Source organism: Mesoplodon mirus (assembly GCF_964341445.2).
Source record: "Mesoplodon mirus genome assembly, chromosome: 2".
NCBI lineage: Eukaryota > Metazoa > Chordata > Mammalia > Artiodactyla > Ziphiidae > Mesoplodon > Mesoplodon mirus.
In genome coordinates this window covers 59874575-60160848 of record NC_138977.1, presented here as the reverse complement: position 1 = coordinate 60160848, position 286274 = coordinate 59874575, and the positions used below count along the sequence as shown (strand labels likewise).

General features: G+C 46.1%; 5 protein-coding genes across 12 annotated transcripts; 2 read left to right on the top strand and 3 right to left on the bottom strand.

Annotated features, from left to right (window-relative positions):
* Positions 1–30776: 30776 nt before the first annotated feature.
* Positions 30777–32931, bottom strand: DDIT4 (DNA damage inducible transcript 4). The gene is made up of 3 exons (XM_082645276.1): positions 32780–32931; positions 32400–32655; positions 30777–32126 (listed from the first exon to the last, which is right to left on the bottom strand). Exons 2-3 carry the CDS (start codon positions 32593–32595, stop codon positions 31633–31635), a joined length of 690 nt encoding a protein of 229 aa, XP_082501402.1. The 5' UTR covers positions 32596–32655; positions 32780–32931; the 3' UTR covers positions 30777–31632.
* A 21255-nt stretch (positions 32932–54186) lies between these two features.
* Positions 54187–65113, bottom strand: ANAPC16 (anaphase promoting complex subunit 16). The gene is made up of 4 exons (XM_082611003.1): positions 65004–65113; positions 61707–61875; positions 55609–55683; positions 54187–54884 (listed from the first exon to the last, which is right to left on the bottom strand). The coding sequence occupies exons 2-4, from the start codon at positions 61846–61848 to the stop codon at positions 54769–54771; spliced, it is 333 nt and encodes a 110-aa protein (XP_082467129.1). The 5' UTR covers positions 61849–61875; positions 65004–65113; the 3' UTR covers positions 54187–54768.
* Positions 64836–157913, top strand: ASCC1 (activating signal cointegrator 1 complex subunit 1). 2 transcript variants are annotated; one of them, XM_082611002.1, is made up of 11 exons: positions 64836–64934; positions 66810–66952; positions 68338–68437; positions 72574–72671; positions 78062–78240; positions 101139–101275; positions 108876–108995; positions 126542–126666; positions 132231–132316; positions 155540–155698; positions 156777–157912. In XM_082611002.1, exons 2-10 carry the CDS (start codon positions 66841–66843, stop codon positions 155654–155656), a joined length of 1074 nt encoding a protein of 357 aa, XP_082467128.1. In that variant the 5' UTR covers positions 64836–64934; positions 66810–66840; the 3' UTR covers positions 155657–155698; positions 156777–157912. The 2 variants fall into 2 exon arrangements, with proteins under 2 accessions (XP_082467128.1, XP_082467127.1); XM_082611001.1 differs by lacking the exon at positions 64836–64934 and adding an exon at positions 65113–65251 and having other exon boundaries at positions 156777–157913.
* A 6958-nt stretch (positions 157914–164871) lies between these two features.
* SPOCK2 (SPARC (osteonectin), cwcv and kazal like domains proteoglycan 2) lies at positions 164872–190820 on the top strand. Of its 3 annotated transcripts, none has more exons than XM_082610989.1 (11): positions 164872–164925; positions 165478–165978; positions 178680–178725; positions 178984–179098; positions 180593–180707; positions 182340–182454; positions 182838–182957; positions 183460–183678; positions 185174–185236; positions 186732–186869; positions 186965–190820. In XM_082610989.1, the coding sequence occupies exons 2-11, from the start codon at positions 165790–165792 to the stop codon at positions 187105–187107; spliced, it is 1263 nt and encodes a 420-aa protein (XP_082467115.1). In that variant the 5' UTR covers positions 164872–164925; positions 165478–165789; the 3' UTR covers positions 187108–190820. The 3 variants fall into 3 exon arrangements, with proteins under 3 accessions (XP_082467115.1, XP_082467113.1, XP_082467114.1); XM_082610987.1 differs by lacking the exon at positions 164872–164925 and adding an exon at positions 165000–165326; XM_082610988.1 differs by lacking the exon at positions 164872–164925 and having other exon boundaries at positions 165384–165978.
* A 41552-nt stretch (positions 190821–232372) lies between these two features.
* CHST3 (carbohydrate sulfotransferase 3) lies at positions 232373–272592 on the bottom strand. Of its 5 annotated transcripts, XM_082632635.1 has the most exons (5): positions 272504–272590; positions 269514–269627; positions 268370–268569; positions 239511–239732; positions 232373–238108 (listed from the first exon to the last, which is right to left on the bottom strand). In XM_082632635.1, the coding sequence occupies exons 4-5, from the start codon at positions 239666–239668 to the stop codon at positions 236827–236829; spliced, it is 1440 nt and encodes a 479-aa protein (XP_082488761.1). In that variant the 5' UTR covers positions 239669–239732; positions 268370–268569; positions 269514–269627; positions 272504–272590; the 3' UTR covers positions 232373–236826. The 5 variants fall into 5 exon arrangements, with proteins under 5 accessions (XP_082488761.1, XP_082488764.1, XP_082488760.1 ...); XM_082632638.1 differs by lacking the exon at positions 268370–268569; XM_082632634.1 differs by lacking the exons at positions 268370–268569; positions 269514–269627 and having other exon boundaries at positions 272504–272592.
* Between the last annotated feature and the right edge of the window lie 13682 nt (positions 272593–286274).

The window sequence follows — 286274 nt, the reverse complement described above, 5'->3', positions numbered from 1 at the left end:
GTGCGCAGGCTTCTCACTGCGGTGGCTTCTCTTGTTGCGGAGCGCAGGCTCTAGAGTGCGCAGGCTTCAGTAGATGTGGCACGTGGGCTCAGTAGTTGTGGCAAGTGGGCTCTAGAGCACAGGCTCAGTAGTTGTGGCGCATGGGCTTAGTTGCCCTGCGGCATGTGGGATCTTCCTGGACCAGGGCTCGAACCCGTGTCCCCTGCATTGGCAGGCAGATTCTTAACCACTGCACCACTGGGGAAGTCCACCATGTCCATTTTCTTCATCTCCATATACCCAGCATTGATCAAGGTGCCTGGCACATAGTAAGAGATTAATAAATATTTATGGAAAGGAAGAAAGGATGGATGATTGATTAGCAAAAACACTGAGAACAGCCTAAATGTCCATCAATAGGGGACTGCTGTTGCAAATGATAGTACAGCCATACAGTGGATACTATGCAGCCATTAGATCAATATATACCCACATGGAAGAGTGTTCCTGATGCCTTGAGAAGTGAAGAAAGGAAGTCAGTCCCTTTCTAATTAAAAATATCAGGAGTCGGAGCATGTATATAGGTAAAGGCATAGATACGTCTGCAAACATAAGAAAATGTCAAGACGGCACACATCAACCTAAGTACCCCTGAGGAGCAGGATATAGACATTGTCACAGTTTATTATGTATCTAGAACCTTGCTTAGACATCATCTCCTCTGAGAGTCCTCTCTGATCCTTCCTTTGTGTTGGAGGGGCTGCCTCGGAGCACGCAGCCAGGTGCTCCAAAGCAAGGCCTGACGCTTCTTCCTCAGCATTCAGTCCAGAGGCCATGAGTGTGTGCGGGCATCTGGGACAGGGGACAGCAGCTCCTCTGCATGCGTGAGTTTGTCCACGTGGGCAGGTGAAAGCAGAGCTGGTGAGGACAATGACCATAGCAGGACTGACACCAGGCAGCCCATCTTGACCTGCCAGGTGACATCACTGCAGGTGGCCTTGGGCTATCAGAAGAGCCAAAATGTGACGGGAAGCCTGGCCTTCATGCAGGGGGTGCCCAGCCGGCTCAGTTCCAGATTTGGGACAGTCAGCCTCGGCTGTGGGAGGTGCACAGGGCAGCTTCTCACTGCCCACGGGGTGCCTCGGAGTCGAGAAGCATCAGATGCAGCTTGATGAGAGCAAAAGCCCTTCTGCAGCCTGCCCACTTGTCCCTGTCTGTCCCACAGCGGCTCCCACGAGGCCTGGAACAACACAGTTCAGACCAACTGGGCCAGGGCAGAGGAAGGAAGAGTGGCAAAGGGCTCAGGGTCAGATGTCTGAGTTTCTGTTCCCACGGGTGCCTCTCATTATGCTTGTCAGGAAGCGGAAAAGAGTGCAGACCTTCGCCTTCACTTTGTTTTGCATCTCAACCCAATCTTCCCCTGCCTGTCTCAGAAAAGGTTCCCCACCTGGAAAATCACGGGGTGGTGAGGGGTGGACCCTCCATCTGGAGTCACCTAGTTTCCAGCGGTTTCAGGTCCACACCTACCAGCCAGCCGTGTGACCCTGGACGACTGACTTTGCCCCTGTGTGCCTCGGTTTCCCTAGTAAACTAGGTAACACATGGCAAGCGTTTAGAAGTGAGCCTCATACACGTAGGTGTATCTGTTATCTACATGTGTTTGCTATTATCTTTCTGGCTGAGGTAATAACAGTACCTACTTCACTGAGCTCTTGTGAGGATTAAATTAGATAATGCATGTCAGGTGTTTGGTGTGTTAAGCATTTACTTGTTTTACTAAAGATAACAAGATGGGAGTACAGATCTTGGTCACGGAGATGCGGCAGGCGAGGGTGGGGATTAGCGTGGTGGCTGCTAGTGACTTCCTGGGAACGGTGTGCAGGCCCTTCAGTGGCCCAGGCAGCCACGTTGGTTCGGTGGTGTTACCGTGCTGGGTGTTGCTGAGTTGTCTGGTTAGTCAACTGCCTGCTCCCTCAAACCCATTTAAACCAGCTCCATCTGGCCTAGCTTTCCCAACACACCATCCTGGCAGCTTTCACGGGCCCAGAGCACTGGGCAAAGTGTCAGGCCTGCTGCAAAATATGTTGGAACTTTATCTGACCCCTGGCTCCCATCCCATCCAGAAATACATTGGCTGGAACTTGCAGGCAAGCTGGAGCAAGCCTGGGGGCTGGAGAAGGCAGTTCTGAATCACAAACCAGATATTCCCCCCACACCCTCCATCTTCGTTGACCCTCCTTTTTATTTGCACAGTTCTATGGATTAATGCTGTTCCTAGTTATGAAGCAGGCTTTAAAACTGAAGGCTTAATCCTGAGCCCTGGATTTGCAGAGAAGGGAAAGAAAGAAGACCGTGCCCCCCAAACTCAGGGAAGTTCACTGCAGAATTTTCCTCTTTTTCTTCTTTCAGTGTTGCTTTGCGGCAGCCTTTTGGGAGGCCAGGATGACCCTCTGGGCCGCCATCTGGAACTCCCCAGAAAGAGCCTGTGACAATGGCAGCCCTGGCAACCACGCCAGACTGGCGACTGGCCAGCAGTGGAGGAGGCGGTGCTCAGTCTGGGAGTCTCCACCCCGGTCAAGGTCGGGTCGCGCTACCCTCCCCACCCAGCTCCCTTTGGCGACTCCCCCCAGGGAGGTCTCAGGCAAGTGTAGCAGGTCCCCAGACCAAACAGGTCTTCCTGCAGATACTCCTCAAAAGGCCACTGTCTTAGAATAGAAGGAATTCCAGGAGTGCCCCACCCCAAGCATGCATTTGAGCTTTCATAGAGCTAGCTTGCTAGCCAAAGGAAACGAGAAAAAGAAACATTAATGTGTGGGGCCTGAAGGATTCTAGATGTTAGGTTAATTTTCAGCTCCAAAATTTCCCATTACACAGGTCATACTGTCAAGACCCTAAGCCTCACAGATTTGGAATTCATTAGATTCAGAATTTTTGAAAAATCAGCCTGGTCAAATTAGAGTACCAACTGGATATGAGATGATATTATGGAACAACTGGTTTTCTCAGATGTGAGAATCACCGTGTGATTATATAGAACAGCTTATTCCTAGGAAACTCATGCTGAAATATTTGGAGCTGAAACATCATGATGCCAGCAACTTCTTTTCAACTGGTTCACCAAAAAACTTGATACAGATAAAGCAAATGTGGCAAAAGGGTTAACAATCATTGCATCTAGGTGGAGGGTATGTAGGTGTTTATTGTGCCATTGTTGCAACTCTTCTATTTGTTTGAAGAATTTCTCCTTAAAAAAAAAGGGAAACATTTAAATAAAGTAAGCTATTCACATGCAAAACAAGACAATACAGAATTCAGCTTGCTCTAGCTGAATTTCACCTCTTCTCTGAGGATAGAAGTAGTAAAAACAAGATGGCGTCCAGGATTGCAGAGTTGAGCCAACCAAAGAGAACCAATTATTTTTAAAGAGTATATTAAGTACTTGTCTGGAAACAGTACTGGTCGTTAAAAATCCTTTTAGTTCATGGCCAGAGGAGGACTCATTTTGGAAAATGGGAGAGTCCAGCCCTTTTAGCTTATTGGCATCAGATTTAACACAAGTCAAGAAACACATCTTTATTTTTTTTTTGGATATTTATCTATTTGGTTGCGCTGGGTGTTAGTTGTGGCACACGGGCTCCTAGCTGCGGCATGCATGCGGGATCTAGTTCCCTGACCGGGGATGGACCCCGGGGCTCCCTGCATTGGGAGTGCAGAGTCTTATCCAGTACGCCACCAGGGAAGTCCCTCAAGAAACACATCTTGAAGACTTACTATGAGCATAGCCCTGATATGTCACCAAAGGTGTTTTTCCCCTGCCTATAATCTGGTATTGAGTACAAGGTAGCCGCACTTTCTCATTGAGGTTGTTGTGGGCTGAACTGTGTCCCCCACAAAACTCCTGTGTTGAAGTCTTAACCCTTAGTACCTCAGAATGTGACCTTATTCAAGAATAGGATAATTGCAGATGTCTTCAGTTGAGATGAGGTCAGTAGGGTGGACTCTATCCAATCTGACTAGTGTCCTTATAAAAAGGGGAAATTTGGGTACATAGAGAGAGCCACATATACACAGGAAGAACACCATGTGAGGATAAAGGCAGAGATTGGAGTGCTGCTTCTACAAGCCAAGGAAAGCCAAAGATTGCCAGCAAACCATCAGAAGCTAGGAGTAAGGCACGGAATAGATTCTTCTTCACAGCCTTCAGAGGGAATCAATGCTATTGATACCTTTAGACTTCTAACCTCCAGAACTGTGAGACAATACATTTATGTAATTGGTCACCCAGTTTGTGGTAGGCCGTTATGGCAGCCCTAACCAACCAATGCAGTGGTAAAATGAACATGCCATAAAATTTGCTGTATTAACCATTTTAAAAGTGTGCAGTTCAGTGAATTAAGGGTATTGACATTATTGGGCCGCCATTTTTTTATTTTTTATTTTTAGCTAGGGAAAAACCCAAGACTGTGGGAAAGTTGGAAGTCCAAGTTCCATATCTGCTTCTGCTTAGCTGAGTGACCTGTTTCATCATGTGTGCAGTGAAGAGGCAGGCAGATGACTTCCTGCTCTGATGCTATCATTGCCCGTGTGGAGAAATTATAATAGTAATAATAACTCACAGCTTACTGAGCAATTATTGTGTTCTAGGAGCATGCTAAGGGCTTTACAAGGATTATCTCTCTTAATAATCACAATAACTTTATCAGGGAGGTATCATTAGTCCCATTTTACAGATGGGGAAATTGAGCCTCAAAAAGATTAAGTGCTTGATTTTGGCAGCACTGGGATTTGAATGAAGCTCATAACCACTGTGCGTACTGCCTTCTAGCTCTTTTGGCTGCACTAGCCTAGGAGGAAATTAAAAGCATAAGGTCCTGATCAGGTTGAAACATAGTTTATGTTTATGCCAAATCAGCCAACTGCCCTAGAGCCCCCATTGCACACGCTGTCACACACCAACCCAGCTCTCTCATGTCCCTGTGTTCTTGGGGAGGGACTCTGAAGAGTCCAAGAATTCTAAATTCAAACTTGACTTTCCAGGTCATTCTGAAGGTTTATATATGGAGGTAGGAAAATAAAACATTTTATTTGACAGCTTCTTAGCTTGACTTGTACATTTTGGATAGCTAGACATGTGGTATATGGGTTTCCATTTGTGCTCTTTCCAGTGCCCCGAAGGATAGAGGCAGCCCCGTTACCATGGTGCCCCTGAGCCAACAGATCTCCAGTGGCCTCCCAGTGGCAGCCGGAGCTTGGGACTCTCTCAGAGTCAAAGGGAGAAGCCATAACCTCTGAGCATGGACCAGGCCAGGATCTGCCCTCCAGCAGTTTCACCTGTTTCCATCAAGGGGCAGGAAGGTACGTTGCTACAGCGTGGGGCGAAGCCCAGCTCACCCACAGGGCCTGACTTGATGCTCCACCCGCTGCAGAGCCTGCTTCTCCGTAACGCACACCCACCTGCTCAGCCCAGGTCTGCCTCGGTTCTCTAATCACATTTGTTTTCTATATCCCTCTAAAAAAACACCTCTCTGTTTCCCGGAATAGAAAAGGCTAGAGCAGGTTCCCTGGCCAAGGAGAAGGAAAGACAAGGTTGAAGAGACAAGACAGAAAGGGTCCTGGAGAAGACAACAGGGTGGCAGGGAACACAGGGAGAGGGCCGGGGGCCCTCAGCCTCCGGGGGCAAGTGAGAGAGCAGGAGGAGATGAGTAAGCTGGAGGGCTCGGCGCGGCAGACTGGGCCTGCTGAGGAGAGCAGCTGTGCCTGATGGAAGGAGTGGGGGTGGGGGAGGTGGGCGGCTTAGCGAGGCCCCCTCGGCGGCCTCTTGGGTGGACTGCAGCCCCACCGCAGAGCCCAAATGGAAACACTGACTCCAGCTTGAGGGTTGACCGAGGAGATGAGAGGAGGTGGAAAGTGGCTAAAAAGCCCAAGTTTGGCCGTCGCCCCGTTCAAATCCCTTTCTTCCACAACACCCTGCAGCTGTGACCACATTGATGGGCTTCCAAAGCACGATGGTAACCTGTTCCGCGTGCCCCTCACGGCAGGCCAGGCAGTTGTTAAACCCATTTCACCAGCGAGGACATGAGAAGTGGACAGGTGATGTGCCTCACTCAAGGTCACATGGCCAGGAAGGTGTGAACATAAGGTGAGGCCAGCAGCCGGACGTGGGAAAGGAAAACCAACGGCCAGATTCCAGAGAGGATACACAGCGCTCGTCATCACCACCATCAGAGCTCCCGCTGCTTGAGCACTTCCTGGTTGCCTGTGCTCTCGCCCAACCCCCTGAGCCTATGGGAAAAGGCCTATAAGGTAATTATTATCCCCATTCTACAAATGAGGTGTCTGATGTCCAGCGAGGTTAAGTCCATTGCCCGAGGTCACACAGCTGCAAGTGATGAGATTGACAGCCCAGGTCAGAGGGCAGCGTGTGTGCTGGCCTGGTCCACAAGTGTGAGCCTCTGCTATGAGTACACATGAGAAAAACCCACAGAGAACACATGTGCAAGACAGAGGGCCTGATTCCAAGCAGCGGGGAACAGCTGTGTTGGCAGGAGGGGGTGAGAATGTGTGTGTGAGCACAGCTTTGACAGCAGCCAACAGCGCGTGGGAGTGTGTTGACAGCAGGGTGTGGGATGGCAGCGCCATCGCCATGTGTGTTTCTGCTGGCAGCGGAATGTTCTGGTCTGTGTTGATAAACAACAGTTTGGGCAGGCGCGAGGCTGGAGCAGGGACAGAAGAGAAGCACTGGGGGTGGGTAAAGGCGGGAGGGAGGGGGCGTGCCCAGGGTGATGGTGACCCAAGCCTGCAGCTCCCAGAACGAGGGGCCGCAGGGTGGCGGCTGTCGTTTTGTCGGTTGACCTCATTGGGTGCGCAGTCTGGATGTGGATCCCTCTGCAAACCACCTGATGCCCATAAACATGAAAAACAGGAGCCGGGGTCACACTGTGAGGAAGAGAGTGTTATTCCTGGGTTGGTAGTTGCACCGATGGAGGTTTAATCAACAGCTGAGGCCAGTGCAAACACATCACGATTTCTGTGGCTAGGCAAATTCCTCAAAAGTCAGCTTCTTGGAAAAGGGGGCACCCCCGAGACCATCCCGGGTCATGACTGTAATTGGAGCCCCTGCATCTCACTCTTGCCTCCTGGCAGACACAGGTGTAGGCTTGCAAGCAAGGGCATCTCAACCTGGGAGTCACTTCATGAGAGACTTCCCGGGGCTCGGCCCCAACTCCATCACTGCCCCGGCAGGTCCTCCCATCAGAATGCCCCTCTGCTTGCTCCGTCTCCATTAGCTGAACTGTATGCTACCTCCAAGACCCTAGGTATTCCTCACCTCCTCCTGGATGCCTCCCAAACCATCTGGAGGGCCTTAGAACTGCCTCTTTCAGAACCCCAACTGCTCTTGTTGCCAGGGCCTCTCACACAGGCCTCACCATGTGGATGTTGCCTAAACATCTGCTCTGTGCGGGGCACTGAACTGGGCAAAAACAGGGGGCTATGAAGACCCCTGAAGCCCCAGTAGCCACCCTCAGGAATCTTACAGCTCAGTTGGGGTGCACAGAGGGAAAAAACAGGAATGAGGGTGTGAAAGGCTGAGTGAGGGCGCACAGTAAATGTGGTGGGAGATCAACAAAGAGAGCCAGCATTCCTGAATGCTGGAAGGGGGTGCAGTTAACACACAGGGGTGAGGGGGTAGCCCTGCCCAGGTAGTTTCAGCTCCTCAAGTTCAGGGATCTTCTGAAGCCAACACATGGTATCTGCTAAATCAATGCCTGGCGTTCCATGATTGAAAGTGTCCCAACCACCCTCTGAAATCGTTGTTTGAGAACTGGAGGCTCCTCCACCGCCCCCTGCCCTCCGCAGGGTTGGAGGAAGGAAGCTTTGGCCTGGCCATGCTAGTGGAGGAGGCTGACCCTGCTCTTCCCTGGTCTGCTGGCTGCCGCCTTCCTGCCAAGGGCCTCTTATTCCCCAGGGTTGTTATCTGTACCCGACTTGCTGCCATGTCCTGGCCCTTCTTGTCCTCCAAAGTTCCCAGCTCCTGATCACCCCAGAGGCCAGGGCAGAGAGAAACAACTTAGACTGAGGCTCCTGGTGGATAATCACAGACACATTCGCCCTCCTTGTCTCAGACTGTTCTCTTGTAGAAGTTCAGCAAAACCATGTCCCTCAGTTCTCCTCATGCAGCCCTGTCAAGAGACAGACCTGCTTTCCTCTGTACACCCAAATGGAGTTACTCTTGGCTTTAATTTCTTAACAGGACCAACCTTACCAAACACAGTGGCTGGCTGCATCTGTGTTTCCATTTGAGCAATGTCAGAAGGGCCCTTACCCCAAAACATCTTCCCCACTGGCCCATGGAGGTTTCTGAAGTTGCACTATTAGTCCGATATTCAGGAGACCTTATAAAACTATGATTCGTGTGTACTTAAAAGTGGTTAAAATGATAAATTTTATGTTATGTGTATTGTACCAGAAAAAAAAAATTTGGAAGGATGTGCTCTAAACTGTCAACAGCACTATTTACTAGATGATAGAAATTTGGGTAATTTTGGGACTTCCCTGGTGGTCCAGTGGGTAAGACTCCACACTCCTGATGCAGGGGGCCTGGGTTCGATCCCTGGTCGGGGAACTAGATCCCACATGCATGCCGCAACTAAGAAGCCCGCATGCCACAACTAAGACCTGGCATAGCCTAAATAAATAAATATTTTTTAAAAATGAACCTATGTCACTTAAAAAAAAAGAAATTTGGGTAATTTTACATTCATTTTTATACTTTTCTATATTATTTGATATTTTTAAACAACTGGGCATATACTATTTGTCTGATTAGAAATGAAGATAGGGATTCCCTGGTGGCTCAGTGGTTAAGAATCTGCCTGCCAATGCAGGGGGACACGGGTTTTATCCCTAGTCCGGGAGGATCCCACATGCTGCAGAGCAACTAAGCCCGTGCGCCACAACTACTGAGCCTGCGCTCTAGAGCCTGCGAGCCACAACTACTGAGCCCACGTGCCACAACTACTGAAGGCCACACGCCTAGAGCCCGTGTTCCACAACAAGAGAAGCCACTGCAATGAGAAACCCGTGCACCACAACTAGAGAAAAGCCTGTGTGCAGCAACAGACCCAGTGCAGCCAAAAATAAAATAAATATTTTTTTAAAAAAGAAGGAAGGTAATACCCTCTTTGTTTTGAGAAATAAATACTATGACTTTCAAAAAATAATAATACAATTCATCCCCTGGAGAGGCAACACCTTAAGTTAGTATGTGTCTAACTTTTCAGATCAGGGAGTTTTGAAAAGGATCCCCTAAAGAGGATTGAAGAAATGCAGGTTCCCTGGCTCAGGTGGCCAAGCAGCCCCAGTGGTTCTGAGAACAGCCAGGCCTTCAACTCCCAGCCTTGGAGATGTGTTCTGGGAGCTGCCAGAGCAGTGGGAAGGGAAGGGGGCGAGCTAATGCCCTGCCACCCTGACCTGCGGTTGCTGACACCCTCACAAGGCAGAGCCAAGACAAGGTGTTCCCAGTTCCTTTAAGTGGGAGCCTCCACATGCCTTTCCTTGTTTAATAGATGCTTTGGGGAAACATGCACCCAATCTCTGGGCCTGGATGAGGCCTGGAGAGGTCATTCAGTCCATCCTCCTGCCTCTAGGCAGCACTGGCGTGATCCCAGCTGGGCAAGCCTTGTTTTGAGGAGTTGGGAAGCTGGGCATTCCAGACCCTTCCTTGGTCAGTCATTCTCGTGTCTATAAACATTTCTAGCCAGGAAGTCCTTCATCATGTCTAATCCAAACTCTCTACTCCATGAGTTGCTATCCTGTGGCTCTTGTGGGTCTGGTTGGAGACAGAAAAATGCCTCTTGCTTCTTTGCCTTCTCCAGGTCAGGAGCCACTAGACCCTTGAATCAGGACCAAAATCCTAACTGGCTGTGTGACCCTAAGCAAGTCACTACTACTCTTTGAGCTTCAGTTTCCTCACCTGTAAAATGGGGCCAATGATGTCCATAGTGCAGGAACTGAGAGATTGAATGAGACTGCAAATGCAAATGCATGGAAGAGGCATACAACTTGCTGCTAACATGAGGCTATAATTATTATTTATAATAATAACCACCCATCCTGGCTGAACCATTGTACAAAATCGTTCCCACTGTGGTGGTACACAGGGTAATTTTAGGTGACAAAATTTAATGTGTGTTAGAAAAAAATGAAACTGGCACATCAAGTCCAGGATTTCACAAATATTATTGCTTAGAACAAGGGCAAGTTAAAACAACAACAACAACTGAACATTGTTTTAAAGAAAAACTATTAAGTAAATAATACTCTGGGGAGCACAAGGTTAGGGCAGAAATCATAAAGGTGGTTTGAGAAATGCTGGCTGAGTGGAGACAGCAAAGGGGGAAAAGGAGGCTGGTTCTTGAGAGTGGGCAAAAGTGGCTGAGTCTGGGGAGGACTGAGAAGAGATGTCCCAGAGGACAGGAGGAGACACCTGTTGAGCGGATGTTGAGCATCCTGCCCACCCATGCAGCCCTTTCTGGGTCCTGGAACAGTCTGTCTCCCCCAGAGCTGGGCTGTTACCAACTCCAGCAAGGCTGGTGGGCAGGCAGGGTTAGGATTTCCTGCCCATATTCGTGGTCCCCAAGGCTCAGTGCCCCATCTGCATCCAGCTCTCCCGTCCAGGGGGAATTGGACAACTCAAACCCCACCCTTGAATCCCTCCTGCAACATCGCCCATCCATGGTTTGCGAGCCTGCGGTGTGGAAGTCAGCCAGTGACTGGGAAACCACAACTTCCCAAATGGATCCCCCTCTTCCACGCTCAACGTGGGGTTCGGCAAAGAGGCCCTGGCAAAAAAGGTCCTCTGAGACCCACTATGTGCCAGGTCCCTCTCTGGGCACCAGGGACACAGAGTGAAAGAAGCCCCTGCCTTCCAGGAGCTCATAGCCAAGCCAGGGAGACCCGCCTCTCACAGCCATTTCAGCTGTGATGGAGCTGGGTCTAAGACTCAGAGGTTTTGGAGGAAACAGTCCCCTCTGCCTGGGGGTCCTCAGCCTCCCAGCACCAGACATTCTATTGGAAGAGGACACCACCTCCCTTTGCCCCTGGGAAGAGGCTCCAGGCCCCTCATTTATCTTCCATCTCCCAGGCCCAGCACTGAGCATTGTAATGCTTCCTCTTGAGCTGGGGTTTTTCAAGCCCCGGGGGTGTATATATGGATGGATTCTCTGGAGCTTGAGAGCTCTCTATGAGACAATAAAATGTTTGTGTTTTCATTTTGGAATAATCTAAAAAAAATCAATATAAACACATTCTATATCATCTGGATGCCTGGCTTACAGCCGATTATGTGAGCACAAAATTTTGGTATCTACCTTTGCACTGATGTTTATGGAAAGCAGTCTTTTTTCTTTTTAAAGTAGAAGCTACATGCAGAAAAATATACAAAGCTGAAGTATAGAGCTGGATGAATTTTCACAAAGAGAACACATCTGTGAAACCAACACTCAGATCAAGAAACACAATATTATTACTGTCCCCTGGACACCCTCCTTAAGACCTTCCACACTCCCCAGAGGTAACCACTATCCTGACTTCTTTGAACTTGATATAAGTGGGTCATATAGAATGACTCTTTGGTCCCTGGCCTCTTTCTCTCAACCTGATACCCATGAATTTCATCCACATTGTTGGCGTATAGCTGTAGTTGACAGTGGTTAGCTTCTAATCCAGCGCTTCTCAAAGTGGGATTTTCAGAAGTGGTTCTGGAGGGTCTATGACTCGACCATTTGGAGAAAAGCAAATCTGGGTACCTGCTGGTTCAGAAGGGTGTTGAAACAGCCAACTGCAGGGCACACAGTCCTGTCCTGGGCATTCACTCCACAGCCTAGGTCCTGTCGCAGTCCTCCTGACTTGCGGTTTCCCCATGCATCAGGCTCGCCCAGGCCTCTAGGTCTTTGGAGATGTTGTTCCTTCTGCCCGGGACTCCCTTCCCTTGCTCATCTGCCTGGCAAAGGCCTACATGTCTTGTGACCTCTGAAAGGCTGCCTCCTCTGTGAGGTCTCCCCTGGCTTTGTTGGGCAGGCTCGGGTACCCCTTCTCTTGTGAGGCCTCTGTGTTCTGTCCAGGTCGTCCCTGCAGCATTTATTCACACTGTGCAGTCCTTGCAGGTGTGTCTCCCTGTTAGACTGTGGGCTGCTGCTTCTTCTTTTTCGTTTTAATTGAAGTATAGTTGATTTACAATGTTGTGTTAGTTTCTGGTATACAACAAAGTGATTCAGTTATTCATACATACACATATTCTTTTCCACTATGGTTTATTACAGGATATTAAATACAGTTAGTTCCCTGTGCTATACAGTAGGATCTTGTTGTTTATCTATTTTATATATAGTAGTTTGTTTCTGCTAATCCCGAACTCCTAATTTATCCCTCCCCACCCTTTCCCCTTTGGTAACCATAAGCTTGTTACTTCTACGTCTGTGAGTCTGTTTTTGTTTTGTAAATAAGTTCACTTGTATCATTTTTTTAGATTCCACATATAAGTGATATCATATGATATTTGTCTTTCTCTTTCTGATTTACTTCACTTAGTATGATAATCTCTAGGTCCATCCATGTTGCTGCAAATGGCATTATTTCATTCTTTTTAATGGCTGAGTAGTATTCCATTGTGTCTATATACCACATCTTTAACCATTCATCTGTCAATGGACATTTAGGTTGCTTCCTTGTCTTGGCTATTGTAAATAGTGCTGCAGTGAACATCAGGGTGCATGTGTCTTTTCAAATTAGAGTTTTCTCCAGATATATGTCCAGGAATGGGACTGCTGGATCATATGGTAACTCTATTTTTAGGGATTTTTTTTAAATTTACTTATTTTATTTATTTATTTTTGGCTGCATTGGGTTCGTTGCTGCGTGCAGGCTTTCTCTAGTTGTGACTAGTGGGGCTACTCTTCGTTGCGGTGCACGGTCTTCTCATTGCGGTGGCTTCTCTTGTTGCGGAGCACGGACTCTAGCCACGCAGGCTTCAGTAGTTGTGGCTCGCGGGCTTCAGTAGTTGTGGCTCACGGGCTTCAGTAGTTGTGGCTCACGGGCGCTAGAGCGCAGGCTCAGTAGTTGTGGTGCACAGACTTAGTTGCTCCGCGGCATGTGGGCCAGGGCTCGAACCCGTGTCCCCTGCATTGGCAGGCGGATTCTTAACCACTGCACCACCAGGGAAGCCCTATTTTTAGTTTTTTAAGGAACCTCCATACTATTTTCCATGGTGGCTTCACCAATTTACATCCTAGACTGTGGGCTTCTTGAGAAAGGGAGAGTGGAGTGATGCTGGATTCACTCTCAGAGTGACCAAGGAGGCACTTACTGCACCCCCACCCCCAGAGCCATCAGAGGCAGGGGTGGGGTTCTCTGTGCTATTTCACCTGCCTTGTTAAATATGCGGCTCAGGTGGCCCCAGCATCCCTGTATCATCAGCAAGGGTGGACAGCATCAGAACTGTGGCATGGGACTTCTTGGACAAGCTACCACGCCAGGGAATTAAAGGCCTGGAGAGCCCTGCTTGGACCCAACGCCAGGCCCTAGGGCCCAAGGGTGAGATACTTTACCAGGCAGGCATCAGTTTTCTCATCTGTAAAATGGGGACAATGAACCTGGTCACCTTTCTCTTTCCTGGGTAGAGTACGAGGTTAATGAATGCCCAAGGCTGGACATGACTGTACTGAAGATGGAGTGCAAGCTGCCCAGAGGCAAGGTAATGGCCTCGGTGACCCTTGGTTCTTTCTTCCTGCCTGAAGGTCTGTGAGACCCACAGTTCGGCTGTGGCTGCTCATCTTGGTCCCCCACCCTGTCCTGGGTGAGTCTCTGCTTGGAAGCCTTAAACTGCGTGCTAAGCACCTACTCCACTCATTTCTACCTAAATTTGCCCAGCCCTGTGCCCTGCCCCTGCAGTGCTCGGGCCACTCCAATACAGTACATTGGGTTTCCTTGTCCCTTCTAACAGAACGCTACTCGTACATAGTGCTCCTTCTCCAGGCAGCCTTCTCTTAGCAGTGCTGTTCACGTGGGGCTCACCTACACTGTCAGCATTTGTGAAGGGTTTGGGCCCTAACTGGCCCTCTACTTTGACACCCCCCCCCATCCTAAGGTAGAACTGGGGCCGTAGACTGTGACCTGGCTGGTCCCTGGAAGAGTGGGCTCCACCGGATGGGGGTAGCAAGATACAGTTCCCTGTTGCCGTGACAACTAAAAGCACCCCCGTGAGCCTTTTCATTGGCCACTGAGGTTGAGATCCCGCCTCCGCCATCGGAAGGCACCAACCCGAGGCAGACTGGGTGAGACCCCACTGGGGCATTAGAGGGGGTGACAGGTTTCGCTTCCCATCGGGCAGGAAGACCCACGGGCACATGATCCCACTTCTCATGGACATCTTGGCTACAGTGGAGCTGTGTCCAGGAGTCGGTCGCGGGTGGAGGTGGGGAGCATCTGGCTGGCCTTTTCCTCTGGCGGGGCTGGCTAGACGTGGAGCTGGGTGAATGGACCGGGGAGGAAACAGTTTTTCTTACCGGCAGTTCAGGCCCGGGAGGTCTGGCTCCTTGGGGCTGCGGCTGGGAGGTCCCCAAGGGCCGCCAGGTGGAGGCGGGGAATGGGGGGAGGCTGAGGAGGAAAAGTATTAGGGAAGGGGGTGGGGAGGATCTCACTAGTAAAAGAGGCAGAAGTTACTGGAGGTAAAGGTCTGGGCTTGGAGTCACAAAAGACCTGGGTTCGAATCCTCTCTGTCCTCGCCAGCACACAGATGCCTCCCTCTCTCTGTTTGGGGGGAGGTTCGAACACTCATGACTTTGTGCCGATCCTTGCGCTGAACACCCTGGGACTTTTCCCTCCGTTATGCCCTCAAAACGACCCTGAAATAGGTGGGTGCCATTTTACAGGTGAGGAAACTGAGGCTCAAGGAGGCTACGTGGGAAAAGCCCAAGGTGAGCTCAATTCCCAGACGTGAGAATGATCAGGCGGGGTTGGCGGTTATCGGGAGGGAAGTAGGAGGTGCCGTTCCACCCCCACCCCCAGGCATCCTGGCCTTTCCGGAAGGAAGGGTAGTGCCAAGCCTTGAGGCTTGCGTGGTTTCCTCTAGCAAAACTGCCGTCAGGCTCTCTCTGGGGGGTAAACCGCCTGGAGCCTTCTCTAGAAAGTTCCCTGTGCAGGAGACGGCGGTTAAAGATAGAGCCGCCCTCAGGGAGGAAGGGAGAGAGTGTTTATAACTCCTTTTTGCCCTTTCAAAACCGCCTAGAATTGCTAATGGAAGCCCTCATTTAACAACAGACCCACTTAATTTAGCCTAGTTGGGATTGAGACCTCGCCCCACCATGGGACCACACTGATGTGCTCCAAGGGAGGGACTGAGCCAGTAGAGTGGGCGTTGGATTTGGCATTGGATTGGACATCATCTCTGAGCCTCACATCCTTCACCTGTAAAATGGGCTTGATTAGATCGTGAGGACTAGGAAAATTAATCATGACACCCACTAGAGTCTTTCTTGGTGGCCCCTGTGATCTGCATGGACAAGGCAGTCCTCCCTGCAGAGTGCCCCCCACACCACCACCCCCAGAGATTCCTGGGACCCCTCAGAGTTACAGGAAGAGGCTTTTTCCCAGATGCCCTTGCAGTTCACCTCCTGGGGCCAGATTCATTAACAAACACTTACAGAGCACCTAAAAGTTGATGTTTTTTGAATGTCTAACATATGTCAGGCTCTATGTGAAGTGTTGGACCCTGACCAATTCTTTTAATCATCCTAGAACAACCCTTCCTTTCTCCTGAAAAATGCTATTGCCATTATCCCCTTTTTGTAGATGAGGAAACTGAAATTTATAAAGAGGTTAAGAAAGTTCACCATGGAAATTTCAGACTCTTTCTGATGCAAATGACAGAAAGCCTGACTCAAACTGGTTTATGCCAAGAAGAGAATTTACTGGCTCCGGGAAACCAAAGGAGGCTCAAAAACATCATAAACACTGAATCCTTCCACTCTGCCCTGAGTGGTCTTCTGCGCCTCCAGGTTCATAACATCCCAAATTCCAGGTCAGTAGAAAAGGGTCTCTTCTTAGTAATTGCGACACAGGTCCCAGGATTTACTCTAATTAGACAGTTGGTGGTCGCATGACCACACAGATAAAAGGCCCTGCGCAGGACGATTTAGTGCTGGTTGGTGGGTCTGGTCACAGGCCCCATGGCTGCAGCCTCACCTGTTCCAATGAGCTGAAAAGGAAGACAGGAGGAATGTTTCTTCAAAGAAGAACCGGAAGAGATGGGAGATGGATGCCCGCTTCTAACTCTACCTGTGTCCTCCACGCTGAGGTCAAAATGTCACACCGTTGAAAAGAGGTAGAGCCTGGATTGAGCCCTGGCAGTCTGACTCCAGAACGCATGGCCCTTCTACTACAGGTGCCAGCCTGGTGCTAAGGTCCTAGTAGGGAAAACAGAGATGTGGAAGATGAGGCTCCCCACCCCTTCCTCACTGGTCCCAGGTCAGTCCTCGTCACATCTGGTGCCCATCCCCACCTCTGGCCCTGGCTCCTGTTGTTCCCTAGAGGGTTCCTGGAGCCTTTCTGATAGCTGGGCCTGGGCTGTTGCCCACCATGCTGCCAAAGGCACTCCATATTTAGCTGGAGTTATGCACTGTCCTGGGGTCTAGTTGCTTCCTGTTTCTCCAAGCAGAGGGGAGGTTCCTTGGGGACTGAGACTGTGTTCTCCCTTCCCCTGTGTGTGGTCCTCCTCTGGGACCTGGCAGGATTTGTGCGGCAGGCAGCAACCGTGCTTGTGAGGGACCCTAGGAAGGCCCTTGTCTACCCCTATATTCCTCCTTTCCTTTTTTGTTTTAAATGTATTTATCTTATTTATTTATTTTTGGCTGCGTTGGGTCTTTGTTGCTGCACGCGGGCTTTCTCTAGTTGCAGTGAGCAGGGGCTACTCTTCGTTGCGGTGCGTGGGCTTCTCACTGCAGTGGCTTCTCTTATTGCAGAGCACGGGCTCTAGGCACCCGGGCTTCAGGACTTGTGACTCGCGGGCTCTGGAGCGCAGGCTCAGTAGTTGTGGCGCACGGGCTTAGTTGCTCCGCGGCATGTGGCATCTTCCCAGACCAGGGCTCAAACCTGTGTCCCCTGCGTTGGCAGGTGGATTCTTAACCACTGCGCCACCAGGGAAGCCCCCTCCTTTACTTTTAAAAATTCTATCATTAGATGGGATTTCACTCCTTTAATTCCTGTTAAGATTCAAATTCCTCTGAGAGAGGGGGCATAGTCTTGTTACTCAATCACACTTTAGTGAGAAATAATTCACAGAATCCTTCCTGAGAGCAGGCTTTGTTATCATGGCCACCATTTATTGAGTGCCTGCCATGCGCTCTCCACTGATCCAAGAGCTTCTCATACATTATCTCATTTAAATCTCACAACTCTGAAGTGAGTACTGTAATTTTGCTTGTTTTACAGATTAGGAAACTGAGGCCCAGAGAGGTTAAGCATCTTGCCCAAGGTCTGCAATCAGTGGAGCAGGAATTTGAATGTAGGAAGTCTGGTTCCAGAGCCCACACTGCGTATCACTCCACCAGGTCAATCCCTAACACTCTTCAGTGTACAGATGTATTCAGTGTATTCACAGACATCTTTTGGACCTTCCTACAATTCAGTGAGGTACTTGGTACGATCATACTCATTTTACAGAGGAGAACACTGAGGAGGCTGAGTTCAGTCAACTGGCAGCAGGGTCTAGACCCAGCACTCCCATCTCAGCTCAGCTCTCCTCCCTGGACCACACGCAGCAGTACACAGTGATAGGAGCCTTGAGGCAGCTCCTGGGTGGGAGAGGGAGGGTGCAGTGGACACGGAAACTGGGAGAGCCCAGAATGGAGCTGCTCCTTCCTCTCTTCTCCCCCTCCTCCTCCCTCCATTGCTTCCTTCTCTCCTTCCTTCCACTCATTCATTCACCTACCTGGGCACCTACTAAAGGTAAAGGCTGTGGGTAAGAATGGCCAAAACAAGTGTCCCTCGTGCCATCACAGGGCTGACAGTCTAAAAAACAAACAAACAAAAACACTTGCTATATCTTAAGGGTTAATGATGAGCTGGGCCCTGTGCTGAGTACTGGACGTGCATCATGCTCAGAGCCCTCTTTTTCGGGTAGGAGACTGAAACTTAGGAAGGGTCCCAGCATCTCACCATTAGGCTGAATTGCCTCCATCTTGGGGTGTAGTGAGGATCCAGTGAATATTTTTGGAGTGATGAACACACACATACACACAGCCCAGGCTTTGTGACCCCAGCACCCAGCACCAGAGGCAGCCATGTGTGCTGTCTCCGGCACCCTCCCTACCGCCAGGAGCCAGGCCCCATCCCATACAGGAAGATGATGGGGAAAGGCCATCTCCCAAAGCAGGGACAGGATGGCACACTTCAGGACCTCTGGATTGAAACTCCCAGGGAAATTGAATGAGAGTGATCTAACCAGAGATCCCAGAGGGAGAAACCAGGGCCGGGGGTGGGGGTACGGGTGGGGCAGGGAGGGCTCACCAGTCCTCCCTGGGCAGGCTTTTAGCACGGCTTCCTTGTGCCTCAGTTTCCTCTTCTGTAGGGTGACTTGCTCACAGCTGTGTCTGAAGTGTGACCCATCAGAAACTTCCTAGAGCTGGCTGGATGCTTCATCCTCCCCACTTTCTGACCCGGTTCTCCCAGGCTCTTCGTGGGGATTATGTTTCCTACTTTACAGATGTGGAGAGAAGGCTCGGAAAGGCTGACCCACAGCCACATAACGAGCATTAGAAATGCGATGAGAACCCACGAAGGTCTTGAGTCTATTGCCCCAGCAAGTATCTCCTAAGCACTCAGTGGGGTATCAGAGTCTGAGCTGTGCCCAGGACATATAGCAGTGAGCAAGACACACTTGTCCTACCTCCAGGGGCACCAGTCCCAGTAGGGGGTGACAGACAAGGGAGGAAATGTTGAAAATGTTGGCAGGACAAAGTGACAAGAGCCAAGAGAGACCACAGAGGTCGGCTCAGGGCTGTCTCAGCTCCTGCACTTGGGAGGACCCAGCAGAGCAAAGGTTTGGGGGCTGGAGAGTTGAACTGGGGAGGGCTGGGGTCCGGGACCAGTATTCCTGGCTCAAGTGGGGTGCTGACTGGGAGAGGGAGTTGGAGCTGCCTCACCCTCAAAACACCCAGACCAAGGCCACTTTCGGCCTCTTGCTGCCTCTCAGGCCATGCTCTGCCTGCCAGGAGTTTCCATCCATCAGTTTCCTTGTCTTGAGTGGTTTCCAGCCCCACCTGCTTTCCTGGAGCCCAGTTCACCCATCACTCCTGCCAGGCATGTACCAGGGTCACTCTGAGTAACTCCAGGGACCCAGGGTGACCTCACCTGCTCCTGATTCAGTTTGACTCACCCTTCCCATTTCTGGAAGGTGGCTCTTGGCCATTCTTACATCATGCTTCAGCACCCAGGGCCTGTGGGAGTGGCATATCCCCCTCCCCACTCCCAACGGTTCACCGGGTCTGTGTCACAGAGGGGAAGTGCGGGAGCCCTGAGGAGGGAGCCCTCATACACCCAGATTAACTCACTCCGTCTACAGCTCACTTTGGACGTCTCCTTTCCAGTGAACCCGAACATTCTCCAGTCTACTTTCCTGTTTTTAACAGGAAAAGGACATTATCTAGGAAGACTAGCTGTTGTTAATTGACCACTTACTATGAGCTGGGCAGTCTGTAGGTATCATCAGAGTCCCAAGCATTTCATTATTGGTCTTCATTTTCTAGATGTGGAAGCCAGAGCTCAGAGAGGGGACTTGACTTGTCTGAGGTCACACTGCAAAGAAATGGCTGAGCTGGGTTTGGAACTCAGGTGTACTTGACTCCAGAGTTGTTTAGCCAGGGCCCCACTCCTGACCACGCCCTCCAGCTGCCCACAGGTCTGGGAGGGCAGAGGGAGATCATTCCATCCCCAGCTTGAGCCTGCCCAGATCCAGGCTCACACCACCCCCCTAGGACCCCTTCGTAGTGGTGCTGGAAGGGATAGAAGCTCTGAGAGGAGCCACCGTTTGCTCCACCCAGGGGTCTTAGGGCCATCACTTTCTTGGTGGGCAGAAGCCCAGACCTACATAGCGCCCATGGGAGGGGATCCCCTTGTGAGTGGGCCAGACCTGTGCTACTTGGTGGGTTTCGTGACTGGTCATCCCGCCTCATTTTTAGGTGGGCCCAGGTCCGCCACCTCAGCTCCCCACCCTTTCCCTTCCACAGCCGCTCCCCAGTCTGCTCCAAATCCCTCCCCCGGGCCTCTCTCAGCCAACCTGCCTTCACACCAGATGAGGCTGCACAGCCCACAGTGGCCACTAGTCACAAGTGGCTGTTGAGCACTTGAAATGTGACTAGTGCAGCCAAGGAACTGAGTTATCATGTTATTTAATTTTAATCAGTTTACATTTAAGCTTAAAAAGTGATACTCCATGCAGTGCTTAGAAAACAATTAAGTATGTTTGGAACAACTTGAATATGAGGATCTACTTTTTCAACTGCAAATTTTAGGAACTCTAAATCCAGATCGTTTTCTGATAAAAATTTAGCTAGCGTTTCACATGTAAACTAGCCACCAGATCTTGAAGACTTAGTAAAATAAAATGTAAAAATATCTCATTAATATTTTTATATTGATTATGTGTTGAAATGATAGTATTTTAATATATCAGATTAAATTTTTAAATATTATTAAATATTTAAACTATTATTAAAATTACTTTTGCCTAATTATTTTTGTAATGTAGCTATTAGAAAATTTTTCAATTACTTATGTGGCTCATATTTCTATCAGATAGTGCTAGTCGAGAGGATAAACGTGTGGGTTCAAATTTTGGTTCTGTGTGTCCTTGAGCAACCAGTCTCTCTGGACCTCAATTTCCTCACCTTTAAGAGAGAGATAATAGTAGTACCTCCCTCATAGAATTGTTCAGAGGAATAAATGAGATAATGTTTGTAAAGCGCTTAGCACAGTGCCTGGCATATAGTAGTGCTCAGGAAAAGAATGACAATATTCTTATAGGCTTCCTTTTATCATAGCACCCAGTTGCAGTTCAATTAAACTCAACAATATTTACAGAGGGCCTGCTATGTGCCTGGCTTTGAGGAGTCGATGAAGAACAAGCCAGATCACAGGCTCTGCTCTCATGGAACTCCCATCCTCCAGGAGGGAGGTGACCACTGAAAGAAACAGGGAAAGTGCAGGTAGTGAGTGCTTGGGAGAAAATGAAGCACAGAGATGTTGCTAGAGGCTGCTGTGGCAGGAGTGGCAAGGGAAGGTTTCCCTGTGGAGCATGACCGACATGGAACCAACCACGTGACGCTGTGAGGGAAGGGTGTTTCCGGCAGAGGGAACAGCTAGTGCAAAGGCCACAGCGAAGCCCCTGTGACTGCAATCTGTCTCCTGTATTGCACCATCTGCTTCACCAAACTTTCCACTTCTCTCATCCAGCTCTCTCCTGGCCGCTGCACTCTTCCTGTGTTCATGGCAACCTCTGTAAAGCTGGTCCAACCTTACTCCCCATCTCATCTGCTCTGCCCTCTCCTGTCTGCCCCGGAAAACTTCCTCCCTCCTCTGGCCCTCCAGCTCAGGTCCCCTCTTCTAGGAAGTTTCCCCTGATGGTTCCTGTCCCCACTGGTCTCTCTCTGGGATTCTTCTAAGACTGAACACTTTGTTTTACACCATCCCAGTTCCCACGCTGCCTCTTCATCTTTCTGGGGCAGTCATGCCTTCCCCACAAACTTGCCCCTTTTCCCAGGGCTGGAACCAGAATCAGGTCTTACACTCTTCCTAGCACTCAGCCCAGCCGTTCATTAACACCTATGGATTGCCAGATCCTGGGAGAGGCATGTCTGCCTGGGCAGAGTGGAAAATCCCTGGCTGGGGAAAGGGCCGTGGAAATTTCTTCTTAACGTTCTCCTTCCAGACTTGGACTTGCCCCAGAAAGTGGTCAAGCATTTGCCCAGTGCCCTGCAGGGCGGCCTCTGTTCTTCCTCCTGCCCCCGCCCCCAACCCACCCCAGGCTTGAACCCAGGGAGCAGTGACAGGGTGGGGCTGGGGAGAGGCAGCAGCTGGCAGCTGAGCTCTGCTGTAAAGAATCACTCTTGATGTCATCCAGTCCCACCCCCTCAGTTCAAAGATAAAGGAACAAGGTCAATGGCAAAATCATGCTAGACTGCGGGTCTCTCCTCTCCATTTGAAGCTCATTCCATTGCCCCATGTTCCTCGGTTTCCTCATCTGTAAAATGGGAATAATAACAGTACCTCCTTCATAGGACTGGTGATATGTGAAGTGAGTTAAAGATGTAAAGATAAATATAAGCCCTAGGTCTGCCCTTCCTCTAGCCCCTTGGTGGAGTGTGCAGTTCCCATTCTTCCAGCTGCCGACTTCTGGGGGGACTAAAAGAGGGTTTGAAGTTATCACGGGGGGCCGGCAGGTTCCAAGGAGGATTGCCCGGTGTTGTCTGTACACTGTGTCCACAGCACATCTGGCTCATATTTGTCCTGGACATTTTTAAATGTCCGTAGATGCAATTTTGGTGAGTAAAATATGTATTCACTTAACATTGTTACTGAAGTCACAGGTTTGTAATATATTTGCTCAATTAGTGTTAGCAAAAGTCAACATTTTTGAGGCTGAGAATTGGTTAGGGGCCACTGGGGCAGGTTCTCCAGTCCTCAGCCCTTCTCTCCTGGGAACCCAAGCTCCTCTCCTGTCCTCTGAGATGTGCCAGCCCAAATCAGCTCTACTATTCTGTCACCAGCCCTCAGATTACCCCCTCCCCTCCCCTCCGAGGGAATGGGAATGTGGGTTGGGGGAAGCCCTAGGTGAGAGAATGAGAAAAGCTGCCTTCACATGCTCAGGGCTGAACTCTCATCCTTCCTCCTCTGGGAACCTGTCCTCACTCTGTCTCCAAATTCCTAGAACATATAGGATACTGCAGATTCATCGCCCTCACTCGGCTCTTTACACCTTACTACCTGTAGGCGTGGGTGCAGTGGGCTCGACTGTTGGGGTAATTTGGACCTGGGCTGAGATGTGGAGAGGCATAAAAGTGCTTAGAAGTGTTGTGCACTGTTGGTGGGAATTTAAAATGGTGCAAATGGTATAGAAAACAGTATAGTGGTTCCTCAAAAAGTTAGAACTAGAATTATCATATGATCCAGCAATTCCACTTCTGAGTATATACCCCAAAAAAGTGAAAGCAGGGTCTCAAAGAGGTTTGTACACCCGTGTTCATAGCAGCATCATTCACAATAGCCAAAAGATGGAAGCAACCCAAATGTCCACTGATGGATGAAAGGATAAGCAAAATGTGGTATATCCATACAGTAGAATGTTATTCAGCTTTAAAAAGGAAGGAAATTCTGGGCTTCCCTGGTGGCGCAGTGGTTGAGAGTCCGCCTGCCGATGCAGGGGACAAGGGTTCATGCACCGGTCCGGGAAGATCCCACATGCCGCGGAGTGGCTGGGCCCGTGAGCCATGGCTGCTGAGCCTGCGCATCTGGAGCCTGTGCTCCGCAATGGGAGAGGCCACAACAGTGAGAGGCCCGCGTACCGCAAAAAAAAAAAAAAAAAAAAAAAGGAAGGAAATTCTGATATTTGCTACAATATAATTGAACCTTGAAGACCTTGTGTTGAGTGAAGTAAGCCAGGCACAGTAAGACAAATACTGTATGATTCCACTTATGTGTTGTATCTAGAGACATCAAATTCATAGAGACACAAAGTGGAATGGTGATTGCCAGGGGCTGGGTGGCAGTGGGGGGGATGGGGTATTGTTATTTAATGGGTATAAAATTTCCATTTTGCAAGATGAAAAAGTTCTGGAGCTTGGTTGCACAGCAATGTGAATATATTTAACACTACTGAACTGTACACTTAAAAATGGTTAAGATGGTAAATTTTATGTTATATGTATTTTACCACAATTAAAAAAAAAATGTTTGGAAGTGGCTCCAATGGGTCTCTCCAGGAGATAGTGGATTTGAGATGTCGTGATCCTTTCCATACTTCTTTTCTTCCATACATGTGCATTGAGAATCTTCTATGAGCCAGGCATTGTTGTAGGCACACAAAAAATGTAGGCTGACATTCTGTTAGCAGAGACAGGCAATAAATAAAATTTGAACCAAAATGCTCATGGCTTCTCTTTGCTTTCCTTTACTTAGTGAAAAATTTACCGTATTTACACTAAATGGGACCCTAATTACGGAGCTATAATTTATGTTTTAAAACTTCTAGAGCTCATTTTATGTACTTTTTCATGTGTGTTAAAATTTTTTTAATTGAGGTATAATTTGCATACAGTAAAATGTGCCCTTTTATTAGGTGTTCAATTCTATGGATTTGAAAAACATGTACTTAAAAAACAGTTTTATTGATATAATTTACATACCATAAATTTCACCTATTAAATTATATTAATTATTATATTACTAATTATATAACAGTTATTATATTAATGGTTTTTAGTATATTCACAGAGTTATGCAACTCTGTGAATATACTAATTTAGAATATTATCATCACCCCAAAAAGAAATTCTATACCTATTAGCATTCACTCCCAACTCCCCCCAGTCCCCCAGGCCTAAGCAACTAATCTTTCTATTTCTATGATTTGCTTATTCTGGACATTTCATATACATGGAATCATACAATATGTGGTCTTTTGTGATTTGCTTCTTTCACTTAGCATAACATTTCTGAGGCCCATCAAATGTGGTAGCATGGATTATTACTTCATTTCTTTTTACTGACAAATAATATTCTGTTATATGGGTATATCATGTTTTGTTTATCCATTCATCTGTTGATGGACATTTGGGTTGTTTCCACTTTGATGTTATGAATAATGCTGCTATGAAAATTCATATATAAGTTTTTGTGTGGACATATGTTTTCATTTCTCTTGGGTATATACTGAGAAGTGGAATTGCTGGGTCATATGGTAACTGCATGTTTAACATTATGAGGAACTACCAAACCATTTTCCAAAATGGCTCTACCATTTTACAATCTCTCCAGCAATGTATGAGGGTGCCAGTTTTTCCACATCCTTGCCAATACTTGTTCTTATCCACCTCTTTGATTATAGCCACTCTGGTAGTATGAAATGGTATCCCACTGTAGCGCTGATTTACATTTCCCTACTGAACAGTAATGTTAAACATCTTTTCATAAATGCTTATAGGGCATTTGTATACCTTTAAAAAAATTTTTTTCACAAGTTTTTTTTTTTTTTTTTTTTTTTTGCTGCATTGGGCCTTCGTCACTGCGAGTGGGCTTTCTCTAGTTGTGGTGAGCCAGGGCTACTCTTCGTTGCGGTGCATGGGCTTCTCATTGCGGTGGCTTCTCTTGTTGCAGAGCATGGGCTCTAGGGTGTGTGGATTTCAGTAGTTGTGGTGTGTGGGCTCAGTAGTTGTGGCTCACAGGCTTAGTTGCTCAGAGACATGTGGGATCTTCCCAGACCAGGGATCGAACCCCTGTCCCCTGCATTGGCAGGCAGATTCTTAACCACTGTGCCACCAGGGAAGTCCCTGTATATCTTCTTCGAAGAAATGTCTATTCACATCTTTTGCTCATTTTTTAATTAAGTTGCAAGAGTTCTTTATGTATGCTAGGTGAAAATCACTTATCTTATATATGATTTGCAAAATATTTTCTCCCAGTCTGTGGGCTGTCTTCTTACTTTCTTGATTATGTCCTTTGGAGCACAAATGTTTTAAAATTTTATAAAGTCTAACTTGTTGATCTTCTTTTAAACTTGTATTTTTGGTGTCATATCTAAGAAATCATTGCCTAATCCAATATCATGAATATTTACTCCTATATTTTCTTCTAAGAGTTTTTATAGTTTAGTTCTGTGATCCACTTAAATTTTTGTGTATATATACTTTAAAAACAATTCTGGTATTAAGGTATAATTTACATTCAATAAAATTCACCATTTTAAGTATACAGTTTAATTAGTTTTATCTTATATACTTTTAATCCTCTGTATTGGGACTTCCCTGGTGGTCCAGTGGTAGAGAATCCGCCTTCCAATGCAGAGGACATAGGTTCGAGGAACTGAGATCCCACATGCTGACGGGCGACTAAGCCCATGTGCCACAACTACTGAGCTTGTGCACCTCAACTAGAGCCCGCCAGCTGCAAACTACAGAACCCATGTGCTCTGGAATCCACGCACCACAACTACAGAGCCCAGGCGCCCTGGAGCCTGTGCGCCACAACTAGAAAAGAGAAAACCTGCACGTCACAACTATAGAGAAGCCCGCACACCACAACGAAAGATCCCACATGCTTCAACGAAGATCCTGCGTGCTGCAACTAAGACCCGATGCTGCCAAAAATAAATAAAATAAAATTTTAAAAATCCCTCTATATTGTTAGATTTTTTTTCCCTGGGAAGTTAAGGATAGGAAAAATTGAGTGTGTGCCCATTTTCTCTTTTTTCTTATGCCCCACAGTTTTGCTTGTAAATGTATGTGTGTGATTATGTGGGAGCGTGTGTGAAAGAGAGAGAGAATTTTGATTTTGACATCAGCTTCTTATGGGTTCCCACTTACTTTGGCTTTCTCTAGCAGCTCCATGGACCCATTTAATTATATATAGTTTGAATGAATGAATGCAGTAATCAAGTGACAGTTTATCAGTGTCTGCCCTCAGAGCCATCAGTACCACATGGCCACAGATGTTTCCATGCAGCTGCCCATTGTTGGGACTGAGATGGAGACTCCCCAGCTGGGCCCCTGCATGGACGTGTCTGGGTTTAATGGGCTGTTTTCTAATTTGTGATTCCTTCATAAAGAGCCCCCTTTTCAGGATAATTACAGAGTCCTGTAATAATCTATTACTTAGGACTGGTTTCTGTTCCTCATGTTTCCTCAGCCTTCCACTGGGCTGCCCCAGCAGCATTGGCCACCTCCAGCAGTGAAAGCAGGATGAGGCTGACCAGGACACCTTAACTGAGGAACCAGGAGAGCTCAGTGGATTGAGTGAAAGGCCCAGGAGGTAGGAGACCACACTTCCCATCTTAGCCCTGCAGCCCTGCTCACTGAGCCACTCTGAGCCTTCAAATTTCCTTCTGAAACATGAGGTAGAACTAAAGGAACATTATCTAGGGTGCTTAATATACACTGGGCTTAGAAAAATACCACTTAGAAGTGAAGCAGTCTGAGCACATTAGCTCACAGTGATTTTTTTACCAGAATTTATTAAGGTTACATATTGACGTGACTGTTGTTAAGATGATGACTTTTGAACGTTAGAGGAAAGGCGGACCAGAGGTGAGGCAGTCAAAGGTGGTCCCTGTCACAGGGTGCCTGCTCCACTGCAGCCCAGGCCCCCCATCTCTTGCCCAGCCACTGGCTTCCTCTGCCAGTGGTGAACTCCAGTTATACCTTTATATATTGAATACATCATTTCCTCACTATTATCCCCATTTTACAGAAGAGAAACTGAAGGTGACTTGCTCAAGGTCATCAGCTAAGAAATATCTGAGCCAGGATTTGAATCCAGATTTCACTAACTCTACTGCATGGTGGTCTTACGCGTTAAGATACCACTTCCCTTCTAGGACCTCTATATTCCTCTAAACTAGGTGGCAGGCAGAGTAAAACAATGAAGTGTTTCTACCCTGCCCTCCTCTCTCCTTAGCCTAGGGTCTGAGGCTGATGGGGGAATCTTGTGTTGTCTGAGCCCAAGGAGAGGGAGATGATCAAGCAGTCTGACAGCCAGGCTTGAAGGGAACCCAGGAGTGGGATACAAAACAAGTGCATACAATGAGATTGGAAAACTGCTCAATTTTCTACATTGCAATTGTGAAGGATGAAGCTGGGCGAGGCAGAGGGGAGTCATAAAAGGGCTGGAACTTGCTCTGGGCCTTAAAGGAAGGGAAGGGTTTTCAGGCAAGAGAGAGGGATCACATCCCTGGTGGAGGGTACTGGAATGAGCAGAGTCTGGGGTTAGAGGAGGGGGCAGGCCAGGGGAGGGTAGAGAGTGGTAGAGGCTGTCAGCCTGGGTACGGTGAATAGCGCTTGATACCAAAGGTCTTCAAAGGCAGACAGTGGAATCTGATAATAGGGAGCTATGGTAAATTCTCCTGTAGTATTCTGTTGGGGTGGGAAATAGAACTAAGGGAGGGAGGGAATCCTATACAAGGGGAGGGAATCAATACAAAGTTTATAGGCTAAATAGAACGATTTCTGAAAGCATTTTCCAAAATTGGATTTTATGTGGAAGTCTCATATGCGTTATTACCTTTCAGTCTTAGCAACAAGGGAGCCTGTTCCATCTTCTCTTCAAGAGCCCAATACCTAGGACAAAGCTTCCTGCCACATCTTAGGAGACCTAAGAGCCCTAACCTGGGGTCTTTCTGTCCTATCTGGGGGAATTTTCAAGCCCTGTGAGGATGAGGAAAGGCAGTCTGGCCTCAGAAAAGGGCATCTTAGCTGAGACTTTGTGGGAACCCAAGTTTTCCTCCAGCCTCAATCTGACCATCCAAGAGAAGGAGCTTAGGAGCAGAAGCAAGAAGAACTACAGTTCTGCAGCCCATGGAACGAAAACCACAATCACAGAAAGATAGACAAAATGAAAAGGCAGAGGACTATGTCCCAGTTGAAGGAACAAGATAAAGCACCAGAAAAACAACTAAATGTAGTGGAGATAGGCAACCTTCCAGAAAAAAGAATTCAGAATAATGATAGTGAAGATGACCCAGGACCTCAGAAAAAGAATGGAGGATCAAGAAGATGCAAGAAATGTTTAACAAAGACCTAGAAGAATTAAAGAACAGAGATGAACAGTACAATAACTGAAATGAAAAATACACTAGAAGGAATCAATAGCAGAATAACTGAGGCAGAAGAACGGATAAATGACCTGGAAGACAGAATGGTGGAATTCACTGCCGTGGGACAGAATAAAGAAAAAAGAATGAAAAGAAATGAAGACAGCCTAAGAGACCTCTGGGACAACATTAAATGCACCAACATTCGTATTATAGGGGTCCCAGAAGGAGAAGAGAGAGAGAAAGGACCTGCGAAAAAATTTGAAGACATTATGGTCGAAAACTTCCCTAACATGGGAAAGGAAATAGCCACCCAAGTCCAGAAAGCGCAGAGAGTCCCAGGCAGGATAAACCCAAGGAGAAACACACCAAGACACATAGTAATCAAATTGACAAAAATTGAAGACAAAGAAAAATTATTAAGAGAAGGAGCTGAGGGTGCTTACTGCTTCCCGGTCTAGGAGAGGGTTAATGCTTACCTCCCCATCTAGCTCTTGCCTCCAAACACCAATGAGACTCTGTTCTGGAGCCAGACACGCCTTTTTGTTTTCCTCTTTGGGGGTCCAGGAAGCACAGCCATGAGCATTGGTCCTGATCTCAATTCCTGGGAAAGTGCCCCCAGATACTACCCAAGTGCTGAGCCTGCTTCACTCTCACCTCCACCCTGAGGGGCTGAGAGTGGGCAAGGTCAGCCATGGTCAGAAGAAGACCATCATTCAAGGGCTTGGGGCTCTGTTTACTAATCTGTAAAACTTCACTAACCCCCGCCCTACCCACCCCTCCCAGGGTAGCTATTAGGAGGATGTGTTTAGAAGTAAGTGCTCTTAAAACTACTCTGGGCACCCTCTTCCTTGTTACCACCATTTTCAAATCTAGTTCTAAACAGTTCATTCATGTTGGGGAACAAGTCATCTCTACCAAAGAGATGTGAGTCTTCTAAACCATCCCAAAGTTCAAGACCCTGTGTCAGGATTCTGGATGAAAATGCAGATTCCTGGGGCCCTGCCCCAGACACATGTGGTCAGAATCTCCTCCAAGGCAGGGAGATATGTGTTTAAATCAGGCCCCAAGAGATTTGAGTATACAATCAAGTGGAAGAACTACTGTTTTACAGTTGGGCAAACAAGGCCTGTCTGAGACCAGGAAGAGAAACAAGGGAGATAACAACTCTCCAGAGGCTGGTGTGGGAGGACTGGCTGAGAGTCACTGGGAGGGAGGAGTGGGAAGGGCCTTGGCCTTCATCTGGCCCAATCCCAATTTCACCGATAATGAAATTGGGGCCCAGAGAGTGCAATGAGTCTAGGTCACCGAGAACATTCATGAAGACAGGCCTGTAGTCTCCTGGCTCTTGAAGCCCTCACCACACCTCCTACGTATGTTGTGTGTTTTGCTCCTGCCTGGCAGGTCATGCCCCTCTCCGAGCCCTAGGTTCCATGTCTAGTCAGAGGCTTGAACCAAGTTGTCTTTTTCAAACTCCATTTCTTAGTGCTCCTGCTCCCTAGCCTTTTCATATCCAGAGATAAAATGTGTAATTTTCACTGCAGAACAAATAGAACTGTGCCTTTTTTCACAAGGAAAAAAGCCTCTTGCAGTCCTTTAAGTGCCTGTAAGGACCTTGGGCTCAGGAGTCCTTTGTACCAGGCCCTTTTAACCCAGGGCAGCCAGGTGAGCTCTTTCTACTGAGACTGTGGCTCTGAGGGGTCTGACTCACTCCCCATCTTCCAGGGCTTTCCAGTGCTTTCCCTTGGTAGCCTCAGCCAGCAGAGCCAAGGGAGCCAGCGTTCTTGACACAGATGGCACTCAGTCTACATACCTCCATGACCAAGCTGGCAGGCAGCCCCAGAAAGGGACAGAGAAACACACAGCTGCACCAGAGTGTGATGAAACCCACCTTTTCCAGCACCCATCCCCCTCCTTTTTATTTCATGGCACTGATGAGAGACAACCGTTTTAACAAACATGATTTTTTTTTATTAGAAAAGTAAAAAATATTGCATAGGTCTTAATACTTGAACATCAAGTGTATTCATGAACAGCGAGTATCTTCATGTAAACAGTTCTAGATGGAAGACCCAGATGGTACTCCTCTGGGGGAGGGGTTCCAGCCCCCACCCCAGTCAGCCCCATCCCCTCACAGTTCAACCCTTCACTACACATCCGGGGATGGGCCACACGCAGCTCCCAGGTGTATTTTTTCTTCAAGTGTCAAAGATCCCCAAGTGATCCCAACACCCACCCCTTCCTCCTCTTACATTCATGCGTCTGTAAGATAGCTGCCTAGAACAGGTCAGTAGTGAAGCTCCAATCAAAAAAAAAAAAGATACAAAAACAACAAAGAACAAACATTTGGTCCCTTCAGACCATGAGATACACAAACCACCTCGATGACCTCCCCCCCCACCAGAGCCGGCTACCGTGAGCACACATCCCTTGCAGATGCCAGTGCAGCCCAGCTGCTCTCATGGCTCTGTCACACCACTGTTGTCTTAACTGTCAGTAACAATAAAAATAATAAGGTACATGCTACATACACATCCAGCCAGAAGCCTGGTTGGCCCCTAAGCCTTTGTTTCATGCTACAGTACTGAGGGGCGGCGTGTGAGCCCAAGTGGGAGCCACCTGTCCACACCTCAGCTTCCTAGGGAAACACTGTGTTCCCCTCACCTTGACCTTCCTCCCCGCAGGTGGCTGTTGTCAGTTTTCTAACGACAGGCAGCAGTCCCTCAGCTTCTGCCTGCCAATGTGCACCCCAAAAGTTCAACTGTCTCTGTCATGGGGTCAGTATCGTCCCCCCAGGCCCAAGTTCAACACTCCTCAATGAGCAGCTGCTCTGAGCTGTACAGCTTCTTCTTGATTACTCGGAAGCCCGTGCTCAGCGTCAGGGACTGGCTGAAGCCAGGGACGAAGGGAGAGTTGGCGGAGCTAAACAACCCCTGGATCTTGGGCCAGAGGCGTGAGTCCAGGCGCAGCACAAGGGTCAGCTGGAAGGTGGGTACAAGGCTGGGGTCGAGAGCCAGTTGACCTACGCTGTGGCAGCTCTTGCCCTGCTCTACGCAGATGTCTAGCAGCGCCCCCCGCAGGCCGCACGGCTCGCTGTAGGCCAGGCGCAGTAGTTCTTTGCCCACCTGGCTCACCAGCTGGCCGGGCATCAGCAGGCGCGCAGGGCGCCGCGAGCCCAGCCGTGCCTGGGCCAGGCTCTCCTGCAGCAGCTGCATCAGGTTGGCACACAGGTGCTCATCCTCGGGATCGCTAAGCAGCTCGAAGTCGGGCAGGGACACCCCATCCAGGTATGAAGAGTCTGCAAGGGAAAGCACGCAGGGGAGGGAGTTAGAGCAGCTCTGAACGGGGAGGTGATGTTTTGCTAAGAAAGCAGCACTCCTTCCCACTCTCTGCCTCAGTTTCCGCCCCACTCTCGCACCGTATACTTCAATGCCCCTCCTCTGCCCGCCTCCTTCCACAATCCGGATTCTGATGGGATAGGAAGCCAAAGTGGCTTTTGACTCCTTCCAGTGCGGTGCTTTCTCACCTCCCCGGCCCCTCTATTCGCGTCCGGCTCCCGCCCACGGCTTACCTTCCTCCGGCCCAAAGCCACTGTTGCTGCTGTCCAGGGACTCGCAGTCCGAGCTCTCCAGGCTCGCGCAGCGGCCGAGTACCTCTTCTCGGGCCGCCGACCCCCAGGCTGAGCGTGGCGGCTGATCTGGGGTGGGAGTTCGGGACAAGGACGAGGACGAAGAGGACGACGAGAAGCGATCCCAAAGGCTAGGCATGGTGAGGACGGACGCCAGGACGTTTGCAGATGAGCTCAGGGTCCTGGAGCGCAGAAGACGCTGTAAGACAAGAGCGGCGCGGGCCCGGCGTCAGTCTGGGGGCTGCTCCGGACTGAGAGCGCTAGGACCCCCACGGCTGAGGCCTCTCCGCGCAGCGATCAGCACACACAGAAGGGATACTCACCAGCTATTGCGGTCAGGTAGAACTGGGACAAGTGCGTACTGCCGCTTGAATGAGTGCGCGAACTGGTGCCAACCCCCGAGCTCTGCCTGGACCTGTCCCTTCTCCCCACCCGAACCTCCCCCTCGGCCTGCCGCGGTCCCTAGTACCAGCGCAGAGAGACCTATAAGGACTAGCGGGGAGAGGCCACACCCCTTCCGCGCCGCGGCCCAATCCATACCCGGGAGTGTGGCCCACCTCGACCAATGGGCTCTGGGCGCACGTTCGCAACGTTCTCTCCTGCCCGGTGACAGCCGTCTGGCCCCGCCCCCCTTGGGCCCCAGAAAGAACCCGGCCAAACCCGCGAGCCGCGGCCACGCCCCCTTTCTGGAAAGGGATCCGCGGCGGCTGCAGCTGCCAAGGTCCCCGAGGGCGCTCGCGGCAGGGGAGGATCTAGGAAAGACTTGTTTATTATAGGGTCGTATTGCTGGGGGAGGGGATAGGCCGCGGCCTCGCGGGGGAAGAGGCAGGGGAACTTGAAGGGGGCAACAAGCAGGGAAGACGTTTGCCCCCAGCGTCTGAGAGCCTGCGAGCTCTGGGCACAATTGGGCGCACAAGTGGAGGCCAGTGGGACGGCGGCGCAGGGAGCAGACGTTAATCCACCGGCCCTCGCGCACGTACCCCACGCTAACCCTTCCTTACGAAGGGTCGGGTTATGGGGGTGGGGTCCAAAGACTAGGCAGCTCCGGGCACCGTGCTCCCTCTTCCCGACGGCCCCACCTGCCCGCCCGCTTGTTACTCTACAGCCCCAGGGGATGGATTAATTGGGGTTGGGGGGGTCCGCTCCCAGTCTCCAGCTGCCTCCAAGGCGGGGGTTTGGGAAACGTGGTTAAAAGAGTATTGATGGGCCCCGGTTCCTAGCGCTTGATTCTGGAGCTGGGAGCTGGGACCCATATCAGAGGGACACACTGACCCACCCGCCGGCCCTAAGGACGGACAGAGGTGCGGCTGTGTCTCCCCCTCCCGCTGCGGCCGTGCCTCCCCCGCCCGCTGCGGCCGAGAGGCCCCGGGCGTCCGCCGGGTCCTAGCGCCCGTCTTCGCCAAAACGCTTTGTGTAAAAGAGCCGGAGAGTTGCATCAGGACCGAAGACCTATATCTCCGGAAAAGCCCCGGAGTGAAATCGCTATCCCCCGTTTCGTCATTCAGGAGGGGCCACAGAAAATGTGACCCGACGGCGGTGCTCGAAGACTGACAGAGATTTCTGACGGTGGGAAGGGGTTCGGACGGATTCGACCTTTATTTATTTAAAGATAGATCAATCTGGGTCACAGGATCCTGATGGAAGAGAGAACCAAACTTACATCAGACGCTCCCATCTCTGGGTGGGCTAGAGCCTAACCAGATCAGACTGACGGGCGTCGCCTCGGGGCAGACTTGCGCGTGACAGAAGACACTTGCCACCGGAAGAGTCCGGCCGCTGCTATCCCCACCCCCTCCCATTAAAAAAAAGAAAAAGGCTGACCCGTGGGCCTTCCGGGCAAACCAAGACTTAGAACTGTAAACGACCAGAATCAAGCCCTGCACCCCATCCCCTTTTTCCAGATGGGAGAACCATCTCTGGAGACAAATTTATGGATGAAAAATAAATTAGACGACTCAGATTAGGAGATATCTTAAAGACTGCTGCAGAATAGAATGGTCTGTTAGCTGCTGGGGCTTTCAAGGCCTGAACACTGGCCCTTTCTTCCTATCCTCCAAGCTCTAGTCACTTGCTGGGGACCTTAAAGACACCAGGTCTTGACAATTAGGTGAAGTGCTTGGAGGACTGAGGGTAGATGACATCCTCTTGAAATCACCCTTTACTGAGGTGGGAAGGAAAGAGTTGGGGTGACCTGTATGGGTGTGTCTTTCTGTCAGGACTGAAGATCAGGGAATTAATCCATCAAGACCATTCACACCTCCCAGGCTGACTTGGGCTGGGGACATCTGAGACAGCAGGGTATATATAGACTTAGGGTGTTTTTCTTCTCTCTCCGCCGACCCCGCATGAAAAAAAAATTCAGAAAAATGTGGAACACTAATCTAAGAAAAATAGAGGTTTTTAAATAGAGGTTTCAGAAGCAAAAGAATCCAGTGCCATTTTGGAAAGGTCAGTTTACTAGGAATCATTCATTCATTCAATAAGTAGCCATCACGGAAGCAGTGTGCTAAGCAGCTTTTTTCATTCACTGTCTCATTCTGTTAATAAAACAGCTTTTTATAATGGGGAAGGGCTATGTTAATGGGCACTGGGTAATTTTGTTTCTTTTCAAAAGAAATCCATTAATGTTGTTGTCTCATCATTTTCAAAAAAGGACAGGCAGTCTTAACCCTGGAGGTTTTTCCCAGAGGAGAGAGTGGGCTATAGGGTAAACAACCACCTGCTAGGAGGCCTGGCTGCAGGGGGATGAGGGTAGAGGACTAAATGGCTTCCCCACTGAAACTCTTCACTCCTATGAAGGAGAGGGGCAAAGCCCTGCACCATTGTCTGTCAGGAGAACCTTTGGATCTAGAAGGGGAGTTTCCTATCTGTTAGCCCCTCCGGGGAGCTAGGGTGGAGGGTCTTCGTTCATCCTGTGAGGTGAAGGACAGGATCCCTTCCACATGGCTGGGGCTGGAAAGACATGGTTACCATCTCACACACCTCTCTCTGCATTGAAGATGGGATGGGGGGGTCCCAAAAGTGGTACTTGCAAGGAGGGGGCAGCTCCATCTCCTAGCCTCTGAGCCAGGCCTCTTCAAATCCTTCAAAGATCCTATGAACCCTGCATTTGCTTCTCTCCCCCTCAGGCTTAGGCTGGCTGCAGGTCAGGCTTGCCTGGACATGCTCCCGCCAGCAGCCTTGGAGACCCAGCTGTGGCATCCCTTCCCGCAGGAAGCCTTCCCCAGTGCCCAACCCAATACACCATCCCTTAGGTGCCCCTCCTCAGGTCATCCTCACACCCCACGCACATCTCTGTTAATAACTGTTTCCCCTTTAGTCTTCTCACCAGACTATGAGCTTCCTGAGGGTGGAGTTCTACTCTTCTTTTTTTTTTTTTTTTAATTTATTTATTTTTGGCTGCCTTGGGTCTTCGTTGCTGCACGCGGGCTTTCTCTAGTTGTGGCGAGCAGGGAGCTACTCTTTGTGGTGCGCTTCTCATTGCAGTGGCTTCTCTTGTTGTGGAGCACGGGCTCTAGGTGCACGGGCTTCATTAGTTGTGACACGTGGGCATGTGGGCTCAGTAGTTGTGGCTCACAGGCTCTAGAGCGCAGGCTCAGTAGTTGTGGTGCACAGGCTTAGTTGCTCCGCGGCATGTGGGATCTTCCTGAACCAGGGCTCGAACCTGTGTCCCTGCATTGGCAGGCAGATTCTTAACCACTGCACCAGCAGGGAAGTCCAGTTCTACTCTTCTTAACTTCCAGTGGCTAGCACATAGTAGAGTCTCAGTGAATATTCCTTGGATGAATAAATGAATGAATGGATAAAGCAAGAAGGTGGATTTTCCCAGAACTGCAGACCTACATCTGGATTCTCAGGATCTGGGTGGCCTTTGGGGTGAGCCTTCAGAAGAACTCCATGCTACCTTTCTACTCCCTTTCTCACAAGTGCTGCCAAGAGTGTTGGATGTATCTGAATATTTCCCTTCTTCCTCAGCTCAGGTCAGGAAGTGGGCTTCTAAGGCAACCTAATTCTTCCAGTTTGGGTATAGTCGGCAACCCCAGCAAGCTGGGGATAGAGGTTCATTGTGCAGAGGGCTGACTTGTGGGAAATCTTTTAAAGCAATTAGTACTTTCCCTTCAAGTGCCTTAAAATACTCAAAAATTTTTTTTATTGAGATGAAATTCACATGTAAAATTAAACTTTTTAAAGTGAACAAGTCAGTGGCATTTAGTACGTCCACAGTGTTGTACAACCACCACCTCTATCTATTCCAAAACATCTTTATCATCCCAAAGGAGACCCTGAACTCACCAAGCAGTCACTCTCCTCAAAATACTTTTTTTTTGGGGATTCAAAATACTTTTGAAGTTTATATTCCCTTGTTGGTGGGAGTAGGGATGCCCCTTTGCACAACTCCAGAGGGCACCATTACCATTCGAGTCTGTGCATTTACATGTGTCTTCTGGGGAAAGCACTCCTAACATAGACACAATGTGCAACATGGAATCTGTATCAAGACGACCCTGATGGGGAGATGGCTGAACTCCCAGCAGGAGTGGGCTAGTGTCATGTCCCCAGTGACTCAGGCCTCTGGAGTTGGTAACCAGGCCCCATGTCCCAGCCTCTGTGGCCAGAGCCAAGCCTGTGCAGAAGCTCTGCCTCTTCCCAGGCTCTGCTCTCTTCCCGTAGGACCCACAGCAGCCTGCAATTTCAAGTCAGTGAGCACACACTCCAGGCCACCTGCCCCTCCCTGTTCTGGTGGTTTCTGTCCTGTGCACCGGTTCCCAGGACCTCAGTCTGGCAAGTTGCCCCAGTCGGGTTTGGGAAGTTAAACCAGATCTTGGGGTGGGGGTGTGTTTCTGGGAACCCCAGAATTCAGGATGGGAACCCCTGAAGGCCAGACAGCATGCCTGCGCGGCTCTGCTTGGGGTGCCTCCACAGCCCTTTGGAAACATGTCATTGAGGAGAGTGGAGGGGGCAGGAGCCACCCGGGTGGTGGGGAGAGGGTGGAGTGGTGGTGGCACGTGGGGACAATGAAGCCAGCAAAAGTGTTCCCAGGACTCCTGTGGCTTTTTTACTTGAAAAACAACAAACAACTTGGTCAGAATAGCAAGATTATAAGTGTACCTGGTTTACTAGGAAGGCTGTGAAAAGCTGTTGACAGCTGAGGGCTTTAGCAGGATTTTGACTGTGTTATTGGAGGGAGAATTAAAAATTCAGTGGGGAATCTTTTTGCAAGTGAAGCTACTTTTTGAAATGGATATACTAACAATACATTGTATTGTGCAGCCTTTCAAAGAAGCTTTTGAGTTATATTATCTACTTACACCCGAAGGAATGAATATAATGCCATTCTACAGAAAAGCAAATTGAGGTCCACAGTGAGTGTCCTGTAATCCTACCATCAACTAGCGGCTTTCTAGCCTGATAGATAATTAGAATCTTCTGTGGAGCTTGAAACCCACCTCCCCAGTTCCCATTCTGATTTGGTAGGTCTGGATGTGTCCCTTTTGTACAAAGCTCTCTGGGCGGTCCTGACGCTTATCTTTAGTTGGGATGTCTGCAGACTGACCTGTCAGGAAGAAAGGTAGGCCTTGGAAGGAACGCTGGCTTGGCTTCCCAGCCTCTCTGTGGGTTGGGGGTGGGTTCGGGGCAGGTGAGATGGCACACAGCTGTGGAGACTAGGCTCACATGTGGTAATGGTGCGCTCACAGCCAGCCAGTTCTAATGGGCTCCTAGGTTTCACAAGAAGTCATTTCCTCTGGGGACAGGGCAAAGGGCAGAAGGAACCCCACCAAGGGCTGGCTTGTTAAACCACCATGACAAAGGTGGAGCTAGGAGGGTAGCCTGAGTATCCTGCCGGAGCTCAGGTTACCCCTGCAGTGGTGAAAGGCACGACGGCCTCCCAGACCTCCACTGCTCCCCCACCTCATCTCCCCACCCCGCAGCCAGAGTTGTCCTAGAGATCCAGATTCCAGGGCACTGTCTCTCTTTTCTCACTAACACACTGGACTGCCTCTCAGGAAGGAATCCCATCTGCGGGGTCAACGTTTGGCCAGCTTCTCAGAATCCCTCTTCCATCCTAGCTTCTGAACTCTTATGAGGGAAGAAAACAGTGAAGTGGAGGGAGGCTGAGGTGACACCCCTCTCCAGTTAGTACCCAAAGCCTAGGCTAACTGGCTTTCCGAGGCAAACCCAGGCCCTGTGAGGGGACAGGAGTCAGCTGACCTGAGTTCAGGCTGTTTGGCTGCTAAAGATGAATAGGGTTCTGAGCTGTGGCCTGAAGCAGCACCTAGGAAGTGTAATGTGTCTTTGAAATCCAGTATTTTCATTACAAATTATTATTTTATTTTATTATTTTTATAACAAATAATGCAATCTTGCATTCTATTTTATCCGTGTATGGGAATTTGTGTTAATTTCGGTAGCAAACGTAAAATGATTTAATACTTCAATTACTTGATCTTCCCTGCCCCCCAAAAAACCCTTTTTAACAAAAAAGATGCACTGCGTTTATCCTGTGGCTTCAGACACTGTTGGGATTTTCATACCCCAGTTTTGAAAACCCAGAACTAGAGAATCTCAAGGGCCTATTCAACCTCCACAAAGATCATAACAAAGAAAAAAAGATTTAAGTTCTATGGAGCTCCTTTTCTAAAACTCCCGGGGTGGAGGGCGGCCCATAGGGTGGTGGACCATCTGGAGGAGGCCTGCCAGAGAAGGTAGAAACAGACGTCCCAGTTCCAGCCCTTTCAGTGTTCTTGCTTTTTGAGGGTTTCCAATTGCCATATATCAAAGGGGGGGAGGCAGGGTCAGGATGAGCTTTGTTCATCAAGGTGGGGGTGGGGCGGGGGTGGGGGGATGACAAGGATGATCAGAAGCTGCTACAGTGGGGACAGCCTGAATCCAGGCTTACATTTGCGTAGCGTAGATGAGACAGGCCTCATCAGTGCCATTTTACAGGTAAGAAAACAGGTTCGGATAGGTGCAGGGACTTGCCTAAGGTCACATAGCCAGTCAGCAGGCTGGAGCCGTGACTCTAGATCTAGGCTGATTTCCTTGATTCCAAGTCCCTGACACTTAGTTGAGAGCCAAAGGGACTGTATGGCTGGGAAGGGGGGCAGTACACGTTGGGGAGCGGTGGTGTAGAACAGGTGGAGTGAACACCTGGAGTCGATATGGAGCTATTGACAGAAAACTTTCTCTGCTGGTTAGGCTCTTTATTTTATCTGATGAGGCTCTTCCTCCCCCTGCAGAATTCAGCAGGGCCCAGCAGTGCTGACCCAATGGCAAAGCTCACTGTCGCCACGGGGTCCCCTTCAGCTAGACAACCGCAAGCCCAGAAGTGACACTGATTCTGTCACATCCTCCCTCCAGGTATCCTCCCTGAGAGCTCAGGAGGGCCCATGTGGGAAGTGGTGAGCCAAAAGAGGAGCCTCTCCCCGCCCCCAGCTGTAACGTTTGTAACCCACAAAGGACAGACTTTGGCGTAGGAATCCAGAAGCTACGGCTGAATCTTTTTGTATTTAAAAATCACACGCAGAGAAACACAAAAAAATCTAGATTTCTAGATTCTGCTCTGGGAAGAGGAGCACACAAGAGCTGAATTGACTTCCCCGCTGTGGCTGGTCTGCAGTGGGGCCAGCCGGGATGGGGGAAGGGAAGACCCCCTGCTCCCTCTCCTCTCCCCTCCCGCCCCCCACCCTCGGCCGAGGTGCGCCTTCAGGGGAGCAGGGCAGGGGAGGTGACAGATGCTGAGCAGCCGACTGGGGAGGGGGCGTCTGCCTCCACGGACCCCCTGGTGTGTGTTGGGACGAGCGGGGACGTGACTTGGAGAACGTGCGTCTTGGGGACGAGGTGGGGGGAAGGAGGGAAAGTGAGACAGGGGAGAAGGGCGGGGCTAGCGTTGACCCTGCCCACTCCTGGGAGGAAGGAGACTCCTCCCACCGTCCGAGAGGAAAGCCGCCAGGCTGCAGAGATGCTGAGCTCAGCGCTTTGGTCTTGGGCTGCTGGGTGGGGGGCAGGGCGAGCGGCCGGCGCCTTCCTGGGGAGGGCAGAAGAGCGGGGAGAAGGGGAGGGAGGAGAGGCTGAGGAGGCCCTCACAACCCTGAGGCAGTAACTCTCCTCGGGCCGGGTCCGCTAACAAAGCCGTCTCTGTTGGGGTGGGGGAGGCCTCCTGGGTGCACGCAGAACCTTATGGGGGTGGGCGGGGGAGTGTCTGTGAGTCACCACCCTACACCCTGACTTAGGCCCGAGAACCCACGTCAGAGAGGCAGAGCCCTTGTGCCCTCTGACCCCGGGATTTGTTTGGTGGAGGGAGTGCAGGGAGCAGTGCCTGGTCCTATAGGGCTGCAGGTCAGAACTGCCCGGGCAGCCTCCGGGGACTTTTATTTAAGGCAGCCTTATAAAAAAGCAGGGAAGATCAGCTTGGGAGGGGAAGGAAGAAAACCCTTTGGACCTACTTGGCACAAATGGTTACCCAGGCTAAATGGGTGGGTGGCTATTTTTGAGCTGACCTACATACCTATTTGCCTCTTTATCTTTTTATTATCACACATGGTTATTATGGGAGCTTTTCTTTAGCACTCCGTGCAGCTGCTGCATTTGCTGAGGGCTGCACAATGAGGCGTGTTGCCTCATTCTCCCAGCAAGTTTTAAGAGTCTCTGGCCCAGGGAAGAAGGACATCAATAGGCCTGCAGAAGCTTCACCAAGTTCTTGCCCCAAGGAACAGGATCTGAACCTGGATGCACCACGTCCAGAGCTTGTTAGCCTTGGAGGCCAGGAATGATATTCAGATTTGGCAACAGTGTCCCTGGGCTTTGCCCAGGCCGGCCTAAATGGGCCTCATTGCTTGCCAAAGTTGACCTGTGGTCCTGCAGCCCCATACTATGGCAGGTGGGGCGTCCCTTCACAGATGGAGAAACTGAGGCAGAGATGAATTGTGGACAGAACTGGTTTGGGATTTCCTGCTTTGATTGTGGAAGTAACTCTGTTATCTTAAATAGAAACAAGGAGAGCCTGGAACTTTCTATTTTACTTTTGTTCAGCTTCACTAAGGCCTCCCTCTCTAACCTTTTAATAGCTCCCCACTGCCTTTAGAGCAAGTCTGGCTCCTTACCTTGGCCTCACAAACCCCCAGGGCTGGCCCTTGACTATCTCTAGCTGCACCTCCCTCCCAAAGCCAGGAGGGGAAAATCACAGATGGTTCTAATTACCTCTGAAACGCTTTTAAATTTTCCATAAAGTACAGTATGCCTGGCTTTGTGATACAACTTTGCACAGTAACGTGTATGTAGATGTGCAAAATATATACAACCATGTACAGTGGATCATAAAGAGAACATCAACAAAGTGTAAGCATATAATTTACAGTATTTTTAATCACTCTAAAGGGAAACAGACACATAGATGTGGAAGTGAGACTGGCAGAGGCGACAGCAGGTTTCTGTCTCCTCCCATCTGGCGCCCTCTCTAGGGCATGAAATCCTTGGCCCCTGGGAAGGAGAATGGGGGCTGCTTGCCCTCCTTAAAATGCTCTTTTTGGCTTGGATTTTTCTTTCCAGGCTGGTATAATTGACTTCGTCCAGGTGCCCTGTGCCCCGTGGGATGCTTTTCCTCTGTGGCCTCAAGTGTCTTCCCTTCCAGCTTGCTCCCATCTTCACACAGATTACTTTTCCCAGATGCCCTTCTAGCTCCTTCTGACTCACACTCCAAGCTTGTCTCACCTCAGGGCCCTCCAGGAGCCCCTTTTGAGCACACTTGGGAAGCTCCATGTTCCGTGGCCGGGGAGTGCAGGGCCAGGGAGTCCAGTCCAGAACTGCTTGCCTTTGAAGCCAGTGCTCAGTTCAGTTCCCAGAGCTGTGGATGAGTCGCTCTCTTCTCACTTGATGTATATTGAAAGTATCCTATCCTGGGTCTGATGCTCCCATCAGTTTGTAAACTCCTTCAGAGGTCACCTATTTTAAATCTTTGAACACTCACCACCATAACTACCCCCAACACACACACACCCCTAACCTCTATATGTTAGATACATATGGTATATGCTCAACAAGTATTTGGCCCGGAATCGAATGGAAGTAGAGCTTGCCTGTGACTCAAGGTCAATGTGATGTCAGTGATAAGTCTCCCTTGACCCTTACCAGGCAGTGGGGAACTCTACTTGCCCTGAACTCTGATAGCATGTATTATTGTCACAGAAAGTTAAAACTGAAAGAGGTATTTCCCTTCTTGTCAGATGAGAAGATTAAAGGGGAAGTGGCCTGGAATGGGAACCAGATCCCATGGTCTGCTGGCTTCCCTGGCCCTCTCTCTTGGTGGCCCCATCCCTTCTCCTCTGTTGTTTCCTTTCAAAGCACTCATCCCATATGTAATTATCCATGTATTTATCTGTGTGGATGTACAATGCCTGTCTTTCCCACTAAACTGTAAGCTTGCCAAGGTCTGTATTTGTTTCATCCCGGAGCTCCAGTGCCCTGCACAAAGCCAGGTCCCCAGAGTTCCCAACACATATATAGGAAAAAGAAAATGAGTGTCCATGTGGCCTGAGAACCTCCTCCTACTTCCCCAGGGCAGCACTGAGATTGGCTCAAAAACTGCGGAGTTGACAGGCTTAGTGCTCCTTGTCAGGACCCCCAAGGCAAACACCCTGTCCTGAGCTTAAGACCTAGGAGGGGAGATAAGACACCTTGTGAATAATCCTAACGCAAGGAAAACAGCTGAGCTGGGAATGATAGTCAGACTTGGTGTTACAATCAAGCAGTGGTGTGGAAGGCAGATCAGAGATTTGAGACCTGAGGCCGGGAACCAGTTAGACAGTGATGGAAAAAAACTGAAAAAAAAAAACACAAAAACACCTTGAGTGTCTGTGGCAGGATAACAGTTAAATAAACTGTAGTACATCCAAATCATGGAGTATTATGTGGGTGTTAAAAAGAGTGAGGTCAGTTTTGGAAAAATGCCCGATACGTTGTTAGGCAAAAAGAACAAGCTGCAGAACAATTTGTAACCTCTAATCTCATTTTGAAGGAAAAACAGAGGACATTCCCCTGCAGACACACACTTACATGTTCAGAGAAAACATCTAGAAGGATACTGGAAAAACTGCCCCCAGAGGTTATCTCTGAGGGATGGAGGGGTGGGAGAGGCTTTTAGTTTTTCACTTTATACCTTTTTTTTCTTTTCAGGTTAAAAAGTAAGGTTACCTTTATTTTGCTTTGTAGAAACACTGGAAATAGGATTTTTTAAAAAATAAATTTTATTTATTTATTATTTTTTGCCTGTGTTGGGTCTTCTTTGCTGTGCATGGGCTTTCTCTAATTGTGGCGAGTGGGGGTTACTCTTCGTTGTGGTGCGCGGGCTTCTCATTGCGGGGGCTTCTCTTACTGTGGAGCACGGGCTCTAGGCATGCGGGCTTCAGTAGTTGCAGCACTCGAGCTCTGTAGTGGTGGCTTGCGGGCTCCAGAGTATAGGCTCAGTAGTTGTGGCACATGGGCTTAGTTGCTCCGCGACATGTGGGATCTTTCCAGACCAGGGCTCGAACCCGTGTCCCCTGCATTGGCAGGCGTATTCTCAACCACTGCGCCACCAGGGAAGCCCTGGAAATTGGATTTTTACCACGAGCTCATATTACTTTCACAAGAGGTTTTTGTTTTTTGGCTATTGCAGGATTGCGGATGGGGTTGGGGGTTGGATAAAGAGGTGGGGTGGGGCTGCAGCAGTTGAGACCCAGTGAGAAGTACTGCAGCTCCTGGACAGATGGGGGAAGGGTCTGGGAAGGCTCTGTGGTTCCAAATGGGGAGAAGTGAGGATGGCTGTGGAAATGGAACGTGGGAAGCACAGAGCAGTGTAGGGGAGGCTCATTCAAGATGACTGACCTCCACAGTGCCTGTGACCCTGGGTAGGGGACAAGGAGCCCAAGACCAGGAAACCTTAACTTTTGGGAACAACGGCAAGGAAAGGAAGGCGGTCGACCTTTAGGACCCTACGGATTCCTTGGCTGTTTCACCATCCTTCGGGTACAGACCGTTCTGGCTGCAACTTGGAAACGAACAGAGCAAGGAGGGGCCAAAGCCAAAGGCGGCAGGGGGAGTCTGCCTTTCACAGGGCCCGGCGGTGCCGCCTGGGTCTCTGCCCTCCTCCTGCTTGTTCTTGTGGGCTCACGTCCAGGCTTGGGTGAAAGGCCAGGGCTTCTGGCCCCTTCTGGAGGCGAAGCCCCTGACTAGGATCAGGAGCAAAGGAAACCAGAACAGTGCTGTTCATGGAGTGATTGGGAGAGAGGGAGCTGAGTTGGGGCAGGAGAAGTTTCTTGGCTCAGAGAAGCCAATACAAGCCTGGAGAAGGTCAAAGATGAAGAATGTTCTGTGATTTCTAAGACAGCAGCTCATTTATCTCAGAAACACTTGCTCTGAGACTGAGCCCAGTGGTAATGCTGCCACCATGCAAGCTGGTTAAACCCTCCTCAGAGGGACTGTGTTTGGAGTCATCTCTCCAGGTCTCCCTCCAAAAGTTCCTGTGACAGGCAGGAGGGAGACATCTGCCCTGGGCCATGGGGCACTTTCATAGGGGTCTAGTCAGTCAGCACTCCAACATCCTAAAGGAGGTATTCTTTTACAAAGCAGGAAACTGAGGCTGGGGAGGATGGTGCCTTGCCCATGACCACATGGTTAGGAAGTGTTAAAACTGGGATTCGAACCTGGGTGTGCCTATGTCCCACTTATAATTTGGTTGCTTGGAGCTCAGAACACATTTTCCCAACAAAATAATGCTGTAAGTAGTGGTTTGGTTGCCATAATAGCCTAGCTCACCCAGGGTATAGCTGGAATTAATTCTATGTTTCACTGCGGTTGTGGATGAATCAGGCTTCTGTGGGCTAGCCTGGAAATGCACAGAAGAGGGAAAATGAATTTCAGGGTGTGCCCGGCTGGGAACTCTTGCCCTTACCATAGCGCCTGATTCAGGGCAAGTAGGGAATGTGGTGGCTCAGGGAGCGCTTGTCCATTTCCTGAGCTCTTCCAGCAAGCCCTGGTGGGTTCTAGCTGTTCACCGGAGGGGGCAGAGCTCTTGGCAGGTTTGGGGTTTCTAAGACAGGGAGTGTTACGTGAGAATGTGCACTGATTTTCAGACTCTGACCATCTTAGGCCTTTCTCTTTCTTCCTTACACTGCCTCTCAGCTTCCTGCAGTCATCTTCCGTCTTCTTCCCCTAGGATGGAGCACTAAAGGCAAGATCTAGGGTTTATTTTCACAACTAAATCTGATGTCTGCCTGTGAAGTAGGTGGGTGATAATGACTGCACAGGATTAGGAGTGATGGAGATCAAAGCAGCTGTTGAGAGAAGCAAGGATCCATCAAAGCTTTTAGAGTGACTTCAGGGAGAACAGTCATTCTTTCAACAAACATTTACTGTGGGTGTGCTGGGCACTGTCCTCCTTCCTTTCATGGCACTTCTGTTGCCAAAAGAATCCTGGAAATGACTGACTGTGGGTCTCAAACCCAGAATCTTAGCATTGGAAGAAGTCTTTTTCCAGATGGAAACTGCAGTCATTCATTAATTCAGGAAGGTCTAAATGTCAGGCTAACTACTGAGAATACATAAAGCCTGAAATTGAGGTCCAGAGGAAGGTCGGAAGTGACTTGCCCAGTATCTCAGTCCAGGGTCCCAGTGCCTGAACTAGTACCTGCCCCTTCTGGCCACACTCATGGCCTTCCTGCCTCAAATATATCCCAGTCAGCTTTTAGGATACCTCTGGTTTGGAGTCTAGGGCCTAGGGGAAGGCCACAGAGAAGTAGTAGGATACCTTTTTTATGGACAATAACAATGCCTGGGTTCTCCCCTGGAGTGAGAACTAGATTTCCCACTGGTGGGGTTCAGAAGACATAGAAGACTTTTCTCAGTTCTATCAATGAGCCACCTGATCTCTAAATTCCACGTCTTCACAAGCACTGTTACCTTTGCTTAAAGCTCCTTTTCCCAGGCTCCTCTGTCTGGCTAATTCCTAACTTCCCTTTGATTCTCAGTTTGAAGAGCTCTCCCTCGAGGACTTTCCTGGGCCCCCAATGTTCTTAGGTCTCCCTGCTCTGTGCTCACCCACAGCACTCAGGACTCCACCTAGGGATTATTCTTGCTTATTGAATGCCTTTCTTTCCACTAGACTGTGATCTCTAGGAGGGGTAGACACCATGGCTGCCTTTCCTTTGTTTGTACATTTGTTTTTAGCAATTGTGTGCCCTTTATCAATCATTGCTTACTTAGTACACAGTAGGTCTCAATGTGCAGTTGGGAAAGACTGTGGTCCGTGGCTACAGGCAAGGCCTTCCGGTGAGTGACTTCTACTCAGGTCATTCAACAACCGTTTATCAAGGGCAAGCACACCCACAGGATACAAAGATGACTTGGAAAAAGAGGCTCACCGTCTAGTAGAGGAATTGATGATCCAGAAGCCAGTTTAAAAACTGCAAAAATCTCTTCTAACCAGAGAGTTCAACCCCCTTCCTGAGTCCCTTTCCCTCTCTTCTGGCCCATTGATTCTTGGCTACTTGGGCTGGGGCCCAGCATCTGCCTCTGAGTTTCAGGACCCTACCCAGGCCCAGAACAATCCAGGCCTAGTGTGGGGCTGCACATAGGCTTCTGGTGGCAGGTCCAGGGAGCTGAGGCACAGGGCAGAGAGAGCACTGGGCTCTCCAGTTCCCTCTGGTCAGCTCTACACCACATGCCAGAGCTTTTAGCTGTTTTGGAGAATTCGTTAAGAAATCACCTTACTGTCAAATTCATCTGGAGAGAAACTTTGAAGGTAAAGGCTTACATTCATTTCAAGGGTTTGAAGTGCTGGTCTTTAAATAGTTATCCCTAAAGTGTCAGGAGATCTGGGTCCAAAAACCTTGAATTACTGACCCTGGTTGTTCCTCCCAATTTCCCAGAGCCTCAGTTTTGTCATCTGAAGGAGGTTTTGTCATGAGGAACATGAGATGCTATTACATGACAGTGCCAAGCAAGTCGAAGATGATTCAGGATGAATGGGAAGGTAAGTGCCCACACTCTGGTCACTGGAGGCTCACCCAGTAGGGAGGGCACAATGGAAGTGGCCTCCTGGGGTCCTTCACTGGGCTTTACGCGGTGCAGGTGACCTAAGGCCAAGGCTAGTGAGAGGCAGCACTAGGACCCAGGGGCGGAGTCTGGAGCCGGCTCAGCCGGGTAAGTTCACAGCCAGAACACAATGTTCTCAGTGTACCCACAGGAAACCCTGAAGAGGAGAACTGCACATGGCCTTCTGCTGGGTGTGTTCTGGTCCTAGCCTTTTATTCTTTTTCCTAACCTCAGTCCTCACTTTCACATCCTGTAACCTGCAGAGCTGCCCGCCCCACCCTGGTGGGCTGGTCCCAGGCCCCAGGAGAGCAATCAATGCAGGAAGCCCAAAGCCTGGCTGGCCTTCACCATTTTCAAATAAGACCGTTTGCCTCTAACCTTGGTTTCCTGAATCAGCCCTTTGTGATGGAAACTTTTCACAGTGCGGAAGGCAGACACAGGGGACAAAGCTGAGTTTCTAGCTGAGGCGAGGGTCTTGGCTCATGAGCAGGGAAACAGCTGATGCCTCTGGACCACCTCCTCCCTTCCTCCCTGAAGTCCAGGCCCCACCTGGGATGGGGTGAGGGCCTCCACGGCTGCTGCATAAATCAAAAGGAACTGGGAGCTGCCTGGGGAACCAGGGCCAAGTTTGGAGCAGAACATCCTATGATGTGGTTCCTAGTTTTTATTTCCACGAATGCTATTATGTGTTGTCCCACTGAGCTATTTTTATTGAATGAAAAAATTTTTTAAAAGCAAACCTCTGCAAAACCAACAGCCCTCCGTTACAGGGAAGGACAAGGTGAACTTTTCACTTCCTTCCCCGCAGCCTATCAACTCATCTGCGGTTTGGTGTCACCCACACTTCTATACTATATTCAATCTCAATTTTTGCCTCCTCGTTTTTGAAGCTGCGAGAACAAGGCTCTTAAACCCATGTTGCTCCTGCACGTTGCGTGAGACTTTCAAAAGAGTTTTCTTAGTGAGTTCTCACAACTGACTGCAGAATGGCCAGGTATGGAGGCCAGATGCCAGCCTTGAGGCAGAGACAAGCCCAGAGAGAGTGAACAGTCGGGGAGAGTCTGTGAGCAGCCAGCACCCAGCCGTACTCTGGCTCCCTGTGCTACTGGGGGTTACAAGTAAGGAGCAAAGCTCTTCTAACACACCACGTATCTGCCTCCTTAATGAGGGGCCTGGCCATTGAAAATAAACCCCAGTGCTTATATTAAGCTCTATTAATAGGGCTCCTTCCACTCTGGCATTTCAGAGTCTTTTCCCAAATATTGGTTTGTAAGAGAGTTTTAGTGTGTCCTCACCCCATGCCTATAAAGAGATTCGACTGGATGCTGCCCATACTTATCCAAGCTCATGGATTCCTTTCTTGGAGAAGGAGCTTCCCAAAGCTGGCAGTGCTGCTACTCCAGGGAAATCTGCACAAAACTGGCAGCCCCCAAAGACCTGGGTTCTAGTCTTAGTTTTTCCAATTTGCTGTGTGACCCTGTGCAAGTCACTTTCCTACTCAAGGCTTCAATACCCTCATTTATAAAAGTAGAGGATTTGGTTAGACATCATTGCTGTTACAGGTGGAATTGTGTCGCTCCTCAAAATTTACATGTTGAAGTCTTAACTTCAGTACCTTAGAATGTGATCTTATTTGGGGATAGAACTCAATAGAGGTAGTTGAGTTAAAGTGAGGTTCAGTAGGGTGAACCCTAATCTAATATGACTGGTATCTTTATAAAAAGGGGAAATTTGGACACAGACACATGCATAGAGTGATGATGATGTAAAGAGACATTGGGAGAAGATGGTCATCTGCAAGCCAAGGAGAGAGGCCTGGAACAGATCCCTTCCTGCACAGCCTCCAGCAGGAACCAACCACGGTGACATCTTGATCTTGGACTTCTAGACCTCAGAACTGTGAGACTATTAAGTTTCTGTTTAAGCTGCTCAGTCTGTGTACTTTGTTATGGCTGCCCTAGTAGGCTCTTATGGCAGCCCTAGCTCAAATGAATACAGTTGCTAAGGCCCTTCAGCTCTTAGTCTATGGGATTCTTTCCTGCCATTCCTTGGTGGTTTCTTCTGCCCCACATGGCCTTTCTGTTGCCCTCTCCCAGTGAGTAAATGACATCATGTGTTTGAAGTACTTAGCACAATGCCCCACATATAGTTACTCCTCACTATATATTAACCATGATGAGTCCCCAGTGCCTGGGTATGACTTGTACCTACCCTGAGAGCTTCTGTGCCAAAATGAGAGGTGTGGGTGCTGAGCCCAGGCCCTCATGGTCACTCATGCCTTAATTACTGAAGCCTTTCCCATCCCCCTTGGCAACTTTTAAATTGAAGAGTATTAAATTGGCACCTTCCAGGAGCCTAACTCTTTTTCATGGAAAGTTCATTTTGGCCACAGAGCCAGCAGGACTCAAAAGAGACTGCAGAGGCTCAGAATGGGAGATGGTTTCTCTGCCCTTGGACTCAGTGATCCCCGGGGTCATGAAGAGCTGCAGAACTCTGAGGCTAAGGCCCTGCTTTCCTATTTGCCTAATAAGGATGCCCCTTGGCTGCAGCATAGTGGATAAGGCTTAACTACAGGCGCAGCCAGAGCTTATGCTCCCAGACAACAAGGCGCTGCCCTCCTCCTTGGTCCTCCATCCCCCCTTCTGCTGCTTTTCTAGCTCTCGGAATGAATACTCCACTGTACTGAGAGATGGCATGGGGATGATGTCCTGCTTTCTTCCTGGCTCAATGTCCTGCTTTCTTCCTGGCTCCTAAGTCCATAGGTCTCTGGGGGCCATAGCACCTGGTCCTCCAGCTGCAATCTCAGGCTGGCTGGGAGAGTCTGATTTTCCTTTTCACAATCAGGAGTGCTTTCAAAAAGCACTCTAGCCTTGAGCATTGAAGCAGGATCACAGAATGAGCCTTGAGTCTTCTCTGGGCAGTGAAACTGGTCCAGGATACAAAGTCCTAGGTTGTCCTCTAGGCATTATGTTGGAGAGCCAAGTTGCCCTGACTTCACAGAAGATTCCAGATTTACTATATTTTGGAGACTCTTCAGAAAGTTACGTGGGTAGAGTCTGACTTCAACAGCCCCCGAACATGACCTTTGGGTTTGCTAAACAGATGAAATGCCCATGCTTGTGTGGTTTATCTTCAAATATATGCCTGGGGATTTCTGAGAACAAGGAGGGGGAGAGAGGGTGTGGGATTTTACTTCAGGCCTTCAGGGCCAGGGAAGGAAGGAGGAGAAACCATTTGGGGGGAAAAACATCTCTCCGCAATGTCCGTATACTTTATATTTGATCCCTTCAAGCTGCCTCTTATCCTGGTTTGGCTCAGAGCCCAGAAGGGAGGCTCCTTCAATAATTCTGAGCTTAGAACATCTGCCTTTCCCTAAAAATAAGTAAATAAATACAAATCCGTAAATATTTACTTTCCAGCCAGAGCAAAAATACTGTGAACAGTACTGCCTAGTGGTCTGTAAAGATCACCTCTGATGCTATACCAGCCTAAGGGTCTAACCCTTCCAGGTCTTGAGGAGCCTGCTTCCTAAGTTACTTATTGTAAAAGTCAGGATTCTTGGCCTTTTTCTTAGGTGTACCCTGTCCGTGTCAGAGAAGTGCTCTTTTGATGGAAAGTAGAGCATGGTAAATGAGGCTTAAAACAATCTGGTTCTTGCTTCCTTCTCCTGAGAGGTCGCACCCCTCCCCGGTTTACATGCTCAGCTCCAGCCACACCAAATGACTTGGAGTTCCATGAATGCGGCCCTGCCTATGCACGTGCTATTCCCTGTACTTGGAATTGTTCTCTGGCTTATTCCCCTCTAACCCCAATTGAGCAGTCATGCTCAGGCCCAGGCTCACCTTCTCTAGGAGTTTCCTTGTTATCTCCCCTTCTTTCTCACCTCCAAGACTTCTTGGCTTCCACAGCACCCCATATAGACCAGAGTCATGGAGTTATGGTGCTGTATAGATTTCATATGTCTGTTTACTTGTCTGCTTTTTCATTGGTCCAAGTGGTTTCCAAAACTGGCTGCAGGAGGGTCACACGAGACCCCCAGTCATAGACCTATTGGACCCCAGGAATGAGGCCAGGGAGTATTTTTATTAAGCTTGGTTCTGAGGCACAGCTAGGTTTGGGAACTATTGCTCCATCTTTGTATTTCTATTGCCTACATATTACCAGAGACATAGTAGGCCCTCAAGAAATGTCTGACTCGGGCTTCCCTGGTGGCGCAGTGGTTGAGAGTCCGCCTGCCGATGCAGGGGACACGGGATCGTGCCCCGGTCCGGGCAGATCCCACATGCCGCGGAGTGGCTGCGCCCGTGAGCCATGGCCGCTGAGCCTGCGCGTCTGGAGCCTGTGCTCCGCAATGGGAGAGGCCACAACAGTGAGAGGCCCGCGTACCACAAAAAAAAAAAAAAAAAAAAAGAAATGTCTGACCCTTCTAATTTCTCTCTGGCAACCTCTTCTTGTTTTCACTTCCTTCCCTTGCTAGCCCTAGACCAACAATTTGCTTACCCCCTTGCCCTGACCGTGTAAGACTGTAACCACCAACTATTCATTTTTTCCATTCCTACTGCCAGGCTGCTAGGAGCTGCTGGTATACTTCCCCAACAATTGGTGCCATTGCAAATTCAGGGACTCAAACTGGAAATGGCCCCTGAATGTGCTTGGCAATCCTCCGACCCTGGTCAGCTCCCTCCCATTCTTCACAGGGACCATTCCCAAGCCCACTGTTCCTGCTTCGTCCTGCCCCTGCCGCAGGCCATGCACCAATTTGCCTCCTCCATCACAGACAACATAGAAGCCATCTGATGGCACTTCCTGCCACCTTACCTACACATTTACCCGCATCAGCACTATCCTTTTGCCCTCCTTCCCTCTAAGGGTAATCACTCCACCTGGGCTCTGGGTCCCATCCCTTCCACTTCCTCAGGGACCTTACACCCTCAGTTATGCCCTCTCTCTTTGACCTTATCCCCAGAACAAATGTCTTGACTATGTGTCCTACTTTAACCATCACCCGCTTTGTCCCCCATTTTTGCCTCTGCTTCCCACTGAACTTCTTAAAGATGTTGCCTAGATTTGGCCCCATATTTTCACCTTCCACTCACCCTCCCAGCCACAGCAGTCTGGCTCTGCCCCCACTGTATCACTAAGGTGGCTGCTCTTGAGACAAGGTCACCAACAATTTCCTTGGTAAAATCCAAAGGCCTTCTCCACCCGTCAGTTCATTGCTTGGCTATACCAGATACTGGTATTTGCAGCAGGCTCCTCCTTTTTTTTTTTTTAATAAATTAATTTATTTATTTACTTGTTTAGTTAGTTATTTATGGCTGCATCACGTCCTCGTTGCTGCACGCGGGCCTTCTCCAGTTGCCGCGAGTGGGGGCCACTCCTCACTGTGGTGCATAGGCCGCTCATTGCAGTGGCCTCTCCTGTTGTGGAGCACAGGCTCTAGGTGCGCGGGCTTCAGTAGTTGTGGCTCGCGGGCTCCAGAGCGCAGGCTCAGTAGTTGTGGCACACGGGCTTAGTTGCTCCGCGTCATGTGGGATCTTCCCGGACCAGGGCTTGAACCCGTGTCCCATGCATTGGCAGGCGGATTCTTAACCACTGTGCCACCAGGGAAGCCCGAGAAAAAAATTCTGTAAGTTCAAATACCAAAGGGTAACGATGAGGTAATACAGCGTTTGTGCTGTACAGTTACATAAATCAAATGAGAGAAAGTTACTGATTGCTTCTGAACTGTCACTGAAAATACGATTTAAAGGTTTATTGCAGACTAGGTATTTAAAATTTTTCCTTTGGTAATCATAAAGATGGTTGATGCCAAAAAGGACGATGTTAGGAAACTCAGTGGCTTTCAAATATGTAACTAGTTTAGGTTAAGAAGTATTAATATGGAAATAGGTGAGTTTGAGGACTGGTAATTTTTGTGTTCTGATGTGCTTCAGAGACAAGGTTAGTGGGCTGAATTGTCAATCAACTGCAATCTATTCTAAGTGCCAAGATCTTCTTCTGTCTGGGCTACGTGGCCATGAGCAGGTCTTTAACTTCCCTGTGCTCAGATTCCTTTTCGACGCAATGAGGTCACCACCTGCCTGTTATATACTAGGTGTTAAAAGAGTCTGAACTCCTGATATTAAGGCCAATTGCTACCGGGATCTTACTTATTCATAATTAACCAACTCTAAGCAGGTCAGGTACAAGTTATTAATGAGGAGAAAGGCAAATGCTGTCTGAGGCAAAATTTGCATACAATTTAATAAATGATTCTCCTAACTGTGCAGTGTGGACCCTGGGGTCCCATGAGGGAAAACAAAAGACACCTCTTAGCTTTCCAGGTTTTTCCTTTTCATGGTAAAAAACCTACTCAGATATTGATGATAAATTCATATACTTCTAAAAAGACAAATATCCCTGAGAGAAAGCAAACCTACCACTTGCTTAGGAGAAATGGTTTTTAGATTCCCTTCTTAGAAAAAGTAATTTGACCTCTTTCCCCTATCCCAAATCCCTGAGGCTTTGAAAGGATAAAGAAACCAATTTGGAGCTCTTTCAAAGGATTTATTTGCTACAGAATTGCCTGAGCCCACCAAGAAGATGAACTCAGGATTTCTGTGTTTAAAAGGATTTTGCTCACTGCTTTATTTTTACCAGAACTTCAACATTCAAAAAGCAATTCTTTTTGTCAGCATTTGGCATGCCTAGAGGAGGTTAGAAAAAGATAGAATCTATAGAATTAGATGTCTAAAAATAGAAAAAAAAATCCCAAACCTTAAAAAATTCCTAATTTGGACAGGTCCTGAGTTGAAATCACATTCATCTGCAAAAAGAACGGTTTTAGGTCAGAAATGCTGTATTTTATAACTCCAGATCCTGACCTCGGACTTGACTGGTGAGGATTCTAGGAACTGCGTGAATTGACAGGAGGGATGCCATTCTGTTGGCCAATTCTGGCATGTGTCCTGGCTTGTGAAGTTTTATAAATCTCTCTTAAACCCAAACCTCCTGGTTCTGTGATGCCAGTTGCCTAAATCTGATTCTCAATACTTTTTAAAACAAATAAAACAAAAAATCTCCTTGTAAGATCACACATTTAAGTATTTGTTGCTTGTGGGTAGATACAGAGAAACCAAGTATGGATGTGAGTTAACAATTCAGTGATGGAGCTGTGAATCTCTGGATGGCTATGTAAGCTGTAAGAAAAGTTCCTCACTGGACCTGCACTTGCTGTGCCCCAGAGGTGACTGTCCAGGCAAGGTCAACCTGAAGAGGGTGTGAACCCCAGCAGCTGCTCGATGGGTTTAAATCGCCACTCATCTGCCTCCAGCTCTTCTACCAGACCAGCTAGTTTTTCCATCCGAGCAACCTGCTGATCTGTAAAGAATCAAGGAGATAATATATCAACCAACAACATGATGGCTGATTTAAAAATAATTTCTGAAAGGATTTCCCCCTCAAGATTCTAGTAATGGGGTCTTACCCTATGTTGGTAAGAAGACTTAATCTTAAAAAAAAAAAGAAAAAAAGTAGTACTTATCCTCCATTCCATTTGTGTACTAAATTTGTGATTTGTATACTAAAAACCTAGGGTTACAGGCAATTGCAGCTTTCCCCCCCGCAACATTATGCTCTCTATGGAGAAATGGTCTGGTTTGGTGGGGGAACAGAGCTCCCTGATGCATAAATGAAGACCTGGTGAGGGATGATGGAACAGAAAAGGTGCTACCAGGATCTTAAGAGTCCAGTTAGACCAAGAGGTATTACATAAATACCCAAAGATGCAGATAATGATGGTAACCAATGGAGTACAACAGTAAAAGAAGGTTTCAGAAAGGAGAGGAAAAAGCAATACAAGCAGAGTAGGAAGCATTAACTCCCCTAGAAAACTAACCCCTTTGACTTCAACTTTAAGCCTCAATGTGGACATTATGTCTGGATTAAGACCGCAGAATGTTCTTGTCTGCAGGTAATTTGGAACGTCCACTTAAATAGCCTTGCTGAGTTTTTGTTACCGAGCACTCTGACCTTTCTAAGTCCCCCCTCACACCCCCCAATAAATTTATTCTCATAGTTAAGTACACAACACTCATGTGCTTACCATGTTTCACCTGTTTAAGCGTAGATGCCACTTGATAGCTGAAAACGGATTCACAGAGGAATCTCTCAGAGCCATCTACAAAGAGAAGAGGAAAAGTTTTAATCTGCTCTAATCCATTGTAATCTCATGGTGCCTGATAAACCTAATAAACATATCCATTCTTTTCCCTGCTTTTACATTCGGGGTCTAGTGTTTAGTGTTTACAAAGAGGGCTTCTGTTTCCCTTAGAATTAACACTGTTGTGTTATAAAAGCTACTTCTTCTATACCTAGAATATTAAAATAGTCCCTCCACTTGTTAAAAGAGTTTAAAAATAGTGTTAAAAAAACAAAAACAAGAAACCCCAGTTCGATGTCCTGGTCAACATTTCCCCCATCCTAACCTGACAATTTCTTAATGTTCTCCTATTGTGTATGTCAAGCAAACACTGACAGCTGACATATTTGGCCATGTGGCTCCCGTGCTTTCAAAATACAAAGGTACACCAGAACCCTTAATCATTTTCATTCTAAAAAGTAAAGCTGGGGCTTCCCTGGTGGCACAGTGGTTGAGAGTCTGCCTGCCGATGCAGGGGATGCGGGTTCGCGCCCAGGTCTGGGAGGATCCCACATGCCGTGGAGCGGCTGGGCCTGTGAGCCTGTGCTAGGCAACGGGAGAGGCCACAACAGTGAGAAGCCCGCATACCACAATAAATAAATAAATAAATAAAAAGTAAAGCTGAGGAAAAATAGCTATTGTTGATATTTTATATTTCAAATTACATCACTATGGCCATCACAAAACACTGCTGGGGAGCTTCATTCTGTAAACGCCAACTGTAACCTTGATTTTCCAACTGAATCAAAACACTGCAATTTGCATGGCCATAAGGGTATGGTGCAACTTCAGAACCTAGCATTGTACTGGTGCCAAGAACTGGCTACAAGAAGGTAGCTAACTCAGTCACCCCAGTACTTGAAAGATGACTGTGAAACATAAGCTAGTTCATGTTTTTCCTTGTCAGGCAAGGGCTGATACAGCAAAACATACGCCCAAAGACAAAGAACTCATGTAGGAAAATGTGACTTTTAAAGGGGTAGCTGAAACCAATCGGTGAAGAGATCTTACTGCAAAAATCCTAAAACAAACGGAGGGAGGGGACACAGCTGTCTTTTTTTAGGCAGTAGTTCATGCCAGCACTACTGGGTGTCACACACTCACTCATCAATCATGGGTTGGTGCGTCAGCCAGGTATTAAGTGACAAGGAGATAGGACTAACACATCCTGACTTCATGCTGAGTTCCACACAAGGCAGACCTTATTTCAGAAGCTCATGGTAAAAAAAAAATAAGAAAAACTATAGATACTGTATCCAAATAGCTTGAATATACAACCAAGAGGGCTTCTAATATTATCTTCAAAACTGATGCAAAGGGCTTCCCTGGTAGCGCAGTGGTTGAGAGTCCGCCTGCCGATGCAGGTGACACGGGTTCATGCCCCAGTCCGGGAAGATCCCACATGCCGTGGAGCGGCTGGGCCCGCGTTGGCTGGGGCCGAGTTGTTGAGCCTGCGCATACGGAGCCTGTGCTCAGCAACGGGAGAGGCCACTACGGTGAGAAGCCCGCGTATCACCAAAAAAAAAAAAAAAAAACTGATGCAAAAATATAATTATTTCCATACCTATGTATGAAAATATATTATGCATTGATATACACATATTGTATAATATTTCAAAAATATAATTTCTTTCATATAGTGAGGTAGACTTTGGGGTGAGTGTTATTCTTTAAACCCAACCTCTTTTCTAAATACTGTGCTACATGGGATATGATTCTATTCCTTTCTCCCACCCCCATCCCTCTGGCTGAATGTAAGTCATTTGTGAGCATATCATCTAAATTGAGCAAAAAGTTTTTTATTTTCAATTAACTAAATATTATACTGGCTGTCCAGTTTAAAGATCTAGGTAAGCTAATGATATTACTGAGTTTTTTAGATAAGGGCAATGGCCAGAAAATAACTATGAATCCCACTATAGGAAGAGGGACTGTGTGAACATTTGACACTAATGATGCAATTTATTATGCCTCTTTTGTGTAAATATGCCAGCATTCATACCCTTGCTTAAAGGATCAAATTATAATTTGTTTTATTTTAGGAAGAGCAAAGCATAGAGAATTAGAGCTCACTTCTCAGGTGGTTTGATCCTGAACTTTAGGATCTCACACAAGGCAGCGGGGATTCTGTTAGGAACAGGCCAAGATTGTTTGGAAGCTCTTGCAAGTGCTACCTCCCACTTACATTTAATCACAGGTGTTATTAGGATAAATGCTTAAATTATAACATTTGCATATTTCCCTTGGTAATGAACTTCAAAGCAAAAGGATGTAAGCTAATCTTTCAAAAAGGCACCTGCATATCACTTTTCCACTCTATATGTCTACGGAACACACTTTTGCTGATTTGCAGCTCTGTATTAACCACAAAGTCTACTGCTTCTTAGCCACATCCTATTAGATGTGATATCTGTACCAATCTAAAGCCTGGAATTTCTCCAGAGGAGTCAGCCTGGCGCAATCTGTCTTCCATTTAGAAATTGTAATCAAACCCTTTGTTAACACACCAAGCAGCAATACATCAGCTTTCCTCTTAAGGGACAAGTAAAGGTTATAAATGGTGAAAAGTTCAGTAAATTGTCCAAATCTAACACCACTGCCAACTCCAATAAATAGGATGCTAACAAATTCATTTAAAAGAATATTACCTCACAGCAGGAAAATAGACAATGGCAGATAATTTATGCTTCAGTGGCCTACAATGTTACTAAAATTCAGCCACTTCTGGGCTGGAAGGCAGTCTCTAATTTGCTTACTAATAACTGGGTGAGAACAATCCTAGCCAAGGGCAGGGGAATGCTGAAAAGTCCTGTACAGTATACTGCTTATGTGAGATGTCTGTTATCAGAGAGCAGGTACACAAAAAAGTTAATTCACAAGGTTAAGTACAGGTTATTTGGGTTTATTATCCTAGATTTAGGAGGACGCAAGATCAGATTAACCTGTTAAGATTATAGACAGCATTCAACCTTGATTCCTAATTGCTTTTGTTCCTTACTCTGAAGAGGCAACTATTCCTTCTCTATTTTCATACAGGCATATCTCAGAGATATTGTGGGCTTGGTTCCAGACAACTGCAATAAAGCAAGTCACACTAATTTTTTGGTTTTCCATTGCATAGAAAAGTTATGTTTATACCACACTGTAGTCTATTAAGTGTGCAATAGCATTATCTCTAAAAAAACAATGTATGTACCTTAATTAAAAAATACTTTATTGCTAAAAAATGCTAACCATCATTGAGCCTTCAGTGAATTGTAATCTTTCTGCTGATGGGGCGTTTGAAATATTGTGAGAATTACCAAAATGTGACACAGAGACACCAAGTAAGTGCTGTTGAAAAAATGGCGCCAACAGACTTGTTCAAGGCAAGGTTGCCACAAACCTTCAATTTGTAAAAAAAAAAAACCACAGTTTCTGCGAGGCCCAACAAAACAAGCTTTGCCTGTATTCAATTAAACTACCGTAAGAAAAATGGTCAGGTTCATGTGTGTTAGATTACTTGCATAATAGTATCACCTATAAACATGGTAGATGATGCTTCCAAACTAGCATCCTTATTAACTCACATTTAAGGGTACTCTTTTCAATTTAACATTCTTCATTTGACCAGGATAGTTCAAGGACTACCATCTCTAAGTTTTCATAGTGTGTCCTTAAATGTAAGCAGCTTTAAAATGTAGGTGAGGGCCTCCCTGGTGGCGCAGTGGTTGAGAGTCCGCCTGCCGATGCAGGGGATACGGGTTCGTGCCCGTCTGGGAGGATCCCATATGCTGCGGAGCGGCTGGGCCCGTGAGCCATGGCCGCTGGGCCTGCGCGTCCGGAGCCTGTGCTCCGCAACGGGGGAGGCCACATCAGTGAGAGGCCCGCATACCGCAAAAAAAAAGAAAAAAAAAAAAAAAATGTAGGTGAAACTTTAAACCCGAGGAAGAGAATCAAAACTGTGCACTGTGAATTTAAACTTAATTTAAATTCATTTTACAATAGAAAGGCAACACAGTCCCCCATGAAGCATAATGGGAGGGAATAGAAGTGGATAGAACTATAACTTGTTAGAATGTCAACATTTAGAGTAATTTTAGAAGCCTTTCTTCTTTAGTGTTTCCAAGTAATCTGGTGTACACTGACAAAGAATGCTGATAGCTTTGAGACCAAGGAGGTACCTCCTGTATTAAATTCCTCCTGTAGCTAGAATTTAAATGACTTCAATCTTAGGGTCCATTGTTAAACAATGATTCCTCTTCTGCTGCTACAAAACTCATTAAGTAATTTAAGTTCCTCCAACTTCTGGTTTGTTTTGTGGGAAGCTTCCTTAATACCAGGTTTCTGCTGCATATAACTGAAGTCATAATTTATTTTTAGCGCCAAATATGGTAAACAAGGCACCAAATATTCGCTACCTCCAGACTCAGTGATGCTCGCTTGAGTATTCAGTTAACACAATTGAAGAAAACAAAAGGGCAAAGACAGAAGTGCACACGCCTCAGATGTATCACTAACTGACTGTCTACTAATCATGACTTGAACCAATTCTAAAAAGCCTTACGGTTCCAGTCTTCCCATGTTTTCCTGTAACAAATGATTCTTCTGTTTGTCCTGGCTTAATCCAAACCTCTGCTTTTTATTATACCTGATATAAATGAATAAAGATTACCCCAAAAAGCCGACTCTTAACTACAGTTTGTACCTTTCTCAGACATTTCCAGATTTTTAAATATACTTACTGAAATTTGCAATATTTAAAGCAAAAAATATCAATTATAATTAAGCACAGATGTGCTAGAATCAAGTAGATTTTGAATCCTTGATAGGTTCTTTGCTAATTTTTTTCAAGGTATGATGAACAGTTTAACAGTTAAGGACCATTTTCATGAGAATCTCCTGGATGTTGGTCAAAATGGAGATTCCTATGCTGTAACCTACACTGATTTGGAATCTCTAAGGTGAGCCAGAAAGGTACACTTTATTTTATTATTATTATTTTTTAAAGTAGTTATGTATTCAGTATTTTATTTATTTATTTTTGGCTGTGTTGGGTCTTCGTTTCTGTGTGAGGGCTTTCTCTAGTTGCGGCAAGCAGGGGCCACTCTTCATCGCGGTATGCGGGCCTCTCACTATCGCAGCCTCTCTTGTTGCGGAGCACAGGCTCTAGACGCGCAGGCTCAGTAGTTGTGGCTCACGGGCCTAGTTGCTCCGCGGCATGTGGGATCTTCCCAGACCAGGGCTCGAACCCGTGTCCCCTGCACTGGCAGGCAGATTCTCAACCACTGCGCCACCAGGGAAGCCCAAGAAAGGTACACTTTAAATAAGCTCTTCTGGTGATTTTTATGCTCCCTATTAAGAATTTATTGGTCCAGACCCTAAAATGACATGAATCTGATAAATTCTAGGTACCAATGCTGTTTCATGCTTACGGCCTGTGCCCCGATCTTGGCCAGCCAGTTTGCAAATGTGTGCTGAATAAGATTGGGGAAGATTTGATGCAAATCCAGCTCTAGTGCTAGAAAAACCACACAGCACCGTCCTGCAGTGGGCCAGGAGAGTCATCTTCACATACAAGAGTAGTAAGTTGGTTTTTATTTCCTCTCAGAATCTCTTAATCTATCTGTCGATGAATTATATTAGAAAAAAATATATCAAACCTACCAACCATAGGGAAGCAGACTGGTGCCAAGATAAAGCAAACTGGAGCAGGAGGTCAACAGAATTCCTGGTTCCAGTGCTGACTTTGTCCTTTCACATGGTCAAATTACTTTATCTTTTCTGGGTCTAAATAACTCTAGATGACCTCCTTGATTTCCAAAGTCTTTTTCAGCTCCAAAATTCTGATTCTAGAGAAAGATTTATGTTTTAAAGATATTATTTTGAAATGGGGACAAGAAATGAAATGTGGAGCTGAAATCAGGGCAAACTTGTCTCCAATCCACTTAATAGCTTCCTTACAATTAATATGCATAGCAGGTCTGAATCCAATTATTCAGCAAAAAGCAGCATGAGATCACCTTCTAACATCTCTCCAGCTCCTTTGGGGTAGGTGAAAAGGGCTTTCCGTGGTGGGGCAAGGTCTGAGACACTGAAACCAGATCCAGTGACAGAACTTCCACTGACCCCACCGGCTGAGGAGGATGATGAAGAGGCAGCCATTTCCTCTCTAGTAGAATTCTCACTGCACTGCAGAGAAAGAAAAACAGCAATTGGCAAGTTTATGTTAGTGAGATTGACTACATTTCGTTCTAGCTGCCATAAAAGCCAGCATACAGTTTAGTCAAGAATTAGCTCCAATTTTTTCTACCCTCTGTACTCCACAATCTTTTATTGATGCCTCAGGCCAAAATGTCACTCAGGGTTTTAAGTGAAAATATGTTTATTCTTAGTTTTTCTACTCAAAACACTACTTTCTACCATTAGCAAACTGTTTATGTCACTTGGGATTGACTGTGGGTGATTTATGCGTTATGAAGTGGTGATACAGCACTGCCAAGGTAGCAATTTAACTGAGGAAATGAATTATATGAGGATAAAACAACCATGCCTCATAGGATAGTTTGTCTTGGACACATCCTGACCCAGCCACACCAAGAAATTCACTTATAAAATTTTCCAAATAAATTTCCAGAATAACAGTGTGTTCTGTTCCTAAGGAAGGGGAATTGGTTAGGAAATACATATTGGCCCTTTCATTAAAAAAAAAACCCCCAAACAAAAAAACCCCACAACTTTTTCATTCAAATGTAATACCCAAATTGATCACTTGGTGGCGACCCAAAACTGGAACAAAATATTAATAGTTCAGGAATGATCTTAGAATTCAAGGCCTATTAGGAATTAGAGGAATGGTGAGTGTTTAATATGTCACATCAAAAAATCAAAAAGTCCAAATGTAAATGAGAAAAATCTGTACCGAATACACGACTCCTTAAAACAGTTCAAAACAGAAGCTTATACTACACATTTACAAAAGATTCTAAAAAGTTTATGTTTTCTAAAAAGAATACTGTAGTCTTCCTGCAAACTCAGAACTACTATCATTCAATACAAAAAACAGGGCTTCCCTGATAGCACAGTGGTTAAGAATCCACCTGCCTATGCAGGGGACATGGGTTTGAGCCCTGGTCCAGGAAGATACCACATGCCATGGAGTAAGTAAGCCCGTGCACCACAACTACTGAGCCTGCGCTCTAGAGCCCTTGAGCCACAACTACTGAGCCCACGTGCCACAACTACGGAAGCCCACGTGCCTAGAGTCCATGCTCCGCAACAAGAGAAGCCACCGTGGTGAGAAGCCTACTCAACGCAACTAGAGAAAGCCTGCGTGCAGCAACGAAGACCCAGCGCAGCCAAAAATAAAATAAATAAATTTATTTTTAAAAAAAGGTACAGGAATTAGAAGATATAAAAAAAAATACACAAAACAGCCAAGGTTGAAAAGTAGAGTGCAGAATTAGCACTAACTTTAACATAAATAAGGAGTTTTCTGCTGAGGTGGAAAGATACACCTAAGTAATTTCCAGCTTTAAAGATTAGGTTAAATTTTGCATGCTACCAGCAGGTGGTAACAGGAGTTAAAGTGAAACCAACAATAAACACTAGTTTGTAACTTCTCTATGAAGGCAGGCATTCTGATCACCAGAACCAAACATTATGCTTGGCCTATACTAAGTAGCTGCTGATTTAAATAAATGTTTGCTAAATGAGTTAAACATTTCACAGGAATCACAAGATTCCTTAAAGGTCATCTAATGCGATTCTCCCATTTTACAGATGACAAAACAAAACTGAGGTGTAGGGACTTTAAGCTTATTTGCCGTGCCATTTTTTAAGCAATGGCTTTATTGGCATGTCATGTGCTATTTGAGAGGTAAAATAGCATACTGGTTAAGAGCTCAAGACTCTGAAGCCTCTTGGCCTAGTTTCATGTCCTGGTTTTTTTACTTAACTTGCTGTATGACTTTGGACAAATCACTTAACCTCTCTGCTTCTCAGTTGCCTCATCTCTGAAATGGGGATAATGATAGTACCTACACCAGAGGTGTCAGGAAGGTTAATATAACTAAAGCATTTGGAACAGTTATAGGCACAGTAAATACTTAATATTAGCTACCCAAAATCACTGATGGATACTTACTCCTGAATCTTTTTTTTCCTCTGCAGGTCCCAGTTTTTCATACTCACGTTTCAACACACTTACTCATGGGAAAAGTCCTAAATGTTTCCATTTGACATAGAGTGTCAATGTCAAATGACTCCTAGAGGAGAAAGGGCCTGCTCAGGGAGAGGGAAAATGCACTCCACATTTTCATTTTAAGGTTCAAGATCTTAGGAAGAACCCCTTTCTTAGGAAAAGGGGAAAGTGTTGTCTTTCTACCCTCAAAGCCTAGCACAGAACCTGGATCACAATGTTTCCTGAATGAATGATGAACAAATAACAGAACACAGAGCTAGCAGCTCAGCAAAGGTTATGCAGGGGATAGAGAAACTTGGTGTCATGAGGGCTGGTCCATTACCGTTTTCTTTTTCTTCCTTATTCTGCAGATCTATTTACACAACTGTTTCTCCCATTAGGCTGCCAAGCCTAAGGTAGGTGCTAGGTAAAATTCTGTTGAACGTTTAAATACTGATGATGAAGTACTTGACCCTATCAAGGAAGTCAGAACTATTGGCAGTAGAGATTCTTATAGGAGAGCAATGCTATTTGGGGAGACACAGCATGGTTGTGTTCACAGTGATAAGATGATCAACACATTTACTTCATGTATGATAGGGATGACCTCGTATTCATAAACTACCTTCCTTCCTGGCAGATACAAGCTTATGTTCTTAAAAAGAATCCTTCCTTTTGAAAAAGTCTCCGTATCACAAAGACGCTGAAGGAAGTACCCTGGTACAATGGCGAATTATTACAGGCAATCATTAAACTCCATTAAGAAATCATCCCAAAGAGCTGAATTACCATTCAAAAAGATGCTGCAGCTAAAAACAGGTCGGGTGGAAAGAAAGGGGCAGAAGAGCGGAGGGGTCAGAATGCCAGCAGTTCCCAAGCTAACTCCAAGCCTCACCCCGCCACCCCGGTCCCCAGGGGGCGACATCGGCGCCGCCCCACTGCGCAGGCGCCACCCTTCGGTCCGCATGCGCACTAGTCTGGTGCGGCCTGAGGAAATTGCGTCTTACACGCCCTCTGCGGCAGGCTCCTGTTTCTCCACCTACTTTCTCCATTTTACTAGTCCCTGCAGGTAGGATCCCAGGGATCAACTCCCTTTCCACCAAGCTCCCGAGGGGTCCCTGAGCCCTCGACCACTTACCTCTGCGGCTTTGGCACGTTCCTCTACAGCCCCGCCCCCAAGGCCAACCGGAGCGGCCGCGTTTACTGCGACGAGGGCGGCGGCGTGCTCGAGGCCGCGGCGTGCGCGTGCCCGTGCAATGGTGGGCGTGGTCGGGGCGGAGAGGTGCAGGGAACGCGTTCTCGAAGAGGCCTCCGGGTCTTTCGCCTGCTGTGCCTACGGACGTTTTCCTACCGCAGCGGAGCCAGTTTCTCTTCGCTCCCTTTGACGTACTCGTTTTGTTTTGCTCGCTTTTATGATTCAGAGTTTCATCTTCCCCCACGACATTGCAGGCCTTCTGCTTTCCTCTCTCTCTCTCTCTTTCTCTCTCCAAACCACCGCGAAGCAGGGTGAAATTGGTTATTTTCCCGTCATTCCTAATGAGCAGTCTCGTAGCCCAGGGCCGTATAGGAAAGGCAGATGAAGGGTTTCCTGTCTCTGAGACAACCCTATCTCCCCCCAGAGCTCAGGCTGAGGCCCGACCTTAACATTAAAGTCTGTTTTTGTGGAGAGTTTTTGTGTGTGTGTGAGAGGTCCTGGGAAATTGGGCACTAGGGTATAATGTCATTAAACCATTGCTAATTATGCCCCCTCTTCCGACATTCAAGTCTGTTTACCTTTTATATTGTTATTTCTCACAACACGAAATCTCCTCTTGGTTCTGTAAGCGAATTACCAATTAAAGTGACTTACTTGGCTGAGGTAGGATTGAGCATTAGTGTATTTAATAAGGATTGATTTTTGGGGGTGAAACTCTTTTTTTGCGGGGGGGAACTCTATTAAGTTATTTTGGGCTTCAAGACCATCTAACATACGTGGTAGGGACACTGGTTAAACATAACCACAGCTAACCCGTAAGGAACCTTTGTTTCCTAAATTACTGATTCATTAAATGGTGACTGGAAACTTCGCTTCTCTGTGAGTGATGTACAGTTTTTGAGCAGTGACCTACGGAAATCGGATTCCTCCCCTCAGCAATGTGTTGGTTTAGAGAACCATGTTGGTTAAGTCATATTTTAACTTTGTTTTGATAGGCAACTGGATCTAATTGTTGGGTATATATTTCTAGCACCTCTAAAAGAATTTAGGGTTTTTTTTGTCCTCCCCTTGAGGATAAGTGTTTTTTTTTTTTTTTTTTTTTTTTTTTTTTTTCGGTACGCGGGCCTCTCACTGCTGTGGCCTCTCCCGTTGCGGAGCACAGGCTCCGGACGCGCAGGCTCAGCGGCCATGGCTCACGGGCCCAGCCGCTCCGCGGCATATGGGATCCTCCCAGACCGGGGCACGAACCCGTATCCCCTGCATCGGCAGGCGGACTCTCAACCACTGCGCCACCAGGGAGGCCCGAGGATAAGTGTTTTAACATCCCTAATTCTCTTAAAGGTCGTGCTGAATAGTGAGGGTAAGACACTTTGCAAATGTTTAGATAAGCACAGAAGGTTGTATTTTACTCCCTTTAGGTTAAAGTAATGAAGAGATCTCTCTTCTCTCTTTCAAAGTCATGGATGGGCTCAGTATCTTTTAATCATTTTTTGGGGGAATGCAGAGTAGCTTACAAATTACTATCTAGAGTATGCCAGGAGTGGAGTAGTGTAGTGGAAAATGCAGCAATTGATTTAAAACAGCTTCTAGATAGGGGAAATCTAGTGGAAACAATGCTGCTTTTGCTTAGGATGTACTGTGAACTGATGCCCAATTATGTCCGTTTAGGCCTACATAAAGATCCATGTAATAGAGGTAGGGTTTTATTTATGATTAAAACAAAAGGTAAGGTGATGGTTTATTTTTCAGTATTCCACAGGACTTGTTTGGAGAAAGTATCATGGAAGTTCTGCGTCCACAGCTTATAAGAATTGGTGGACGGGCTTACAGGAAGAATCCCATCCAAGAGCAGACTTATCAACATGAAGACGAAGATGATGACTGTTATCAAGGTAATCCTGGTTGATCTTTGGTCAGATGAGAAGTAAAATGTTCTCCGTATTGTAGAAGCAGTTCTTTGTTTCAGTGTATTTCTGTGTGAGCACTGAAATTTGAGATGTTTGGCCTCTCATAGCTCCCTTTGTGTTGATGTCTGAGGAGACAGATGAGTTTGATGAGGTGTTCTCAGTTCATACATCAGGTTATGTCTCATCTTTGTGCAGAGGCTTAAATGTAATATGGGGTAATTTTAGTTAATTATTAATATTAATCATTAATAATCTGTGGCAAAATGAAGTTCTTTTATCTGTAAAGCTATGAAGTAATTTCTATAAATTATTGAAATAAATGAACATGTGCCCAGTGTTAGCTGTTGTTATTATAATTGTTGTGTTGTATTTTTTCTTTTCTTCTTTACAGTCATATACAGGCAGTTTCAAATACACGACCAACATTATTACTATTTAAAATAGGGATAATTTTTTTTTTTTTTTCGGTACACGGGCCTCTCACTGTTGTGGCCTCTCCCGTTGTGGAGCCCAGGCTCCGGATGTGCAGGCTCAGTGGCCACGGCTCACGGGCCCAGCCGCTCTGCGGCATGTGGGATCTTCCTGGACCGGGGCACGAACCCGTGTTCCCTGCATCGGCAGGCAGACTCTCAACCACTGCGCCATCAGGGAAGCCCCAAATAGGAATAATTTTTAAGAAGTAAACTAAACTGTTGAGATGGGCAATATTTTCAGGCTGATTAACTTGGACTTGGGTTTAATGCACAAACAGGGCCTTTCAGGTTCTCTGCTTCCTTTTCCTTTTGGTTTGTAAGCTTTTCCATTAGGCCCTAAGCCTTGGGGAATAGTCTTCCCCTTGGTCCTCCCCACTGTTCCCCTTTTGCCTTGGGGCCTTGAGCCCCTTTATTTCACCCTCCTCCTTTCTCTTTGTCTTGGCTGTATGAAGTAAGTTCTCCAGTATCACTCCTACCTCATTCACTGAAGTGATTTTGTGTTTTAATACTAAAAACCACTGAGTTGTACATTTTAAGAGGATGAATTTTTTGTTACATGAAACACATCTCCAAAAGAAAAAAACAGTACAAAAATTTTTACTGTCTTAGCTTTCTGGGAGAAAACAGTTAAATAGTGGTATGTAAGTACTCCTTTTCCATGGTTCCAAGATTGGAAGATTTAAAATAGTCATGTGTTTTTTAGTCTTTATTTTTCTTCTAAGAGCAGGTCAGAAGGAATATCAGAGCAGTGTTCTGTAGTGTAAAGTGTATGGCTGTTTTTTGTGTGTGTGTGTATTGCTTTTTTTAAACCTCGAGAGTGGTTGGACAGCTGGGGAGAAAGCAGACTGTTGTCCATAGAGCAGCAGCTCTGAGCGAGATGTTACCATTTCTGTACAGGTCTCGTGGAATGTGCAGAAGAGTCCTGTGAAGCCTATGAGGTGGTGCAGACCCCGCAAGGTTTCCGGTGTACTGTGAAGGCCCCCAGCCTGCTCTACAAGTGAGTGAGGCCCCCGGCAACTTCATGGGAAGGCATTTCTAGGAAACATAGCAGGAAGTGGATTCTTCTCTTTTCCACACTTATTGCAATGCTTGATTACTAGTGATAAAATGGTTTAGTGTTTAATGTCCTAGAATTTCTAAGGACTGATTGTAGATCAGTTTCATCATTTCACATGTGTCACCAAGTCCTGTTGATTTTGCTTCTTAAATATCTTTTTTTTTTTTTTTTTTTGTGGTACGCGGGCCTCTCACTGTTGTGGCCTCTCCCATTGCAGAGCACAGGCTCCGGACGCACAGGCTCAGCGGCCATGGCTCACGGGCCCAGCCGCTCCGCAGCATGTGGGATCTTCCCGGACCAGGGCATGAACCCGTGTCCCCTGTATCGGCAGGCGGACTCTCAACCACTGCGCCACCAGGGAAGCCCCTTAAATATCTTTTGAATCTACTTAATCTCTTTCTTTATAGCCACCCTGCTGCCTCGTCTGTGAATTACTTCAAGTTGCCTACTTACTGGTCTCTCCACATTGATTCTTGCTCTCTCTTCCAATCAGTTCTTCACATTGAGGGTGGAATGATCTTTTTAAAAGGCAAACCTGATTATTTTACTACCTTTGCTTGAAATCCATTAACATCCTTCCTCTGAAGACGGAATTCTCTTCCATTAGAGCAGTGGCCAAAATCTTGAACATGAGTTAGCCAGCCTTGATTTTTCAGTCTCATTTCACACCACTGTTTCCCTGGCTTCGCACTTAAGCTTAACTGGTTTTCTTCAGTTCTTCACCTGTGCTGTGTGTGTTCCTTCCTGCCTTTGAGCCTTGGCATATGCTGTTCCCTTTGCCTTTTATTAATCTCTCCTGTTCCTTAGCTAGTTTTATTCTCCTTCCTTAGGGAAGCTTGCTTTGACACCGACATCCCCACTGCCACATTGATTACCCTACTATATGTTCTCATAACACCCTCTACTTTTCCTTTGTAGCATTTCTCAGTCTTATGTTTATATTTATTTGTGTGCTATTTGATATTTTTCCCACTAGATGGGAAGCTTCTTGAAGGTAGGAATATGTCCTGTTATTCTCCAACGCTTGTCAAATACTGATACGCTTTTTCCAGAGTTATCATTATATGTAAATTGCTTGGAAGCTTTGCCATCGCTTCAGTCTGTGCTTGCTTGCTTGCATGATGGACCACATTCTGTCTCTTATTAACCACTAATACGGTTAGCTTATGTGGCTGACTGGCTTCTTTTGGGCTTGTGCCTCTGGAGATAGGCTGGTCTGGGAAGTCATAGATTTTTTTTTCTGTGTTGTACCAGATGAATAAAGTCTGTCCTTGATCCTCTATGAGAGGAGATCTACAAATATGGAATCATATACCTTTAAGTTCCAAGAGGCAAGTAGTTTCATTTTTGTCAACCTTGAGAATCTCCTGAAACACCTATTAAGGATGAAATTCTTGTGGAATGTGGCTGAATGCGAAACCAAATGTTAATCCTGATAGCTCACTTTCCTCTCAGGTTCCAGTGACATTTTCTTCTAAGAAACATGATTTTAGAAAGTTGTGGCTCAGGTTCCTGATAAAATCAATGCAACATGTCTTCCTTAATGTATATATTTGCTACTGCTAAGGTGTGTAAAGATTCCTTAAATATCTGATTCTAACTTGATGACCTTTTGAATTCTATATATTCTAAGTACTCATTTTGTCCCAGATGACTTGCAATTTAGATTAGGTATTGGTTCAGCTAAATCCTAATTAATAGACAATATTTACTAGGAAGACTCCTTCCTGCCTCCCTCCCTTCCTGTCATATTGAGAAATAATTGTCATACAAGGAAGATTTCTTTCTTATGAATCATTTATGTAAGGTTATTTGGATCAAGGAAGAGATTACTTGACCAGAGTAATTTATAATCTAAACCTAATGGTGATACACATGTCCACGGACTGGATCTAATACTGTGGTTCTCAACTTCAGGTGCACATTTAAAGCTCCTGGGGAGCTTTAAAAATTCCTGATACCCAGGTGTACCCCAGACCAGTTGAGTCCAAATCTCTGGGAGGTGAACCTAGGCATCATTAGTTTTTATAGCCCCCAGGTGATTCCAGTTTGTAGCCAAGATTGAGAACCACTTGATCTGGCAGGAATTTCCACTTACATATTCAATAAAGGAGTCACCCTTTCACTGCGTATCTGTTTTATTGTAGTGAGTGTTTTAGACTTTCCATGTAAACCTCTTTTGGGTCTGGTACTCTTAACTGGAAGGATGCCATCATGGGCTTAATGAGGATGGCATGGGCTGTACTGAGCTATGTGTCAGTCACTAGGAAGCCCTTTTATAAATGATCACATTTAATCCTTAAAACAACCTTATGTTACTTAGGTATTATTCACTCCATTTTTATAAGTGAGGAAATAGGCTTAGAGTGGTTAAATGACTTGCCCAAGGTTTGATTCTAAAGCGTCTTTAACCTCAACCACTTCCCTAAGGTGCCTGGACTATTAATAACACTTTGAGCCAACTACTTATGGTAAGTTTGTCCACTAGCCATGTGCTAACAAACAGGAGCCTGGTTGAAAGCTCCCCTTGTTGATAAGGCCTGGAAAGACAAAGGCCTGATGGAGTTGGTGCTGCACAATCCCTAGCCCAACACAGAGAAAAACCACATGGGAATTGTGGAGTTCTCGTCCTCTTCTAAACATCTTGTTTTATAAAAAACTGGCTTACTACAGTAGATCTTAATGGAAATAACCGGGCTTGGTTATCCCCATGTAAAAAACAAATGCAGAGTTTTAGACATAGTCACCCGTGCTGTTGGATACTGTAATTGAAATCATAGAAGCTGAAATACTGTTGATGAGGAAGCTTTATCTCTTAACTTCATGGTCCTGTGATGGTCTCTTAGTGCTTTATAGACTCTGAAACTTTTCTCCTGGGATCCGGTAGTCTCAGTTGCTTTAACACATCTAATTACTATGGGTTTCAGGAGATAACCTTGGATTGTCAGAATTATTTATGCTAGGAGGCCCAGGCAAGTAATGCAAATGAGCCAGCAGATGATTGAGGTGCAGTCAGTGAAAGACAGTAGGGAGGGACAGGGTTTGTGATGAGCTCATGTTCCATTTTTAGGAACGAGCTCATGTTCCAGCCTATTTTTGCCATGAGTAGTCAGATCTCCCAATTTTTCAAAAGAACTTAGAAATCTATATTTTTAGGTAAAATTTCCCAATTTTTAGGTGAAATCTCCCAAACAAAACATGCCTGTGTGTTTGAATTCAACCTGAGGATTACCTCTTTACTCTCTGTGCTTGAATCTGTCCTGACTGGTGAACCCTGCTCTTTGCTAAGCTCTTTACCTTTATTTAATTAATCAAGGATAATTCCCTTAGGATGAACTCATAATGTAGTTAATTTGCTCTCTAAGAGAACAAGGTTTTCCCCCTTCAAACTGTAGACCCATTCAAGTGCCCCGTGAGACTGTGCCAGCTTTCCTTTCACTGAACTGCAGACCCAGATTTTGAATATAGTTTTTTTTTTGTTTTATTTATTTATTTATTTATTTATGGCTGCGTTAGGTCTTTGTTGATGAGCGCGGGCTTTCTCTAGTTGTGGCGAGCGGGGGCTACTTTTCGTTGCGGTGGCTTCTCTTGTTGTGGAGCATGGGCTCTAGGCACGTGGGCTTCAGTAGTTGTGGCGCGTGGGCTTCAGTAGTTGTGGCTCGCGGGCTCTAGAGCTCAGGCTCAGTAGTTGTGGCGCACGGGCTTAGTTGCTCCGCGGCATGTAGGATCTTCCTGGACCAGGGCTCGAACCCGTTTCCCCTGCATTGGCAGGCGGATTCTTAACCACTGTGCCACGAGGGAAGTCTCTGAATATAGTTTTGAGAAGCAAGCAGGCATTGAGCATAGTTATTCTTTCTATGTGGTTGAATTGGCTGTAGGATATCATTTTGCCAATGAGTGTAATGCAGTATGTTCTATAAAGCTGTATGATTTGTAATTTCCCGTACAGATACTGAGTTTTTACTGAAGCACTTTTCTTTGAGGGAGTGTCTCTGGCCACGTATGATTTAAACATGATGGAGTTCTTTATTCTTGTACATTTTGACTTACGTTAATTAATTTTCTTTATATTATAGGCATATAGTTGGAAAGAGGGGCGACACTAGGAAGAAACTTGAACTGGAGACCAAAACTTCCATAAGCATTCCTAAGCCGGGACAGGAAGGAGAAATTGGTGAGACCCAATATATATGTTATATTTGGAATCACTTGTGTGTGTGTATGGAATAATGTGACCCAACTGAGGTGTTTGGTGACTATATTCTTTATGTGGTTCTGTAGCTATTGGCCTTTTTATATCAGTGTCAGTCTCCCAAATGAAGAAAGATGTAGTCATACAACCTTATCTTGATTGAGTACCTGGGCCTTAATTTTATACTTCACCACGCACTGATGGAATAAAGCTTCCAGATTTTGTTGTGGACGAGATTTCTTTCATGCTTCAGTAGCTTGAAATGAAGTTGTGAATTATTTCAAGTTAGAATTAGAGAAAAACAGTGAGATCAGCAAATTTGAAATAAAGTTCAGACCTTTCCATATTGTTCTCGTTTTTATCTTGCTTTGTAGACTAGGAAGGAAATTGTAAGAGTAATAATTAAAACAACAACCTGATTCAAATAACTGGTCAGGTGAGGAAGAGTAGTTTAGCAATAGAAATCACATCAGAAAGTGTCTGTACTAAAGCAACAATGTGAACCAAGGGCGTAGGCTTGTGTTGTAAAGTGGCTTTTTTTTTTGCGGTACGTGGGCCTCTCACTGCTGTGGCCTCTCCCGTTGCGGAGCACAGGCTCCGGACGCGCAGGCTCAGCGGCCATGGCTCACGGGCCCAGCCGCTCCGCGGCATGTGGGATCTTCCCGGACCGGGGCACGAACCCATGTCCCCTGCATCGGCAGATGGACCCTCAACCACTGCGCCACCAGGGAAGCCCTGTAAAGTGGCTTTGAGTGAGAGGCACTGGAGGGACAGAATTTTAAAAAACTCATCCTAAAGCAGTAGGACTTCTTCAATGTCGAATAAGTGCAGCAGCCTCCAATAATCAATTTTCCATAATCACTCATAGGTTGTATTAAGTTTTAGGAGAAAAAAATAATAAGTACTCTTTTCATTTTGTGCTGTGTAAGAATAATCACTGTGGCAGATAAGTAGCAGTTGACTTTAGAGCAGTGCTGTCCAGGAGAACTTTCTGTGATTGTGAAAATGTTGTGTATCTGCACTGTCCAGTGCAGGAGCCACTAGCCACATGGGACTGTGATTACTTGAAGTGTGGCTAGTGTGACTGAGGAACTGAATTTTAAATACTACTTCATTCTAATTCATTTAACTTTTAATTTAACTAGCTGCGTGTGGTCTCCTGTTTTGGACAATGAAGTGCTAGAAATTTCCCCAGCCCCTTGGTAACTTCAGCAAACTTTAGCTTTAGGACTTTAATGACATTTAAAAAAAAATAATTTATTAATTTATTAATTTATTTTTGGCTGTGTTGGGTCTTCGTTGCTGCACGCGGGCTTTTCTCTAGTTGCGGTGAGCAGCAGGGGCTACTCTTCGTTGCGGTGTACGGGCTTCTCCTTGCGGTGGCTTCTCTTGTTGTGGAGCACGGGCTCTAGGCACGCGGGCTTCAGTAGTTGTGGCTGTGGGCTCAGTAGTTGTGGCGCACGGGCTTAGTTGCTTCGCAGCATGTGGGATCTTCCCGGACCAGGGCTCGAACCCATGTTCCCTGCATTGGCAGGTGGATTCTTAACCACTGCGCCACCAGGGAAGTCCCTAATGACATTTTTGAAGGACTCTCACTGAAATAAATATTTAGAATTACAGTTAAAAAAACTTGGGTCTTTCCTTAAGTGTTAAAGTTCAAGTTACAAATACTGAAGTAATTTTATAAATTGCATTAAAGCTTATTTCTTTTTATTTCCTGATTTAAAAATTAATACATGCTTTCAAAAACAAAAACTTGTAGAGATTATATATAAAGTATAAAGGGAAGTCTCTTGTGTTATGAACCTCAGCCATAATTGCTGTTAATAGTTGAATCTGTTCCCCATTTTTTCTATGCATATAGCAACAGATGGATAATAATTTTTATTTTGGTAAAAATTATAACATGCTATAAATGTAGAGACCTTAGCCATTTTAAGATACTGGAGTCATTCCAAAACTTATCCAGAAAAGGTTAGACAGGTTGTTAAGATTCCATTTTGACTTAAAAAGCACAAATATTTAAGTGTGAAAAATAAGTGTCTAATCATTAAAAGTAAGAATTCAGTGGAACTGATTTAACTGAAAAACAAGAGGATAAACTGGCTTATTGGTCTTGTAGGGGAGTAAAGTATATAGAAAAATCAAATTTATTGCTTACAGTAAATTGGGTTGTGATGTGAAATCACGACTGCAGGTGCATTGGTGTGGTATATGCTGTAATTAGTTATTTTCTTTTGCCTCTCCTAAATTAGAGAAACTAGAGAAGAAAATGATCTAGTAGGTTTTAATTTGTCCTCTAGATAAGGATCTGGTCTAGTCTGTTTTGAAGTCTCAGGCAATGGGATGTAAGAAGATGCTTTTAAAATGTTGTTGTCATTGTAGTTAGGCAATTGGTTTTTTTAAAGTTTCACATCGGTGCCTTTAATTGTTTTCTTCCTCTGTATCCCTTATTGTAGTCTTCAGGCCCATGCCATGTAAATTCTGGTCCTCTCAGATATAATATTCTAATATTTTAGAATATTTCTAACCTCATCATATTTGCTTTTTAGTAATTGTTTGCTCAACTTTGAATCAACTTTTTCTGGAAATCAGCCTGAGCACCTTTGAAGTGCCCTTTTCAGTTTTCTATGTTAAAAAATGAAAATGTCTTATTAGTCTTATTCTCTACTGAACCACCTTCTTAATGGAAAATAATAGATTTAGCATATTATACTAAATTTTTACAGAAATAAAACATAAACATGAATTTTAAGCTTCCATCCCCTCCATCCCTTTTCCTTTTATTTTCTCACCATATTTTGCCTCTTGCAGAAATAATTATAATTTCTACTTTCCTTTAATTTTGTCCCAGTTTACCATTGAATCCTCCTTTGTCAGTATTTCTATAGCACATTATTTGAATGCCTGCTAGGATACTTCCCTTCACTGGGCGTCTGAGTCTTTTGGATTCTCAAAGTATCCTATTTGAAAATATAAATAATGTCATTAGAAAATATCATATCTCAGCTTCTTACAGTTTTTGGTTATTACTTATGTCAATTTTTTGCTTAGGCAAACAATTTTTAGGCTTTCTGTTAATTAATTCATTCATAATTTACTTCTTTTCTTAGAAATTTCCATTTTGTTTCTCTACAGCAAAATGTGTATGATAACTTCATTCTTATTAAGAAATAGATAGGTTGTTCTTTAGAAAGTTTCAAGTGCTTTAATGGGAAGTATTAAAGAAATAATTCCATTTGTTTGTCCTAACTTCTGCAGTTGCTTGGAAGGAACAAGCTTTGTGGTCTTGAAAGTACATAGCACATTTTGCTGTTATTAGAGTTAATACTTCAATATTTTATATTCAGAAGTCTGTCCTTTCCTCTTTAATAAATAGTCTGTTAAAATGCCAGTTTTGTTCATTGTTCCTATCTTCTGCACCTTTCCTTAGTTTCTGTTTTGGACTGAGCACTGCCAGTTCTGGAACCTAGAAGTTTAATCTCTGCTTAAACAGAGGTTGTATAATCCCTAAGTGATTTTTTTTCTTTGCAGACAGTGGTGGTAAGGCTTTGTGGCTTTTCCCCCATTTTCGTTTACATATGTGTCAAGACAGCCCAGACCAAAGAAGACCAAATTATACCAAGGCGTGGAAATTGGATATTCATACATACAATACAGATATAGATAAAACTTTTACTTTAACCTTATATTTTCATACAGTTAGGGTAGGATTGTATATACTGTAGTAGACTCTCTTCTGCTCTTTTACTATAGTGAATCACTAAAAATTCTGCCACGGTATTTTTAAAAATTGAGGTAAAATTTACATGACAGAAAGCTCCACTCTTTTTGTTCTTAATTTTTTATTGTTATTTGAATTTCTGCGTGATATATTGTTCTTTTTTTAAATGGCAGAATATACACAACGTAAAATTTACCATTTAGACCACTTTAAAGTGTTGAATTCAGTGGCATTTAGCATATTTACAGTGTTGTGCAACCTTCACCACTGTCTAGTTCCAGAACATTTTTTTTTTTTTTTTTGCGGTACGTGGGCCTTTCACTGTTGTGGCCTCTCCCGTTGTGGAGCACAGGCTCCGGACGCGCAGGCTCAGCGGCCATGGCTCACGGGCCCAGCCGCTCCGTGGCATGTGGGATCCTCCCGGACCGGGGCACGAACCTGCGTCCCCTGCATCGGCAGGCAGACTCTCAACCACTGCGCCACCAAGGAAGCCCTAGTTCCAGAACATTTTATCACCCAAAAAGGAAACCCCATACCCATTAGGCAATCACTCCCCATTCCTCACTACTCCCCAGCTCTTGGCTACCACTAATCTGCTTTCTGACTCTCTGAATTTGCCTGTTTAGGTATTTACTATACGTGGAAACATACAATACGTGGCCTTTGTGTCTGGCATCTTTAACTTAGCATAATGTTTTCAGGATTGATCCATGTTTTTGCATGTATCAATACTTCACTCCTTTTTTTTGGCTGAGTAGTATTTCAGTGTATGGAAATACCACATTTTATTTATTTGTTTATTGGTTAATGGACATTTGCCTTTTGCCTCTTGTGAACAGAGCTGCTATGAACATTTGTACAGGTTTTTAAAATTAATTAATTAATTAATTAATTTTTAGCTGCATTATGTCTTCGTTGCTGTGCACAGGCTTTCCCTAGTTGCAGCGAGCGGGGGCTACTCTTCATTGAGGTGTGTGGGCTTCTCATTGCAGTGGCTTCTCTTGTTGCAGAGCACGGTCTCTAGGCGCACGGGTTTCAGTAGTTGTGGCACGCAGGCTCAGTAGTTGTGGTTCAAGGGCTCTGGAGCACAGGCTTATTAGTTGTGGCGCACAGGCTTAGTTGCTCTGTGGCATGTGGGATCTTCCCGAACCAGGGCTTGAACCCGTGTCCCCTGCATTGGCAGACGGATTCTTAACTGCTATGCCACCAGGGAAGTCCCTGTACAGGTTTTTTCTTCGAACACCCGTTTTTACTTCCTTTGAGTTTCTATCTAGGAGTGAATTCCTGGGTCACATGGTGTTTTTCTGTGTACCTTTTCAAAGAACTGCCAAACTTTTCCATAGCAGCTGCACCATTTTCATTTTACATTCATACCAGCCAGGTATGAGGGATTGCTTGTAGCTTTTGAACTCACTTCTCTACTTCATCAGATGGTCTTAAGGTTATTCTGTTTTTAAACCTCATTCTGCTTAGACTGAATTCATTAACAGCTTTCTTACCCTTGGTACTGTCCCCTGTTCAGAATTATGTACACATTCATGACAATTTTATTCTCCAGAGATGACAGTTTCAAGAGATCACCTATTTTACAACCATTTGATGGTCCTTGAGCATTTTAATATTTGCCTTTTTTTTCTTTTGCTTACAGTAATCACTGGCCAGAATCGAAGTGGTGTAATTTCAGCCCGAACTCGGATTGATGTTCTTTTGCTCACTTTTAGAAGAAAACAGCCCTTCACTCACTTCCTTGCCTTTTTCCTCAATGAAGCTGAGGTTCAGGAGCGATTTCTGAAGTTCCAGGAGGAAGTACTGGAGAAGTGCTCCATGGTAAGCAGCAAACAACAAAACAAAAAGTTAAAGAAGAGTACAAAAATGACTCATAATCCAAACAGTAGAAAGATACAAGTCTCTTCTCTCACTGAAAAAGGGAACCATTTCTAATGGTTTCTTTTAATTCTGAACTGCAAAAAATATATAGACATATCAGCACATAAGTTTCTATGTTACAGAAATATCCTTTAAAGGATGTTGAAGACCCAAAAGGATCATCCTAATATCCACACTATTCTGCACTTTGTGGGTGTATTTTTATGCATTTTAACACATGTATAGGTTTCTGTAACCACCGACCACAATCAGGACACAGAATAGCTCTACTCTCGCCCAAAACTTCCTCATGTTGTCTCTCACAGTCACCTCTTCCTCACCCCATACTTTGGCCATCACTGATCTCTTCTTGGTTACTATAGTGTTGTCTTCCTGAGAATGTCATATAAGTGGAATCATACAGTATGTAACCTTTTGAGATTGGTTTTGACTTTCAGGTTCATCTGAGTTGTGGTATGTTTCACTAGTTTGTCCTCTCTCATTAATTTGTTTCCAGTTTTTGGCAGTTATGAATAGAACTACTATAAACATCTGTGTACAGGGTTTTATGTGAACATAGTTTTCATTTCTTTAAAGTAAATATCCAGGAGTGGGATTGCTGGGATATATGGTAGGTATATGTTTAACTTCACAAGAAACTACCAAACTTTCTCAGAGTGCCTGTACTATGCATTCCCATCAACAGCATAAGAGAGTTCCAATTGTTCTGCATCCTTGCCAGCATTTGGTGGTGTTGGCATTTTCATTTTAGCCATTCTAATAAGTGTGTAGTGATATGTTACTGTGGTTTTTTTTTTTTTTTTTTTGGCTGCGTTGGGTCTTCGTTGCAGTGTACAGGCTTCTCATTGTGGTGGCTTCTCTTGTTGCAGAGCACAGGCTCTAGGCGTGTGGGCTTCAGTAGTTGCAGTACTTGGGCTCACTAGTTGAGGCTCGTGGGCTCTAGAGCACAGGCTCGGTAGTTGTGGTGCACGGGGTTAGTTGCTCCATGGCATGTGGGATCTTCTCGGACCAGGGATCAAACCCGTGTCCCTTGCATTGACAGGTGGATTCTTAACCACTGCACCACCAGGGAAGTCCCTCTTACTGTGGTTTTAATTTGGATTTCTCCAATGGCTAATGATGTTGAACATCTTTTTTAATGTGCCTTTTTGCCATTCTTATATCTGCTTTGGTGAGGTATTCTTATCTTTTACACAACTTAAAACTGTTTTCTTACTGTTGAGTTTTGAGAGTTCTTTTATATATATATTCTGGATACAAGTCCTTTCAAGGATATGTGATTTCAAAATATTTTTCCCAGTCTGTAGCTTATCTCTTCATTCTCTTATCAGTGACTTTTACAGAGCAAAAGTTTTAAATTTTGATGAAGTCCGATTTATTAATTTTTCTTTTATGGATTGAACTTTTGATGTCATGTATAAGAACTTTTTGCCTAACCCCAAGTCACAAATGTTTTCCCTTAGAATTTTCATGGTTTTGCTTTTTTATATTTAGATCTGTGACCTAGTTAATTTTTGTATAAGTTGTAAAGTTTAGGTCGGGGTTCATTTTTGTGGATGTCCATGCTGTGCTTTCTTTTTATTTATTTATTTATTTAAAATTTACTTATTTATTTTTATTTTTGCCTGCATTGGGTCTTCGTTGCTGCGCGCAGGCTTTCTCTAGTTGCTGCGAGCGGGGCTAGTCTTCGTTGCGGTGCGCAGGCTTCTCTTGTTGTGGAGCACGGGCTCTAGGCTCCAGGGCTTCAGTAGTTGTGGCACGCAGGCTCAGTAGTTGTGGCTTGCAGGCTCTAGAGCACAGGCTCAGTAGTTGTGGGACACAGGCTTAGTTGCTCTGCAGCACGTGGGATATTCCTGGGCCAGGGCTCAAACCTGTGTTCCCTGCATTGGCAGGCAGATTTTTAACCACTGTGCCACCAGGGAAGCCCCATGCTGTGTTTTCTTAATCTTGTAATAAAGAGAGGAATAAAAGCATGTGGAATAAAATGGAAGTGTGGTTAGTATTTTTTTTTTCTTTTTTGGTTCTTGAGACAGATGGACATAATCTGATTCTTGGTTCCCCAATCTGTGTAGACTTGAGCAAGTGAACCTCTCCAAATTTTTACAGCCTGCTTTGGAGAGTTGCAGGAAGGATTAAATGAGATAACATATAATACTCAGCATGGTGCTTGATACAGAATAAGCATTTAATAAATGGTGACTGCTACTCCTGATATTTTTATGGCTGGTTAGGTTAAAATTGTTAGTATTACTTGGAGTATTCAGAGTAGGTGAGCCCTCTATTTGATAGCTGTGGGCAAGGTCAGTGAAAATGTTTTTGGTGAAAATTTTTACAAGATCCTTTCTTCCTTCTCTTTTTCCGTTCTCTTGTCTGTCCTGTCCACATTGCTCAAGCTGGGTCTTAGGTGTTAGAATATAGTGAGATATAGGTATGCAGATATAGAAGTATTAGAATCCAAGTACTTTTATGGGACAGGGGGTGACAGTTGGTTAACTTAATTATTTAAGAAGGAGGCTATGATGGTGAGAAGATTTAGACTGGGCAAATGTGAGTAGACGGTATAGAATTGTATAATCTATTTTTAGATGACTTCTTTGGCATTTATGTGCTTGAACAAAGGTACATTTATAAGTTCAATACTCAAATACTATATATATGTGTATGCATACATATATACGATTAGTAAACCATCAGAATATTACTAATAGTCATTAGTAAACCACCAGTATCTTTTTTCCTCTTAACATTTCATAGCAAGATGATTTCATTCTCAGTGGGAGTGGAGGGTCGGGTAGGAGAAGATCAAGAACACTAAAGTTATAAAGACACAGATGTAGAGAATGGACTTGAGGACACGAGGTGGGGGAAGGGTAAGCTGGGACGAAGTGAGAGAGTGGCATGGACATATATACACTACCAAATGTAAAATAGATAGCTAGTGGGAAGCAGCCACATAGCACAGGGAGATCAGCTCAGTGCTTTGTGACTGCCTAGAGGGGTGTGCTAGGGAGGGTGGGAGGGAGACGCAAGAGGGAGGGGACATGAGGATATATGTATACATATAACTGATTCACTTTGTTATACAGTAGCAACTACCACAACAATGTAAAGCAATTATACTCCAATAAAGGTGTTTAAAAAAAAAAGCGGAAGTTTCAGTATGGTCTGGTAAATTTTGTGGGGGTGGTGCTGGTAAGTTTTGGAGTTGTTTTGCCTTGTAAATACCACTTACTGAAGCTCAGTGATTATTTATGTTTTGGAGTATTACAAATACCTGATATTTGACAAGCAGATTATAATAAATTAGCCTTTTTCTTTCTGTGTGTGTGTGTGTGTGTGTGTATGTGTGAACAGTTCCTCACTTTTCTTTTGGATCCTGACAAGGGCTGACAGGGAACAAATATTGGAATGATTACTTTAACTCAGCTGGAATGAGATTGGCCACTATGAATGTCATGCTGGCCTTAATCAGTCCACAGTACTTCCTTCCTGCTTTCAGGGAGACTCCAAACTGACATTGTCTTCTTCCTGGTTTTAGTTTATTTTATTTTTTTAAATTTAAAAAATTTTTTAACATCTTTATTGGAGTATAATTGCTTTACAATGGTGTGTTAGTTTCTGCTTTATAACAAAGTGAATCAGTTATACTTATACATATGTTCCCATATCTCTTCCCTCTTGCATCTCCCTCCCTCCCACCCTCCCTAGCGCACCCCTCTAGGTGGTCACAAAGCACTGAGCTGATCTCCCTGTGCTATGTGGCTGCTTCCCACTAGCTATCTATTTTATGTTTGGTAGTGTATATATGTCCATGCCACTCTCTCACTTTGTCACAGCTTACCCTTCCCCCTCCTCATATCCTCAAGTCCATTCTCGAGTAGGTCTGTGTCTTTATTCCCATCTTACCCCTAGGTTCTTCATCACCTTTTTTTTTTTTTCTTAGGTTCCATATATATGTGTTAGCATATGGTATTTGTTTTTCTCTTTCTGACTTACTTCACTCTGTATGACAGACTCTAGGTCCATCCACCTCACTACAAATATCTCAATTTTGTTTCTTTTTATGGCTGAGTAATATTCCATTGTATATATGTGCCACATCTTCTTTATCCATTCATCTGATGATGGACACTTAGGTTGCTTCCATGTCCTGGCTATTGTAAATAGAGCTGCAATGGACATTTTGATACATGACTCTTTTTGAATTATGGTTTTCTCAGGGTATGCCTTCCTGCTTTTAAATCAAGTCCTGCTAGCAGCAGGGAGGTAAGCACAGCATAAAAGAGTTAATAAGGGACCATTATCTACTTATTATAGGGAAGAAAGTTTTTACTGAATTTCATTCTGATGTTAGAACGACAGTTAGATGACTGTAAAACCATGTAGGCATTTTCCACTGGTCTGCTTTTTCTTTTTTTTAAAATACAAATTTATTTATTTATTATTTATTTTTGGCTGCATTGGACCTTTGTTGCTGTACACGGGCTTTCTCAAATTGCGGCGAGCGGGGGCTACTCTTTGTTGTGGTGCATGGGTTTCTCATTGCGGTGCTTCTCTTGTTGTGGAGCATGGGGCCTAGGCACATGGGCTTCAGTAGTGTAGCATGCAGGCTCAGTAGTTGTGGTTAGCAGGCTGTAGAGCGCAGGCTCAGTAGCTGTGGCGCATGGGCTTAGTTGCTCCAGGGCATTTGGGATCTTCCCGGGCGAGGGCTCGAACCCATGTCCTCTGCACTGGCAGGCGGATTCTCAACCACTGTGCCACCAGGGAAGTCCCTGGTACTCTGCTTTTATTTTTCCAACTTAGGAGAGTTCCTTTGTAGAAACTTTGAAGAATGTATGCCTGTTCATTGAGATGGCAGTTGTTTCCTGAAAGACTGTGTGGCCCTCAGTCTTGTTTTGACTTCTCTGACACTCGTTTGACATCTCTGATGAGAGTTTCTTCATCTCTAAAATAGGAATGATCTCAACATTCTCTTACTTATAAGAAAAAGATGACATCTCTTGGTATAAAGTTGGCTCATACATTTTTGAATTTACATATGTATGTATTATATACTTTTTTTTTTTTTTTTTTTTTGCTGTACGCGGGCCTCTCACCGCTGTGGCCTCTCCCGCTGCGGAGCACAGGCTCCGGACGCGCAGGCCCAGTGGCCATGGCCCACGGGCCCAGCCACTCCGCGGCACGTGGGATCCTCCCAAACCGGGGCACGAACCCGTGCCCCCCGCATCAGCAGGCAGACTCCCAACCACTGCGCCACCAGGGAAGCCCTACATTTATTAAAATTAAGTTAAACACAGTGTTGTGTAACTACCTTTTTGATTTTTGTTTGTTTGTTTGTTTTGGCCACGCCATGCTGCTTGTGAGATCTCAGTTCCCTGACCAGGAACTGAACCTGGGCCCCAGGAGTGAGAGCCTGGAATCCTAACCACTAAGCCACCAGGAACCTCCCTACTTTTTCGATTTAACAACATGTTTCAGGTCAATATAAGTAAATCTAATTGCTGCTTCTAATTGCTATGAAGTATCCTAGTCTATGAATGTACCCTAACTTATTTAATTAATACCCTATTGATGGACCATTGAAAGAAATTATTTCTATTAAATAATGCTATAAAGAACATTTTTGTAAATGCATCTTTGTGTTCTTGGCTGATGGTTTCTTTGAGGTACTTTTTTGGACAAATTCTTAGAACTGGAATACATGGGTTAAGGGAATGTAAACTTAAAATTTTTTGATAGTTTTTTCCATTTTATTTTAAAAATCTGCCTTTTTGAGTTACAACTTACAAACAATATAATGCACCCATTTTAAGAGTATGCTTTGATGAATTTTGACAGACATATACAGCAGTGCAACAACCATCAAAAACAAGATGTAGAACTTTTCCATCACCCCAAAAAGTTCCCTTACACTACCTCTTTGCAGCCACTTCCGCTTCCTGCCATCTCATCTCCTACTAGTGATTCCAGGCAGCCACTTATCTGCTGTCTGTTACTATTGGATTTCCCTTTGTTAGAATTTCATATAAATGGAATTATGCAGTATATAGTCTTTTTTTTTTTTTTAATTCTTTGGTCGCACTGTGCAGCATGTAGGATCTTAGTTCCCCAACCAGGGATCGAACCCACGCGCCCTGCATTGGAAGCACAGAGTCTTAACCACTGGACCAGGGAAGTCCCCAGTATATAGTGTTTTGTGTGGCTTTTTTTTTGGTTCAGCATAACATTTTTGAGCGTCTTTCATGTTGGTGTGTGTTACAGTAGTTCATTTCTTTTTATTGCTAAGTATATTCCTTTGCATGAATGTACCAAAATTTGTTTATCCATTCAACTATTTGGGTGGTTTCTAGTCTTTGGCTCTTATAAATGAAGCTATTTTAATAATTTGTACAAAAATCTTTGTGTTAAATGTATGTTTTTATTCCTCTTGGGCAAGTACTTAGGAGTATAATTGTTGGATCAAGTGCAGATATATGTTTAGTTTTATAGAAAACTTAGAACTATTCCCAGAGTGGTGGTGCCTCTTCCTACCACAAATGATATATGGGAGTTTAGGTTGTTCCACATTCTTGCCAACATTTGGTGGTGTCTTTTTAATTTTGTTTAATTGAAGTATAGTTGATTTACAGTGTTCTGTTAGTTTCTCTTGTACAGCAAAGTGATTCATTTATACATACATACACATATTCTTTTTCATATTCTTTTCCATTATGGTTTATTACAGGATATTGAATATAGTTCCCTGTGCTATACAATAGGACCCTTTTGTTTATGTATTTTGTATATAGTAGTTTGTATATGCTAATCCCGAACTCCTAATTTATTTCTCCCCAATCACCTTTTCCCTTTGGTAATCATAAATCTGTTTTCTGTGTCTGTGAGTTTGTTTGTTTTATAAATAAGTTCATTTGTATCACATTTTAGATTCAATATGTAAGTGATATCATATGATATTTGTCTTTCTCTTTCTGACTTACTTCACTTAGTATGGCTAGGACCTCCAGTATAGTGTTGAATAGAAGTGGTGAGAAGGGACATTCTTTCCTTGTTCTTGATCATCATAGGGGGAAAGTATTCAATCTTTTATCATTAAGTTTAATGTAAGCTGTAGGTTTTTTACAGATGCCCTTTATCTGGTTGAGGAAATTCCATTCTGTTCCTAGTTTGCTGAGAATTTTAAAAAATCGCAACTGGGTATTAAACTTTGTTAATCTTTTTTGAATATTTATGAGATTTATATATTTTCCTTCCACCTTTTGCTCGTCTGTAAAGCTTTTGATTTCTCCATCGAATCTGAATGAGATCCTTGCTGGGTAGAGTAATCTTGGTTGTAGGTTCTTCCCTTTCATCACTGTAAGTATATCATGCCACTCCCTTCTGGCTTGTAGAGTGTCTGCTGAGAAATCAGCTGTTAACCTTATGGGAGTTCCCTTGTATGATATTTGTCGTTTTTCCCTTGCTGCTTTCAATAATTTTTCTTTGTCTTTAATTTTTTCCAATTTGATTACTATGTGTCTCAGTGTGTTTCTTCTTGGGTTTATCCTGTATGGGACTCTCTGTGTTTCCTGGACTTGGGTGGCTGTTTCCTTTCCCATGTTAGGGAAGTTTTCCACTATAATCTCTTCACATATTTCCTCTGGTCCTTTCTCTTTCTCTTCTCTTTCTGGGACCCCTATGATGTGAATGTTGTTGCATTTAATGTTGTCCCAGAGGTCTCTTAGGCTGTCTTCATTTCTTTTCAGTCTTTTTTCTTTCTTCTGTTCCACAGCAGTGAATTCCACCATTCTGTCTTCCAGGTCACTTATCCGTTCTTCTGCCTCAGTTATTCTGCTATTGATTCCTTCTAGTATAGTTTTCATTTCAGTTATTGTATCGTTCATCTCTGTTTGTTTGTTCTTTAATTCTTCTAGGTCTTTGTTAAACATTTCTTGCATCTTCTCGATCTTTGCCTCCATTCTTTTTCAGAGGTCCTGGATCATCTTCACTATCATTATTCTGAATTCTTTTTCTGGAAGCTTGCCTATCTCCACTTCATTTAGTTGTTTTTCTGGGGTTTTATCTTGTTCCTTCATCTGGTACATAGCCCTCTGCCTTTTCATCTTGTCTGTCTTTTTGTGAATGTGGTTTTTGTTCCACAGCCTGCAGGATTGTAGTTCTTCTTGCTTCTGCTGTCTGCCTTCTATTGATGGATTTTTTACCTGCTTATGGGTCACATTTTTCTCCTTCTTGTGTATCTGTTAATTTTTTTTTTTTTTTTTTTTTTTTTTTTTTGCGGTACGCGGGCCTCTCACTGTTGTGGCCTCTCCCGTTGCGGAGCACAGGCTCCCAATGCGCAGGCTCAGCGGCCATGGCTCACGGGCCCAGCCGCTCCGCGGCATATGGGATCCTCCCAGACCAGGGCACGAACCCGTATCCCCTGCATCGGCAGGCGGACTCTCAACCACTGCGCCACCAGGGAGGCCCTGTTAATTTTTTATCGGGTGGTGAACATTGTGAATTTACTCTGTTGAGAGCAAATTTTGTTTTTTCTCTTTAGAGAGTCTGAAACTTGGTTCTGGAATATAGCTACCTGTGGATCAGCATAATCATTCCAAAGCTTGTATTTAAGCCTTTTAAGGGCAGATCTGGAGTATTCCTTTCTCTAGGGTTAGTTTAGCTTCACTCCTAAGGTGTGTCCCTCCTGGAATCTCTATTCAGTGCTCTATGTATTCAAGAGTGGTGTCTCCACTCTGGCTGGTGGGAACTTGAATGTTACCATGCTGGTTGAGCTTTGGGTATTGTTGGGCTTACAGCTCCCCAGTAGTTGTTTTTCGTCTGGTCTTGTGGATTTCACCCTGTGCATGTGCAGATTGTCCTTCAGCCAAAGTCTCAAAGAGAGTTTTATGCCGATTTCTGGAGTCTTTTTTTTTTTGGCTTCCTCCTCTTCAGTGCTTGGTCCTACAAATTTTACTTGCCTTTGCATTCCCAAATTCCAGAATTGAATTGAATTGTCCCCTCAGTTCATTGGGATCAGTGGGCTCTGTCTGGGTTCCCCACTCTGTGCCCCTATGTGGAAATTGTCTCCATTCAGAAAGCCAAGATGGGGCTCAGTCTGTCTAGCACCATCTGTTATCCAGTGTCTGAAAACATTTGTTTTATGTGTTTTACCTAGTTTTCTAGTTATTGATGGCAGGAGGCAAGTCCTGTAGGAGTTAATTCTTCATGGGCAAAAGGAGACAAACATTTTAAAATTAGGATATAATTCATATAACATAGGTGCACAGTTTGGTGGTTTTTAGTATATTCACTACATTATGCAACCATTGCCACCATCTAATTCTAGAATATTTCCATCACCCTGTAAAAGATAGCTCATACTCATTAAGCTGTCACTTCCCATTGCCCCCTTTTCCCAGCCCCTAACAACCACTAATCTACTTTCTGTCTCTGTGGATTTGCCTATTCTGAATATTCCATATAAATGGAATTATACAATATGTGGCCTTTTGTCTCTGGGCATCTTTCACTTACAATGTTTTTAAGGTTTATCCATGTTTTATCATGTAACGCTACTTCATTTTCTTTTTATGGCCAAGTAATATTCCGTTGTATGGCTCTACCACATTTTGTTTATGCATTCGTCACTTGATGAATGTTTGTGTAGTTTCTACTTTTGGGCTTTTATGAATAATGCTGCTATCCATACATGTTTTCTTATAATAATTTGTAATATTGTAAACAAGGCTGAGTTTACCATTATTTTTATTTACTTAATTGACCTTGATCTGATAAAAAATAGCTGTTGTGTTGTGCTAGACAGTGTTCTGAGTGCCTCGTATGCTTATTTTGTTTAATCTTCAGTCCATCCCTATGAGGTAGATACTGATTTTCCATTTTACTGATTAAGAAAGTGAAGTTTAGAGAGGATAATTTTCCCAAGATACCACAGGGTACCACAGCTAGTGGGTGCCACCATGCTAAGTCAGATAGATGATACAAAGTTGTGTAGGACCTAGTAATGGCTTTAATTTATACAATCCAATAGAACAAATGGCTGAAATTAGTCCTGGGAGTCACTCTGGGAAATTATTTGAACAGAAAAAAAAAAACCAGACTGTTTAGGGACTTCCCTGGTGGTCCAGTGGTTAAGACTCGGCGCTGCCAGTGCAGGGGGCCCAGGTTCAATGCCTGGTCGAGGAACTAGGATCCCACATGCTGCATGGCATGGCCAAAAATACCCCCCAAAAAACAACCCTACCAAAAAATAACTGTTTAAATTGAAGATCTTTTGATGGTTGCTTGTCTGTTAACCACTTGTACCAATCTTTCAGCAGGTATTTTCCTTGGGACTAGCCTTGAGTAGAATTGGGTAGTAATTTGTACAGTATTTGAGTATTCAAAAAAGAGCAGCAGAGCCTTCTCAGTTGTGCTTGGGTTTTTCAACTCCAAATCACATTCTGTCCCCTAGTAGTTAAAAGATATCATGTGGATATGATATTATTTAAGAAGGACTTCTGTTCATTAGGGATATCCATCTTCACTCCTGTATTAGGACTGAAGGAGGTGAGATTGTTTATCTTTTAAGAATTCATTAATATTATTAATTTTTTTTCTTTCTTTGAGAAGGTAAATTTATCCTCCTTTGCAGCTTATGTCAAATAAAAGAAGTCCTTTTGGTATCTCTGAGGTGAAAAGTAATATTGGAAAAGGAATTTATTAGATTACATTTGTACCCTACTCTATTAGTTTTCTATTGCTGTGTAATAAATTACCACAATCTTAGCAGCTTAAAACAACACCCATTTATCATCGCACAGTATTGTAGTAGTTCTGTAGATTAGAAGACCTGGTGGCCTCGAGGGGGTTCTCTGCTTTGGATCTCACAAGGCCAAAATTGAGGTATTGGCCAGACCAGTCTCTTATCTGGAGGCCCTGGAGGAGAATCCACTTCCAAGTTCATTCACATTGTTGGCAGAATTCAGTTCCTTGTGGCTGTAGGTCTGAAGTCCCTGTTTCCTTGACATGTGGCCCTTCTCACTTCTGTCAAATCCCGCTTGTGCTTTGAGTCTCTGACTTCACCACCAGCCAGAGAAAACTCTGCTTTTTAAAGAGCTCATGTGTATAGGTCAGGCTTACTGGGATAATCTGCCTGTATTAAGGTCAGCTGTGCCGTATAACTTAGCATAATCGCAGCCGTGATATCACATTCACAGGTTCCACCCACAGTCAAAGGAGAGGGGATTATATGAGGTTAAGGGTCTTTGAGGGTCATTCTTAGAATTCTGCCTACCGTAGCTATTAATGTTCATTTTAAAACATTGTTGTGAGGGTCACATTTTTGATACAGCTGACTTTTCTACTCCCAGCTCTCATCCTATCCTTCCCTCACCCTTCCTTGAACTCTTTTCTTCCTTTAAAATAGTGGGCCCCTTTTCTTTCTTTATTTGGTAACATGCTTGTCCTTGACCTCATCCTTGACTCTCTAAGGAAACCCTGGATTTACCTTTTAGAATAACATTTCCTGAAATCACTTTTCTTTGTGCTGATCAATTATATAAGAAATGTTTGACTACAGACATCATCATCATCATCCTTGTGCTTCAGCTCCCTAAGCCTGAGTATTTAATGTAGAATTTAGCTGCTCACAGACACCAGCGAGGTGTTTTTCATCTATGGGATCTGCAGATGAACTGCACCTTATTTTTTCACTCTTTCCTCTCTTGCATTAAGATTCAAAGATGTCTCACTGTCTGCAAGTTCAAGAAGTGTGTTAAAACCCTGTATATCTCTCAATCTATCTATAGCTAGTAATGCTAATATAATTCCATTTATCTCACAGCAGGGTCCAGTAGAAAATCACATCAGTAATGAAAAATAGTAATTCAAAACTGTGTTTGGTGGAGCATTCTGAAGGCTTGTAGATCTGTCTGAAGCAACAGGGGATTTCTCAGGCTGCCTGGAGAACCTGAACAGGTTATAGAACAAAAACTACATCATTCTGCTCATACTGTGGTGTGAAGGCTGACACTGGGCAGAAATGGCTAATGGATTTGGGGTCCATCCCCTCTCCCCAAGTTAGGATTATTTTCTGCCATTTAGTATTATTCACTGAAGAAGAAAATTTATATATAAAAGCTTTAGTGGATAATTTAGGATTTTTCATGTGTAAGGGGAGTTGTAGGATTTGTAATTATCTTGTGAACTAATTTAGAATGAAGACGGATACAGGCATACCTTGGAGATATTGCGCATTTGGTTCCAGACCACTGCAATAAAGTGAATATTGCAATAAAGTGAGACATATGAATTTTTTGGTTTCCCAGTGCATATGAAAGTTATGTTTACACTTTACTGTAGTCTATTAAGTGTGCAATAGTATTGTGTCTAAAAAATGTATATACCTTAATTAAAAATAATGCTGTTGGAAAAATGGCAGCAATAGACTTGCTCCACTCAGAGTTGCCACAAAACTTCAATTTGTAAAAAACATAATATCTGCGAAGCACAGTAAAGCGAAGCACAATTAAACAAGGTGTGCCTGTAGTTGTCTTTGGCTGTAATAAAAGTTGTGAACTCCTGAGTTCTAATGTTAGGTGAGAAAGTAAGAAAAGGAGATGTTACAAGATTCATATAGTGTACCATTTGGATGGAGATGATTGTTGTGAATAAGTGTTTATCTTTTATTCATTCATTCACTATTTTTTAAATGTCTACCATTGTCCAGGCTATATATTTTGTGCTAACAATGGACTCTACCCTATGGATCCCATACTCTACTGGAGGGAAATAGTGTTCTTATAGAAATAGTTACAGTACTGTGAGTTAAGTGCTATTAGAGAGAGTGCAGTGGGTGCACAGAGGAGAGATTCTCCAGTGGTTGGAAAAGGCTTATTAAGGGAGGTGACACTTGAATTGAGTCTTGAAAGAAGAACAAGAGTTCTGGCAAAGGGGGATGAGCATTCTGGGTAGAGGAACTGGCACTTGCAAGGTATGGAGGTGTTCTAGTCTGCTCTGTTCAGGTAAGAGTTAGGAGTTTGTTAAGTCTGCAACCTGGAAAGTGAGTAGGTTAGGGAAGAGGTAGGAGTCAAGAGTGGAAAGGTGAATGGTATCCAGGTTGTGAAAGGTCATGTGTGGATTAAGGATTTTGAATGTATCTTATAGTCAGGAACCGGCAAAGATTTTAAGTAGGGACTAATGCGATTAACTTAGCATTGTAGAAAAATGCCTCTGAAGGCAGTGTGGAGGATGGATTGAGAGTTAAGGAGTGGGGTACGAGAGGCAGCTACCAGTTAGAGACTATTGATACCGTCTATTAAAAAAAAGACTAAGGGCTTCCCTGGTGGTGCAGTGGTTAAGAATCCGCCTGCCAATGCAGGGGACATGGGTTCGATCCCTGGTCTGGGAAGATCCCACATGCCGTGGAGCAACTAAGCCCGTGTGCCACAACTAATGAGCCTGCGCTTCTAGAGCCCGCGAGCCACAACTACTGAGACCACATGCTGCAACTACTGAAGCCCGTGCTCCTAGAGCCCATGCTCTGCAGCAAGAGAAGCCACCTCAGTGAGAAGCCCGTGCACTGCAACAAAGAGTAGCCCCCGCTCGCCACAACTAGAGAAAGCCCGTGCACAGCAACAAAGACCCAATGCAGCCAAAAATAAATAAAAATAAAATAAATAAAAAAAAAAAAGACAAAGGCCTGTGGCATATTCAGGAGGGGATATGTTCCAGAGATATTTTAGAGGTCTCTCTAAAGTGGGGATAATAATGGTACGTACCTTTAGTGTTGATATGAAGAGTAAATGAGTTAATAAATGTCAGGTGTTTCGAGCAGAGCAAGGTGCATAGTTAGTATTGTGTTTGCTCTTGTTGTAATAGCAGCACGGATTACCGTATAGGAGATGAGGGTAAGCGTAGCATCAGGAAGGAGCTGAGGGTCTGACTTGAATAGAAGGTGTACCATTAACTCATCAGTAATGTTTAAGTGATCATTGTCTGCCTTTGGGAATAAATGTAGGTTGGTAGATGGATTGCCAGCTAGCGCTTACAAGTAGCTTCTAGAGGAATAGTTACGTTTTTAGAAAAGTATGTTTAACTATTCATTGTGCTTATCAACATAAGAGAGATGTATCCTTTAGTTAAGGGGAGATGCTTTTTGCTCCTTTTCAGGTAGGTAAGGATATTTAGACCATGCGTGAGAACATTCATTTTTTCTGGTCACTGTAAAAGCTGATCCTTGAATATTTGTCCTTTGTTTTTAAGAGCCTCTCCACTTTCCTGTAATTATGTCTGGATAGAATTTATAAGATAGAGGAGTCAAAACCCTGTTTTCTGAAGCTTATTCAGCGTAACAATTATTTGATTAATAACCTACAGAGACGCTCAAATCAAAGTCAGCATTTGTGAACAGTCTTAAAGAATAGAAATGACTCAGCAGAGCCTAATTAGCTCTTGAGGGTGCTTTAAAAGGAAGAGTAAAGATGGCATTTGTTTAGAGTGTGGCGTATTCATATAAAAAGCAAGAAGGGGGAAAGCCTGTATTTATTCCATACTACTATGTGCCAGAAGCTTCAGAACAACCCTGAGAAGGAAATGTGTGTTTTAGAGATGATGAAATTGAGTTTCAGAGCAGTGAGTAACTCACCTCAAGTAATACTATGGATAGGTAGCAGAAATAGAATTTGAAACCAGGCCTATCTGGTTGCAAAGCCAAATGCTCTTTTCACCAGTCTGATATGAATAACTTTTCTATGTGAATGAGGTATATATCACCCACCCAGGAGTGATTGTCTGGGATTTGGCCATAAGAAAGAAAGAAAATATAATGAGCATAGGGGAAGGCTTCCGTACTTATTTCCTCTTTTTCCTTGCATAGGATATCAGGAAGTGAATTGGTAGACCCCTCACAAATACCTGTTTCGTACTTATTTATAGGTTTTGTGAGAGCATGTAAAAAATCTATAGGACCTTTGAGTTAGAGGTAAACTGGGCCATCTCCCTCATCTTACAGAGAAGGAAACCAAGGTCTAAAGAAGTGAGATGGTTTGCCTTGATCATAGCTGGTTTATAGCAGAGTTGGAATTAGAACCCTAAACTCTATTCCAGGTTAGAAGCCTTTTGTACCTAAATCCCAAACCTTTGTTATGCCTGGAATTCCTGGAAGATGATATATGTGAATATAATTTGAGGATTACTTTTTTTGTTTCTGGCTCTCAGCACGTACTGTCAAGGCCAAGTGCTGTAAATTATATATGTTCTGGGTGCTACACATTTGGATCAGATTCATAGGCATTCTTTTCTTAACTCTCATGTGATGGAGCATGACCTTTGGGATCTGAGTCTGAAGAGAGGCTTCACTTCTGCCAGCTGATAGCTCTGGCAGATGTACCTATGTTATATCCCAACTGTGTGGACAGAATGGTTTGAGTTCTTACTGGGGCTTTAAGGGAAAAAAAGTGGGTTAATCCGTACTTCTCTCTACTGGCCTTTTCCCCAAGCATGACATTTTTAGATTTCACTATTCCTTGTTAATTGTTCATTCTGAGAGCACTGCCAGCAGTTCTGCCCCCGTGGACGCCGAGAGCTGGATTAAAAGTGAAATCAGTGAAGGCACTGTGATCATGTGGTGACTGCTGATAAATCATGGAGCTGCAGTTTGAATGAGAGGGTTAAGGTCTTGCACCTAGGACTGCTGAGTTAGAACTCGACTTTGAACTCTGAACTGGGGCTTAGGCCTGCACATAAGCTTTCTGTGGAGGTAGCTTTTGCATGCATTTTTTCCTTAGATGAGGTCTTATTTAACAAATAAAGAAATTGAGGCTCATAGATGTGACTTAGCCATAAAGAACCCAACCCCCCAATCTAGATAGAACCACCCTAGGAAATTCCTGTTACTTCACCCTTTGCTTCTGCTTGCTGGGTGGAAGGTCACCACTGTTAGAATTTTCAGGCGCCAGCCTGGGTGGCCAACCTAACGAAGGAAAATAGTTCCGGCTCCGAGTAATGGTGAACTTGGAGCAGGGCCCAGTGTAATTAAACCCCTGGAGAAAAGAATTTGTTGTTGGCCTGTATTCATTTCAGTGAAGAAGCTTGCGGGTAGAAATAGGATATATTCCAAGCAAAGAAAAATAGTGGCTCTAGAGATCTATGTCATCGCCTTGAAGATTGTTTGGTTCCACATTAAATTTAGATAGTTCAGTAAGAGAAAAGCTTTTCTTGGTAGATGGCATTCCTAGGCAGGGTAAAATTTAGGGTGTTTCTCCATTTATTAAAAGACTGTCCAGTAGGGTTTCATGTGCATTATATAATCTACAATACAGTTAAAGCCTGTTTGAACTGTTATGACTCAGAATTCCCCCAAAGACTTCAGTTTATGTTGCCTTTAGGTATCCCATGTGTTCCTTTCCTTGCTCTTTTGTGTTCTCTCTGTTTTGTTTCCCAGTATTTACTATTTTTGTGGCCAGGGAACTCAAGTTGACTGAAGTGGTAGGCTCCCAAAGAAAAAGGTAAGGGAAGAAAAGTTCTAGAGCTTCTTTTTTCTAGGTAGTAAGATAATAAATTTATGTTGGTTTAAACCACTAAGTTTGTGGTAATTTGTCGTAGTAACAGTAGGATACTAATAATTTTAAACTCACAGGAAAGTTATAAGACTAAGGATAGTACTCTACTCAGATTCACTTGTTGTTAATATTTTACTTTGTTTTATCATTCTCTCTTTCTCATTTTTCATTCTTTCTGAACTACTTTAAAGTGCATTGCATATGTCATGACCCTTTACCCCTAACGCCTCAATATATATTTCCTGAGAATTAGAATTTTTTTACGTAATAACCATGTACATCTTCCCATGTTTGAGTCATTTTTATCTTTGTGAAGTGTCTCTTGTCTTTTGTCTATTGCTCAGTAGCATTTTTAGTCATTTTCCTTTGATTTTTAAAAGCTCTTTATATATTAGAGATATTAACCCTTTATCTGTGATATATGTTGCAAGTATTTTCTTCTAGTGTCTTGTTTGTCTTTTAACTTTGCTTATATTTTTTACCATGTAAAAGTTTTCTCTTTTTAAGTAATCAAATTTATTGGTCTTATTGCATCAGGATTTCTAGTCTTAGTTTGACAGCCTTTTTCTACATCCAGGTTAAAGAGGAATTTACCCATTTTGTTTTCTTGTATAGTTTGTTTTTTTACGTTTCAGTCTTTAATTTGGAGTTTATTCTTCTGTCTGGTGTAATGAATGAATATAATTTTATTCTTTTTCCAAATGGCTGTCCAGTTGCCCCAGTATCATTTATTAACAAAAATCATATTTGCCTCAGTGGTTTGAGATAACAGCTTTGCCATCCACAAAGATTTCTGTGTGTACATGGTGTTTTTAACATTATATGTTGAAAGACCTTTGGGAAGTCATCAAATACAAAAGGTCAAATAAGAGTTGATCAGAGGTCAAGTAAACTATCCCATGAGGATAGCTCTCAGCGGGTTGAGTTATAGGTGAAAACTTGTTTCAGGATTGCTAAAATGCTCTTAAAAAGAAAAGGCATACACATTTTTATATTTAACAGCTTTATTGAGGTACAGTTTACATACCAAAAAACCCACCCATTTCAAGTGTACAGTTCAATCATTTTTAGTAAATTTACGGAGTTGTGCAATCATAACCATAATCTAACTGTATTTCTGGAACATTTCTGTCACTCCAGAAATGTTCCTTATGCCTATTTACAGTCCCAGCCCTAACCCCAGGCAACCATCTGGCTTTCAGTCTCTACAGATCTGCCTCTTCTAAATATTTCACATAAATGGAATCATATAACATGTAGCTTTTGCATCTGGCTTCTTTTACTTATTTATTGTTTTTGTAGTTTATTCATATTATTACATGTGTATGTTGCCCAGTAGTATTTCGTTGTATGACTGTACTAAATTTTGTTTATCCCTTCACCAGTTGATAGACATTTGGATTACTTCCACTTTTCAGTTCTTATAAATAATACTGCTGTGACATGCACTTACAAGTTTTTATGTGGACCTACATCTTCATTTCTCTTGAGTAGAGTCCTAGGAATGAAACGTCTGGGTTGTACTGAAAATTCACGTTTAACTTCTTGAGGAACTGCCAAACTGTTTTCCAAAGGGGCTGCACCATTTTACATTCCTTCCAGCAATGTATTCAGCAGTTCAGTTTCTCCATATCCTCACCAGTGCTTGTTATTGTCTGTCTTTTTGATTATAGTCATTCTAGTGAGTATGAAGTGATGTCTCATTTTGGTGTTGATTTGCATTTCCTAAAAGACTAATGATGTTCAACATCTTTTCATATGTTTATTAGCCATTAGTGTATCTTCTTTGGTGAAATGTCTATTCAGATACTCTGCTCATTTTTAAATTGGATTGTATATCATTTTATTATTGAATTTTTAAAAATTTTTAAATGTTTATATTTATCAGATATATGATTTGCAAATATTTTTCTCCCAAATAGTTTTTTCTCTGTGGCTTGTCTTCTCACTTTCCTAATGTATCTTTTGAAGCACAAGTTTTTAACTTTGATCAAGTTCAGTTAATCCTTTTTTTCTTCTTTATGGGTTATGCTTATGCTTTTGATGCTCGTATCTCAGAAAAGACAAGGGTTAAAATTACTTTTCATGGAATTATATTTGTCTTGTTTTCAGGACTAGTCTGGTGATCAGACTATTGTGTGAGTTTTGTTGAAATGTATAATACCTTGCCTCTGGGTGATGGCCTCGTTGTTCCAGAGTCCTTTGGGCAACTATTACTAGAGAGGCAGAGTAATATTGATCAAAAGTGTAGGCTTTGGGGCCTGACTACCTGGGTTTGAATTTTAACTTCATCCTTTCCTAACAGTGTTACTTTGGGAAAGTGGCTTTATTTCTCTGTGCCTCAGTTTCCTCATCTGTAAAATGGGGATAATACTATTGGGTTGGCCAAAAAGTTCATTTGGTTTTTTCCGTAAGATCTTATGGAAAAACTTTTTGGCTGACCCAATACTTTGCTCATAGGGTGTTTGTGTATATAAAGTTCATAAGAAATGCCTAGGGCAGAGTAAGGCTCAAGAAATATTAGCTCTTATTATTAAGGGAGCAATTCTCAACTGTAGTTTGGGATGGGGTTGTACATATTGGAATCATTTGGGGGGCTTTGCATGCCTTTCTAAAGTGACAGATTCTGCCAAGAATTACAGCAGCTGGGATGATAAGCATTGCACTTAGCCTTCCTTGACACATTTAAAGTTGATTGTTCCTTAAAATCACTTTCATTAAATGAGGCAGTTTGGGTTGATGTGTAGAATTATAAAACTCTTAATCAGATGTAAAAATAGCTCAAGCTCCATTAACACTTAGAAAATGAATAATCTATTAATTCCTCTTGCCAAGGCAAAAATCAGGCAGTCTTAGGCAAACCAAGAGCAGGATATAAGCTATCTGCATTTGATAAATACATTTTTCTGCCTTTGGGATGGTTTATTAGTCCAGGGATCAGATTATGGGATAAGAACTTGTAATTCAGAGATAGAAGAATTCCTGCTTTGCTCCTGTTGGAGGATAAGATTCACAACTTTTTTTTTCTTGTCTTCATTTGCAAAATGAGTTTAATGAAATTTGAGACCTAATTATCTTCAAAAGGGGTTCATGATCTGATATGGGACTACTATCAGAATATATAAAGAATCCTTATAACTCAACAATAAAAAGACAGAAAATGGGCAAAGGATTTAAATAGACATTTCTTCAAAGGGGATGTACAAGTGTCCAACAGAGACATGAAAAGATGTTCAGCATCATTGGTCAATAGTGAGAAGCAAATCAAAACCACAATGTGATACCACTTTACACCTACTAGGATGACTATAGTAAAATTTAAAAAGGAAAATATTAAGTGTCGGTGAAAGTGTAGAGAAATAGGAACCCTCGTACGTTGCTGCTTGGAATGTAAAATGGTTCAGTTCCAGTGGAAAACAGTTTGGTGGTTCCTCAGTAAGTTAAACATAGAGTCATCATAGGACCCAGCAATTCCACGCCTTAGTATATATCCAAAAGAGTTGAAAACGTATGTCAACATGGAAACTTGTACACAGATGTTTTTTGGGTTTTTTTGCGGTACGTGGGCCTCTCACTGCTGTGGCCTCTCCCGTTGCGGAGCACAGGCTCTGGACGTGCAGGCTCAGCAGCCATGGCTCACGGGCCTAGCTGCTCCGTGGCATGTGGGATCCTCCCGGACCAGGGCACGAACCCGTGTCCCCTGCATCGGCAGGCGGACTCGCAACCACTGCACCACCAGGGAAGCCCCACAGATGTTTTTTAAAGCTGCATTATTAATAATAGCCAAAAGATGGAATCAATCCAAATGACCATCAAGGGATAAATGGATAAACAAACTGTATTATATGCATACAGTGGAATATTATTGAGCCACGAAAAAGGATGAAGTACTGATATATGCTGCAACTTGAATGAAGTTTGAAAACATGCTAAGTGAAAGAAGCCAGGCACAAAGGTCATATATGGTATGATTCCTTTTATTTGCCATATCCATTATAGGCAAATCCGAAGAGACAGAAAGCAAACTAGAGGTTACCAGGGGATGAGCAATGGGAAATAGGGAGTGATTATTTAATAAGTATTAAGTGTTTTTATGGGGTGCTGAAAAAGTTTTCAAACTAAAGAGAGATGGTGGTTGTACAACATTGTGAATACACTAAATACCATTAAATTTTGTACACTCTAAAATGGTTAATTGTGTGCTAAGTGAATTTCTTGTCAGTTTAAAAGTGGGGGAGACAGAAGTTTTAAAGTGCAAGGAATGATTATGCTAGAAAAGGATGACCATATTTGATGTGGCAACTCCAGTGTCTGGATACCTCTCCAAATTCATTTTTCACTCATCTTTGCTTGGGACAGTTTATTCTTTTTTTAATAAGTTAGTTTCTTTCTTTCTTTCTCTCTCTTTCTCTTTTTCTCTCTCTCTCTCTTTCTGCATTGCTGCACGCGGGCTTTGTCTAGTTGTGGCGAGAGGGGGCTACTCTTCGTTGAGGTGCTCTGGCTTCTCATTGTGGTGGCTTCTCATTGCAGAGCACAGGTTCTAGGTGCGTGGGCTCTAGAGGGCAGGCTAAGTAGTTGTGGTGCACAAGCTTAGTTGCTCCGCAGCACGTGGGATCTTCCTGGACCAGGGCTCGAACCCGTGTCTCCTGCATTGGCAGGCGGATTCTCAACCACTGTGCCACCAGGGAAGCCTGGGGCAGTTTGTTCTTACACAAAATATTTTACCTGAAAATACTGCAAAGTCTACTAAGATAGAAACTGTTTTTTATAAAGAGTATATTATCTTTGGGGAAGCCCATAAGAGGCCCAGTTGCTCTGGAACTAATAAAGCTGATGAGGAACAAAAGCTATTCTTAAAACCTGTAATTATGTAGCATTCTGTTTTTCCTGGGCATAACATTTTGTCAGGCTACCAGTTCATTTTTTAAAAAAATATTTCTTTATTGAAGTGAAATTTGCCTAACATAAAATTAACCATTTTAAAATGAATGATTCAGTGGCCTTTTGTGCATTAGCAGTGTTGTGTAACTACCAACTCTGTATCATTCCAAATGTTTTCATCACCCCAAAGGGGAATCCCATACCCATGAAGCACATCCTTGCCAGCACTTGTTTTCCACTTTTTTGATTATAGGCAGCCTGATTGGTGTGAAATGGTACCTCATTGTGGCTTTGATTTGCATTTCTCTTAATGACTGAAGAAGTTGAACATCTTCATGTGCTTGTTGGCCATTTGTATTTCTTATTTGGAGAAATATCTACTCAAGTCCTTTTTCTTTTTCTTTTTAAAAATTAATTAATTAATTAATTAATTAATTTTTGGCTGCATTGGGTCTTCGTTGATGGGTCTACGTTGCTGCATGCAAGGTTTCTCTAGTTGTGGCGAGCGGGGGCTTCTCTTCGTTGTGGTGCATGGGCTTCTCATTGCGGTAGCTTTTCTTGTTTTGGAGCTCGGGCTCTAGGCGTGCAGGCTTCAGTAGTTGTGGCATGTGGGCTCAGTAGTTGTGGCTTGCGGGCTCTAGAGCACAGGCTCAGTAGTTGTGGCGCATGGGCTTAGTTGCTCTGTGACATGTGGGATCTTCCCGGACCAGGGCTTGAACCCATGTCCCCTGCATTGGCAGGCGGATTCTTAACCACTGTGCCACCAGAGGAGTCCCGTTTTCTTTCTTTAAATCGAGTTGTCTTTTAGTTGTTGAGCTTTGTACGTGCTCTTTATATATTATGGATACTATATGACCCTTGTCAGATATATGGTTTGCAAATATCCCATTCTGTAGGTTGTCTTTTTCACTTTATTTTTTTTTAACTTTTTACTTTATATTGTGGTATAGTTGATTAACAGTGTTGTGATGGTGTCTTTTTCACTTTCTTGGTAGTCCTTTGATACACAGAAGTTTTAAAGTTTGAAGTCTAACTTATCTGATTTTTCTCTTGTTACCATACTGTTGGTGTCATATCTAAGAATCGATTGCCAAATCCAAGGTCATGGAGATTTTCCTCTCTTTTTCTTCTAAGAGTTTTATGATTTTATGGTTTTAGCTCTTATATCATTGATCCATTTTGACATAGGTTTTGTATGTAGTATACGGTATGGGTTCACATCATTCTCTTGCATGTAGATATTCAGTTGTCCCAAAATCATTTGTTGAAGAGACTCTTCTTTCCCCATTAAATTGTCCTGGCAGCCTGGTTGAAAATCAGTTGGTCATGGATATGTGGGTTTAATTTCTCTGCACTCAATTCTGTTCCTACCATGTACTTTTGTATGGGCTGAGTTTCTTGTTTTTCTCCCTTTGATAATAGGATCACGGGGTTGATAGCACCATTTTCCAGAATCCTAAAAAACTTCACCTAACTATTGGGATGTTGGTGCTTTTGAGTGAGCAAGAGATCCAGCAGACATGTGAGATGCTACAGCAGTGTAAAGAGGAATTCATTGAGTGAGTAATCCACAGGAGTGGGGAAGGGTGGTCACCCTGTACTGGCTTCTTTCTGGTATCACAGACTTGTTTTTGGACTAGGGAGCTGGGTGACATGGGAACAAAATTTGTTGACTCACCCGTTTGTAACACTTAACATTGGATTATTGTCTAAAAGGTTTAAAATGGATTTAAAGCATATATTTACAGATTTGTGTGGAAAGGCTCTACCTTAAATTTTACCAGTTCAGTTGGCAAATTTTGTTCTTTAACAAGGACATCCCATTATTTTCTCAAAAAGGAGATTCTCTTCATTATCTATAGAAGAGTGTAGGCTACTGTATTAGCTTTCTGTGCTGCTGTAACACATTACTACAACCTTGGTGGCTTAAAACAACACAAATTTATAATCTTACATTCTGTGGGGCAGAAATCTGATAGGGGTTTCACTGGGCTAAAATCAAGTTACTGGCAGGGTTGTGTTCCTTTCTGGAGGCTCTAGGGAAGAATCTTATTTCCTTGTCTTTAAAGTCCTGATTTAGAGGCCACCCACAGTACTTGGCTAGTAGCCTCCTTCCTCCATCTTCAGAACTAACAATGTTGCATCTGTTTGACCCTCAGTCTGTTACATCTCTCTCTGGCCACAGCAGGGACAGGTTCTCTGCTTTTAAGGATGTGTGTGATTTAATTGAGCCCACTCAGATAATCCAGAGTAATCTCCCCACCTTAAACTCTTTGGCCTTAATCACATCTGTAAAACCCTCTGTGCCATGTAAGGTAGTATATTTACAAATTCCAAAGAGTAGAACATGGGCATCTTTGGAGGGCCGTTATTGCGCTTACCATAGTAACTCAAACATTATAACATGATTCCATAGGAGAGTCTTCACTGTATTTCAGAAATGCAGTCTTTAATTTTCTTTTTTTAAATAAAGGTAGTTTTGTTTGAGTCAGTAAGGATACCAAAAACTGTCCAAGCAGTCGGTTTTGGCTCAGGGAAAACACTGCTGTTCTGACGGCAGAGTTGTTACTCTTTTTACTGTAAGATTTTAATTTGCATTTACATCTGACCTAACAGCTCTGTTTCAAAGGATCATCTCTTCTGAGCCCCCCTTCCTTTGCTCCTTGTACTTAAGATTGAAGCAAAACAAGAGGAACTTGAAAATTAACTCACTTGAATAGTTTTATTTTTATTCAATTGTAAAATACAAGTCCTATACTATTCTGACATGGCCTTGTAGAAGTGGGTTACCTGGTTCATTGGGTAAAACAAGGTAAAAGGATTTAAATTTTTTCTCGAGTTATGTTGTATATGAAACTGTAATACAAAGACTTATTTGTGGGCCAGTTCTCTTTTTTTCCATTAATTGTTTTGAAGACAAAATACTTTTCTTGAGCAAAATCATAAGCTGATCCGTGTTTGCAGCTGCCTATTCTTTCTGAATTTCAAACAGCAAAGAACACTTCTTTGTCTTGTTCTTTGCATAGTGATGGGCAACTGTTTTCTGTCTTACCTAAAATTCAAAATAATTTGGTGTTTGTAATTAGATATTTACAGTTTTCCTTGCATAAAATAAAATTTTATGCTTTACCTTACAAAGCAGAGCAATTTTACCTTGTTTAAAAATCACTTCTGATACTTTAACTTCCCAGATTACTTTTTGCTAAACAAAACTGAAAGCAGCTGCATTTTTTGACTGCCATTAGGATAATCCTGCTAACAAAAAAATTAAAGGCGGATAAAATATTTGTTCAGAGAAGTATTTGGTTTTTTACCTTATGAAAATCAGGTCACAGGATTTTAATCACTGAAGCCTTATCCTGAGCTATGTGAGGATTAAGTTGAGTTCCTCCCTTTTATGTCTCTTGGTATCTTTTGTGACTAAATGCCAAATCTGAACCCTTTAAGCGTGTCAGAGTTGGTGTGCATAGGGAATGAAGAGCAGCCTTAATAGTTCCTAAGAATTTTTGACATGACAGGAATGAAAACAGTAATTGTAGTTTTTCAAATTCAGCAAAGCTTTTGAAATAGGACACGTTACCCTGCCAAAAATCTGCAATGCAGGCAAAAATTGCTTTAAGTTGCTCTTTTCAAAAAGCTGGAAAGGTTTGAAACCAGCAAGTAAAGCAGGCCTTCCCAGCCTTCTTCTCTCACCTCCCTCTGTTATACACACTTGTTTTAAAAGTATGTAGTGCAGGGCTTTCCTGGTGGCTCAGTGGTTGAGAGTCCGCCTGCCGATGCAGGGGACACGGGTTCGTGCCCCGGTCTGGGAAGATCCCACGTGCCGTGGAGCAGCTGGGCCCCTGAGCCGTGGCTGCTGAGCCTGCGCGTCCGGAGCCTGTGCTCTGCAACGGGAGAGGCCACAACAGTGAGAGGCCCGCGTACCGCAAAAAAAAAAAAAAAAAAAAAAAAAAGTATATAGTGCAAAATTAATCTACTTGATTGGCTAGGGGGGTGAGAATCAGAATTGGTTGTTTGTATTGTCCAGAAGTGCCTTATTTTCCTAAAAGGAAGAAAGATCTCCTAAAAAAACAAAAAAAGGATACTTATAATAAAGCCCTGGTGTAAAATGTATTACCTAACTCCTTTTTCTTCCTTATTCTTGATCTTCCATCTCAGTCTTTGTACTTGGTATGCTTAGAAAAAAATGTCAATAAATAATTGCATTTCTAACCTGAACCTTTTATGATGTAAAGATTGCAAATTAAAATATAAAGGTGGAAAACATTGGAAATGAATAGTCTACTATATAACATGCTGTAGCTTAATTTAATGGCTTTTTAAATTGAGGTATTAAATGTGGCTATATTGGCATTTAATTAAAATTGTGGTGATACATAGATATTTTAAAGAAATGGGTAGTTGAATGTTCATTTTAAATTTGGGGGTGGTATTTGAGTTTAAGGTATGTCACCTGACCAGAAATAGAACTTTGATTTCAATTCTTAGGCTAAAGGCTCATGTAGCTGTGTAGATTTCAAATGAATTATTCACAATGTTCAGTATGTGCTGAAGCATTAAATGTGTCCCTTGTGACTTTTCTTTGTGATATGTCGAACACAAACAGTGCCATGTCTCTGAGTATATAGTCTGACAAACGTGCAGCTCTTCTTTAGCTCCGGTAACACTCTACTCATACCTAAGTGTTCCCAGTAGGCCTGAAGTAAAACCAAATAAGAAGTTAAAAAGGGACAAGAATGAGGAGAGAAGAAGAGGAAAAATACCCATGGACAAATGTCTCTAATTATTGCCTCATATGTCTCTCCATTGAAGAGTGTGCTCAGTGGTATCCCAGGTGGAATAGTTTGGTCACCAAGACAAAGAGCATATATCAGGCAAACCATTGGATTCTCTCCCGCTCTTTAATTCTCCCTCTTGATAAATCCTAGGGATAGGTTGAAAGAGTTTGTTTCTACTTGTAAGGCAGACGTTGAATTTGTTTCATTGTTTTGTTTTTGGTGCCGCATCTAATTCCAGTGGTTTGAGGTAGTTTAGAGTGAGGACATATATACAAAAGAAATGTTAAAGTCAGACAGATCAGGGCCTCCCTGGTGGCGCAGTGGTTGAGAGTCCGCCTGCCGATGCAGGGGATACGGGTTCGTGCCCCGGTCTGGGAGGATCCCATAAACCGTGGAGCGGCTGGGCCCGTGAGCCATGGCCGCTGGGCCTGCGCGTCCGGAGCCTGTGCTCCGCAACGGGAGAGGCCACAACAGTGAGAGGCCCGCATACCGCAAAAAAAAAAAAAAAAAAAAAAAAAAAAAGTCAGACAGATTAGAAACCATAAAGATGGAATGGGAAGAAAATTCTGTCTAAAAACTGAGGTGAGATAATAATTGTACTAGAACTTTAACATTTAGTGGTGTTTTCAAGCATCAGTATACTTGAACTATGGGAATTCTTGGCAGTCCAGTGGTTAGGACTTGGCACTTTCACTGCCAGGACCCTAGGTTTGATCCCTGGTGGGGGAACTAAGATCCCGCAAGCCGTGCAATGTGGCCCCAAAACACACACACACACACACACACACACACACACACACACACACACACACACACACACACTAAATTCCAGAAAGGAAAACACCAATTATTATAGTTCTTATCTGATAAAAAGGAACATAATTTTTCAGGAGAGAATCCTTTTCTGGTTCTCAACCCAAGAAAAAGTTGTATAAATCTTAACATAAAGAACCCAGATGATGATGAGCTGTGTCTTCAACAGGAGTTTGGCAGAAGATATAAAAACATTGTTCACATTGCTCTTTCTTGTATTGACCCCTGGAAATTGAGGGTGTAACATTAAATATAACCCAGTAAAAACATTTTAGTGGGAAACTAAACCAGTGGTATGGTGCTTTCTGGTGATCTAACTATGCAAGGTTAGAGCTGAAAAAACATAGAGGAATGTATATTTAGTATTAAATTTTTTTTTCCCAAAAGTTTTGTTCACTGCCCTTTGATAGGATTTAATGGCAGTCTTTCATATTGAATTCTTTGGCTATAACTAGAAATGGAGATACCCTGTATTGGCTGGCTACTTATCTATCTATCTATCTATCTATCTATCTATCTATCTATCTATCTATTTATTTATTTCTGCATTGCGTCTTCGTTGCTGCACGCAGGCTTTCTTTAGTTGCGGCAAGCGGGGGCTGTTCTTGGTTGCGGTGCACGGACTTCTTATTGCGGTGGCTTCTCTTGTTGCAGAGCACAGGCTCTAGGCGCACGGGCTTCAGTAGTTGTGGCACATGGGCTCAGTAGTTGTGGCACATGGGCTTAGTTGCTCCGTGGCATGTGGGATCTTCCTGGAACAGGGCTTGAACCCGTGTCGCCTGCATTGGCAGGCGGATTCTTAACCACTGTGCCACCAGGGAAGTTTGTATTGTTGATTGAAGCTAAAGACTTCAATCAGATAATAATTCAGAGCTTGACTTGTGTTTTGGAATATCCCACTTATTGGAGGTGGTTATAGGGATACTTATGATCAAGGTCGTAATTTTTCTCATTCAAGTACCTGTCTAAAATAGTTGAGTTATTTAGTTTCTTAAAAAAATCTGGTCCTGTGCAGTAATAATGGCCTTGGTGTTTTGTTTTTTTTTTTAAATTTATTTATTTAATTTATTTATTTTTGGCTATGTTGGTCTCTCGCTGCAAGCGGGCTTTCTCTAGCTGCTGTGAGCGGGGACTACTCTTCACTGTGGTGCGCGGGCTTCTCATTGCGCGGGCTTCTCTTGTTGGGGAGCACAGGCTCTAGGCACACGGGCTTCAGTAGTTGTGGCTCGCAGGCTCTAGAGCGCAGGCTCAGCAGTTGTGGCACACGGGCTTAGTTGCTCCGTGGCATGTGGGATCTTCCCGGACCAGGGCTCGAACTCGTGTCCCCTGCATTGGCAGGTGGATTCTTAACCATTGCGCCACCAGGGAAGCCCCGCCTTGGTGTTTTAAGGGAATCTTTTACCATTAGGATTCCTAGGCTATAAAAGGATCTCCCTGGGCCTCAATTAAATATCAAGAAAACTTTTTTGTTTTGCCTTATTTGGAATTATTTTTTGATTAATCCTAACAGTCTGTTGTCTTTGAGCCAGTACCACATTTTATTCAATGACAATATAGGCGTGTGTCCACATTCTCAAAATTGTTCAGGACATCTTCTCCCTTTATAGTGGTACATCCAATCAATGTTTATCAGAGATTTATGGAGTACCCATTTTATATAAGGCACTGTCCGAAGTGCTGGGGATATAGGAGTAGAAAAGATGGATAGGGTCCCTGGCCTCATGGGGCTTGGAGAAGACTGTTTGGTGAGCTGATTTTTAGCTGGGTTTCAGGTTGGCCCAGCAAGGCCTTTACTAGTTGAAGCATAAGTCTATTTAAGGGGCCTGGGAAGAAAGCAGGATGGTGGATTTTACTTAACATAAAAGGAATACATGTTAGCTTTAGAAAAGCTAAAAATTGCAGATAAACAGGAATTCTCTGGCTGTCCAATCATTAGGACTCCATGCTTTCACCGCCAAGGGCACGGTTTCTGTCCCTTGTCGGGGAACTAAGATCCCGCAGGGCGAGCAGTGCGTCCAAAAAAAAAAAATTGCAGATAAACAAAATATAACTTGTAATATTACCTGAAGATAATTACTATTAATACTTTGGGGCATGTACTCACACGCTTTTTTGTTTGCATATATGTATTTTTTTCTTTGAGGTTTAATTTACTTACAGTAAAATGCACAGATGTTAAGTGAAGTTGATGAATTTTGATAAATGTGTACACCCATGTAACTTCACCCAAATCAAAATGTAGAACATTGCCATCACCCTAGGAAGTTCCTTCATGCTCTTTTCCAGTAAATTCACTTCTCCCAAAAGTAACTGCTGTTCTGATTTCTGTTACCACAGATTAAATGTGCTTGTTCTCTAATGTCATATAAATAGAATCATTCAGTATATACACTTGTGCGTTTGGCTTCTTTTGCATATATGTGCAGTATATACACTTTCTGTGTTTGGCTTCTTTTGCATATATTTTTTTATTTTAACTTTTTAATGAATAATACATTTACATGGTTCAAAAATTTTAAAGTACAAAGGATATGCAGTGAAGAGTTTCCTTCCTACTGTTATCCCACCAAGCACCCTGATCTCCTCTCTCTGAAGGCAACAGATTTTAGCAGTTTCTTTGTATTATATCCTTTCAGAGATTTTATGTATGTACAAGCATACAAATATGTATATATATTAAAATTTTTATCCCCATCTTTTGCATGAATAATGGAATTGATTAAATATTTCATCAGGAGTTGCAAAATGGTGATATTCTAATTCCATCATTATCTCTACATTTATCAGTTGGAATTCTTCTGAAAGAGCTTTCCTTTATTGGCTGTGGTTGGATATGTACCTGAATTTGTAATTATTTCCTCGGGTTTGGCTCCTAGAAATTGAATTACTTGGGCAAAGTTTTTCTATTCTTTTTTTTTTTTTCTGGTACGCGGGCCTCTCACTGTTGTGGCCTCTCCCGTTGCGGAGCACAGGCTCCGGATGCGCAGGCTTAGTGGCCATGGCTCACGGGCCCAGCCGCTCCATGGCATGTGGGATCCTCCCAGACTGGGGCACGAACCCGTGTCCCCTGCATCGGCAGGTGGACTCTCAACTACTGCGCCACCAGGGAAGCCCAGTTTTTCTATTCTTGAAAGCTTTTTATAAATATTGCCAAATTGCTCTTAAAGATGTGATACCAGTTTGCACCTTCACTGTTGTTATATGAGTAAAATACTGTCTGCAATTTGTAGAAATAATAAGGTAAAACCAGAGAAATGGGCAACGTAGTAAATGTCTTCGTCAATCAGAACTGTCATCACTTGGCCTTTTCTGAGACATTTCTTAGACATGCTAATAAACTGGTATTGGGATAGATACAGTGTGACTTTGGAAATACTTGTGGTTCTAGTTTGTGTTCATTAAACATGTATCAATTTTGAAATTAGAAGGACTGTTAACTCATGTTAGTTAAAAAAACCCTCAACAACTTCATTTTTGTAATATTTGACTATATTAACCATGTTTCAAAATATAATAGCCCTCTTAACTTAAAACAGTTATAAAAAATCTAATGTTTTTTCCTTTGCAGTGACATTTCTGGGGGCAAACCCCTGGAAGTAGAGATGGCAGGGATAGAATACATGAATGATGATCCTGGCATGGTGGATGTTCTTTACGCCAAAGTCCGTATGAAAGATGGCTCCAACAGGTATGTTTCTGGAATACTACTTGGTTTTAACTGAGAGGTGCTTAGAAGAATCCCTGGAAGTTCAGGTAGTTTTGATTCCTTTTCTTTGAGGTCTTATTATTGTAAGGAGTGTGTAAATTCTTACTTTTTCTGAAATAGTAAGTTAATATCTTGCAAGAGGAATTTGTTGTAGGAAAAAGCATCAGACTTTTAGTTTGATAATTATTGAATTACTTGGATGGTAGATATTGATAGTAGTGATCTAGTTTTTATGGAACTCAGTGCTTCCTTCATGTTTTCCAGGATAATAGGAGGCAGGAAGGATGGCATATTAGGATGGTAGTTTCAAAAGTGACATAATGCAGACCTAGTGAATATACCAGGGCAAAATAGGGATGATAACTGTACAAACTTCATAGGATTATTAGGATTAAATTAATATACATAAAATGCTTAGATGGGTGCTTGGCACATACTGACATCATCAAAACATACATTAAAAATGTTTGCTATTTTTAATTTTTGCTATTACCACACCTCGATCCCTACTTGGAATTCTCAGTCTGCAACCCAGGCTATTTCTGAGGCTCGCCTAGGCATCCAGAGCCCCTTGCAATATTAGTACCAGTTATTAGTCTGTGCAAGGCCTTTGGTGAGCAGAGGAGCCCAGCTTGAATTGGAAGTTTGTCTTTGTGTGGTCTTTTCATTAGGCCAGGGTAGAACGGAACTCACACTGAACAAAAAACCCTCTCGGGAAAATCTGTGTCTCTAGGCAGGCCCCCAAATTGATTTGCTTTCCTAGAGGATCTCTTGGAAGGTTTCTCTTATCTCAATTTGAATTGATGATCTCAGTTATCTTCTATCTCAATTCCAATGGAAGTGAATTTTGAGTGTAAGGGAGGAAAAAAGAATGGTATCGAATCAGTTTTTGTGTGTGTGATGTATGTCAATTATATCTCAATAAAACTGGAGAAAAAAAGTGTCTTAATATCATTACTGGTGGAATTCCCTGGTGGTCCAGTGGTTAGGACTCCGCACTTTCACTGCCATGGGCCCGGGTTCAATCCCTGGTCGAGGAACTAAGATCCTGCAAGCCATTTGGTGCAGCCTAAAAAACAAACAAACAAAAAAACAAGTTTTGTAAGGTCCCCTCCCCAAATCTCAGTGTCTAAGGGACTTGTACACCTCTTATTTAATTCAATATTAAAACTATTTGAATGCCTCCTTTGTGCAAGGTATTTTTTTTTTTTTTTTTTTTTTTGTTTTTTTTGTTTTCAATGAGCATATTATTTTATTTTTATTTTTTTTATAACAAATTTAATCAGTTATACATATACATATGTTTCCATAACCCCTCCCTTTTGCGTCTCCCTCCCACCCTCCCTATCCCACCCCTCCAGGCGGTCACAAAGTACCGAGCTGACCTCCCTGTGCTATGCGGCTGCTTCCCACTAGCTATCTACCTCACGTTTGGTAGTGTATATATGTCCATGCCGCTCTTTCACTTTGTCACAGCTTACCCTTCCCCCTCCCCATATCCTCAAGTCCATTCTCTAGTAGGTCTGTGTCTTTATTCCTGTCTTACCCCTATGTTCTTCATGACATTTTTTTTTCTTAAATTCCATATATATGTGTTAGCATACAGTATTTGTCTTTCTCTTTCTGACTTACTTCACTCTGTATGACAGACTCTAGGTCTATCCACCTCATTACAAATAGCTCAATTTCATTTCTTTTTATGGCTGAGTAATATTCCATTGTATATATGTGCCACATCTTCTTTATCCATTCATCCGATGATGGACACTTAGGTTGTTTCCATCTCCGGGCTATTGTAAATAGGGCTGCTATGAACATTTTGGTACATGTCTCTTTTTGAATTATGGTTTTCTCAGGGTATATGCCCAGTAGTGGGATTGCTGGGTCATATGGTAGTTCTATTTGTAGTTTTTTAAGGAACCTCCATACCGTTCTCCATAGCGGCTGTACCAATTCACATTCCCACCAGCAGTGCAAGAGTGTTCCCTTTTTTCCACACCCTCTCCAGCATTTATTGTTTCTAGATTTTTTGATGATGGCCATTCTGACTGGTGTGAGATGATATCTCATTGTAGTTTTGATTTGCATTTCTCTAATGAGTAAAGATGTTGAGCATCCTTTCATGTGTTTGTTGGCAGTCTGTATATCTTCTGTGGAGAAATGTCTATTTAGGTCTTCTGCCCATTTTTGGATTGGGTTGTTTGTTTTTTTGTTATTGAGCTGCATGAGCTGCTTATAAATTTTGGAGATTAATCCTTTGTCAGTTGCTTCATTTGCAAATATTTTCTCCCATTCTGAGGGTTGTCTTTTGGTCTTGTTTATGGTTTCCTTTGCTGTGCAAAAGCTTTTAAGTTTCATTAGGTCCCATTTGTTTATTTTTGTCTTTATTTCCATTTCTCTAGGAGGTGGGTCAAAAAGGATCTTGCTGTGATTTATGTCATAGAGTGTTCTGCCTATGTGTTCCTCTAAGAGTTTGATAGTGTCTGGCCTTACATTTAGGTCTTTAATCCATTTTGAGCTTATTTTTGTGTATGGTGTTAGGGAGTGATCTAATCTCATACTTTTACATGTCCCTATCCAGTTTTCCCAGCACCACTTATTGAAGAGACTGTCCTTTCTCCACTGTACATTCCTGCCTCCTTTATCAAAGATAAGGTGACCATATGTCCGTGGGTTTAACTCTGGGCTTTCTATCCTGTTCCATTGATCTATCTTTCTGTTTTTGTGGCAGTACCATACTGTCTTGATTACTGTAGCTTTGTAGTATAGTCTGAAGTCAGGGAGCCTGATTCCTCCAGCTCCATTTTTCGTTCTCAAGATTGCTTTGGCTATTCGGGGTCTTTTGTGTTTCCATACAAATTGTGAAATTTTTTTGTTCTAGTTCTGTGAAAAATGCCAGTGGTAGTTTGATAGGGATTGCATTGAACCTGTAGATTGCTTTGGGTAGTAGAGTCATTTTCACAATGTTGATTCTTCCAATCCAAGAACATGGTACATCTCTCCATCTATTTGTATCATCTTTAATTTCTTTCATCAGTGTCTTATAATTTTCTGCATACAGGTCTTTTGTCTCCTTAGGTAGGTTTATTCCTAGATATTTTATTCTTTTTGTTGCAATGGTAAATGGGAGTGATTCCTTGATTTCACTTTCAGATTTTTCATCATCAGTATATAGGAATGCCAGAGATTTCTGTGCATTAATTTTGTATCCTGCAACTTTACCAAATTCATTGATTAACTCTAGTAGTTTTCTGGTAGCATCTTTAGGATTCTCTATGTATAGTATCATGTCATCTGCAAACAGTGACAGCTTTACTTCTTCTTTTCCAATTTGGATTCCTTTTATTTCCTTTTCTTCTCTGATTGCTGTGGCTAAAACTTCCAAAACTAGGTTGAATAAGAGTGGTGAAAGTGGGCAACCTTGTCTAGTTCCTGATCTTAGTGGAAATGGTTTCAGTTTTTCACCATTGAGGACGATGCTGGCTGTGGGTTTGTCATATATGGCCTTTATTATGTTGAGGAAAGTTCCCTCTATGCCTACTTTCTGCAGGGTTTTTATCATAAATGGGTGTTGAATTTTGTCGAAAGCTTTCTCTGCATCTATTGAGATGATCATATGGTTTTTCTCCTTCAATTTGTTAATATGGTGTATCACGTTGATTGATTTGCGTATATTGAAGAATCCTTGCATTCCTGGAATAAACCCCACTTGATCATGGTGTATGATCGTTTTAATGTTTAGTTGGATTCTGTTTGCTAGTATTTTGTTGAGGATTTTTGCATCTATGTTCATCAGTGATATTGGCCTGTAGTTTTCTTTCTTTGTGACATCCTTGCCTGGTTTTGGTATCAAGGTGATGGTGGCCTCGTAGAATGAGTTTGGGAGTGTTCCTCCCTCTGCTATATTTTGGAAGAGTTTCAGAAGGATAGGTGTTAGCTCTTCTCTAAATGCTTGATAGAATTCGCCTGTGAAGCCATCTGGTCCTGGGCTTTTGTTTGTTGGAAGATTTTTTATCACAGTTTCAATTTCAGTGCTTGTGATTGGTCTGTTCATATTTTCTATTTCTTCCTGATTCAGTCTTGGCAGGTTGTGCATTTCTAAGAATTTGTCCATTTCTTCCAGGTTGTCCATTTTATTGGCATAGAGTTGCTTATAGTAATCTCTCATGATCTTTTGTATTTCTGTAGTGTCAGTTGTTACTTCTCCTTTTTCATTTCTAATTCTATTGATTTGAGTCTTCTCCCTTTTTTTCTTGATGAGTCTGGCTAATGGTTTATCAATTTTGTTTATCTTCTCAAAGAACCAGCTTTTATTTTTATTGATCTTTGCTATCGTTTCCTTCATTTCTTTTTCATTTATTTCTGATCTGATTTTTATAATTTCTTTCCTTCTGCTAACTTTGGGATGTTTTTGTTCTTCTTTCTCTAATTGCTTTAGGTGCAAGGTTAGGTTGTTTATTCGAGATGTTTCCTGTTTCTTAAGGTGGGATTGTATTGCTATAAACTTCCCTCTTAGAACTGCTTTTGCTGCATCCCATAGGTTTTGGGTCGTCGTGTCTCCATTGTCATTTGTTTCTAGGTATTTTTTAATTTCCTCTTTGATTTCTTCAGTGATCACTTCGTTATTAAGTAGTGTATTGTTTAGCCTCCATGTGTTTGTATTTTTTACAGCTCTTTTCCTGTAATTGATATCTAGTCTCATAGCATTGTGGTCGGAAAAGATACTTGATACAATTTCAATTTTCTTAAATTTACCAAGGCTTGATTTGTGACCCAAGATATGATCTATCCTGGAGAATGTTCCATGAGCACTTGAGAAAAATGTGTATTCTGTTGTTTTTGGATGGAATGTCCTATAAATATCAATTAAGTCCATCTTGTTTAATGTATCATTTAAAGCTTGTGTTTCCTTATTTATTTTCATTTTGGATGATCTGTCCATTGGTGAAAGTGGGGTGTTAAAGTCCCCTACTATGATTGTGTTACTGTCGATTTCTCCTTTTATGGCTGTTAGTATTTGCCTTATGTATTGAGGTGCTCCTATGTTTGGTGCATAAATATTTACAATTGTTATATCTTCTTCTTGGATCGATCCCTTGATCATTATGTAGTGTCCTTCTTTGTCTCTTCTAGTAGTCCTTATTTTAAAGTCTATTTTGTCTGATATGAGAATTGCTACTCCAGCTTTCTTTTGGTTTCCATTTGCATGGAATATCTTTTTCCATCCCCTTACTTTCAGTCTGTATGTGTCTCTAGGTCTGAAGTGGGTCTCTTGTAGACAGCATATAGATGGGTCTTGTTTTTGTATCCATTCAGCCACTCTGTGTCTTTTGGTGGGAGCATTTAGTCCATTTACATTTAAGGTAATTATCGATATGTATGTTCCTATTCCCATTTTCTTAATTGTTTTGGGTTCGTTATTGTAGGTATATTCCTTCTGTTGTGTTTCTTGCCTAGAGAAGTTCCTTTAGCATTTGTTGTAAAGCTGGTTTGGTGGTGCTGAACTCTCTCAGCTTTTGCTTGTCTGTAAACGTTTTAATTTCTCCATCAAATCTGAATGAGATCCTTGCTGGGTAGAGTAATCTTGGTTGCAGGTTTTTCTCCTTCATCACTTTAAGTATGTCCTGCCACTCCCTTCTGGCTTGTAGAGTTTCTGCTGAGAGATCAGCTGTTATCCTGATGGGGATTCCCTTGTGTGTTATTTGTTGTTTTTGCCTTGCTGCTTTTAATATGATTTCTTTGTGTTTAATTTTTGACAGTTTGATTAATATGTGTCTTGGCGTATTTCTCCTTGGATTTATTCTGTATGGGACTCTCTGTGCCTCCTGGACTTGATTAACTATTTCCTTTCCCATATTAGGGAAGTTTTCAACTATAATCTCTTCAAATATTTTCTCAGTCCCTTTCTTTTTCTCTTCTTCTTCTGGAACCCCTATAATTCGAATGTTGGTGCGTTTAATGTTGTCCCAGAGGTCTCTGAGACTGTCCTCTGTTCTTTTCATTCTTTTTTCTTTATTTTGCTCTGCAGCAGTTATTTCCACTATTTTATCTTCCACCTCACTTATCCGTTCCTCTGCCTCAGTTATTCTGCTATTGATCCCATCTAGAGTATTTTTTATTTCATTTATTGTGTTTTTAATCGATGCTTGATTCATCTTTAGTTCTTCTAGGTCCTTGTTAACTGTTTCTTGCATTTTGTCTATTCTATTTCCAAGATTTTGGATCTGGGAAATAGAATCTTGGATCATCTTTACCATCATTATTCTGAATTCTTTTTCAGGTAGAGTGCCTATTACCTCTTCATTTGTTAGGTCTGGTGGGTTTTTATCTTGCTCCTTCTCCTGCTGTGTGTTTTTCTGTCTTCTCATTTTGCTTATGTTACTGTGTTTGGGGTCTCCTTTTTGCAGGCTGCAGGTTCGTAGTTCCTGTTGTTTTTGGTGTCTGTCCCCAGTGGCTAAGGTTGGTTTAGTGGGTTGTGTAGGCTTCCTGGTGGAGGGGACTAGTGCCTGTGTTCTGGTGGATGAGGCTGGATCTTGTCTTTCTGGTGGGCAGGTCCACGTCTGGTGGTGTGTTTTGGGGTGTCTGTGGACTTTTTATGATTTTAGGCAGCCTCTCTGCTAATGGGTGGCGTTGTGTTCCTGTCTTGCTAGTTGTTTGGCTCAGGGTGTCCAGCACTGTAGCCTGCTGGTCGTTGAGTGAAGCTGGGTGCTGGTGTTGAGATGGAGATCTCTGGAAGATTTTCGCCGTTTGATATTATGTGGAGCTGGGAGGTCTCTTGTGGACCAGTGTCCTGAAGTTGGCTCTCCCACCTCAGAGGCACAGCACTGACTCCGGGCTCCTCAATTTGGGATGATGTGTTGTCTATTCATGTATTCCACAGATGCAGGATACATCAAGTTGATTGTGGAGCTTTAATCCGCTGCTTCTGAGGCTGCTGGGAGAGGTTTCCCTTTCTCTTCTTTGTTCTCACAGCTCCTGGGTCTCAGCTTTGGATTTGGCCCCGCCTCTGCGTGTAGGTAGCCGGAGGGCGTCTGCTCTTCGCTCAGATAGGACAGGGTTAAAGGAGCAGCCTCTTCGGGGACTCTGGCTCACTCAGGCCGGGAGGGAGGGAGGGGCACTGAGTGCGGGGCGAGCCTGCAGCGGCAGAGGTCGGCGTGACGTTGCACCAGCCCGAGGCGCGCCGTGCGTTCTCCCAGGGAAGCCGCCCCTGGATCCCGGTACCCCGGCAGTGGCGGGCTGCACAGGCTCCCGGAAGGGCGGTGTGGGCAGTGACCTGCGCTCGCACACAGGCTTCTTGGCGGCGGCAGCAGCAGCCCCAGCGTCCCACGCCCGTCACTGGGCTCCGCGCTTTCAGTCGCGACTCATGCCCGTCTGTGGAGCCCCTTTAAGCAGCGCTCTTAATCCCCTCTCCTCGCGCACCAGGAAACCAAGAGGGAAGAAAAAGTCTCTTGCCTCTTCGGCAGCTCCAGAGTTTTCCCGGACTCCCTCCCGGCTAGCTGTGGCACATTAGCCCCCTTCAGGCTGAGTTCTCGCCGCCAGCCCCAGTCCTCTCCCTGCGCTCTGACCGAAGCCCGAGCCTCAGCTTCCAGCGCTGCGCGCCCCGGCAGGCGAGCAGACAAGCCTCTCGGGCTGGTGAGTGCCGCTCGGCACCGATCCTCTGTGTGCAGATCTCTCCGCTTTGCCCTACCCAGGTATGTGGGGAGTTTCTTGCCTTTTGGGAGGTCTGGGGTCTTCTGCCAGCGTTCAGTAGGTGTTCTGTAGGAGTTGTTCCACGTGTAGCTGTATTTCTGGTGTATCCGTGGGGAGGAAGGTGATCTCCGCGTCTTACTCTTCCGCCATCTTACCCGGAAGTCCCTGTGTGCAAGGTATTTTGAAAGACCATGTAAATTGATACAGAAATGAGTAAGACATGGCCCTATTTTTAAGGCACATTCAGTCATTTGTGTTTCTTTATGTGAAGAGACACTGCTCAATGCAGAGGCATGGAGAAGAGGCCATGTTATAATAAAAACACAGTCAAGTTTCTTTGTATGATTTCATATATTTTAGATGAAAGATTCCCTTAAAATGCTTGACTGTGAAGTGCCTGACCTTTAAAAGAATGGAACCACTTAGATCAAATTTTTCCTCTGGAAACAGTGCTGGGACAGTGTAGCTACACTTATTGATAGATCCTTGGATTTTGTAAAACCTGACTGTGTAGGGAATTTGCATTCAAATTACTCAGTAGTCAGCTGTTGCTAAGACTTAAGCATTGAACACAGTGGCTATTCTTTCTGTTTCTTACTGTCACAGGCCTCCACCCTTGCCACTTTAGAAGAATAGCTTCCTCACATTATACTGAGAACATGAAGCCAAGTCAACTTCCTTCCTTTTTCCCTCACAGTCTACCTGTTTTCATCACACCCACCCCACTCAATTTCACTCTCTTTCTGAAGAATTGCATACATTATCTCTGATGAGGCTAATCCCTTTACTTATTCTGGGACCCCATTCCTTCTTATCTCCTCAAAGACCTGATACCATCAATTATTCCACCCTGCAGGGCATTTCCAGTCCCCTTTTCCCTCAGGCATTTTTCAAATGCCCAGGATGTGAGATGCAATAGACCCTAGGGCTTCTTTCTTATGGAGGAGGCAGATGTAACTAGAATACACTAGGTTGAGGGCTGTGATTGAGATTCTAGTGGTACATAAATGAGCAGCAAAACTCTGCCCATGTGTGGGCAAATTTTGTAAAGGAAGGCTTCAGAAAGCAGGTTTCTTTACTGAATAAGGAGTTTGCAGGCTGAGGGAGTAGCATGTTAGGAAAAGGGAATAAATACTAAGTACAGATCTAGAGGCAGTGTTATATGCCATGTAAAAGGAATGTTGATTTTCATTGGTCATTTGTTTATTCAACAAAACTTTATTAAATGCCCACTGTGTGCCAGACACTGTGCTAGCTGTGAATATAGAATGGTCAGTAAAGGGACTTCCCTGGTGGTCCAGTGGTTAAGACTCTGCGCTTCTACTGCAGGGGGCTCGGGTTCAATCCCTGGTGGGGGAACTAAGATCCCACATGCCTCTCCGCAAGGCCAAAGGAAAAAAAGCAAGAATGGTCAGTAAAGCCAGACACAGTTATTGCCCCCATGTAACTTACAGGCTAATGGAGAAAACAGATGTTAACAACACGTAAATATATCATTGCAAAGTGTGATAAAGGTGAAGCAGGGGGAAAATGGTTCTCTTTTTAAGACAGAAAATATGGCAGTTTAGACTGTGGGAGGGCAGGGTAAGGAAAGCTTCTTGGAGGAATTGATACTGAATTGAGGTCTGGAGGAGTGGGATTTTTCAGGCAAAGGGGTGGTGGGAAATTCTAGGCAAAAAAAAAAATGCAGAGCAAAAGCCCTGTGGCAGGAAAAAGCCTAGCAACTTCCACGTATGGATGAGACATCATGAAGGAAAGGTAGGGTCACATGAGATGTCCATGTGGAGAGATTAGAGGGGCTTGGGTTGAGGCAGTAGCAAAGATAAGAGAAAAAAGAATAAATACAAGCAGAATAAAGAGAAAGAAATCCACATCAAGACAAACCAGCATGGAAGTGCAGAGCACTGAAGACAAAGAACTTAAAAGAAGTCACCTACAAAGGATGGACAGTTATCCAGACAGTGGACTTCTCAATATCAACAACAGAAGCCAGAAGACAGCGGACTGTTTTCTAGAGAAAATAACTGTCAAGCTGGAATTGTTTACCCAGAAAAAAACAAACCTTTAAAGAACAAAAGTGAAATAAAACCTTTTTGTGTCCAAATGCTGTCTTTCCTTCTTCTTATCCTTCTTTTTCTCAAATAGACTCTAAGATTCTTGGAGGCAGGGGGCTTGTCTTATTCACTATAGAGTATTATGTCATAAAAACAGATTACAGAACGATTTGTAAATATACATTTACTTTTTTCCCCTCAAAAGTGGGAAGAGAGAGCAAGAGAAAAATAAACCAGTTAGTCTGAATATATAAGCATCTTATCAGTGGTTATTTTTGGATAATAAGTAATTTATTTTCTTTTAGCTTACCTGTAAGATTGTTTAAAAATAAAAACAGTGTTCGTAAAGCAGGCAAGTGTTACAGTTGTTCAGATACACTTGGTATACTTTGTCACATCAAGGTCAGTAGTAATCAGTATGTGCATGTTAGTGGTAGAATTATGGTTTGACTTAGCTGTGTTTGACTGTAAAGCCTATGCTCATAGTGGGGCAAAAAAAGGAGATTAAGAATAATTGGAGACAGACCACTCTTTTGAGAAGTTTGGTGAAAGGAAGATGAGAGAGATGTAGTTAGATTCTACAACTGTGCAGCTCAGCATCACTGAACCATCTTCCAGTTTGCCATCTTCCTTTCATAGCTGAGCTTCTTCTTTTTATATTGTTTTCTCTCATAAAATTAAAGCCTTCCAGGTGGGTAAAGTGAAAATTAAATGGCTCTCTTTCCCCCTACTCTGACTCTCCCTGTGTTCCTCCCCAATAGATTGTAAGCAGAGCAAATACTGCTGAGAGTCACTGTCCATGTGTATTGTTTTATACAAGCTGGATCACATTATTCATATTGTTCTATAGTTTGTTCTTTTCATAAAACATAACCTAGACATTACTTTTATGTCAGTGTCTATAGATCCTATGATCTACTACTACATAGGCCTTTCCAAGCCATAGCTTATATACAGTAGGACTTACCCTTGCTTAAAAATCTCCCATCATTTCACATCATCCTTTGAATTAGTTCATATTCCTCAATCTAGCAGTCAGTATCTTCCAGGATGAAACCAACTTAATATTTCAACTTGATCTTCCACTTATCTTGGACTTGCCCCAAGCCCTAGCCCGCTTCACTGCTTGATGATCCTTTGTGTCTTTGTTAATGTTGTTTCTTGTGACTAAAATTTTTTTCATGTTACTCATCTCTTTTTGTCCAAGTGCTGTCATTCCTTCTTCTTATCTTTCCTTCTTTTTTCTCAAGTAGACTTTAAGATTCTTGGGGGCAGGGAGTGTCTTATTCAGCATTATATATCCAGTGGCTTTTATAATTCATGACTCATAGTCGATGTTCAGTGAATGTTTGTTTACTTAAGTCATTTATTTTTTCAGCTGATTTACAAAGATGAATTGAGTACAGTTAGCTTCCTGTCCTAAGCCCATCCTCCTGGTAACCTATTCTGGTCTCAACCCAGCTGTAACGTCTTCCACAGTTAAATTACCAAAGCACCTTGTATTGCTTGTGTCATTACCAAAGTCCTCTTTATAGTTATTTTAATAGATTGTAAGCTCCTTAATGACAAGAGCTATGTTTGCTTAGTTCTTAATTCTTTTAGTGACTAGCATGGTGCCTGTATACAGTAAGAAGTCAAGAAATGTTAATTGGATAGAGCTGAATTAAATTTGGGGGAAAAAAAGCCCAAACAAAAGCCTGGAATTTGCACTTTCTAGGGAGTCAGTGATCATTCTGCAGTACAACTCCACATCCATAAAGATGGCTCTGGAATACTTGAGCTTTGTAGCACTTATAGGCCTTTAAACTAAGAGCTCAGATTCAAGGCATTAATAATTGGCTTCTGTTTTCAAACACAAAGCACTATCTAAATGATAAAGCTGCTTAAGAGTAATTTATTATTTTTCTCATAGCAACCCTATATTATTTTTAATTCACTTAAGAGGATGCAAAGGTATAGAGAAGCTTTGTGACTCATTCATAGTCAACCAGGAAAGGATCAGTGAAGTAAGAATTGAAAGACTATATACAATGTTAGAAATTATACTGACATATTGTCAAATGTACTATCCATGACAGCAGCCTGAAATTTAGTGATTATTTCTAAGCACCCTTAAGTTGTCTTAATAGAACCCCAAAGATTTGTCATTTATGAATTCATGCATACATACCTGCAACAGCTATTCATTGAGCACTGATGATATGTCAATTAGGTATTAACTTGGGTGCCAGGGTAAGGCAGTGAATAACATAAAGAGCTGGCTTTGTGGAACTGCACAATAAATTGTAGCAGAGCAGAACTGGCTGCCAGGAGACTTAGATTCCGGTCCCTTTGCCCTGACTGAGCAACTCAACCTGTCTGTGCTTCGTTTCCTGTTGTGTAAAGTGAGCAGGTTAGACTAGAAGGTTTTAAAGGACTTTAATCTCTTCAAAGTTCTGAGGCAGAAATCTTAATTTGCCAGAAAGACAAAGCTGGAAACTGGACTCTTTCATTTAGTCAGTTTAATTTCCTTCCTCTAGTATTACATGCTCCCTGTTTCTCTACAGCTGAGCTCCCTGTCCACTTCTTTTTCTTTTACTTTTAATTTATTTATTTATTTATTTTTGGCTGCGTTGGGTCTTCGTTGCTATGCGCAGGCTTTCTCTAGTTGCGGTGAGCAGGGGCCACTCTTTGTTGTGGTGCGCGGGCTTCTCATTGCCGTGTCTTCTCTTGTTGCGGAGCATGGGCTCTAGGTGCACGGGCTTCAGTAGTTGTGGCTCATGGGCTCTAGAGTGCAGGCTCAGTAGTTGTGGCTCACGGGCTTAGTTGCTCCTCAGCATGTGGGATCTTCCTGGACCAGGGCTCGAACCCGTGTCCCCTGCATTGGCAGGCGGATTCTTAACCACTGCGCCACCAGAGAAGTCCGCACTTCTTTTTCTTTAATAGGAGAGAGGCATCATTCTGTTGTGATTTGAAATTGAGGTGCATTTTTCAGTGCTTGGTTATGTTTAGACCTAAGTTATGTTGTAATATTTTAAAATATTTTAAACTTTATGAGATGGTGTTAGTTAATCAGAAACTTTAGACCCAATAATATAGGTCTTGGCTTGGAGATCCACATGCACAATTAAGTAAGTTAAACTGCAAAATCAGAGTTACATGCATTGTGAATGTATTTTATTTTCCCCTTAGGAATGTGGGAACAAAGTCATTTTCTTGAATCAGTCCTCTTTCTCCATCCTTACTAATGTCTTATTGGTTAGCTCTTCTCATTGCTGGTTTAAATACTTGAGAAAAATATTTTATATCATAGGAGAATATTCAGGGTATATTAAGTTAAATAAGCAGGTTATAGAAAAATGTTCTTTTTAAAATTATGTTTATCTATCTGTAGCAAAAGACTTAAAAATTATTTAACACAAAATTAAGTGCTTATATGTCTATGGTAAGGTTGTTTCCCTTTTTGTCGTTTTCTGCGTTTTCCATTTTTTCTATAACAAACATATATTATTTTTGTAATCAGAAAAAAATTAAGATAACTATGCAAGGAAGCACAGCATCTCTCTTAACTGGCTTCCAAGCCTTTAGTTTTCCCCTGCATATCTTGCTTCTTACAACCCCGTCTTGCTTTCCTAGGTCTACCAAATAAGACTACAGCCCTGCATGACACACAGGAGGCTTCACAATCTGGCTTCAGCCTGCCTCCACTTCATCGCTGCCCTTCCCTCTCCACAGAATTTCTCATGAACCTGGAGTGCGGTGTATTCTTTGATATTCACTCTTTCAGTTGTTCAGGACAAAAATTCTTTTAGAATCACCTTCAACTCCTGACTGCAGTATATTAGCAAAGCCACCACCCTTCTCACCACCTCCACTGCTGCCACGCCCACCAGCTGGGGTGTTGCGACAGCCTCTCAGCTGCCTTCCTGCTTCCATTCTTGCCTCTACCACTGTGTGTCCTCCACACAGCAGCCAGAGGTTTCCTTTTAAAATGTCAGTTGGATCGTGTCATTCTTCTGCTGAAAACCCTCCAGAAGCTCGCCACCTCACTCAGTAGAAGACAAAGTTATTACAGGGGCCTAAGAGCCTATGTAAGCCCCTGTGACCTGGTCCTCCCTCCTCTCCCACCTCATCACCTCTCCCCACAGTTTCATTCCATACACTGGCTTCTTACTGTTCCTCCGTCATGCCACAAGTATGCTCCCTCAGATGACTGTATTTGCTGTTCCCTTAGGTCTCTGCTCAAGTGTCACTTTATCAGGGAAGCCTCACTTGATCACCATGTCTAAAATAGTACACTTACCCTCAATCCCTTTCTCCTTCCTCTCTTCCATTTTGTTTTCTTCATGGTGCTTAGCGCCACCTGATGTCGTATATGTATATTTGTTTACTATCTGTCGCCTTCCACCAGAATGTAAGCTGCTCAAGAGCAGGGGCGTGTTCTGCTCATCTTTTGTATGATTCCCATTCCCACACCAGCCCTTCCTGTCTCCTTTGAGATCTTGTTCTGTTGATCCCCTCTGTTTCCTAAGGTTTCATCTTCTCTGTTGGATAGTTTCTTGTTGTCAGTAAGCATTTTCAACTCTTTCTCCTCATTGAAAATAAACACAAACAACCTGCCTTCAATTCTGTATCTAATTACCGAGGCAATTAGTTTCTTCCCTTCCTTGCAAGTTTCTTGAGTTCATGTGCATGTATCCCCTCCCCGTCTGTCTGGCCTCTCCCTTGGTCCTGTGCAATAAGGCTTCCTTTGCCAGTGTGCTAGTGAAACTGCTCTGGCAAAGATCTCTGATAATGTTCTGATTGTAAGAAATAAGTAAGCATTTTTTGCTCCTTTTTGTACTTTACTTTTTATAGCATTGTACTATAGTGATTATTCCTCTTTTCGCACCCCTTGTAATTCTCTTTTCAGCCTTCCTGAAGTTTTCCTTTTCTTGTTCCTCATCCTTATCGATTGTCCTTACTGGTTCCTTCTCTGCCCCTTACATACGAGTGTCCCATAAAGGCTCTGTCCTTAGCTCTCTTCTTGCTTGCTCTGATTCCCCCTCACCCTGTGACTGCATCTATCCCGTGCTTTTAACTACTTTTTTTGCACTGATAACTCCCAGATCTGTGTCTTTTTCCCAGATTTTTCTCTTGAGCTTCAGGCTTGTTATTTACATCTCTCTCCTGGACATGTCCCACTTGAAATCTGGTGCCACACATGAAAAAGTATACACACTATATACACCACTCCCCACCTTGGTCAGTGACCCACCTGCTCATTTAAGGTGAACTCATGGGAGTAGCTCTCAGCTGCTTCCTCTGCTCTAACACTGTCGTATCTGAGGGCCCCAACCTCTCCCTCACAAGCTCTTTTGAATCCACTCCCTTGTCTCAGTTCTCACTGCCCCTGTCATAGTTTAGATCTTCATCCCTTTCTACTTTATAGCATGGACCTTAAAGTTTGTCCTCTGAAGCCAGACTGCATGGGTTCTGATTTTGGATCTATCACTTATTGGTTGTGTGACTTTAGTCAAGTTTTATAACTGCTCTGCGCCTCAGTTTCCTCATTGTTGAGATAGGGATAATAATTTATCGTGAGGACTAAACGATTTAACAGATATAAAGTGCTTAGAATAGTGCGTGACACATCGTGTTTGTTATTATTTCTACTATTAGTACCACCTAGCTGACCTCAGTACCGCTGGTCTCTTCCCCTTCTAAAGCATTTTCCACTGTGCCGCAGAGTCAGCTTCACAGATGGGTAGCTGACCACACCATTCCCTTTTAAAAGATTTCTGTGGCTTCCCATGGTCTGATCATTATAGTCCCAGCCCTGTGTTCTGTTTCTGGAGGTCGATGGTGAGGGTATGGGTATTTATTTTATTATTATTAATTATAGCTTACTTGGTACTTCCCTGGCGGCCCAGTGGTTTAGACTCCATGCTTCCACTACAGGGGGCACGGGATCGATCCCTGGTCAGGGAACAAAGATCCCGCATGCCATGTGGCCAAAAAATAAACAAATTATAGCTTATTCATGTTTAAATATTCTTTGGTTAGTAGACAAAATAAAAGCAATTAAGATAGAGAAGTGAGAATTATAAGAAGATTAATTTGGAGCTTTGGAGCCTGAAAAACATGAAAGGGAAAAGAATCCTTTGTGCTTCTCACTCAATCTCTAGGGTAAGATAACTCCCTCTTGCTGCAGCATATGAGTGCAAGCGGAAAAGGGTTGTTTTGCCCATGTCTGAATGGGTGAAAGATAACTGGGGGTTAGGGGTACCAGAGGCTGCTCTATCCGTGTGGAGACAGGCATTGAGCAACTCAGCTGCTGCAACCAGAGAGACTGCCCTGTGGCCTCAGGAAAACTCCCACAAATGGGCCACGCAAGGTGGGCTTGGCTCACATCTCACATAAAACAGACCCATCCAGCCCTGCTCAAGGAGAAGCTGCTCACAGGGCTACAGTGTTTTACCATGGCCCAAGAAGCAGTGGAAGATTCACAAACTCTACAGATATCTCAGGGCCACTTGCGTCTGGGAAAAGAAGTTGTATGTGGCACAAAGAGTATTACTAGTATGTACATGTAAAATGTAAAATCTTAAAAAATGTTAAATCCATTGTTCATTAGTACACTGGCGACGGATGAAAGATTTTGAGCTGGGGAAGTCAATTAGCATGCAGCACAAATCTCAAAAAACGCCAAGGGAAAGGTTGAAAGGAACAGGCTGCTCCCTGCGCTTATCAGGTGCGCTGCTCTGTCATTTGATGCAGACCTCCACATCAGCACCCATGTTCAATGAGAACTTCAGGCTCAGGTTGGACGTCTGGTCACACTATGTAAAAGCCACAGGCTGAACTTCACCATCAGATGAGTGAGTGGTCACAGAAGGTGGCTGCTTTCTGAGGCCTAGGGCCAAGATCTGCTCCACCACATCCTCGATGGGATAATGACCCCCTCTCAGTGGTGCAACTAGCAAAGTTCTTCAGAATTGAAGGGGAGATAGAGAGTTTTTCAGACAAACAAAAACTGAAGGAGTTCATTGCCACTAGACCAGCCTTACAAGAAATGTTAAAGAGAGTTCTTTAAGCTGTTGATCAAAACACCGGAACAGAGTAAAAACTTCCTGTGCAAGAATTGTTTCTGGTGGAGGTATTGGAATGAACAGCCATCATCAAGATAGAGCTCACCCACTGCAGAACCCTTAGTGCTTAGAGCCAGCTGGAGTCCATTTGGAGGCATCAGTTATGTGGCCTGTGGATTTTCCTATAGTTGTCTTCATTGGTACTACTCTTCTACCTCATTGAACACTGATGTAGTGGCCAGGGCTGCTGGGGTTTTCACAGTGCATGCTCCTTCCCAATGAGCAAATGTCTGAGAGTCATGCCAGACCTCATTTGATCCTGGCAGAAACACATCAACCACAGTAGCTTTTGGTTCTGTGACTGGATGAACCAATAAAGCACTTTCTTTTAGACAGCTCTCTGCTGAGCCTGGCTTCTTGTGCAAGATTTCCAAGATCATAAACTTCCATCTTCCTTCAAGGCCATGCTTAAACCTCCTGTGAAAACCTGGCCCCTCCAAGTATAGTTGATCACTCCCTTACACTCACCAGGATATTGTGCAGTTGTTTCCAGGTGTCTTGTCCACACAAAGCTGTGTGCTTCATGATGATGGGGACTGCAGCCTTACTTACTTCCTCTTCTTTTGAGGGCCTTGTACGGTGATTGGCTCAGAGTAGATGCTTCATAAATGTGAATTAGTAATCAGGGTTCAGGAGTTTACTAAGATTTCTGTACTGCTTTCTTCAATTTCTCCAGGCTGCAGGAATTAGTTGATCGAGTACTGGAACGTTTTCAGGCATCTGGACTAATAGTGAAAGAGTGGAATAGTGTGAAACTCCATGCTACAGTCATGAATACTCTATTCAGGAAAGACCCCAATGGTAAGTGCTTCATAGAACCACAGTACAGTTTGTGATCAACAAGGCCTAATGATGTCCCTGGGGTTTGAAGAGAATGGGCTATCAAAGAATCTCTGCTACATCTTCTGTTTTAGATCCATTAGCTTGTTTTGATGAGCGCAGTGGAAGGGGGCAAGGACATATCTAGCATGGGACTGTAGCATTCCAAATCTTATTTCTGTCGCACATAGAGTTGCCAGATATAGCAAATAAAAATACAGGATGCCCAAGTAAATTTCAGGTGAAAAATGAATAATTGTTTTAGTGTAGGTGTGTCCCATGAAATACATGGCAGCTTTTGTTTTTTTATAAAACAAGAAAGATTAACTAGTAAAGGTAAATGTTAGAGCAGTGATTCTCAACTAGAGGCAGTTTTACCCCCAGAGGACATTTGGATTGTCTGGAGACATTTTTGGTTGTCAGAGTTAGGGGGCTGGGAGTGAGTTGCTACTGGCATCTAATGGGTAGAGGTCAGGGGTGCTGCTTAGTCCTCTACAATGCACAGGACAACCCCTCATAACAAAGAATTATTCAGCCCCAAATGTCAGTAGCACCAAGGTTGAAAAACCTTGTGTTAGAGTAATGTTTTTTTCCCTCATGAATCTAAACCTTCATATAGAAATGCCTGTTTTAACCCTTTATTTGGGATAATAATCTACATTTTAATAAGGATTATTTTTCTTCCCATCCTCACCCACCAAGTCAAAGCTATCTAGCACACATTCAGCATCTGTCTGACCAGGAGCTACAAATTCAAGTTATGTGCAGCTTCTTCTTCAAAGCCCTGTTGTTTAAAATATACCAGCACCAAAACTCCATATTCAGGTTTTATTACGTTTGTTAGGACCCTGACCTTGGTTTTAGGAAGCCTACGTTGGAAGAGGACTACATCTACATCAGGACTCCCTCAGAACCCATGAACTATTTATAGATTTATAGTTTAGGACAGTTTTTGTGTCCCCTTTTATCAAAGTACATCTTTTAATTTCTTCAGATATATACCAGAGAACTCAACTGTAAGTTGTTTGGTTTGGTTAGCGCCATTGTTGGACTAAGAGATATGTAGCTAATCCAATTCTTAGTTCTAGTGTTAACTGTTTTATGATGCTACATTGTATTTTCTTTAAGACTTTTCTAAATAAATCAGTGTTTTACCTTTCAGAGCACTGAGATCAAAAAACGTTCAAATGACTCAGTCAAAGCCTATGGACTCTGGGTAGTTAATAGAATCCGAAGCTCTATACTTATTCTTGTTCTGATGGAATATATTTCTTTCATTTGGATAGTGGTATTGCAGAAGAACATTTGGAATTCCAGAAAAAAAATTTTTTTTCTGGAATATTTGATATAAATTATAATGTAAGTTATCTAATGGGAACATTTAAAGGAGTTTGTGGTATTTATTTTGTTCTGGCCAGTTTTTTAAAATTTATTTATTTTAATTTATTTATTTTTGGCTGCGTTGGGTCTTCTTTGCTGCGCTCAGGCTTTCTCTAGTTGTGCCAAGCGGGGGCTACTCTTCGTTGCGGTGCGCGGGCTCCTTGTTGGCGGTGGCTTCTCTTGTCGCGGAGCATGGGCTCTAGGCACACGGGCTTCAGTAGTCGTGGCACGTGGGCTCAGTGGTTGTGGCACACGGGCTTAGTTGCTCTGCGACATGTGGGGTCTTCCCAGACCAGGACTCGAACCCGTGTCCCCTGTGTTGGCAGGCGGATTCTTAACCACTGCGCCACCAGGGGAGCCCTGGACAGTCAGTTTTAATCTTGGAAAACACTGTTAGATCCCCTGAGGTGGTGTACATTTTAACATCATCATGTAAAGACAGAGGTTCAGAACTCTAAAGTACACTCTAGGGACTTCCCTGGTGGTCCAGCGGTTAAGACTTTGTGCTCCCAATGCAAGGGGCCTGGGTTCGATCCCTGGTCAGGGAACTAGATCCTTCATGCATGCCACAACTAAGATCCCATGTGCTGCAACTAAGACCCGGCACAGCCAAGTAAATTAATTAATTAATTATTTTTAAAAAAGGTACACTCTAATTCAGGGCTCCCCAACCCCCAGGGCGCACAGCAGGAGGTGAGTGGCAGGCAAGCAAAGGGAAGCTTCATCTGCCGCTCCGCATTGGTCTCATTACTGCTTGAACCATTCCCCCCACCCTGGTCTGTGGAAAAATTGTCTTCCGTGAAACCAGTCCCTGGTGCCGAAGAGGTTGGGGACCGCTCTTCTAGTTCATTGGTTCATAAGTTACATTGTATCTAGCACCATCCAATAGGACTTTCTGTGATGATAGAAATATTCCATATCTGTGAAATCCAGTATGGTAACCACTATCCACATGTGGTTATTGAGTACTTGAAGATGGCTGGCTAGTGAGACTGAGAAAGTGAACTTTTAATTAATTTAAATTTAAATAGGGACTTCCCTGGAGGTCCAGTGGTTAAGACTTCGAGCTCACAATGCGGGGAGTACAGGTTCAATCCCTGGTCAGGGAACTAAGATACTGTATGCCACATGGCATGGCCAAAAAAAAAAGAAATTTAAATAATCACATGTGGCTAGTGGCTACTGTTTTGGACAGTGCAGTATTTTATTAGACATGTAATACTATCAATAATACATTCTGCATCTGTCCTAGTCCTTAAATCTTAGTTCAGACCTCTTACAACTATACCATACCCCATTATTAACTAACCTCTTAACATAAAAGAGTTGAATTATATCGGAATCTGTATCTTTTAAATTGTGTGGATCCAGATGTGTATTCAGTTGGCACCAGAGCTTCATGTAAGAAAATGTTCTGTGTTCACAGTCTAGTTATCCTTTCCTATTGACATATATTTTAAATATAACAGCTTTAGTGAGATATAATTCATATACCATATAACTCACCTATTTAAAGTATAGTGAGTAATGTAACAATTACCACAGTACATTTTAGAACATTTTCATCGCCCCAAAAAGAAACTCCATAGTTATTGGCAGTGACTCCCCATTTTCCCCTTACTCTTCAGTCCTAGGCACCACCAGTCCAATTTCTGTCCAATGAATTTGCCCTTTTTGCATATTTCATATAAATAGAATCATGCAATGTGTGATCTTCTGTGACTGACTTCTTTCACTTAGCATAATGTTTATAAGGTTCATCCATGTTATAGCATGTATCAAATGTCATTCCTTTTTATTACCAAATAATAATCCATTGTATGGACATACACATTTTATTTATCCATTCATCAGTTGATGGACATTTCTGTTGTTTCCACTTTTTGGCTATTATGAATAATGCTGCTGTGAATGTTTATGTATGTGTTTTTGTGTGGGCATATGTTTTCATTTCTATTAGATATATACTTAAGTGTGAAATTGCTGCATCATGATATCAGTATGTTTAACTTTTTGAGGAACTGCCAGACTGTTTTCCGAAGTGGCTGCACCATTTTACATTCCCACAAGCAGTACAGTAGTTCCCCCTTATCCGTGGGAGATACGTTCCAAGATCTCCAGTGAATGCCTGAAACTACATACCACGTTCTGTATTTTTCCTATGCATACATACCTATGATAAAGTTTAATTTATAAATTAGGCGCAGTAAGAGATTAACAACTAATAATAAAATAGAAAAATTAAACTATATACTGTAAAAAAAAGTATGTGAGTGCTGTCTGTCTCTCTCAAAATTGTTTATTGTACAAATTTAGTGCCTTTTCCATTTTCACTAAGCACTTACCATGCACTGTGACCGTAACTTTTGCAGCTTTTGAGGTGTGACAGCAAAACTAGTACAAATCTCTTTTTCCTTCTTCCTAATTTCACGGATAGAAGATTTGTTCTTAATGTAGATATTAGCAAACCTCAGCATATGATCTTTTTCTTTCCTTATTAAGTCAAGAACTTTCACCATTTCACTTAAAGGAAGCGCTTTATGGCTTTTCTTTGGCATATCCGAATTGCTGGCATCACTATTCTTGCCGTTTGGGGCCATTATTAATTAAAATAAGGGTGACTTGAATACAAGCACTGCAATACCTTGACAGTCAATCTGATAACAGAGAGGGTGGGATACGCTGGACAAAGGGATGACACTTTCTGGGTGGGACAGATCACGCTACTCAGAATGCTGCACAATTCAAAACTTAGGAGTTGTTTATTTCTGGAATTTTCCATTAATATTTTCGGACCTCGGTTGACCATGGGTAACTGAAACCATGGAAAGCAAAACCATGAATAAGGGGGGACGACAGTACATGAGGGTCTCAATTTCTCTACATCTTTATCTGCACTTGTTATTATCTGTCTTTTTTATTATTGCCATCATTTGGGGTGTGAAGTGGTATCCCATTGTGACTTTGATTTACATTCCCCTTATGGCTAGTGCTACTTATAGATTTTGCACCTGTCATTAAACATTTTAATCTTCAGATTTCATTACTGCTTTTTTATTGACATTTACTTAGTATGAATTTACTTTAAAGTTTCACATCTCCTTTTAACAAGGAACCTATTTTTAAGTTGTGAAATATGCATAGGATTGGGATCTTGGATTAAGAGAATAGTTCTCATTAGGAAAATAGTCCTGTAGTTACCCAGGTGTATTTCCAGTGGGCTAGCTAAAATATATTATGTTCATGGAGTTAGCACTTTGGATGTATTTTATCAATTCTGACATGGTAATCTCCATACTTATGTACAATAAAAGAATATACTCAAAAGTAGAAATACAAATATTTTTGAGTGTCTGTTGATGGGCAGGAAAGGGTTGATATTTCAGAAAATATTCTGATAGTTAAATAATTCTTGAAGATGCTTTGAATTTTATATACCCTGGATTCTTCTCTGTCTTGTGTTTTTCTCTATAAAGGCTATAGAATACATTGTTTTGTTTTTTCTTGCCAGTTATCCCTTTCCTTTGATATCCTTTTTTCTGCTGCATTTGAAGGACATCTTTTGGGATAAGCAAGCTAAATTAATGCAAGGAGTTAGAACACAGCTTTGATGAGGCTAAGGACATAGATTTGCAGATTTCTGTGTAGAATGTCAGGATACTTTTGATTGCAGCTGAAGAGGTTTTTCTCATTTGGGGCGAGTCCTTAAATCAGCCCAAAGCTTAGTTGCCAGCATTTTTGACTAGTTAATATGTGAACTTCTGTATATTTTTATGTATTTAAAAATGCATGCAGCTTATACAAAATCTTGGGGTTTTAGACTACAAGGAACCTTTGGAAATCACCTAGTCTTAACCTCTAACTTTGTAAATGAGGAACTGAGGTCCATAGAGGAGACATAAACTGCCTAAGAATATGGTTAGTTATGTAGTTTAGGCACAGTGAGTACTTGGACAGTGTTCAATGAATAAATATATATCAGTTGATGACAGAGCTGAGACTAGATGCTGGGTCTCTTGACTCATAGCCTGATGTATTTCCCTCCATATTATGTCACTTACCAGGTAGTACATGAAGATGTTGCTAGTTGTCCCTGTAGAAGTCCAAGAGAAAACAGATACATAACCCAAGCTTCTCTTCTAACATTGTCTTTGGAATATTTACAGCTGAAGGCAGGTACAACCTCTACACAACGGATGGCAAATATATCTTCAAGGAAAGAGAATCATTTGATGGCCGAAACATTTTGAAGGTCAGTATGAAGCAGAGTGAATTGGAAACCTTTGGCATGTGTCCTAAAATAAGGGAGGACAATAAGTGGTTCTCCTTTTAACAGTAAAGTATATTTTTCTCATATTTCCCATGAGGATTATTGATTGAAAGGACTGTTAAAATTTTTTTCATTGTCCTAAAAGAGAAATCTTTTTTGACTTGTTAAAAGGCTTGAAACTGATGATTTAAGAAAAAAGTATAGTGACTATTTGGATCCGTAGGAATAAGTTGATTTTAACCTTGTGAGTCTTGCTCTGTATTTTACCTCTGGAGGACTGAGTGTGCATTTTTTTAAGTGAAAGAGAATAGTTTGTCTTGTTCTAGTAGATTTTTCTCTTCACTCACAAAGTCGCTCTCCAAAGTTCCTGTATAATCTATTTTTACTCAGGAACAGCCCATGTACTAAAAACTTGGTGGTCCGTTTCTGACTGTTGAGGATTTGCTTCTGAGCGTTAAATTAACCTATGAAATTTAAACAAAAAGGGTTCTTTAGGATTGCATTTATCTTTCTCCCACAGACCACATTCTGTAACATCCACAGTTTATGCCCTCTCTATCAGGTTAACATACCATTGTGCCTCTGTGCAAAGAGAAACATAAGTTGATACCAAAGGAGAGGTTTTTGATTCTTCATTTTACTTGTTCTATAATGATGCAGGTCATACATTTTCAAGGCCATGGATGTTTTTTGGAGCTGGGAGGGAGAGCATGTATATAATAACTTAAGAATAAGCTCTAGCTTTAGAAATGTTTTTTCTTTTTCCTTCCTTCCTCCATTCCCTTATCTTATCGCTTGACAGTTTTCTTGCCAAATGCCTAGTATGACCTCATTGAGTATAATTAATGACATCACTCTTCAGCAGCTGCAAGCTTCTCACTGCAGAGCCCAACAGAGCAATGACAGCATTCACTTAGGCAGGCATTCCTGCCTTGTGGGGAAGGGGCTTTGCAGGGCTTTGTTGATTCCTTCTTTTACTTGATACCTTTTCTCTCTTTGAGTAATTTTCTTGTCTTCAAAGTAGCTATTGTAGATTCGGTTTGAGTGGCAAGCTGCTAATGAATTCAGTTGCAGTTTACTTATTTTCCCAGGCCACAGTTTCATTGTATGAATCTTTCTCCTCCTCTAGCTCATTTCCTGGGGCTTTTTAAATAATAGCATTAATTATTTTACTTTTTTGTTATTGTTAATTTGATTAAGAAAAAAAACTAGACGAATGGGGAAAGAAATCTGTTGGAATGACTCAAGCCAACTTGGTTCCTTTGAAATTAGAATTAAAGCCCAAAAGGTATGTTGATGCAAGTGGAGTGTGAGGTGCTTTGACATCTATAAGAGGGAAGTAACAGCAGGGAGCCTGAGAAGTTGCTGAATGAACAGTATGGATCTCTCATTGAATATTTAATTTCTCTCATTCTGGAAAGTCAGTTTTCCATTTAAAGATGCTTGGCTTGGAAATCTTCCTAACCCACCCCAGCGATGACACGGCTGTAGCTCCCTCTAGTGTTGACGAAAGCTTGCTATAGTAGTTGTGCCCTTACCGTTAATGCCTAATTGGAGTTTTAGAGCTGGGCCCAGCTAGGTACTTGGAAACTATTTAATCCAGTTCCTCATTTTACTCTCTAAGGGTGTGAGATCCAACATGGTTAAAGTGTTTTGCCAAAGGTTAACACTAGATAGCAGAGTCTGAATCAGAACAAAGATTCACAAGTTAGCAATGTTTCTACTCTCTTCCATAAATATGCTCAGTGTTTAGGTAGAGATCAGTAGATATTTGAAACTGGGCCTATCTGAATTGTGAAAATATCTTACTAGACATAAATGTTGGGGCAATGGGTATGCCAGTTAATCTAAAACTGGCTAATTAAGAGACTTCTGAGTTGAATGCAGTACTAACACCAAAAGAAATACTTACTGACTGTATACCATCTGTCAGACTATGTGCCCTGTAGATAAAAGTCATTATGATACAGTCCTTATCTTCCAGGAGCTTCCTGTCTTTGAGAGATACAGCTGGTTAATAGGTAATTACAGTATAAAATGATGGGGGCAAATTATGAGATGGAGGGGAAGTACCTTTGAACACAGGTAGTTGTAACAAAGTATCTTTTGATAGAATTTCCAACGTATTACTTTTTTTAATAAACTTATTTATTTATTTTTGGCTGCATTGGGTTTCATTGTAGTGCACAGGATTCTCATTGCAGTGGCTTCTCTTGTTGTGGAGCACAGGCTCTAGGTGTGCAGGCTTCAGTAGTTGTGACACGTGGGCTCTAGAGCACAGCCTCAGTAGTCGTGGCGCACAGGCTTAGTTGCTCTGCAGCATGTGGGATCTTCCCGGACCAGGGCTCAAACCTGTGTCCCCTGCATTGGCAGGCGGATTCTTAACCACTGCGCCACCAGGGAAGTCCCCCCAGTATATTACTTTTCAATCATTAGTTCCAGAAAATATAATCTTTCACTTACATTTAATCAAAGGAATTAACTTTTCTTTGAGAATAAAGATAAAATGTGGCATCCAACAACTAGCCCCCAAGCGGTAATAACTGTATTTATGAAGTAGCTATAGCAGCCCACTTTTTGGAATTACAAGACAAGTCTTTCTCAACTAGAACATTAGAACCCATGGCCCCTGAATCCCTTGCAAAAAAAAAAAGATTTAAAAAACTGATGGACTGTACATAGTTTTTGTACCCGATATAATTATTATGTTTAGAAAGGGAAAAAAAATCACTTTCATTAACAAGATAGGAACTGACTTGGAATAAACAGAAAGGTTAACTGCATTGGTTGTTAAGGATCCCAAGCATATGTGTACAGCATATTAACAGCTACATAGGTCAAGGATCAGGAATGCTGGTGATGGGAAGCAGCCTTGGAAAAAAATCAACTTCATCTGCTATTCAAAGAGAAACAAAACGAGAATGCAAGTCATTGCTCATTGTAAGAATTTAATGAGTAACAGCCAATTGCTATTCTACTCCATGAAGAGAATTGGTCCTTTTGGCTTGGTGTACTATTATGTGTTTTGGATGCCTTAATAAGAAAAAAAAACCTCCGACTCTTGGAGGTAGAAGCCACATTTTTCTTTTGTATAGCTCTTTTGAGAGTTGTTGCCGCTATTATAGACTAGTATCTGGTAATTCCTAGTTAAAATAAGAATTTTCTTACCCTAAGAAAGACTTTGAAAGAAGAACTGACAACTAAAGAATCGTTCCGCGTGTTTTTCAAACCAGAAAAGGAATATATTTAGTAATAGCATTTTTTTATGAAAGACTGACAGATAGCTCTGAAAGGAGGATATACAAGTGAAGAAGACCTAGGCCAAATTAATAGGATAGTGTCCTGTCAGAGGGTTTCCATTTCTCATCTAAGAGATAGGAGCAAAGATGTAGTTTGTTTGTCTATAATGCAGTGATAAACTTGTAAATGGAGAAATCATGCTGATCTAAAGACGTAATGCAGGAAATAACTGCTCCCTCGCTAGCTAAAAGTAGAATGGTCATTAACTGCCAGTTTCTGGAGAGAGAAGTGGTCTTAATGGCAGTCTGTTTGGGGGACTTATGAAATGGTCTTATGCAATCGAATCAATATTCCAAGACTGTGCTCTCAGCAGATTGAATAGGGGTACAGTAGTAACTGTTTAAAAGCATAGCTTCTAACTGCAAAGTGAAGAGGAGACATTAGAGCCCTAGGTTGTACTCACCAGAGATGATTTGGTACAAATAAAGGCACAATAATATATTTGGGAAGGAATAGACAGTACTATAGGTCCAAAATCAAAGGACACTGTGAAAGTGCCATTTCTTTAGATACTTAAAAATCCTGGAACAAAGTGATGCTGGGAAGACTGGACAGCTTCATGTAAAAGAATGAAATTAGAACACTTCCTAACACCATACACAAAAATAAACTCAAAATGGATTAAAGACCTAAGTGTAAGGCCAGAAACTATAAAACTCTTAGAGGAAAACATAGGCAGAACACTCTTTGACATAAATCACAGCAAGATCCTTTTTGACCCAACTCCTAGAGAAATGGAAATAAAAACAAAAATAAACAAATGGGACATAATGAAACTTAGAAGCTTTTGCACAGCAAAGGAAACTGTAAACAAGACAAAAAGACAACCCTCAGAATGGGAGAAAATATTTGCAAATGAAGCAACTGACAAAGGATTAATCTCCAAAATTTATAAGCAGCTCTTGCAGCTCAATATCAAAAAAACAAACAATCCAAAGATGGGCAGAAGACCTAAATAGACATTTCTCCAAAGAAGATATACAGATTGTCAACAAACACATGAAAGGATGCTCAACATCACTAATCATTAGAGAAATGCAAATCAAAACTACAATGAGGTATCACCTCACACCAGTCAGAATGGCCATCATCAAAAAATCTACAAACAATAAATGCTGGAGAGAGTGTGGAGAAAAGGGAACCCTCTTGCACTGTTGGTGGGAATGTAAATTTATACAGCCACTGTGGAGAACAGTATGGAGGTTCCTTAAAAAACTAAAAATAGAACTACCATACGACCCAGCAATCCCACTACTGGGCATATACCCTGAGAAAACCATAATTCAAAATGAGTCATGTACCACAATGTTCATTGCAGCTCTATTTACAATAGTCCGGACATGGAAGCAACCTGAGTGTCCATCGACAGAAGAATGATTAAAGAAGATGTGGCACATATATACAATGGAATATTACTCAGCCATAAAAAAGAAATGGAATTGAGTTATTTGTAGTGAGGTGGATGGAACTAGAGTCTGTCATACAGAGTGAAGTAAGTCAGAAAGAGAAAAACAAATACTGTATGCTAACCCATATATATGGAATCTAAAAAAAAACAAAGGTTCTGAAGAACCTAGGGGCAGGACAGGAATAAAGATGCAGACATAGAGAATGGACTTGAGGACACGGGGAGGGGGAAGGGTAAGCTGGATGAAGTGAGAGAGTGGCATGGACATATATACACTACCAAATGTAAAATAGATAGCTAGTGGGAAGCAGCCGCATAGCACTGGGAGATCAGCTTGGTGCTTTGTGACCACCTAGAGGGGTGGGATAAGGAGGGTGGGAGGGAGACACAAAGCGGGGGGAATATGGGGATATATATATATGTATAGCTGATTCACTTTGTTATACAGTAGAAATTAACACAACATTGTAAAGCAATTATACTCCAATAAAGATGCTAAAAAAAAAAATCCTGGAACATATAAACCAAGTAAAAAAAGAGATGAATTTGTTTTTTTTTTCTTTTTTATATAAGAATATTTAAATTTAGAGAAAGAGGGAATTGGCAGTATTTAACTATATTAATATTTAATAGTACTTTATCTGAAAATATGTTTTAAATCTAGCTAGGTACATTGAGACTTTTCTTGAAAGATGTAAATGAGAGTAACTCAAGTACTTCATTCATTTTTGCTTTGCTCCATCTCTGCCTCTTAAAGTTCTTTAAAAGGACAGTTAGAATGAATGCATTTAAATGAGAGCTTTATTTAGTTTTCTTTACTTAGAGAAGTTTCTATAAAGGAAGCTGTTTAAAAATACATACTATTTATTCTCTTTGGTAAAAGTTCATAAAACGTATATGTACTTTTAAACAAATAATCATAAAGTGAACACTGTAACTACTACCAAGGTCAAAAAGCAGAATGTGCCTCACATGTCTTTCCCTGGCCAACTCTGTGGTCTGTTTGTCCTAAGGTAACAAAGGCACAATTAAGTTCTTAAATACTCTTAGTGAAGAGGCTTGTTTTCAATGATTACTTGTTTCAAAGTATTAGAAGAATATTGAAAAGATGAATTCATTTTTATTTTTTCAAGGGAAGAGAGATTAGATTGAGAACTCGGTAGTAATCTTTTTAAAAAAGATACTAATGACTACAGAGGAAGACTAGCATTTAGAAAGTATATTATTTCTAAAAAAGAAAATATTATGTTTTTTATTATCCAGTTCAGTATTAAGCCACGTTACATACTGTTCTTGAAAATTACTTCTTAGTCACATGGCTCTTCTTTAGAATTTTTTTTTTCAAAACTCACCTTTCGCAGAAAGCCTTTCCTTGAAAATCTATCACTAAATGTTCCATTGCACTATTATATCAGTATGAATAACAGCAAATTGAATGTAGAAAAAAGTTGCTATGTCTCATTACCACTGTAGCTATGGTGTCATTTTTACTACCTGATATTTCTATGACTTGAAATTTTTTTTTTTTAGCCACACTGCACGGCTTGCGGGATCTTAGTTCCCCGATCAGGGGATCGAACCTGGGCCCTGGCAGTGAAAGCGCCGAGTCCCAACCACTGGACTTCCAGGGAATTCCCAAAATTTTAATTTAAGTAAAATCACTACGCAGGTGTCACTTTCTCTTTAAGCTATTTATGCTTATACACTGTTGACATTTATTAACTTCACTTGGGCATACTAATATTTTGTGAGAGCTTTTATCCACAGCATTGGAAGCAATCACATCATTCTTGACAATCATGTAAAATAGGCAGCTTGTTAGAGGAGCAAATGTACAACTTTCTGGAGAATTTCACTTGGAAAATAAAAGCAAGATGTTGTGGAAAAGGCTTCTGTGAGAAGAGAGTTCATAGAAATAACATATATACTCACATATGTATATATTAATTAAGGATTGGAAGATAAAGCTAAGGAAATCTCTGGCAAAGTGGAGAGATAGAAAATATGAGGGAAGAATCTGACAAAGAGGATCCTCAGCCAGTGCAAAAGTTAACTGTTAGGGTTCTAAAAGGAGAAAACAGACCTTGGAGTCTTGAAGTTTGATGAAAGAGCCTCTGGACTGGTAGTGCTCCCAGGTACTTGGCAATAGTAAAGAAAAATCCTTTCTGGAAGAAAATCCTATCACCCTCTGCCTAAAAATATTCTTCCAAGGAACTTTTGCCCCCAAAACAGCCAATACACAAAGATAACTAGGCATATGAGGAAACCAGTCACCATAAGCAGACAGACATCCAGAACTCATAAAGACATGAAATACTAGAATTATCAGACTTAGGCTAAAAACAACTTTTTTATCAGGTAATTGGGAACTATTGCAAAGAAAAAGTGATGTAGCAGTTTTGAAAAGAACCAAGTAGAAATGCTAGAACTGTAAAAATGCAATAACTGAACTTAAGAGCTCAGTGGATGGGTTTAGCAGCAAGTTAGCAAATTAGATAGAGCTGCAGAGGGAAGTAGTGATGTGGAAATTGTCAGAAGAAATTATCCAACATGTTGCATGGGCAGAGGGGAAAGGTAAAAATTACAGATGAGAGAAAAAGAGACATATAGGATAGAGTGAGAAGATCTAATATACATTTAATTGGAGTCCCAGAAGGAGAGGAGAGAGAGAATGGGCCAGAGCTGATGAAAGACATCAACCTACACATTAAAGAAGCCAAATGAATTCCAAACAGTTTTGTTGAGTGAGCCTGTATTGCACTTTTCTTTCCTACAACTTGTGACTGAATCATGGACATTAACTAAACTGCTTAGGCCCCAGCACTTTTTTAAATGAATGTCCAGAGTTTGTTGGCAGTATCCACATTACAAAGAACAAAAACCAGGAAATCAGTGAAAGAATGCTTTTCTTAAAGTAGGTTATAAAAAAAAAAGAAAGAAGGGTAAAAGGTATCCAGGAATTCCCTTTACTATTTTTGTAACTTTTCTGAAAGACTAAAACTACATCAATGTAAAAAATTATTAAAAAAAAAAAAAAGAAGATGGAAAGACAGACATGCTCTTGGGAGGGGAATAGGACACTAACCATTTGTTACGGTTGTGGGTTTTTTAATAACCATCTTCCAAAAAAGTTTGTTGAAGTCTTTCATATGTTTTGTTCCAGCGTTTAGGATAGATGTCACTTCTGTTAATTCCTGATCTTACTACAAAATTTGGCCCATTTGATTTCAAGGGGTATAAGAATTTAATGTAAGGAACAACTTCCTGATTAGGATGTTTCATATTGAGCAAGCTACTAATAAGGTAGCTGCATCTTTCACTAGAATGTTTTTTGTTTTGTTTTATTTAAGAAAATAGTCCATTTCTCTTTAAAGCCATTCTTCCCACCAACATCCTTTTCAAACTATTTCATTTAATTCCATGAAACCTATCTGTCAGCTCTGTCATTACACTGAAACCGCACTGTCAAAAGGCACCAGTAGCCCCCTTTTGTCCAGTGCCTTAACCTACTTTAATTTTTTCCTAGTAACCACATGGAGAGCTTTAAGCCCTTTTCTCTTTCAAATGTTCTCTTCTCTTGGCTTCAGTGGCAGTTTTTTCCTTTTTCTGGTTCTACTTTTTTTAAAAAATTCACTGCCTTGTATGACTACTTCCTAAAGTTTTGTCCTTATCTCTCTGTTTTTCTTTTACTGCAGTCTTGTTCTATCCAAATCCTACTCATTCTTCAAAGTCCAGTACAGGTGTTACCTCCTCCATAATGGTAAGGACCATCCCAGTCTATGGCATGCTTCCACCTCTCAATGCCTTTCCTCCTCTCCTTACTTTGTGCAGACACCATTCACGTGCCTCTCAGTGCTTGGCAATGTCTCTTGTGCCTGGCAAGCATTTGGGAAGCTTTTTCTGGATCGGCTAACTAAAACTGTTTTCCGTAGAAATCAGAAATCTATAAATTTCTATAGAATCTTCCTTTGGCAGAAGAAAAGAAAAAGATTTTGTTTGACAAAGGGGATATTTTTTGCCCCTTACTTGAAATGGTAACTCTCAGAGCAGTGTCCTGCAAGCTATGGTCTAAGGACCAAATTTGGCCTGTCCCCTGTTTTGTTGTATGGCCCTCAAACTATGAATGGTGTTTCTATTTTTTTAATGGTTGAAAAAAAAAAGAATAACTTATGACATGTAAAAATTATATGAAATTCAAATATCAGGGTCTCTAAATAAAATTTTGTTGGAACACAGCTGTCCTTATTTGTTTATGCACTGATTGCTTTTGTGCCACAGTGCCAAAGTTAAGTAGTTGTGACGAACAACATATGACCACCTGACCCTTTATGGAAAAAGTTTGCTGACCACTGTCTTAAAGATTAGTGTTTAGTTGAATTTTTTTATTCACCCAGTGCCCTTTCTGCTTTATGATTAGATATCATGCTTGTATTTAATAGACTTTCAAGATATTTATGTCATAAATATTTAGTTAACAGCAGTCAGTCCTATTGAATTTTCGTTTACTTAACTCTTTTCTAGCAAATGTTTCTTTTTAAAAATTAGTTTACTAAATTCAAGAAAAGAGAGCCCCAAGTCAAATATACCTGTAATTCATACTCACAATCCTTCATTAATAAGTGAAGTTCATTTTTCAGTTAATGTTTTTTTTTTTTTTTTTTTTTGGCGGTACGCGGGCCTCTCACTGCTGTGGCCTCTCCCGTTGCGGAGCACAGGCTCCGGACGTGCAGGCTCAGCAGCCATGGCTCACGGGCCCAGCCGCTCTGCGGCATGTGGGATCTTCCCGGACCAGGGCACGAACCCGTGTCCCCTGCATCGGCAGGCGGACTCTCAACCACTGTGCCACCAGGGAAGCCCTGCCTCCATTCTTGATGATTACAAAACAAAACTTGAGCAAATGGGAGATGCAGGAAATCATTAGGGGCTTTTCATATTTTGCTAGTAATAGAAATAATGTATTATATGTTAAAAATCTGAAAGAATTCTGACAGGTGATTGATTGAGCAATTTCTTAGAGCATCAGATATATAAGGAAAAGTGCAGTTTGAAATGCTTCAGTTTGGTTTGGTACTATCTTGTTTTAGATTATTGGGTTGGGGGCAGGGGGAAGATTCACATCCAAGCAGTATTTCACCAGAACTTATCCTCTGAATTTGTTTTATGTGTCACTTTACCTGGAAAGTGAAATCTTAAAACACTGATGAGAGCAACTAAAGATATGACTGTCAGTGAGGCACAACCATCGTTAAAATGAAACTGGAAAATGAGCAGTTGGCTGATTTTTGACAGAGCCAACATCTGTTCTAGAATGATGCACCCTCCCTGGTCTGTTGCTCTGTTCATACAAGATGTTTTTTTTTTCTCCCTTCATTCTCTTTTGAATTTATGTTTATTGGTTATTCATCTTTGCAGTGGTACTGGGATACTTCATGCCTTGACTTGGCTTAGGCAGGGAATGATGGGTTTGGAAAGTCTAACCTAACACAAAGACAAGAAATAGGCAAAGGCAATAAGAGTAAAAAAGAATTATGAGATTAAAATTACTTTTCTTAAAATCATTTCTGGTTTTTATCAGGATGAAAAGTATTTTATTGAATACCTGCTGAAGATAAAACACTAAGCACATGCTTGGTGCATTTGTGGGGGATGGGGATAAATATTCTATTGTTTGGTCCCTCTGATCCCATTCCTATGAACTCTCTTGACAAGGTGCCTGTTATTATTGTGGGGAATATTTATTTCTATTATATATTCATTTGTAGGGGTCTAGTATATCATTTTGGGTGTAGTGCACAAGTGAAGGGAGTTGGGTTATGGTTCACTTCGGTCTATTTTTTTTTTTAAGTTGTGGTAAAATATATGTAACATAAGATTTACCATTTTAACCACTTTAAGTGTATAATTCAGTGTCATTAATAAGCATGTTCACATTGTTGTATAACCATCACCACCATCCATCTCCAGAACTTTTTCACCATACCAAATTGAAACTGTGTACCCATTAAACAATAACTCTTCATTCTCCCCTCCCCTCTGCCCTTGGCAACCATAATTCTACTTTCTGTCTCTATGAATTTGGCTCTATAGGTACCACATATAAGTGGAATTATACAGTATTTACCTTGATTCTGGCTTATTTCAGTTACATAATGTTTCCAAGTTTCATACACATTGTAGCATGTATCAGGATTTAGTTTCTTTTTACGACTGAATAATATTCCATTGTATGTATATATTCCATTGTGGTTTTTTAGCTACAGTGTAAACACACCAGTGACCAAATATAAATCTGCACCTAGAGATGGTGACAGGCACTGTCTTCTTTGAGACAGCCTATTGTTTAGAGACCAGACCAAATGAAACCGTATTAGATTAGGTGGCTTGGTGCCAGCAATGTCTAAGTGTTATTCCAAATGTTAGAGGACATTGTGGAAAGAGAAAAGAAATGAGAGTGAAGTTCACCATGTGATGAAGCTGTGACGATTTCTTAAGAAATCATGTCCTCTTTCCCTTATCTCAATGGTGAAACAGTTTTAGAACTAATGCTCATAGATGAACATTATTATTACAAAATAAAAGTAGAAAAACAAGATGTAAGTCAACCAGAATTCCAATTCAAAGTTTGTGCTCTCGGGCTTCCCTGGTGGCACAGTGGTTGAGAGTCCACCTGCCGATGCAGGGGACGCGGGTTCATGCCCCGGTCCGGGAGGATCCCACATGCCGCGGAGCGGCTGGGCCCGTGAGCCATGGCCGCTGAGCCTGCACGTTCGGAGCCTGTGCTCCGCAACAGGAGAGGCCACAACAGTGAGAGGCCCGCGTACCGCAAAAAAAAAAAAGTTTGCGTTCTCAGTTATAGGTTAAAACATTGATACCAGTTTGTTAAATTGTAGAGGTTTTGCAACTCCTAAGGTGTGTGTGGGGATGATAACCCTATCCCTCTTCCAAGGCCTTTTGTCTGACATTTAGCCCACACCTTTGCAGAGGGGAGGGAGGCCATCTGGAATGGATTACAGACAAGTAAGTAAGTGTGTGTCATAATAGATAATATTCCAGTGGTGCTACTGAAGGCAGGTTTCCTATGGTCCTGACAGAGGACAAAATAAATATTTCACGTCTTGTTGTCTAATAAGATAAGATGAGTTAGTTGAAAATCTAAGATAACATGTGGCAACCTCTCTCTCACCTTCCAAGGAAGCATTTCAAACAGCTATTTTTTGGACAGCTCTTATTTATATGTATATATGCTCTTGCAGGTGTCTAATGTTGCCAAGGGACATCTAATTTGCTCTTTAACTTTTCTTGTTGCTGCTCTCCTGTTGGAAAAGTTGGAGTGGAGGTGGGTGCACCTGATGACCTTTCCTCTTTTCTCACTGTTCTTTTTCTGAATCTGTCACTTGGCACACTAGTCAGCCAATCTTTGTGCCCCGCCTCCCTAAAGCCATTTGCCTAGAGACCCCCAGGCTGAGCAGAAATCATCTCTGCTCCTTTCTGCTGACTTGCACTTCCTTTCTCATATATAATACAAAGATCAAACACTTACCTTCTGTTGCTATTGTTTGAGGGACAATTATGAGTAATCCCTGAGGGAAGATGACCAAACTGAAAGTAAGAGTGGTAACAGATTTGAATGAGCATTAAGCAGCCTCCTTCTAAGGGAAAGAATTTATCTGCGGAAACGTTACCTAGATTTGTTCTGAAAGGGCATCTGCCCTTAGGGTTGGTAGTCACAGGCTTAGGGCATTGAAGAGACCCTGCTAGCCAGCAGCCACCTGGGGCAGTTTTTCCCTGGTGAAGCAGTAATATCCATGCCTGAAGGCAGGGCTTTCTCTGGAAGAAATTTTGCAGCAAACTCAACTCCCAGCGGCTCATCTCTGATGCTAATTCTACCTGCTGCTGTGGAAACCAGCAGAGCGTGCTGCTGTGTGCTGAGATGAGATCTGGGTTCTTCAGCCATGTCAGCACAGCCTCTTCTCTCCTGCGTCCTACCTCCACCCACACTTTTTTATTGCTACTTTTTAAAACTGAAGGACTCTGCAGGGAGGGGAAGTCCTTTGGCATTTTGAGTATTGAGGTGCTCAGCAGAACTGCCTGGCATCCTGTTTGTATATAGCAGTTTTAATTCACTCTCTAATAGGTCATTTGGCCTTACCAGCAGAGTCTTAAACTTGATAATCCTCATGTCAGCAGTGAGGCTCAGGCCAAACATCCAAAAGTGCAACCCTGCGTAATTATTTGAAGGAGGTTTTAAAGCCTTCATTCCCTGGCTGTTTGGCTTCTGCCTGGCACCTCTTCAGGTCAGGCCTTTAACGTTACTCATGCTCTCTGCAGCTGAGAGAGGCAGGTGGTTTGGGAGAGCAGAATCAAAGAGGGAAGTTCATGTTCCCATTCTTTGTGAGCAGCTTGATAAACGTTCCTGTGCCACTGCAGTCACTGGGGAGACTTGGGCTCTGGTGACATGCAAGCTTTTTGGTACTGTTTTAATGGAGATGCTTTTATTCTGAAGTAGATGTTTCTATTCCATTCTTTAAAAATATAGCCCCTTGAAACCAGTTGATGACTGCAGAGACTGTAAGCTATCAGAGTTCCTTCTAGACCTTTTCTTTTTTTCTTTTAAGGAAGCTACTTTTTGTCCTGTAATGATGCATTGGACGTTATAGTTGGTGAGTGACAATAATAGAGCTCAAAATTCCATCTGATAATTTATCTTCCTGTAACTGCAGAATATCCTTGTAAGGTATTGTCCCTGTTTAAAGATGGAGAAATTGAGGGAGAGAGTAGCTCTGTGGTTATTGATAGGAAAGCATTGAAGTCTAGTTTGCCCTAAGAACTGTTTTGATCTCTCTTCAATAGAAAAGAAGTTTCTACCTTTGGTTTCCAGGTGAAGTTGGGTATGTTTGTGTATGCGTAGAGGGACATGGCTTACCTTAGTGTGAATAGGCTCCATTGTGTTCTTTTGTGATGATTTAGAAAGAATCAGTGTGAGTGCAGCCTGTATAAATATTTTTCAAGTAGATGGAAGGTGTTTTTGACCTGATGTGTTAGATACCATTTTCCTTCTTGTCTCTTCACATCTCTCATATTTACTCTCTTCAGGAGTAATCTTGCACGTAGCCAGAAGAAAAATGCAAGGTACGGGAAGGCTTGAGAATTTGAATTGCCTGGTACCTTGGCAGAAACTCAGAATCATTTTTTTAGATTTGGGGAATTTTAACAAACAAAACTTACCTGTGGGAAAAGAAAAAACTTACTTGTGATCCTAATTCTAAGTGACATTGGCAATATGACATATGAAGAGCTGTGATAGTTTTCAAATCTATTATATTTTTAGTCTGTTGTCCATATCTTTCTGTTTACTACCTAAAGTCTTATCATTTTTGTACCTGGAGGTACAATTTCGTGAAGAATGCTTGTGAAATATACCATTATTTGTTTCGTTGTTTTTCACTTAGAATCTTCCAAGGGCTGTGATTATAGTTTTTTCACATTACTTGTCTTTGTTGGCCACAAAACCAAGTGGACACTTCCTTTGCTGTCTGATTGCATATGCATAGCCCAAGGATGGGACTTCTTCCCCACTTGGCATTCTTTGATACAGATTTGTTATTCAGATTGTGAGACAAATGCACACTGCCATGTGATGGCCTTCTACTGGCCTGTGTTCTAGGCCTGGTCCCAGGAACTCTTAAATTTATATCACAATGTTAGTGGTCCTAGCCTGTCTCTGTTTCTTATCTTTTAAATGGGGATAATGCTGAGCTCTGGTTTATGTCACAGTGATTTTTTGAAGGGTTAATGAGCTGGGCTTTGTGAAATACTTCTTAGATCCTTAGATAAAAGGTGTTATTTAGCCTCAGCAAGGCTTCCTGTGGGAGTGCCTTCCAAAGAGCTCAAAGTGCTTGTCAGACTGTCTTCCATTCATCCTCATACCATCCCTGGTAGGGAGGTAGGTGGGGGAGCATTATTATTAAGTACAAAATAGTGTTATTACTGTTACTTTTATCTGTAAACAGGGGGTAATTGTGAGAAATAGAAGTTGGTAAAACAGATTATAGAAGAAAAACACTGGGAAAACTTCAAAGTAGTGTGCTTTTGCCATTCCTGTTTACTTTAGGTTTCAGAAGTCTAATTGCCATACATGAAAACAATAGAAATCATCCCTTCTTGGGGGAGAAACAGGACCCGCTGCATCCTTCTAAATCCTTGCATTAATTGAACACCAGTACTTATTTTCATTTGTACCAGATTATGTACTAAGGGTTAGTTTAACTTGCACATGCCAGGAATGACTATAAATTTCATAGGACTTAACTTTTTTGTGTGTGTGTGTGGTATGCGGGCCTCTCACTGCTGTGGCCTCTCCCGTTGTGGAGCACAGGCTCCTGATGCGCAGGCTCAGCGGCCATGGATCACGGGCCCAGCCGCTCTGCGGCATGTGGGATCTTCCCGGACCGGGGCGCGAACCCGTGTCCCCTGCATAGGCAGGCGGACTCTCAACCACTGCGCCACCAGGGAAGCCCAGGACTTAGCATTTAAAAAAAATTGTATAAGGATCTCCCTGGTGGTGCAGTGGTTAAGAATCTGCCTACCGATGCAGGGGGCATGGGTTCGATCCCTGGTCCGGGAAGATCCAACATGCCACGGAGCAACTAAGTGCGTACGCCACAGCTACTGAGCCTGTGCTCTAGAGCCCGTGAGCCACAACTACTGAAGCCCACGCGCCTAGAGCCCGTGTTCTGCAAGAAGAGAAGCCACCGCAATGAGAAGCCCGTGCACCGCAATGAAGAGTAGCCCCTGCTCACTGCAGCTAGAGAAAGCCTGCGCATGGCAATGAAGACCCAGCGCAGCCAAAAATAAATAAATTTAAAAAAAAACTATAGTTGATTTACTATATTATATTAGTTTCAAGTGTACAGCAGAGTGATTCAGTATTTTTATAGATTATGCTCCATTTAAAGTTATTTTAGGACTTCCCTGGTGGTCCAGTGGTTGAGGCTCCATGCTTACACTGCAGGGGGTGTGGATTTGATCCCTGGTGGGGGAACTAAGATCCCGCATGCCACATGGTGCGGCCAAAAAAAAAAAAAAATTATTTCAAAGTAATGGCTGTAATTCCCTATGCTGTACAGTATATCCTGTTGCTTATCTTTTTTTTTTTGCGGTACGCGGGCCTCTCACTGTTGTGGCCTCTCCCGTTGCGGAGCACAGCCTCCAGACGCGCAGGCTCAGTGGCCATGGCTCACGGGCCAAGCTGCTCCGCGGCATGTGGGATCCTCCTGGACCGGGGCACGAACCCGTGTCCCCTGCATCGGCAGGCGGACTCTCAACCACTGCGCCACCAGGGAAGCCCTGCTTATCTATTTTATACATAGTATTTTGTGTCTCTTAATCTCATACCCCTATCTTGTCCCTCCCCCCTTCCCTCTCCTCACTGGTGTCCACTAGTTTGTTTTCTATATCTGTGAGTCTTTCTGTTTTGCTATATACATTCATTTCTTTTATTTTTTAGATTTTACATATAAGTGATAACATATAGTATTTGTCTTTTTCTGTCTGACTTATTTAACTAGGCATAATACTCTCTAGGTCCATCCACATTGTTGCAAATGACAGAATTTCATTCTTTTTTATGGCACAGTAATACTCCTGTATATACCCCCCCCACACACAAATATATGTATATACCACATTCTTTATTCATTCATCTGCTGATAGATACTGAGTTTGCTTCCATATCTTGGCTATGATGTAATAGTGCTGCTATGAACATTAAGGTACATGTATCTTTCTGAATTAGTGTTTTTAAATTTTGGAGGGATATATATCCAGGAGTGAAATGGCTGGATCATATGGTAACTCTATTTTAGTTTTATAAGGAACCTCCATACTGTTTTCTGTAGTGGCTGCACCAGTTTACAGGGGGGTTCCCTTGTGGGGGGGCGGTCCCTTTTCTCCACATCCTCACCAGCATTTGTTATTTGTAGACTTTTTGATGATAGCCATTCTGACAAGTGTGAGGTGTTATCTCATTGTTGTTTTGATTTGCATTTGCCTGATAATTAATGTTGTTGAACATCTTTTCATGTGCCTTTTAGCCATCTGTATGTCTTTGGAAAAATGTCTGTTCAGGTCTTCTGCCCATTTTTTAATTGGGTTGTTTTTTTGTTATTGAATTGTATGAGCTGTTTGTATATTTTGGCTATTAACCCCTTGTCAGCCATATCATTTGCAAATATTTTCTCCCATTCATTAGGTTGTCTTTTCATTTTTGTCACTGGTTTCCTTTGCTGTGCAAGAGCTCTTAAATTTAATTAGATCCCATTCGTTCATTTTTGCTTTTATTTCTTTTGCCAGGACTTAACATATTTTGAATCTTCATTTTAGACTTCAAAACTGAATTTCCTCTTTTTGAAGTCAAATCAGATAGCAAATAGTTCACTGAGGCCACCCAGCACAAGAAATAGATTTTCTTAAAGGAGAGATCTTTGAAGAGAGTGACCACTACTTTGTCTAAGATTGAAGAAAGAGAGCGAGCCTCATTTGGGAAGCCCAATGGACAGGGATCCCCAACATCTCTGTCATTATGCTGTTGAGGATTGGCCATTCATTCGGTTTTGTAGCTTGAGGTCACAGATATTAGGAGATTCCTCTTTACTCTCCTCCCCACCTCTCGCTGAGATTTTGAGGCTCATCTTTGCAGCCTAGTCACATGTGGAATTATTTCTGGTCTTCTATGGTTGTGTCATAGGGCCTGAGAGGAGGGAGTAGAAGGTCTGAAATGAATGCAAGGGAAAATGACCACAGTTAGCCCTTAAATCTTGCTTTTTGTTTTCTTTCAGTGTATACCACTACACTACCAGAAATCAATAATTTCTTCTGTGTTCTCCCTAGGAAACAAACATGTACAGACTAAAAATGGTAGGCTTCACAGATCATGTGAGCAAGGGACAGCAGGATGGTTAGATCTTTGTCTTGAGATTCTGTCAAGGAAGCTTTGGTTTTGACCAAAAACCTTTCATCTTGGTGGTCCACATTTGTCTCTTTACTTGGTAATAGGAAAACTTTAATTTTCTGAAGATAACTGTGAGTAGTCAATAAAGGATAGCAGCTGTATGCTTAACAGTTTTCAAATGTCATACTTACACTTACTTGGGTTTTAGATTTTCTTTAATTGTCCAAATCAGTACTTATTACTTACAAGTGATATCACAAATATTGGCAGTCTTAAATTCTATGTTTGTTTCCTTATCAAATATTTGTAGTTTTGTGCAGCTGTTCATTGTTTTGTTCCTTTACGACAGGCTTTAAAAAATGCTGGCTTCCAACATAACAGGGCTCTGTGTGTGTGTCAGAGAGAAATGTTTTCAGAAAGAAAAAGGTTTAGGTTTCAAAATCCCCAAGGAATTGTTATAAAACAACAGTGAGGGAAAAAAACTCAATATGATTTAAGTACCTTGCCATGGTTCTTTTTTAATTTAAATTTTTCCTGTTAGGTCTTTTATTTTTTAAACAATAGACCACTTTGCTCTTCTTGAACTACTTTAGCCTATAAAGAGCAACCAAGTTTCTTTTTTCTTTTTTTAAACTTGTAGTTTAAGCTTTTTCCTCTTCTCCATTCAGGTACCTAATTAAATGGAGCCATTTAGTTGATTTGTGCTTATTTTCATCCAGAATTCAATTAAAATTCTTCTAGCTGAACTATAGCCATCTGATTCTTAAACGAGGTCCAGGATGAGAAGTGACAATGAAAGTAGGAATAACAAGGAAAAAATATGTTCATTTCAGTCTTTGGGAGTTTTGTGAGTCAAGCTTAATCTCTGTGGTTTAACAGGGCCAGGTTTTAAGGGGCATCACCCACAAGGAGAGGCTGTAGAGTACAGAGGTTAAAGAGTTCAGACTTCAGAGTTAGGCTACCTGGGTTTGAATCTTTTTTTTTTTTTTTTTTAATTGAAGTATAGTTGATGTACAGTGTTGTGTTACTTTCAGGTGTACAGCAAAGTGATTCAGTTATACATACATATATATATTTTTTCAGATTCTTTTCTCATGTAGGTTATCACACAATATCGAATGTAGTTCCCTGTGCTATACAGTAGGTCCTTGTTGGCTATCTATTTTGTGTATAATAGTGTATATATGTTAATCCCAATCTCCTAATTTATTCCTCCCCCCCTTTCCCCTTTGGTAATCATAAATTTGTTTTCTATGTCTGTGGCTCTCTTTCTGTTTTGTATATAAGTTCTGGGTTTGAATCTTAATTTCTTTTTTTTTTTTCTTTTCCAGCTTTACGAATGTCAATTTTCCACTGTTTACTTGCTGTGTATTCTTGGACAAGTTACTTTAGCCTTTTAAATTTCAGGTTCAACCCTAAAATGCGGGTTAATAATAGTATCTGCTTCTTGGGGTTGTGAGGAGGCAGTCAGATAATCACATAGAGCCCAAAGTATAATGCCTGGCATACATGCTTGCTCAGTAAACTTTAGCTCTTATGATCTTTACTTCTTTAGTGTTGTTGTCAACATATATACTTGTTGTTCACCTTGATTTTTTAATATATAACAATATTGGCATTAGGTAACTTTGTTTTAAAAATCTCTTATGATATATTTGAGTTTATAAAAATTTAAATTGACATGGTAAAAATCACCATAAGTAAAGTCAAAAGACAAATGACAAATTGGGGGAAAATATATTTGCAATTCATCACACAAAGAGTTCATTTCCCTAATACATAGAGAAATACTACTCAATTAAAAAAATAGACAGTTGTAAAGTTTTTATGGTGATGTGCTTCCACTTAACTGTGCTACGGATTTCATGTCTTCAGTATATATTCTCAGAGCATACCAGGCAAACCCTTGGTTGGAGAAGGGCTTGAGACACACAGCTAAAGATACAGAATGAGTGTGTAAACAGATCTGAATTTTTTTTGTTTTTCCCCATAAAATAGCTCCCACTCAGAAATGTTCTGTCACTATCAATGGTACCCTCACATATCCCTTTACCCTGTCATCCATGACTTTTCTCATCTTCTTTTTGTATCTCCTTCCTCTCATCCAGAAAATCACGGAGTCTGTTCTGTGTTTCATTCATAGTATTTCACATCTGCTTCAATCTTTCCAGGCCCACTACTACTATTTTTAGTCAATAGACACTCAGTATCTCACAGTTTAACTGCTACCCTGGTCTCCTTTTCTTTCTTCTCTTGTTCCTTTCTCCAGTCAGCACAATCAGTATGCCACACCCAGATTAATTTCCCTTGGTTTTCATCTTGGGCCAGCAGCTTATTCAGAAGCCTTCAGTGGTTCCCCACTAGACTTCTAGAATGAAGTCTAACTTCTGAACCTGACCCTCAGGGCCCCCCTTAATCTGATTTTCCCTCCTTATGTCTCTAGCCTTAGTCTTCTCACTGCTTCTTTTTAGGAACCCTCCATTACATCTAACCTGGTCTACTTGACCCTCCATACCCATTTCTGCCTTCATGCTGCCCTCCCTCCTCCTCTTCACTAAGTCTTACACTTGCTACAAGGCCCAGCTCAGTTTCTGACTCTTTCAGATGGCTTTTCTAGATGCCCCAGCCCTCTACATCCATTGTTTTCTCACCTCCCGCTGCATTTATTAATTGCCTATACCTCTCCTCCCACACTTAACCTTTGCCACCTATATTGTTTTAGGTAAACTTTAATTGAGTACATAATGCAGTAACTTTTCACAAGGTGAACACACCCGTGTCATCAACATGCCTCTCTTCTGACACATACCCCATCTCCCTAACCAGATGGCAGTTGCCTGGGAGACAACACCACATCATATGCCTCTTTACATGAAAATGCACAATATCAGGTGCTCAGTGACATTCTAGATCAGAAATTTGAGCTAAGACTAGGCTTTGACAAATAAAAAACACATAGAAATTTAAAGGAATATGTGAAATTTCCATTACTAATAACTATAAATTCTTTCTCCACAAGTAGTTACAGTTGAGGTTACATTAGAGGTAATACCATTGGGTAAGTCTTGTTCAAGGATTCCTAGGTGGTGATCTATAAATGAGATTTTTATATCCATCTAAACAAGGCCATGTTATAGTTTTCTCTTTTCCTACACGAAGTACACAGACATCTCCAGCATTCGATTTTGTTGTCATTTTATCTAACAAATGCTTATTGATCATATGCATAGATACAGTTATAGCATATAGTGGGATTCAGCTTTGAAGAACATAAAAATTCTTTCTTCTGTAGAACTTATATTTTAACGAGTTACCAGAAATAATTGGCAGAACTAAAAGAGAATCTTAAGACTAAAGATAAAACAATGACTAAACAATAAAATAACTATGAAAAATTGTTACTAAATCATTAGAAACATAGAGAACAAGAACATGGGGACAGGAAAGGCTAAAATGAAGCTTGGCCTTACACTAGGGACTTTGGATAAGAAATCCATTTGATTATGATGTTATCAAAAGGTGTGGAAGAAGATGGCAGCCTATGAAGGTAGAATAAGGACAGGTTAAGAAGAGCAGAGAGATGTTGTAAACATCATAGGAAATATTTACTTTTCAGGAGTGCTTTACAGTTTACAAGGAAGGTACTTCGACTTGTTCATCTTATTGAGTCTTTACCCCTTATGATCTTGTACCATGGGTGGTGTCATCTGTCCACAGCTACCCAGCTCCCACATGCCTGTCGTAAGTTTAGACTGACTTCAGTCTTTCCACCTGCTGCTCTTGTCTTAGAGGACCATGAGAATTTGTGTTCAGTCTTCTCTTAATCTGTGTAATTACTGCATTGAAATCATATCCCAGCTAACTTCATTATCACCGTATTTACTCTTTGCTTCAAACCTAAAGCATGAGAAATCTCCCTGGCAAATCATGCCGTCTGGAGGTTATAAGTATTTAAAAGGCAAAGTGAAGTCAGAGGTAAGTACTTTCCAGCTCCTAGCTGTGGTGTCTCCATCACTTGGAAGCATAGGTACAAAGAGAAGAACCATGGACTGCTAATCCCTAAAAACTAACTTGTTGAAAGTATTGTGAGTTCCCTTTTAGTTTTGATTTGCCTTGTCTTTTATTGCCCCTTTGGTTATGTCTTCTTTGTACCTAGAAGCCTTCAGTTTGTAAAGCTGTAAATCTGTCACGTCTTGTTGGCATGGCTTTCACTTCAAATTAACGTTCAGCAAAGGGATTAGCCAATAAACATTTCGGGCTGTATTTTTTTACACAAAAGGGTGGATATGGTTTGAACAGGCTGCTGAAGCCAGGAAGAGAAGTTAATTGTGTAAATCAATGCAGGCAAGAGCTGAAAGAAAGACAAGACAATGCGGCACACAACCTCTAAATAGATCTTTGGGGTCAAGTTGATGTCATGTTGAAGAATCAGTATTTACTGGGCTTTATAAAGTTAGACTTTAAATGAACCCCAGGCATTTCCCTAGGCCATTAATTGCAGGAAGAGGAAAGGTGACAGTGGCTGAAGTCCATGGCTATAGAGATACTATAAAAATAAGTGAAGAGACAAGACAGTCACTTGCTAATGTGCAAAGGTCTCAGCTTTAGGTTCTACTCAAGCATTGCTGGTTGACGTACTGAAAGGCTTTCTCAGGATTGTGCTGACAAGAAAGAGCAACTCTTCCATCCTAACAGAAGAAGGTCAGCCCTTTACTCTTTGACACTCCTTATCTAAGCAGTGTGGCTTAATTTCCCTCGAATGAATTCTGATGTCATTTTGCATTCTGCCTTGTAAACGTGCTGATCACAAGAGCAGGTCTTTCTCAGAGTGTGGCTCATCCCTCCCTCTGACAAAGTTGAAAGCTTTTAAAATAAAGAATTGTAGTAAAGAGCATTTACTTCGGGATGTTGGCTTGAATCCAAAGTCTAATGAAAGGTTTTTGATAAATATTATCATTTGTACTTGTTATATCATTCAATAGAAGTGTTCCTCTGGCTGTTTTGTGTGCGAAAGTGTTCTGTACTCCTCGCTGGGTTATCAGAATTATTTGTAGGGCAGGAACCTTATCTTCTGTTTATTTTAGTCAGTGTTTCTAATAAACGTTGTTGACGAGGTGGGGGAATATATTATATCAAATTTTATCCTGGCTGTAACAAAACTAACATCCTGCATGGTCAGTAACTGAAAGTCATAGAAGCAGCTTTGTTAGGCCCTGTGGATCAGGGCATGGCCCTAGGATGTTTGTTACAAGTTCCTGGTCATATCTGCTCAATAGATACATTTTGGAGTTGACTTCTCAGACCTCTTTCTCTAGTGCATTTTGTCAGAGGAGGCCTTTCAATTAATCAACGAAGAGCTGCTGTTCTTTGCTCACTCTAGCTTCTGTCCCTCCTCTCCAGGATCATTTTTCAGAATAAATACTGAAAAGAAAGCACAGGAGGTTTGTCGGGATTGTTGTGGTGTTTTTACAAGAGAATCTGATGTTTAATGTTTTCATCTATGATTTTCTTTGGATATTCACTCTGAGTTTTTATTCTTCCTTTTCAGCTATTTGAGAACTTCTCCTTTGGTACCCTAAAGCTCAATTCAATTCACATCTCTCAGAGATTCACAGTAGACAGCTTTGGAAACTATGCCTCCTGTGGACAAATTGACTTCTCCTGAGGTGGATCTTGGGAAACACTGGAAATTAAACATCCTCACAAGGTGCTGAGTGAAAGTATCATCATTTTAATTGCCAAGGAGGGATGTGGAAATTTGGGTGATAACTTTCCTGGGTGATTCCCCAAGGATACCATGGTGTCTAATGGTGGTCCACAGTCATCGCACTGTCAGCGAGATGGTTGTGAGCACAGGGAGAACATACGCCTGTAACCCTTAGCTTGTTCATCTTTCACAGGGTCTACCTCTCTTTCCAAAGCTCTTCTCTGAAAATGTACCTCTGAAGCCCCGTGGAGCTCAGATTTGCATTATTTCTTATATACCTACTGATTTTGCCTCAACCATTAAACTCTTATATTAATACTTTAAAAGAGAATTACAGGTGTGTGATCTTATTAATCTCTCCACCTAGATAATATCTACAGATTGTAGAAGGTTTGTATTTTTTCCTTCCCCCTTTTAATCAATACCCAGAATTTGTTTTCTATTGTGGTAAAAAACACATAACCTAAAATTTACCATCTTAGGCCATTTTCAAATACATAGTTCGGTAGTGTTAGGTATATTCATATCGTTGTAAAATATCTCTAGAACTTCTTCATCTTGCATATCTGAAACTCTGTACCCATTTAAGCAACTCTTCTTCCCCCCCTACCCCCCCAGGCCCCTGGCAACCACCATTCTACTTTCTCTTTCTATGGATTTAACTACTTGAGATACCTCATATAAGTGGAATCATATAGTATTTGTCTTTCTGTGACTGGCTTATTCTACTTAGCATAATGTCCTCAAGGTTCATCCATTTTGTAGCATGTGTCAGGACTTCCTTCCTTTTTAAGGCTGAGTAATATTCCATCCGATGTATATACACTCATCCCTCAGTTTCCCTTGGTTTCAGTACCTCCCTTGGTATCTGTGGATTCTCAAGTCCCTTATATAAAATGGCATAATATTTGCATATAACCTATGCATACCCTCCTGTATACTTTAAATCATCTCTAAGTTATTTATAATACCAAACACAATGTAAATGCCATGTAAATATTTGCCAGCATACAATAAATGCAAGTTTTCCTTTCTGTAACTTTCTGTAATTTTTTTTCCAAATATTTTTGGTCTGCAGTTGGTTGACTCCACGGATGTGGAACCCATGGATATGGAGGACCGACTGAACCACATTTTGTTCATCCAGTCTTCCATCGATGGACACTTGGGTTCCTTCCACTTCTTGGCTGTTCTGAATAATGCCCTATGAACATGGGTGTACAAATATCTGAGACCCTGCTTTCAATTCCTTTACTACTTAGAATTTAAACTTTAGCAAAATAACTGGTAACGTTTTTACCTTTTACTTTGATCTCTCCTTTTTCTTCTGAAGTTGGTACATTTTATATTTCTTAGATTCCTGTTCCTTCACCCTACCCCAACCCTCGCCTTCCCATGCCACTGATGGAGCTGCAGTATTGTAGCTCTTTTCTGTTTACTTCTCAGGGCAGCAGCAATCAAAACAATGGTGATGCCAGCAGGACTATGCAGAGTTCCCTGGGAGAGTGTCAGCCACAGAAGGCACTCACTCCTTCCTTGCTGCAGACCAGCAAAGGGAGGGAGCTCCCAGCCCAGTCCTGCCACACTCTCTGCTGGGGAGCCCCAGCCTCACTGTTACCTCCCATATCTACCCCCTCACAGCCTTTCTCCCTCCATGGCCTCTCTCTTTCCTTCATTCCTTAGTCGTAATCTTGATTCTTACTTTGTATTTGAGAAGTATGATTCTGAATCCCGTGTGTTAATAAAGCCACGACATGGTAAGGGCTGTGTATAACACTCAGAGATTTGTTATCAATGTGACTGCACAGATCATTTGTGAATAAATGAATTTCTAAAGTGACTGTGTTTTTCTTTTAGTATTTTTTAGTATTATTACATAGTTTCAGTTTGACCCCCTTAGTCAGTGTGTGTTGGGATACATTGCTGCCATCACTTATTCAATAGCATAGCATATTTTTCATCCAGGAGTTATATATTGGTGCCTTCAGGGTTGGTTTTTCCCCAAAAAGCTTTCTACTGGTAATATTCATTTTTTAATTTAAGTTGAGCTTTTACCCCACTCACCTGATTGTTAAATGGCATATGGGAATGAGTGCTCCCAGAGGTAGTACTGAATAGCAGAGTCAACTGAAATTCAGTGCCCTCATCTCTTCTTGGTCCCGCTTCTGTCTTACTGATTTCTTTCTGATAGCTGCCGTTGGGCAACCTTGACCAGGAAGTAAAGATGTCTTCTTTTAAGTATCAGAGGTATGACTTACGTTTTTAGGAAAAAAATTTTTATCTGTGGAAAATGTAACTTTATATATCAAATGCTAAATTCTTAACAGAATTAGAAATTCTGTTATTTAGTATTTAGAGGTAACTATGCGTTTAAGGACTTATCATACTGTAATTTTTCACAAGTTATTTGTCTTTTTCACTCTCATTCTCTCATGCTTGTAAAGTGGAGTTTTCCAGCAGCTATGTGATATGGTGACATCATCACTCTGATGGTTAATAGAGTGTGTGCTTATGTATTTTTGTTTGTTTTGTAAGTTTGTAGGTATTGGTAGAATTGGAAAAAAATTTATGTTTTAAGTTTTCTTTCTAGAAGCCAATAGACAAATTTTTGAGACAATGTAGCTCTAAAGAAAGTACACTTTACTGTTGTAGAAGGGGGAGTAGCAGGTAGTTTTGATGTAGGACTTTTAGAGAAGAGCATCAGTGTTAGAGAGCAAATAATTTTTGATGGAACTAAAAGAATTTTTCAAGATTCCAGGTCCCCTTTCACCAAATTGTAATGGGGTCAAGGATGGAGGATTTATTTCTGTGCTTATAATCCAGTCTCCCTTAGTATTAGCAGGTAGTTTTGATGTAGGACTTTTAGAGAAGAGCAACAGTGTTAGAGAGCAAATAATTTTTGATGGAACTAAAAGAATTTTTCAAGATTCCAGGTCCCCTTTCACCAAATTGTAATGGGGTCAAGGATGGAGGATTTATTTCTGTGCTTATAATCCAGTCTCCCTTAGTATTACCACTTTGCAGTTCATTCTGCACTGAAATAGAGTTAATTTGCACCTAACATCACTCCAGTTGGCTTTATTTTTTTAATTTTTTTTTTATTTTTTGCGGTACGCGGGCCTCTCACTGTTGTGGCCTCTCCCGTTGCAGAGCACAGGCTCCGGACGCGCAGGCCCAGCAGCCGTGGCTCACGGGCCCAGCCGCTCCGCGGCATGTGAGATCCTCCCGGACCGGGGCACGAACCCGTGTCCCCTGCACCAGCAGGCGGACTCTCAACCACTGCGCCACCAGGGAAGCCCTCCAGTTGGCTTTTGAGGCACTGAATTCACCCTTAACTCCTCTAAGAGGAGAAGGGGAAAAAAATCTCTCACCATGATTATTACACAAGATCTCTGTTATTATATAAGGAACTTTGTTATGGAGAATAATATTGGTGTTTTTTTGAAGGGGCACAATGAGTTACCCTCAAATGAACTCCATACCCTTGGTAGAAACATGATAAATGTTTCTTATAATGGTTATTTACTTATTTTTGGCTGCATTGGGTCTTCATTGCTGCACGTGGGATTTTCTCTAGTTGTGGCAAGTGGGAGCTACTCTTGGTTGTGGTGCATGGGCTTCTCATTGCGGTGGCTTCTCTTGTTGCAGAGCACGGGCTCTAGGCGTGCGGGCTTCAGTAGTTGTAGCACGCGACTCAGTAGTTGTGGCACACGGGCCCCAGAGCGTGTGGGCTTCAGTAGTTGCAGTGCGTTGGCTCAGTAGTTGTGGTGTGCAGGCTTCAGTAGTTGTGGGGTGCGGGCTTAGTAGTTGCGGCTCGTGGGCTCTAGAGTGCAGGCTCAGTAGTTGTGGTGCACGTGCTTAGTTGCCCCATGTCATTGTGGGATCTTCCCGGACCAGGGTTTGAACCTGTGTCCCCTGCATTGGTGGATTCTTAACCACTGGACCACCAGGGAATTCCTATAATGGTTACTTTTTAAGTGAACTTCAGAGTTTACTAAATTGGACACGGATGAGAATCCAGCTTCATAATGACACAAAGCTTGGTTCAGGTTTGCTCTTGCACTATGCGCTTTTCCTGGTGCCAAAGAGAACCTGATGGTACCAGAGGGGTATTGAGTTAAGGAACACCTCTCAGATTCTGTCTTGATGCTTACAGGGAGATGGATAGCAAAACCCAAGGATGCTATACGTGAGAAAAGGGGCTGCTGTTGTGGTTGTTTATCAATAACTTTTTTGTTGTTATTAATAAAATGATCTCTCAAACAAAGGTAAAATAAGATTACTGTGTGAAAAATCATCAAGCTATCTACTTTGTCTTATGCTTTTTCCAGTGTTATGCTTCAGTTTAAATATTTGTTTAAAAAATAGATTTCCTCATCCAGAGGTTACTACTTCCTATGCATTTAAGCACATGTATCATGTTGCTAAGTAATTTTTCACAAATGATAACAGCTAATATTAGCAGAATGCTTACATTTGTCATTTATTTGTGAATAATGTGTATTTATTCATTAAATCTTTACAAGCCCACTTAAGTTGGTGTTATCATTAACCTCATTTTAGAAACTGAGGCTTAACAAGGTTAAGAAATTTGCCTGAGGTCATAAAGGTTGTATCTGTGTTTCTTAAAATGTGGTCTTTGTACCCCTCAGAGTCCCTGAGATCCTTTGGAGGCGTGGGAAGGTCCTATTATTTTCATAAAAATATTAAGGCATAGGGCTTCCCTGGTGGCGCAGTGGTTGGGGGTCCGCCTGCCGATGCAGGGGACACGGGTTCGTGCCCCGGTCTGGGAGGATCCCACATGCCGCGGAGCGGCTGGGCCCGTGAGCCATGGCCGCTGAGCCTGCGTGTCTGGACCCTGTGCTCTGCAACGGGAGAGGCCACAGCAGTGGGAGGCCCGCGTACCGCAAAAAAAAAAAAAAAAAAAAAAAAAAATTAAGGCATAATTAGCCTTTTTCACTCTGATTCTCTCCTGAGTGTACAGTGGAGTTTTCCAGAGGCTATATGATATGGTAACATCATCACACTGATGGTTAATAGAATATATGTTTGTATATTTTTGTGTTTTCTAGAATTTTATAAGTTGGTAGGTTTAGGTTATAGATACATGTTTTTGTTTTTTTTGTTGTTGTTATTTTGCGGTACACGGGCCTCTCACTGTTGTGACCTCTCCCGTTGCGGAGCACAGGCTCCGGACCCGCAGGCTCAGCGGCCATGGCTCATGGGCCCAGCCGCTCCACGGCATGTGGGATCTTCCCAGACCGGGGCACGAACCCGTGTCCCCTGCATCGGCAGGCGGACTGTCAACCACTGCGCCACCAGGGAAGCCCTAGATACGTGTTTTTAGAGAGAAACTCAGTTTGCTCTCAGTACTTCTGCTGTGCTTTTACTAGCTACTTCCCATTATAGCTACTACTATGGGCTGAATTGTGTTCCCTGAGAATTCATATGTTGAAGCTCTCACCCCCTAGTACCCCAGAATGTGACTGTTTGGAGATAAGGCCTTTAAAGAGGTGATTAAGTTAAAATGAGGCTGAGGCTGTTACGGTGGGCCCTAAGTCAGTCTGACTGATGTCCTTATAAGTAGAGGAAATTTGGACACACAAAGAAACATCGGACCCCTGACTACTGAGATCAGCTCCCTGGGTCTGTCTCCAAAAAAGTTTGGTTGATGATATTGCCTAGTAACTGGTGATTGGAAGGGTCCGAGAATGACAGTGAAACTGACCAATTCAGAACAGACAGGGCCAGACTGAAGAAGTTGCTTCTACCTCTGCCCTGATCATCAAAGCCCTCAAGGAATGGCCAAGAGACAGAAAGAAGCAGAACATTAAGCACAGTGGACATACAATTTTTGATGAGATTGTCAACATTGCCCAACAGATGTGGCACTTATTTTTAGCTCAAGAACTGTCTGGAACCATTAAAGAGATCCCAGGGACTGCCCAGTCTGTGGACTGCAATGTTGATGGCTGCCACCCTCATGACATCATGGATGACATCAACAGTGGTGCAGTGGAATGCCCAGATAGTTAAAGGACAGCAAAGGAAAATATTTCAATAAAGGATCATTTGACAACTAGAAAAGAAAGAAAGAAAAACATCAGATATGTGCATGCACAGAGGAAAGACATGTATGACATGTATGACAGCAAGAAGGCAGCCATCTGCAAGCCAGGAGGAGACAGGAGAAACCAAGTCTACCAACACCTTTTTTTTCTTTTTTTTTTTGGCTGTGCTTTGCTGCTTGTGGGATCTTAGTTCCCCTACCAGGGATTGAACCCAGGCCCTCGGCAGTGAAAGCAGGGAGTCTTAACCACTGAACACCAGGGAATTCCCAAGTCTGCCAACACTTTAATCTTGGACTTCTAGCCTCCAGAATTTATTGAGAAAATAAATGCTGTTGTTTAAGCCACCTAGTCTGTGGTATTTTGTTATGGCAGTCCTAACAAACTAATACACTTGCTATAATGCAGAAGGTAATCTACCTTTCCTCTTTTGAGCCAGACATTAAAGAGATTTGCCAAAGTGTAAAACAGTAACAGTACGACTACTCTTATTAATTTGGTGGGGGGGGTAGGGAATATAATTTTTTTCATAAAATATGTTATTTTGTTAATATGGGTTTGGTATTGTTATTTTTAAATACACTTTTTTAATTACGTTTTTTTGGAAAGATTTTTTAGAGCAGTTTTAGGTTCACAGAAAAATTGAGAGGCAGGCTTAGTTTTATTTTCAAGTACAGTATATCAATGTCTATACTGTATATCTCACATAAACAAAAACAAAAGTTCTTTGGGGTCCTCAGTAATCTTTCAGTGTACAGGACTCCTGAGACCAGAAAGTTTGAGAACTGCTGCACTATACTGTCACTTCCTTCCAAATGGGATCAAGTGATACATGGTTTTCTATAATGAGCTTTTCTTACCCAGTAATATGTACCCACATTAGTTGTCAGTAGATACAGATCTACATTATTATTATTATTATTTTATTTTATTTTATTTATTTATTTTTTGCGGTACGCAGGCCTCTCACTGTTGTGGCCTCTCCTGCTGTGGAGCACAGGCTCCAGATGCGCAGGCTCAGCGGCCATGGCTTACGGGCCCAGCTGCTCCGCAGCACGTGGGATCTTCCCGGACCCGGGCACGAACTCATATCCCCTGCATTGGCAGGCGGACTCTCAACCACTGCGCCACCAGGGAAGCCCTACATTATTATTATTATTTTTTTTTTTTTTTTTTTTTGCGGTACGTGGGCCTCTCACTGCTGTGGCCTCTCCCGTTGTGGAGCACAGGCTCCGGACACGCAGGCTCAGCGGCCATGGCTCACGGGCCCAGCCGCTCCGCGGCATGTGGGATCTTCCCGGACCGGGGCACGAACCCGTGTCCCCTGCATCGGCAGGCGGACTCTCAACCACTGCGCCACCAGGGAAGCCCCTACATTATTTTTAATGTCTGTACCATAGCCTGTTGTATGTATTATAATTTAACTAGTTGATCCCTAACTAATGGACCTTGATTTGGTTTCCAGGTTCGGCTATTATAAATAATTCTGGATTGAACATCTTTGTATATTTGTCTTTTTTTGTCTGTGAGGTCATCTAGAAATGAGATTAAATGGTTTTAAAGATGTGGTTAAATTTAAGTTTCTTATTTGGAAACTGAGGTTCCTTCCTCCATTTTGTATTGCTAAATATTAAATACAAACAGAAGAAAAGCATGGAACATATGTATCATTTATCAGATACACCCAGCAGCTTTGGGGCCCCTTTCGTTTGAAAAGGCTGACCTGTCAGTAAGTCCCTCAAAATTTAGGAAAATCTTTTCTTCTTTATAAACAATAGTTATTGTCCATTTTCTACAGCTCCTTTCTCCCTCATCTGGAAATTTGGATTTTCCCTCCTAAATAGCTTTACTATTGGATTAACTAACAGTCCTGGACTGTTATTGATTTGCTTTAAGCCCAGGGCTAATATTGACCCAGCTTGAAGGTGCTACAGAAGGCAGGTCCCATTGGAGGAGTGTGGGAAACATTTTGACCTTCAGGGGTCTGGAAAGAGCTATTGTCTTATTGATGGGCATCTTGTTAGTGCCTTTCCAAACTCTTTATTGGGCAGCTGTAGTAATTTCAGAAGACCAGGGACTTCATAAGATAGTATTAGATGGGAGAGCTATGACATCTAGGATCTACCTCCTCAATGTCTTGGAGACATGTAATTAGGTTTGCTAAAAGACAAGGATTGAAATGGAAAAAGTTGGCAAATGTTAGTACGTATTCAGAACTATGGGACATCATAGCCACCTCTTCCCAACCTGAGGGAAGAAGACCTAACATTTCAAAAATGTTCACTATGCCCAGGCACTTAGTATGTAATTTTGCATGGGTTTCACAACAATCTTCTGAGATGGGTGGTATCATTAATTTATAGATAGAAGATAGATTAAGTATTTTGCCCAAGAACCCAGCTAGTAAGAGGGATTCCATCCCCAGTCTATATGACAACAGATTGCTCTTCCATTATACACTGCGGCTGTGTACAACTGGGCAAGGCAAGCCTGCTTTATTCACTGTGAGATGTAGACATCAATGGCCAGGGCCTCATTGCAGCACCACCTCTAAATCCAACTGCAAAGAAAAAGAAAACATGGAAAGGGAGCTGTTGTTTTCTGTTTTCCCAAGGGACTCCAACTGAAGCTGTTGATGCATTCAGACTTCCCAGGCAAGCCAGACTCAGGGTGACTATGAACCTTTCAACCTGTGTTTCTTTCCTACTGATTAAGATCATGTTATTCATTGTCTTTGATTTTTTTTTTAACATCACAGCAGCCAAGTTTTTTGTTTGTTTTTGTTTTTTTAAATAAAAACACAATCTAGGGCTTGGGTCCCAAAAGTTTAATATGTTTTGTCCTGTCAGATTATCTGTTTCCTCTTCAATTTATTTGTGATGTAAACCTCACCCCATTTCTGCTCTGATCCTGGGACTGTGCCCAGAAATGTGCATGCCAACACATTTCTAAAGGCAATGATAAGGATCACAATTTTAACAAAAACTTAAAACACCTCAAACAAACCCAGCCTCCCCACACCCCTTTCCCCAGTGGCTTATAAAAATCAACTGAAGTCAAAGCCATAGCAAATGTGCCTTTTTCAAATTTACCTCAAGGCAGATGAAATGGCCAGACATTTGCCTTTTAGGGTTGCCCTAAGAAGAGCTAACAAAAAGGGTGACAGCCCTTAAACAGTTGCTTGGGGAGGAGGACATCTGCCTCTGTTTTACCAGCTATTCAGTGCTCAGGCCTTGCCTTGAAAAGAGCATGTGGGGCTGGGCAATAGTTCTCAGGCAGCCAGTTGTTATATGGCTTTTGTCTTAACGAAGCCACCCATTACTGTAGAGCCATAACTCGCAGGAAGCCAGCTGTCAGGGCTGTGGCGCAGGTCCCTCTGGGTGGGAGGCAAGGGGAGAGAAAGAGTGTGGCCAAATTCCCTTTTAGACACCTGAGCCTGGCTTTGTAACCAGAGAGTTTCGTCTTTTCCTCACTCCCATCTTCCCTGAGGAGACCCGTCACCCTTCTTGTTCTCTAGCCTTGGAGAGACAGTAGGGACATCTCCGGATCTAGATTCCTTGGTTTGCAACTCCCTAAGTGCTGGGCTGGGCTGGGCTGGGCTGGGCTGGGCTGGGCTCTGCGGCGGCAGCGGCTGGCTGGCGTTTGGCGCTCTGATCTAGCGCTTCCCTTTGAAATCTACCCCCTCCTTTTTTTTTTTTTTTTTTAAACCAGGTATGATGATGTCAAACGTGATGCTGATGCTACAGTTACAGACACGGCCCCTGCTGGCGCAGCCTCTCTGATTCTCTCTTCCTCTCCACGTCCGGCGCTGGGCTTTTTTTCAGACAAGTGCATCTCCTAACCAGGTCACATTTCAGCTGCGACCCACTATCCGTCTGTCACCGGAGTCAGACCGCAGGAGGAGGGCTGAGGAAGACGACGGCGTTTGCTCCCCCAACTGCGGGGTGGGAAGAAGGACATTAAAATACTGCAGAAGTCAAGACCCCCACCCCCACCCCCACCCCAGGTCGAATTCAGACCACGATGCGCGCTCCAGGCTGCGGGCGGCTGGCGCTGCCGCTGCTGCTCCTCACAGTAGCTGCCCTGGCCGAAGGCGACGCCAAAAGGCTCAAAGAGGCCGAGACCCCCGGCAATTTCATGGAGGACGAGCAATGGCTGTCGTCCATCTCGCAGTACAGCGGCAAGATCAAGCACTGGAACCGCTTCCGAGACGTGAGTCTGCGGGGCCGAGAGGGCCGAGGGCTGGGGATGGGGGTTTGGAACAGAGACCCTGGGGCCGGGAGTGGCGGCTGCACGTCGCAGCCACAGGCTCCCGCAGCCCAGCCAGTTAATTGCACCAAGAGTAAACAACGAGCACCCACCGGGCTCCTGAGACCCCTCCTCATGCACTCCCCAGCACAGGAGCTGGCGGGCTTGGGACCCCCAGTCCCACACCCTCCCAGAGCGAGGAGTTACTCTGGGGGCGTGCGTAAGCGAAGAAGTCTCCCCTTCAGGCTGGGTGCGGAGAGGGGTGCGGGTTGCAGTGGGGCGGGGGGAAGGGGGCGGAGGGGAGTAGGGAGGGAGGGGCGGGGACCCTGGCTTTGCCTGGGCCTCCGACCTGCTCCTCTCTTTTTTTTGGTGAGCCATCCCCAGGTGTCCCCCAGCTGGGTGGATGCTGCAGGTTCCACATACGGGCCACTGCAGAAGGGGCTGGTCTGGGTGGGGCCGGCGGAGACGGTAGCATCGTCTTGCGCTTACCTTCTATTCCCATCTTGGGCTTTGGGTAAGGGAGAGACAGAAGGGGACAGGGCCCTTGGTTGGCGCTCTGAGTTGGGGTCGGGGGGCGCTCTTAGCAATCCTCCTAAGGCGAGATGGTGAAAGGCGTGTCCGTGATGGGGGGGCTGGTGAAGGCAGTGAAAATACCGGAGGCCACCTCTGGGTGGCCCCCAGAGCCAGGTCTGGGGTCCCTATGCTGAGGGACGCGAGCACTAATGGAGGCTGGTTTTCCAGGACCAACCTTTCATGGGGGAGCGTGGCCCAGAAGTTGGGGAGCTCCAACCTGGAGGGGAGACTCCCTAGCCCAGTGGACTTGAAAAGCAGAGGGGAGAGCGCAGTAGCTGGGTATGGGAGCCCTTCAGGGACGCCCGATGGAACCCAGGCTTAACCTTGTGCCGGACTTTGCTGGCTAGGGGGTGGGGAGGCGGCTGCGGAGGAGCGGGCGTCGCTGCAGCACTTTGTTTATGGGCACCTGTAGATCAGAGGGGAAACTGAAGGCTGCCGTGTTCGCAGAAGTGGAAGTAGGAGTGAGGAGGGGAGGGCAGAGGGCGTGGCTGGGACCCAGAGAAGGGTCGGGGCGGGGGTGTGAGGTGCAGGATGGGCCCGGATGCTCCGTAGGAGAGGAACGATGGTACCCCGTGATCTGGTGCTTTCCAACACCCTGTCCCCAGAAAACCTCTCCTACGACCCCAATTCTTGCTCCTCATTCCCCAGATTCTCTCATCAGACCCACCTAGTATAACACAGGCCACACCGTGACCTTTCTCATCTTAAATTGTGTGCATCCAGAAGTTCCTTAGCAATGTGTTTAAAACACACATGCTTCATATGATATCCAGCCAAATGATGGAAACAGGCAGAAATATGCATCTTTTTGTTACCCTGAAACAAGTGACTGTTTATCTCCAAAGTCAGACTGGTAGGTTGTAATTCATCAGGACTCGCATGCTGCCTGGTCCTCAGGGCTGAGTGGCCTGGGCCCGAGTGGGCGGTTTGCCCCACCCCACAGCTGGTCCGGTGACAGGAGCCTGGAGCTCCAGCAAGACCTTTTCCACGTCCCCTGCAGGCCCAGCACAGATTAGCTGCAGTCTCCTGCCGCTGCCTGGGAAGTAGCCCGGCCACAGCATCGAGAGGGTGGCAGCAGGCTGGCCCGTCCTGAATGCATGTGTCACTTGTCCAGGCCTCCCTCTGGCTCGTTGGCAGTTTGATCTTCCAAAATGGGCCTAGTGAAGGTCAGAGGGAAAAGAAATGCTTAATCAGAACAATACAGGTTTAAAAATAAAAGGTTCCTACCCGCCTCCCTTCCTCCACTGACTTCCAATAACCAACTCTGTGGGTAAGGATAGATGACTGACTGCACGACCCCTGGCACAGGGCTGCCCACCTGTCTCCCTGTACTGTTGCCAATCACTTCCCCCTTCCTCCCATGCTCATCAGAAGAAAGCCACCAGAATGAAATTCTGCAGGACCTGCCCCCATAGGATTCATGGAAAACTTCAAAGCATGTGTTGGTTTGCATGGCCTCAGGCATTTATAGGGTAGATTTCCTCTAAAACCCCATTTAAGGTAGCCCTGGCTATAGGAGCATGGGACCAGGGAGAGAAGGAGGACAAGGAAGGCTGGGCAGGAGGACCTGGCTATAGGGATCCTTTGGCAGCTTCTGCAGAAATGCAGGAGGCTGCTAGCTCAGAGCCACTGCATTGCATAACTCTAGGGGTACCATAGTGTGAATGGTGCCCCCTGGAGTTGTGCAGTGCACAGACCATGCACAGGGGCTCTGCCAGGACTGCAGACAGTTCTCATTCCTCCCCTGTTAGCAGAGGCCCCACTTCCCACCCTAAGGACTGAAGGCCCTCTAGTTGGGCACAGCATCAGCTTTATGTACATTTCATCAGGCAAGCTTTCTTGTAAATATGCTCCTTCACTTCTCAAAAGAGAGGTAGGAGTTTCTTCTGAACCTCTGAGGCATTGCCAGATGGAGCCAGAACCTTGTTGATAATCAGTCACAAAATGGTGCAGGGCCCCCACTCTGCCTCAGTGGAAGGGAGGCAAGCAAGCAGGGGGAGTGGAATATTCTTGGGGAATAGAATCAAGGAGTCGATAGTGTGGGTGGAAGGAAATGTCTCCATTTAATGGTTGGACTGAATTGAGGGGGGAGATTGAGGGAATCATGTCGAAGTGGTCAGGAGAACGAAGGACAGAAGGAAAGCGCGGGCCGTTGCTCCAGTGTGGAATTGGCCTGAGCTGGTTAGTGGGGAGTTCAGCTTAGCATTCTTCCTCTGAGCACTAGGATTATTAGGGGGGTGGGGTGTTGTGAAGGATTTACTGGCAGAGTAATCCTCCCCTCCAGTGGGCGCGGGGCTCTCACATGTGTCGGGATAGATCTCTGCCCTGCTGCCAGGAGGAGGGAATTTCAAGTCAGTGATGGGGATCTAGCTGTGCCCTGCTCTGTGCAGGCCTGGGCTTTTCGGAGCCCTGCTCCCTGGTGCTACTATCTCCGAATTCACTCCCTGCAGAAGTGGGTGGATTTTACCGCAGTCTTTGGAACAGAGCATCCAGAGCCTGGTAGATAGAGATGGACACTTGAGAGGAGACAGGCCCATTACACAGCGTTCTTCCTGGCAGCTTCCAAGAGCTGGCTGGACAGCACTGACTGTTCTTTTTCTTCTTGGCTCTTCTCTGCTTTGTACTCCACTTCCATTACATTTTAATGATATTTATGAGTGTCCAGCACAGCGCTGGGCACCCGGGAGGCACGCAGTTAGCACGTGTTGAATCACTGGTTGCAAGGAGTGCTTACATCTGCCAGTCCCTGCAGTCAGTACTTTATCCCTGTGGCCTCTTGTGCCCTCCAACAACCTGTGAGATAGTTACCATTACTTTATATTCCACCCTATATAGGGCACAGAGGCACAGAGAAGCTGAGTAACTTATCCACGGTCAAATAGCTAGTAAGCAGCAGAGCTGGGATTTGAACCCAGGTCCTCTAACTCAACTTTGCTTTTTAGAGAACTCTAAGCCTAACCCTTAGTGGAGATGGAAAAGAAGAGTCTACCCTGGCTTGTGCCCTATGGGCTCAAGGATGCCTGGGCAGGAGCAGCACCTCCTAGGAAGGGGGGGCAAGGCTCTCAGTGTCTTTGGCAGCCTGCCACCAGCCTGGCCTAGCAACCCTCCAGAGCAGCTCTCTACCCAGGAGAGGCATGAGGCCTGGGTTCAGGTTCTGACTCTGCCACTGCCTGGCAACATTATGCCAGGTACGTCACATAACCTCTCTGAACTTCACTTTCAGTCTAGGAGACTGAAACGGACACGTGAACATGAAGACATCTTGTCAGAGGGCTGGAGGGCATCCATTTCAGGCAATATAGAAAGAAAGTCCAACCCCATAGAAAAACCACCAGATGGATCAGTGTTTCTGGGGCTAGCCCACACCATGCCTCTGGCTCCATGAGAATGACACCGATATATGTTTCTAATTCACTCATTCACTACAGATCCGAGCACCTCCTCTAGGCCTGTGGCTTCACCATGAACCTGGGGTCTGGCCCAGGAAACATCGCCTGCTGGCTACTTAGGATTCTCATGTTTTTATGAACATCAAGTAGGCCAGTAGCAAGTTTCAGCCACAAAGGGGCTCCCTTGTTACCACCCCTCCCCTCTCCCCACCCCATACTGCTGAACCAGTGCAAGTGTGGGAATGAGCTGCACAGGTGTTCGTGGATAAGTGTGGGTGTGTGAGAAGAACCCCAAACTGGGTCAGGATGGATTCCATCATTGAGATTTGGGGATGGGAGGCTGGGTCCTGCCCTGGCCTCCTCCACCTCCACTTTGGTTTCAAATCCTCTCCCACGCTGGAGGGGCTGGCGTCGCCCAGAGCAGTGTAGTGCAGTGAGAGACTCTTGAACACCCAGCGGGGCTCCAGGCCTTGGGAAGAGAGGGAGAGAAGAGCAGTCTTTGCCTAGAGAGCCCGTCTCAGTCTCCTCTCAACTTCCAGGCAGTCTGCAGAGGATGGCCGGCCAACACCACCCCCTCCATTCTCCAGAAGGTCAGAGGGCTTTCTGGAGGAGCGGAAGAGCTCTATCCTACCCTGAGCCCCAAGGGCCCTGGGAGGGTGCTCAGCTTGTCTTCCTCCCTGGGGGAGCCACTTTCAGTTTCTGGCCCTTGATTTTTCCCTTGGTTTAACGGGCAGCCCTTGTCATTCTGTGACTCCGGAAGATGGCGCTAGAGCCCATCCACAGCCCTCCACCTGCACACATCCCCCCCCCAACCCCCACCCCGCCCTTGCCACAAGCTGAGCAGCAGGACTTTGGGTTTAGGAAAAGGATTTTCTTTTTGCTCCTGAGGAGGTATCTGTGACCAGGTCAGGGTTCAGTATGTATTAACCAGAGACCAAGAAACCTGAGAAATGAGGCCTAATGGCATCCTGGGGCAAACACCAGGCTGAGGATGGCCATACTGCCGCTGTGTAGGTTCCCTTGTAAGTGTAATGTGGGTCTTCTTAGGGCTATAGACAGGGAAAATGTGTCTAACCTTGGCGGGCAGACCCAGGCCCAGCTGCAAGCTGTAGGGTGATGTGATTCTTGAAATGTCGCAGCCTCTGACCCCCTGAGGGCTCAGCCAGTGTTCACTTGTATATATAGCCCCTTCCTTGGGGTTGCTGCAGCATTTATTGGTCATAAACACATTTGGCACATGTTGGTGCTGCTTTGCATCATCACTTACGCTGTGGGCTTGTATCTCAAGAGTCCTCCTGCTGGTGTTTATCACATGCCTCCCAAGGCAAGTCCCTGAGGGTAGGGTCTGAGGATAGACTGCTTTGTGACCTTACCACCCAGTCCTCAGAGCATTGCATGGGGTTTTTGTGCACACAGTAGGTGCTCAGTATAAGTATATGCACCGTGGAATAGGAGAGCCAGGAAGGGTCTCAACTAACCTGTCCTCTGAGCCCCTCCCTCTTTTCTCCAGGGAGCAGCACTGTGGATTCAGGTGGTAGAGGGCAAAGGGAGAGCTGGGGCTCTGGGCTGAGCCATGCTGACTATTTGGGGTGACCTCTTCCTCTTTCTGGACCCTGAAAGGTTGGGATAGTCACAACTAGAACCCCAGCACCCTGACTCCAATGATTCATTTGTAGGATAAGGGAGTAAATGCTGCCGTGAAGGAACATTATCCCGCAGGCCTCCCTGTTCTCCCCTGTGTCTGTGGGCCTGGACCTGGCTGCAGCCAGCCTTCCCCTTTCTCCTGGGAAGTAGGGGGCTCAAAATTTCCCCCCACCTCAGTGGGCCCACCGAGCGGGTGACCCACCCAGCAGACCTGTGGGTGGGTGAGCACAGGGCTTCCTCAGGTGGAGACCAGGTTCCCTGAGGCAGGGCATCCTGCCCCTGTGGCTGTCTTCCCTGACATCTGAGAAGAGGTCAAGGCTGCGCACAGCAGGAAGGACAAGCCAGGCCGGGCCAGTGTCTTACTCCTGCTTGGACGCAAGCTGCTGGCTCCTTCCGTGATCCCTTGCTCCCTTACACAGGTTAGAGGACGTGGAAGAGTCTGAACTTGTTCAGGCTCCTTTTCCCCTCTTCTCAAAGTTCTCAGTTTAGGAGAGGGGGGGAGCAGAACTGCGGAGCCTCAGCAGCATTAAGCACTGAGCGCTGAGCCTCCACGTTTTACAGATAAAGGAACCAAACACACTCAAGCCCATGTGCTCTTTCACAACCCCATGTCTGTGTTTCCTCAGCTCTAGTGTCTGGCCCTCCTCAGAGATCCCTGGGATTTAAATCCTGCCCCCCACTCATGTTCCAGAAAGGAAACAGAGGTCCTGAGGCAGCTCAGAACAGAACTCCAGGCCCACCCTCCCCTATACCTCTCTCTTGTTCTCTGCCCTCTATGGCCCCCTGGGGCCACTGCCTGAACCAGAAACCCAAGGACTGGGGCAGAGATGCCCCTGGAGCAGTGGAGAGCTCAGGCCCCGCAGAATGTGGGGATGGGGGGTCAGCGCGGGCATACCTGAGGCCAGGTGGAGCTCCTGGCATGCTGGCAGTGATAAGCACATTTTTGTCCTCCAAGGAAATTCCTCTGAGCAGAGAGGAGGTGGGAGGCGGGGAGTCTGCCAGATGCCTGACTCCGTCTGTTTGTCCAGGCCTAACAGCCTCTGCCGCTCCCTCTGAGAGAGGGGCAAATATTTAATGACTGCCCCCCTCCCAGCCTCCTCCATGTGGAGGGTGCCGCCTCCTCAAGATGCCTTCCGCCTGGGCCTGCGACAGGGGTGTCAGGCCTTAGCTGAGAAGGAGCCAGGCGGGACCCACTTCACCCCTGCTTGTTCCTTCCTGGGTCCCTCCCTCTGTGCTCCCCGGCTCTTTGCAGGGAGAGGTAGGAGGAGCCCCCAGCTACAAGTTCCCCACTCCTGGGCCTTCTCAGTGGACTGGGTTCCATCAGAGGTTCCCTAGCCTGAGGAATGAGGCCAAAATAATGCCGGCTACGGGACCTTTCAGAGGTTGACAGAGGCCTGGCCCACTTCCATTTTTAGAGGTTCTTGATTTATTAAGAAATGAAGAAGTGCTATAATAGGGTTACAGAAGTTGTGGTTTCTTTAAAGAAAGATGATGCACATCTTTCAGTCCTGTCGGTGTGCCTCTGGCTGTAGCGCCTCAATTGGAGACATCAGAAGTCTGCGTTTGAGGCTCCTTGTGACTGTGAGACCCAGAAGTGCCTCTCGTCCACCTTGTCCCCCAGACTCCCACCATGTGTGCCAAAGAACCCAGCTTCAGTGCTCCTGTTTCGTGAGTTTTGCAAGTATAGAGCTTCACAGTTTACAAAGTGCTCTCACAGCCGTTATCGCACTGGGTCCCTCTGCGGCTCAGGGAGGAAGGCAAGGGAGTCAGTCACCCTTAATTTATAGGCAAGGGAAGGGGCTCCAGTGAGGGCAAGGCTCTCTAGGCCACAGTCTTGTTGGCAGTCAGAGGCCAGGCCAGGCCAGTACCCAGTGCCCTGATTCCATGCCAGGGCGAGGGTGGGGGGTGTCAGTCTCTCCATCACACTGTGCTGCAAAGAGGCAGGTGGAGATTTGCCCAGGTGGTGTTTAGCCCTGGGGCGCTGCTCTTCTTTTGCTTGATTCACTGCTGTGTCCCATCCTCCCCACCAGATGGAGAGGCTGGGGGAGATTGGGTTAATTCAAGCTGTGAAGTGAGCGGGTGATTTGGGTGCTAATTAAAATGACAGGAAGTAAACAGCGCTTGGAAACACCCAGCATGTGCCCCCTAAGCCCGACTAGGCTTGCGCACTCACTGCCGTTTCTCCCCCAGCTTGGCACAGTGGGCCCTGTCTCCATGACAACCGGGCTGAGCTGCTGAGATCAAAGCAGGAGATGGGTTAGCTCCAAACCAGCCGAACCAGGGGCGGGTGAAGAGGGTTCTGGAAATGCCTGGAGAAGGGGGGCCCCCAGGTGTCTTCCCCCACCACCGCCAGTCTCTCCACTCTGCTACAAGACTCCCTGCCTAGGGGTTGGAGCACAGCTGGTGTGGTGGGAGAAACCACCCATGGGCTGGGATTGGGCCTCCTGGGTCCAGTCCTGGCCTGGGACTTTCTTTATCTGCGAAAATTTATGGAGCAATACAGAGTCCTGGTTAGGGGCACAGATTCTGGAACCCCAGTTCTGGGGGTACCAATACTCTTTTGCTGTGCTCTTGATGTGTGATCCTGTATAAGTCACTTAACCTCTCCAAGCCTCAATTTTATCACCTGAGAAGTAGGATGATAATAGTGATTTTCTCTTAAATTCTCATGAAGAGTAAAATGAGCCAATGAGTGCAAAGTGCATAGCGCAATGCCTGCCACACAGTAATTGCTCAAAAGATGTTAGCTATTATTAGGGTATTTTTACTATTGCTAGGTGCTGGGCATAGAAAGGTGAACTTTATATGGTCTCTGCCCTCAAGGAACTGGCCACCTAAATAGGGCAGAAGCAATGGCATTGCTTGGTGTAACCAGAGCAATAATAAACTTCTACTAGGTGCAGTCCACCTGGAGGAAAACTAGATACGGGGCGAGGTTAGGGAAGATGAAGTGTGAAAGCCAGGTTTTGAAAGATAATTAGAAGTTCAGGGGCTGGATGCAAACATACATTCCAGAGGGAGAAGAAGGCTGTGCCGAGGCCTGGCCAGAGTGAAACATCCACTGGAAGGACGTGGGGACAGGAAGAGACTCAGAGAAGATGGACTTTCTTCTGTAGGTGACAGGGAACCCTGTGAGGGTTTTTAAATATAATATTTATTGTGGTTTTTTTCCCCTTCATTACAAAAGTAATGCATGTTCATTGTAGAAATTTTAGAAACTTGGAAAAAGGCAGAAAGATGCCCAAATTCTCTATTCCTCTCCCCCAGAGGAAACCACTGTTAATGTTTTGATATGAATGCTTTTTACCTAATCATCTTTAAACATTTTTTTTCAAAATAAGGGCAAGCTATATATTTAGCGAAGGGTTTTAAGGTGAGAGAAACATGATCAGAATTATCTTCTAGACAGATCCCTGTGGCTGCAGGGGTGTGGAAGATGGGCGGGGTCAGGGAGAGCCCAGAGGAGACCCTGCAGTAAGTGAGGCCGGGGTTGCTAGGGTGGGACCAGTGGGCGTGGTGAGGGGAAGGCAGGCTGGAGAGAGAGCAGGAGGTGGAGTGGACAGGACTTGCTCCTCTCACTGAGACCCCTTGGGGGCAACTCTCCTCACACCCCACTGGTCTCTTGCTCTCCCAGTGGTGGCCGCTCTCTTCTCCATTTGCAGGGGCCCCTATTGTGGCCTCTCCCTGCCCATTTCCTGTCCCTCCACCATTTTTTCCACCTGACGTCTCTGGTCTCTTCTGCTGTAACAGCTTTTATTATTGAGTATTTTGTGGACACCAGGCACCCTTTAATCTCTGAGTGGTCCAGGAGTTAGGTGCTGAGCTCTTACAGGCCAAGGTGCTTGCCCAAGGTACGCTGGTAAGGGAGCGTGGGCTTCTGTGTGACTCCAGGGCCCTCTCTCCCCCCTCATCCCCCTCTTTGGCTGGCTGCTTCCATTCTCCTGGAACTGAGTGTCCTGGGATCCAGAACCACTTAGGCCTCCCCCAACCTCATCCACCACAGCAGACACAAGGAGCTTAGCTAGAACCCAGGGCAACCCTTGTATACAAAAGGGGCTCAATCCCTGTATCCTGTCAGGGGGAATCTTAGCCTCACTTGGGTTGGGGTAGGTGGAGATGGCTCCCCACCAGGGCTCTCACAAAGCAGCAGGATGGTGAAATAGCCCTTTCTTAGAACTCTCTCTTCCTGCAGCCCACTTCCCCCTGGATTTCTAATCAGAAATTCTTGGTACTGACCTTTGAGAACCTTCTTTGTTCTGAGTCCCAAAGGCTTCTGCTCACAGCCTGGTTGGAGGCTAAGGCATTAGGTTAGGTCCAGAGTGAGGGAGGGAATGAGCAGGCATCAAGCCCTCAGCTAACACCCCCCTGCTCCAGTTCAGGTGTGGGTGGGTTCTGGGGCACACAGACCTTGTTGGTTGAAAGCAGGTGACTCACACAAGCCACTTCCCCCCTCCTCTTCACAACCTCATGCCCACTCCCCTTCCAGAGGACGATGGAGCAGATGGGAAGACCCCAACTCCATGAAGGCCAATCCCTACTTTTGCCCCAACTTGTAACCCTGGCCTCAACCACTTGGCCATGCTCAGCCTCATTTCCCATCTGTGGTGAGTGGACACCCGGGGAGGGACCCCTCCACCCTGATGAGTTCCTGGAGAAGAAGGGCTGGGTCTGGGCTAGCTTCCTTTGGCCCTGGCATAAAGGGAAATTGTGCCGCAGTTCCCTGTCGGCTGCCTGGCCGTCTTCTTAGAAGCTTGCCCAGGGGCTCAAGAGGGTTCCAGCCACATCCTGTGGAATTGGGTGGGTGCCTGAGCCAGGAGCCTGGGCTGGTCTGTTCAGTGTCCAGGGGGCTGCCCAGGCCAGGTTCTCCAGAAGCCCCTCCTGTGGCTTTCCTCCTTCTGCTCCTGGGTCCAAGGACTGCAGGACACTTGGCTGCTTGGACACATATGTGGGTTGTTACTTAGTTTCTAGATAAAAACCAACTGGCATTAGGTGAACTGTCTTGAAGTGTCCTTCTTTCCTACGAACACCCAGCACACACCGTTGCTTCACGTGTGTGCATGAGTACAGATGCTCACAGACGAGGACACGCATGCCTGCACACACAGGTGCTTTGGGACACACACGCCCATGAGTGTGCACGTGTGAAGACCCAAATGAATGCACACACGTGTGCGTGTGCAGAAGCACACACTCAGGTTTGCACCTGACCCCAGCGTGCTCTACCTGGGTCTGATGCCAACTGCTTGATCGGCATGGCCCCTCTCTGGCCATTGCCCAGGAGGCTCTGTTGATAAGGGCTTTTGCCCCTGCCTGTTCCTGATGCTTGTCAACTTCCAGGGGACGCATCAGAGGCCTCAGAGCCCTTGGGCTTTCAAGGCCCTGTGGGTGCCCTCTGGTGCAGGACCCCCATGTCCTCTTCCCCAGGCCTGACAGGAGTCTGGTCCCTTCCCACCCCTACCCCACAGTGTGGCCTCTGCCCTCATCCTTGCATAGTTTTGATCCTTGGGTGGGACTCACGACGGGGAGGCAGCTGCACGTGGCTTCTCCTGCCCCCTGTCCTCCAGCGCCCGGAGCCCCATGCAGAGGAGGCCGGCAGCTGGCTCCTTGGTACCGCCAGCCTCCAGTCCTGAGAAGCCCTCTCCCACCTGCCTGGCAGAGCTGCTACTGGGAGCACCTTGGGAGCTGTTTACTGGTTTTCAGCTGCTGCCTCCACCCCACAGGAGAAAGTGGGGAAACCAGAGGAGCTGGGGTTTTATGCCAGTGAGCTAGGCTGGGCGGGAGCTGCTCTGCCTCTGGCCACTGCGGGGTCCACAGGCTCAGGGGAGGGACTTGCGGCCGGAGGAGGGTGAGGAGAGAGCTCCCGTGTGCCCCGGGTGCCCGACAGTGTGCGGTATCCAGAAGAGAGGTCTGTGCTGGGCATTGGGTGACCTGGGTTCTGAGACGGTGGGACCTGGGTCAGGTCATTTCTTGTCTCTGGACTTCCCGGCCTCTCCTGCGCATAGAAGGGGCTGGGACAGATGACCTCAGAGGGCCTTTTCAGGATCTTCTGAGTCTGAGGATTTGCAGTTGGACGATGGTAACTGAGGAAGCTGTTGGGAGGGGCCGTGGTCCCCCTTTCTCTCAGTGCACCATCTGAGTTCTGCATGCAAGTCAGACCTTGACTGAAAAACAGGTGTCAGGGGAGGGAACTGCCTAGGAAGGGAGGGACCCTGGTAGAAGGAGAGAGGGTGTTTCTGGAACAGCCAGGGCATAGGCATGAGAATCACTTCCCAGGCAGTATGGGCCTCTTAGACATCTGTCCTGATGGTGGGGTGAGGGCCGGTTCCTTTGGGACCGGCTTCAGGGCCTGAAGTAGAGGGATGGGGCCTCACCCTTAAAGCCATGGGCCTCACCTCTACTGCTCCTAAGGCCAGCCCTGAGCAGGCCCAGGCCTTAAGCTCTCTTTGGTAAAGACATAGGAGTTCTATCCTCCAGTTGGAGACCATAGAGGTCAGAGGACGGTAGCAATCAAAGACCATTGCCCAGCATCCACAGTCACGTGATGAGGCCTGGGGAGCCCTGACCACATGGTCTGAGGGTAGGCCTCACACTAAAATCCTCGTCCCTCCCTCTCTCCTCCTGCTCTGCTTCCCGTGGCCTGCTGCTGCTTCCCGATCTCCAGGAGGTGGAGGTGAGTACTGCCTGGGGCTCCACTGCATATGTATCTGCAGCTACACACCCCACTCTCTTCTCTTCTCCCTTGCACACTTACCCAATTTCTCCTCCCCTGCATCATTCAGTGTGGGATGGGGGGTGTGGAATAAGGAGAGGGGAGGTGGGGAATAGGGGAGAGGCCGGAAGAGATTCTGGGCATGGGTTTAGGGGAATAGAGGTCTGGGGGAGGCAGCTGGCAGGGCCTGGGTGGACAGGGGTCATCTGGGAAACCATGAGGATGGTGGCAGTTGACATGCGGAAGCAGTGGCCCAGCCTTCTCCTCTGTTAGCTCTGGAGTTGAACTTCGGCTCTAGGATGTAAATCTTAGCCCTTCCCTTCTCCCTCACCCCCTCTGTCCTTCCCTAGGATGACTACATCAAGAGCTGGGAGGACAATCAGCAAGGAGATGAAGGTAACATGCCCCTCCCACGTTGGGGAAGGTGACTGACACCCTTGAGGACTTGAGACCAGAGGGCAAGTCTTGATCATGGCTTTGGACGCTCCTTGGGGAGCCAGACCAAATGGGGATGGAACTTCCAAGCTGAGGAGCTCTGGTTATCAAGGGCTGATAGAGAGAGGGGCTTCCCAGCTCAGAAGTGGGGCTGGGGGCTCCTGGGCTCTCTAACACTGAGTCCCAGGTGACCTGTGTCCTAACTCTGTGTCCCTGCAGCCCTGGATACCACCAAGGACCCCTGCCAGAAGGTGAAGTGCAGCCGTCACAAAGTGTGCATTGCCCAGGGATACCAGCGGGCAATGTGCATCAGCCGCAAGAAGCTGGAGCACAGGTGAGGGCCTTGGGGAGGTGGGAGGCCTGGAGGGGGTTTGCTTAAAGAGCAAGGGCTTAACTAATACATAGGAGAGGATCAGTTATCTTTTGCTTCGGAACAAACTACTCCCAAGCTTAGTGGCTTAAAACAACAAATGTGTGTTATCTCACACAGTTTCTGAGGGTCAGGAATCAGATGTGGTTCTATTGGATGGTTCTGGCTTAGGGACTGTCAGGAGGTTACAGTCAAGATGCTGGCTGAGGCTGCATCATCTGAAGGCTGCACTCAGGCTGGAGGATCCACTTCCAAGCTCACTCACTTGGCTGTTGGCCCTAGTCAAGGGGACCTCTCCATAGGGCTGCTTGAGTGTCCTCACAGCATGGCAGCTGGCTTCCCGTAGGGCAAGTCATTCAAGGGAGAGAGAGCAAGGAGGAAGCCACATTTATGACCTAGTCTTAGAAGTCACACATTGTTACTTCTGCCGCCTCTATTTGTTAAGAGCGAGTCTTAAGTACTGCCACACTCTAGGGGAGGGGAATTAGGTTCCATGTTTTGAAGGGAGGAGTGTCAAAGAATCTGTGGACATATTTCAAAACCACCACACTGTATGAGATCAGACACCAAACTGTGGGACCCAGGGAAAAGCACATTTCCTCTCTGGGCCTCGGTGTCCATATCCGTAAGACAAATAGGTTGGCCCAGATAGTTTGAGGTTCCTTCCAGCTCTGACATGGAACAACTTCATGAAGTATTTAAGGTTGTAGCTTCTGAGGCTTGTAGAGGAGGGAAGGAGTGAGGGGCATTTGAGGCCTTAGCTCCAGCCCAAGGACAAGACCCTGCCTGACTCCAAGACACCCTGGAGAAGGTCCCATTTCCCTCCCCTTTCTCCTTAATCATAGAATCAGAGACCAGAGACTTGGGGTTGCAATCTTAGATGCCTGTAGGGGCCTGGCAGGTAATGTAAATGCATGAAGAGAGCTTGGTGACAAACCACTCTGGTGAGCCCAGGCCTTGTGGAAATGCAGGACCAGGACTCCCATATCTTCCATTTTAACTAGGCCAGAAATCCAGGTTTTTTTATGTGAACTCTTCCATTTTGCAAATGTTCATGAATAACCCAATTAAAAACAAAAGCCCTTGGTGGTCAAACAAAATGATCCTACAGGCCAGATGTGGCCATCAGTTTGCAACCTTTGATTTGGTCTTACCCCTTACGCAAGTGTGAGTCCCTTTTACATCTTACACTTGGGCCTGGAGTTGCAACCTGAGGGCCCTGCTGGAGAGGGGAAGCTGGGGGTCTATACCCTACCCTGGTGGTTCCACCTTTATGAGCTAGAAGAGGGTCTGGCCGGGGGTGATGGGAGGTAGGCAGGGGCAGGGAGGCAGCTGCATCTACTATAGATCACCAAGAGCAACTTCTTTTTGGAACCAGTCTCCTGAACCCTCCCTTGCCCTGTCCGTCTCTCATGTTTGCTTCCATCCCTGTGCCCTCCCATTCCGCTCCTCCTGTAGGATCAAGCAGCCTGCCCTGAAACTCCATGGAAACAAAGACACCATGTGTAAGCCCTGTCACATGGCCCACCTCGCCTCCGTCTGCGGCTCTGATGGCCACACTTACAGCTCAGTGGTGAGGAGCCCTGGCCCCAGGAGGGGTGGGGGTGGGGTGCACTGGAGTCTGCAGGGAGCAGAGAGGACAGCTCAGCTGGGCCTTCTGTGGGGCTCCCAGTACTGCTGTGGGGCCGGATGCACTTGCCAGCGCATTCAGCGTGGCCAACCACAGCAGGGACACCAAGCCCGGGAGTCTGAGCCAGACCCTGCCCCTGACGTTGGGCAGGTGCAGGTGGGGGCTGGGGCCTGGAGGAGGCCGGTAACTGCAAGTCAGAGTAAGTGAGGAAAGGGCCTCATGAAAGTATGGAGGACAATGAAAGGAAGGAGCCCTATTGTCCAGGTGCTGGGTGTTGAAATCTTCCCATGGGTGGATATCCACGTGGACAGGATGGTTCACCAGCAAGCACCAGGCATTCTGGGGCAGGAGGAAGTAATCCTCCGTGAGATGACAATGTGGGAGGGAACGGTGGTTGGGTGAGTGAATTCCAACTTGATGGGATTTTTGTGAGGGTTAAATGAGACAGTATTTGTGAAAGCATTTTATAAACCTTAAAGTACCCTAGAAATGCGGGTGCTAATTGTGAATGCTTCTGCTAGTTGTGAGGATTTGCTTGGTGTTTGGAGGGCATGGACTGTTAGCTGGTGTTGGGTTCTAGGGCTTAGGAACCCTTTTGGAGTGAGATGCAGATTTAAGAGTCACCCATTGTGGGTGATGATTGAAGTTGGGGAGGGGATGAGGTCACCCGGGGAGAATAAGGCAGAGAGAGAGAATAAGCAAAAGGGCAGAAGCTGCACGGAGGAGGGGTACAGAGGACGTAGGTGGAGCTGGTAGAGAGAGGAGAGCGCTGAGTCACACCACCTGAGGGCAAAGCGGGGTTTGGGCAGGAGGCTGTGGTCTGAGGGTCCCAGCGCTGCCCTGTGGGGAGGTGGAGGTCATCGGGAGGTCTGGCTTCTAGCCCAGCCCTGTGGCCTTGGCTGAGTCACTGGGCTTCTCTGAGCTTCCGTGTTCTCTGCTGAGCACGAGAAACACAATTCCTCCCTCACAGAGCTGTCGGGGGCCAGGTGAGGTCACGTTGTAAAATGCTACGAGGACCCGCTTCCATGAGCGGTCATCCCATGGGGAGAAACCAGACACGACCAGGGGAAAACACTTGAAGGGCGAGGAATGGATAAACCCCTCTGGAAACTGTAAAGGCCAGGGAATTAGCAGATGTTCAATAGCCAGTAGCTGTTTGTTATCAAGAGAGCCCATGGAGGTGACTGTGGGAAGGCCATGAGGGAGGGGCCCACAGCCGGTTACCTAGGGGCCAAGGGACTGTGGGGAGGAAGAGGAGAGGCCAAGAGGGCAAGGAGGGGTGGGTGAGTGGGGGTGAGGAGATGGGGGTTTCCTGGGAAGGACAACTGTGCAGAGAGGCAGGCTGGTGCGGAGTGGGGCTCCTGGGAGCCTTTGATTCCCCCCGCTTCCTGGGCCTGTTGCCCCTGACCACTGTACACCTGTGGCCTCCAGGGGGATTAGGAGGGCCGCTCCAGGCTGTTCATGGGTCTGTTCCTCCCATCTCCAAGGGGGAAGGCAGATGTGGCTGCCATGGTTGGCTGGAGGGTGCCCCTAGCAGTGCCCCCGTCACCCAGCCCAACCCTTCTTTTTGTGCAGTGTAAGCTGGAGCAGCAGGCATGCCTGAGCAGCAAGCAGCTGACGGTGAGATGCGAGGGGCCCTGCCCCTGCCCCACGGAGCAGGCCACCACCTCCTCCACAGATGGCAAAGCAGGTAATGAGTGCTGGGCCGCAGCCAGGCTAGGGGTGGGAGGCGGCTCACTGCCAGGGCCCCGGGGCGCCTCCTTCAGCAGAAGTAGCAAAGACAGGGACAGGCCTGAGGGACCTGTGGGTCTGGAGGTCTGGTTTACATGGAGCAGGAGGGCCCCGGCCTCATCCCAGGGAGACTGTGCTGGGTGTTTTCAGTGCTAGGGAGTGAGGCGGAGGAGGAAGGTGGGAGAGGAGGAGAGAGAGCCTCTGATTTCTAACTCTCCTTCCCTCTGGCATCCCACTGCCCAGCCTCCAGGCCTGTAGGGCAGCACCCCCAGCTGAGACCATGCTTGCTGCTTCACCCCATCTTGACCCTCCACCCCCTTCTCCCTGTTCTGCCGACTGCAGAGACCTGCACGGGCCAGGACCTGGCTGACTTGGGGGATCGGCTGCGGGACTGGTTCCAGCTCCTTCATGAGAACTCCAAGCAGAACGGCTCAGCCAGCAGTGGGGCTCGCCTGGCCAGTGGTACAGGAGCTGGTTGCTCTGCAGGGGAGGAGGGTGGGAGATGGGGAGACAGGGGTACACTGGGCCACCTGGCTGCACTGGGAAGCACCCACTTTTGCTCCCTCCTGCCAGCCCCTGAGCCCCTGAAAGAACCTAAACCTCAGAACAAGGGGAGGGAGTCTTGATCAGACAGGAGGGATTTGGGATAGCTAACAGGAAGAATTTCTTAAAGTGAGTGGAAGGAAGATAAACCCTGAAATGGGTAGCCAAGGGAAGGGAAGGAATTATTTTCCCTGAAGGGCTTTCAAAACAGGGTTTTGACTGGTTTGGGTGCAGTCCTGTGCAGAGGCCGAGGGATGGGCCTTCAGCCCTTCTTGAATTTCTCAACGCCATGGTTGGATTCTGAGCTGTCCTGACCCTGAACAGAGGGCTGGGGCTGACAGAGAGGTGGAGGGATGGATGGACAGATGGATGGAGCGATCGATCTACCTTGAGCAGGTCTGAACCGTGGCCTTCTCCCCAGGGCTGGACAAGAGCCTGGGGGCCAGCTGCAAGGACTCCATTGGCTGGATGTTCTCCAAGCTGGACACCAGTGCCGACCTCTTCCTGGACCAGACAGAGCTGGCTGCCGTCAACCTGGACAAGTACGAGGTCTGCATCCGCCCCTTCTTCAACTCCTGCGACACCTACAAGGATGGCCGTGTTTCTACCGCCGAGTGGTGCTTCTGCTTCTGGAGGGAGAGTGAGTGTGGCCCCTCCCAGGGCCCCGGCCCCCCGGCCCTGCTGTGCGGGCTCTGCCCCTTGCTCCAGGGTGTCTTTGGGAGTCGGGGTGGCTCCCTCTTGGCTACCTCTCCATGCCCAGACCTTTTCCTGCTCCCCCACTTCCTCCACTCTCTCAGCACCTCACCTCTTGGGGCCTAGGGAAGCCAGCACTTGAACTCCCTTCCTCGGCAGGCTCCAAGGTGGATTTTGTGGGTCCTGAAGCTTATGTGCTTTCAGAGGCCTGCTTTAAGGAAGAGTGTTAAAAACTACAAATGTAAAATTTCTAGGGCCCCTCGGAGGGCTTGGAAGGGGCTGAGGGTTCCTGAAGCTGAAGCTGGGTTGGCTTCTCAGTGATTCCACCTTTAGGCCCATCTCACAGTACTTGCCCCAAATATGTGATTATGCGTGTGATCATTAGCCTTAGAGATACAACATCATTTGTCAGCTTTATATATCCTGAGCCAGAGCAGGACATGTGCTTAGAGATCATCTAGGCCAAGTAATAACCATCTTCGATGGTTAAACTGAGGTTCCGAGGGATCAGCTGACCAGCCAGAGGTGGGATAGCCTGTGCTCTGCCTCTGGTGTTTGGCCTGGTCCCCACTGTGGTCGTGCGATGGGAGTGTACAGCAGCTGTGGCCCGAGGCTGGGGCTTCGTCTAGGGTTCCGCCATAAGCTGGTGTGGGACACTGGGCAGGCAACTGAATCTTTCCGAGTTCAGTTTCTTCGTCCAAATGGGGAGATAACAATACCTCAGAGACTGCTGTGAAGATGAAGTGAGAACATCTGGGTGCAGCGCACCATGTGAATCACAGCTCCCTCCGCCAGTGCGGGGTATTTCGACCAGTTTTACTGCCCGTAACTGCCCAGCCTTCCTGCTCTCTCTGCACAGCTCCAGCACTTTTACTTCCCAGGCCTTTGGAGCTCGTGCTGTCCATTCTGTACAGTAGCCTTCTTGGGCAGGAGGCTGGGAGCTGACCTCATTTTACAGACAGCCAGGCCCCCGCTGGGAAAGGCTAGGGGACTTCTCAAGGTCACAGACAAGTTAGATTTGGCTGCCAGTTATTTTCAGGCTTCCACCTAATGTTCCCTCCAGTCTTATGTTGCCCCCGGGCCCTCTCACCGTGGGAAATCTGTGCATTCACCTCCTCTTCTGAATCCTGTTTACCCATCTCATGAGTCACCAATACCCTCAGAGAGCCCTGGGCTTCTTGGGGGGCCTCAGCACATCCCACAGCCATGGAACAGCCTCTCCCAGTTGGAGCCCGGGTGTTCTTATCTGGCAGAGCCCCTGTGCCAGTTTTGGAGACCTTAGAAGGATCAGTGCATCCCACTGTGGGGCAGCCCTGTGTCAGAGCCTGGGTATTTTCATCTTGCAGAGCCCTCTGACTGGGTTTCTAAGCCTTGAGGGGGCTCAGTGAGTCCCATCAGCACCGTGGGACAGCCCCCATCAGAGGCTGATTCTCTCCCTGCAGAGCCCCCCTGCCTGGCAGAGCTGGAGCGTATCCAGATCCAGGAGGCTGCCAAGAAGAAGCCAGGTGAGGGGGCTGGGCTCGGCTCAGAGGAGGAGTCAGGTGCCCCGGGGTCCCTCTGAGGCCCAGAGGCTCTAGCCCCTGGGTATCATGGAAGATGCTGAGTTCAGAGGAGGCCCTGGCTTAGGAAGACAGGAGACGGAAACTCTTCCTCCTGTCTTTATCCTCGTGGTGGGAAAAGGTCTCCCAACCAGCCCCTCAATAAGTGTGTTTTAAGCACTAATTTTGTGCCCATTCCTGCCGGGGCTGGAGGTAGGAATACAGAAGGTTCCTAGAACCCTCTGTTCAATTCACTTCAGCCAGGGTGTGTGCAAAGCTCAAGGGAGAGGCCCTGCCATAGCAGATGCTTGTGTTCTTGGCAAACATTTGAGTGCCAGCCCTGGAGAGACAACAGCAAACCCAGCCTAGGTCAGAACTGATGGGCAAGACAGTAGTGGTCCCTGGCCTCATAAAGCACACAGGCTACTTGGGGAAACACAACCCACAAGGTGACACACCAGAAAGACAGAGCGACCGGTTGTGGCTCCTGTAGGTAGCTGAGGTGCTGAGGGAGAGCACAGTGGACAGAAGTCAGCCTGGGGTCAGCAAAGGCCTCTCTGGGGAGCTGGTGTTCAAGAGGAGACCTGAGGGGATGAGAACAAGGTAGCCAGGAGCAGAGCTGAGGGCAGGAAAACGTTCTTGGGACACAGAAAAGGACCCGTGTGGCTGAGCGTGGTGGTTGAGGGGACAGAGGTCCGAGGGGCAGATCCCATGGGGCCTTATAGCTCCTGGGTGCAGCTTGGCCTTTAACTGGGCAGTGAGACCAGCACATATGAAACCAAACACTGGAACCTCCCTGCAAAGCCGTACTGACTGAGAACCCAGTGGCCTTTGGGGGCAGGCACTAGTGCCACTTCTGCCAGGAAGCCAGGATCTTCCTCCTGGAAGCAATCCTCTCTGATCTGCATTCCCCGAGCATATGCGCTGGGCCTTAGGGCACGTGTCCTGGGGTGCCTGGTGTTAATAGTTCTCTGTTATCTCACCCCTACTAAGTGGGCAGAGTCTATCACCGGGGCCCCAGAGTGGGGATGTCAGCCGGTGTCTGTTAAGTGAACAGAGGAGCAGCCTGAGGGCAGGTCAGGATCAGGGCTGGGAGGGGAAGCTGGCGTTGCCGGCAGGAGACAGCCAGGCAGAGGAGCAGCTGTAGGATCGAGGGCATCTGCACAGCGAGGTCACACTGGCCGTCCTGCAGGACTTGGGAACTGTGGAGGCAGATGGCAGCCATTGCAGGGGCTGAGCAGGTGGTTTAGAAAGGCAGGTTTTCTTGTTTCTGGTCAGTCAAGCTGGAATAAATGCTGGCGTCCAACCCTGGACGTCTGAGCTTGTTGGGTGGTCAGCACCCGGGCTGGCTGGGATCTGGTGGGGTCTGGGCCCCTGTGAACCCAAGGTCCCAGGGCCACCTCTGGGAAGAGCCCACACCCCGAGGCCCCTGCTCTAACCCTGCGGGGCGTGCCCCATTCAGGAGTCTTCATCCCGAGCTGTGACGAGGATGGCTACTACCGCAAGATGCAGTGCGACCAGAGCGGCGGCGACTGCTGGTGTGTGGACCAGCTGGGCCTGGAGCTGACGGGCACCCGCACGCACGGGAGCCCTGACTGCGGTAAGGGCCGGACAGCCGCCAGAGGCCCAGCTTGGTGTGGCAAGGTTTCCTGCTAGCAGGATGCTAACCTGCCCCTTGGCTTGTTCCCCTCACAGACGACATCGTGGGCTTCTCAGGGGACTTTGGGAGCGGTGTCGGCTGGGAGGACGAGGAGGAGAAGGAGACAGAGGAAACAGGCGAGGAGGCGGAGGAGGAGGGCGAGGCTGGCGAGGCGGATGACGGAGGCTACATCTGGTAGATGGCCCGCGGGGAGCTGGGGCAGGCCAGGGTGCTGACGGCCGGGGAGACAGGCCAGCAGAGGCCTGGACAGAAGCAGGCAGATTGCGAACGGATCCAGAAAATAACAGTCTGAAGCTACCCTGGCTCCAACAGGGAGGACCAGATGTGCGAGTGTGCATGGCACGTGTGTGGCATGTATGGCCGGGATGTGAGAGAGAGAGAGAGAGAGAGAGAGAGAGAGTGTGCGTGTGTGTGTGTGTGTGTGTGTGTGGCATGCACTGAAGAACATGTCCTTGGTCCACACTTCTACTGGCAGAGTGAGTCACCCAAAGGCCCCTTCGGCCTCCTTGTAGTTGTTTTCTTTCCATTTTAGTTTTAAAATACACATACACACACTGCAAGGTCAAAACAGATTAAATGAGATGCCCCCTTGCCAGTCCCCCAGCCCCATCCAGGCCCACCCTGACACCCTGGGATTCCTTCTCCTGATTTGCTACCCTCTCCCCAATCAGTCCTCCCTCCTCCTGCCCCTGCCCTTCTCTCTTTCCCTTCTGGAGTCAAGCTGTGGCCTGTGGGATGAGGCCTAGGGACCATCCCTGGGGGCAGAGGGGAGGGAGGGCAGGGAGCTGTCTGCTGGCCAGTTTGGCTGTGACACGCCCACCAGACTCAGATGAGAGGGGCTGGGACACCCGCCTCAGTGAGCGCTTCCCCTTTGCTGGACTCTCCTCCTAACCCAAGCCAGTGTGACCAGAGGTGGCAGAGAAAGAGCTGGGGGCAGAAGCTGAGAGGTGGGGGAGGAAAAGGCCTTGGCAAGCTGCTGGGGAGGGGAGGGGTGGACCATGTGAGGAAGAGAAGGGGCCAGCTTGACAGGGAGAGTATGCCTTTGCAGATCCAGGTAGAGCTCTTAGGAGTGGAGACGGGGCACCCCTGAATGCCAGGCCCTGGAACAGCTCAGGCCCCTTTCTGTGGCTCTCAGGTGGGGGCCTGGTCTGGGCTGTTCTGTAGGGGCAGTGGGTGGTGGTTATGCAGGTGAGCTCCCCCTAGCCCTGAAGGAGAACCACACCTTCCCCTGTCTCCATTGCTGGGGTCCCCCACTCCAGGAACCTGAGGATCAGGCCGCAGGTGAAGAGCCTGGGTCTTGCCCAGGGGTGTGGGTATGCACCCACGTCCTCCCTGACCCCTTAATAATTGCTCCGCTCCCATCCAGACCAACAGAAAGCATTGTCCCTGAGACCCTGTGAAGAAGGAGCAGTGGAAAGCTGCAAACTTCTGCCCTCAGAGACCAGGATGTTTCCCCATCTCTCCTCCTCAAGAGAGAGGCACCCCTAGGCCATTTCCAGCCCCACTCCTCTCAGCCCCCGGGCTTGCCCTCCATCCCCTCTGAGGGTCCCCTAGGGCTGCTCTAGTGGAGGGCCTTTCAAGCTCTGAGGTGTTCAGGGTTGTGAAAAGTCAGAGGGGACAGGTCCGGGGCAACCAGAATCTGAGGCCATGCCTCACTGTTCCCCCAAATCTCCTTACCGTGTGGCAGCCAGCATGGATGAGAATGTGCCCCATGGTTTGTTTTTTTTTTCTTACTCTATACAGTTCTCCCTGTTGAAGCAAATTTTTTAACACCTTTGGTGAAGAATTTCTTGCCTGGATTTGGGCCTCTGATGCCCTTTGGTGTGTGGTGAGTGCAGTGTGTGTGTGTGTGTGTGTGGTGAGTGCAGTGTGTGTGTGTGTGTGTGCGCGCGCGCACGTGCGCGAGCCTAGGGACCATCCCTGGGGGCCTGGTTTAGGAGGAGGAGCGCCCTGTGTGCTGGGTGGTGGCAGGGTGTGGGGTCCACGTGGTAAGGTTCCCTGGGCAAGCCTCCCAGCCTGGCTCCCTGGATTCTTTACTTCCACCCCGGAATCCACATCTTACAAGCCCTCCCTAGGGGGAAATAACGAAACTCCAGTTAGCCCCACGAACCGCTTCTCATTCCACAGCACAGTTCTGATTGTTAAGGTGTCGCGCTGTTCCAGATCCCCCTCGCCTGTCTCCCCCATCCCCTTCCTGTCCTCTCAGTCCTTCCTCTGGTCCCCGGCTCAGTTCAGGGAAATTCCAGTTCACGTCAGCCCTCTGCTGTCTGAGCACAGCTCCTCTCAGAGCTACTTGAAACTTCCTGCTCTCGCTAGGATTGGAGTCTGTCTGTCTCTTCCCTCTGCCCTGGCTCAGACTTCTGGAACCGTCTCCTGGGCGTGGCTGTTGAGGATGCTGGGGCGTTCTGGGGTGGGGAGGGGGCAGAGAGGGAGGAGTGCCCCTCTCCTCTTACTGTCGCCCTCCCCTCCTGGGGGCACATGCCCTCTCTGGGTCTTCTGGTCGTGCACGTTTTTGTGACCTTGTAAATATGTTGTAGAGAGAAAGCAAAAGGCGCTGAACTAGACCCTGGCGGGACTCAGGGATCCAGCATTGCCCTGTCTCTGAAGCCTCTACGCTGCTTTTCACCCCACCCTCTGGGACCGAGACACCTGCCCCCTGCAAAGTTAGACCAAGCAGCTTGTGCCCAGTGGGCTGAAGGCCTCCAAGTCACTTCTTGTCAGACAAGGTGCAGGTTTCCTTGTGAGCAAGGTTGCAGGGTGGTCCTTCCTCAGCTCCTTGGATGTGTGCCCTTGACCAAGCTGTCTGCCACCTGGCCCCTCCCGTGTCCCTCTTCTCGGTGTCCTCTCTCTGTCCTGTCCCCACTCCCCTGGCTTAAGCAGGCAGCGGGATTCGGGCTGTGTTGGAAAGAGCTCGACACCAAATTTTCAGAGAAGTTTCTTGCCTGGCCCTGGAGCTGCCCTTGGCCACCCCAGGCCTCCTTACCCACTGGCACTGGGAGAGATGGGCTTGTCTAAGATGGGGCAGGTTGGAGTTGGAGCGAACAAATGTGCCTTGAGAGACCACTCAGAGAGGGTTCAGGGCGATGGGGAAGGAGGTGTGGGAGCTCAGGAAGGAGGAGGAGGGAGGTGAAGCTGATGAGAGTGTGAGGGGGTGTGACTGGCCCCCGTTGTCCCCCTGGGGCTGTGGCCACATGTGGCCAGTGGTCACACTTCTGTCCTCACGCCAGCCTGCCTGGTTTTAGTGGGCAGGCCACCCACTCACCTCTCATGAGCTCCATCTGCTTTCAGCTTCACCTGAGTGGGTGGAGGTCCATTGGGATCAACATGGGAACCCTCCATTTCACCAAAGCCTCCCCCGCAGCCCTTGGGGAGAATGAGTGGCTAATCCACCCACACCCGGCATCATTGTGAGGCTGTGGGCTGGCAGGGATCAAAGGGAAGAGACACCGGGGCTGCCAAAGGAGACTCGAGACATCCGAGGAAGTCCCAAGCAGAGCAAATTGCTTTATAGCCTGAAGCCTCCTTAAACTGTGTTATGTGCAATAACTGAGCTTAGAGTTAAGAATTGTGTTCAAGTGCTTGGATTTCCGTCTGTATATTTAAGTGCTGAAATCGTATCTCTCAGTAATTTTAGATGTCTTAAAAAAATCGACAAACAAAGTGTTAGACTGTGTCTGTGCATTGATGGGCACTCAAGCGTCCCGTGGGTCACCCCACCCTCTTCCTCTCCCCTGTGCCCCCCTCCCCCTGCTTCCACTTGGGGACCCCGCCTCGTGTTGTCTTTATCTGCCTATTAACTCAGCCTAAGGAAACAAGTACACTCCACACATGCATAAAGGAAATCAAATGTTATTTTTAAGAAAATGGAAAATAAAAACTTTATAAACACCACCTACTGGCAAATACTCTGATTATTCTCCCCCCGGTGTCATTTTTCACAAAACAAGGTCCCAGGATTCAGGCTTGTGGTCAGCATGCTTCCCTTATTCACCTTCATATGTTAGACCTCCGAGAGGGTGGGGCTGCGGGGAGAGGCCTGATTTACTGAGGGGAGGGCCAGAAGCAACTTAGAAACATTTTTGGTATTATTGCAAATATATATGCAATGTATATTTGTAGATAGGCCAATAAATACATCTGTATCATAAAACAGAGATCAAACTCTGTGTCCTGCTTTTTTTATTCAGCCTATTATGAACCTTTCTCTATGTCATTAAAATTATTTGAAGACATGACTTAAAAAATTGTATTGAAATATAGCTGATTGACAGTGTTGTGTTAGTTTCAGGTGTACAGCAAAGTGATTCAGTTATATATGTAGATTCTCTTTCATTATAGGTTATTACAAGATATTGATTATTGTTGCCTGTGCTACACAGTAGGTCCTTGTTATTTATCTATTTTGTATATAGTAGTATATATATTTTAATCCCAAACTCCTAATTTATCCCTCTCCCCCACCCCAACATGACTTTAATAGTTGCAGAGTATTCCACAATATGGATGTACTCTAATGAATTTAACCATTTCTCTATTTTTGGATATTTCTATTGTTTCCAATTTCTTGATACTCTCAACTCTAGCCCTAGAACTTGCTAACCGTGACCTTGGTCAAGTTATCTGCAGCTGAGGAGAAGAAGTCTTCTCACAAGGATCACGTAGAAGTGCTTTCTCAACAGTGAAAACCCTGCATAAGTGTCTAGTTATGCCTCCCGTGCCAGCCCAGAGCCAGGGCAGACTCTGCCCGTCTGGCTAGAATGGATACTAAGGAAGGGTAGCTACCTCCTAGGTGGTGGGAGGCTGTGGGGGCTGGTTTTCTTCCCTTTGATGTTTCTCACTGTCACCTACAAGATCAGACTTGGAGGCTCAGGAGTCTTCCTGGAAGGAAGTGTGAGGATGGATGTGACTCGCCCAGGAGCTTCTCCCAGCACGCAGGATGCAGGAGAAAGTAGGTTGGAGATGCAGATGGAGACCCCTAGAAACTGGTGCACTCTCTGGGCTTGTGGGAACCTGTGGTTTTGGAAATAGAGGAGCCATGGGGGAGGTGTGGGGTCCTTGAGGTTGGATTGGTCAGTGGAAACATCTTATGCCAGCCCATGAGGTAGGCACTATTATTAATGCCCATTTTGCAGATGAGGAAACTGAGTCTCAGGTTTGGTAACTTGACCAAGGATATGCAGCTAGTGTGGGGCAAAGCCTGAATTCTGCTTCCTAATTACCATCCCACACAAAGCAGGCTGCCATCATTGCCCAGTGACTGCTCCTTGCATGGCCCACAGGTCCTCAGAGGAGGATGATCACCTGCACAGGGGTAAGTCAGGAGGGCTTCCTGGAGGACTGGGACTTCAGCTAGGCCCCCTACATGGGTAAGAATCATCTAGTGGCTCAACCCTGGCCACACATCAGAATCATCTGGGGGAGTCCAGGCCCCCAGGCCCCACCCACAGAGATTCTGATTTCATTGTTCTGGGTTGGGGCCATCACTAGGTGCTGCTGATATGCAGTCAGATGTGTGTATCCAGGTTAAGCAGATAGAAGCAGGGTGTGTCCCTTAGGTGAGGGCAGGATGTGCAAGAGGCCAGGGCAGGAATAAGCCTGTGAAGAGCCAGGACTGGGCCCTCATCTCTGGGTGGGGACAGTGTGAGGCCTACAGGCCAGTTCAAGGGCAGGAGCCAGGATGCCCAGTGGTCCCCTGACAGGAGGGCTTCCATTTTATTGTTTCCTCTTAACATCTTATCAGTCACCAAGCCAGGCCTGGGTACTGGATCATCGAGGAGCCTGCAGCCTGCTGAGGGCGCCTGCATCCACCCCTTGGGAAGCCTCTGCGTGAGTGTCCTTAGCGTGCAGGGAAATATTGGCGTTTGCACTTAATGATCAGCATTTGTTCCGGCCATGGGGAGTTAGAGGCCAGTCAGGGCCCAGGCTTCTGGAACAATTCATCCATTGTCACCATATCCCGGCCACCTGGGTTTCCAGGGCCATCAACAAAGAGCATCACCCAGGACAGGCCCAAGACCTGACGGCAGTAAGTGAGCTGCCTGGGACGCCCACTGCCACTGCTCCTCCTGGATGTGACCCCTCAGCCTTGGTCCTCCCCCCACCCCTCCCTGTACTGTGGGAGCCACCTTGTTCTGGCGCCTCGTTTTTCCTGGGGATTTAGCCTCCTGGAGACAAGGACTGTATATTGACTGCTCGTAGGTGGACAGCCAGGACCTGAGAACAAATCTACAAACAAAAACACACGTAAACCCCTACAGAACCAGCCTCCCCACACCTTCCCTGTGGGCCCCGTGCCTTTGGCTGGTCTCACACCTTTTGTGGGGGGGGTGGGTTTGGAGAGGGGGTGGGTTTGCCCAAGAACAAAATAAGACAACAAACACAAAACAACAGCATCAAAAACCCCACTAACTTAAAAAAATTTTGTTAAATTATTTTTGAGCAACAAAGGTGAGGGAAAGGAGGAAAACACAAATGTCTCTATATTCCCATCAGCGTCCTACGTGCTTTTTACAGTATGTTTAATCTTCCCAACAAACCCAAGTGACTAGTATTCTTACCCACCCACCCCCATTTATACAGGAAACAACTAAGCCTCCAGGGGAGTGACATTGGTTCACTCCTGTAGCCGCGATGTCACCCCAGCCTGGTAGACTCCAGTGTCAGCCTCCACGTGCTGCTCCCACTGCTCTGTGATTCCCACGGTGAGACAGTAAATAACCCAGAGATCCTGCATCTTCGGAAGCAAGTCGTGGGCGAACATGGATGGGAGCTTGAGTGCCGGGGAAGAGCACGGAAGAAGTGAGGACACCTGGGATTCACCTGGTCCTGTCTCCAAACTCGGGTCAGCACCTCTCCACGAGCCTCAGTTTCCCCAGCTGTGAGAGGCAGGGGTTGGGCTAGACTGCCCAGTTCTGTGATTCTATGCCAGCGTGAAAAGGCAGGAATCCTGACAGGCTCAAAATTTTCTTGCTCTCCCTCTCACACTCCACACTTCCTCTAATTAACCCCAAGGGCTCACACATTTGCAAAGCAAAATTAACTGTGCTTTAAAAAGAACGCCGGAGAAGGACTGTGAGCCGTGGCAGCCATCTTTCTGAAGGCTCAAAGGACTGAGTTCTTCTGTTGGTGACATTTGGAGGTGGGTAAGGCTGGGGCCACACTTTGGAGCAGGGTGTTTCCTACAGTTGGGGGAACAGGAGGGGAAAGGCAAGCACTCTCCCCTTCAGCCTGTGCACACTGCCACCTGACAGTGAGGAGGCCGAGGAGGTCACGTGGCTGACAGTTCCCCAGCCCGTGGCCGGGGCAGACGGTGATCTCAGGCCCAGCCCAGCCAGAGCCTTCTCATGCATGATTTCATCTAAGCCTTACAACAGCCCTCATCATCTTATGGATGAGGACACTGTCACACAACTCTCTGTGCCAAGTCCTCTCACTAGTCCCCCTTTATAGATGCTGAGGCTGAGGCACAGGAGGCAAAGGGCACAGGGCTGAGTGAGTGATGAAGGGTATCCGTAGACTTTGGGGTGTCGGGGGCTCCTGGGGGCTGTGACAGTTAGCCGGGCTAAGTTAGGAGGAGAGCGGAAACATGCTAAGTTAGGTGGAAGGAAACATGGATGCAGATGGCTTCCTTCACAGAGGGCTTCCTCTGCACCAGGCCCAGTGCCGTGGAAACAGCCACATGGGCCATCTTCTTCACTCCTCACAGAATCCAAAGAGCGTGGGGAGCTCTGGGGGCCATTGGTATCCAGAGAGAGGACACGGGGTGTGGAGTAAGATGGGAGGAGGCCTCCCCGGCCCCCAGGGGAGGAGGGCCTGGCATGTAGCCTGCAGGGCCTATGCCCAGGCAACAGATGGCAAAGCCCATGGGATCCCTAGCAGGTCCTCAAACACAGGCGGGGTCAGAGGCTGCAGGATGACCCTACGTCCACTCTCCCCTTGTATTGCAACAGAACCCCCTATTTCTAGCTGGGCATCTGGCTGCCCAGACAAAGGCCACACCTCCCAGCCTCCCTTGCAGCTCCACATAGTCAGGTGACTCCCTGCTGGAAAGTTGGATGAGAGTAGAAGTGACAGATGCCACTTCCTGGTGGTGGCCTTCAGGAGAAGCAGCCATGCCTCCCCCCCAACTCCTCCTGTCCCTTCCCACTTCCAGGAACACAGATACAGCAGCTCCATCTTGAGGTGACGTAGCCAGGGGAAGGAGCCTGGGCCCCACTCACCCCGGAGTCACTGTTCCAGCCAATGGAGAGAAACGTAGGTGTTTATTTTGTCTAAATCATTGTTATTTTTAGTCTCTGATACAAGAGCCAAATCTATATCTGAATTCTGATGGTCTCAAACTCTTTTTCCCTGACCACAGAAAGAGGTAGATTTTACGTTGGGATGTGTGTGTGTAACCAGAGCAAGGCTTCATGAAGCAATACCAACCCTTCCCACACACTCTGCATTCTAATATTTTAACTCTGTTTAGTTTTTTAAAACATGCTTATTGTTGTGCTCACTAAATTGTCATGACCTGAAGTCTGAAAAACACCATCCGGACTATTACACAGGCTGACACTTCTCCCCCCCAGGCCACCACCTTTCCCGCTTTTCTGTGACCACCCACCACCTCTCACTATCTGCCTCATACCACTCTTTTTTCCCTCTTTCAGTCATTTATTCAAGAAACATTTATGGAGTATCCACTCTGGGCCAGAAACCACTCCAGTGGTCATCCTGGTAAAAGTAGCAGGGAGCTGAGAGAGGGAGAGATGAATCAGTGATCAGGGGAGGCTTCCTGGTGGAGGTAGCATTTACACTGGACCTTGAAGGGCAGAGATAAATGTGGATGAGCAACGCCCTGGCCCCAGCTCCACTGCAGCCTCAGTTTTAGCCTCTCCCAGCCTCCCAGTCCTGAGGCTCTAGCCACACTGTTCTTCCTTCCCTGCCTGAAAAGAACCCAAATCTCTCCCATGTTAGGGCCCCCACATTCTGTTTCCTCCAGCTGGAATGCTCTTCCTCTGCCTCCGCTTCTATCGCCCAGCTTCTACCCACTGCTGAATCCCCAGCAGTGATCACCTGAGCTAGCGCCTGTCTCTAGACAGGTGGTGATCAATAAATATCTGTTGAATGAATAAATTCTAACTTAGCCCTGTTCATCTATTGCTTGGACAACTGCAGCAGCCTCTACCCTGGTCTTCTAGCCCCCTCCTTTCTAGCACTGTTGGTCCATCTTGGTCACAGCTGCGATGGAGACAGGGTGATTTGCTTCCCCTACATAATACCTTCAGTGGCTCCCTATTACCCACAGAGTGAAAGTCAAATCCCTTTTGACTGGCTTTGTAGAAGCCTGGTGATTTGGCCACCACACTCCTTTTGTTCCTCCTCATCTTCATCTTCCTCTCCACCTTCTGTGCCTCAGAACCTTAGTTTAGTCTGTACTTCCTGCCTGAAAATTTTCTCCATTCTTCTTTACCTGGTGAACTCCTACACATCCATCAAAACCCAACTCAAACATCTTGTCTCCTTCTCACCTCCTCAGGCAAAGAGGACCAAGCTACTTCTGTTCCTCATTGGCCTTGTGTAGGCCTGTATTCTGTCCTAAGACCACTGGGCTGCATCTCCTTGATTCCCTGGCTGGGTTTTCCCCTGCTGGAGTTCCTTGAGGGCATGGATCATGTCTTGTCACATGTGTATCCTTGAGTCCTGAGCCTGGCACAGGACAGGTAACCAGGATGTATATGTTAAATAAATGAGTGACTAGATGAATTATCTTGTCCCAGTTCAGCCTGACATCCCCCTTTAAAATATCATCACTCCTGATGCTGTTTATCATCATTAGAGATTCACTTCTCTTCAGGTGCGTAAACAATTTTACCCTTTCCTGTAGAAACTTTCTGCAAATTGCTGCCAAGCTAAACTGTCCCAGTAATTTTATGTGGGAAACCAAAATGTCAACGTTTTATATGAAGTGCTGAAAATTAGATTTAGTTAAAAGAAACCAGTTTTTATAGTTAGTTAAAATAAACAAGTTTTTATAATTTTTTAAATTTAGTGAATTTGGTGCATTCAGGTGTATAAATTTTTTGGCAAATTGGCCTACTTACTGCCTCCTGAACTACTCTCCCAGCTTATATTTCAAAAGGAGCCCTAGCCCAAAGGAATGACCCTCTAAAGATGGAAATTGGTGTCTTTTGGGGTAGAGACATCACAGACAGAGAAGCTTTCATTCATTATGTTATTTGCATTTTACTTGGATTTTACTTGGAGTCACAGACCTGTGCTTTTTCAATGTCACCCTAACAGCACCAAGTGCTCACATGCTCACCAGAAAGTGCATGGGGTGACCTCTCTCAACTGGAGGGGGTGCTGCTGGCCTGGATGGGAACCACCCTCCTTTGGTCTCATTGGCTGCTTGGCCAGTGGGTGTGGGAGAGTGTGGAAACAGGACCATATCAGCCAGGACCCTTCAGTGCAAGCAACAGAAACTCAACGCATACTGGCCTAGGCAGAGAAGGAATTTACCGGCCCTCATGAAGGGGGAGGATACTGGGGCAGCTCTTGGAAGTGAAAGAAAAAGTCTAGGAACCGGGGCCTCCAGGAGAGCAACTGTGAGGTGAGTGCCCCCAGGGCTCTCCCCAGTGCTGCCCATCTTTCATCAACAGTTTACTGTTTCTTTTCACCTGTTGGCCTCAATCTCTCTGACTCCTGATGGGCGTTCTCCACGTGGCATAGAACTTGCTGCTCCAGCAAAGAGAGAGCTGCTTGCTCCCAGAGTCTAGGCGTCAGTGGCAGGGAAAGACTCCGACCGGACCCATCGCTGCTGCCAGGTGGGTGGGGTGCTGTGGGTAGCCAGCCTGATCACGTAACCACCCTTTTGGCCAGAACATGGGTTGTGACTGGGGGAAGAGACACAGGGAAACTTCCTGGAAAGATACAAACCAGCAGTCCTCTATAGAAGCGGCAAGCAGAGTAGTTTCGCCTGAAGAAAATAACCCAGGGATGTGGATAAATGTCACATATTTTACTTAGCTCTCTTGGGAGACCAGGACTTTTAAAGATTTAGATGCTTCACTATTGATTCCAACCTACTGACGCCACCCAGCCACGCGCCTCCCTTCCAACTAAGCTCACTACTCATTGCTCAGAGAATAAATATTCCTAGAAGGGAATGAATGAATGAATGAATGAATGAATCTATGGATCTGTACATGTCCCACTCTTTCCTACCTCTGGGCCATCCACTGCTCTGTCATCTGGAACATGGCTGCCACCACACATGTTTCTGCTTGTTTTGATCATATCTATCCTTTAAGGTCCAGTTCAAGTGCTGCCTCCTGCATGAAACCCCTGAACCCATAACCAGAAGGGATTTCTTTCTTCTTAGGCCTTGGTTTCCCTCACTCTTTATAGACTCTAACCTGATCTTATATTGTTTGTATTATGTATTGGTTTAGCAGAAAGACTTTCCAACAATTAGTCCATCACACAGGTGGGAGGTAGTAAGTTCCCCGTCCCCGTAGGCTTTAGAGCAGAGGCCTGTTTGGGGGATGTTATAAATAGGTGAAGACCTCTTGGGAACTGTCAGCGGGCTCCCAGGGCTGCTGTAACAAATTACCTCAAACGGTAGTTTTAAGCAAGAGAAATTTATTCTCCCACAGTTCTGGAGGCCAAAAATCCAAACTTAATGTGTCAGTGGGGTTGTTACTTCTGGGGGCTGTGAGGGAGAATCCATTCCATGCCTCTCTCCTAGCTTCTGGTGTTTGCCAGCGATCCTTGGAGCTCCTGGGCTTGTAGATACATCATTTCCAATGTCTCTGTTTTCACATGATGGTCTCTGTGTCCTCTCCTGTTTTTTTGTTGTTCGTTTTGATGGCGCCGTGTGGCTTGTGGGATCTTAGTTCCCAGACCAGGGATTGAACCTATGTCCTCAGCAATGAAAGCACGGAGTCCTAACAACTGGACTACCAGGGAATTCACCCTCTCCTCTTCTTATAAAGACATCAGTCATTGGATTTAAGATGATCTCAAGATCCTTAACTCACTGGACCACAAAGACCCTATTTTTCAAATAAGATCACATTCTGAGATTCCGGGTGGACATGTATATTTGGGAGACACTGTTCAACACACTACAGGGATTCTGTGTAGGACAAACTAACAGAAACCAAAGTGGCCACAGTAGAGGCCAGACAGATAACTGGAGAGCACAGGCCTCAGCCCCAGGCATCCTCAGATCCGGTTTTCAAAAGAAGCCAGAGATCAGACTTTGTATGTAAAACATCTGGATTTTTTTTTTTAAGATTTATTATTTATGTATTTTTGGCTGTGTCAGGTCTTAGTTGCAGCACGCGGGATCTTCGGTGAGGCATGCAGGATGTTTCATTGTGGCCTTTGGGCTTCTCTCTAGCTGTGGCGTGCGGGTTTTCTCTCTCTACTTGTGAGGCGCAGGCTCCAGGGTGTGTGGGCTCTGTAGTTTGCAGCACACAGGCTCTCTAGTTGAGGTGTCCGAGCTCAATAGTTGTGGCGCGCCGGCTTAGTTGCCCTGCGGCACGTGGGATCTTAGTTCCCTGACCAGGGATCTAACCCGCGTCCCCTGCATTGTAAGGTGGATTCTTTACCACTGGACCACCAGGGAAGTCCTACATCTGGATTTTTAAATGTTGGCAACATATTAAAAACCTGTAAAAGCATTGCGATCCATACATCTGTACATTTATAGACAGTACATCTGTACGTCAGGTTTGCCCTGTGGAGCATCAGTTTATGACCCCCAGTAAAAACTACAGCTTTGCTTGTGAGCTCAGAAAAGAACACAGCCTGTGCACTTCTTCCAGAAGCCACCAGATGGCGCGCTGGTCATTGCATTGGGCAGGCCTGGGAGACGTCCTAGGGCTGAAATGGAACAACCGTTTTTTTTCAAGTCAGAGGTGGTGAGTGGGGGCAAAGTAGAGAAGTGGGATTAAGCTGATGACCAGAGTTTATTCCATTTAAAACTTTTGCATCATTCTCTCTTTACCTTTGATGCCTGTTATCTCTTTTTTTCAAAATTTATTTTATTTTATCCATTTATTTAATTTTTGGCTGCATTGGGTCTTCGCTGCTGCACGTGGGTTTTCCTCTAGTTGCTGAGAGCGGGGGCTACTCTTTGTTGTGGTGCACAGGCTTCTCATTGTGGTGGCTTCTCTTGTTGCGGAGCACGGGCTTTAGGCGCACGGGCTTCAGTAGTTGTGGCACACGGGTTTCAGTAGTTATGACTCACAGGCTTTAGAGTGCAGGCTCAGTAGTTGTGGTGCACGGGCTTAGTTGCTCCGCAACACGTGAGATCTTCCCGGACCAGGGCTCGAACCCATGTCCCCTGCATTGGCAGGCGGACTCTTAACCACTGCACCATCAGGGAAGCCGATGCCTGTTATCTCTTGTTTGCTAGTGATACCTACTCCCTTGGCAGACAAAACAAGTTCAAAAGTAGTAAAGATGATACCATAGGAAAAAGAAAGGAACAGCCAATAGCACCTATTCAACAGCTTTTTCTTATTCTAAATAAATCAATTAAGCTTAAAAAATTGACACATACACACAGCAAAAGGAAATTCAAACCATACAGGATATTCCTGCTCCTGCTGCCAACGCCTGCTATCTCTGTTAATTAACACTCCCTCATTGCTTCAAGAGCTCTGAATTCAGGGATTGAGATTATTTTTGTTGTGGTTGCACATATATAATACCTTTCTCTTGCAAGGAAAATTCTGCATTGTTTGTGCAATGGAATTAAGTACATCAGTACAGATGGTTATTGACTTCTATATAAATATGACCCTGATAATCCTTGTGAAAAATCAGGACTTCCCTGGCGGTCCAGGGGTTAAGACTCTGTGCTTCCACTGCAGAGGGCATGGGTTCAATCCCTAGTCCAGGAACTAAGATCCCACATGCTGCGGCCAAAAATAAAACAAAAATCATTAGCATACAGTAGTTGGGAGGGGACATTTCCAGGAATTTAATTATACCTAATCACAGTTTAGCTTTTAGATGTGATGCTTAATGTTGTATTTTTAATATGTAATATAAATTTATATTTACTTTTTATTACGGAAATGATAAACATTCACAAAAACGGAAGGAATGGAATAATGAACCTCCATGCTTCAAGAATTAGCAACTCATGACCAATCTTGCCCCCCCCCTTGTACTTTTTGTTTGTTTGTTGGAGCATGTCAAAGCAAATCCCAGACACTGTGTCATTTCATCCAAAATACTTCAGTAGTATGCGTTCTTCTATTTTGTTCCTTTGCTTTTGTTCTTTTTCTTCACGAGAGAACTCATAGCCAACTTGCTCAACATTGATTACCATCCAACTCAGGCCAGTGGAGCCCCTCTTGACTCCATCTCAACCTTAACTGGCCTGGGGTTGGAGCCCGTATCTTTTTCATCATTTGTATCAACAAGTTCATTTTCTGTTTTCTACCTATTTTTTAAAAATCAAACATTATGGGTAAAACTCAAAAGTATATTCAAATAATTGTCTAAAACTCAAAAAAACATGGCCACTGCCCAAGTCCATTTCTTGGCTGACAGTACCCTTGTGCCATCATAGCTCAAAGTGTTTATGGGTCAGCTGAGGCATGAAATGGCTGACTTTTGTAGATAAAAGATAGATAGACTAAGGGTGTCAATGTCAAATATACAGGGATCAAAGGTCATAGGGCTTCCATCTGCCTCAGGTTGTCCTGCCCACCTGGGATACTGGTGATGGCTCTGTGTGATAACCACCATGCTGTTAGGAAGCCCAACTATCACACGTGAAGCAGTCACATGGAGAGGCCCTGAGACTACATGAAGAGAGAGAGAGGTGCTTGGTCATCCCCCAGCCAGCCCAGTCCCATGCTGTTCCAACACCAGCTTCCATCTGACTGCAACCTCATGAGATCCTGAGCCAGAACTACCCAGCTGAGCCCATCCTTGATTTCCTGGCCCACAGTAACCATGAGAGATAATAAAACGGTTGTTGTTGCTTTGGGCCACTAAGTTTTAGGGTGATTTGTTGCTCAGCAATAGGTAAACAGAGCAATCTAAAATGTGTTCTGGGGCTTCCCTGGTGGCACAGTGGTTGAGAGTCCGCCTGTCGATGCAGGGGACACGGATTCGTGCCCTGGTCCGGGAGGATCCCACATGCCGCGGAGCGGCTGGACCCGTGGGCCATGGCCACTGGGCCTGCGCGTCCGGAGCCTGTGCTTGCAACAGGAGAGGCCACAATAGTGAGAGGCCAGCGTACCGCAAAAAAAATAATAATAATAAAATAAATAAATAAAATAAAATAAAATAAAATGTGTTCTGGGGATTTTCTCCTGAGGATTTTCTCCTGGGGATAGGTAGTAAGAACCTCCTAGCCTTGGGTGGAGTGAATAGCTTTCTGTGTGTTCTGATTTCAGTCACCTGCAAACATTCTGCTGCTTGTGCCAGAAAGTACACCATTTAGTGGCTGACTCTTTGGGGTGTGTCGCTGACTGTCCTCCTAAGAGGTGAACAGAGAGAGTTTCTGACCCCATCTCACCCTACCCCTCTGTGAGGGAATGAGTCAACTCCTTTCCTGAATGGGGCCAGTAGGGGGGCTGCAAGCCATTCCTTTTGGGTCTGTCCCCAAATGGATAGACCATTTGTACTGGCAGACCCCTCAGCCCCACATCAAAGTTGTCCTACATCCTCAGGCTAGATAGCAGGGGACTTTGTAACGCATACATTTTATATACAACGTAAATATCTAGTCATGGCGTTACATACCCCTCTATAGGATAGTGGCTCTTAATTTCCTGGGAGCCACAGTCATTTCAAGAAGCTCGTGAGGCATATAGACTTACAAATTTAGCATATAGACATACAAATTTAACATTAGGTTCTATAAATAGATAAACTATTTATAAATAAGTTAGGTTATCTAGCTATAAATTCAATTTTTATGACTGCATAATATTCAATTGTGTGGCTATATTGTAATTTATTTAATTAGTCTCCTATGGTTGGACGTTAAGTGGCTTCTAAAGTTTCCATGTTTTAAACGATACCAAAAATCTCTGTCGCAAGATTATTATGAGCATCTTCTGGTCTTAGTTTATGCTGGTTGCATCTTGTGTGTCCTTGTGGCTGTTTTATATTTTTGGAACAAGACAGGGCATGTTTAAATACATATGGTGTTTTAAAAATGAGAAATACACGAGTTGGAACTGCCCCCTGCCGTGGCCTTGGGGTGCAGCCAGGGGCTCCTGGCTCAGCCTCACCCAGCCCTCCGGGAGGGGAGCGGAGAGGGCCAAGTGGAGGGGAGGTGCTGGGCGTGGTTTCCAGCTAGCAGGGTGTCAAGAACGCCTGTGATGTGGGCTGTGGGGGACCTGGCCTCGCTGCCTACCCAGGGAGCAATGATTTATGTCGTGGGATGACGAAGAACAGGAGCGGCGTGTTCCCTCCTGGGGCTGGGGTTGGCGGAGTGGGGCGGGAATGTGGCAGGAAGGTGGAAACAGCTGCCTTCCAAGGGTCTGGGTGCCCTGGAATCTTTATGTCCATAAAGCAAGCCTTCAGCAGCGGGCAAGGGTGCCACCAGCAGTGGCCAGAGGCTGCCCATGGAGGTGGGCAGGGCCCAACGAAAACAGCCAACAGAGAAAGGGGCCTTTGTGGCGAACGGAGGACGGCTGCCGGACCGGAGGGAGGTTGCCAGAGCTATGTGGCCAGGGAGGTGGCCGGCAGGTGCTGCCACCAGGTCACCCCTATGTACTGGACAAAGAATGCACAACCTGAAAGTTACAAATTCAGTTTTATCCAGGGGCCTTACTGAGAACTATAGCGTGAGAGACAGCCTCTCTGCTAGCTCTGAGGAACTGCTCCAAAGAGATAAGGGAGGAGCCAGGAAAAAACCATGGTCGAACATCAAAAGTTCACAAAGAACAGACATCTCCAGTTAATTACTTTAGCTCTCTACTATGCCTGGGACGATGCAAGAATCTGGGTTCATTGAATTGGTTGCCTAGATATGCATCTATCTAGGGCCCGTATCCAAAGCACAGAATGTTTCCTGGTTTTCTCCATCCTGAATTCCCCTCAGGGTGTGCCGCCAATGCGGTAGCTGCAGTGGCTAATGGCTTGATCCTTGTAGAACTGGGATGACAGCAATGTTCCCTGTCCACACGCCACGATGCTGCACTGGCAGGGGCAGGGACTATATGTAGTATATGTAGTGCCAGGGGGTGGGGGCTTTGGTCTCTAGAGCAGCCTCCCTCCCTCCCTTCCTTCCATTTTACTTTTGCTCTTGTTATTCTTTCATTATTTTTATTTTAAAAGGTTTTTCTCCTCGGTAATTTTGGTAATTACAAGAGTGACCTGTGTTGCCTGATGAATCCATACAAAAATAGAACCAAGCATAGGGATCTCCTCCCTCCCCCTTCCCCATTCCCTCAACAGCCAAGCACAAGGAAACTTCTATACAGCTAGGGTCTTGCTAATGTTTGTTAAAAACAAAAACAAAAACAAAAACCCCACCCCAGGCCTCACCATCACTGGTTTTTAGCATGGAATATTTGGAAATATGTTAAGGCTTTTCTGCTGTTCTTTTTTTGACAATGAGAGGGCAGAGTTGGCGCGACCATGAAGGGACGAGGGGTGCTGAATGTCCTGTAATGTGTGGGATAGTTTTACACATTGGATCATCTCGCCTACGGTTCCCATAGTGTCCCAACTCTGCAACATGCTTTCTAAATTTAGCAGGATGTGCACAGCCCTTCAGACAATGGAGCTGTGCCTAATCCTTTTTTTTTTTTTTTCCCACAGACGCATAATATGCAACAGCAAGAACCTACCATGTTCATTCAATAATTTCTCTTGTAGAGAAATGGCTCTTCAGATACTTAGGGGTATTTCCCCCCCCCACTATTTCAAACTATGTCAGAAAACCACTCCTTTTTATAAATCCTTTTGGTGGGTGCTTCTGTTCCTCTAGGAAATTTGTCAGTTTGGGGGGCTGCTGGGCTAAAGTGAGTGTATTTTGTGTTTCAGAAGAAAATGTCAGATTATTTTCTGAAAGGGTGATGCAGTGTGTTCACAGAGAGCACAGCTGCCTGTCCCAGGCACCCTCAGTGTCCCTGGCTGTTGCTGTTTGATGTTTGAAATTCTTGCCTATTCGCAGGTGAACAATAGGATTTCAGTGTGGCTTTAATTTGCATTTTCCTGAACTCTCATGAGGCTGAGCGTCTTTTCAAATTTGTATTGGGCACTGCCTTTCCTCTTCTCAATTCCTGCCCCATAGTTGCCTCTGGGGAGGCGGTCCCGCAGAGAGTGGGGGGATGCCACAGCAGTAAAGTGCCCTTCTCGTCACGTCATATCAAAGTGTGTGGTCAACATGACTTACCACTGTTGATGTTAACCTTGCTTAGTAAGCTTTGAACAAGGGCCCCGCATTTTCACGTTGGACCAGGCCCTACCTCTAATCTACACATCCTTCAGCACCTGCCCAGGCAGCGGCCTGGGCTCCTGCTTTCACAAACCCACTTCTCTGCTTTCCAGTATCCCAAACTCTTGGGGACACAGGGAAAACTCTCCTGAGAACCCCGCCTATGCTTCTGGGTCACCAGATGGCAGCCCCCCGTGCTTGCAGGACCCCCCAAGTTTCCATGCAGAATTCTGAGAGTCCCCCCAACACTGGGCTGGGGGTGGTGACAGGGTGAGCCACCTTCCCACCATGGGGCCAGGTGGAAAGAGCTATTTGTTACCTGAATTTTTTCCCCTCAAGGGACCATCCTCCACACTCTGTGACTAAGCGAGGGTGGGGACTGCTGGGGTAGGGTAAGTTCACCTGGCTCTGAGGGCTCTGGGGAGAGGTGTCTAGCCCCAGATGGGCTCCCTTAAATCCTGGGCCCCAGTTCCTCTTAGAGGTCCTCTGCTTTGCTTCTCTGCTGCTTCTTGGAACCGTAGGACAAGTCCCTCACCCTCCTGTTATGCGATTAAATGGGCAGGCGCATCCTGGGCCCTGTTCATAGGGGCCAAACAGGGCTGCACGTCAGCACGAGCTGGGCGCTGGGCGGCAGCGGTGAAGCAGAACCAGGCCAGGCCGAGACTCTGAGGGGCTCACAGGTGGTGGTCCAGGACGATGAATCTGAAATAAAGCAGATAACCACAGTCACTGGGCACCAACACCCAGCAGGTGGGAGTGAGGAGGGGCTGCTCCACTCACGCAGGTCAGGGAGGCAGAAGGAGAGTTTAAACTGAGACCTGACGGGTGAGGGGCAGAAAGAGTCCCAGGCAGAACTAAATATGCACAACGTGGGAGCTGCGAGTTTCCGTTTTATTGGGGTACTTTCTGAGGACTGTAGGCCAGGAGACAGCCTCTTAGAGAGCCCTGAGGAACTGCTCTGAAAAGGTAGAGCAGGAGGTCAGCATAGATGTGATTTTGATGAAGGGGGTGCTTGCAGCCAAGCACACATCTCAGTACACGTTGCTGCTGGTCACGAGGGGCAGATGCCTCAGTGAGTGCTTTTAGTGCTTTTCTAAGTACAGTATGGGAAGTTGCAAGAATCCGGGTTCATAAAAATTTTGCCTGAAAACGCCTACCTGTCTGGAGGCCTGTTCTCTCAGTTTTCCCAGAGCACAGAGTGCCTCATCCTGATCCCCCGTCCTGAACGCCTGGGTGTATTGAAGGTCAGCAGCTGCAGTGACTAATGACCTAATTCTTATGGAACCTCGTGGCAAGCGAAATTTTTTAGTTAGCAGGACAATAGCTCATCACCCTGCCGGGAAGGGGGGGAGGGGCATCCCCTGGGTCATCCCCACCCCGTGCCTGCCAGCCTCAGCTGGTGGAATTTTCCTGAGGTGGGTGCCCCCAGATATACCTGACTGCAGATGTCTGTCCCCACAGCTGCCAGCCGCCCCCGCCCCCGGGGAGGAAAGTGTGGGCATCAGGCCTGCTCTTCCCTCTTCTTCGGTCCTCCAGCCCCACCCCCGCCTCGCCACCAACCACCTTACCCTGTAATTTCCCGTCTGCCAGTCTGCCCTGGGAGCTTGTTTGGGACTTACCCAGGACTGCTCCCTCAGCTCCCTCCCTGAGACAGGGCCACGGCCCACCTACCCCCGTCACCTCCCTGCAGAGGCCTGGCCAGTGAGGTGTGGGTGACTGAGCATTGGCTTTGAGGCAGAGGGCTCAGACCTTGGCTGGCCCTGCTGTGGCTCACTGGGTGACTTTCGGCATGTCACGTATCGGCTCTGTGTCTTTCCAAACAAATAGCACAGAGTTCATCTGAAGGCAACATAGAAACCCCTCAGGATCTCAGATGGCGAGAAGCCGGGTCTTGTCCCTATGCTGCAGAAGGGGAAACTGAGGCCATATCACAACCTGCTGGTTCAGAGGCTTTGCGGTGTGGGGATAGGAAGTCAGGCCTACAGAGTGGGACCTTTGTCCTGCTCCCCACCAGCCATAAGGTCTGGCCATGTAATACTCACAGAACCTCAGTTTGCCCACCTGCAAATGGAGATAAAGCTCTTTCTCTCAGGGCTGCCATGCGGTTAAACAACGTTAAAGGGCCTCATATAGGGCTTCCCTGGTGGCACAGCGGTTGAGAGTCCGCCTGCCGATGCAGGGGGCGCAGGTTCGTGACCCGGTTCGGGAGGATCCCACGTGCCGCGGAGCGGCTGGGCCTGTGGGCCGTGGCTGCTGGGCCTGCGCGTCCGGAGCCTGTGCTCCGCAACAGGAGAGGCCACAACAGTGAGAGGCCCGTGTACCGCAAAAAAAAAAAAAAAAAAAATGGGCCTCATATAGAGCAGCTACTGGGGAAGGGGACTTGTTGTCTGTAGGACAAGATCCCAGCCTCAGCCCTGCCCAAGCCTCTGGGCAACTTCAGACAGAGCTCAGAGGAGCAGATGTTGGAGATGTGTCTTCCTTGGTGGCAAGGAGGAATTCGGGAGGGGCAAAGCGACAGGAGGCAGACATTTCTTTAAGGGTGACTATGTGACAGTGGCCAATTTTGCCAGCATCCCTGATCCCAGTCTCCCTATCTGTAAAGAAGAATCCTAATACCTCATAGATGCATGTATTAGCAACTCACCAAATTAGAAGCTATTACTATTACTGTTATTATGACTATTAATTGCTTTTTATTGATGAGGGAGATGTGAGGCAGACGTGTGTCCCTATTTTACAGATGAGGACAGTGAGCAGTAGAGGAACCTCAACGACAGACTTGGCCCCTCTCTGCGCCTCCTCCAGGCAGGGAGGAATGGCTCCAGAGACGAGAAGGTGGGTCAGGGGAGGCCTGAGAACCAGGGAACAGGATCCAGCCTTCAAGTCTGAAAAATCAGATTAGGTCACCGGGGGACAGGGTGTTGGCGGAGACAAAAACAAGCCCAGACCATTTCCTGGTTGGGCGGTGAAAGCCAACACCAACTCTTTCTACTCCATAAATAAATTTCATGTTTAAATCAATATGGAATGGTGTGAGATTATTTTCCTTCTGCAAAAGAAAAGAGCATTTATCCGGTCTCCAGAAGCTCATTCCTTATTTCCAGCTCCTCTCTGACATCACCCAGGGGCAGCTGGAGGGGAATTTTCTTTTCTCATCCCCCGGGGGAGTCAGGTCAGGAACCTGTGGGCAGTGCTTGGTCCCAAGCCACAGACAGGCTCTGTTCCTTCAGTTCTTCTGTAGATCGTCGTTGGGAACTCAGAGTGGATTTTCCCTCTGAAGCAGTGTTGTCCGTGTTTCTTTGGTTACCAGCCTGGCCCAGCAGCCCATTTTGAAGGCAGGGAGGAAAAAGCAAGGGCGCTGGAGTCAGATTACCTGGTATAACCCCATCTCTGCTGTGTCCTAGCTGTGTGACCCTGGGGAAGGAACTCAACATCTCAGTGCCTCCTCTCAGGCTGCCAGTGTTCGTTCTGGAGACAGTTCTCCAGGGGGCCTCTGGAATTTCTGGAGTCCCGTGACACCTTTTGCTCCGGACTATCTTTTCAAGGGTGTTTGTCTAGCAAACAGCCTTGGCAGATGTAGTGTCTCCCTTGGGTAGAGGGCAGATTTGTTTGCTTTCCAGGAGAATAAAAACAATGTCTCCCTCCAAGGCAAAGATTGGGCAGGTTTGCTAGAAGCCACTTTATAAGATTGGGGGTTTCCTAATCTCAGGATTCCTCAGCCGTGACACAAACTCCCTATGGGCACAGTGTTTCCTCACGCCCGTCTCCCACTTGGCCCGTGAGACAAGGGAGCAAAGGGAACCAAGGCAAACATGGAGCTTGTGTCACCTGTTTTACCTAAGTCCGTTGTCTCTGTCCCAGAAGTCTTCTGCCAGCATTCATGGCACTGGCAGGCTGACTGCTGGCTTACAAGCAGAGGAAAAATCTCAGACCTGCCACCGTTCTTGGCAGTCCCTGCCTGACTCTAATACCCACCCTGTTGTGGGAGGGTGGGATGCCTGGCCCTTGGTGGGGAGTTAATAAATGATGTTTGGAACAGTTTTGCTATCGGTGGATGGGAGGCTGGTTATTCACGAGCCAATCAGAATTTCCACCCAAGACGCCAGCAGTGCAGCATGGCCTTGGCCCTGGGGTTAGGAATTCCATCCCGGCAGGGTCTGGAACATGCTTGCAGGACCTGTGGCAAGGGCTCCAGAAGGGTGGACTTTAGGTCCTTTTTGACCACCCCTTCAGCGCCTCCCCTCTCAGAGGCAGCCTCTATGATCAACTTGAAATACATCTTTCCAGACCTTTCCCTGTGCATAGATATGTTTAGGGAATGTATAGTTTATATTTACAGAAATGATTTACACTGTATATATTATCTTGCAATTTTCATTTTTCTCTTAAAAATACATCCTGGACACCTTTCTGTGTCATCCCACTTAGTTTTTAAGAACTGCTGGATAACGTTGCTAATATGACTGTGTTGACTGAAAAAAAAAAGAAACGCACAACCTAAAAGCTGATAGTTATGTTTTATTTGGCAGATTTTCTGAGGACTTCAAGCCCATAAGATAGCATCTCAGATAACCGTGAGAAAACTCTTCCGAAGAGGCAAGGCGGGGAGCCAGGAGTTTTCGCAGCAAAAGACCAGGTAGTCGGAACATCAAAAGATGACTGTTAATAAAAGAAAACAAGATATCTCAAGTTAAGGAGTTCAGTACTTTTCTATGTATGGGAAGATGCAAGAGTGTGGGCTCACTGAAATCATTCCTTTGATGTGCACCTCAGCTATCTGGGGCCGGTAGCCTGTGTTTTCTCATCCTGAGTTTCCTTCTGTGCACCGTCTCCACCCTGAAACGTGTCGGGGTGGGGTGTGGGCCGTGGCACCAGGCTGGAGGAAAGGAGGGAAGGGGTGACTGGGCCACAGTGGTTCTTCTCCCTGTGATGCTGGCAGGCCCAGTGGAGATAATTGCTGAAGCAGCACAGAGGCCCCCGAGGAGCCACCATGTGGTTACCAGAGGGGAAATACGGGCTGCCAAGGGCCACTGGGCCCCAGGTTTCCTAAGAACCCTCTCCTGGGTGCCCCAGTTTGGAGAGAGGCTCTGTCAAGTGTGACACTGGACTTAAAAGCTATGAGGTCCTCTTGAGGGGCCCAGTCCTCTCAAGCTCAACCTAGAAATCATCCACCAGCCCTAGGGTCCCCTAGGTTGCTGCTACCTGTCACATATCCTTGTGGCCCAGGCATTGCAGACCAAATCAGTCAGGTCAGCCAGCAGGGCAAGGTCTGGGGGAGAGACCAGCCAAGACACCAAGCCAGTCTTCAGAAACACCAGCTCGTGTCCCCAAGAGCCCCTGCCAGGATCTGTTGCTGGGCCTGCTGAGGACATCCACGGAAGGCACAGCTTACTGTGATCAAGCTGGCAAAAGGATGTAACATCAAATGTAACAAGCAAAAAAGAATGAACTCAGTTCATTAACGACTACTTCCTGGGAGCTAATGTGACAGGCTCTGTGCTAAGCTGTTTATCTCATGGCCCCTATTGATGCTGAAAGGTCGGCCTCTGTGCACCGGTGCTGAATCGAGTCTCGAATCTCTGAATCAAATCTCGAATCTCGAGACAGAGTTTTGTGTGAAATAGAAAAGAATAGCTTTATTGTTTTGCCAGGCAAAGGGGGACACAGTGGGCTTGTGCCCCTCAAAGACTACTATGTGTCCCATCCCGGGAGGAGTTTTATAGCAATTGTTCAAGGGTGGGGTTGCTGATAAGGATTAGGGGGTGTGCAGGGCCTGCCCTCTTCTAATCTGGTCTCAGGTAATCTTTTGATGAGCTTCTCTGGTTCCTTTAACCTGGTCTTTCCTGGAATAAAGAATGCTAACACCTTCCAATTGTTGGGGGTTTTAGCTCCTTAAAGAGCTCAGAAGATAACTGTTGTGTATATCCCTTGAGGGGGAACCAGGGCCCTGCCCCAAGGCTACGCTACTGTTTCTTGGCTGCCCCTCCCCTGTCTTTGCATCCCCTCCCTTCCCTGATTAGCAACTGTTCAAGAATCTGCCCTTTGGAACTCAGGGAAGGTTGTGGAGGCTGGAGTCTATTCCCTACAAACAAGGAATGGGGAACACTAAAAGGCTTCCTTGCCCAGGAGCCCCGCAGGGTCCTACTCAGTTTTACTATTGTCACACTAACCCTGTGAGGCAGCCTTTATTATAACCCTTATTTTACAGATGAGAAAATAGCTCAGAGAGGTTAAGGAACTTGCTCCAGGTCCCACAGCTAGTAAACCATGTGCCTGGGACTCAAACCCATGCCTCTCAGCCTTCTGCTACCAAATGGTTCTTAACCTTTAGAGAGTCATGGATCCCTCTGAGATTCTAACGAAAGCCCTGAGCCTTCTAATTAGAAAAGTGCCTGCAGTATAAACATACAACCCACTCTTGTGAGTGGGTCCCCCTTCCTAGGTGTGCAGCCTGTACGGTCACACTCAGCCTGTGCTCAGAAGGGGCCTGTGCTTGGTTTAATGTTTTGCTGTTGCCATCATGAAATTCTTAATACTTTTTGAACAATGGGTCCCACATTTTCATTCTGCACTGGGACCTGCAAATTATGTCTTGCATACGCCTGCACTTCAAACGCACAAGTGTACACACGCACCACAATTTGTAAATGACTTCAGATGTGCAGGAATCCCATGAGGCCATTCAAAGACTTAAGAAAGACCCTTTTTGCTTTCCCCTGCTTCCTGGAAGGCTATGCACGTGTGCACGTGTGCGTGCGTGCATGCGTTTGCAGGTATGTGTGTGTGTGTGAGTGTGCTGTGTATGTACATGGCACACTGTCAGGTAGAACCGTGTTTCCCAGGCAGGGAGCAGAGGAAGAGGTGGCGAGCTTAATTAACATCACTCTCCACACATTATATGACTGCAACTTCCCCACCTCCGAGAGAGGAAACCCAGTCCAGATGACAAACAGCCCAGTACTAAACCCATGTCCTTAAAAACCTGCCACCTCCTGGGCAAGGGAGTTTTGTCAGGATGGCAGCCTCAGGGTAAACACGGGAAGGTGGTCAGAGGCAGGTGCTTAGGCCATAGGGTTCTCTGTGCCCACCCCTGAGAGCAGAGACTCCTCAGCGACGGATGGGCACTAGGATGGCCACGTGTGTCCCTGAGGATGGAGAAGGCAGAGAGCGCCTCCGCAGTCAGGAGGGGGCTGCTGGGGGCCTTTATGCAGTCCTCGCTCTGATCTATATCACCTTGAGCAAGTGGCTTATCTCCGTGACTCAGTTTTCCCATATGTTTAATGGGGATAACAATAACACCTACCCCTGAGGTTATTGTGAGCATTGAATTTAGTCGAATGTCCTCCCAGCAAAGCACAATAATAGCTATTATTGTTATTATTATTAAAAACTGGATCGGAGGACAGGGCTTCAAGCATAACAGCTGTGCTTTTAGTTTGGGGTTTATCTTGTTGTTGTTTTTAATCAGACGCATGTGAGATATCACTGTGGGAGCCAGGATTCTGCTTCTAACTAGGGAACCAGTGCTGGGATGGAAAGTGCCCTGAGGGGAGACGAGGAGCTCAGGGGAGGCTCGTCCCTCAGGACAGGGGTCCCAAGAGCCCAGGAGGGACCTGGACGGGCCCAGAGTCCGAGGCTGGGGCTGTCTGCAGGGGCTGGGTTTGAACAGGAGAATTTCTTTTCTTTTCAGTAACCACAGCAAAGGGCTCTTTCTTTGTCTTCAAGGTTCCCAGCCTTGCCCCCCACCCACACCCCCAGCCTCCCTCTGGTCACACGGTGGAGGCTGCCCTGGGCAGGCGTGTGTGTGAGCGGCCTCCTGCCTCAGAGCAGGGCAGGGTATCCAGGGGCTGGAGGAGGCTGGCAGTGCGGCCCGGAAGGAGGTTCCACACTGGGGCTCCCTGGGGCTTGGAGATCCACCTGCCCTGAGGCCCTGGCCTGGGGCTCTACAGGACTGGGTTGGGGGTGGCATTTAGTCACCACTGTCCACCCTCCCCATCTCCCAGAGGAGATGTGATTTTTGAAGTTTGTCCCTGCCAGAAGTGTCAGCTAACATTTTTGAGGCTTTCTACATGCCAAGTTCTCTCCTAAGCTCTTTGTCTGTCTTATCTCATTAAACCTCACAGCATTCATTTAACTCTAAGAGTTATTACAGATGAGGAAAATGAGACTAACAAGGCCAGGGTGCCCAGCTAACGAACGGTGAGCCTGGACTAGAGTTCAGCTCAGGGGACGGCAGAGCTACCTTCTTCTTCTTCTTCTTTTTTTTTTTTTTAGATAAATTTATTTATTTACTTATTTATTTTTGGCTGCATTGGGTCTTCGTTGCTGAGCGCGGGCTTTCTCTAGTTGCGGCGAGTGGGGGCTACTCTTCGTTGCGGTGTGCAGGCTTCTCATCGTCGTGGCTTATCTTGTTGCGGAGCACGGGCTCTAGGCACGCGGGCTCAGTAGTTGTGGCTCGTGGGCTCTAGAGCGCAGGCTCAGTAGTCGTGGCTCATGGGCTTAGTTGCCCCGTGGCACGTGGGATCTTCACAGACCAAGGATCGAATCTGTGTCCCCTACATTGGCAGGCGGATTCTTAACCACTGTGCCACCAAGGAAGTCCCCAGAGCTACCTTCTTAACCAAAGGTTGCCCAGACACTGGACCCCAAGCCCACAGCTTCACACTGACCTCTCTTCATGGGGCAGAGACCCAAGGAGACCAGCAGGGTCTGAGAGCTGAGAAGGAGCCCTCCTGACTGCCCCCTTCATCCTCTGGCCAAGATGACTGACTTGACTCAATCTAAGTGGCCCACACTTCTTGGTGGCAGAGGACTCTAAGCATTTTTACTGGCCTTTTGGTAAAAAAATCAGGTGAAGTGCCTGGCCTTCATAAGTGTTCATAAGTGTTGAATAACTGTCTACCGTTATCATTAGCTTCTGAACAGTGTCTCTGGCCTCCCCAACCCCCTTTTTAAAAAATTTACTTATTATTATTATTTTTAAAAGACCTTTATTGGAGTATAATTGCTTTACAATGGTGTATTGGTTTCTGCTTTATAACAAAGTGAATCAATTATACATACACATAAATGTCCCCATATCTCTTCCCTCTTGCGTCTCCCTCCCTCCCATCCTCCCTATCCCACCCCTCTAGGTGGTCACAAAGCACCGAGCTGACCTCCCTGTGCTATGCGGCTGCTTCCCACTAGCTATCTATTTTATGTTTGGTAGTGTATATATGTCCATGCCACTCTCTTGCTTTGTCTCAGCTTACCCTTACCCCTCCCCATGTCCTCAAGTCCATTCTCTAGTAGGTCTGCATCTTTATTCTCGTCTTGCCCCAAGGTTCTTCATGACCATTTTTTTTTAAGATTCCGTATATATGTGTTAGCATATGGTATTTGTTTTTCTCTTTCTGACTTCACTCTGTATGACAGACTCTAGGTCCATCCACCTCACTACAAATAACTCAATTTCATTTCTTTTTATGGCTGAGTAATATTCCATTGTATATATGTGCCACATCTTCTTTATCCATTCATCCGTGGATGGACACTTAGGTTGCTTCCATCTCCTGGCTATTGTAAATAGAGCTGCAATGAATATTTTGGTACATGACTCTTTTTGAATTATGGTTTTCTCAGGGTATTTGTCCAGTAGTGGGATTGCTGGGTCGTATGGTAGTTCTATTTTTAGTTTTTTAAGGAACCTCCATACTGTTCTCCATAGTGGCTGTATCAATTTACATTCCTACCAACAGGATAAGAGGGTTCCCTTTTCTCCACACTCTCTCCAGCATTTATTGTTTGTAGATTTTTTGATGATGGCTATTCTGACCGGTGTGAGATGATATCTCATTGTATGAGATATAATACATCTCATTGTATGAGATATCTCATTGTATGAGATATCAATGATATCTCACTGCAGGGATTCTCTCCTTGACCCAACCCCAGCCAGGCTCCTCGGAGCTTCCTTGTGGACTAGGCCTCCACTTTGGCCTATAAAGACCTGAACCGACGCTAACATAGTTTCTAACAGCCCAGGGCCACATCCCTAGGATGATGCTGGCCCCTCTTAAAGTGCCTGAGTGGGAAAACTTGAGGCTGCCGAAAGAACTGACTGTTCCAGCCGTCACCTGAAGAGGGGGCCCACCTCCGAGACTCCGCAGGAGGGGCGGAGCCTAACCTCCATAAGGCCAGTAAGCCAATCCTGAGGGGTTTCACGTGGACCAACACCTCCTTCCTGTTTGTTTGTAATTCTTCACTTCCCTGACTTTCCTGAGCCCCTGCTCACCACCTCCGCATTCTCTGATTCTCTCTTTAAGATGCCCAGTCACTTCTGCACAAGTCCCAGTTGAGTATAGTTCACACTGGACTCTTCTCCCTACTGCAATGGTTATCACTGATTAAAATCTGTCCTGACCACTCTAGCTAGTGCCAGGCTCCTTCATCTTCCACAGAGGTATCTCAGGGCCTCTGCGAGTTTGGATGAGATGCTCAGCCCATTGCTGGGCATGGCCTTGTGCACTGGACATCTCCACCAGGTGTGCTGTGCTGTCACAGGTGGAAGGTGTTATGAAACGACATGCATGACCATTGACACCCAGACTCTAAAACCTTTGGATTGTTTTCTTCCTATCTGGGCTAAGCAGAATTCTGCACCAATCCAAGAGACTCCTTGGGGAAGGCAATGGGCAGAGATGAAGACTTAAGAAAATAAAGATGGGATCTGGGTCCAGTGGGGCTGGGAGGAGTAAGGGGTAGGAACCTGGGGTAGAGGGTAGGAAGGTATGTGAATCAGCATACAAGCACACACACCCTTTCCCATGTCTAGCTTGTTTAATATCAGACCCTAAATGGGGCAGTAGGTCAGCTATCCCACCTCCCAGGTGGACACTGGGACCAGGTCACCATTCCGGTTGGTAAAGATGGGAAAGGCAGAGATGTCTTCCTTCTAGACCAGGCCTATGGGTGGGACAATGAGAGAAGAAAGCCCCACAGCTGTGTGTTCTAAGGAGAACACTGCATCCCATTTGAGTGGAGACAGTAGGGAGGGAGAGGGATTTTAATTTCTTGGAGGTTTCCAACATCCCGTCTTTGAAGATTTTATCTAAAAGAATCCTTGTTTAAATGGGTTTCATGTTTCTTAAGGGCAAGTGTTAAGAGTGGTGTTATAATGTATGATCCCTGCTTTCAGAGACTGACAAGAATAACATGATTAATTCTCATCATCAACATGGCTCCAAATGTTTTATAGACCTCCCATTTCAGAGGAAGTAATTATCGCCTTGGATGGAGAGTTAAAATTAGTCAGACAGACTGGGGTACGAATTATTCACCTTATTGGCTCTGTGTGACCTTGAGCAAGAATTATGGGTTGAATTGTGTCCTCCAAAATTCATATGTTGAACTCCTAACTCTCAGTGCCTCAGAATGTGACCTTATTTGGAAATAGGATTGTTGCAGATGAAGTGAGTCAAAATCAGGTCATATTGGAGTAGGGTGGGCCCCTAATCCAATACGACTGATGTCCTTATAAAAAGGGAAAACTTGGAGGCAGACCTACACAAGGAGAACACCAGGTGAAGATGAAGGCAGAGATTAGGGTGATGCTTCCACAAGCCAAGAAACAACAAAGATGCCAGCAAACTACCAGGAACTAGGGTAGAGGCATGGAATAGATTCTTCCTCACGCCCCACAGAAGGAACCAACCCTGCTGACACCTTGATCTCAGACTTCTAGCCTCCAGAACTCTGAGACAATAAATTTCTGTTGTTTAAGCCACCCAGTCTGTGGTACTTTGCTATGGCAGCCCTAGCAAACTAATACAGCATATCACCTCACCTCTCGGTCTCAGGTTTCTTGTTTGTAAAGTGAGGATAATAATATTACCTACTGGGAGGGGTAAGGGAAAATAAAAGCGTTATTATGGGATTATATGAAATCATGTGCATGAAACTTTTGAAAATTGTAAAGCACTACAGAATTTAAAGAATCTTTCATTCAATTTCATTCAATTAGAAAAATGATAAAAGAGACTTCCCTGGTGGTTTGGTCCGGCGGTTAAGACTCCATGCTTCCCGTGCAGGGAACGCGGGTTCAATCCCTGGTTGGGGAACTAAGATCCCACATGCTGTGGGGCATGGCCAAAAAAAACAAAGGTAAAAGAAATAATAGTACCTACTGTGGCAGAGATAGTGATAGTCACCAAACATTCTATTTGTTCCCCTATATTCCCCACCCGCACTGCAATTGGGTAGGTGCCATGTGATTAGCACTGGCCAATGGTCTGTGGGCTGAAGTGACATGAGTCACTTCTGGGGAAAAGAACAGAAGAGCCAGCCCAAGACCCTAGAGTTGTCTTTTCCTCTGCCTCAGCACCAAGGCCTCCTGTTCAGTAGGCTGAGTGACAAGATCAAAGCTACCTGACTTGCTGGGTCACTGCATGAACGAAAGATGCCCCAGAGAGGTTTGTGGACCCACAGCCGGCTTCATGTAGATAAGAAATAAACTTTTGTTATATTAGGCCCTGAGACCTTGGGGACTGTTTGTTACCACAGCAAAACCTAGCCTATGTAGACTAATACACTACCTCTAGGATTGTTGTGAGGATTAAATGGGTCAATGTGCGTAAACAACTGAAGCAGTGCCTGGCATATAGTAAGGACTCAATAAATGTTAGCTGTCATACCACCTGTGTGACTGGGGGCAGGATGTGTGACCTTGCTGAACCTCTGTTTCCTCATCTTCAAAAGAGAAGCAATGACAGCATCTACTGTGGAGTTGTTGCAGGGATTAAATAAGGTACTACTTGTAAGTGCATGGCCCAGGGGAAGTGACGTGTGTTCATTCTCCTCTCTCTGCTCCTCGTTATGGCTGCCTGGCCAACGTGCTTACCTGCCTGTCTCTCTGAGGCTCCTCTGAGCAGGAGTTGGCCAGCATCCACTGACCCTTCCCTTCCTGATGTAAATGCATTGGGCCTCATTCTGTGATGAAGTGATTACTCAAAGCATCTGCTCTTTGTTTTGTAAATCTTCCCACAGCGGGGGCTGGAGGCCCAACCCTCCCTTGCCGCCAGGCCTCAGAGGGGGATTTATGCCCTTGCAGACCAAAGATCAGCTCATCAGCTGTGTGCTGCTAGGCAGACTGCCCTTCCCAGAGCCGGCCAAGGTCTTGAGCTCAGCGGAACTTGGCTTTTCCATGGGTCAAGGTAAGTCAGTTTTCCTTGAGCTGGGTCATAAGGAAGCTATGCCATAGGGGCTCTCTGTGCCATGTGCAAGGAGAGGGAACGTTTCTCTTGAACAAAGGTAAGAGGGAGAATGTTAAGACACCAACGAACCTGCAAACTGAGAGCTGGGAGCTGTGACAAAGTGCTGATGCCCCAAAGCTCAGCCAGAACCAGAAGCAGAGCAGGGACGTGCAGAAATGGCCTCTGCGAAGTTGCAGAGAGAGATGTCAAGATTTCTCTTTGATGTAAAAAAGGAATAGAAGTTAGATAAGGCCATGATTGAGAACAGCTGGATTCTAGTAAGTACTTAACTGTTAACTGGCTATTTGTACTGATTTTTACAATGTGCTCTTGCAGTTGACCTCACCTTAATTGGCCCTTGTGGTGTTAGCAGTGGTTCTCCCAGGATCCCCTGGGCCCTGATGCCGTATCCAGCCTCTGTACCTTGACACTAAATTAAATCTCGGAGACAGAATTCGGGGTGAAGTAGAAAAGAATAGCTTTATTGCTTTGCCAGGCAAAGGGGGCCACAAAGGACTAATGCTCTCAAAACTGTGTGTCCCGACCGGGAGGGGGTAGTGAGGCATTTTATAGCAATGGTTCAAAGAGGAGGGTGTGATCAGCTCGTGGACATTCTTCTGACTGGTTGATGGTGAGGTAAGTGGGAAGCATCATCAACCTTCTGGTTCCAACAGCTCGGGGTCTCCGTGCTGTTGGGCAGCATACAGTTAACTTCTCCCACCTGGTGGGGGTTTCAGTATCTGCAAAACAGCTCAAAGATATTGTTGTGTGTGTCCCTTGAGGAGGAACCAGGACCCTGCCCCAAGGCTGCACTATTTTTTCTTGACTTTTCCTCCCTTGTCTCCAAATTCCCCTCCCTTCCCTAATTAGCAACTGTTTGAACCTGCCTGTGGGAAACTCAGGGAACGTCATGGAGACTGAACGAAGCCTATTTCCTGTAATCAAGAAATGCGGGGACACAGAAAGGCTTTTGTGCCCAGGAGCGCTACTGGGTCCTGCTCGGTTTCAGCCCGTTTAAATAGCGGATTCCCAGACCCCACTCCAAACCAACTGAGTCAGTCTCAGAGGACAGGGAGAGGCAGTGGCTCTCAAAGTGTGGACTGGGGACTGGCAGCGCCAGCAGCACCAGGGCACTGGTTAAAAGGCAAGTTCTCAGGTGCCATCTCTGACCAACTGAATCAGAGACTGGGGTGAGGCCCAGAAATCTGTGTTTTAACAAGTCCTCCTGGAGATGCTGATGCACAGGAAAGTCTGAGCACCAGCTGGTGGTTTTAATGCATATCCAGAGTTGAAAACTACTGGGTTAGTTTAGGAAGTTCTGTGTTTTTAAAATAAGTAATGAATGGGTGAGGATTGAGTTTCACGGCCTCTTCAATGGTGGCTTATCTTCTCCCTGCTGAGGTTCAGAGTTCAGGATGAGAGCAGCCGGGCTCTACGCCCTATAAGGGGAAAGGCGAAAGGGGACAGTGACCTTCCCATTCTTTGAACATCTTCTACATACATAAGTGAGAACAAGACAAAAATTATCTTCACAGTTAATACTGCTGCCCACTCTGCTCTATTACCAACACCAGTAACAGAGGAGGCCGGCCCCAAACCTGCTCAGGGCATCCTCGACAAACTGTATTTTGAGACTCTACTGAAATGTAAAGAAGTGGAGCCCAGACTCCCTTAGCTGCATCTTAGTGAGTTCAGCTAAGCCCAGTTCACACCCTGCAAACGTAAAGCCTTTTTCTTGGGTTTTGGCACATTCTTCACAACCCTAATCCTGGAGGAATTAATTTCTCATTTTGGAGTAACAGAATAGTTGTGGGAAGTGGGTGGAGTGGGAATTTCTAGGAATCACAGCGGTTTTTTTTTCATTCACTTCTTTCTTTCATATTCAATCTAATGTTCTTGTCCGCCTTTCCTGACGCCTCACCCAGCAACAGTTACTCTGCTTTGTCTTGGGGTCACTAGAATTTAGAATTTTTACGGGTGTATTGGTATTTTCAAGCAGAAGGGAATGAAGTATGTGTCTGGGTTAAAGCAACTGGAGGATGGGGTCTGGCTGGAACTCCATACCCTCTGCTTTCCCAGCCTGGAAGGAGGTGTGGGCATATATGTGTGCGTGTGTGTGTGTGTGTAGGGGAGCAACCACAACATGTCCCTCGATCTGGTTCTCCCTCATCTGGAGAAATCTGTGACCCATATGAGCCAGCTCCTGCCTAGTGAGGGGCCACAGGAGAGGAGGGAAACCAAGGGCAGGTGGATGCTTGCCGGAGGGTGCTGTTGGCTTGAGGGGCCCATCTCTCTCTGGCTCATCCCTCTGGATCTCTGGACACATCAGCCTCGTGTACACACCTTGCCCCAGGCGCACCCTGATCCTCACTTAGTTTTTAACCACCCTCCTCTTTCCTGTCTGTCTCTGCCTCTCAGGGCTTCTGCTGGCAACACTGTGGGGTTTCTCCTTGGCTTCTTCCAAGTTTGCTGGGCTAAGGGAGATGTCTTGGATTTATTCAAATCAGCCCCATACTGGGGCCAGATGCTTCAGAGAAAATGAGCTGGTCAGGATGAAGTGAAGAAACAAACAGGGGAAAGGAGGAGGCCCAGTGGTGAAGGGCAGTCTCCTCCAGGGCCTTCTGAAAAGTCTCCTTTCTTGGTGCAGCCTGTGCTCCTTCTCTCCTCCCAAACCAAACATTTGCTTATACATTTTTGTAAACTTCCACGTCTCACTCTGGGGCCAGCAGACCAGTGTTTGCTGGGCTGTTTCTTCCTCTTTGTGGACAGGGGTGAGGCGGACGGAACACGGGAGTCCTGGCAAGTGTGAGCTGAAAGCCTTGCAGGAAGTCGACAGCGAGCGCCAGCCCTGTGGGGGGCAGCTGGCAGGCATGGCTTTCGGAGGTGGGCGAGGACGCAGGCAAATGCTCAGGCTTTTCTCCCTTCTAATTGCACAAGTTGTATTAGTAATCATAACCATAATTAGTCATAGTAATCATAGCAATGGTGATGATAAAATTGTTGCCAATTTAAGAGGTCATTTTTGTTTTGGTTTGCATTTCTTGGCTGTCTGCTGAGGCATTGGACTGGGAACATCACACATATCTTCTCATTTAGAGCCTCCCAACTCCCCCTGAGCAGGTGCTTTGGCGTTGTTATTACCCCCATTTGTACTTGAAAACTGAAAGGTTTCAAGAGAGGTCTCCATGAATCAGGGATGGAGTTGAGATTTGAACTCTGGCAGCCTGACTCCAGAGGTTACACTCTTAAACACTATGTGATGAATGCAAGGAATGCATGTTGGTTTAAAAAGTTGTTTAAAATTTAGATAAGTAATTTACTGTCAACAGTTTGGTTAATGTCTTTCCAATCATTTCTCTGCAAATATATTCACATTATGAAGAATATTTTATATAAATGGAGTTTTATAGCCCTCTTTTATTATCTAATATATCCTGAACATCTTTAACTGTCATAAAAGGTCTTCTGCATGATTATTTTAATAGCTGCAGAGCTTCCCTTCATATGTGTAACCATAATTTGTTTGACCAATTCCTTATTATTCAACACTTAAGGTTTTTTTTGATTTTTCACTATTATAAACAACATTTAATGTTTTAAAACATTAAATCTTAGCATTCAGCCACAGTTAATTCCTTAGAATAAATTTCTGTACTAGATTTGCTGGATGAAAGGTTATGAAAAATGTTAAGGTGTTTGATGCATATGATCAAACTTTCCTCCCAGCAGGTGAATGGATGTTTATCTACGCCTTCACCAGCACCGGGTTTTACTATTTTAAAAAACTGTTGCTGGGAATTCCCTGGCAGTCCAGTGGTTAGGACTTTGTGCTTCCACTGCAGGGGGCACTGGTTTGATCCCTGCTCGGGGAACTAAGATCCCCAGTGCTGCACGGTGAGGCCAAAAAACAATTGTTGCCAATTTAAGAGGTCATTTTTGTTTTGGTTTGCATTTCTTGGCTGTCTGCTGAATTTGAGCTTTATGCCTATTTTACTGTGGCCTTGTATCTGGAGGGCAGCTCCACGTGTGATGTTTCCCTGCCTTAGCTCTGCCCTGCTGGCATTGAAAGCCAAGTTCTAAACAGAGTCTCTGGTCCCGCTGCCTCTTTCTTGGCCAGGATCCCATGAGCACTGTTCACAGAGGCAGACAACATCTGCAGGATTGACAACTGGGCTGACAGTTACCTGCCTTTTATTTATCCTGTCACCAAGGAGAGGGATGAGGGTATCACAGGCTCTGAGCACTCAGATATCCCCACAGTGGTGTGGCACAGCTGTTCTGAGGTCAAGCTCTGGAACAGAAAGACCTGGGTTTGCAACCTGGTCCACCTAGGGTCTACCTCTCCAAGGCTTAGTTTCCTCATCAATAAAATGGGGGATAATCGGTAAAATTATCAAATCAATCACCCATTTCACAGGGTTGGGAGGATCATCCAAGGAGATAATGCATGGAAGGTACTGGGCATGTACCTAGCACATAGTACATGCTCAATAAATCATCATCATTATGAGTATTGATCAATTGTGAGTATCTGGAGGGTTTTGAGAGAGGTATTTTGCGTGAGTGGAGGTCCTGGGCCTCTTGAGGAGACTGATAAAGCTCAGGGAGCTGTTGCTACAGAAATGCACTGAGTGCTGTTTCATTGTAAAGGGCACAAAGGAGCTGGTGACTTACACTTGAACCAGTGAGGCCCAAACCACTTCAAATTGGACAGTCCCATCAGTCATATACAGGGAAGGACTGACACAGACACGGGGTCTGATGGTGGGTTTTATTTTTCCCTGATTGGGAAATTATTGGTACAGATGATTACAAATTAAGTCATGCTGGAATTGTTGCTGAGTTGCCAATGAAATGGAAAGTATAGAAGTAAGTGATACCGAGTCTGCCTGGCAAGTCTGACATAGGATGCCTTTTATTGCGCAGACAGGGACTGTGCTCTTCACTTCTGTGCCCTGCAGTCTGGCAGGGGGGCTGCACACTGCAGGCACACAGCCGGCGTTTTTTGTTTGTTTGTTTGTTTGTTTGTTTTTGGCTGCCTTGGGTCTTTGCTGCTGCACGGGGCTTTTGGCCAGCGGGGCTACTCTTCGTTGCGGTGCGCGGGCTTCTCATTGCAGTGGCTTCTCTTGTTGCTGAGCACTGGCTCTAGGTGTGCGGGCTTCAGTAGTTGCAGCACGCGGGCTCAGTAGTTGCCACATGTGGGCCCTAGAGCATGCAGCCTTCAGTAGTTGCAGTGCACGGGCTCAATAGTTGTGGCTCGTGGACTCTAGAGCGCAGGCTCAGTAGTTGTGGAGCATGAGCTTAGTTGCTCTGCCAGCCAGTGTTTGATGGGCTGAACTGTTTCTGCTACTTTCTATCTCAGCAAGTTCCTTAAACCTTGTCGAGCCTCAGTTCTTTTATATTTGAAATGGAGAAATAATTTCCACCCAGTTGAGAGCAGTACTGAGGGTTCAATAATAGATAATGAGCAAGTCCCCAGGATGGTGCCAGGGTCATAGTAGGAGCTCAAGAAATGTTCATTAAATGAAAGTGCTGCCAAAAGATGGAAACAACCCAAGTGTCCATCAACTAATGAATTGATAAGCAAACTGTGGTATATCCATACAATGGACTGTTATTCAGTCTTAAAAAGGAATGGAATTCGAATACATCCTACAGCATGGATGAATTCTGAAAACATTATGCGAAGTGAAAGAAGCCAGACACAAGAGGTCACATACTGTATGATTCCATTTATATGAAATGTCCAGAACAGACACATCCATAGAGACAGAAAGCAGATTTGTGGTTGCAGGGCATATGAGAGTTTCCTTTTAGGGTGATGAAAATGTTCTAGAACTAGATAGTGGTGATTGTTGCTTATTATGGATGTCCTAAATGTCACTAACAGTAAATTTTATGTCATGTGTATTTTACTACAATTGAAAAAAAAATTGTTTATTCCAAGTGCCTCTTAAACTTCCTTACCATTCATTCATTCATTCATTTATTCAACCACCGCTTGTGCTGTGTCAGGCATAGTGGGAGACAATGTGAAGCCTTTCACTGAGGCTTAACCACTCTCGAAAGAAAACTTGAAGGGCACGACATCTAGAAGTAAGCTGTCGGGAGCATGTCCCTGTAATGGGGTCCTTGGATTTCTACTTCCAAGGGAAGTCTTTAAAAAAAAAAAAAAATTATTTATTTATTTGGTTGTGCTGGGTCTCAGCTGCAGCAGGCGGGCCCTCTAGCCGCTGCTCTCGGGCTCCTTTGTTGTGGCTCACCGCTCCTTAGTTGCAGCACGTGGGCTTCTTAGTTGCGGCAGGTGGGCTCCTTAGTTGCAGCTCCAGGGCTCCTTAGTTGCAGCTTGCCAGCTCCCCAGCTGTGGCACACGGGCTCCTTAGTTGTGGCACGTGAACTCATAGTTGCCGCACGCATGTGGGATCCAATTCCCCTCCCCGACCAGGGATCGAACCCGGGCCCCCTGCACTGGGAGCACAGAGTCTCCACTGCATCACCAGGGAAGTCCCTCCAAGGTGATGTCTTGACACATGTCTTCTCAGCTCTCGCTCTGCTCCCAGCCACGTGAGACCTGCCTGCTTCAGGAAGCGGTAGGTTCCAGACCAAGTGTGAACACACCTCCATTTGGGCCAGCCAGACCCCTCCAGGGCCAGGGAAGGGGGGAGAAGTGCTGCCTATTGGACAATATTTTGAATGAATTGATTTAAACCCAGATCTTCTTGGTTCTCAAGAGTCAGTCTCGGGCTTCCCTGGTGGCGCAGTGGTTGGGAGTCCACCTGTCGATGCGGGGGACGCAGGTTCGTGCCCCGGTCCGGGAGGATCCCACGTGCCGCGGGGTGGCTGGGCCCGTGAGCCAGGGCCGCTGAGCCTGTGCTCCGCAACGGGAGAGGCCACAGCAGTGAGGGGCCTGCATACCACAAAAAAAAGAGTCAGTCTCTCCACTCATACAGACAGAAGGCAGAGGGCATTTTTTTTTCCTGGAAAGGAAACTGCTTAAAGAAATCAAGATCAAGTCAGAGGAAAGAGACTGCTGAAACACAGAAGTGGAATTAATGAAAGCTCCCAAAAGGAAAGAGAAGATTAGTCCTACTCACTCACCCAGACTCTGGGAGGTTGCCTGTTGCTCTGTGGACCATCTCAAGGTCTGTCCCTGGGATCTCAGCACTCGTTTTCAGGATTTGTCCTGCAGGGGGCAGCTTGACTGCCTGGGGCAGATGCTGAGGGACCTATTCTATTTGGCCCCAGGTTCCACTGTATGCTCTATTTAAGGCTTCCCTATAGCTTTCAAAACACTTGTTGATTTTTTGGTTAACTGAGCGGCATCCAGAAGAGGGTGAATAGGGTGAAGGGCCTCTATCTTCAAGTAATAGCAGCCACTGTTTATTTAGGGCTTACCATGAACCAGACACATTGCATGCATCCCTGTCCTTCACACTGATATTATCCCCATTGTATACATGAGCAACCCAAGGCTCAGAGACGGCAATTCACTGGTCCAAGGTCACCCAGCTAGGACACCTTGCTGGAGAAGAGCAGACTCAGGCTGACTTTGAAAAGCTGGCACATAGGGGAGGGGTCAGACTTGTTCTGTATGATCTCAAAGGAAAGCCTTTCGTTCTGGTCCTCCACGGCCTTTTTGTGGTCTTTGGAATCTCAACAGATCGAAGTGGGAGACTTGAGGCGAAAGATGGGATAGAAGGGTCTTCAAGGAGGAGGGATGTGGATTCATATTCTGACACTACCGGTCATGTCAGCTCTCTGTGCCTCTCTCTTCTCATCTGTAAAATGGGACGTAATTGATCAGGCCAGCCCACGCTGCTTCATTCTACCTTTCAACGGTTCCCTATAGCTCTTGGGATCAAGTCCAATCTCTTATCATGACTTAGAGGCTCCTGCACGCTCAGGTCCTAGCTTTCCTCTCCAGCCTCTTGTCTCATCACCTCAGCCAGAGCAAACTGTTTCTCGGTCCCCAAACTCTTCAAGTTCTCTTCATCCTCCAGGCCTTTTTACACACTCTCCTTGGTCACCCTGTTGAACTTTCCTAGGTGGGCAAGAACGGGGTGGCATTTGAACTCAGGCACTGGAGATTGCCATGCTGATCTTCACAACAGCACACCCAAGGGGCGTTTTGGGCCCCACAAGTGAGCATCGCCTACTATGTGCCTCAGAGCAGAAAGAAGTTGAAAACTTTCAAGGGAGGGTAGCTCTGGTATGGACTGGATACCGGCTGGCTCTGTCCACCCTCCAGGTGGGAGAAGAACCTGTGCTCCTCCTCGCTTATTCTGTCCTCTCGCACAGGTGGGCAGCAGCTGTTTTGGGGAAGGGGTGGGCAGGAGAAATCCAGGTGGGTGTGATAAGAGGTGGTGAAGGGAAGGTTGAGTTCCATGGTGTTCTGACCAGGCAGACCTAGGCAGAGCCCATGGTTTCCAGACTAACCATGTTATTCCTGAGGTCTAAGCATTAAGGGTCCCCTGGTGAGCATTGTCAGGAAAGCCAGCCCAGACCCCAGCATTCCATCAGGACTTTAAGCTGTGGTTTGAAAACTCAAACACTCCAGGGCCTGGGGTGCTGTCCTAATGGATGGAGTCACAGCTGTGGCCCTCTTAACCTGTTGCTTTCTCACTTTGGACGGACATGGATTGACAGAGAGGATGTCTCTGTTGGAAGTAAAACATCAATGCAGATGCCATGATCAATGCTGCCTAGTATTGGAGAGACAGGAGGGAGACTGGGCCCCACCCTTCTCCCAACTGAGGCCCGCTGTTCCTGCTGGGATGAGAGCCCCAGGTGACCTACCACCCCAGGGAGCAGGTGCTGTCAGGCCCCTCCTCTCCCTCACACCTTTCACTGGAAACTTGCGCTGTGCTCTGGAAACTTTCAACCACTTGTATCTTCCTTCCTCTCTGGGCCTGACAGCTTTTTTCAGAATTTTGGAATGTTGTTCTGCCAGCAGGGCAAGTGCTGGGGAATTAATACTTCCAAGGAACAACCTTCAGCCAAAGACTGACAGGTCTTTTTTTTTTTTTTTACTGGCATAGGTAAATTTTAATATATACTTGGCATTTTCTAGATCCTGATAATTTAACAACTCTGAGATTTTGTACCAATATAATGTATAATTCTTTTTTTAAGTATAAATATGAACAACTTTTTAAAATTTAATTTTATTTATTTACTTTTTATACAGCAGGTTCTTATTAGTTATCTATTTTATACATATTAGTGTATATATGTCAGTCCCAATCTCCTAATTCATCCCACCACCACCACCCCACCCCCTGCTTTCCCCCCTTGGTGTCCATACATTTGTTCTCTACATCTGTGTCTCTATTTGTGCCCTGCAAACCAGTTCATCTGTATCATTTTTCTAGATTCCACATATATGCGTTAATATACAATATTTGTTTTTCTCTTTCTGACTTACTTCACTCTGTATGACAGTCTCTAGGCCCATCCATGTCTCTACAAATGACCCAGTTTTGTTCCTTTTTATGGCTGAGTAATATTCCATTGTATATATGTACCACATCTTCTTTATCCATTTGTCTGTCGATGGGCATTTAGGTTGCTTCCATGACCTGGCTATTGTAAATAGTGCTGCAATGAACATTGGGGTGCATTTGTCTTTTTGAATTAAGTTTTTTTTTCTGGGTATATGCCCCGTAGTATGCTGGGTCATATGGTAATTCTATTTTTAGTTTTTTAAGGAACTTCCACACTGTTCTCCATAGTGGCTGTATCAGTTTACATTCCCACCAACAGTGCAAGAGGGTTCCCTTTCCTCCACACCCTCTCCAGCATTTATTCTTTGTAGATTTTCTGATGACGACCATTCTAACTGGTGTGAGGTGATACCTCATTGTAGTTTTGATTTGCATTTCTCTAATAATTAGTGATGTTGAGCAGCTTTTCATGTGCTTCTTGGCCATCTGTATGTCTTCTTTGGAGAAATGTCTATTTAGGTCTTCTGCCCATTTTTGGATTTGGTTGTTTGTTTTTTTGATATTGAGCTGCATGAGCTGTTTATATATTTTGGAGATTAATCCTTTGTCCGTGGATTCATTTGCAAATATTTTCTCCCACTCTGAGGGTTGTCTTTTCGCCTTGTTTACGGTTTCCTTTGCTGTGCAAAAGCTTTTCAGTTTCATTAGGTCCTATTTGTTTATTTTTGTTTTTATTTCCATTGCTCTAGGAGGTGGGGACTGACAGGTCTTTGATGTAGGAATATTCTCGGCTCCCTCACCTCACCCCTCGGCTCAGATCATTCCAAGGTTCAAGCTTTATGCACTTCCTGGAGGCGTTCAGCTCCAGTTGTCCAAGGTGGCAGCTGGCTCAACCCTGCACCCTTTGCTGGCTGTCTCCTCCCCTCCTCCCCTGCTCCCCTGCCAGGCTGTCTGCAGCTCCCACATAAACCATTTGCTCTCAAACCTTTGTCTCAGCATCAGCTTGCAGTGTAATTCAAACCAAGTGACCCAGTTTTCAAGAGGAAGCAGAAATCTAGTTTTTATATAAAATCCCTTAATTTTAAAGTGGTGGTGGCCACTTGTTAAAAAGAAAAGCAGACCATGCACGGACCACACATCCACAGGATAGATTTGGTCCATGGCCAGTGCTTTGCAGGGCTATGTGTGTACCTGGGCCTGGCCTGACCCTGACATCCCTTAAATGCTTTGGCATCTTGGCTTTGGCTATTCTCATGGGTGCTCTTTCCAGCAACTTGGCTTTATTCTTCCCCTGAGTCTCATGAGAATGTCCCCTCCTAGCTGTCACTCTCCGTTCCCCCCTCCCTTCCTTCCTTCTTTCTCTTATTCTGATTTTCTTGAGCAAGCCTCTCCTGCTGAGTCTTTACTACTTGCTTGCTCTTCTAATAAACTGCACAGCAGCATTTAGCAAGGGGTTTACTAGCTACTAGGGGATTACATCTCCAGGGAACCTGTTTACTGTTGGTAACCTTTGTCCGGCTGTTTCAGAAATGGCTCCTTTAAGAATGACCCCAAGCTCTAGTTTCTCAGTGTCCTGTGGTGTTTATGCCTGGCCTGGTTCTCCAGGGTCTCCACTCTCTGTGGGGGTCAACACATCTTTTGGGTAATGCCACAGCGGCCCTGCAGGTGTGGGTTGATTTGAGGACACGAAGGGTTTCAAGCGACTGGGAGGTTTTATTACAGCAGCATGGATGCCTTGGAGCTGTGAACTCTGACCCATAGCGACCCTGAGGCTGCTACTCCCCCCACAGGCTGACTCTTGCTCCTGGCCTGCAGCTCAGTGAGAATGATGTGAAAGTGGGATGGGGCCCTGAAACCCTGGACTTTTTCTCCCCAGCCACTTCACCTACCACCTTATTGTCTGCTTACCATGGCTTTTAGTCTTACACTTGCAGGTATCTGGTAGGTACACATTGTTCTATAGAATGCCAAAGTCTTGAAAATCTTGTTCGGCAAACAAAAAAAGTTTTCATGGTAAAAGAATTCCACCCATAGGGCTTCCCTAGTGGTGCAGTGGTTGAGAGTCCGCCTGCCGATACCGGGGACATGGGTTCATGCCCCGGTCCAGGAGGATCCCACGTGCCATGGAGCGGCTGGGCCCGTGAGCCATGGCCGCTGAGCCTGCGCGTCCGGAGCCTGTGCTCCGCAACAGGAGAGGCCACGGCAGTGAGAGGCCCGCGTACCGAAAAAAAAAAAAGAGAGAGAATTCCACCCATAAAACTTGTTATGAGTGAATCCTGGTAAGCTGGGTCAGACAGAGGAAAGCAGGGCTTCTAAGAGCCTTTAATGCACTAATGTGCACTATGACTTCTTAAGAGAGGTTAGGTGACAACAGTGCCTCCAAAGACACTTGGGGCACTGCTGTAGACTCTAGGACTTGGCAATTGGGGGCCTGGCAGGGCTCCGTGAGCAAGTGGCACAAGTCCAAGGCCTCTCTGTGCTGGTGATCAAACTGCCTGCAGGGATGGAGCCAGCTGACTGCCCCTCCAAGACCCCATGGGGTGTTTGGCTCCTTTCCAGGGTGGATAACTTGGGGTGTAGTGCAGGAAGATTCAGGAACCCTAAGAGGTCTGGGAGTGGAAAGAGGCTCAGCCTAGGCTGGTGGCTGAGGGGGCCGGTAGGTGGGAACGTCGCTAGTCTCTGCTCTATGGTTAGGGCAATTTGGTTCTCCAGGTGGCCATTTGTGGTAGGAAACACAGCCTAGAAATTAAACTAAATATATCCAGTCCCCAGCAGATTGGACACGGCAATGGCACCTGGTTGGGGACGGGGTGGCCGAGGGTCCACCCAGGTCGGGATGTCATTGTGCTGACTCCTATATTTTAAGGGTTGGGAGGGAAATGGTTTGAGCTTCCAAGACCTGGCCTGGGTGGAATGACAGAGGTACAGGTTTGAGTTTTGGGGAAGAGGTCTCATTTCCTCATACCATGCTTCACTCTCTCACCCCCTCACTCCAGGGACCGTTGTCCCCAGTGCTCAGCTCTTCTCTGCCTCCTCATGGCTGCTGCTGTTCCTACTTCCCGTCTGTCCCCAAACCCACAAAGCTCCACCAGCTTTGTCTTCCTGTGTTCCAAAAGGAACCCTCGCCCTTTTCCCTGAGGAAACGCCCATTCCCTCCAGGTGGCTGTTAGGAAACAAAAAGCGTGGAAATTTAATTTGCACTAAGTTGATATGACTGATACAGCAATGTAATTGCATTAAATTTCTTAGCTGAAAGGGTTCTTGGCAATCTCAGGTGATTTTTGAGATTTTGTTGAAGGCCAAATGAAATCTTAAGCACTCTTTCAACATGTGAAGTGAATCAACACACAGTTGCTCTGAGTGAGAGCATTGCCTGCCCTTTCAACTGACTTCAATCCATCCCTAAAGGGACTTTTTTGGAACAATCGTTGTCAACTACTAATTACACCTTTCATTCTAACGGAAACTGGGGTACAGATTAAGGGAAGTGACTTGCCCAAGGTCACAGGGCCAGGCAGTGGCAAGGCTGGGACTTGTCCCCAGGTCCCCTGACCTTTAGCTAATGTTCTTGTCCCTTCCCGACAATGATGAGGTATTTATCTCTCAGACCTCATCCTTGTAGCCAACTCCAAACAGTTATCACCAGCTCTGCCATGCTGGTAAAAGAATATTCATCACACCCTCTGCACTTATCCATGCTTCCCTTGTGCCTTTCACCCCTCAAGAGTAGGCAGTTTTTCTGACCTGCTTCATGCTGGAAGTTACCCCTTTCCTACTGCTGCTAATTTTTTTCCCTGTTATTTTTTTTTCTATTCCCCTCCCCACTCCAGCTTTATTGAAATATAATTGATGTACAAATTTTCCTGTTAAATTTTTACAACCCAATTTCTGCTGAGAATAAAGGCAAAAAAGAGGGCAGAGACACTTCAGATTCTGCTCATTGCGCGTTTTCATTTTTAATTAAATAAATCAAGTAAGCCATCAGGTGATGGGTTCACATTCTGTTCTGCAGAGAAGATCCTGACTGGTGGTGGCCACCAGCTTTCTGAAGGCAGCCCCTGTGTTTCCAGGAGATTGTAGCCATGACAAGAACATCTGGGACACTGATGGCAAGGGGGCTGGGAGCAACATGGCCAAGCAGGCTGAGCGACATGCTACACATACACACGTGTGGACACATATGTACATACCATGGCCATGTATGGCCATGAAGGGGTATCCTGTACTATGCGGCCATGAAACATGACAGAGGGCCAAAATTCTTGGCAAAAAGAGTTTGCAGGAACCAGGAGGGAGCAGGGGAGCCAGGCAGACTTGGCCTAGAAAGTACAGATGAAAGGGAGACTTTAGGGGGTGACCAGTTCAAGCCCAGTGTTAGAAGAAGCAAGGAACATAGGTCATTTTATTTGACAAATAAATACAAATAAAATGCCTGGTCTACAATATGAGCTAGGCCCTGAAGATGGCACCATGTAATCTTGGAAACACATAACTAATTAGTCCCCCATGCACAGTATGGAATGACAAAGGTCACAAGACCCTAGGATCTTGAAGTTCTTAAGACATCTGAGCTGCCGATTCTGCTTCATCCTTTTGAGGTAAAGAGCAGCTTCCACTCTTCTGAAACCATGGGCAGTTGAAAGGCCATGTGGCTACATTCAGGAAACCCTGGGCCACCTCCCTGCCTTCTAGCTGGACCATGTGCTAGGAATCTCCACAGGCAAACTCATTAACTTTGGAACTCAGAAGACGCTCCTTCTTTAAATTTGTGCAGACTAACAAGATCCACTTCTTGGAGCTCGTCAGACTGCACAAGTTGAAAGAAGGAGCATCCTCTGCAGGCATCTGTTCCCCCACCCCACTCTCTCTGCCTCAGGAACCCATCCCTCTGAGACCCACCTTTGCTTTCAGCCTTTGGGGATGGGCGTGGGAGAGGACTGCCTTGGGGACACGGCCATCCAGTCCTCTATAATCCAGGGCCTCGGAAGGGATAGGCCTCATAGTCAATTAACACAGAACCAGGGCTGGAAGAGACCTTCAGGGTCAGGGCCAGACCATCTGATGCTTACATCTCCTGTCTGCTCTCTAGGCCAAGCACACGTCTTCTGGGACAGGGACCTCCTGGAGCTTGTTCAGAAAGCAGAGGTGGAAGGGAAAGATGTTCTTGTAATGGGTCGGTTGGGTCCTCTGCTCTTAAGGGTTTGGTCAGCAGCTGCCCCATTAGACCAGCCTCTGGCATAGCTCCCAGGCTGAGGGTGCTGGCAGACAAACATTGTTTTTTTTCCTGTTCATTTAGTTACTTATTTTCAAGGGAGTGCCTCACATAGAGCGACAGAGGGCTAGAATTTGCTTATGTCTCTCAACCTTAGTAATAAGTTGGTGATAACCTGCAAGGGCCGTGCTACAGAGATCTGCACATCTGCTTCTTCTTTTTCCCTCTTCATGGGACTCAGGAATCCTGCCCCTCCCAAATCCTCCTCCCAAAGACCCTTCCCGCCATGTCCTCATCCACTCCAAGGTTTATAAACAAGGCCCAGAGGAGAAGCCACGACTGGGCAGCAGTGGCGGCAGCCTGAGGGTGTTGGACACTGCCCTGTCTCACCAAGGCCTGGAATGTTCTGTACTATTTTTATAGGCTGGGCTAAAGAGGTCTTCATGAAGAAAAAGAAAAACGAATAAACGCTCATTGCTGAATGAGCCTCTTGTTCCGGGGAAGCTGGCGGCGGGCGGAGGTGAGGCCTCAACACTCCCTCTGTCTCCGGGCAGGTGGGTGCTGTGGAGGTGAAGGCTCGTGGGGGGCCAGAGGGAGCAGAGAAACCAGGGCTGGCCTCGCTGGAAGAGGAGGCACTAGCTCCCAGCTGGACCACCTCCCCTAGCCCAGCTCCCTTACTCCAACCAGGTCCCATGGAGTGTAGAGTCAGTAGTCATCCCTCCCTCTCCTCCCTAAACCCCAAGGGTTCCCAGAGCATTGCTGAGCCCAAGGCAACACTCTCTTGAGTTGTGTCCTATTTCAGATACCTGGACAAAGGCAATATAGCAGAAAGGGCCTTACTGTCACATCTTCAAATCAACAAGAGGAAACCGAGCTAAAAAAATACCCTGCGGCCATCGTGACTCCCACGCTCTCAGTTTTGTCCTCTCGTGTATTCTGAATCGTCTTGGAGTGTCCTTGTATGTAGGAAGTGAATGGTTTCTATTATTATTGTCTTTTTTGATTTGGGTACAGCTTTGAGTCCCTGCAAAAAATAAAATATTTTCTGTCTCTTCTTTTTCACAAAATAAATAAATTAAGTCAACCTGCAGTGTACAAATTGTTAATGTCCTGAGAAGTCCCAAAGGTCCATTCTCGGCATAGTCCTCAGAGCTCATGGGTGGAGGCCTTGGCCCCAGAGGCACAGGAAGGGAAGAAGGAAGAAGTCTGCAGTCCACACTAGGAGGGCCCCAGGAACCAGAAAGGGCCTTGGATAGAGGTGCCTGCCCCCCACCACCCCCAGGTGGGGAACAGTGGAGGGAGCAGGGCAAGGGCTGGGGAAGAATGGCCAGTACTTCTGGGCCTGCCAGAACCATCCTGGCCCCACTCTGCCCCAGGATCAAGTTTTCAGAGCTGGAGTCCCTTTGGACCCCCAATTAGAGCCATTTCCCGGCACAATTTATTCTTGGAACAGAAAACCTAGAGACTTCCTCGATTGGCTGAATCCATGGTGATGGATGGTGATGGAGACCCAGCAGCTCGAACGCACTGACTGTAATGGATCCCACAAGATGGCCACTGTCCTCACCTTTTCAAAGGCTGGCTTCCTGCCAGGACACACACCCCCTTCCCTATGGCAACACTAGCTGGACCCAGATCCTGTATTTCCCCGCTCCCCATAATACTTAAAACAAAACTAGCCCTCTGGGCTTGACAATGAGATGGATCTGATACAGAGGTTGTCCAGGAAATCAGAAACAGCCCTTAGTGAACTGCTGATGCTTCCTGCAAGTTCTGAGGTGGTACTGAGTTCTGCTCCCCAGTTTGGGGTGGGAATGGGGAAACGCTTCCACCCTGGGGACATCTGCTTGGTCATAGGCCCCTGATGCCCCAGGAAATATGTTAGGACCTGGGAGAGATGTTCAAATCTGGCCTCTTGGGGAGGGGGTGAGGATTGCTAACTTATGCTGCCTCTGGACACTCAGCAAAGAACGCCACTGGTTTCTGAGATTTGTTCCACATGGGATCAAACAGAAAAGCCCGTGGGGCACTGTGGGCTGCCATGTGGCCACCTTGGCTCTGGTCCTTCTGGGGGAAGGCTCCTCCTCTTCTTCCTCCAGCAGGAGCCAAAGTACTCCCCACTGGTCTTCCCGGCCCCCCTCAGCCCCTCAAGCCCACAATGCTTCCAAGCAGCACTCCTGCAGAAACAAACCTGAAAACACAGCCACAAGAGACCAAACCATAAATAACTTAAAAAAAATAAAAATAAAACATGCACCCCATCCAACATTGAGCAATACTCTTCCCAGAGCCCTAAATGAGGAATTCCAGACACTAACCACATAACCATGATGACCAACCATGTGGCTGACCTCTGTCCCCTGTCTTCTCAGGGGACGGGGTATCCTGATGTGACTTCTCCCTCAAGAGCACTCTGTATTTCCTTCTGGGCCTTGCCCCACAGCGGCCTGGCTGGAAATGACAGGACTCATGAGCTGCCTTTTGCCTCCAGGGACCACTGATGCTCCTGCCAGTCAGGCTTGAGGCCGCTTTTATATATGGACCTGCTCTTGGGGAGCCAATTGAGCTAGGACAGGGCCTTCGGGCTGCAATCACACGAGGGTCAGCCATGCCATTTCAAACCATGCTGCCTGCTGGCAGCAAGGACATGAATGGGTCAGGGGAGGTAGCCACGAGAATCTAAGGGGGGCAGAGGCCATGGACTTGGCAGTTCTGTATCCACCGTTCAGCCTCAAACTTGGATGGGGAACAGGGTCATGGCCCATGACTATATCATTCCCCCTTCCCCGAATAACTCTAAAAGGTAACCAGAGGCTTTCCTTTAGGTGTGTGATACAGATAAAGCATAAAGCAACGGGGAAGATTTTTTCTGTGTGTTTGTGTTTTTATGTTCTTCTGCCTGTGCGTGTGGTGTGAGTGTAGGTATTTGTCTTTATGTGTGTATTTGTGTTTTGTAGCTCTATATAGAGCTGATTTCATCTCTCCCCAGGGACCCACCCAGATGCCACACTGGATTATGGAGAAATTCAGAAACTGAAAGGTTGACACTGAATACAGCAGGGGGTCTGACTGTGACTAGCCAGTGTCTGAAACCCCTTCTGGTTGTTAAATATTTGTGGACTCTGACCCACAGGGTCTACAGGCATCTATGTGTGTTTCATGTATATTTCTGTGTGTGTGTGTGTGTGTGTGTGTGTGTGTGTGTGAGAGAGAGAGAGAGAGAGAGAGAGAGAGAGACACAGAGAGAGAGACACAGAGAGAGAGACACAGAGAGAGAGAGGGGGAGAGAAGAGAGAAAGGCTTGTCAATAGGCTCGGGCTTGCCTGGGCCTGCTCAGGACACCACAGCCCCTTAGGTCTGGGTTTGACAGCCCTCAAAAGGACCGGCCACTGTCCTGTTCTCAGCGGGAAGCTCCAGGCCCACAGCTAGGGCGGGGAAGCGAGCGGGCTGCGGGCCTACTTCTACAGCGCAGGCGCCACCTACGCCCTGCACGTCTTCCTGCCCACCCCTGCGGCGGCGCTGCAGTCTCCCAGCTGGCCTGGGTGAGGCAGGCAAGGCGGGACTTTCACCAGGAGGGGTGCTCGACGCCCCGGGTCCCCTACGTGACCCAGAAGGTGCCGCGCTCCTCCAGCAGGCTGACGGAGCGGTTGGAGAGCGAGGCGGCGTCCTGCACAGGCTTGTAGCCAAAGAGGCGCATGGCGGGGCCGCAGGCAGCCTGTACCACCTGCGCTAGCTTGAAGGGCATGCTGAAGCGCCACTTCTCAAACTGCTCCGAGGAGTTCTTCTGCGTGGAGTAGATGCCGTCGTGCGCCGCCTGGGTGTTCTTCTGGATCCAGTCCTCCACCTGCGGGGTCAGGGGAATGCCTGCAAAGCGGTACATCTCCTGGGCCTTCTGCAGCGGCCTGAGGGCCACGTCCTCGTAGCGCACCAGCATGTAGCGGCCCCGCAGCCAGGCCGGCTGCCTCAGGCCCAGCTCAGCGGACAGGCGGATGCTCTCACAGTTGCCCTTCAGCCGCTGCACCTCCTCCTCCCTCAGCTGGTCCTGTCCCTTGGCCAGCCACTTCTTCCAGGTCTCGTACTTGTCAGCGAAGGCCACCATGCGGGAGGCTAGCACAGCGCGGGGGTCGCGCACCAGCTGGATGACGCGGAGGTCCAGGCGGGGGTCCTCGGCCAGCGGCTGCAGGAACTCCAGCTGCCGTATGCGGACAGCCTTGATTGCCATGTGCTCCTTGCGGCGGCAGGCCTCGGCGGCCAGCGTCATGTTGAGGAGGCCGCAGCGGCGATTCTTGCAGGGGTACTTCTCGAAGACCTTCTTGACGAGGGGCGTGCAGACGGGGTCCTCGCAGAGGGAGCGGCTGGAGCCCCGGCGGAACACGAACTGGGTCAGGTGGTCCTCGGGTGCCGGGATGATGAAATGCTCCAGGAGGTACAGGTCGCACAGGAAGAGCTGCTTGAGCACGTCGCGGTATACCAGGGCCGAGCCCGCGGCGTTGGCGCCGCCCTGCTCGAAGGTCACCGTGCGCTCGATGTGCCACAGCGGCTCGAAGAGGTAGAAGATGTTGCCCTGCTGATTGAAGAACTCGCCCACAAACGAGGAGCCCGTGCGCGTGGTGGCCATGAGGAGCAAGTGGCGCCGGGGCGGGGCCTCGGCGGGTGGGCGGGACTCCTGCTCCCACTCTGCGGTCTCCTCCTCAGCCTCCTCTGCCGGCGCCACGCCCAGCTGCAGACTGAGGTTTCGCAGGCGGCTCTGCAGCTGCGTGAAGGCCGAATCCAGCTCACTCAGGGACAGGAGGGATGCGTTCTCGGCCAAGACTAGGGCTGGGTCGGTGCTATTGGCATCTACCAGGGATTGGGGGATCTGCTTCAGTTTGTCCGAGACCCTGTGAGAACAGAGGGATACCGGGGTCAATGACTGACTGGGGACTCCATCCCCTGTGCCACCCTGAGGAGCATCCCAGGATAATCACCCAGAAGCCGACTTTGAGGCAAGGATTTGAGTGTAAGTAGTTTATTTGGGACTTGATCACAGGAAGAACGGGTAGAGGGGTAGGGAAGTGAGGCAGGGAGGAAAGGAAGTCCGTAAGGGTGAGCAGGCTACCCCTGTGGCCAAATCGCTCTGCCGGAGGAACCCCAGGAGACGGTGTAGATAGAACACACCTCAGGATTCTCTACCCAAGGGGTGTGAAGCTCCCAGCTGGCCTTGACTGAGGGCTGCTCCCAGAGGCATTTACTCCCCAGGACTTGTGGCTTGCCAGTGTGCAGGTGGAGAGAATGCCCTCGGGTGGAGAGTTGCAGGATCTTGCAATAGGACCCAGTAGGCACAAACTGGAGCAGTCCATGCTAAGGAACCCAGGCAGGGCACTGACATAGTGCCTACTACATAGCCCTATTCCTAACCTACCCATCCTGGTTGATGCTTTCTTGCAGGGGTTGTGCTTGGGAGAGGAGGTCTGTGAAATCTTTCTATGTCTTGCAGGCCCACTAGCAGGGCCACTGCACACAGCGGTACATCGCCAACTCTAGGGGGCAGCATTCCCAGCGTAGCCGTTGTGAGTGCACACCCCTGCAGTTGAACAGTGCACAACCTGGGCAGCTGAACATGGCAGCCCTGCCCACCACGGTATCTGAACCAGGACCCCGCCTCACCCTCATCCATGACTTCAGATTGGTATAGGGGATATGCTGTTAATGTGAGGCATCGTCCTATGCCAGGAAGTTAATTAATAATAATAACCATGGCCAGCAAGTATAGGACACCAACTGTGTGTCAGGCACAGGGCTAAATGCTTTTTACATTTTCTTATTTAATCTTTACAACAAGGCAGGCCCCATCATTAGTCACATTTTACAGAAGAGTGACTTAAGACAGAAAAGTGAAATAATTTGTCTAAGCTGTCACAGCTAGAAAGGGCCAGAATCAGGGGAATTCCCTGGCGGCCCAGTAGTTAGGACTCCATACTTCCACTGCAGGGGTCATGGGTTCGATCCCTGGTGGGGGGACTAAGATCCTGAAAGACGTGCGCTGTGGCCAAAAAACAAAACAAAACAAAAAAAAAGTGCCAGAATCAGGATTCCAACTCAGATTGCCTGAGTCTGGAGCCCAAATCTCACAGCTGTGTAGTCATGAGGACATGGGCATGACCTACTGCCTGGGCACAGGAGAGGTCTGATGATTACTGGTTGAGGGATTGCCTTTGTAGGTCCACAGAGAGCCCTATAAGCTACCTCTCTGCCCCCACCCACCCCACCTTGATAGGGAAGACTTGTGCTTGCATCCCTCACCTTGATATGATTTTATTTTCCTTTTCAATGAAGACAAAAACCACCACCACAAAAGCCAGGAAAAGGGCATATTTGCTCCTCATTCTCAGGCTGTGCAGAAAGTGTCGGCAGTCCTGGGGCAGAGTGAGTCCTTTCTCCATGGGGAAGGGTAGGGCCATGGGCACTCAGCTTGGGGACATCACTCAGGACCTGGCTCGTCGTTCAGGTGGGGGACACCTGGTCCTGTGGAGAGATGAGCCGTCAGGACACCCTTGTCTGTAGATGAGAACAAACAGGAGCTTTTCCACCAGACTTTTGGGGACCACAGCCCTGTTTTGTCAGAACCCCAGACCCACTCTCCCAATGGACTATGCCCCAGAGACTTGAAATGAGATCACTCAAAATACCAATGAACCTTCTGATTCGTCCATGTCACTTCCATCAGTTTATGCTTTGACCTCACACATGACTGAAAGGCAAGTGTATGAAAAGAATACTCCTTGCAGAAAACATGCTTGCAATAGCAAAAGAGTGAAAACATCTAAATAAAATACGATGGAGCAAGCAATGGATTATTATGCAGCCACAAAGAATAATGAGGTGGATCTACTAATGCTGACGTGAATAATCTACTATATATTCGGTTGGCCAAAAAGTTCGCTCAGGTTTTTCCATGTTACAGAAAAACCCAAACGAACTTTTTGGCCAGCCCAATATGTTATAATTTTATATATAAATAATGTATATATATTATACATAAGCAAGCTGCAGACATAGTGTGTTTATATAGGATAGGGTTTCTTAGCCTCAGCGCTATTGACTTTTTAAAAAATTTTTATTGGAGTATAGTTGATTTACAATGTTGTGTTAGTTTCTGCTGTACAGCAGAGTGAATCAGTTATACGTATACATATATCCACTCTTTTTAAGATTCTTTTTCCATATAGGTCATTACAAGAGTCCCCTGTCCTATACAGTATGTCCTTATTAGTTATCTACTTTATATATAGTAGTGTGTATATGTCAATCCCAATCTCCCAATATCCCCCCACTTTCCCCCTTGGTAACCATAAGTTTGTTTTTTACATCTGTGACTCTATTTCTGTTTTGTAAATAAGTTCATTTGTACCCTTTTTTTATATTCCACATATAATCAATATCGTATGATATTTGTCTTTCTCTGACTTACTTCACTCAGTATGACAATCTAGGTCCATCCATGTTGCTGCAAATGGCATTATTTCGTTCTTTTTTATGTCAGCACTAATAACATTTTAGATCAGATAATTCTTTGTTGTGGGGATTGTCCTGTGCATTGTAGGATGTTTAACAGCATCCTTGGCCTCTACTCATTAGATAACAGTAGAATCCCCTTTGCTCAGATGTGACAATCAAAAATATCTCCAGACATTGTCAAATGTCCTCTGGGCAGGGGGAGGTACAAAATCATCCCAGGTTGAGAACCTCTGATGTAGTATGATCCCATTTGAAAAAAAAAAATTAAGGGAGAGAAAAGTGGACTGTGACCACAGGCATACACAAGGCCTGTAACAAAGGGACGGGTAGGTCAGGAGAGAAGGGTGGGGTGAGTCTTAATGTTTGCTGTGTAACATTGTGCACTATTAGAAATTTTACCATGCAGATGTATAATTTGTTTTTGTTTTTTTTTTGGCTGCGTTGGGTCTTCGTTGCTGTGCGTGGGCTTTCTCTAGTTGCGATGAGCGGGGGCTACTCTTCGTTGCGGTGCCTGGGCTTCTCATTGCGGTGGCTTCTCTTGTTGCGGAGCACAGGCTCTAGGTGCGCGGGCTTCAGTAGTTGTGGCTCGCGGGCTGTAGAGCGTAGGCTCAGTAGTTGTGGCACACGGGCTTAGGTGCTCTGTGGCATGTGGGATCTTCCCGGACCGGGGATTGAGCCCGTGTCCCCTGCATTGGCAGGCAGATTCTTAACCATTGTGCTACCAGGGAAGTCCCGGATGTATAAATTTTAAAAAATTAACTAAAGGTTTTCCACCATAGCATGTGAATTCTAACAAAATCCTTCACATGGCCTCGGCCTTCAGGTCTCAGCTTTGTGGGGCAGCTTCCCCGGGATAGGTTAGGGCCCCCTCGGCCCCGCCACAGTACAAAGACTCCCTTTAGCACCTGAGACTTTGTCATAAAGCAGGCCCACTTGTAATGACTTGTTCAGTGCTGATCATCCCTTTGTGGAGGGCGGGGAGTTTGTCTGGCTCCCTCATTATCCCTTAGCACTGGGCCAGGCACACAGGAGACACTCCTGCATGGCTGCTAAATGACAGAATGGTTAAAGGAATAAATGACTCTTAACGGAAAGTGTATATATTTTTTAAAGCTGGAGTAAAAACACCATTGCCCAATGGAGCCTGAATCACCATTTCTTTCACTCGTCCTCACCATCACACACACACTGTCCCGTACCACAAGCCCCAAGATTCCAGCACAACCCCCTCCTCCAAAAGTCTATCCCTTTCTTCACGAGGACCCTCATCCATGGGAGACAGTCTGCTCCAAGTTTGGAAAAATCTCATGGTGACCTTGTGCAGGACATCCAGGACCATCCTTCTTTCTGGGAAAGATGGATTTCTTCCGAGCTGATGACATGGGGGAGTGGGAGGGCAGAAAGGAGGGTCCCAGGGCTGCACCTTCATCACAAAACGGAAGTGGCTTTAGGGACAGCCAGAAAATCTACCCTCTGGAGAAAGCAGTGAGGCTTGTGAGAAGACAGATGTGTACCCTGGCACCTGGAGTGGAGTTCCTCAGCTGTGCAGGGCAGAGTGCTGTTGGGGCAGTGGGCAGCTCTCCCTGGCAGAATGCTGGGGTGATTTGTGAGTGTGGGTAGTTGGAGGGGAGCCAGGAGGGAAGAGGGCTGCAAGGCCATTTCAAGGGCAACTGAATATTTTTGCCTCTTCCTAATTCTTCTGGGCCATTTCCTATGCACTCATTAAACAAATATCTTCTGAGCACCTACTATGTGCCATTCTAGGCACACTGGCAATACAGCAGTGAACAAGCAGACCCGGCCCATACCCTCATGGGGCTTACACTGTGGTTGAAAGAGTCAACTAGAAGGATATGGGTAGATGAAATTTATTGAAATTTATAAAGTTACTACTCTATGCCTGGCGTCATGCTAAGCACTTGATTTGCATTTCCTCATTTCACAAAAGCCCTGTTAGGTAGCGACCATCCCATTTTACAGATGAGGAAACTGAGGTTGAGAGAGATTAATTAATTTGCCCAACAGCAGCAGTCTGATCACCCCTCTCAGATCTATGTCATTCCAGCCTCTTGATGTTCCACAGTGACACCCCCCCCCACCCCTGCCATAGCACATGTGGTTGGGCTTTCCAGCTGATGGTCTGTCTGTCTCCCATTCCCAGACTGCAAGTTCTCTGGAGTCAGGACCAGCGTCTAGAATGGCACCCACCACATATCAGCTGCCCAGCAAACCAATGGTGAGTCAACCCGTTGAAGCTGGTGCCTGGAAGGCTGTCAGCATTCATTTGCAGAATGCCGGGCAGGGCCATGTTCCCCAGGCACCCAGTTTAGCCTGTGGTGGGACGCGAGGCCACCTATCCTGCTGGGACTGTGAGCCCCAGTACTGAGTCTGCAGAGCACAAAGGGTTGAAATCCTGGCTTTCTTCCCTCTCGGCTCTCAGCTGAGAGTTGCCTGGGTCTGATGATGTGAGGGAAGCAGAAGGAGCTAGGACCAAAAGTCCTGGGCTCTCGTCCTTTCTGCACGTCTACCACGCTGTGTGGCATTGTATAAGTGACTTAACCTCTCTGGGCCTCACTTTCTTCACTGGTAGCATGGAAAGGGTGGTTCCTACTGCATAAAGTTGCTGTGAGGAGCAGTATCTGGTACATGGGAGAGGGAGAAAAGGCAGGTGTGGCCCAGGGGGAGTTGCGTTCACTGTCCTCTCTCTTTTGGGTCTAACATCTTTGGTAAGATTTACAACTTTGGCTGCCTCGATGACAAAGATCCTCAACCTTCTCCTCCCCTCCCTTCCGGGCACTGTTTCTATTTTTGAGTCGCTGTCCCAGCCCCCTCACCCCCCGAATAATACCAGATTCCTGAGAACCTTCACAACATTGCCCTAAAAGGAAGACACAAGGGTGAAAACTTCCTCCAAATGAAACCGCAGGCAGGCTGTTGGCTCCTTTGCCCTGCCCAGGCAGGCTACCCCTAGGGTTAGCTTTGGCAGGCCAGCAGGCAAGTGGGCAGGCAGGCGAGAGAGGTTTAGACCCAGGGGTAGCAGAGGGTCACAGATGCCAGGAGGTCACGGGTCATGAGGGACGAGGACAGGGCTGGGATGGGGGTCACTCAGGTAGAACCTGGCCTGCAGGAGGCCCTTTGCAAGAAGTGTGTCTGTGATATCTGTGACACTGGACAAAACTTTGTGCTACCCCCCTCCCCCAAACCAGTGGTGCCCCCCTTGCTTGGCTCATGGGAAGAATGAAAAATCTCTTCCTTTTCTTGGCGGACGCCATCTCCCAGGGGAGTACTTGATACCTTTCCTCCCCCCAACACCAGCAAAAGGAAATTGTGATAGCCAAAGGAAAAGGTGATATGTCCCTGCTGGGATGCCAGTGGAGGTCATATTTCCAGGGCACCAAGGTCAGTGCTGAAGAAGGCCAGGGGCATGTGCCAGCCCAGCTCTGCCTGGATGCAGTGGGGAGTGGGGCAGCCATCCTGGGCCCAGTTATACTCAGTACTCAGCTCAAATGTCCCCTCCTCCGGAGTCCTTCCCTGACCACTGACCTAATGTTGACCATCTCCCCTCTTCCTATCATGTTCCCTCTCAGCACCCTGCTTTATTTCCTTCCGGGATGGAAATGTACTTGTTTGCTGCCTATTTCAGTCACTGGAATGTGAGCTCCCTGAGGGGAGAGCTCTCTGTCTGCTTCATCTTTGTATGCCCAGTGCCCTGCTCCATGTGCACCAGGCATAGTAGGTGTCTCATAATTTTTGTAGAATGAATAGATGGATGCCTTTTCCAAAGCACTTAGCCCACTGTGAGATGCTTAATCATTCTAAGTTGATGGAAAATACAAAGAGGAAGAAGAAAAAGCTGTTGTTCCCTGAGTGAAGCATATGTGTGCGCTGTGACCTGTGCTGCGGGTGTGCACTGATTATATGCCCTGAGTGTGTACTACGAGCATGGGCTGAGTGGATACTACACGTATATACCACACGTGTGTGCTACAAGTGTGTACTATGGGCAAACCCTGGCACTTGGGGCTTCACATACATCAGTCTCTTGAATTATATCAATCCAGGATGCCTTCTTGAGGATAAAGAAACCAGGCCTTGTGGCTTTCAGTTCCAAGTCTCTCCAGCCATGTGCTAACAGTAGGGAGGACAGAAACCAACGAAGGCATCCCAGGCAATCTCAGTGAGGGAGCACTGGAAAGAAAGCAGGCTGTGATCTGAGGCCCGAAACTCTAGGCACCAGCTCCCCTACCCGGCTCTCCCCTCGGAGGCCTTTCTGCTCAGGCCTCCCTCGTGACCTGGCAAGGGGCCTTCACAAGAGAACAGTTTTCTACTTGGATGGCTCCCAGGCAGGCCCTGGGCCCGCCGCTGCCTCCCGTGGGGGAGGTGGGGTCCCAGAGTCTGCGGCGAACGGCGCTCTGATAAGGGATGGGCCCTGCCAGACGTTGCATCAGGCATCAAAGCTCCACTCCCCTCCCTTGGCTTGCTCGGGGCCAAGAGCACGGTGGGGACTGGGGCCTCAGCTGTGGCAGGCCCTGCTCACAGCCTTTGCACTGGGCAGGAGGAGCAGCCGCCTGAGCTGAGGGAGGCCAGGAGCTGAGATGGACGAGGCTCCTGTGCAGAGATGTGAGCAGTGAAGCCCATCGTGGGAAAATTCTGAACTAACTCATGGGCTGCAGCCCTAGGGGGCCGGGAGGCTGCCGCAACCATGCCGTGTCGCCAGACACCTGGGAAGGGAGACCTCGGGGGGCTTTCTGTGAGTTGTCTCTGGATCCCCTAGAGTGGAGACGGAGGGCAGGAGCACACGTGCTCATAGGTGACCTCTGCTTGGGGGATGCAGGAGTCCATCCAGTGGCCTGTCCAGGCAAGGTTCTGTTTCACAAAGGGACGTCCAGAGATGGCTTGGGCTGTCGAGTTTAGCATCTGACAAGAGAGTAAATGTCCAGGAGCCGTTGGATGAACCAGTGAGAGAAGGAATGAGAGAATGAGGAAGTGGATGGAGGTCTGGCTGATGGATGCTCCCCTGCGCAGCCCGGGGCTATCATTCCTCCCCAGGTCCTCACATCCCAGGGCTCCAGCTTCCTCTCCCAAGAACAAACCATCTAAAACTTCCTTTTGGGCACATGTCCAACCTCAGCCAAGATAGAGCCAGAGTACGTGCTCCAAAGGTGGAGGTATGTGTCACCTGAGTGGCAGTGGGCATCCAAGAACTCGTGAGAAGCTGTGGGCCAGAGCCACGAGGTGGACCACGGGGCTGAGGCCAGCCTGGTGGGGGTGGGACCTCCACAGACTCGGAGGGAGCCAGCCCTGGCCGGGACAGACCCCGCTGCCCCTCGGCCCCGTTTGGCTGTGCGGGGGGGTATGGGGCAGCACACTCTCTACCCCCAGGGCCTGCTCAGCTGTGTGAGAAGCACATCCTGTGCAGAACGCTGACGGCTGCATGGATACGGGCCTCGAGAACACTCCCAGCCTCCCTATCCACACAGGTACCTCCCGTGCCTCTCACGCTGAACCCTAGGTCCTGGGCCACGTCGGAGCCGACCCACTGCTCTGGGCTTTCCAGCCCTTGCCCAGTCAGGAGCTGCAGCAGAGGCTGGTGTCCAGGAGGCCCATAGCCATGCAGCCAGGCAGCCTGGTGAGGAGTCTGTTGGCTTGTTTGGAACCGACCTGGACGTGGGCTGAGATTCGTGGCCAAGGATGTGCACCCAGCTCTGGAAGTCCAACGTGTGAGAAGCGACTTGAGTGTCTCAGCAGACAGGGCTGGCTGAGTAACTGCGGCGCATTGGCACGATGAAAGCAAGCCAGGCAGGGGTTAAAAACGCTGATGCGCAGCTACAAAGATGGAGTATTAAGTGATGATTCTTTTCACTTTCTACCCTTTTGGATTTGAATTTTTGACAACCATGCACATGTACCACTTTAGTTAATAAGCTTTAAAATCTCATCTGAAGCTTAAAAAGAGAAATGTAAGATTACTTTGAAAGCGGCGTGGAAAATGCATTGGAAGAAGGAGGACTGGAGGCCGGGAGAGCAGGCTGTCCCTTCTGCACTGGTCCAGGAGAGAGGGGGCGGCCTGAGCAAGCAGGGACAGAGTGGACAAGAGGAAGGACAGACATGTGAAACCTTAAGGAAACCCGCGTGGTGCCTGTGACTTGCATAGTGTGGATGAGCCTTGAGGACAGTATGCTTATGAAGTGAAATAAGCCAGACACAAAAGGACAAATCCCATATGATTCAACGTACATGAGGTCCCTAGAGGAGCGAAATTTGTAGAGACAGAAACGAGAAGGGTGGTTGCCTGGCCCTGGGGGGAGGGGAAATGGGGAGCTGGTGTTTAATGAGGACACAGGGTCAGTCTGGGAAAATGAAAAAGTTCTGGAGATGGATAGTGGTGAAGGTGGCACAACAACATGAATGCACTTAATGCCACTGAACTGTGCACTTCAACATGGTTAAAATAGTACATTTTATGGTATGTCTATTTTCCCCAGTAAAAAAAAGAAATGTATTCATAAACAATAGGCAGGGTGAAGGAGGGCAACAGAGGACTCCAGGAGGATCCCTGGTTCCTTCCTTGGACAGCATTCCTGTTCTCTGCTGCACCCACAGCGCCTGGCACGTGGCAGGGCTCATAATGTTTGTGAGGTGAATGAATGGATTCATAACTGTGTTTAAGAATTGGCTGAGTTTCTTGTAGTTTCTCTTCCCCCATGTTAGTGAGGAAGATGACTAACATGCCATTGATTTTATATATATATATAGAGAGAGGGAAAGAGACAGAGACAGAGAGACAGACATAGAAACACAGACAGATATTTTGGAAAAGCCTGAACAAATTATACAGCGACTGTTTTGACTTCTTTGCTTTTACATATTGACTTTGAAGCCCTGTGACCCTAGGAAAGGAACTTAAACTTGAGTGGTTTCATTATTTATAAATGGGACACTTAACAGCATCTACTGTATACTCAGTGGCCATGAGGAATTCAATAAGGTGCTAGTGAAATGCTTAATCCAAGCCCAAGTTGTGATAAATGGTCCTACTAAGGAACCACTCACCCTGTCTTTACAGATGCAGCAGACTCTGTGGCTTGTGACTAGTGGCAAGTACTGGAATGGTTGCAGTGGGGTAGGAGTCTCAGTCCCCTAAAAATACCAGGGTGAAGGAAACAGTGATAACCTGATCTGACCATAGCTAGAAACACCCCTAAGGCAGAGCCAACATCTGCTCATTTATCGATAGCATTTGGCTCTGGGCATCTCATCCTCACTCTCAGCCTCATCTGGGGATAAACTTGCTGACTTTCCCCATCCCAAGCACTGCAGTCACCTGTAGCCCTGAAGCAGCAGAGCAGCTGGAGAGAGGCCCAGAAACACCATAGGCAGAACCCTTAAGGATGCTCTCTCCTAAGCTTGCCTATAGGCCAGAGCTGCTCACAGATTCCATACGGCCCCCCATCTCCAGGAAGTGCTGAGTGCGCTGACAGGAGTGTGGCTGCAGAATGACAGAAGCCATGGGGTACAATGGACCCCTGTGGAGTAGCCAGCTCCACTCTGGCTGTGGTGAACAGAGGCATCAGGCCTCAGATCTGTCAGGCTGAGGTCAAGTTGAATGCCAGTGGATTTTGCCCCCAGGACAAAATCATGCACACTCCAATGGACTTGCCCAAATTTTCCCAAAATCCAAAAAACACTTTGTAGGAAAGCCCTGAGACTTTTAAAATTTTGGCATTCATAAAAACATATAAAGGCATGTGAGTAACAATATAAAATTAGCCGTGTGAAGAGTCAGCAGGGACTCAGGCCAGCAGCCTTACACAAAGCAGCTCGGCTTTCCAACTCTAGCTGTACTTGCCTTCAACTGTGCAAGTGTGCATTTCTTTCGGAAAGGTCCAAGAGAAATCTGTCCTATACACTACCCCACCAATCATGAAAAACATGGCTTTTGCCCTAAAACTGCAGAATGTCAGGATTGGAAAGGACTTGGAAATTTTCTTATCCACCCTTCCTCATTTTTCATCTATAGCAATTCAGGTTCAGAGAAGGGAAGTGCTTGACCAAGGCATAACTGGATGGTGACAAAACTTGAACTACTACATAGGTCTCCTGCCTCCCAGGTTAGTGATGGCCCTGCCAAACTTTATCACCCTGACTCTCATAGCTTAGCCCACTCAAAAACCTTCAGCACAGGGATGTCAAATAAATGGTACACATTCCACTCAGCAGTCCTATGCCTGGGGCAGACATCACTAATCAATCATTGTCCTCTTTTCAGCTGAGACTGGATGTAGCCTCATAAGCCTTCTCAGTGCAGTGCCAATCCATTAGCGCTGGCATGTGAGATCAAACCAGTTTGCCTCTCCAACTTTACAGGATCCTTACTGGCTACCAAACAAAATTCCTCACCCCCCTTTAGTTTACCATTCTGCTGTCTGACATCACCCCTCAATGCCAGCCAAATTCCAAGTCTCCTCCTACATAAACCTTCCATTCAAGCACATGTGCCTTGTACATCCATCCTCCAAGCCTTTCATTTAACACATAAAGGCCATTACTGAACAAAACACCACAGATTACAATTAATGGTGAGGTCACTAAGAATAGTTAAAGCATCAAAATTTGCAAAAAAAAAAAATTGCTTTTGAAAAGAACTGCAATGGATGCAAGGTTCTTATAATTCTACATTTCTCCCTCGCTTGGCTTGTGCTTTCATGAACGAGAGTGGAGGTAGTGTTGCAGAGAGCCTAGGACACGGCACAGAACGGCTGCCCATACATTCCACACCACAGCTGGCAAAGATCTTCACACGGCTAATTTTATATTGTTACTCACATGCCTTTATATGTTTTTATGAATGCCAAAATTTTAAAAGTCTCAGGGCTTTCCTACAAAGTGTTTTTTGGATTTTGGGAAAATTTGGGCAAGTCCATTGGAGTGTGTCTTGAGTGTGAACATAATCTGCCATGGGTATTACAGCAGAAAAAGGTTGAGGCCAATTGCCTAAAGAAAGCATATAAGGGCAAATCAAAATGATGCGTGGTGCCACTTTTTCCCATACTAGATTGAAGAACCAAATGTTCCATAATATATTGTGTGGGTGAAATTCTAGGGAAACAACTGGCAGAAACTTGGTGCTCACCAGGTACCCACATGCCCTCTACCTTCCCCAGCCCCTCCTGCAGTTAGGCTGGGCCAGTGACCAGGTTCTGACCTGTGGGGATGCAGGTTAAAGTGATATAAGCCACTTCAAGTCCTGGTCCTTAAAATGTTCCCACACATTCTCCAGGTCCTCTCTTCTCTTGCTGTGGCAAGACTGGAGGCCACATGTTCCAATAGCTTAATACAATGTGGAAGCAGCCCGGATCCTGAGCCGCTGCTTGGAGAGTCACCCCACCTGCATCAGATGTGATGCAAGTACAAAATTAGCTTTTGTGGTGCTGAGCCATCATGACAGGATTTCTGAGATAACTGGGAAGAGAAAAACTCTCAATGCATAAGCCCAGGATCCCCTTCCTGCTTTCTCCTACTGACTGACATTCCTAAGGAGACTTTCTGCACCGGAGAATGTTCATGTAAGGGACAGATGGAGAGGAGAATTTCTTTTGCTCCCTGGTTTTTTTTTCCAATCCTACTGTCTTCAATGCAGAGGATACAGAATTTGGATCGTCCAGGGTGGTCTGCAGTCCCACAGTTTCCTCAAGCCCCCATTTAATCCTTCCTGTTAACAGTAGGCAGGGGCTTTATTCCTTGTGACTCTTCTCTTTTTCACCAAGGAGTTCTGCCCACCATCCAGGTGCCAGATCTGTAGGGGAGGTAGCGGTAGGAGGGAGGGGAGCAGCCTGGGTCTTAGCCCACACTGACTACTGCTATTGTCTGGGCTGATCAATGGCCACGAAGGAGTCCATCTATATCCAGCCCTTGGAGAGGAGAGCCGGAGTCTGAAGGTGGGGAGAGAGGTCCGGGCTGTCAGTGTCCAGCTGCTCTGAGGACTAGACAGGGGGTACTTGCAATCAGACTTGGTTTGGGTGCCAGCTCTCCCATTTATTCTCTAGTGATTTTTTAAATTAATTAATTAATTTATTTATTTATTTATAGCTGTGTTGGGTCTTCGTTGCGCGTGGGCTTTCTCTAGTTGTGGTGAGCGGGGACTGCTCTTCGTTGTGGAGCACCGGCTTCAGTAGTTGTGGCACGTGGGCTCAGTAGTTGTGGCTTGCGGGCTCTAGAGCACAGGCTCAGTAGTTGGTTGTAGTGCACGGGCTTAGTTGCTCTGAGGCATGTGGGATCTTCCCAGACCAGGGCTCGAACCTGTGTCCCCTAGCATTGGCAGGCAGATTCTTAATCACTGTGCCACCAGGGAAGCCCTCTCTAGTGATTTTAAGCAAGGTATTTAACTGCTCTGAGCCTGGGTCAGCCCCACAGGTTGTTGTGAGCATCAGGTAAGCTTTTGTGAGGCTCTGAAAATAAGGAGGACTGCACACAGGCTGGTCATTATTACAGGCCTGGACCAGTGTGAGCCAGATCCTATCTATGCTGATGGTACTGTTGGTTTACACTCTGCACGCACATCTCTCTCCCAGCTGGGCTGCAGGCTGCCGCAGGGGAAGGACACTGGCTGATTCACTTTGCCTTTTCCTATGGAACCAGCCCAGAAAATCCTCGCCTGCTGTGGCTTTGCTGCTGCTATTACTATGGGCCAAGGACCCTCCTTTCTGGCATGATTTGGGGGGCCGCTCACCTAATGCATCAGGTCCCAGGCCTAGACACACCTGGATATGGCAGTTGCCAAACAGTTTCAGCCTCCTCAGCTGGGAGGGCAAGTCATTTCAATTCCTGGGCCAAGGCCGATCAATTGGAAGTGGCTGCCTGAAGCGTGTTTGAAAAGGTCGATCTCCGCAGGAAGAGTGTGGTGACTGCTTGGTGATGTCTGCTGCAGCTAGAGGGGTAGCATGCTGTTGTGCATTTGCTGAATCTGCTTGAGCACTGCTTTTTGACCCTGACAGCATGTGAGAATTATCTGGAGTTTCAGAAATTGCTGAGGTCCGGGTCCCACACCCAGAGATTATGATTGAATTGGTCTGGGTATGGCTTGGGCATCAATTGTTTAAAGCTCCCTAGGTGATGGAAGATTGAGAGCCGTGCCTTAAGAGAGCACCCAGCTTCCTTAGAGAGTGCCACCTCAGGGCATCTCAGACAGCAGAGCTGCTGCCGGTGTGCACCCTAGTTCAGCAGCAAGGCCATACTGACAGGAGGGTTGCTGATCTCTTGTTGACCAGGCGTGGATGCCGGGTGAACATGCCAGTATTCTTGTTTTACTTGGGATACGGTGCTTGGGAAGCTTTTAGGCCTATGTTTGAGTGGTCCATTGAAAACCAGCTCCCTTATACCATGGCATATTGCTCTGCAATAAAAAGGCATGCACTACAGATACAACAACTTGAATGAATTTGGGAGGTATTGAGTGAACAAAGCCAATTTCAAAAGGTGACATACTGCATGATTCCATTTATATAACATTCTTGAAATGACAAAATTATAAGATAGCAGAACAGATTAGTATTGCCAGGAGTTAAAGAATGGTGAGGGCAGAAGGGAAGTGGGCATAACTATAATACAGCAACATGAGGGGTCCTTGTGGTGATGGAAATGTTCTGAATCTTGCCTATATCAGCATCAGTATCCTGGTTGTGATATTGCACTAGAGTTTTGCACCACTGGGGGAACCGCATAACGGGTTCAAGGGATCTCTCTGTATTATTTCTTAAAACTGCACATGTATCTGTAATTATCTCAAAACCACAAAAAGTGTAATTAAATAGAAAAAAAGAAAAGAAAACCAGCCGCCACAACAGTAGGAAGGTTTTAAAGAGGTCTTTGGAAAACGGAGCTAGAGGTGGGTGATAAGATTGAGCAGAAATGGCCTTCCTGGGGCAGGAGTGAAGGAGTTGAGTCCAATCTGGAATTCCGAGTTTGTCTTTTTGGAACACCACGGACTGGCCACCCTCCTGGAGTCTATTCATGTGCAAGGACAAGCTTGGGGGCTTTTTGAGGAAGTAAAACGATGAGGAAGCCCATCCTCACAGGAGGGGAAGAAGAAAGACGGGGACAGGACTCTGGAGGGGATGACACGACATCTGACCCTCTCATCAGCTGGAAGGCCTGGTGTGAGCTTCAGATAGGAGAGGAGCTAGGAGGCCACTCAGGACTAGGTGCTCAAGCTGTGCTGCCACAGGGCTCAGAGACCCCGAGGAGGCCTGAGCAGGTGGGTCAGGCATGGCCTTGAACCGAGGAGATCTGGGCAGCCATGCTAACTGTGCCAGTTACCTTGCACTCAAGGGTTGGTGATACCTGGGGAGGCCTGGTTATCTCTGAACTGCTCACGGGGCCTACCACTGGGCAGAGCAAGCTTCAGGCTGCTTTATGGCAATTCTGTAGCTCCCAGGCAAGAAGGAGGAAGAGAAGGGTTTGAATAACTAAGGTGGAATTTTTGAAAAGTGAATATATTTGGGAAAGTACCCAGTGAGCCTCTGGCTGATAAAAGCTCACATTCAACCAGTAAATTCATTTGCTGAGTATTTGCTCTGGGCAAAGCATGGGAAGAGGCATTGGGAATAGAGGGAGGAAAAGAGTCTGTGCCCTAGGGGAGCTGAATCATAACAGAAGTTAACACTTCTAATGAACCAGGCACTGTTCCAAGCACTTCACACACATAAATATATTTAGTCCTCAGAACAACCCTGTGAGAAAGGTACCACGGTACCTTCATAGATAATAATCATCACCCCCTATTAAAGCAAGCGGTGGCCAAACAACTTGCCCTCAGTTATAAGGTGGGGTTGGAACCCAGGAAGTCTGTCTCCATGGTCCACAGACTCAACCACTATGCTGTGGCGCTGAGCGGGCAGATTTAGCCAAAAGGCAGGAGCTGTACAGCAGTGGGCAGATCAGAGTCTTGGCCAGGACCTGTACCAACTTGTGTGACTCTGAACAACTCTCTGGACCTCTTTATATCTCACATTCCTTCTCTAAGACATGCATGGCCCCAAATGCAGGGCTGCAGGAGAGCCTTCAAAGAAATGTGCTTTGGAGGCACTGGGCCATTGCTGGCCTTCCGTGAAATGGGAGCTTACTCGTCACCCCACACAAGCAGTTGTCACTGGCTGCAGGTGACAATGAGTAGAATGCTGCTCCTGGCCCCAACCCTGCAGTTCTGCACGGGAGCTGGGTTGCTGCAGTAGGGCCAGATCCCAGAGACTGAGTGGGCCTGCAAGTCTGAGGCAGCGTCATGACATGCAGAGGGAAGAACAGGCTGGCACCCCTGGGCTCCATTCCTTCAGAATCAAGTCCAAACTTGTCCACGTGGTGCTCCACCTGGAAACAACCTGGCCCACCCTAGCATTCCAATGGGTCGTCACATGTTCCCCCATGCAGCCTCCCCCCTGGCCAGATGTACCCATCACTAGCAAAGGACACAAAGACAGAACATGGCAGAACTGGGATTTGAATCCATGTCTGTTTGGCTGCAAAGTAGGGGCAGTGCCGTAAGGTGGAGAGAGAACAGATTAAGGGGTCAGATGCACCTGAGTTCCTTCTGTTCCAGCTCTGCCATCCACTAGCTGTGTGACCCCAAGTGAGTGCCTCCTATTTCTGTGCCTCGTCTATAAGATACGGTTAGTAATAGCCCTGTATTAACACATTACCACAAACTCTGTAGCTTAAAACAGCACATATTTATTATCTTCCAGTTCTGAATGTCAAGTCCAAGATCAGTTTCACTGGCCTAAAACCAACGTGTCAGCAGGCCTGCATTCCTTCCGGAGTCTCTGGGAGAACCTTCTTCCTTGCCTTTTCCAGCTTCTAGAGGCTGCCTGCTTTCCATGGCTCATGGCCCCTTCCTCCATCTTCAAAGCCAGCAATGGCTGGTTGAGTCTTTCTTAATGCATTACTCAGACCACCTCTTCTGTAGTCCAATCTCCCTAGGATAAGGACCCTGATGATTACACTGGGCCCACTTGGATAATCCAGGATAAGCTCCCTATCTCAAAATCCTTAATCACACTGCAAAGTCCCTTTTACCGTGTGACGTAACATGTCCACAGATGTGGGGATTCATATGTGGAGATCTTGTGTGGGGGGGCATTATTCAGCCTCCCACAAGCACATACCCCATGAAACCGGATGCTGCAAGTTAAATGCTCAGCACAGTGTTTAGCCAGTAGGAGACTGGTGATGCTTAATCTCCGCTGGGCATGAGAAGCACTTTGAGAGCTTTTACAAAATAGTGCCTGGGATTCACTCCTGAAAATTTGGGGGTGGGGGAAGTGTCTATGCTTTGCAATTTTTATAAGCTCCCTAGTGACTCTGTGGGGTAGCCAGGGTGGGGCTGACTATAATAAGCACTGAATTCATGTCAGCAGTTATTCTTATTCCCACAGCTACTTAGCACTGAGCCTCAGTGCCCAGGAGCTGGTCAATAGATGCTTGTTGAATTAGACTGAAGTGAATCACTCCTGGGGCCCCAAACTACCCCTGGGATGGGATGGGAGGGGTGAGAGGGCTTCTCACTGCTGCATCAGGGCCTGAAGAATGAGGTTCTGTGGGCAGACAGAGGCCTTGGCCTCTGAATCAACCTCACACCCAGAAGTAGCTGCCTGGGGGGCTGGAGTCTTTCCTCCTCCCCGAAGTCCAGTCAAGGGGGCCAACCGGGCAGAATCCAGTCATCAACGGGCCATTGTTAATGGAACAGAAGGGCTCTGTGCCCATTTAACACTCCTCTCCCTCACGAAGCTGCTCCCAGCTGAGGGCTGGCTTCTGGAAAACTGCAGGGCTGGGGCAGGGCCCCAAGGCTACGAAGGGGAAGGGGAAGGGGAAGGATTAGGGGTGGAGGCTGAGTCCCCTGGTTGGAGGCAGCTTGGAACTATAGGCCAGTTTCAGAAGTTAGCAGGCTGAAAAGCTCGGGTGCTGATGCGGGCACTCAGGCCAGGAAGTTTCCCATTAAAGCTGGCAATCCAGGGACAGTGAAACCCACCAGACCCCAACCAGAGCCAGGGGACAGCTTTCTCCGTGGGGGGGTCACACTTCACCTACCTTCTTCTGTTTAAAAAAAACAGAAAGGTGAAATCCACACGGTAAATGGCACCTTTCATTGCCTATAGAACAGTGTTTTCAAAAGGGCTGGGGGCATTTTATGTTCTGTGGGCTTGGTATTAAGAGGCAGGCAATTCAACCAGGATTGGGCATAAATGTCCTTTTTCTTAGCAGACCTTTTTTCAGCACTTGATATTTATAGTGAGCTGGATTTCAGGAGGGTGGTGTTGAAGACCCCAAAGACAGTGCCTGATCAGCATCCTCAAAAATGCCAGAGACCTACAATTCTTGTGCTAGCCATCAGCAATTATTATCTGTTGAACACAGAAAATCCTCTGGTAGTCTCTGCCAAGGGAGTACATTGTCTTAAAACATATTCTAGGAGGGTGGGATCTCAAAGTGAGGTCCTGGGCCAGCAGCACCTGGGAACTTGACAGAATGCACATTCTCAGGCCCCTCCCCAGACCTCCTCAATCAGAATCTCTTGGGGTGGGCATGGCAAGCTGTCTTAACAAGCGCTGCAAGTGATTCTGGTGCACGCTTAAGTTTGAAAATCACTGTTCTAGAGCCATACGTTTCAAATTTCAGTTGTGCAATCAATTTGGTAGGTTGGACAAGCTTTTATTTTTTTAAAGAACAGCATTGTATAGACAGAAAATATCAGAGTGTATTAAGCATGCGTAATAAGGATATGCACGGGTTTCATACGACTTTTGTTTCAGTGATATGTGTGTGTGTCTCTGTCTGAGGCTTTGGTCCAAAAGATTGAAAGCCACTGTTCTAGAGCCAGAGTGTACTACAGAAGGTCCCCGACTTAAGATGGTTGACTTTTAAGATGGTGCAAAAGCAACATACATTCAGTAGTAACCGTACATGAATTGGGGCTAGTGATATGCCGTACGATCAGCTGGGGCTCCCAGTCAGTCACACGGTCACGGTCACGAGGGTAAACAACTGATACACTTACAACCATTCTACACCCACACAACCGTTCTGTTATAGACTTTCAGTATTCAGTAAATTACATGAGAGGTTCAACACTCTATTATAAAATAGGCTTTGTGTGAGATGATTTTGCCCAACTGTAGGCCAATGTAAGTGTTCTGAGCATGTTTAAGGTAGGCTAGGCTAAGCTATGATGTTTGGTAGATTAGGCGTATTAAATGCATTTTCAATTTATGATGGGTTTATCGGGATGTAACCTCATCATAAGTCAAGGAAGATCTGTGATTCAACCAGCTCCCTTTTTGTAATTTGTCTGAATTTAAAGAGGTTTTAAAGATCCTGGCATGAACAAAAAGATTTGTGCAGCGTATGGAGAAGGCGCTGTGACTGATGGAACATGTCAAAAGTGGTTTTTGAAGTGTCGTGCTGGAGATTTCTCGCTGGACGATGCTCCACGGTTGGGTAGACCAGTTGAAGTTGATAGCAATCAAATCGAAAAAATAATTGAGAACAATCAATGTTATACCATGTGGGAGACAGCCGACATACTCAAAATATCCAAATGAAGCCTTGAAAATCATTTGCACCAGCTTGGTTTTGTGAATCGCTTTGATGTTTGGGTTCCACATTAAGTTAAGCGAAAAAAAACCTTCTTCACCATATTTCCGCATGCGATTCTCTACTGAAACATAATGAAAACGTGCTGTTTTTAAAACAAATTGTGACGGGCGATGAAAAGTGGACACTGTACAACAGTGTGGAATGGAAGAGATCGTGGGGCAAGCGAAATGAACCACCACCAACCACACCAAAGGCTGGTCTTCATCCACAGAAGGTGATGTTGTGTATATGGTAGGATTGGAAGGGAGTCCTCTAATATGAGCTCCTTCCGGAAAACCAAACGATTAATTCCAACAAGTACTGCTCCCAGTTAGACCAACTGAAAGAGGCATGTGACAAAAATCGTCCAGAATTAGTCAACAGAAAATGCATAATCTTCCATCAGGATAACGCAAGACCGCATGTTTCTCTGATGACCAGGCAAAAACTGTTACAACTTGGCTGGGAAGTTCTGATTCATCCTCCATATTCACCAGATGTTGCACCTTCGGATTTCCATTTATTTTGGTCTTTACAAAATTCTCTTAATGGGAAAAATTTCAATTCCCTGGAAGACTGTAAAAGGCACCTGGAACAGTGTTTGTTCAAAAAGATTAAACGTTTTGGGAAGACAGAATTATGAAGTTGCCTGAAAAATGGCAGAAGGTAGTGGAACAAAAGGGTGAATACGTTGTTCAATAAAGTTCTTGGTGAAAATGAAAAAAAAAAAAAAAAAGATCCTGTCATGAAAGTTCCCTTGCCCCACACCAGGCCCTCATGTAGGTTATTGAACAGATGAGAGGGGCCGCTTTGGGGGCAGACAGCCTCTTTACAACACTGGCCTAAAGCTAAATTAAATTGTGCATTTCCCCCATGTTTATAAAACTTTCTGTCTCTCCACTGCCCCCCTTTCTTTATATATATGCCTAGAGAAGTATGTGGACCAGATAGCTAACCAGTTACATCTGGACGTAGGGTTGAGGGGTGATTTGTTGCTTTCTTCTCAGTATTCATCCATTTTACTTGAATTTTGCATGTTAAACATCTATCATTATTACAAAAATAAAGCCATTACTTAGGGACTTCCCTGGTGGCACAGTGGCTAAACTCCACGCTCCCAATGCAGGGGGCCTGGGTTTGATCCCTGGTCAGGGAACTAGATCCCCCATGCATGCCGCAACTAAGGAGCTCATGAGCTGCAACTAAGACCCGGTACAACTAAATAACTAACTAAATAAATATTTTAAAAATAAAATAAAGAAATAAAATAAAGCCACTACTTAAAAAATATAAAGCCGAGGAGGGTCCATCGCTGTGTGGAAATACAGAAAAGGGAAGGCATTTGCCAAGGCAGGATAGTGCTGCCCAAAGGGCCACCCCTCCCTCATTCACGCCCTAAGTCTGAGCCCTGACCCCACATGTCCCCAGAGCCCTCCCCCACATTCATAATGATTCCCTTAGAGGAAGAGCACTGTCCCCCCTACCCCACATCTGTCACCCTCTTAGAAAGCCCTTTGGCAGCTCCAGGTTCTCCCACCAGCCCTCTGGATCCTTATTGCCACCCTCTCCTTCCTTAATCAGATGAGAAAGGGAGGTACAAAGAAGCTAAGTGGGGCTTCCCTGGTGGCGCAGTGGTTAAGAATCCGCCTGCCAATGCAGGGGACACGGGTTTGAGCACTGGTCTGCCACTACTGAGCCTGCGCTCTAGAGCCTGTGAGCCATAACTACTGAGCCCGTGTGTCACAACTACTGAAGCCCACGCACCTAGAGCCTGTGCTCCGCAACAAGAGAAGCCACCCCAATGAAAAGCCCTCACACCACAACAAAGACCCAACACAGCCAAAAATAAATAAATAAATAAATTTATTTTAAAAAAAAGAAGTTAAGTGACTTGCCCAAGGTCACCCAGCAGGAGGTACAAGGCCAGGATGTGAAGGGCAGGGTCTGCTGAAGGCCAGTCTCAAGGACAGGCCTCTCTTAGCAGCATTCTTCTCCGCCTTGCGCCATTCTTACCACTTTCCGCTTTATATTAGAGTTAATGTTTGCTGTACAGCACCTGATGAACATGTTGGGGAAGTAGAAAGGAGGAGAGGAAAAGGGAGGCAGGGAGAGGAGGGGAGGAGGGGAGAGGAAAGGAGGAGGGGAGAAGGGGAGTGGAGCAGGGAGGCCTCTGGTCACACTCAGGATAGGAGTGGAGACGGGTGGACCTTACCTGTGTGAGCCCCTAGGGGACTCTGAACATTCAGTCCAGCCAAGAGGCAGCACAGTCTGGTCACATCACCGTCACCAGGCCCTGACCCCACAGGCCCCCGCTGCAGGCCCCTGCCCAGCCAGACCAGAGGGCAAAATGGAGAAGGGGCAGTGGGGAGCACAGGTTTCACCTGGAGCCTGAAGGAGCCACTCTTGGAAGCTGGGGACAGCCAGGGGCTGGCTGCCTGGAGCTGCGGGGGATGAGGGATGTGGGGTGGGTGAACCCAAGGTGACCCCTGAGGGGTGGGGACTGGGACGTGGGCAGCCAGCACCGCTTGTAAGGGACAGTCTTGGGCAGAGCTGCACTCTGCAGGCGGCCCCTATTACTTCCTGAGCTGCAGTTTTTCAGCTGTGCCTCAAAAACGGTGGTGGAACTGGAAGCCCAGTGGAGTATGATTTGTTTTAAAACTAGACAATTTAAAAGCAGCTTACACACAAGAAACTAATATTGCCGGTTGCCTTTGTGGAAAGACCTGGGTGTCTGGGTCAGGTGTGGGAAAGAAATTTCACCACATATCCTTTTGTACCTTTCCAATTTTATACCATGGGCATGGATTACTTATTTTATAAAATTTAATAAAAATAAAAATAAAAATAAAATAAAAGCAGGTATCAGTTTTCTACCTGTAGAGGTAGAGGCAAAGTTCTTCTGAGGTGAGACTCTCATTTTGGAAAAGTCATTTGAACATGCTTTTGAATTTAAGCAGAGGCAAAGCCAAAATCTTATCGCAGAAGGAAAATCTGGGGGCAGTGAGAAGCAGAACTGCCCCTACAGTCGAACGTAACAGTCTACTTTCTCTGTGAGAAAAGTGACAACTCTCCAGAAATTATTACTAGGGTGATCAGACCTGAGGCTGACAAGGAGGGAGTAACTGGCTTTGGTCCCCTCCCTCCTGTGGGGGGAGGGGTGTCTGCAGGAGCCGCCCTATACACTGGGGAATCCTGGGGATTCCCAGACATCCTTGGAGAGGGCAGGTGGACTTGTGCTGACCACATGGGCCTTGGGCATTAAAGGGGACAAGGGATCCCTGAAGGCTGCAGACCCCACAGACCTCTGGGAATCTGGCATCTGTCTGTGGAGAGCAAGGCAGGGTGTCACATGCTGGGTAATCACCAAGGCCAGGCCTCTCGTGGAGGCCCTTTGTTTCCTGGCCCTTCCATAGACAGGCTCTGCCAGGGCCAGTGTGGGGCTGGCACTTGGGCAGAGAAGGAACCTGCCCCTCGAAGCCTGGGGAGGAGGTCTATGGCTTCAAAAGTGCTCCCAGAGAAATGGTGACTCACAGCTCAAGGGAAATCAGAGCTTTTCTCACTCCAGAGGTTATTCGCCTTGCAACATCAGGATCCGGTGATTGCAGATGAATCAGAAATGCAAGCCTGAGAACAGCCAGCCTGCATGGCTCAGTGTCAGAGGGCAGGCTAACCCCTCCCTCCTTCTGTCTGTCTCTTGGCAGAAAGAAGACTTAAAGAGTCTCAGTTCCTCTCTTTTCCGGCCAAGGGAGTTCCGGTGCACCAGAAAACCTCTCTAAGCCTCAACGTCCTCACCTGTTAAATGGGGATAACCGTGCCTCCCTTGCTAGGTCGTGGTGAGAGTGAGAGGGCACCACTCAGTACAGGGCTGGCCACCAGCCCCTCCTGCGGTCTGGGAGGGAGCTGTGAGTGGCAGCAGCAGCTGCAGCAGCCTGGCATCCTGCACCCACAGCCTGGGCTGAGGAAGCTGGCACTTGGCCCCTTGCTTGATTCATATGCCTTTTCCAGGTTTGGCCCACCAAAACCAGGACAGGCACCCCCTGAGCCCCGGTGCTCCTTCCAGAGGGGAGAGTCTCACCCCAAAGGGCCACGTCAGCAGGGTTTGCTTGGCCAAAGAAGCTGGAGCTCTCTGTCACCTCCTAAACGTCTCCACAACCTCCAACAAGCTCTGGGGCGTAACCCACACTCTGAGATGAAAATTCTCCTGGCACTTCCTGTCTGCACCACACCATTTGGCAGACATAGGTTCGGTACAGCCCACATCCTGTGATTCTCCAAAGGCTTTATTTGAGGCTGGAGTGGCTAAGAGCATAGGCACATTTGGAGTTGGACAGCCAAGTGTTTGAATTCTGGCTGTGTGACCTTGGACAAGTCACCTAACCTCTCTGGGCCTCAGCAATGGCATCTATAAAATGGGGCTACCTCATGCAATCAGATTGACACAAATAAATCACTCAGCCTGAGGATGCCTAGTATATAAAGAGCTCTCAGATACTCAACTGTACCTTCTAGGAAGGTGGAGGCTGCTGGGACCTGGCATAGCATAAGCACACAGCTTAACCAGGCTTTACTTTTAAAAAGTGATTCCAATGGAATAGCAGGCACCATTCTTTTTTCTTTTTATAAATTTATTTATTTACTTATTTTTGGCTGCGTTGGGTCTTTGGTGCCGCTCGTGGGCCCTCTACAGTTGCGGCGAGCGGGGGCCACTCTCTGCCGCGGTGCCCGTGCTCCTCACTGCAGTGGCCTCTCCCGTTGCGGAGCACAGGCTCTAGGTGTGTGGGCTTCAGTACTGCATCTCGCGGGCTCAGTAGTTGTGGCTCGCGGGCTCCAGAGCGCAGGCTCAGCAGTTGCGGCGCACAGGCTTAGTTGCTCCGCGGCATGTGGGATCCTCCCGGACCAGCGCCCGAACCCGTGTCCCACGCATTGGCGGGCAGATTCTTAACCACTGAGCCACCAAGGAAGTCCCGCAGGCACCATTCTTAAGGGAAGAGCAGCTCTAAAAACTCGACACAGCTGTCCCCTTCCACCCAGAATTCCAGTCACAGGCCTGGCATGGAGGCCCTGTTGGAAGCTGTTCATGCTCATCATCACTTCCAGAAGCTCCTGCCTCATTCGGGTTTATGAGTGGGGGTGGTGTGGAGGCCGCAGGCAGGGAGGGGAGCAGTGGGAAGATGGGGCTACAGAGGTTGGGGAGAACTCAGGGCAGGAAGCCGGGGAGCTGACCTGGCCCTGCTGCCTGGGTGTGAGGGTCCCCTTGCAGGACTTTGGGCACGAGGACTGGCAGGTGGGTAGCAGACAGCAAGACTCAGTGATGTCATGTTTTCCCAAAATGACTCAATGGCTTGTCCCTGAGCTCTGAATGGTGAGCTGTGTGCTGTGGCCTTGGGGCCTCCTCATCTCCTTGCCTTCCAGACTTGCCTGCATCTCTCCTTCCCCTGTCACCTCCCACTCTCCCAGCCTAGGGACCCATGGCTACAGCATCCATGCTCTGCTCCTGGCTGTGACTCCAGCCCAGGGGATGTCCCCATCTGCCTCTGTCACGTCTCTCTAATCTCCATGTTGAAGAAAGAGCTAAGCGCCAGACAGACCTGGGTTTCATTACCACCTCTGCCTCCACCTGGCTGAGTGACCTTGGGCAGGTTACTCTGCCCCTCTGAGCCTGTTTCCTCATCTATAAAATGGAGACTTTGCTAACAAGTTTGCTAGGTTGTATGGGGCTGAGTGAGAAGGTCTGTAAAGTACTTGGCACACAGCAGCTGTTTAGCAAACAGAAAGTATGACATCCAAAGGCCTCTATGATCTGACCTCAATTTACTTTTCTAGCTGCTTTAAAAAAAAAAAAAAAGATAATAGCTCACTCTTCTTGATGCTGTGTGTCAGGTATTGCTGGAAACACTTGTACAGAAACACATTTTATTCTCCTGTCACCCCCACGTGATGGGTACTATTAGTATCTCCATTTTACAGATGAGAAAACAGGCACAGAGATGTTAAGCAACTTGGCCATGGTCACACAGCCAATAAGTGGGGATTGAGGGTCCTCATGTAGGCAGCCTGGCTCTAGAGCTTACACATGTAACCACAACTCCATCCTGCCTCATCTCTTCTTTGTGCATCCTACAAATTGAAGTTCAGCCCAACTGGACTCCTCACCAACCTTTGCATTCAATCTGAACTTTCCCATGCCTGTGCTTTTGCCCAGGTTCCCTTCTTGCACTGGAACCCCCACCTCCTCCATGAAGCCTTCCCAAGTCCTCCCTCATGTCCACCTTTGTGGGCTCATCACAGTTGGACTCAAAGGTGGTTATTTGTGCCTAGGTGTCCTCTCCTCTTCTTGCCTAGAGGCACCTCTGCTACCCCCAGCCAACCTGGCATGGTTTCAGGCACGAGCAGGCACCCAGACAGGCAGTGCCCTGGCCAGAGCACCTAATGTGTGCTACCTGGGTGGTGTGGATGGGAACCCAGCACGCAGGGCCCTACTACTTCTGTGAGGACAGCTCAAAGGCTGCAACTGGAACCACCCCTGGGAGGCAGCCTGCCAGCTGGGCTTCCTTCTCTCTGCTTAGGGGAAAGGACTCAGCCACGGGGGGCCTCCAATGCTTGGGGGTCAGCTTTGAAGCCCGGAGAGGATGAATGAATGTCCATCCAGAAAGGGGACAGGACTGAGAACCGCTTGCTGGTGGGGTTGCCTAGTGAGGCCCATAGTGTAACCATCCACCAGGCCACCTAATTCAAAGGGGCCTCTTGGAGCGTTTCAGGCCCATCCTTGGGATCCCAGCCTAGTGCCCACAGGGTAGTAACTGCAAGAGGCCATCTGCCCAGGGTCTCACGCTCCCATTCCCTCCCTGTCCCACACAGGACCTCTGGTCCACATCCGCTGCCCCCTTCCACACACCATGACTCCCACCACCTCTGCCCAGACACTGATCACTCCCTAGGCATCCTCTCATGGGAGCCTGGGCACCGTCCAGTGCCTCCTTCTTCCTGCGGCCAGGTTTCACACCCATCACTCATGGTCCCACAGTCAGGCACGGGTACTCAGCACATGCCTGAGGCTGTGCTAAGCACTGGAGACACAAGGAGAACAAGGCAGACTCTGTCCTGCTCGCAGAGCTCACTACCTGGTGGAGACCACAGACCATGAAAGCAGCCAGGGCAACACAGCGGGGCAAAGTGTGAGGACGGGGATGTGCAGGCAGCCATAGGGAGGGCCGCTGACCGAGGCTTCTAGAAGGAGACATCCAAGCTGAGGCCTGAGGATGAAGGGAGCTGACCATGAGAAAAGAAGAAAGGAGAGAGTGTTCTGGGCAGCTGGAGAGGCTACAGAGAGCAGGACATGTGCATCTGGAAAGAGGTCAGTTTGGAACCTGGAACACCAAGTACGTGACAAGGGCTGGTGAAAGAACAGGCTGGGGATGATATTCACTGGGAGATCACAGGGCCCAAGGAAGCCACTCGGGGACTTCCCTCGTGGAGCAGCGGTTAAGAATCCACCTACCGATGCAGGGGACATGGGTTCGAGCCCTGGTCCAGGAAGATCCCACATGCCGCGGAGCAACTAAGCCCGTGTGCCACAACTACTGAGCCTGCAAGCCACAACTCCTGAGGCCACGTGCTGCAACTACTGAAGCCTGCATGCCTAGAGCCCCTGCTCCACAACAAGAGAAGCCACCGCAATGAGAAGCCTGGGCACCACAACAAAGAGTAGCCCCCGCTCGCAGCAACTAGAGAAAGTCCAGCGCAGCAACGAAGACCCAATGCAGCCAAAAATAAATAAATAACTTTATTAACAACAAAAAAAGGAAGCCATTTGGCATCTTGAGCAGCTCGGTGCTTACTCCATGGTAAGGTTTCTGTCTTGCTGGAATGGCCTTCGGGGAGACAGAGGCCCCCAATCTGCCAGTTCTTCCTTGCCAATAATTTAAATTCCTTCTACTGCCATCGGCGTCACTTTCTGAGACCTGCCATTGCCAAGGGGAAGCAGCAATCAGCAGATGGCCGGCCTTGCAAAAGAGGCTGTTGTATGAGGGCAGTGCCCTGCCCAGTGAGCCTTGGGGAAGGCCGAAGCTCAGACTTCGGCTTGCAGCGCCCCTGAGGCCAGCCTCCCCAGCACTGCCCAGTCAGACACCAGCAGCATGCCCTGGCCACAGTTACGAAATGACTGTCCTGGTGAGCCATTCCACCTCTCCGGCTGTGGCCCCAGCAAGACGGACACACCCAGGGTCAAGAGCACTGACTCTGAAGCCAGGCTGCAGGGCTCAGACCCAGCTCTGCACTCATCAGCAGTGGGGTGCCAGCAACTTTTCCCACCTGTCTGGTTCTGTCTGCCCATTTGTACAACAGTGAGCACAACGGTACCTATCTTGAGAGCATCCTGTGAGAACTCGGTGAGTGCGGGCCCAGAAGACACTAATTAAGCACAGGGCTGTGCATGCTAGCTGTTAGTGCTAATATTTCCTGTGTCCCCAGTCCCGAGGCACCTGCACCAGATGGAAAAGGAGGAGGAAAACTAAAAGGAAAGTAGTATCTCTCAGAATAAGAAGAGGACAGGGTGTCATACCCCTGAGGTCACGGGGGGATGGGGTGGGGGGGTTCCAGTTCTTCATCCTGTGAGGATGACTTCCCCTTCCTGGTTCTAGGTTTGCAATCTTGGGCCTCTTCAGGCGTGTCTATCCTAACCCTGCAGAGACAGGCCCCAGTCATCCTCCAGAGGACTGCCAAGGGCCACAGCCCCCACCTGGGAAGTTGTGAAATTCTTTGCTGAAAATCACTGCAATCTCAGCCAGGATGGTGGCCCAGTTTGTTTTCAAAATACTTCCTCAGATAGCCCTATCTTGGCTCAGACATGTTAGCACTTTCCAGAATCCTGCAGATGGTGAGGCAGCTGGAGAGGAGGGGAGAGGAGGGAAGCGGGGAAGAGAGTGGGAGAGGCCTGGGGCCAACGTTCAGGTAGCTGCACGGGCCCACATAGGCACGGGCATCGCACAGCGTGCTCGGACAGGCACACACAGGATGGGAAGCGGGTCAGACGGTAGAGGGGGGTCTTTCAACCGTCTAAGCTGTGGAGCCTTCTTAGGAACCAGAACTTTCCTAGGAAACCCAATATGTAGAAAAGGTAAATGGGGGACTTCCCTCATGGTCCAGTGGTTAAGAATCCACCTTCCAATGCAGGGGACGTGGGTTCGATCCCTGGTCGGCGAACTAAGACCCACATGCTGTGGGGCAACTAAGACCGTGTGTCACAACTACTGAGCCCACATGCCACAAGTAGAGAGAAGCCTGCACACTGCAGCGAGGAGCCCACGTGCCGCAACTAAGACCAAATGCAGCCAAAAATAAAATAAATAAATAAATATTTTTTAAAAAAGATAAATGCGGGGAGAGGCCTGGATCCCCCCCCCCCGCCATCAGACCTCTGAGGGGTCCTCGTTGAACTCTGGGGCTCCATGGAACCTAGTTTGAAAACTGATGCTGCTAAAGGAATCATACCCTTCTCTGGGGGGAGTTAGTGCCCACATTGTTTTAAGATAATGAGCTTCTGAGCTTCCCTGGTGGCGCAGTGGTTAAGAATTTGCCTGCCAATGCAGGGGACACAGGTTCAAGCCCTAGTCCAGGAAGATCCCACATGCTGCGGAGCAACTAAGCCCGTGCGCCACAACTACTGAGCCTATGCTCTAGAGCCTGCGAGCCACAACTACTGAAGCCCGCATGCCTAGAGCCCGTGCTCCACAACAAGAGAAGCCACTGCAACGAGAAGCCCGCACACCGCAACAAAGACCCAACTCAGCCATAAATAAATAAATAAATTTATAAAATAATGAGCTTCTTAAGGGAAGACGAAATTATGTTTCTAATAAATTCTAATTCGAGTCTAGTACAGAGAATGCCACACATCCTGAGAATCAGGACTCAGAAAGTGCAAAGTGATTGATCCTATTCGCTGACAAGTTTGTGAGCACCTCTCTGGGAAGTATTGTGCCCTTGGGCCTGAATATCTGGGGCACAGAGTATGTGGTGAACAATAGTTAGAACACCTATTTACAGCTATTTACAGGCACATTTCTAAACTCCTCACAGATACAAATTCACCTACAGCCCCATTACTTATAACCCATTACGATCCCCCTCTTACTGATTAGGAAAGTAAGGCCCAGAGAGGTTAAGTAATTTGCCCAAGGTCACACAGTTACTAAGCAGTACGGTGGGCATTCTGGCTTTAGAATATGTACTCTTCACTATTACATAATTTGCCTTTTGGGATGAGTACATCCCTGTGCTTATGTATCTATGTGTGTGTGTGTGTGTGTGTGTGTGTGTGTGTATACATTTTGGCCCATGATGATGTGTGCTAATCTGTATGTGGGTGTGCAGCCTCTTTCCAAACAAGACTGCAAGCCATGGGACTTACCCCTCAAATTCTCTCTTGGAAGCCTGACAGCAACAGGCCAAAGGGGCTCCTGCGTGGAGGTGGGACCCAGAGCCTCAGGGTGGTGCCTGTTCCCCAGATTCCAGGGGTTTCAGTTTTCTGACCCAGCTTGGTATAGGCACATCAATGGAAAGGCCCCCAGGCCCCTCCCTGGGACTGAGTGGAGCCCTCAGCTGCCAATCCCACCAGGGAAATACCCGCACCCTAACACCCTGGTTCTCCCCTTCTCACTGGGTGCTGGGTTTTAGAATGGGTCAGCTGAATAAAATGAAGTTATTAAGTTATCACGAGTTTACTTCATACTCCAGAGACAAAGAAACTTACAGCAGTGAACTCACACCACCAGAACCCTAAACTGATAGGGCCTAAGCTGATAGGACTCTGGTCAAAAGCAAAGAACCCTGACATTCTGGTTAGGCCGGGAAGCCCTACACCGTAAATGGGGTTTTTCGGGTTTCTTCACATGGGAGCCCACCTTGGAGAAAATTAGCTTTGGTCCATCCACTCTAAACTGATGTTTAAGATGTAAAGCTTCCTCAGATGCCACAAAATTGGAAAAAGCCCCACCATTCTCCATCAACAAAGTCAAACTCACCTCGAGCAGGGCCGAGGCAGGGAGACTTCCTCAGATGGCGCAGGGCTGTGCTGCAACCCCTGGCTGTCTCTTCTCCCACATTCTCCTCTTGTTCCCAGCCACCAGTATGCCAGCTTCCCAGTGTCCCGAAGCACAAGGACAGCCGGCGGCGGTGGGTGTGTTCCCCAACTTTTGAGGCTCCCTGAGTCAAGGAGGAGGGGCTGGATGGGGAGGATGCAGGAAGGAGGGAGCTGGTAAGGCAGCCGGTGAGCCAGGTGTAAGCACAGAGGCCAAAACAGAGTTTCCCAGGCTAGCTGTTTAGTTGTGGTATTCAGGAGAGGCTGAGCTGGGAATTGGCTGATTTATTTTACACGCTTTTCCTCCAAATCCTTTTCAGAGAGCCCTCTGGAATCCCAGTGATAAATTTCCCAGAGCCTAAAAAAACCCACAGTCCCTTAGCACACAGCCATCTCTGTGGGGCAGGGGGGTAAGGGGAGGCATGGGGGGAGGGTAGAGACATAGAGAGGGAGTGATGGGCCGCTAGAGACCTGAAGTTATTGGTGGTCAGAGGCTCCCGTGGCCTGCATGCCCCTCCTTTCAAGTTTGCAGAGGTGGGGATGTGCAGGAGAACCAGCCCGATTTAGGTTGATGAAGACAAAGGCTGAGACCTTCAAGCACAGAACAAACTGTCCAGCCTGCCAGAGGCCACCCCACACCCAGACGTGGAATCTACATGCTCAGGGCAGGACAAACAGTGTTCTTACACCTGTTTAAGCAAAGGGGACAAGTATTTCTGTTTAAGGAATGAAAAGGAGAGCTGTTATCATTTCCTCCTGCGTGACTTCATGAAGGGCAGAGGCCTCTCTGTTTCCTCACGGCAGATTCCCTTGGCTCCCTGCTTGACCACTTCCCAGCAGAGGCACTCACAGCCCCTCCCTGGTCTTCACCCATCATCTGACAGTGTTCCTAAGTACCTCCGTGTGTCACGCACTAGGACAGAGCCAGGGGTACAAAGATTAATAGCTCCCGCCCCTCGGATGGGGCAGCTTCTCCCCACACCCAGTCTCCCAACTTCCATCCTGGATGGCGAGTCCACCGCACAGTGAAGCAGGGAGAGGGCTCCCATATCTTTGCAGCTCAGTGCTGCGAACGCTCTGGCACTCACCCAGGTGGGCTCGCTGTGGAAGGTGGGCAGGGGCCAGCTGGGCAGTGCTTATCTTCTGCTCCTTGTTTAAGGTTGCCAGCTTTCCCCGTGCCATGAACACCTGTATCAGAGGATCTGGGGGTAGAGATGCGGGTGGGCAGAGCTGTGAGGATTCTGCCCCAACGGGGGGTAACCCACTCTCAGCCTTGGGGCTGGGGAGATAGAATACTAACCAGGCAGAAAACACAGCTGCCTCTAAGTGCCTGCAGGGAGTCCTGAAGGCAGCATGGCTTGCACTTCCTCCTTAGCTTTGTGACCTTGGGCAGCCACTGCACCTCTCTGAGCCTCATTTCCTCATCAGCAAATCGGGAATGAGAACCACTGTCCCTCTGTGGGGCCTGTGTGAGAAGGCATCAGCTGGGGACCCGGTGAGCCATGTAGTTCTCACAGCCCCTGGTTGCCCCAGCTCTCCCCATCCATCTCTCCTGAGGACCAGACACCACCACGGAGTCTAGCTCTCCTGGGCATGTGGTGGGTGGTGGGAAGGACAGCCGTGACATGCCCCTTCATATTCAGGTGAGGGCTGATTTCCCTGTGCAATAGATGTCTCCCCTGGCAAGGGCTGAAAGGGAAAGGAATACAGTAATCCATTTGAGGATGTTTACCTGGCAATTCCTTCCAAACCCAAACCTGTGACTTGTATGGTCACGAGTGGTAGCTTTGTCCCCATTTCTCACATAAGCAGTGAATCTGCTCTCACCGGAATTACTCCAACATCTCCCTGCAGTCACTCCCAAACCCCCATCGTTTCCTGACTCCAAATCCACACGGAAGGCTCTAGCAGCCTGGTGCCACCCAGGCTTTGATTTCCATGACCCATGGTGTAACCCAGGCTAGGCAGAGTGTGTGTAAAAAGAGGACTGTAGTCAGGGGCCCCAGGACCCAGTAAGTGCATCAGCGTTGCTTCCTTGTTGCTATGGAGAACCAGTTAGGGACCTTAGAGACAGCTGGGCATGGTGGAAACAGCATGCGTTCCAGAGTCAGACTGTCCAGTTTCAAATCCTGGCTTTGTCCCTCACCAGCTGTGTGACCCCCAAAAAGTTACTTAACTTTTCTGAACCTCAGTTTCCTAATCTGTAAAATGGTGACAAAACGCTAACTTCATAGGGATATAAGGTCTTGATGAGATAACATAGAGCTCTTGATTCACAGAAGACATAAATAAGGTGGAAAGGTGATATTGGGAAGGGATCGGCTGCAGTGTTCCACCTGAAATTGGGGGTGGCCAAGCCCAGATCACTCTCTCGCTTATCTGGAGCCACAATCCTGGGTACTGCCTACATACTTTGCTAATTTCAGCATTCAGACCACTTAGAAGCTTCACATGCACACCAAACCTAGTCACAAAGGGCCGGGGGTGGGGTGGGGGAATGACACATTTCTTTGTGATTATATGGCCAAGTTGCACCACATCCTGGCATGTTCCCAATTCCATGCAGGTACGGAATCATTCTCAGGATTGCTTGCAATCCCAGTTCCAGGAAGACGAGATGTTTCCACTCCTCTGGGAAGCTCATGCCAGCTGGTGCAGAGGAACCCACCCAATACTCAGTACAGGGACTGTGTTGCCCCTCCACCTGCTGCCACCACAGAGCCAAGCCACTGCTGGAGGACACAGCTCCTAGACCCTTCATGAGACCCATCTCCTTCCAGGCCAGTAGGAGCCAGGAAGAACACTCCACCACACTCCCAGCTTAGCCAGATGCAAAAATGGAGACTTTCTTACTGCCCCTCTTAGGGAAACAGAGGCCAATGTTGAGACTCAAGTCCCCAATGCCAGCCCACAGGGCACAATAGAACCTGCTGCTTGGGCTAAACAGATCAGTCAGGGCTCCCTGGAACCACTCAGGGCCCCCTCCTCTGCAGATAGACCAATTCCAACCTAGCCGAGGCCACCTGGCTTGGCTCATAGAGTGTCCTTAACATATATGAATTATTGGTGTCATTATTCATCAAACAACTATTTATCGAGTACCAACAATGCCAGGCACTGTACTAGATCCAGGACAACCTTTGAAACATCCTGGAGCCCCGGACACCAAGGGCATCCGAAAACAGACACAACTTCAGGTGCAATGAAAAAAAATATGGCTTCAGGACTGCCCTGCTTTCTCCATGACCTTGGAGTGTTAAACATCCCCTACCACGTTTTTCATATACACACCCAGGGCTGGAATCTCATCAGCCCACCCCCCCTGGAAGTCCCTCTGAGGAAGCACATCCGCTAGGGGGAAGGGTCTGTGCTTCCCTCGCAGGCCCTGTCACTGCCACCACCCAGCTGTCCAGGGCAGCACCGCCTGCCAGCCTTTTCTACTCTGCTCACAGACCCTAACACGCCGGGTCTGAGTTTATGAGTCACTCCCTCCTTTCTCCCGGCCTCGCCTCCGGAAGGGCTGCGCACACCCAGACACATCACCCAGACACCGAGTTTCCACGCCAAACTCGCTCCTGATGAACCCGGAGAGCCGACTGAAATGTCTGATTTCCCCTCCCCACTTCTCAGCCTCGAGGTCCCGGCCACGACTTTTCAAAGACAAGGCAGCCCTTCTCCTGCCCGTCTCGCTTTGGGGACACCTCACTGTGGGGCTGCAGGGGCAGCAGACAAAGACAGTGGATTTATTTGAGGCTAGAGGACATGCTTAGTCTAAAGATCCGAACGCCCGCACTTCCGGAATTGCACGGTTCAGTCTGAAGCGTGTGCGTGTGTCTGTGGCTCGATGGGTGATGAGCTGTGCGTATGTGGCAGTTGTGAATCTGGGTGCAGTGGGTCTGGAGGTGTGGATGCCTGCGTGGAGCTTTCCCCGCGCCGAGCACTCCCTCTCCCACCTTCGGTTTCGCCCCCTCTTCCTCCAAAGTTTGGCGCGCGCGCCCGATCGGGGATGGTGGGGTGCGCACCGTTGGGCCATCTCCCGGGCCCAGAGGCGGTTCCGGGATGCCGGTGCCCTACTTACCCCGCCACCGAGCCTCCTCCAGCGGGGGCGGATCCGACTTTCCGAGGCAGGGGTCCGGTGCGGGCAGCATCCGCCCGCAACTTTGCCCTCCTCTCGGCAGGACCAGGCAGAAGCGGCTCCGGCCGAGGACGGCGGCGGGGAGGGAAGGAGGCTCGGCCCCGCGGGTTCGCACGGTGGGCGGGAAGCGGCGCCAGGAGGGCGCCGTCCTGCGCAGCGAGCGAGCGGTCCTGCCTGGCGCCTTCCCCGTTCGGCCCGAGTCCGCGAGCGGCCGGCAGTGGCGGCGGATTCCTGAACTGCGTCCAAGGCGCCCGGGGAGCCCTCCTCCTCCTCCTTTTCTCCCTCACCCCACCCAGCTCCCACCCCTGCGCCCCCGGCAACTTGGGAACCGCTGGCGAAGTTGGCGCAGCTCGGGCTGCGCGACGGGCCTCCGGGTGGAAGCAGGGAAGGAGAGGGAGGAGCTGAGGGGGAGCGGGCCGCCGTCGCCCCAGTCCCCGGGGAGCTGCGCGCTGCAGGACCCCTCTGTGGGCCTTTGTTCCCAGCGCTGCGCCTCCGCCCGCCTCTCCCCTGGGACTCTCTTGAAGCCGCTGGGATCCCTACCCGCTTTCAGAGACGCTGGGAAGAGCTCCCCTCCTGGGTTGGGAGGGGCGGGGGAGGGTTGGAAGGGAGGTGGCCTGGAGATCCTCGTGGCTTCACTCTGCCTGAGCCCCTCAAGTCCTTCCGGCCTCCCATCCTATTGAAACGGAGTCTTTCTAAAACCTGAGTTCCCTTAGGAGTTTATGATTAATGTGTCTATCCAAAACTTTATTCCCTTTCTTGTCCCCTCTGACTTCAATCCTGTGCTAACTGAACACTAGTCAACCAGAGTCAGTTGACCGAAATTGCTGCTGTTGAGACATTGTTAATGTACTAAGGTTGCTGGTGTGAATAACACTGTTGATGTACTAAAGTTGCTATTACAGATATCATTAATGTATAAACTCAGGTTGTTTCTCCAGGGCAAGGTAAGTTAACAGACCCCCTGAGGCCTGGACCACCTGGCCAGAGAATTCTAAACCAGAGACATCCTGAGTCCTGGGACCTGAATGTCACAGAAAGCACAATATAAGAACTCTAGTCAATATCTTGTAATAACCTATAATGGAAAAGAATCTGAAAAAGAATATATATGTATATATACATATATATATACACACATATATGTATAACTGAATCACTTTGTTGTATACTTGAAACTAACACAATATTATAAATTAACTATACTTCAATTTAAAGAAAGGTTAAAAAATGTCACGGAAATGTCCCAAGATGCTTAATCCCAGCCTCTTTGTTCTTCCCCTTTATAAAACCCTCTCACTCAAAGACCAAGTGGAGCGGATGTGAGGCGTGTCTCCCACTCCCTTGCTGGGTGCCTTGCAAATAAACCCTGTACTTTCCTTCACCACAACCTGGTGTAGTATATTGGCTATGCTGCTTGTTGGGCAAGCAGACCCGAGTTCGGTTCGATAACAATTTTGCCCACCATGGAGAGACCATCAACTGGAACTGTTTTTGTAAAAGGGAAGGTAAATGACATGAAATTCTTTGTGTATAGGCTTTTATGTTATTGTATCAAAGTTAGCCTTTTGGAACTGGTTTGGCTTTGAGCCTTTTGGAATTGGTTTGTCTTTTTTCTCTCTGTGTGTGTGTGTGTTTGTGTGTGTGTATGTATTTGTGCTAGAGAAGGTACACTATTTTAACTGGTGGACATTAAACATTAAACAAAAGTTCAGTTCCTAAAAATAGCCCTTTAGGATGCATCCTACAAAATTGGACCACCTTTTGTTCTGGTACCATGACTAAAGCCAAAAAGATGATTTTTTTTTTTTTTTTTTTTTGGTAATACTGTGTAACCACAGTATTCTTTAGACTCTGGAGAAAAATGCCCAAGATTAGGCTCATTTGATAATCCATAACTAGTTTTGGCAGCTTGATAAAACATCTTTTCAGAATTCTGACCCTAAGAGAGCAAATTCTAGGAGGAACTTGCTTTTCTCTCCCTGTGCCTTGAGCTGTAAATGTTCTACTAGGGCTCTCAGGAACTCCTGTCTTATCTAGGCATCTCCAATTCCTGAGACTGAGAGGAAAAATGGGGGGTGGAGGGAAGAGGCCTTTTTAAGTTTAACTTATTCCAACTGTTAGTTATAAACTAGTGAGTTTTATATTGTAATACCTGATTCATGACTAAGTTAAAATGAAGCTATGAGGTCTCTAGTTGTATCTGCCTATATGTCTGTGTGTACTTTATACATATATGTCTCAACTTCCAGACCTTATTAACAAAATTAATTTCTTGCGACTTCCCTGGTGGTTCAGTGGTTAAGAATCCGCCTGCCAATGCAGGGGACATGGGTTCGAGCCCTTGTCCGGGAAGATCCCACATGCCGTAGAGCATCTAAGACCGTGTGCCACAACTACTGAGCCTGTGCTCTAGAGCCCACAAGCCACAACTACTGAAGCCCACGCAACTAGAGCCTGTGCTCTGCAACAGGAGAAGCCACCACGATGAGAAGCCCGTGCACTGCAATGAAGAGTAGCCCCCACTCGCTGCAACTAGAGAAGGCCCGCGTGCAGCAACAAAGGCCCAACACAGTCAAATATACATAAATAAATTTTTAAAAATTATTAAAAGAAAAAGGAATATACAAGAAACTAAACCAAAGAAATTTCAGGTTTATGTGAACTGGGAAATATTCAGTATTAAATTAACTTTGGGCATTAAAGTTCATTTTTGCTGGTTTAATTAATCAGACATGTCCTTGGAGCCATCAACATTAAGTATGATATTTTTATTGTACCTAGGTTTACTGGAGGTTAAATAAGATCTTATTATATCTGTTGCAGAATTTGTCAGCAAGAAAAATAACTTGGTATGATGTAATTTTTTAAAGTAAATTAAATGTAAATGAGATAAGTTTTTTTTTAAAGGAGAACTCTTTAGGAATAATTATGTTTTATGACTGTCTACTTAAAAGTAGTTTCTTCAGATATTTGGTAACTTGAAACTTTAGAGTTTTGCTAAATTAAGTTAAATGATGGAAGTTTATTGAATATTTTACAAGTTTGCTAATCTACAGAGTGCTAATGTAAAAGACAGTTCATAGTTGCTTATTTCTTAGTTTTCACTAGAAATTGTTTTCAATAGTTGAGAATTCTAATTAATATATTTAATTAAAACTAAAATTTAATAAGAAAACACCTTTGTATGCAAGGAAAAGAAGGTATAAGAAATGGAAATTCATTTTGTTAAGAGAAAGAAAGTAATTTGGTCCTAAAACTGGTTATTTCTAAATGGGAAAGAAAATATGGGACAAATTAATATGGGTATAGAAAGTTGTGGAAGCTTTGCAAGAGGGAAAGGTCTTTAGAAAGGAATTCTATGTGTAGTCAGGACTAACGAAGATTAGAATGAGTTTAATGGAGTAAATGAATTTTAATATCAAAAGTAAGATGGTGTAAAACCTGGGTTTGTTTTCTCTCTCTATGAAGAGAACAAAGTTTTTTTGGACTGTTGAGCTGCTTTTGATAACAGGTTGTAAGTTTCTTTCCAAGCTTTTTTTTTTTTTTTTTTTTTTGTAGTACGCGGGCCTCTCACTGTTGTGGCCTCTCCCGTTGCGGAGCACAGGCTCCGGACGCGCAGGCTCCGCGGCCATGGCTCACGGGCCCAGCCACTCCGCGGCATGTGGGATCTTCCCGGACCGGGGCACGAACCCGTGTCCCCTGCATCGGCAGGCGGACTCTCAACCACTGCGCCACCAGGGAAGCCCTATTTGCTTCTTTTTTATTTTATTTTTTAATGTTTTAAATCTTTTTTTTTTTAATTTTTAAATTTTTGGCTGCGTTGGGTCTTTTTTGCTGCGCATGGGCTTTCTCTAGTTGCGGTGAGTGGGGGCTACTCTTCATCACGGTGCGTGGGCTTCTCATTGTGGTGGCGTCTCTTGTTGTGGAGCACGGGCTTTAGGTGCGCGGGCTTCAGTAGTTGTGGCATGCGGGCTCGGTAGTTATGGCACATGGGCTTAGTTGCTCCGTGGCATTTGGGATCTTCCCGGACTAGAGCTTGAACCCGTGTCCCCTGCATTGGCAGGCAGATTCTCAGCCACTGCACCACCAGGGAAGTCCCTGGATTCGCTTCTTTATTCAACAAACATTTTTTGGCCCAGGATTGTGCTGGGCTTGGGAACACTAGGATGCATGTTGTCTTTGTCAGCTATTGCTGCAATAAGTCTGCAAAACAAACATCCTGCAAATCTCAGTGGCTCCCAATGACAAGTATTTATTTTCCTCATTCCTAGGTAGGCTGGGGGTCAGCAGGGATTTCTGTTTCAGGGCACAGGTTGGCTGGGCTTGGGTCCAGCCTTTGGGTTGGGTTCAGGTCTACTCTTCACGTCCCCACGTTCTACATGGACCAGTGGCTATCCTGGAGCATGTGCTTCTCGAGGGAGATCACGGGAATACAAGAGACAAACCAAACCACCCAAGCACATTTAAAGCCTCTGCAACATCACTGTCCAGAACAAATCCCATGCCCAACCTAAAGGTATGAAGGTGGAGAGGTCTATTTTACCCACCATGAAGCCATGGTGATGGCATAGATAGAGAATTCTGTGATGAGGGGAGTGAACTGAGAGCAAGGATCCAGTGTGCTGCAGGTGACAAGACACAGGCCTTGCCCTCAGGGGGCTTACCGTCTAGTGGTGGAGGTGCTCGTAAAGATACAGTTGGGAAGTGCAGTGAGGAAGCATCTGTGGGTGGCATGGGACTGTGCGTGCATGTGCATGTGCATATGTGTGGTGTGTACGTGTGTGTGCATGAACGCACAGCTTGGGAGCATGGAGATGGTGGGTCCCTGCAGCCAGCTAGACAGCTAAGAAGATTTTCTAGAGAAGGAGACGCCCAAGGTAAATGCTAAAGGATAAAATAAATAGGGGCTCTTTTTTTTTTTTTTTTTTGCGGTACGCAGGCCTCTCACTGTTGTGGCCTCTCCCGTTGCGGAGCACAGGCTCCGGATGCGCAGGCTCAGTGGCCATGGCTCACGGGCCCAGCCGCTCTGCAGCACGTGGGATCTTCCCGGACTGGGGCACGAACCCTCATCCCCTGCATTGGCAGGCGGACTCTCAACCACTGCGCCACCAGGGAAGCCCGGGGCTCTTGACTGAACTGGAGAGAAGCGGCAGGGAAGCGAGGAAGGGCTTTACGGGCAGTCACAACTGTGGGTGCGAAGGCAAGGGGACCAGGAGCAGGACGGTGTAAGCCAGGAACTCGAGAAGCTGCTTGCTGTCCTTGGAGCATACTGGCGAGGGCAGCACGTGTCAGGAGTTGATGAGAGGTGGACGTAGGCAGGACCCTAGCCATGGAAGGCCTTTGTCAAGTGCTGGATGGCATCTTCCCTTCACCTCCAGAGCGCTCCCCACCCTCCTCCACTCCGCTCCCTCTCCTGGGTCACTGGCCTGTACGGACTACAGCCAAAGCCTCTCTTATTCTGGGAAGATGGCAGAGTGTAGTTCTAGCCTCTCCACAAGTTCCCCCTGTTATGGACTGAACACTGTCCCCCCACAATCCGTATGTTGAAGCTCTAGCCCCCAAAGTGACTGTATTTGGAGTTAGGGCCTTAAAGTGTAATTAAATGTCATTGAGTTCATAAGGGGTCTAATCTAAAAGCATGGGTGTCTTTAGAAGAGGAAGAGACACCAGAGATCTCATTCCCTCTCTCCATGTGCTCACAGAGGACAGGCCATGTGAGGACACAGTGAGAAGGTGGCTGTCTATAAGCCAGGAAGAAAGGTCTCACCAGAAACCAACACTTGACAGCACCTTGATCTTCGACTTAGCCTCCCAAACTGTGAGAAAATAAATTTCTGTTGTTTGAGCCACCTGGCCTGTGGTATTTTGTTATGACAGACCTAACAGACTAATATGACCCCACCCCCGGCAAGAAAACCTAACTAGAATAAAAAAAAATCAGAAGAGCCACAGACAATTTCTACAACAAAACTGGGTGACAAATTAAACCCACAAGCTCAAAATACCAATTGAGTGGGGACAAACCATAGTTACTAGACTCATGTGATACTGGTTTCTGTGTAGGAGAATGCAGAAGTAAGACACCTGGGCTTCTGATGGTCCTGAGAACAGTTAAATTCCCAAATCACCAACTTCAACTCAAAAGCATGGCAGGCCAATTCAAAAGCAGCTAAAACTAGAAAATACTTCTGCAGTATCCAATTTGTATATAAGTGCCAGGGAACCAGTGAGGTCTGATGGTGCTAGAGCCATCTGGGTCCCATAAACTCACTTTTGCTTCCCCTATACACTCCTGAAACTAATAGACTGGAGCTCTTTTTAATGACAAAGTCCCACACTGGGACTTGGAGAGTAGAATCCAAACTAATCAGGACAGGCACACTAGGGACAAAGAAAGAAAAGCTCCAGGCAAACGTGGGGTTGGAGGATGGAGGATCAAGGGATCTCAAGAAGTACAAAGTCATGTGTATGTGTACATACATATATATTATATATACACACAAACATATATAAATCACTGAGGCAGATTTTATTTTCTGAAGATGGCTGCAAAAATTATCTCCTCATCCCACATGGCCTTCTTTTTTCTTTTAAATTAATTTATTTTTGACTGCATTGAGTCTTCGTTGCTGCGTGCGGGCTTTCTCTAGTTGCAGCGAGCAGGGGCTACTCTTCGTTGAGGTGCACACATGCTTCTCATTGCGGTGGCTTCTCTTGTTGCAGAGCATGGGCTCTAGGAGCGCGGGCTTCAGTAGTTGCGGCATGCGGGCTCAGTAGTTGTGTCACGGGACCTAGAGCGCGGGCTCTAGAGCGCAGGCTCCAGTAGTTGTGGCGCATGGGCTTAGTTGCTCCATGGCACGTGAGATCTTCCTGGACCAGGGCTTGAACCCATTAACAGGCGGATTCTTAACCACTGCGCCACCAGGGAAACCCCCTTCTTTTTAAAAAATATTTATTTATTTATTTGGTACTGCTGGGTCTTAGTTGTGGCAGGTGGGCTCCTTAGTTGTGGCTCATGGGCTCCTTAGTTGTGGCATGCAAACTATTAGTTGTGGCATGCACGTGAGATCTAGTTCCCTGATCAGGGATCGAACTGGGGTCCCCTGCATTGGGAGCGCGGAGTCTTAACCACTGTGCCACCAGGGAAGTCCCCCACATGCCCTTCTTACAATGTGGCCTTGACTTTTGTCCCTTTAATTGTGGGACCTATGTACCTGGCTGGAACTTTGTGACTGGCTTGACACATAGAGTACCGTGAAAGTAGAGGCATGTGGCTTTCAAGACTGTCCAAATGCCATGTATGTCCACCTTCTTGCTTAAATTGTTCACTCTTGGAAATCAACCACCATGCTGTGAGGAAGCCCAACAAGCCACATGAAGAGATCACAGGTAGGTATTCTACCAGACAGCCGGCATCCAGCACCAGACATATGAGTGAATGAGCTGTGGCCCCAGCACTTTCAAGTCATCTCCACTTAGTCTTCCACCTGCGAGACCAGGCATCACGATGCAGAGACATGCCATCCTGACCGTATTCTTTCTGAATGTCTGGCCCACAGAAACTGTGAACACAATAAAATTGTTGTTGTTTTATACACTAAATTTGGGGTGATGTGTTTTGCAGCAATAGTAATTAGAACAATCACTTTGTAAACTCAACAGAATGAGGAGCTCAAGACCTATGAAGTTAGAAAACTATCCTTACTCACCTGATGTCCCCTAAAAATACTGGAAAATTCACTTTACTTTAAAAAGGAGCATCAGAAAAGCATCAAGGTTGAATCCTGTGTAAAATTATGAGAAAAAGGAGAATGAGTTGCAAAATAACATTCCTACAAATAATAAAAGCATGCCAGGAAAACATGTCCACAAAAGAGATGAAAACATTTCAAAAAAAATTAGAGAAAAATTTTAAATGATAGAAATTATGAAACTATATAAATCAAAATTGGATGAGCTCAGAAGTCAGGTGATTAGGGAAAAAAGAAGAAAGTTTTGAAAAGAATGATGATAAAGTCAGAAAATAACTAACTATATAGAACAAGAAACCATTTCAGAAATGAAGATGAAACGAAAAGGAACAGAAGAGAGAATAACCATAATAGAGAATATTTTCAAAGAAAGCTAAGATAGAAAGGAGGGCAAAGATAAAGAGATAAAAATATTCGAGAGTGATAGAACAGAGAAAATATAGAAAAAGAAGAGTGAACGTACATGTAATAGGAATCCCTGAAGAAACCTGAAGAAAAGCAAAACAGTGGAACAGAAAAAGTATTAAAAACTATAATTCAAGGAGATGTTCCTTACAGAGAGCATGGCCTGAAATTTCATTTGGAAGAAGCATCTGTATACCTGGGTGAGTCAACCCTGAGACTTATGTCTAGGAAAACTATTGGGCTTTAAAGGAAAAAAAAAAATAGACAGAATAAAAGCAAAAAGACAAATCACTTATTTTTTTTTGAATTTTTGAATTTTATTTATTTTTTTATACAACAGGTTCTTATTAGTTATCCATTTCATACATATTAGTGTATAGATGTCAATCCCAATCCCCCAATTCATCACACCACCACCACCACCCTCTCCACTTTCCTCCCTTGGTGTCCATACATTTGTTCTCTACATCTGCAAATCACTTATAAAGGAAAGAAAAACAAGTTGTCATCTGACTTTTCAACAGCAATGATTTATGTCACAAGACAATGTACTGACGTATTTCAGGAAATGTGAACAAAGGATTTTATACCGAGTGAAACTGACCTTCAAGTATAAAAGCCAAACTGTTAGGAACGTGGAAGGACACAAGAAGTATTTTTCCCTTGAGCCCTTCCTGGGTAATCCAGGCTTCAAAAAGCCAAAAAGACTGGTGAATCCTTTACATTAAATCTTGTGAAATGTCCTAGCTAATAATCAAGTAAGGAATCATAGAATTGAATGTCACCATTTTACATCCCTAATGAGTTAAAGGATCCAGGCACTGATCACCTGTGGCTGCTAATATCACAAAAAGAGAGATCATCAGACATTGTGCATCCCCTGATGGAAGAATAAAATATCACCTATTAAATAGAATTGTCCAGAAAAAGAAGCAGAAGAGGAGGAGGAGGAAGAGGAGTAGAAATGAACTTGGATCCAATCAAGCCTATAATCTAACTACCAATTCAAGGAAATACAAGGGACAAAGGAACGTTGTTAAAATGATACCCTCAACACTGACGCAATCCAGATTGTGGGAAGTTCTGCAGATGAAAGACACAAGTTTTTCAATAACAACCAAGTGAAAATTGCAAAGAGAAAAATAAGAGGTGGATAGGAAACATACATTAAAAGAAATTAAAGAAAAAACAGCAACCTAAAGGCATATGAATCAAAGACAATATATGGACTTCATTTGGATCCTGATTCAAACAAACAAACTGTCTTCCTACAAATTTTATAAAATAGTTGGTGAAATGTAAACTCTGATGGCATAGTTGATGGTTTAAGGAAGTATTGTTAAACTGTATAGATGTGATAATAGTATTGTGGTACTATTTTTGTAAAGAAGAGTTCTTATAGAGTTACATAGTGAAATACCAATAGTAACAGATGACATGATAGGCATGATACGTGGGATTTCCTTCCAAATAATCTGAAGAGGAGGAAGGAGTGGGGGGTGGAGTATAGATGGAACATGATTGGCCATGTATTGATAATTGTTGAAGATGGTTCATTATACTAGTCATTCTATTTTGTACATTTTGGAAAATTTCTTCAATAAAAAGTTCAACGAAAGTCTCCCTATTTCTGCCAGTACTTGATATCAGCCAGATGAAGAGGGGAACGGGACACACAGAGACCCTTCTGGCAGAGAGACCAAGTGAGGGAGCAGCTGAAGGGAAGGGAAACCTGCTAGGAGCCCAGGTGGGGTGGGCGTGTTCAGGGAGGAGCCTGGAGGGTATCCCTACACTACAGAGTTTGCACATTTTTTTTTTTTTTTAATTGAAGTATAGTTGATTTATAATGTGTTAGATTCTGGTGTACAGCCAAGTGATTCAGATATATATATGTGTGTATACATATATATATATATATATATGTATATATATCTGAATCACTTGGCTGTACACCAGAATCTATCTATATATATATTCTTTTTCATATTCTTCCCATTATAGTTCATTACAAAGTATTGAATATAGTTCCCTGTGCTATACACTAAATCCTTATTGCTTGTCTATTTTATATATAGTGGTGTGTATCTGTTAATCCCATTTATCCCTCCCTGCAACCCCCGCTTTCCCCTTTGGTAACCATGTTTTCTATGTCTGTGAGTCTGTTTCTGTTTTGTAAATAAGTTCATTTGTATCATATTTTAGATTCCACACATAAGTGATATCATATGGTATTTGATTTCCTCTGATTTACTTCATACTTAGTATGCTAATCTCTAGTGGCTTCCATGTTGCTGCAAATGGCATTATTGCATTCTTGTTTATGGCTAAGTAATATTCCATTGTATATATGTACCACATCTTCTTTATCCATTCCTCTGTCAATGGACATTTAGGTTGTTTCCATGTCTTGGCTATGGGGAATAGGGCTGCTGTGAACATTGGGGTGCATGTTTCTTTTTGAATTATAGTTTGGAGCTTGCGCCTTCTTTAAGGAGTAATAGGGAGAAATGGCAGGGTTTCAAGCAGAAGAGTGGCACAACCAGATTTGTTCCTTAGGAAGGTCACTGTGGATGCAGATTAAAGGAGGGTTTGGCAGCGAGCATCCAGGCAAGGAGCTGGGGGTGGCCTGGACAGGCGGTGTCAGTGGGGATGGAGGTGGTGGACCTCGTCAAGGTTTGTTTAGGAGATGGAGTGAGAGGGCCTCCTGACTGATTGGATGTGGGGGAAAAGGGAGAAGGATTAGCCCACTGATGCCAGACCCTGATCCAAGCCCTTGACATTAATGAGCAAATTTCATCTTTGCACAAACCCTTCGTATGGCTGTTAGCATAACTGACGCTGTCTTGGGCCTGTTCGGTTTCTCCTGTCCTTCCACTGATGCTACCCCGGACTGTACTATGCACTAAATCACTTCAAGGGCTTTGTAGTTAATAGATGTTGTTTAATAATCATTTGGACCAGGTGACGTCTATGCTCTGTTAGTCCCCAAACAATGATGAAGATCTTTACTGCCTATTCCCTGCACCCACGAGACTAGTTACCCATTCATAAATCTTGACTTAGGAATGCACGTCCTGTTTCCAAGCATGTACCCCCATACCCTAGGCTAACTCTAAAATTGTCTGAATGGCCCCTTGGCGGTGCAGAGTGCAGCCTCGAATGCTTCCAGGTCATTGTCTGCCCGATCCCACCCTGAGAGTAAGTTATCTTGTAATAAATGGATCCATTGGTTAGATGGAGCTGCCTGCCTCATTTTTCCGTCCGAAGATGCCTTCCTTCTCATTTCGGTGGGCCATTTTTCTTCCCTCCATCCTCCAACACCCTTAGAGGGAGATAACTGTTGTCTTGCCTGGATTCCTAGAAAGCAAAGCCTGAGGCTAAGAGCTGATGCCTACTGCTTTGTTAGGAAGAGAGACCCCAGGGGGCAGGTGGGAGGGAGGGACAGGAGTGAAGCAGGGGAGGAGGCAGAGTTGAAGCCAAGGTGTGTGGCCCACCTGGCTGCCTCTAGGTGCTCTTGAATGAATGCTCTATCCCCGGGGTGGGGGTATCCTTCAAGAAGGCATATAAAATGCACCTCAGGACAGTTGGACCAGGGGGAATAGAAGGAAGAATTTATCCACCAGCTCCTGTCTTCCACTGGCCAATGTCCACCCCAAGGGGCTACACACACACACAGCTATGCAAGAGTGGACACCAAGCAGAGCCCTTGGCATCCCATGCTTCAGTGGCCTCAAGGAAGCCCCAGGACAAGAGGTCGGAGGTGTGCAGCATGGACATGAGGCCAGGCGCTGTCAGGTTACACCCCAGAGAAGTTGGTCACAGTCCCTGCAGAGCTAGTTGCCACCTCAGTGGTAGAATGAATAACAGAAGAGGCCAAGAGCATCTGAAGTGTGCCTGAGAGGTATCTCACACCCCATCCTCATTAACATCACACCACCACCATTATCCCCATTTTACAGGTGAGAAAACTGATGCTCACAGAGGTCACCCAAGTAGTCAATAGCAGAACCAGGATTCAGACCCACACAGTCTGGCTCTAATGACTGCATTCTTATCCATTATACTCAGCTGCATCTTGGAGGCAGTGGCCCTACACCTCCACCCTTAGTGGGCCTACGGATTCCAAAGCCTTTTGAGGTGTGAGGGAAACTAGGCTTAATTATCAGGGAAAAAGGGATGTCATGGACAACATGATAAATATAATTAACACTGCTGTATATGATATATGAAAGTTGTTAAGAGTAAACCCTAACAGTTCTCAGCATAAGAAAAAAATTATTTTTTCCTTCTTTAATTTTGTATCTATATGAGATGATGGATGTCCCCTAAACTTGTGATAATCACTTCATGATGTAGGTAAATCAAACCATTATGCTGCTGGGCTTCCCTGGTGGCGCAGTGGTTGAGAGTCCGCCTGCCGATGCAGGGGACATGGGTTCGTGCCCCGGTCTGGGAAGATCCCACATGCCGCAGAGCGGCTGGGCCCGTGAGGCATGGCCGCTGAGCCTGCGCATCCGGAGCCTGTGCTCTGCAACGGGAGAGGCCACAACAGTGAGAGGCCCACGTACCGCAAAAAAAAAAAAAAAAAAAAAAAAAACCATTATGCTGTACACCCTAAACTTATACAGTGCTGTATGTCAACTCTATGTCAACAAAGCTGAAAGAAAAAAATGTTTAAAAATGATTGGGGAGGGACTTCCCTGGTGGTCCGGTGGGTAAGACTCTGCGCTCCCAGTACGGGGTGCCCGGGTTCAATCCCTGGTCGGGGAACTAGATCCCACATGCATGCCGCAACTAAGAGTCCACATGCTGCAACGTAGATCCCGCATGCCACAACGAAGACCCGGTGCAGCCAAAATAAATGAAAAAAAAAAAAAAGGTTGGGGAGAAGTCAAGAGTAGGGAAAAAAGAAGAGCAAAAATATATAATATATATTGGAAAACAGCTTTGCAATTTATAATTACCCATTAGTTTATTGAACAAATATTTACCATTACGTGTCCAACCCTATGCTCAGTGCTAGGGAGACAGAGGTAAAACTGATGCACTCTCCTTGCTGGGGAGCTTGTGTGCTGGTGACAAGACAGATGTGCATTAAGCATTCCAGAACAAGGCAATCAGTTCTGCTACCTGCTGGCTGTGTGACCTTTCTGAGCCTCAGTTTCCTCATCTGTAAGATGGGCCAATAGCAAACTGCAGCATAAGTGCTTAGCATAGTACCTGGCACAGAGTGTGGTAGTGCTTGTTACCGCTGTCATTATGTGAGAGATACAGAGGAGGGAAAATCCCTTGATGGTCAGGCCCCATGTGTTCTGGATCAGAAGCTCTGCTGTCCTCCATTTCCCAGCCTTGAGCACAGTGTTCCAGCCACCCACACAATGCTGCCGAATGAGCCGATGCCTGGCCTTCTCTCCTTTTTGGGGATCTTGGTCAGAAACTGGGTCAGCAGTTCAGCCCTAAAGCCCTGGAGGCCTCAGCCCACTTGGAGTCTCTCTCCAGGGCCAGCTTAGGCAGTGGGGGCTTGTGGGCTGATGGGATGCTGTCCAAAGATGCCTTCA

Bases quoted from the DNA above. Each gene is read 5' to 3' on its own strand.
- CHST3 (XM_082632634.1), bottom strand. From the start codon at position 239,668: ATGGCCCTACCCTTCCCCATGGAGAAAGGACTCACTCTGCCCCAGGAC. The intron at 238,109-239,510 runs GTGAGGGATGCA...CTGTTCTCACAG, and splicing joins GAAAATAAAATCATATCAAG to GGTCTCGGACAAACTGAAGC.
- DDIT4 (XM_082645276.1), bottom strand. From the start codon at position 32,595: ATGCCTAGCCTTTGGGATCGCTTCTCGTCGTCCTCTTCGTCCTCGTCC. The intron at 32,127-32,399 runs GTAAGCCGTGGG...TTTCCCTTGCAG, and splicing joins TGGCTTTGGGCCGGAGGAAG to ACTCTTCATACCTGGATGGG.
- ASCC1 (XM_082611001.1), top strand. From the start codon at position 66,841: ATGGAAGTTCTGCGTCCACAGCTTATAAGAATTGGTGGACGGGCTTAC. The intron at 78,241-101,138 runs GTAAGCAGCAAA...CTTTGATAATAG, and splicing joins TACTGGAGAAGTGCTCCATG to GATCACGGGGTTGATAGCAC. The intron at 132,317-155,539 runs GTCAGTATGAAG...CTTCCTTTTCAG, and splicing joins ATGGCCGAAACATTTTGAAG to CTATTTGAGAACTTCTCCTT.
- SPOCK2 (XM_082610989.1), top strand. From the start codon at position 165,790: ATGCGCGCTCCAGGCTGCGGGCGGCTGGCGCTGCCGCTGCTGCTCCTC. The intron at 183,679-185,173 runs GTGAGTGTGGCC...CTCTCCCTGCAG, and splicing joins CTTCTGCTTCTGGAGGGAGA to AGCCCCCCTGCCTGGCAGAG. The intron at 185,237-186,731 runs GTGAGGGGGCTG...TGCCCCATTCAG, and splicing joins GGCTGCCAAGAAGAAGCCAG to GAGTCTTCATCCCGAGCTGT.
- ANAPC16 (XM_082611003.1), bottom strand. From the start codon at position 61,848: ATGGCTGCCTCTTCATCATCCTCCTCAGCCGGTGGGGTCAGTGGAAGT. The intron at 55,684-61,706 runs GTGATCTCATGC...TTCTCTTTGTAG, and splicing joins AGCTGGAGAGATGTTAGAAG to ATGGCTCTGAGAGATTCCTC. The intron at 54,885-55,608 runs GTAAGCACATGA...GATTCTTTACAG, and splicing joins GCTTAAACAGGTGAAACATG to ATCAGCAGGTTGCTCGGATG.